The following is a 288358-nucleotide window of genomic DNA, read 5'->3' as shown; positions in this document are numbered from 1 at the left end:
ACATATACAAAATATGTGTTAGTTGGCTATTTATGCTATCAGTAAGGCTTCCAGTCAACAACAGGCTGTTAGTAGCCTGTTAAGTTTTGGGGGAGTCAAAAATTACATGCAAATTTTTGATTGTGGGGGGCAGGGAGGGTCAGCACCCCTAACCCCCATATTGTTCCAGGATCAACAGTAAATTTTTTGATAGAAGAAGTAAAGGAAACATGTGATAGATACACCTAACCTAATGTAAGTAAGTCTTTCCAAAAATTTTAATCAGGCAAAGCCAAAGGAGTAGAGTATCCAAGCAAGGCCTGGAGGTCCAATAGATGGCATACTTAAGAATTAAAAGAAGCTTGGTATAGTTGGTGCATATACAGTAAGAAAAGAATGACGAGAGAGGACACTAGTGAGTGCAGCAGGGACAAAGTCATCTAAAGAGCCAACCTAAGAAGTCTGAACTAAATTAAAAGCCATGAGAAGCCTCTGAAAGATTTTTAAACAGAGATGTGATATAGTTCCATTTTCATTTTTGAGAAGTGTTCTTGATGGCTATGTAAACAACACAAGTGAAGAAAGGTAAGGCTAAGAACAAAAAGGCCATTTAGAAGCGGTTTCAGAATTCCAAGTGAGAAATAATAACTTCATTTAGTTTAATGCAAATGTAGGGACAGAAGTAAGGAGGCATTTATAATATTTTTAAGAAGCTGAATTGACTGGACTTTAAAAAATTACAGAGCAGTGTTGGGAAGAAAGATTGCAAGTCCATTTGTGGGCATGCTGAACTACAGATATTTTTGGAAAAAAGAAGTGGAGCTATTTAGTACACCAATAATAGATCTAGATTTTAGGAGTGGAACCTGTGCTAGAGGTAAAGACTTGGGTTTTCATTAACTCATGAAGGAAAACTGATGTCTTAGAAATCAATGCCATATTCCTGGTAGACTGAAAAATGGTAGAAATTTACAGAATCAAAGAATTAGGAGAATATTTTATATTGAAATTTCTAATTTCAATAGCAATAATGCTCTATACCTCTTTGAGTTCCCAGCTTATACTGTATCTTCCTCTGCAATATAGTTTTCTCATCCAAGAAATAAGAAAATTCTAATTGTCAGACAAGCTTGGAGGCCTGGATGAGTTTTGAAAGCTAAGAGAAAGTTTTTATATCATAACAACCTGATTTAAATAACTTTAAGAAAAATATGTTTTGTGGGGCGCCTGGGTGGCTCAGATGGTTAAGCGTCTGCCTTCAGCTCAGGTCATGATCCCAGGGTCCTGGGATCGAGTCCCGCATCGGGCTCCCTGCTCCTTGGGAGCCTGCTTCTCCCTCTGCCTCTCTCTCTCTCTGTCTGTCTCTCATGAATAAATAAATAAAAAAAAAAAAAAAAGAAAAAAAAAAAAGAAAAATATGTTTTGTTTTCAAGAAAGGATTATTTTCATACTTAAGGGAAAAGTATCCACCTAATTTACTCTTATTTACTTTAGAATTTAAATGTCTACAAAGTGGGGAGAGAGGGGGAAATAAATGTCAACCAAATATAATTTTTTCATACAGCTAATACTACCTTTAAACTTAATGGAGCTCCAACAAATGAACAGAAACAGAAAAAAGCAGCAAGTAAAAAATATATACATGCTCAGGAAAATGAATATTTTATTTCAAGCTTACCTTGCTCCTAAATTTTCAATGGTTATATATTCATCCTTTCTCACAACTTCAAACTGCAAGTGATGGAAAAAAAATAGCCCTAAAGTAGTTCAATTTTCAAAATTCTTTAGTGTTACTTCTTAGCCTTAATATTTGAAAAAAGACAGAATGAAGCTATAGAGGTTTCAAAACAAATAAAACAGAAGTAACAAGGTGAGCCATAAGCAATCCTAATCAAACAACAAACTAGAGTTGATCTGAAAAAGCAATCCTATTATATATCAGTATAGGATTTAAATGCTGAATCTGAAATACAAAAATATATATATGTGAAGAAAGAAATAATACATATTTCTAATTTTGGTTTATTTACTTATATACTGAAAATTCAACAAGTTATTTCATTAAATAAAAAAAATTAAGTGGATACCATTTGAGTATGTAACAGGTACAATATGTTCTACAGATATATTCATGGGAAGATGCTCACAGACTAAAAGAAGTTCAGAAAGTCTAAAATTGTTTTTAACCTTGGATGGCACAGAATTAGATTATCATTCTCAGTTTATGACAGACTTTCCTCATTGGTACAGCCATTGCCAGCTTTGTCTCTCTCCCTCCCTCCCCCGTGTGTCTTTATTTTTAATTTTTTTTTTTTTTTAATTCCTAAGGACCACATAAATAGTACTTTGGAGAAATCAAAGCAATAGGAAGGTCAGAGAGCTTAGTCATCATCAAAGAGAAAAAATATGACTAGAATACCATTATTATGATTCTCAAATCTGTTTGAAGTAAAAAATACCATTCCAGTGAAAGCAAACAAAAAAATAAGAAAAGATACTCACCAAAATTTTAACAATTCCAGGTACATCACATTGTAGCATCCTTACCATGTCACCTGTACATCCTTCCTTCAAACATTTTTTCCCACTAAAGGTCTAAAATTATCAATAGAAAAAACAACCAACATTTGCATCAACATGGATGGAACTGGAGGAGATTATGCTAAGTGAAATAAGTCAAACAGAGAAAGACAATTATCATATGGTTTCACTTATTTGTGGAATATAAGGAATAGCATGGAGGACATTAGGAGAAGGAAGGGAAAAATGAAGGGGCGGGGGAATCAGGGTGAGACGAACCATGAGAGACTATGGACTCCAGGAATCAAACTGAGGGTTTTAGAAGGGAGGGGGGGGGGGGGATGGGTGAGCCCAGTGATGGGTATTAAGGAGGGCATGTATTGCATGGAGCATGGAGTGCTATAGGCAAACAATGAATCATGGAACACTACATCAAAAACTAATGATGGGGCGCCTGGGTGGCTCAGTTGGTTAAGCGACTGCCTTCGGCTCAGGTCATGATCCTGGAGTCCCGGGATCGAGTCCCATATCGGGCTCCTTGCTCAGCAGGGGGTCTGCTTCTCCCTCTGACCCTCCCCCCTCTCATATGCTCTCTCTCTCTCATTCTCTCTCTCTCAAATAAATAAAATCTTTAAAAAATATATCTAAAAAAAAAAACAACTAATGATGTACTGTATGGTAACTAACATAATAAAAAAAATCATAAAAAAATACTAATAGAAAAAATATAAAATAGAAATAGAAAAAAAATCACTAATGTGCAAATCTGATTAAAGTTAAAAGCAGATGTTGCTAGATGGTAAAACAAAAGATGTGGATAAACATTTGAGAGTTAGCTGTTTAAAGATAGTCCATTTCATGTATCAATGGATTTCCTATTTAAAATGCATGATCACACTTTTCTGTCTCATCATTTCTATTTCAAAGTCTTCAAGTACCAAAAACAGCCTAAAATGTATTCACTGCCCCTAGGGAAAGCAACTTCAAGTGAAATGTACTGATTAAGCAAGTGTAAAAAGGAATACTGAATATCTACCAGATATATGAGGATTCCAGGGAAAAGAATAAAAATGTTGACTCCTTTCTCTGGTTCTGAACTTGCTATTTCCCCTGGTTAAGTTATTTAGTTTTCTTGTACTTCTTTTTCTGAGGTTGAGCTATATTGATTGCCCTAACAATCAAAGAAAGTGAAAAGTATTCATATGTTGCTTAAAAAAATGAATTAACAACACTTCACACAATGATTTTTAGTGTACAATGCAAGTTCACGTTTTATCTAGTAATCCTCACAATCTTAAGAAGTAGGTAGTACTATTCTCACTTTATGGTTTAGAAAACTGAGTCTCTGAATGACTAAATCACCAGCCTAATGTAAAAAAAAAAAAAAAAGTAAGTGGCTCAATCTGGACTTGAACCCAGATCACCCAACTCTATATACAGTGCTCTTTCTACTTTGCCACAATTGCTTTATAAAGGTTTTCTGTTGTCTGCACAATATAAGCACTCTAGAACCAAACAGTATAAACCCAACTTATGGCCATTAGCTCACTAAAGAGTAATCAATATAGAATTGGGCTTTGGATTTCTACTTTCATAAGAATTTAATTTAGTTATATTACTTTAGGTAAATATAAATAATTACAAATATATGATTGAAGACTATAAACTTTATTATTTTTCTCTATCCCTTAAAAAAGAAACTATCCTAAAATTGTATATGTCCTTTCCATTTTTTTGTTTAGCAATTATATTCTTTGATTCTATGTCTTTTATGTGAATACACACAATATTTCTATTTTTTTAAATTTTTCTTTTTTTTTTAATCAGTGTGTGTGAGCACAAGCAGGGGGAGTGTCAGGCAGAGGGAGAAGCAGGCTCCCTGCCAAGCAAGGAGTCCGATGTGGGACTCAATTCCAGGACCTTAGGATCATGACCTGAGCCAAAGACAGCCACTTAACTCACTCAGCCGCTCAGGCATCCCACAATATTTCTATTTTTAAGAGCATAAACTTCTAAAAGGAAGGGAACAAATTGACAGAAATTACTAACCAAAGCAACTAGCAGAGTATCCCCTGCAAAGATGTGTTTAATAAATGGTGATGATGAACAAAGAATAATGAGGAGAAGAGCATCAGAGACATTAGGGAAAGAAAAATAGAGTGAGAAAAAAAGCAGAGGATGTGAACAGGAAGAAATGGGATGGATAAAGGAAGAAATGCTGTAAAGTTTTGAAGGAAAAACAAATACCTGATCGTTTTCACCTGGATATTTTAAATTCTTGAACTTTTTCCAACAAATTTTATGGAAATAAACACAGCAGCTTTTACTGCACATTAATTGAAAAAATCCCTGGAAAAGACAAAAGTAAGCTGTTGATATGGAAATAATAATTCATGTAGGTATAGAAAATACTACTGTAAGTCTCATTCATTCATTCATTCACTTATTTAGACATGAACACCTTAAGTGACTTTCAAAATTATGCTGTAACTAGGTGAGTTTTACATGGCATTCAAAATTTATCAACAGATCATTAGTAATCAAAGAACTTTATAAGTCATTTTTCATAGGTCCATTTTTTACATCACTAAAGACAGAAGCATTAGGACAAAAAGAAAAGGCAGTGATGGGAATAAGCCAATGTAATATTTTCCATATACTGACACATATACTGTTGTTCTGATACAACAAAATATCAGAAATTTGGTGAGTGACCTTTTTAGAGGAATATGTTATCTACCCCTCTTCACCTCCATTTTTACATTTCTCTTTTCCTCCAGCTCCAATTCCATACCATTTTCCCCTGGCATCTCTGTTAACAATCATTAGACCTGATCTGCAATATTAATAACAGCTACTGTATTATCCCAAGGTATAAATTTCTAGTCCTTCCCAGTATGTACTCCCTGGGAACTACAGTCCTGCTTCCTTTAAATAGGTAAACTACTTGGAAGACAAAGATCTAAACTTTGTGGCCAGGACCTGCTGCTGCTACATGCTGTCCATGTGACTGGAACCCTGGAAGCCTTCCTGGGAAACCTTAGGACCATACCACCATGTCACCTAAACCAGACCCAACTTGCCCCCACCCTAAGCACCCCACTTCACCAGGCTCACTTCCCAATACCTGTGTTACTCTAATGAATACATTTTGGATTTTTCCCCCCACCACTCAATGTATACATCATGCCTTGCAACTGGATTTCCATTATATGAAAGAAGTGGTGTCAAATTGACACTGATGGTCACATCTCATCCTATCTTGTGATTTCGCACAGCCTTATTCTGATATAGCCAGAGACAACTAGATTTGATGTACTTTGCTGAATTTCTTCAAATCCAGGCTGGTTTCATTTTGCTTGCCCAAGACCCATTCAACAGATAACGATCACTTACTTAGTAACAGAATTCTTGAAGAGTAACAACCTTTCTCCTTAGTAAAATGCTAATATTCTCAACCTATAACATTTCAAACTATAAAGAATATTTTACATAATTTTTACTGTTATGATTGCAGGGACATTAACTATAACTACAGAGACATGTGAATATTACAAAATCCCTAGCAAAATCGATTCATTTTTTATTGACTCACAGGATATATGTAATTTCTGCTCACTATGAATCTAAGTTCTTTGAGATACTCAGTTTTTTTTAAAGATTTATTTATTTGAGACAGAGGTGGAGAGAGTGCAGGTTCACACTCAAGCAGGGGGAGGGGCAGAGGGACAGAAAGGCAGAGAGAGAATCTCCAGCAGATTCCCCACCACTATCTATTCGGCTTCAAGCCAGAAATCTTAAAGTCATCTATTGCATAATGGATTCCATCACCCTTTGCATGCAATACATCATCAAGTAATTGTTGCGCCTTTTCCATGATGACCTGAGCTGAAATCAAGAGTTGGATGCTTAACCAACTGAGCCATGCAGGCACCCCGAGATATTCAACTTCTTAACTGCATTACTACTATAATTAAACTAAGAACTCTTTTTATTTTTTTTAAAGATTTATTTATTTATTTATTTGACAGAGAGAGAGAGAGAGCACAAGCAGGGGAAGCAGCAGGCAGAGGGAGAGGGAGAAGCAGGCTCCCCGCTGAGCAGGGAGCCCAATGCGGGGCTCTATCCCAGGACCCTGGGATCATGACCTGAGCCAAAGGCAGCCGCTTAACCGACTGAACCACCCAAGCACCCCTAAGTACTCTTTTTAAACAATATTTTGATGCATGATGACAGTAATTTTTATCTAAGTTTAATTTTATAATTTCATTTTTTTAATTTTTTTTAATAATTTCATTTTTAAAAATACTTAAATTTATATTACCTTGTAATTGGTGTTCTTTAAAATGTCAGCTTCACAAGATCGTTCACAATCTAGATAACTGCAAATAGTCTGCTTCATTATATTATTTTCTGTTGTCTTGATAAAATCATTAAGAAGATCCTAGATTTTAAAAATTAAAAAAATCTCATGAATTATTAGTAACAAGACGGCAACACTTCCAATATTTTACCTTAAATAATATGTCCATTTTATTATCTCCCTTTTTGAAGGCATTGTATGTTTTTTAAAATAAAAAAACAGTAACATATTTTCCTCATTCAAAGTAAACAATATATGGGAAGGCCCTAAATTAGAAATACTGGGTTTATTACTGAACATAAACATGGAGAAAGGAAAAAAGTCTATGTCTGAAGCTGTACCTCTCTTCACCATCCCAACTCATAGCATAACACCTGGCATGTTCCTATTAAAAACTACTTCCTATTAAAAACTATCATACACACACACACACACATCACGGGAGCCCAGGAGGATCTGCTAGAACTGGTCCCCAAAACACCATATTGGCAGTGGGATTCCTGGAGTGGTGCAATATGCCACTCACTGCCATTATGGATAGACGTAGCATACAGAAATATGCTTCCAATGTTCAGAGTTATAACTTGGAATGCAATTTCCTATTTTCAAATGCTGATTAAATGTAGGTGAAACACATTATGAACTCTATGTTAAGCAGGTCCTTAGACCAGGTCCTTAAAACTTATCCCTTAGAAAGAGAGTATTACAAGATTTCAAATAGTATTTCTAATATACTGAGAATATACAACATGACAAATAAGCTCCTACAGACTTTGATAAATCTAGTCACCATTCATAACATTCCTTTGATGGCATTCAGAATTTTAAATTGATAGCTGATACTGAAGAATAAAGATGTTTTGACCAAGTCAACTAAAATGTTTTAAATATCAAGATAAGAGAGAAAGGCATTTAAGGACCTGTCATATGAAGGTAGTATATTCTGTCAGCATAGCCAATAGCCAAGTGGAAATGCAGAAAAAAGAAATAGGCTCACAGAATGTATATAACTACTGCAGTTTCACAGATCTCAAACTTAATAGTTCAATATTGATCTACTGACACACCCACCAAATATATGCCACATATATACATAAGCCTATATGCAGCTATATGAGTATACTTATCTGTGTTCTCCATTTTCTCTACCCTGCCCCTTGTCTTCTTTAGAACACTAACTACAATTTGTAACTATTAGTTGTTTTTTTTTTTTTCCTTTTTTAATTCTTTTGTTCCTTGTTCTTTACTCCTTATCTCTTGCCTCTAGTTTTTGGCATTCATTCATTCAACATATTTACTGAGTGCCTGTTATAAGCCAGGTTGTTATGGAAGTTAAGGGATGTTATGGATGTTAAGGAGAAAGCAGTAAACTTAGCAGGTCCATGGGACTTACACCAATATCATCTACCACTATCTATTCAGCTTCAAGCCAGAAATCTTAAAGTCATCTATGGCATAAGGGATTCCAACACCCTTTGCACACAATACATCATCAAGTAATTGTTGCGTCTTTTCTCAAAATACATTGCAAATTCTTCCATTTCTATCTCCATTGCTAACACTCTGTTTTACCTAGATTATTAGCTGTAATAGCTGTCTAACTGGTGCCCCCCTTCCCCACCTACTCTGCTCCAAGGTATTCTCTATACAGAAGCAAAAAATGTTAGTTCCTTGCTTAAAACCCTTCAATGGCTTCCCACAGTACCTAAAATAAAGTCTTAACCCTTACCATGGACGGACTGCAAGGTTCTGCAGAACCTGCAGAATCTAAATTCAGTATATCTAGCCATCTCTTTGAATTCATCTCTAGCCTTGCTCATTATAAAATTCATATGGTTTTATTTTTTCAGTTCTTCAAACTTGTGTGTCAAGGCCTAAGGGCTTTCCCACACTCTTTTTCATTTACCGAGAATACTCTTCCCCCAGTCTTTACAGAGCTAGTTCTATTCTCAACCTTCTGGTTCCCACTTAAATATCACCTCCCAGAGAGGCACACATGCATATGTGCATCTATACATATAGACAGGTATATACAGGTATATGAGTGTGTATCTGTTCCCTATTTCTCATTTTATTATAATTTGATTATATCATTCCAGTGTTTAAAAGTCTTCAGGGGTTTCATATTAACTTCAAGAAAGGGTCTGAACCCCATACTTGGCTTATATAAGGCCTTCCAGGATCTGGCTGACATTTACCTCTGATATATTATGCATTCATGAAACAAAAACAGACTGTCATTTAAAAAAAAAAAAAAAAAAAAGGAACATTCGTAACAACAGAAACTCTTGGTAGATAACAGCTGAAATAATCATTAAAATTAAAAATTCAATAAAAGGATAGGAACAAGGGTAATGTTAAAAATAACCATATGAAAGGACACTACCCTGCTATATCCCCCCACAGGATGAGTTTATCTAAGGGGATATATGAAGATAGGAGCAAATGGGGCAGGGTAGGCCTTTGGTAGAACTCACCTAGGATAAAGGGGTACAGGCCAGCCCTCTAAATGCCCTAAAAAAACTAATCACAATGTCTGGGAAGCAAAACTTTTGGTGGGGTACCAGGCACCAATCATAACAGATTAAGAACATGCTGGCCTACAGCCACAACAGGGTCACTGAAGCACTCTGCCCTACCAGACATTAAACCTTTATTGTATTTTAAAGAAGTACAGGGAGGGAGGGCTGGTGGAAAGTCCAAAGCAGCTGGAATGGTGGCTGGGTGCCCAAGAAACCCATGGCAGCAACTGTTTTTGAAATAGTACATAAATATTTTAATCTTATAACAACTAATATGATAGCACTAGTGTGCACTGGTTGATTATCAGGCCTACGCAGAAAGTTACAGTTGAGAAAAATCTCCTAGAAAATAAAACAAAAAGATAAAATGTAATAAATAGGGGAAAAAACAAGAAAATCATAGATTTAGTCAAAGATATCAAGTATCTGAATAACAAACATTTCATAAATAAAATGAAAAAATCATCTAATAAATTTTTTGAATGTCCCAGAACATTTTCAAAACAGCTCAGAACACTAGGGAACACAGAATATCCTAAAAACTCCCAGAAAGAAAAAAAAAAATAAAACAGGTTATAAGCAAAAGATTGAGAATCAGAACATCAGATTTCTCAAAAGTCATACTGGAAGCAAGGAGATAACAGAAACACTCTGAAAACATGAAGGAAAATAATTTACAACCTACAATTCTATGCCCAGGCAAGACATAAATAAAGTGTGCAAAAAATAAATTATTTTGAAGACTTGAAAGGTCTCAAAAAATTTACCTCCCAGTCATACCCTTCTCTAAGAAGCTGCTGAATGAGTTGTAACACCAGAACAAGGAGTAAACCTAAAAATAGAAAAACCTGAGATCTAAGAAACAGAGGATTCTACATAGAAGTGAAGGTTAATCCAAGGAATAAAAGAAAACCCTAAAGCAAATTTAATAAAAATGTATAACTATTGGTAGGATGGGGAAAGAGAAGCGTATGTATAAAGGGGATGTATAAGAGAGCTAATAAACCCTCCTCATCTGCCACAGTGGCAAGTCAAAAGATAGTATCTAAAATGGAGAAGTATTATAAAAAGCAGTACACATCTTTTCAAAAGATACAGATATATCAAAGAAATATGCCTAGAGAGCTGGAAGAAGGTGTCTCTAGTTAGGAACTACAATCAGAGATGATGGACCACAGACTGTTAATGTTAAGTCTTTTAATATTATTTAACAAACTTTAATATTATTTAACAAACTATTATTTTGCTGGAAACAAAAATTCACTAAAAATATTTGGATAATAAAGAAAAATATTTTAAAAGGAGGAGGAAAAAGAGAAAACTAAGACCAAGTAGGGACTGCTTTAGGCAAGCACAAAAGTTTAATGTTAAAAATAATATATAAAATCATTATTAAGTCTAGGTTTAAAGTCATGTGATTTTCCTGACAAATGCCAAAGTGTTTGCTTCTACTGATTACTGAGAGCTATGTTAAAATAGTACTCTGTGATTGAAGAGTTTTCTATCTCTCCTTCTAGTGTTACCAGTTTTTGTCCCATATATTTTGAAGCTATATTTTTAGGTTTATACAATTTGAGTTGCTATAGCTTCCAAGAAAACTGAATTTTGTATTTTTTCAAAACATCTGCTTTGAGGAATGGATCTGGCTTTCAACTCAGCCAATATATAAGGATCTAGAAAGGTTTAAAGTAAAAGTCTGGAAAGAGATCATTCAAACACTACGAGAAACCTACTTTAGCTATTTTCATACTAAACTAATTAAAAAGTTACTTTAATATGGCTTAAAAGATGGATAAAAATTACCGCAGAATTAAGAATACCAAGAAGGTGTGAGGAAATGGAAACTCTCATACTTCATCTTAAGAATACAAACTGGTGGGGTGCCTGGTTGGCTCAGTCGGTTAAGCATCTGACTCTTGATTTCGGGTCTAGTCATGATCTCAGGGTCATGAGATCAAGCCCCGAGCCCCATGTGAGACTCCTTGCTCAGTGCAAAGTCTGCTTGAGATTCTCTCCCTCTCCCTTTGCCCCTCCCCCAGGTCATACGTGCACACGCATGTGTGCCCTCTTTCTCCCTCTAAAAAAAAAGAAAAAAAGAACACAAACTGGTACAAACTTTGAAAAGAAATACGAAGATATATATCAACAACTTTACAAATGTGTAAAGACTTGATTCACTATTCCACCTTTAGAAATTTGTCCTATTGGAATTATGTGGGAAATGCACAAAGATCACTTTACATAATAGTGAAAAACTGGAATGTTTAGGATAAACTAAATGTTCAATAGCAGGAAACTGGTTACACAAATTAAAGCACAGTTACATGATAGACCATGAAAAAAAATCATACTGTACAATAATCTAACTACTGGGAAATTCACAGTATGTATTTCCAAACTACACATCAATGTGCATAACATCATTCCAATTTACTAAAAATAAAAGGTACAAGTGTTTATACATGTGTGTCTGGAAAGACATAAATGAAAATACTAATAGTTTCTCCATTTGAAGAAATATGGATGATTTTATCTTTGAGCACTTTTATATCTTTCAAGTTTTCTGAAATAAGTTTTTCAAGTTATCTTAGTACTTTTTAAATTTAAATCAACAACAAAATAATGGTAAATATAATTAGTAAAAAGAATTAACTATTACATTTAGCTCTAGCCATGTGAAGTACTGGACTGGTATAGCTTTTAATCTTGTTTGTATATATTACAAATCTTGTTATTTGCTAACCCAGCCACCTCACTTCTCTCTGTGCTGAATCTTACATTCTGCACTAGGTAATGGAATCAATGTTGTTTCTTATATAAAAAGCTAATTTCCAACAAAAGAATGTGCTTGCTATAGAATATGACAAAGTTAGAACAGACCACACTTCACCAAAAATGACTCTGATTAGTCACAGATGAAATGTTCTTAAACAATTTCTTACTTTAAAAGTTGTAGGTAAATCTTCATCTTCTGTAGGATCTATGTCAAACCAATGATCATTTGTATCTCCTATTTCTTGTAAGCTTTTATGAAATTCTAGCAGTCCTCCATTATATCTGCAAGGCATTTTAAAATAAGGTTAGTTTGAATGGGACTCTAACTAGATAGTTTACCAGTAAGACAATAAGCAACCCCCCCCCCCTTTTTTTTTTTTTTTTGTGGTAAGTAGGGTGGTGATAACCTCTGGCATGCTATAGAAATACAAATGCTAGGACTCTCACCTGTGGTAGATTGGGATGAAATACAGGTGGAAGGGGAGGCAATAGATTATGTAGTAGCTCAAGCTTGAACAGTATGGGGGCCATGGTAATTAAAGGGATTGTAGAGTTGGTTGGCTTTTGTCTACTGTCTTGGAAGCCTTGAAGAAAGAGAATGACAGGCACAGGTCAGCCAACTGTTGACTCAGGGCACACTGTGAAAGACAGAGGACTCTATGGCAGCATTTAAAAAGGCTCTCATCTCCTACAGTCATAAAGATAATCTGTACTGAAAAATCAGGCCAGATTTAATCACAAGGTGAAACAAACTGCAAAAGAGACCAAATGCACCTCCTTGACAGGACTATTACCAATTCAGGACACTCTGTGAAAGCTAAAAGGTCTCTATGGTAACATTTTAAAAAACCTTTATCAAGACTAATCTTGTAAGGGCAGACTGTGCTGAAAATGAGGCCCAGTATTTAATCACAAGGGTAGAACAACAGCAGAGACTAAAAGCACTGCCTCAGCAGGACTGTTATGCTAGAATCAGGGCTTTGATAGGAAACAAGTCGACCCTGAGATCTGAAATGGGGACATTTAAATGAAACCTCTAAATTGTCCTGAACCCTCTGGCTGACAAGGACCCCCTTTTTTTTTTGCTAGAGGAGTACAGAATCCCTTTACTGACCAAGCCAAAATATCATCTAAGGTGCATATATCAAAAGATGAAGCCCTTCCTTCTCAAGATCCTCTCCTATCTCTTCTCATTGCTCACAGACCAATAACTCTAGGATCGGGTATAAGCAGAGCCCAAGTGGGAAAATAGAGTCCCTGCCCCTAAAGGAAAAGCTGATTCACCACAAGAATTGCAGAACTTGACAAGTATATACTGGCAGGAACACATGTGGGAGTGGATCTTAAGAGTGCCAAACCAACACACAGACACAGCTGCATAGGGAAGTGTATGTTGATATGGGATGACTCCTCCATAGTTCAAGATTTACTTTCCTAGCAAGGACACCTGAGCCACCTGAGCCAACATGCTGCTGAGGCTACGTCAAGCTTGGATCCAACAATGGCTTACAGTAATTGAGGTGGAGATGCTGGAAATTTTTTGGCAGGGTATTGAAGAAAGCTCAGGGAGATAAGGATGTTAGAATGGACTTCCTACATAAGACCAAAGAAGCCACCACTAGACAAAGCTCCCTGGAAAGGCCCAGAAGACACTCCATCCATTAAAGCAGTTAAGAAATACACAGTGAGAAAGGCACCAGTGTCTTTGAGCAGCTCAGTGGTAACTGTTCTCTGTAGGCCAAGGATGAAAGTAAATGATGCTATCATGTGACTGGGCTTTCTGGTTATCAGTGATATGGAAAACAGATTCTCTCCAATGCCCAACGGTAAAGAGACTAAAGAGTAGTTCACACATCTGAGGGAAGGACAGCAGTATACATTCTTTGTCTTGTCTCACAGCTATGTGAATTCTCTTTACGATATAGACTAAAGAGATTCTGACCATCCTGAAATTCTGCAAAACATCACACTGGCCCACTATATTGATGACATCATGCTAGTAAATGGGAAGCAGGAAGTCTTCTGGGTAGAACAAGTAAAAAACAAGCATGCCAGAGGATAGAAGATAAACCTTACAAGAGAATCAGGTAACTCCCACAGAGGTGACTCTTTTAGGAATCCCATGGTTGGGCCCAGCAGTAATCTTGCATAAGGATTGGCACAGCTGCCAAATTCATCTTTCAAAAGTCTCAGCCACACATGATTTCCTCAGGAAGACTTCTGATTCCCAGAACTGGACTGGGTGTCCAGTGAAGACTATTTATTTATTGCATTTTCTTTCATAGCTCTTTATCATATTTCATAATTATTTGTATAACTGATTATTTGATTAAGGTCTATAAACTTCACTATACTATCAGTTACATGAAGACAGGAACTGTCTATTTTGCAAACTCTCATATCCCCAATACTTAGCACACACAATCTCTAGACTATACTACATTCTTAGCAAATAAAATCAATAAATTAGGGGCGCCTGGGTGGCTCAGTTAGTTAAGCAACTGCCTTCGGCTCAGGTCATGATCCTGGAGTCCCAGGATCGAGTCCCGCATCGGGCTCCCTGCTCGGCAGGGAGTCTGCTTCTCCCGCTGACCTTCCCCCCTCTCATGCTCTCTCTATCTCATTCTCTCTCAAATAAATGAATAAAATCTTTAAAAAAAAAAATCAATAAATTATGCTACAAAAGCTAAGGATCTCCATATAGGAAGTAAATAGATAGTCTGCACAATTACACTAAATGTGTAATCCCCAGTATTTCCCAAACCCAGCACCTGGACCCTTTCAATGCTTTAGAAGCTCATTTATACCTTAAACATCTATTCCCACTGGTGACAGTATTAATAACTATAATCATCATTTATTTATTAAACCTAGCATTTTTGTGTTCTGAGCACTTATTTAATCATCTGCAACATCCTTATAAGGTAGGCACTATTATTAGTTCCATTTTACAGGTAAGAAAAAATAAGGCTGAGTAACATTACATTTCTCAGGGTCATAGATAGGGTACATGGCAGAAAATGTATTTAAACCCAGGTCTGTCAGACTCCAAAGCCTATGTTCCTCATGTCTTTGCTACACTGCCTTTTATTGCCATGAACTGTTAAGTTTGATATTTAAATATTCTCAAATACATGAAATAAATTATTACCTATAGGAACAGGTGAAGAAGAACCAGTAGAGCACAAATGTCATGATATCTGGTATACTATAAAAACTTTATCCCATTTCACAATGCTAAAAGTTGAAAGGCAAGATCTGCCCGTTTATTAAAATCCTTACCTCTTCTGAGCACAACGAAGCAAACCACGTCCAAAATAAACTAAAGACATAAAGTTCTCACAAATTTCATTCTCTTGGATCACCATCTTCATCACTAGAAATTTATTCTCTGCTTCTGTGTAATCCTGTAGTAACATAAAACTAGGTTTGGCTGATATAAAAAGCATTTGTTTTCTTTTACAATAATTATTTTCCAAACTGGAGAAGTCAGAGCAGCTTTCATATTGATACAGTCATGTAGTCATTTATTCACATCTCTAACCCTAGCACCTGTGATCACACAGAGATAATGTATTCAGTGATTCAAATACTTATTTACAAAAGAACTTTGATCTTTAGCCAACGTTTCAAAATGAACATTTAGAGAATTTCTAAAATCAACCTTTTGTCAAAATGAAGTCAGTGAGTGTAAGAAGATTTACAAGGGACAAATAACACATGCTACATACCTCTTTCTTTCCTCTTTCAGTAAGTGCTACTCCATACAAAAACAGTAATGTCAAATAATAACCAATATTAATCTGATGTGCCTAAAAGAAAAAAAAATATCTGGTTATTTAGACTAAGCTACTTTTCAGTATACCAAGCTTAATTAAATATCCTAGGCCTATCAAAAAAAAAATGAAATCTTACCATTTGCAACAACATGGATGGAACTAGAGGGTATTACACAGTGAAGTAAGTCAATCAGAGAAAGATAATAGTCATATGGTTTCACTCATATGTGGAATTTAAGAAACAAGAAGAGAATCATAGCGGAAGGGAAGGAAAAAGAAAAGACAAAATCAGAGAGGGAGACAAACCATAAGAGACTCTTAACTATAGGAAACAGACTGAAGGTTGTTGGAGCGGAGGTGGGTGGGGGGATGGGGTAACTAGGTGATGGGCATTAAGGAGGGCACTTGATGTAATGAGCACTGGGTGTTATATGCAACTGATTAATCACTGACCTCTACTTCTGAAACTAATAATACACTATATGTTAATTAGTTGAATAAAAAATATCTTAAGCCTACTTAGTAATTATTAAAAATAGTAAAAATTATCATTATATTGTCAATCATCTAGTAAGAACAACAGCAAATACATTTTAGATGTATTTGACAATTTGACCCTGAAGAAAAAGGATAGTTGATAATCTCGAAATAAAACATTAGAGTTTGATTAACGAAAATGGAAGCCATCAGGATTTATTGTCTCCTTCCCCCTCCCACCCCCACATGCTACAAATGGCTAAGATCTCCATACAGAAGTAGTAATGAGTACAACTATATTCTGAGTACCCTGAGTTCTTCTGAATATGGGGGTGGGTCTTGGAGACTCCAGACCCAACACCCACTGTACGAATGCCAACTTCCTAGTTTTGATAACATAAATTGTTATGTAACCTGTAACTACTGAGGAAAACTGAGTGAAGGGTATGCCAAGACCTCTCTGCACTTTTGTATTCTATAGCTATATTTTTGCAACTTCTGTGCATCTAAAATTACCTCAAAAAGTTTAAAAATTGTCCATGAAGAAAATTATTATACATTCTGTTCATAAGCTCTCTACTAACTGAAAATCATAACTGTATCTTTTGTCACATTAACTTTTTACAATGAGACTGTCCCATACTATAAACAAGATTTTTTTTCAAGTACACAGGGATGATAAGCATCTACAGGATATAAGTTTTCTTCTTTACTGATCTAACTGTATTCTCTTACCTAGCAGAGTTCTCATGGCCAACAGTACACATTTATGAGGTAACTGGCTGGAGTTAGAAGTTTGGCTTCAAATTGATCTCAGTGGAAATAGACATGTGTATTTGCTCTCAATGAACCCATGTAACTAACATCTAACTGGTTTCCATCTTAAAATTCCCATCTTTGCAGAGATGGTAAAATGCAGTTCACAGAATAGACACTTAACACAAGACTACATGGGTTTGTATCCTGACTCCACTACTTACTACCTGATGAATTAAGCAAGTTGTTTAACCTCTATGCTTCAGTTTCAAATCTATAAAATGGGAATAATGAGGTGGGGTGCTTTCAAAGCGTAAATGAGCTAATCCTTACAAAAAGTGTCTGTCATATAGCAAACATTAAAGAAGTGTAAACTATTATTTTGTAACTTAAAAAAAAAACTGGCTTCATAAATAATATGACTGAGCCTTTGGCTCATACAACCCTAAAAAGAACACTTTGAGGATAAAATGTGGAATTGTGGTAATGCTACAATTACAAGTACAAGGTAAAGAACTCAGGAATTCAGAGATGTAGGCAGTACATTTCTAACCAGTATGCTCTGCCCTTTCCTTCCCACCTTCCCCCCCACCAATAGCAGGGATTATTCCAAGTATTGGAACTAAATGGATATAGAGATATTATTGACAACTGTCCCCTGCCCTCACACCACCTCCTACAACGAAGTTGCCCCACCTATCCTTGGCAGTCTTGAGGAACAGGGAGATACAGCAGTAGGCTGCTCTGATCATGACAATTCCAATTCTGCTCAACAATGCTACCAAGAGAGGGATCTCCTCCATTTCCTTATATAAGACTCATTTTTGAAATAATGCCTAAATACAGCAGACTAAACAGTCAGCATCTGTTAATGTTGATTTTATATTCATTTATTTTACTGCTTGGCAACCTGGTTAGTGGGAGAAAGAGATCTTTAGCATCCCAGAGGTTTTTGGGAATACTTGTTAATGCAAACTCCCTTTTGTTACCTCTTTGACTCCATGTAGAGAACTCCTTTAGGGTGGTATATATCACCGCTTAGAACCCTCATCCTGAGAGTACTAAACAAAGATGATTTCTCCACTTCCTTGTACATCTTAGGGATTTGGTGTCTTTGGCTACCTTGGTTGGTACCTAGGTAGTTCTTTCTTGAAGATAACGCTAATCCATCTTCTACATGTGTGCGAAACTTAGTTTACTTTACGAATCCAAAGCATTCAAAGAACTGATTTTTTCCTTTTACTGTCCTATACTATTGGTTCTGATTTTTGATGCCAGTTTCACTTTTCCTTAGATTTTCTATTTATTTCTAAAGTATCATTTGATACTGAACATATTAAGCATATCTCGTCAATTTTATCTCACATGAGTACTCATTAACAGATAACAGAAGTTCCAATTTTTACAAATATAGAAATATCAGGAGTTGATTAATAACTAGGAGGAAAGGAAGGAGTAATTTCTGAAGTTTATAACTCTCCGTTTCAAATGGGAAAGCCCGTGTTTACTAGTTCAAGTTTCTCTTCATTTAAGATGAACAATTTTATGGTAGGGAAGGGGACTAGATTCGGCTCATTACAGAGATGCAGTCATAAAGTACAAGACAGAGGAAGGAAATCAATTTATGCATACCTTTTTTCCAGAGGTAAAAGGAAAATACAAATTGGTCTATACCTTAAAACAAGGATTGCACTGGCTACCCTCTCATTGGAAAATGTTGTCCAAGTCCACTATTTCAAACTTTCAAACACTTACAGTATAATTAGTGGCCTGAATGTTCCTAAGCGCTGCTTCCAGTTGTGTTATCAAGAAACGTAAAGTCAGAACAGGAACAATTTCCTCCCCATTCTGGCTGTTAGCTGCAACTTCTCTCTGTGGAAATAATTTGGTCAAAAATTTCTTTAACTTAAAGCAAATATCTACATACATTTTTATTATACAAGTAATACACGCTAGTCGTAGAAAATCTGGAAATGATTTTCTAAAACTCCACACTATCAGGGCACCTGTGTGGCTCAGCTGGTTGAGCATCTAACTTTTGATTTTGGCTCAGGTCATGATCTCAGGGGTTGTGGGATTAAGCCCCAAGTTGGGCTCCTCGCTCAGCGGGGAGTCTGCTTCTCTCTCTCTCCCTTTCCCCCTCCCCACTTTCTCTCTAAAATAAATAATCAAATAATAAATAAAAATAAAAATCTATACCACCCAGATACAACTGTTCTCTCATTTGTTTCATTTTGAGTAGTCTGACAAATCTTTGTAACTATTTCCTCAAAACACTTAAACAGCATTCCTATGCCTGCCAAGAGTTGGCCACATCCACTCCTACTTTAGAGGAAAGTGGTAATCTCAGTTTATTCTCATACTTTCTGTTCTCTAAGCATGGCTAAAATTTTCCTTCCAGCCCTGACCTGTAAGAATGCTGACTTAATTCCAACACCAGGGCAAGGCATCTTAAGCTGCAATCTGATTGGAACAAAACTAATATAGGATTTATTATACACCATACTTTGTTATTTATATGGATGAAATGAAAAGGAGGACTATGTCTTATCTTTGTGTCCATTTCTCAGTGCCTTGTACCTACAAGTGCTTCACTTAAATTCCATTATGTGTTTAACAATATATTATCTGTGTGGAAAGTTTAACCTACACTTTCTTAACATGGTTTCTTATATACAATACTTCGTTTTTCTCCTAGATAGCTAGATACTTTGTCTCCCCAGCACTCAATTAATGAACCTCTTCTCCATCAACACATACATTCCCTAAAGTAATCCACTGTCATGTTTTTAAATAATGTTTTTAAATAATGTCTACTTGGACAGTTTCCAAGTTTGTATTTCCAGCTCAGAACTATCACTTGAATTCCAGACTCATTTACCCAACCAGTTACTCAACAGTAACTGTTGAATTTGAGTAAGCATATAAAACCTAACACTGAAGTTCCACCTCCTTTAGAACTAAAAAAGCTGGAGAAGATATAAAAACTATTTTTTGAAAGCAACAGAAAGCTACCAAGGCATTGAAAATCTCTGGGGCCAACATTCAGAGAGAAGGAAAGCCTAGAGACATGAGATTGACTTTTGTAGCCACTTTTCTCCTTAAGGCAATTGCCATTTTCAGTTGTGGCTGAGAAGCTGGGATGCTAGGCAGTTTTTAGCCAACTTACAAAGCTGGGGGGAAAAACAGAATGCATTACCTATCAAGGATGAGGGACCCTGGAAAACACTTCATCCTTTTGTTGGGACCTTGAAGAAATATACCCTTAGAGTAAGAGTGTCAGTTTTGGTTCCAGCTTGAATGCAAGTAGTTTATTTGGGAGGTGCAGAGAACAATGGTAGGGGAATAGAAATGTGATACAGGGAAGGGAAAACAGGCTTTAAATTGATAGGTATGTTATTTTTTTTTTTTTTTTTAAGAGAGGGAAGTGGGGGTCAGGGGGAGAGGAAGAGAGAGAATCTTAAGCAGGCTCCATGCCCATCATGGAGCCTGATACACGGCTCGATTTCACAACCCTGAGATCATGACCTGAGTCGAAATCCAGAGTCAGACACTTAACTGACTGAGTCATCCAGGTACCCCACAGGGTGTGTTAGTTATCCACAATGGGTGACTAGATACACAACAGAGAAACTCAGTAAAACAGTGAAAAACACAAGCCTCCGTATTATTCAACTCCAAGGGAGAGAAAACTGGGATATTTGCAGAACAACTCCCAAGGCTTATTGACTGAGTGGTGATGGGGTGATGCAGGAGTATTAATTCCTTGGGACTTCCGAACTGCCATGAGAGGTACAGGTCTTCTGTAGTTCCAGGGGGAAAAAAAGCCTTAAGGCATAGAGAAATAGACATTGAAAACTGGAAATTGTCCAGAGCATACTGAAATAAGAGGCCAAGGGGCCAAGGGTTATGTGCAGGGCACTGATAGTATCTACTACAAAAGGTAAAGCATAAATAGACCCTTCTTCACAAAACAGAAGCTTAGAATCACCTCAATCCCCAGTTGAATTAAGTGATCTGCTAGAAAAGCACATTACTAAACAAAGACTTTGTCCAGTTAAGGAAGGTTGCTCTAAACCAACTCAGGCAGCCACTGCAAGTAGCAGAATTCTCTATTATCCTTTAGATGACTATGGAATTAGTTTTGATGTTTTCATGTTCATTCATGATTTGGGTTATCTTTGCCTTTTTAAGATTCTTACCAGGAATTTATCAATTTTATAAAACAAGTTTTGGCTTTATTGACTTTCTCTATTTTATTTTCTTATTCTATTTCAATAGACAGATATCTTTACTACTTCCTTCTTTTGACTTTGTTTTTAATTTGCTGTTCTTCCATTAATCTCCTGAACTTTATGTTTAGATGATTGATACTCAAATTTGCTTTTTCTAATATTTGCATTTCAAGCTATAAATATTTTTTGAAGCACATATTTTACTTATAACACAAGCTCTGATATATATTTTTTATTCAGTTCAAAAATTTATCTAATTTCCACTGTCATTTCTTTTCTTACCCATGGGTATACCTAGAGGTACATCTTAAGAACAGTGATTTTTTAAGTTTATCTTTCTGTATTGATTTCTAGTGGTTAGAGAACATGCTCTACATGTTATGATTCTTTGAAATTTGATGAGACTTGCTTTGTGACTAGCACATGGTAAATTTTTGTAAATGTTCTGTGTGCACTTAAAAAGTATATATATTCTGCCACTGCAGAATGGGTGTAGTGTTTTGTGTTTGTATGTGTGTGTGTGTGTGTGAATTAGATCAAGTTTGCTTTGGTTCCACTAATTTTGTGTTCATGTTGTATCACTTATCAAGAGATCATGTTAAAATCTCCTACTGGGATTCTTAATTTGTCCAATTCCCCTTTAGTATTATCAATGTTGTCATCTTATACATAACAGTTCTATATGCATTTGGGTCAACTTCTGGAATTTCCCTTCTATTTTCTAGACCTGTCCATAGAGTCAATAGCAAGTAATACAATCTTGTAGTTATGAGAGCTTCATAGTAAGTTTTAATATCTAAGTGGGCAAATTCCCAGCCCTTCTCCCCTACACTTCTCTTTTATAATTTTCTTGGCTAGCCTTCCTTTTATTTCCCATCTAAACTTTGGGATTAGCTTTCAGTAATAACAACTCCAAAAACCCTTTTGTCACTTTTTAATATGTGATATTTACAAATTTTAATTTAGGGAAAATTGACAGCTTTATTACACTGTATCTTCCTACATGTACTGCGTTCTATTTGGTCTTCTTTTCTTACCTTTATTAGAGTTTTAGAAACCTTCATTTATAGTTTCAATATAGAGTATTGATTTCTAAACTTAATGTGAAGAAAATCAGTGTGTAGATACTTGCTAAAATGCAGACTCCCAGACCTACCTCCAGAGATTTTGATTCTTTAGGACTAGTATGGAGTTCAGATAGTCTCATGTAGGCGGCCTAGGAAAAACTTTGAGAAACACTAGTTTATATCTTGTATATTTCTTACGTGTTTTCCTAGGTATTTTACTTTTTTGGTTGCTAATATTCTTCTTTCATTTTTACCTTCTAATTGGCTATTGTTTGCATATAGGAAGGCTACTGATTTCTATTTCTTGTTGTTGTTGTTTCTGGGTAATTTCCAAAAGATAGGAGGGAAATAGTGGCATTATTCCACAGTTTCAAACCAGAATTCATACTGGTAAATTATCTCAGTTAAGGTTATAATTGTATGTAAAGTCTCTGGATATTTGTTTGAATTTTTAATCATAACCTATGGTGTTTTGCCCCCAACTAAAGGCTACAAAGAAATGAGAACATTTTCTTTAACTTCGAAAAACTCCATTCATTTAAGAACTGATACCCATCTTGTGCTGAAAGTTTCATAAATTATAAAAAAAAACTAATTCCAAGACAGAAATCTACAATATATTCTCTAGAGTATTTATTTTACTCATAAATAAACAAGCTTTGGACATTGTTTTTATCTTACATTTTTTAAAAATTTGTCAACATTTTACAAATTAGAAACACCAAAAGCAATCCCCTGTCCCAGGGTGGCATGTTATGGGTTATTAATAGAATAAGAATAAACACTAGACCTTATAGTCAACGGTGGCTTACTAGCTACTAACCCACATTACCACCATTATTCTTCAAAGACTAGCACCAACTAACTCTATTTAATAGAAGTCTACAGTCAAAGCTGACACCAGAGCCCTTCACAAAAAGTAAGATGGAGATTTCAAGACTTTAGCTGCACTGCTGTGGGAAGGAAGGCAGGGAGGGAGGAAAAGAGGGAAAGAGTCACTGTGAAATAATAAGAAATATATACATGGATATTTGTTCCTAGTTCCTGGTAATATTTGGTCTTTGATCCTGGTTCCTGACACAGAGTTCCTAAAACCCCTGGAATTTCCTGGGTGATAGGAGTATCTTTTGTTCTAATGAGGTGACTCTCATAGGCCCCTGAATAGGGGCTGGTCACCAGAAACACCAAGCCATGATTAGAAGCTTGGAGCTTTTAGCACTATCCCCCATTCCTAGAGGGGGAGGGGCTGGGCATTTAATTAATTATTGATCATGCTTATATGATGAAGCCTCCATAAAAATCCTTCAAGTATGGGGTTCAGAGAACTTCCAACTTAGTGAACACATCCAAATGCCAGAGGAGTGGCACACCCCAACTCCAGAGACAGATGCTTCTATACTTTGGACCCTTCCAGACCTTGCCCTATGTATCTCTTCATTTGGCTGTTTTTTAAATCCTTTATCATAGCCTTTATTATGTAATAAATTGGAAAATATTAAGTAAGTGTTTCCTGGAGCTCTGTGAGCTATACTAGCAAATTACTAAACCCAAGAAGGGGTCATGAGAACCTCAATCCATAGCCAGCTGGTCACAAGTATCGGGGACAAATGACTGTGTGTCTGAAGTCAGAGCAGATTTGTGGGACTGAGCCCTTAACTTCTGGGATCTGATACTAACTCTAGGTAGACAGTATCAGAATTGAATGGACTTGCTGGATACCCAGTTAGTGTAGGAGAACTGGTTGATGTGGGAATAAATCCACACATCTAGTGTCAGAAGTATCGTCAGTGTAGTAGTAGTGTGAGAGTAAAGGAACATAGTATGTTTTCTCTGGACAGTCATATAGAAAGAGCTGTACTTCGACCCCAAAGAACAAATTATAATCTTACCTGCATAATTTGGAAGGAAAAATTTTCTTGTAAGAACTTCTTAACGTGAGGGACCACACCTTTTGGTAGAGTATTAATTGCATTCAATAATTTCTTCACTTCCAATAGTAAGTTAACAGGGACAAGATCAGCAGGTGTGTCCTTTTCTTGTTTACCCTAGAAGATAATATTAAAAATTTACACAATTATACATATTCTTATTACTCTAATATTAAGACCAGCCAAAATATTAAAAAAAAAGAACAAAGAGTGGGGCCCCTGGGTGAGTCAGTCGGTTAAGTGTCCAACTCTTGATCTCAGCTCAGGTCTTGATCTCAAGGTCAGGAGTTTAAAGTCCCACATTGGGTTTCATGCTGCGTGTGGAGCCTACTTTAAAAAAAAAACAACAAAAAAAGTGCCTTTATATACTATAGGTAGATAACTGTGACAGAGCGATAGAAAATCCAAGTAAGAAAAAGACATTCTCGGGTGCCTGGGTGGCTCAGATGGTTAGGTGTTTGCCTTCAGCTCAGGTCATGATATCCAGGTCCTGGGATCAAGCCCCACATTAGGCTCCTGGCTGACTCAGCGGGGAGTCTGCTTCTCCCTCTCCCTCTGCCTCTCCCCCCGCTTGTGTGTTCTCTGTCTCTCTCACTCAAATGAATAAATAAAATCTTAAAAAAAATTTTTTTTAATTAAAAAAAAGAATAAGACGTTCTCTCTGCTTTCAAGGAACTTAAAATATAGCAGGAAATTTAAGACCAAAACTCAGGAAGCTTTAATATACAGAAGGCCATCATAAATTCATTTGGAAGTTATAAATTAAATATTCTAAAATAGGGATAATTATACCATTTTTAATAGGTAAATATCTAAATATTTAATATATTATATTTATATATTTAAGATATTAAATAGGGAAATATCTACAGTTTAAGGCTTAAATGTGAATTAGGCCTCAAAAAATGGTTGCCCTTGAGAAATACACAGAATGCATTTATCCACTTAAGGCATAAAAAATGCTAAGTTTAAAATATTACATAGATTAGTCTACATAATAATATGAAAGCTAGATCTAAGAGTACTTTTTACATACGTGACTGATGCTTTAGTTACTAAACACACAGCATACTGAAAATAAATAGAACTATAATAGTTTAAATTATAAACAAAGTAGTAAAGCAGAATAACTTTTAATTCAGTCAGAGCTAAGTCATACTAATCTTGGGTCTACAGGAACTCATTCTTACGGACTTAATAAGCCATCATTAATGGCTAATCAATAGCTATATAGTCAAGTCCTGCTGGACTGTCTATTAACATTAGTTATGAGGAATGGGTGGGCAATGGAGAAGCACCTGGAACACATGGATGATGGACTTCCTTCAAACCTTAACAAGATACCACAGTTCCTATACCCTGTTTAAACTTTGGGAATATGAATAAGTTGATGCTGACCTCTGAAAATCAGAAAAGACAGCTTTTTATTATGGAGGCCATGTAAAGCTTGAGTCACTGAAAATGCCCTGGGGGCAGGGAGGGGGTGACTCTTTGACCATTAGTCAGGTCTAACGGACCGCAATTACCCAGGAAAGTGACTAGGAATCAATAAAGTCCAAAGTAGGACTATCTGCCTACTCTCCCCTTCTGGGTTTGAGTCTTAAATTAAGATTCCTCCATCCCCATCAATACCCAACAAATAACCTTACATTATATTTCATTATATGAAAATTATATCCAAAATGTAGGAAAGTGTTAATAGTTTGCTAAATCTCAGCAAAGGGTATATAAGTATTCATTTTATTATTCTTGAACTTTGCTGTAGGTTTGAAATTTTTCAGAAAGTTTACGAAAAACTAAAAAGCTTCCACAATGTAACTAGACAAACCCTTCAAAAGAATGACCACTGTCAGTAGTGCATACATTTCAAACTAACAGTCAGTTCTGCAGTCAAGTCACCACAAAATCCTAATGTTAATCACCAAACTGATACACAAGCAAGATTATGGCATGAATAAAAATTTTTAGTAGGATATACCATAAACTTCATGCTTATTAAATATTTTCATCTTATTATAAATACAATTTTTTAAGTCAGTGGTCATAAATTGTCTAAGTACAATTTTTTAAGCCAGTTATCAAAATATTTGATGCTCAATCCATTTCGCAAAATTAATTTAGCCTCTAAACCAAATTCAGGTCAAAGTTTTCCCCTCCTTTGACTTCCGTATTTCCAATTCCATATTTAGAAATGTATTTTCTGGATCTAATCCTCCCTGGCTCAAGTGTACATCCCTATGTACATCTGCATATATTGTATTTTCTCTGCAACATTTTTTACAGTGATAACCTCATGCAGGTGAATATGACTATTTTATGTTTATGTATTTTCTCATTACTAGATAACCTTTATAAAATTTATTACAGTGAACACCAATAATCACATAAAACTATGTGTAGGGTTAAAATTGCACTAAAAAAATCCAAATAGCTCTTCATCCATCCTTCATTAAATATAAGCACATGTGATATTCATATATGTGTGTATATATACATATTTTTTAAGCTACCATAAAATATACTGTCATTGGCAATATAAACCTTATATTAATGCATACTTTATTATCTTTCATTTTGAACTGGAATTTCTAACAGTAAAGATGATAAAAACAGGAAAGAGAATTTCAAAACAACTCTGAAATTTACTAAATAAAATTCTGTGTGTGTTTTCTTGGTATGGGCATAGTTCTCATTTTGTTTGGATTTTGCTTTTAAAAGACAAGTAAGGGATTTCTTAAAATTGATTACTGTGATGTTTCTGGGCAAGTCAATTCAATCACCTACTAGTTTTAACTTAAAGTGAGAATTCGTGCTTATAATAACAGAATTATCAATTATCAGAGAGATTTAATTATGACCATAATTTTACTTATGAAGGAGAGTCACCTCCAAATTCTTAACAGATAAATAAACTGACTAGATTTAGAATTACATTGCATATATAATTACTCATTACTAATTAACAATTAATGAAAATTAACTCTTCTCTTACCAGTTGGTCAGTAGATTTTTCTACCTTATTCTTGATTTCTTTCTTAGTCTGCTCCTCCACAGTTGGATCCCTACTTTAAATGAAAAAGAAAGGTGTATTCAGGGTATCTCCTTACAAAGAACACAAATTGTAGTAGTAAAGAATCTAACAAGTGAATTTGTCTGAAAGTTCAAAAGTGTAAACAATGTGTTTCAAATCAAGACCGATAATAGTGGTAGGTATCATACCTTTAGGGACTCAAAGGGTAAAAGGTATGCTCTGCCCTTACTGGCTGGTGGTAAACAGAACAGCTGATATAAAAAACTTATCTTGAACAGACACACGATATACCAAAATCATGGGAAAAAATTAACTTTATAGCAATGTAAAGGAAAAAGGGTCTTAAAAAGGCTAATGTTTTGTGTGTGTGCATGCGTTTATGAAGATAATAAAGGTTTGGAAAGGATCTATCTTATGCAGATCCTTTTATTTATTTTTTTTTTGTTTCAGGTTCCTGGCCTTACAGTTATCCAGTTTTCCAAAATGATTTTTTTAAATTGAGAGAGAATATCATATTTAAAAATTAACTATTTTTGTAAAAAGGAATAACTTGACAAGTTTTGCTTCTGACATTGGTTTGAAATGTGAACATATGCAGTGTTACATACAGAACTAAAAAAATTATTTATAAAATTGCTTTTGCCTACATAAAGAACCATGATATAGGGCCCATAATATAAGAACCATAACATAGGATCATATAGGATTTATATGATCTTAATTCTATACAATAGCAGAGATAAAACTGAGGTGAGAAACTTATATCAATGGATTTACTCAGCATTGTACTTTATAAAAATCATCCTATCATCCTATCTTACTTCACATTTATGTATTCATTTCCTAGACAATCATTTATCATCCACTATGTGCCTACTGATTTTATCAGGGGAAACTGGGACAGATAAATAGTATAGTATTATCCACACAGTGAAAGTTTCAACAAAAGGTGATTTATACACACAAACAATATTTCACAAGATGGTTCTCAGTGCTCTTTAAAATGTCATGGCAAAAAAAACCCTCTTAACTGTCTTTTCATCCACTTCTAAGCCCCATTCCAAAAAGGAACACAAGGAACTTTGTGTTTTCAAGGAACGAAAAATACCACAGCAGTGTTCTGAAGCCTCTCCAGCGGTTTGTGGAAGAGTACAAAAAGCTCCCAAATATATACCCTTCTTGCTCACTCTATTTCATGATCATTCACTCCTCGACCCAACAGTTCTCAGTCCCAGATGCATATTAAAATCACCTGTGAAGCTTCTGAACCATCCAGATGTCCAAACCCTACTTTAGAGCTTCTTATTCAAGTGTGGAACGTGGGCTGCTATATTCACCATAGTTTCTCTAACAAATTTTGATATGTGAACTTAACTAATCCTCATTCCCTCCCCAACATTAAAATTGCTCTATTAAAGGTTACTAATGAAATCCTACTATTTGTTATTTCAACAGCTTTGTCTTAGTTCTTCATTCTACCTGGTCTTCCTGCATCATTTAACATTGCCCATCATACCTTCCAACCTTCCTTGAAAACCTCTGCAATCTTTGCTGCTGCTGGTTCTCCTCCTAGCCCTCCACTTCTCAGTTTCTACCACTGGCTACACCTCTTCCTGTCATTCACCACATTCATTTATTATTTTAATAATGTTTAATACAAACTAGGTAGATTAACAGTATCAAACCATGCTCCTGGTATATTAGAATAGTAGGTACATCCACAGTCATCTACGGCAGTCACTTTATACATTAAGATAATTGATGTCCAGAGAGGTTATATAACTTGTTTTTAAGTTATACACCTAGAAAGTAGCAAAGCTAGAACTAGACACAAGACTAGTATTTTTCTTTTGCTATTTTGCTACTTTTACCACCTATATGCTTTGTTCTGCTATTAGGAGCTGAAGTTCTGCTATAACGATATATCCTGAAATATACATAGTATATATACTAATGTTCCATTTTTTTTTAAAGGTTTATTTATCCATTTGAGAGAGAGAGAGGCAGGGGAGGAGGCAGAAGGAAAGAATCTCAAGCAGACTCCCCGCCAAGCGTGGAGCCCGACACAGGGCTCGATCCCACAACCAATGAGCCGAAACCAAGAGTCAGACACTTAACTGACTGGGCCACCCAGGCACCCCACTAATGTTCCATTTTTATCCCTCTCTTTTTCTTACTACATTTTCTACTTAAGTCAATTTCATTTATGTCCATATATAAACAAGCCCTCTCAGATGGGGATCAGGCCCTTCTTATTCACTACTTAACCTCCAAGTCTCTATTCCAATATTGGACATAAAGTAGGCACTCAAATATTTCTTGGATGAATGAATAAAAAAATAAGCCAACTTTCATGAATTCTAACAGCACCCAACCAAATAACCCCTGAATCTATACCTCCGGCCTTGCTTTTTGACATTACTACTACAAATTTCTAACCATCTACTCAATTTCCACAACTTAAGATATATTACCAACACCTCAATTTCCTCATGTCCAAAACTGATTCATCATCTGTCCTCTCTTTCTCATGCACACATTAAACCTGTCTCCATTTTTGAGCCCCATATTAGTTAATGGTACATATCTCCTCCTGGTCATTAGAAACCTTTGAGTCATCTCTTTTTCTCTTTTGCCCCTTTCCTCATATTTAAGCAGTCACAGAATTCTGTTGATTCTAGTTCTATAAATCCCTTCTGTTTTCTATTCCTACCATTGCAAGCCTTCATCAGCTTCTTCCTGAACTATTACTAGTGTTATATTTTGTTGTCTCTTCCTTCTCACCATCAATAAGTAGTCTTTCCAAAATACAGTGTAAAATTTCCTTTCTCTTTTTAAAAGGTCATTGGTTCTGCCCAAAATAAAGCTAAACTTAGAAGACAGTTGAAATCCTCCCAATCATTTATCTTTTTTTCTTGCTGTTTCCTTCCATTTCTACATACATCAAAATGCTTACCCTTTAATGTTCAGTTTGAGTGTCATCTCGTGGAAACCCACTCAACCCCAGTCTATCATTATTGTTCCTTTCTACTAGAGCCATGCATTTTGCCTAAAGATATAACTTTTTATATATCTTCCTACTACATTATAATTCTAAGTACCCAAAATTTTGTCTGCCTTTACTAAGTCCCAAGGAGGTACTTTACATTATAAGCATTACAGTAAATGCTTATAAAATAAATTAACAGATCACATTAATCTACTCTGGTGAGAATGCCCACATGTAGCAAGCTGTAGCACATTTTTCACTTCTTAACTCTTTAGCTAGAGTGTGGTCCTTAAGAGAAATTTTCTGTAATTACATTTCACCCACTAATCAAAGTTGCTAAATCATCTCCAAGCATAAGGGCATCTCAATCACACTAGCTTCCCAAAGTTATGTGGAAAGGACAAATATTGTGTCTTCAAGATGCAACAAATGTGGTTGCTTTTTGTCCAACCAATCCCTTACCTTGTAAAAAATTCTTCTGATAGAGAATCCATGCTCCACAATGTTGTTTTGCGAAAGTCTTATTCCAATGCTTGCACTTTTACTACTGATGTTTAAAGCTGTAAGAAGAGTAATATTTTTAGTGGGAAGGTAGAAGGATTACTTTCTTTTTCCTCACTATAAAAATATACATGATCATTGAAGATAATTTTGAAATAGCTATAAAAGAAAGTGAAAATTATATAGTTTCACCATCCAAAGATAAGTCACTGCCTACACTTTCATTTGTCCAAGCAGATTTTACAAACTTATAATCATACTGAATAAACAATGTTCTAAACCACAGTTTTCACCACTGAACACTGTATCAAAAGCATTTTGTATGTGATGTTATACTCCTACTATGTATTCTCACTGGCTACACAACAATTGGTTGACCATCATCTTATAGATGGACATTTAGATTGTTTCCTATTTTTCCATTATAATTAGTTTTGTGATAAACTCCAGTATCCATAAGGCTTTTCTATATTTATGATTATTCATTTACAAGAAATTCTCTGAAGTAGAATTTCTCAGTCAAAAGACACCAATATTTTAAGTCTCCGTGCATATTGCTAAATGGCTTCCCAAAAGCTTCATACTAATTCATTTTCCACAGAGTATGAGTTCCTGTTTAACACAATCTTCAATAACACTAATTGTTTTGTTTTCTTTTGGTCTAAAGGCAACATTTAGCCACTTTCCCCCAACAGATAGGATTCTGTATCTTCATAAAATAGGAAAGGTGGGATATATACTCTCTAGTTCAAATATCAATGAATGCTGTGGATGTTTCCTCAAAGAAAAAAAAAACCTGCAGCAACACAAATGAAAACAAAAAGAATAGAGTGTCCATTAGTATATGTCTTTATTTATATAGCTCTCTACTTAACTATCCCAAGAACAACTCTTCTAAAATTAGTCACATTTACACCCTGATGTTTATAGCTACAACAATATACAATAGCCAAATTATGGAAGCAGCCCAAGTGCCCATCCATAGATGAATAGATAAAGAAGATGTGGCATATATATAATGGAATATTATTCAGCCATAAAAGAGAATGAAATATTGCCATTTGCAATGACATGGATGGAGCTAGAGATATAATGCTAAGAGAAATAGAGAAAAGCAAATACCATATGATTTCACTCATATGTGGAATTTAAGAAACAAATGAGTGAAGGAAAAAAAAGAGAGACAAACCAAAAAACAGACTCTCAGTTACAGAGAACAAATTGATGGTTACCAGAAGGGGGGTGGGGTTGGAGGATGGGTTAAATAAGTGATGGAGATTAAGAAGTACACTTGTGGTGATGAGCACCGGGCGATGTACGGAATTTTTGAATCACTGTATTGTACACCTGAAACTGATCTAACACTGTATGTTAACTAACTGGAATTAAAATAAAAACAACAAAAAAGAAACACATATCTTAATGAAAGATATTACTTGAAAGAAGGTATATATACAGTGTAGTTTTAATGAGTTAAGCATATGGCTTCTCCCATATGCTTCTACACATAACTTTGTATATCCTTGTTATCTTAATGAAAGATTTTTTTTTGAAAGAAGGTTAAACAGTGTAGTTTCAATAAGCTGAACACAGGACTATTTCCATATGCTTCTACACATAAGTTTACAAACATCTTAATGAAAGAATATGTTACTTAAAAGAAGGTATAAACACAGTGTAATTTCAATGAGCTAAGGATACAACTCTTCTCATTTGCTTCTACACATGAAGTTTACAAATATTTAGATTTCAAAAAAATAAAGTAAAATTAGTCACATTTGTTCTGTATTTTTTCAGAGTTCAAGCCTACAGACTCCATTGTTCTCTGCTAGGCTGATTTCCCCTTCTAATCCCTTTGTATGAACGTCCAGGAAGTATTAGAGCAAACGTGTAAAACTACTGTTCAGTGCTTTGGGACAAAGAAAGAAATGGTGAGGAAAAAGAAAAGAAAGTGATAGCAATAGCACAAAGAAAACAGACGTAGGGTGCTTTGCTTCCAAGCCCAAGACTAGATAAAATTTCTCATTTCTTGCCTCTGAACCACTTATTTATCCTACTAATTGGGTAGCCAGTTTCTCTAATAGCATATGAAATATACAGCCATAAGTTAGATCAGTAGAGCTTTTGGAGGCCCATTATTAAAATGCAATTCAGCATAGGTAATTCCCAAATCAAGAAAACATGTTCCACAAGATCACTTCCAAGTCATCTATTAAGAATTCAGATTGCATTTACTCAAAGAAACACTATTTTACCTGATATTGACTCTCCCTAAATGCCAGAAAAAGCCAACTGAACACACAAAAGTATCGGCAGGACCTGAACCCTCATAAGCCCCGAGGTCTGAGTATCCTGTCATTAGAGAGCTTAACAGGGAAGGGGGCAAGTACCTGGCTAAAAGAAGTCCAAAACTAGTATTCCTAATTATGATACTGCCTGTACCTATATTCTATATTTGACTCACACCAGCTCTAAATTACACAGATAAGTCTTGAGAGACAAGGGTAATTCTCCAACAATTCAATGGATACTTCTTAAAACATAAACATTTACACACACACACACACACACAAACACACACAGACTCCTATCTAAATTTCTTCATTTACTAACAAGTGTTGGCGAGGATGTGGAGAAAAAGGAACCCTCATACACTGTTGGTGGGAACAGCCACTGTGGAAAAAAGTATAGAGGTTCCTCAAAAAATTAAAAACAGAAACACCATATGATCCAATAATTCTATTAAGCACCCAAAGAATATAAAAACAGTAATTTGAAAAGATATAAGCATCCCTATTTATTACAGCATTATTTACAATAACCAAGATATGGAAACAACCCAAGTGTCTGTCAACAGATGAATATATAAAGAACATGTGGTATATAGGGCACCCGGGTGGCTCAGTCAGTTAAGCATCTGCCTTCTGCTCAGGTCATGATCCCAGAGTCCCGGATCGAGTCCCACCTTAGGCTCCCTGCTCAGTGGGGAGTCTGCTTACCCCTCTGCCCCTCCCCCTGCTCGTGCTCTCTCTCTCTCAAATAAATAAAATCTTAAAAAGATGTAGTATATATACGTACACATAATACAATGAAATATTACTCAGTAATAAAAAAAAGATGAGATCCTGCCATTTGTAACCACATATGTGGATCTAGAGGGTATTATGCTAAAGGAAGTAAGTCAGACTGAGAAAGACAAATACCTAAAAACAAAACAAATGAAGAAACAAACATAAAGCAGAATCTGACCTATAAATACAGAGAACTGATGGTTGCCAGAGCGAAAGGGGTTGGGGCATGGGCAAAATGGATGAAGAGGAGTAGAAGATACATGCTTCCAGTTACAGAATGAGTAAGTCACAGGACTAAAAGGCACAATATAGGAATATAGTCAACCATACTATAATAATGTATGGTGACAGATGGTAGCTACACTTGTGATGAGCATAGCATAACCTATAGAGATGATGAATCACTATGTTGTACACCTGAAACTAATGTAACATTGTACATCAACTACAATTAAAAAAAATTTTAAAAATATATTTCCTCATTTAAAAGAGAGCTTTTTAACACCTCTTAGTTTCTTGCCCATCCCTAACAAAATATTTCTTGCTGTCAGTATAACTCGCAGACTCCGGTTCTCCGAGGTAAATTATTTTACAGTTTTACTCTTATTTTTAAAAACTCAATAAGCAGAATCATATACTTATTTAAATTTGCCTTCTCTGTTCAATACCATTGAAAGATACAACCTAATTATTAATCCTAATAATGAAGCAGAGCGACATTATTCTTTCCCACTAAATCAGATCTACTTCATCTCTTCAATAAAGCTGTATGGAAAAGGACATGGCTTTGAGAATTCTAGGATTGTGATCAAACTTTTATGTTTTCTATAACCTCTCAGCTTCTTTTAATAAAAAGTTAGGCATTATCTCACAGACAGAACATACAAACACATGCCTTTTCTAGAAAAGCAATCCCCTCATTTCCAGAATTTAAAACCCAGACACAAATTAACAACCCCCCCCCCCCCCAAGCTCTCCTTCAGCCAGTTATTTGCACAGATCACAGCGAGGCTGAAAAGGGAGGAAAATTCTCTGGCAACAAAGTAGAGAAGATGGAAGGCCTCTGCTAAGCTATTCAGGGGTCAGCTTGAAAAAGAAAAGGGCGTAATATTAATTAATCAATCAGAAGGATCCTGCGGCACCTGGGTGGCTCAGTCGGTTAAGCGTCTGCCCTGGGCTCGGGTCGTGGTCCCAGAATCCTGGGATGGAGCCCTGCGTTGGGCTCCCTGCTCTGCGGGGAGCCCGCTTCTCCTTCTCCCTCTGCCTGCTGCTCCCCCTGCTTGTGTTCTGTCAAATAAATGAATAAAATCTAAAAAAAAAAAAAAAAAGATATTTGGATCCTGAATTAAAAGTTAAGAAAAGCTAATGGCTTTTCTCAGTCTGCTTAGAAATACAACCTGAGCTGAATCTCTGCGGTGAAAGGCTTGCCAGGGGAGTATCATCAACCCCATCATCCCCCAGGAGCAAAGCCGACCACGTGTGGCACACCCAACTGCAAACAGCGGCGGCGGACGCAGCGCTTTACAGCCTCTGTGGGGAAGGACGGCGTCAGTGCCTAGCAACGGAAAGGAAGTACCAGCCTGAAACGTTAACACTGAAAATAATCCAGAGGTTCCTACCATTCTAGAAGAGGCTGAAGGAAATCTTTAAAATCAGGGTTAACATGGGAGAAAGGATGCATCTGGTTTCCCCTAGTGTATTCATTTCAGTCGACTTTCCCTGTCAGCAGGAAACTAAAAACTTACTCTGCCTTCCTGGAACTAAGGGACTGCTCTACCACAGGAACCTATTCAGGTGCTGGCTGGTTGATCAGAGGGCAAGTTAAAGTTCAGTGTCAATTTACAGCACACCTTTGTCCACCAAGCAAAATGGCTATTTTACTGGTTGAAAAATAAGGTACTGCCATCTGTATCTTCACAACAGTTAAGATGCTTTTCTTACTGCTCCCTCTGAGCTCCTAGCTCCCACTTTCCCTCTTATCTACTGAAATTATAGCAAACGTTTTTTTTATCGCAAAGGAATTTCCCATTTTTAAAGTTGTGCTTATTCACATCAGAGCGGACACAGCTTTTGTTTATAATTAATCATTCATTCAAATGTTTACCTTGTAGCACTCTTGTCACCTCCCCAATCAGTATACCAATAGTTTTTTAAATCCACTCAAGCGCTCATCTTAAGTCACCTGACCAAGTTAGAGGCTCTAATTGGCCAATAAGTTCATATTTCAATGTGTGGGTAGATGTCCCAGGAATTTGCTACCTTTGTCAGTTCTGGCCCTTACAGATCACACAATGCCAGGTGGAAAAAGGGAGTATCAAGTGTGCAAAAACGGTAAAAATAAAACTCACTTTTCTCAATGCTGTTAGCTTGAAAACAAAATAATATACTTTGTATTTTTCAGGACAGAAATTCAGTTATGAGAACTTCGCTTATGCCCATTAAATCAGGGTTCCTCAATCTTGGTACTATTTACATTTTAGGCTGGATGACTTTTTGTTATGGGAAGATGTACTATGCATTTTTAGGATGTTTAGGAGCACCTCTGCTTTCTACCTAATAGATGCCAGTAGCAACCCTATCCCACCTGTCAGCTACAAAGCAAAAAGCAAAAATGTCTCCAAACACTGCAAAATGTCCCCTGGAGGACAAAACGCCCCAGTTGAGAACCACCTGATTAAAAGTGAAAAGGTTAATTAAACTCCTAACAGATTGTTCTGAGGAAGAACAGTAAGACTATCCTGGATTTATGTAGCATGTACAAATACAAGCAAATCATTTGTCTACAAGAAAGAAATGACATAAAATATCTTATTTGGATTTCATCAATGTCAAAAGTTGAGAGACTGCATAGCATTGGTAGTTAAGAGCACAGAAACACTGAAATCAGTCTGCAAGGGTATACAGAACTGCTTTGACACACATTAGCTGCGCAACCTTGTTTGAAACTATTTAACATCTGTGCTTCAGTTTCCCCATCGGAAAAACAGGGATAAAGATGGTCCCGGCTTCGCAGGTTATCAAGATTAAATGTTTAAAACATGAAATAGAATAGCACCTAGCACATAGTAAGCACTATATAAGTGTTACTATCATTACCACCATTATTATCATCAAATTTTGTTTAAATTTGTAGCAAAATCAGTTCACTTGTCTTCCAATTCTCTACCTCGATGGAGAATTGCTATTATGGAAAGGAATGATAATTAGCTTAAGAACTGGGACAAAAAACCATTTTTCAAATATATTCCACATGGCACAAATGGCAGCTAGTACGCACGTTCGGCACCTTGCGTTTTTCACATCAGCACATATATATCTCTCATATTTCTTAAAGTGTATGATATACCATTGTATAAATATATCATTTTACCAGACAATTGATAAACACTTCCTCTTTAGTTTCCCCTTTTTTTCTTTTGCTATTACTAACAATGCTGCAATAAACAACCTTGAACATGCAACTTGGTAAAATTTTGATAGCTATTTTCAAAAGCTAGATTTACCATATCAGCACTGAATTAAGTATACTTAATAGAAGTTCGTGGGTCTATTAACAAAGTAGACTCTGATAATACTTAACAATTCTGCTAGATTTTATCAAAAGAATTCCAAAAATTCCTTGAAGTTGAGATGTGATATGTTTTGATCTGTATGAGTAGTAACTACTTCAAGGCTTAAAAAAATATGAAAAGGGCAGTTTGTAGGAAGAAGCTAAGACATTTGGGTTGGGAGTTCCTTAAAAATCAAAATTTTATCTATTATTGATCTGATTATATGTCTGCTAGGTAAGCAGCAACAGCCATTCCTGGTGACTTTTAAAGTAGTAAAGTAGGTGCTCTGTGGCTCTAACACTCCAAAAGTCTTTATTTCCCAAGTGTGAGCTCCAGGTAGACAAGAATGGCTAGGACCATGAGGTTAGACTTAAGATAGGTTATACCATTATTATGTTACTAGCTGTGTTAAGAGTGAACAAAGTATACTGATTATTTGGTTTTCTAATTTTCCACTAATTTCTTCCACTTTTGTATTTGTTCAACTTCTTGGCAAGGCCCCAAAATGAACATACCTAGACAAGGGTAGCCAAAACATTATTTTACCCCAAAGACTGATGGATGATGGTTGGAAAATCTTTGTAAAAGTTATCAGAAACTGAAGATCTTTCCTGCCCCAAAAGATCAGAGCATTCACTGTCTATCTCAGCTCTTGCCATTTTGCAAAAATCACTAACACTGTCTGGCAGCTTATATCAGAAAGCAAGAACCCTGCAATGTATACCCAATATCCCTCCTTATAAATCTGCCAAAATCGGAAACACCCTTGTCAAAATTAGCTTCTTGTCAGAAGTAGGTTTTTAATTGTCTTCAGATCTATCCAGTCAGTTACTTCTGGACTTACACAACAAACCTATAGAATATATATTAATTTGTTTTTAATATCTGGAATGTACCTACAATGAATACACATAGGTTAGGATTTACCTGGAAAAAAAAAATCCAGATATTAAAATACCCATCAGTTTCAGTTTATTTACAGGTAGCAATGCCAAAGTCATGCCAAAATCATGCTCTTCAGAAATGTAGCTAGAAATCCTTGGAAGGAGCACATTTACCACTAAGCAAATTTTCCAAAGTGAAATATTTTCAGTAATGTTGCTATTACTGTCGTTAGCCAATAATGAAAAAAAAGAAACAAGACAGAATATTGAGACATGACACAGGTAGACATGATAATCAAGCAGGGAGAGGAGGACACAATACGCACTTGACTCACACCACCAATGACAAAGCCTACAATACTCAAATCCAAACTGATCCACCAATGTAAGAACACTGATGGCCCCTCATTATCTCATAAAAAAGTATGTTGTAAGAAAGATTTAGTTGAGAAGGTAGGTCAAGCTTTTGGTTATGAAGAGTTTTCGGTCATAAAATTAATTGGGTGTATTAACTTTGATTTCATCAAAAATAAGATTAATTTTCATCAGCTCCTATGTGTATAGTGACTACACATCTGATCTTCATACAACTCACATTACCGTAATCCATTTTAAAAAGAAACTGAGGGTTAGAGAGTTAATTAATAAAAGCAGAAACTAAGGCCCAAGTTTCACCAACTGCAAATTCCATGTTCTTTCCACTATGTCCCATTAAGTGCAATATTTAACTTTATATAAGTGTGGTGTTCAATTATGAGCTGAACTAAATAATGTGCATAAAGACAAACACTCAGAAACAAAACTATTTACATGATCTTACTGGTTAGTAAATGATACTGCAAAGATAATTAATCAAGACATCTTAATATTTCATAATACACTATATCGTCAGTTTTTGCTAAGAGAATCCATTTGTTCAACAAAACAATTCAGAAAAATGCCAGGTACTACACGTGGCACTGAAATGAACAATAATTAATACATGTCTAAATGCTCTGTTAAGCTTAATGATTTTGGAAAAGTCTTCAAATTTTTTTGATCACATGTATCTAAAGCAATAAATCTGAGAATACACTGAAAATACATGAATAGCAGTTCATTTATGGATTATATGCACGTATTACTATAATAAAAAAAGAATTAGATTTTAAAAAGTAAAAAATTTCAATATTTGTTCCCACACTCTGACAGTTTCACATACCCCAAGGTATGCATATTCCACTTTGGACACCACTTTCTTAAAAAATGGCTTCATATTTTAATTCAAGAAACAGATATCTACCCCTTCCATGAACTTAATAATATCTGTTTTCTGAAAGACCAGAAATTTAAAAATGACATATGCAAAGGACTTTGCTCTGTTCAAAGTAGGTCTTCAATAAATACTAGTTATAATTAAAAATGATTACTGTACCTTAATTTAAAATAAAACTATGTCATTTATCTTTATTTACAAAATTGGATTCAGAAACAATGGATAATACTTTTTTTTTCAAAGGCAAACTTCTGATACTAGGATATGAAATTAGATGTGAAAATGGGGTAAAAAAAACACTCATCCAAATTATCCAAACCATGTACTTAAGACTAAAGTTGAATTCTGTAAAATGTATAAAAAAAATCAGGGATTGTTTGAAAAGTGAAAAAGTTAATTTTATGGTTTGGCAAATCATTTACAGATTTAGATGAATTTTAATACTTGATTGGGAAAAGAAACAGGAAGAATAATTGAAAAGAGAATAATTTTAGCTTACTTAATAGGTTCTTTGCCTTTGTGCTGAAGGTAACATTTCTGAAAAATGAGAGTGGAAATTCTATAGACTTTGTTTTCTGGCTCTGTGTAAAGGGAAAAACTGATTTAATATTAATATTTGAATCATCTTAACCACAGTAAAGACAAGGTATTTAAATGACCCCATGCCTAGACCTCTGCCAATTTTCTACCACTAGATTTCTTTGCCTTGAATCTTGAGAATCTGGGCCAATGGAACTTCTGTTCTACCTGTTTATTCCTACAGTCTCCTACTCTACATTTGACCTCATGTCCCCACTGAATAGAAGCCCCCCAAAGTCAGGGATTTTTTTTTTTAATCCTTCTATTATATCCCCAGTGCCTACAACAACACCTGGCACACTTCAAGCACTCACTACTGATTTAGAGAATGAGAATCCTTCTGCACACTTCAAGTCCTCTGAAGGAGTCTGCCAACCTAGAGTTCTCCTTTAGAGGTCAAAAGCAGCCCACATACTACCATAATACTGATCCCTGCAGATAACCATGGAATAAAGACAGGGCCTCTGTCCTCTGGCAACTACTTCTCCGTGTTCTTTGTTTGTTCCTCTAAATATTTAAGTACCCTACGTTTCAGTCTTTTCTATCCATACTCACCCTTTATCATTTAGGCTCAAGGCTTTAAATTTTTATCTTCAGTCTTAACCTCTCCGTTAACTACAAATATTATTATTTGACAGCCCACTCAGCATCTCCTGGATGTCTAGTAGACACTGCAACATAACTGAAACTGAGCTCTAGATATTGCCCTCTACCCATAAAATGGCTGAAGCAGAGCCACTCAGCCAAATCAGGTCTGGATCAGATTAACGGCAGTCAACCCAGAAATAAGTGCTTATGGTTTTAACCACTGAGTCTGAGGTGATTTGCTACACAGCAAATACTGAACAGTATGCCCTACTATCCAAAACTCCAACACTCCATCCTGACTCTGATACCTCCTATCCTTCTTCCTTTTCTTTTCCTCCACAGCACTTACTGCTACATTCATACATTTTACTTACAGGTCTTATTTGTTGTCTATATGTCGCATTAAAATAAAAGGTCTAGTTGGGTAGAAATTTTTTGTCTATTTGATTCACTGCCATAACCCCAGAACTCAGAAATGTACTTAACCACTCAAGCACTCATTAAATGTATGGTGGGTGAATGAACAATTAGCCCTGTGTTCACACTTCTGGTATAATTCTCATACTATAACATTTAGTATTCTAGAAACTCTGCACTTCTGTCAAAAATTTGTATCTTCATTCAGGCTGATTTATCTAACAGGACTTCAGCTCTGGTCATGAGACATTACAAATTTCCATTTTACTCTTCAGTACTGAAGATATATTAAGTTTTTCCGGAAGAAATAAAGGAGATAGGCAGCCCTAATACTGAGCTGTAAGATCCTAAGCAAGTTTTTTTAAACTCCCTTTAATGTGTTTCTGGAACTACAAATTAAGAAAAATATCTATGCAAATATAAAGGACAGCAATAAAAATTTATGGAGAAAAGGGATTTTAGGCCAAACTTGAAGATATTGATATTTTGCCCTAAAAAATATCATGTGTTCCTAAAAAGCTCATCTATTTTTCTCAACAGCACTTATTCTGGTTTGTCTAACAGAACCTAGCTCTTTGAATATGAAGGAATATTAGTATTTTAAAAAAACTATCTAGTTGGTTAAACTAATTTTTTTTTAAGTGAAATACAGATGCTCATCTTAGCTACTGTCTTCTTAAAATATGTGGGCATAAATAAATGTTCTTTATGAAAATATATATAGTATGTAAATATGCTAACCTGTAACTTTTAAAAACTATAAGCATAAAGGAAAAATTTGTATATGGATGGAATAAACATAAAAGTAAAATTAATGATTCTAAAAAAAAGAAAAACAAAAATAAAACAAAGTTGGTTCTTAAAAAGTTGAATAAAATAGACAAACCCCTATGAATGGAATAAACATGAAAGCAAAATTAGTGATTCTGAAAAAAGAAAAACAAGAATAAAATCAGAGTTAGTTCTTGAAAAGCTGAATACAACAGACAAACCCCTAGAAAGCCCCAATAAGAAAAAAATACAGGTAACATTAGAATGAAAAAGTTAATTTAAAACTACAATGAAGAGATTAAGAGAATTACTAGAATACTGATGGAACTTTATATCAAAAAATCTGTAAATCTAAAGAAATAGTTGCGTTAAAAAAAATTTCTATTTCCAAACTTAAGAAAAGGTAGAAAAAAGTAATCAGATCTATAACCATTTTACAAATTCAAATATTTTCTAAAGATTTACCATTAAATAAGGTATCAAGCTTGATTTTATAGGCCAGTTGTATTCAATCTACATGGATCAGATTCCAATGTGATTCTCATTCTATAGTATAGAAAGTAGAAAAACTTCTGACTCATTTTTCAAAAGTAACATATAACCCAAATTCCAAAAGAGAGAACTAAAAAAAATTAATGAAAAAATTTCAAATATAAAATCCTAAATAAAATATTTGTAGCACAGCAAATACAAGGTTTATTACTATTACCTGTATGACCTTGGGCAAATTATTTCACCTCTCCTTAGTTTTTTCACCTGTAAAATGGAGATCGTAATAGTACCTAATGCATGAACTTGTTATGAAGATTAGTTAGTAAGAATAAAATTCTTAGAATAGTGCTTGACATATAACAAATGCTCAGTGTTAGCTACTATTATCCCAAGAACAAAAAAGCAAAACAATACATTGCATTATCATGTTAAAGTGGAAAATGAGATCTATAAACAAATATTTGATCATTTTTTAAGTAGACATTTTGGAAAATCTTTAAATAAAACAGGTATAAAGGGCAATCTCCTAAACATTTGAAAGACTGTTTATTACAAGCCAATAGCACAAATTATACGAAGTGTTAAAATACTGGTCATTCCCATTCAATTAAGTAATAAGACAAAGATGTTCAGTATCACCATAATTATTCCATTTTTTTGGCATGCATTAATGAAATAAAGACAACAAATACTGGAAGAGATGAAATTATTTGCAGATGATATGCAGCTAGAAAGTCTAAGAGAGTAAACAAAACTATTAAAATTAATAAGAGATTTTAGTCAGGGTCTGGATAAAAGATGTATCAAAAACCAGCTTTTATTACAGTGGCAATAACAAATTAAAATTTTAAAGGAGAAAAAGAGAACCCACTCACATTAACAAAAATTATATAACGCCCTGGAAGAAACTTAATACAAGACTATATGATAAATTATATGAAATTTCACTGAACATACCACAACATGAGTACTATTAACTACCTCAGCAATATCTGTATCTTCTCAATCACCCAAACTAGAAACTTGAAATCCCTCTTCATACCCGAAATAAAGAGTCACTATGTCCTGCCTATTTCACTTCATATATATTTCTCAAATTTGTCACCTCTTCGTTACCTCCATTTCAATTACCCTGGTAATCCTCTGGAAAGAAAGCAGCAAATTAAACATTCTCCTTACTTCTAACCTTATCCATCTCAAAATCCTAGCCCACCCAGCTGCCAAAGTAATCAACACAAACCTAAATAGATCAGGCCCCATTATAAAACTAGAAATCACCACTGAATTCAGGATCAAGAATAATAAGGTCTTTAGTCATCTGGACCAAGCTTCATCTCGTCCTCCTCCTTCCCCCCCTTTCTGGTGCCTAAAATAAGGCTCTGTGTGCCTCATTATTAGGATATGCGAGTATTTCTGCTTAAATACATGAGGGCTTCTCACAGCTACCACCATGGTACATACTAAACCTCCAACATCAATTTTTTAAGGTTTTTGAGAAAGACATTATTTTATATTAAAGTGAATATTTTACAGAAGAGAATGCAAATTTTATATAACTGCTTAAGTTAAAACGCAAGATTTTAAAGAAAGATGGCATTTACAACTAGCAGCTTGGACCTTTTCCCTTAGCTCAGAATGAGTATGAAGATAACGCATTTGTTATTATTAGTGAAAAATCTAACACTAACCTAACTGTTATCACTGCATTTGCCAATGAACCAAGATGTAACTAACACCTGCGGAGAACTAATTATGCCAGGCAACTGCTCTAAATTTTTTAAGTTGATTAACTCATTTTATAATGGTTTACACCACCTGACGTGACCTCATTTTTACTGCTACTCTCACTCTTGCTCTCTGCTCCAGTCATAGTGGCATCCTTGCTGCTCCTGACAAACTTCATGGTCCCACTTTAGGACCTTTTCTCCTGGAGAGCATAGCTCTCTCCTTCAACAGCTTGAAGCACTTCCTCAAATACTGCTTTCTCTTTCCTGACCTCCCAATTCTTTTCTTCCCAATCACCATTACTCTCAAAAAGTAATTCAGCTAATTTTTTTCTCCATCTCACTCTCCTTTCTTTCTCCTGTCACTTCTTACTGTTTTTTCCCCCTACCAGAATGTAATTTCCGTAACAGGATTTTTTATTCACTAAATCTCTAGTGCCTATGACAAGTACCTAGTACACTGTAGGCTCTCAATGATCTACTGAATTATTTATTGACCTTATCTCATTAAACAGGTATTACTGTTAGCTGGATTTTACCTAATGAAGAAACTGAAGCACTAAGAATCTGCCACACTGGTCACATAGTAAAAGATGGAACTAGAGTTTGTAAGTACACCGTCTGGCTTCACTCTTTAAATAACTGCATGGTGCCTCTAACTTACACGAATTCCATATGTACTACCTATTTAGTACATTTCCCTAATTAGACCGTTGCTTCCCCGCAGGGGATACTTCATCATCTATTCTCTTATGACTTCTAACCCGTTTTACAATCAATAATTGTTTACAGAATGAATGCATAGATACATTACCCAATTATTTTTACATGTATGTCTCAATTGGCTAGATTGTAAGCTTTCAGATTTAATTAAAAAATATAAAAAGAAATCCTGCCTTTAAAAATGCAATGATGTAAAAATATTTTCTTTGAATTGACCAAACACGATTAATGACGAATGGTTTAATTAAGAGGACATGTACCCTACTCTTACAATTTTCCCCAAACTGGTTTTTAAAGCTTAATTCAATCATTAACATACGTTAAGCAAAAAAAGCTCCAGAACCAGCTACTCAGTTCATTATATACACATGCACAATAATTATCTCTTATCAAAAACCGCAAACGACAGTGCCATGTTCAGAGACACCGAGATTTAGAAAACATTCGATCACGCCAGATAAAAACAGACACCTTCACTTACAAAAACTGACGCTAATGAGAACACCCTCCGCAGCAATACCTGGCCCAGAAGTCACCAGGAGCTAGCTTTCTGGAATAAGTTTGACGACTACCTTAAGGGCATGACTACCTTGCCACAGAATCCCAATGGTCTTGGCTTACTCTGAAAAACAAACACTCCAGGGTAGAAAGGGTGGACATAGGAGAGATTTTAAAGAGGCCCCTCCCAGGCCGCCTCAAAATCTAGAGCCCAAGATTCTCCTCAGAGCTCCTCACCGTGTCTAGACTAGGGGAAAGCGACCATTTCTCAAGTAGCGGTTCACGCACAAAACAAAACCCGGCCATCCACGGTGAAGGCCGAAGAAGCAAACATAAACTCAGAGCTCTGACGAGCAAGGACCCTCTTCCGCCTAACCGCCCCTTCGCAAGTTGAGGCGCAATCACATTTCTCGCGAGATTTATCGTCTCCACGCGATCTCGAAGCTGAAACCTCGCGGCTTTTCAGCTAAGCGAGGACACGGTGGGTAGTGGGAAGGGGGTTCTGGAAGCACAGCTCTCAACCCCCTTCGTGAACCCACAGACCTCCTCGACCCCCCTCCCCACTCCTCCCGTTTCTTCATTGAGAGCAGTTCCCCAGAGTGCCTAGAGACTTCCGGAGCCCTACCGGAACCGGAAGCATCGGGAGTGAGGGGGTGGAGCTGAAAAATCAAAAAAAGCGCGGCGAAAGCTGGAGGCCGGAGCTGGCAGGTGGTGGCCCCCAGGAGGGGTTGTGGCGGGTGCCAATGGACTCTACCGCCTGCTTGAAGTCCTTGCTCCTGACCATCAGTCAATATAAAGCCGTTAAGTCGGAGGCGAATGCCACCCAGCTTTTGCGGCACTTGGAGGTGAGGGACTCCAGGGTGAGGGACTAGACGGGCTTCCCTGTAGAAATCCTTAGTTCACGGTGCGGCCAGGGTGTAGCTGCCCCAGCCTAGGAAAGGAAGGACTGCTCCTCGCTCCCTCAGGTGTCTTTTTGTATTAGTAAGGAAGGCGAGTGTCAGCCTTGAATTCCCACCCATCTTCTTACTCTGCCCCAAGTCCCTCCGCGTTCAGCTGACTGCAGCTAGAGGGAAGAGTGACTACTCAAAGTCCTAAGAAGACGGGAAGGTGTGACATAGGTTGGGGAATTTAAACTGTGTTGGGGATTAGTAGAGGAGAAAGTTCGGAGCTCTATGTTTTCCTTCGTTTCTTTGGTTTTTCCATCGCAACAGAACTCTTACAGAATAGAATACACACAAATTCTCGGGGGTGGAGGTGATGGGGAGTGACGATTGTTTTATTCCTTGTCCCTTAGGCAGTTTACAATCTGAACCAGTTGCTTACGGCTTTTCTTATATATTTTGTTATATTAACTCTATGATATAAAAGCTAAATTACCAAAGATTAGAAAAATACATACTACGGAGAGAAGACGATTGTGAATGGTAGGGCAACATCAATCTTTGGTGATACTGGAGTGCATTAAATATGCCTTTGTTTTCTCCAGCTTCACTGAGGCTTCTCCTTATGACTTCAGTGTCCACCCTTCCTGAGTACATTTTCTTTTTTCATTCATTATTTCAACAAATCCCTACAAACCTAATAATTGAGGTGTTAGCTGTTAAATGCTAAGGCTTTGCTTCTCAGTTAGAACAATGTGCTAGTGGGCTCCAGAAGCCGCAGAATGAGCAGTTTTATTTAAGAAGTAGGAATACAGCATTTTGAATACTAATCTGAAACATTACTTCTCTTTGAGAAAAAACAGATATGCCTTGAATCTGAGAGCCCTGTTATAGTGAATTGAAGGAGACTCGAAGAAATTTAAGGCTTAGAGACTGACCCCTTGATACTACATTCCCGAACTTTTAAGGGGTTTACTGAAAACTTCTGCCATTTAGAGAGATAAAGTACACGCAGTACATAATGTGCATTAATCTTAAGTGAAGAGTTTGAGTTCTTAACATACGTGTGCAATCAATTAGCTACCTCCTGTTCCAGATACAGAACATTTCGAGTCCCCTATAAGGTTTTTTTCAATTGTCCCTTCTCATAACGTTCAGATAAGTGGATTCATAAGATACGTACTTTTGTGTCTGGCTTCTTCCATTCTATAAATCTGTGAAATTCATTCATGTTGCACATGTGCTAGTACTTCATTCTTTTTTATTGCTGTGTAGAATTCCACTGTATAAATGTACCACAGCTTATGTACATTCTGTTGATGGGCAATTGGGTTTCTAGGTCTGGGTAGAATTTTGAATAAATCTGTTATAAACATTTCCAAACCTTTTTTGGATATATGCTCTCATTTATATACTTAGAAGTGGGATTGTTAGGTCTTATGGTAGGTTGATGTTCAGTTTCAGCTGAACTGCCGAGCAGTTTTCCACAGGTTACACCATTTTTACCCTCCTATCAGCAACACATGAAATTTGCTGTCACTCATCCTCAAAGATCCTTGGTGTTTCCAGATTTTTAAATTTTAACCATTTTGGTGGGTGATGTTAATGGTGAATATCTTTGTGCAAAATAGGTGTTACATCTGAGGATACAAAGAAATGGTTACCATGTGAAATGAGATGATTCATTTTGCTATTCTGCTGCACTTCTGCAGTATTTTTTCTTTATAGCCCCATGCAGGACCTGAGCTTTGAATTTGTTTATGATTGGCAGAGCTGAGCTGGTCTCATTCTTAATGGTTTTTTGTAGCACTAATGTTACATAATGGTTATGAGCATGGATTCAGGAACAATGAATTTCAATTATGCTGCTGTCTTGGTGTGTGCCTCAGTTTACTCATCTGCAAAACAGCACCTAGCTTACAGTTATTATGAAGATGAAAAGAATTAACATATATAGAACAATGCTTAGGCCAAAGTAAGTACTAAAATATTAGTTATTACTGAAATAAATTCTATTTGCATGAAAACATCCAAGTAAAGAAGAAAGTTTGTAAAGCGATTTTTACATTTTACCTTGTAATAAATAACTATTACATGGTAGAGTATTTACGTTGTTGAAATACAGGTCTCATCCTGAGGGAAATTGTATTTAAAGCAGAAAATGTCTTAATCTCGAAGGTGTAGCTTCATGAGTAGGCAAAAGGCCAATCGGAACATTCCTTACCCCCAAATACTACTACTATCAGTGTATAATTTCACCATTGGACCTGTTTTTTCTGTCTTTTTAGACTTTAATGTTAAAACATGCTCCTTGGGAACAGATATCCTGAAGCTCTTTTTTTTTTTTTTTTTTTTTTAAGATTTATTTATTTTAGAGAAAGAGAGGGAGAGTGAACACAAGCGGGAGCGGTTCAAGCAGACTCCACGCTGAGCACAGAGCCCAAAACGGGGATGAATCCCACGACCCTGAGATCATGACCTGAGCTGAAACCAAGAGTCAGACGCTTAACTGACTGTGCCACCCAGGCACCCCAGATATCAGCAAAGCTTTAAAAGAAAAACTGACATCTGGGCGAGGAAATAAAAGAGAGATACAGAAAGAAAAGATTATAGGGAGGCTAAAACAGCCTGTTCAGACCTTATCTTTTTAAAATAGAAGTGTTTGCAACAGATTTTACCCAATTTTAAAGTAACTAATTGTTTTTCCATTCTTATAGAAAAGATACTTTTCTTTATAGAAAAGTTAGGCTTTTAATAACATTCAAAAAGCCTTTTGAAAATACCTGGCTGTCGAGATGCCTGGATGGCTCTGTCAGTTAAGCATCCGACTCTTGATTTCTGCTCAGGTCATGATCTCAGGGTCCTGGGATCAAGCGCCCCATTGGGCTCCCCACTCAGCGGGAAGTCTGCTTGTTTCCCTCTTCCTCTGCCCCTCCCCCTCCTCGCTCTTTCTTTCTCTCTAAAGTAAATAATAAAAAATCTTTAAAAAAAAAAGAAAATACCTGGCTAACTACTGTTTTTGGCCTTCAATCTCAGCTTTACCTTTTCACATGGAAAAGGGAAGCGTGGTTTATAGAGTTTTAAGAAAGGAGTAAAAGTGGAATAACCAAAAATAAAATTTGTCTATTCATGACCTGGCTACTTAAAAGCTTTTTTTTTTTTTTTTTTTAACTTCCATTTTTGTGATCTCTAACTTCTGGGCTCAGCTACTGTCTGGAGGGAGCAAAAGGAGTAACCACATACTTAATCCCATAGCTAAGCCTTTGGATTTAACTACTTTTCACTTTGTATTGCCTCCCCCAAAATAGGTGGAGTGCATGTACTGGAACTTATTTACTCAATAAATATATTGCAGTAGAGTGTTGATTTATACCCTATACCTTCATAGGGTGTTCAGTGTAGTAAAGAGGATAAATATTGCTAGGTGGTCAAAGTTTGCCAGCTCATAAAAGTATAATGTGCTATAGGATAGTTTAATAGGCAAACTAACCTAGTTGGTGAAAGAGGGTTAGTGAAAGTTTTAGGAGGAGACAAATTAAAACTTGGATCTGAATGATTATATTAGCTAGTGAGAGAAGGGATAGGTAATCTTCCCAGCAGAAGGAATAGCATTTGACTTTCCTAATTGGAAAAAAGCATGGCAGTGGCACTTTGGAAGAACTGAGTTCTTATTTGAAATGGAGAAGGGATGGAAATTGCCAATTCTTAACTAACACAATTTAATTACTATTTTGTAGGTAATTTCTGGGCAGAAACTCACACGATTGTTTACACCAAATCAGATATTACCAAGTGAATGCTTGAGTTGCCTTGTGGAGCTACTTGAAGACCCAAGCATAACTGCACCACTGGTCTTAAGTATCATCAGCTTGCTGTCTCAACTAGGTAATGTATTTCCTTTCTCTTTTTCATTTTTTAGAAGATGTAGCATTTAATATTTTTGTAGGGGCAGATTGAGTTATAGTATCTTTTGGAGAATGATTCACATTCAAAAGATTTCGTCATTGCAGGACCTTTCAGAATTTTTTGCATTATGGATCCCTTATAAAAAGAATATTATACGCATCCTTTCTTAAAATTATGGAACAAAGAATCTGAAGCATAGCAAAGGCTCAGGGGTCTACAGAAAAGAAAGCATCTTGGGAAATGCTGGCTTAGTTTTGAATTTAGAAAAATACATACACATAATGCCTGTATGAAATACATCACTCAGAAAAGTCATAGCTAGTGATAAAAAAATCATCCTTTTTTGATAGACTACACTGAACTCTTTTTTCTATCTTTAGTTTTTAAATTTTCATTTCATGGGTACTTTTTTTCTTGATGTGTGCTTGAGAGTGGAGGGGAGATAATTCTGTGTGTGATGATAAAATTAATGCATGCTTATTATAAAAAAAATTCCAGTGATCCAGGAATATTAACATAGACTATCATGTCCAGTGGAACTTTCTGTGATGATGGAAATGTTCTATATGTATTTTCCATTATAACAGTCATTAGCCACATAGGACTATTGAGCATTTGTAGTGTGAATAGTAGACTGAAGAACTAAATCTTTAATTTTAATTGATCTAAATTTAAATAGTCATTACGGCTTAGTGTCTAAGCACAGATACAGAGTAAAATAGAATGTCTTTACTCATCACCAACTCTTCTTATCATTTACTTTGGTAGATAATATTTCTTAATGGTTTGATAGGTGTCTTTCTAGATCTTCTTCTATGCTATAATTATTTTAGATCAAATAAATTAACAAATACTTTTTTTAAGATTTTATTTATTTGAGAGAAAGAGCGCATGGTGGAAGGGGAGTGCAGAGGGAGAGGGAGAAGCAGGCTCCCCTCGGAGCAGGGAATGCAACTCCCAGGCTTGATCCCAGGACCCCCAGACTATGACATAAGCCCAAGACAGACACTTAAGCAACTGAGTCACCCAGGTGCCCAATTAACAAATAATTTTGGTTGTTTTTTAAAAAATGGTGTTGCAGAACATCAGATTTTTTTTTTTCCACTTAACATATGTTAGCTATCTTTCCATATCGGTGTCTTTTTAATATCTGCCTTGTCCCATATTGTAGAGTACTATAATTTATTCAGCTACTCTCCTAATGGTGGGTACTCATGTATGCTCTTTTTCAAGTTTTTGTTATCAGAATCAATACATTTTTATGTATTTTTGCTCAAATATTAGTGTATTTCTGTTGAATTAATTCTCAGATTTTCAGGTCATTTTTCAATTCGATAGTCATTACTAAATTACTTTCCAAAAAGGCTATGCTAATTCTAACATCTGCCAACCTTTTGTATGAGAATGTCAGTCTTTTTCAACATTTAAATATATTAGAAATTTTTAAAATGAACGTCTTTTTATTTTATTTTTGAAGTTTTATTTTTTAGTTAATAGACTTATTCTTTAGAGCAGTTTTAAATTACAAAAAAATTGAGATGATTATCTTTTAACTACAAAACTTTTCTAAATATGTAAAGCAAGTTTTTCCTTTAATTTAGTCCACACAGAAAAATCATTTGTTTATTGACAAAAAAGGAAAAGCTCATACTCCCTTTCCTTTTCCATCTCATACTATTTCTGTGATTAGACTTCTGAATTGGAAGGTAATTATAAATACAATAGCCATATCATACTTGATATTTTTATACACAGTAAATTTAATATGAAATAAACTTAAAATTATTTATCTTTTATCCATGAAAACCACATATAAAAGTGATATTTGGTGCCATTTTATCCTAACTTGCAGCTGTAGACAATGAAACCAGAGACTGCCTTCAGAATACATACAACCTGAATAGCGTGCTAGCAGGAGTGGTTTGCCGGAGCAGCACTTGCCATAGTGATTCGGTGTTTTTGCAGGTATACACACCTCCACGGTACTCTTCACTTAATACTTGTTTTTCCTTCTTTATTTGCAGATCAAAATTGACAGTATATATTGTAAATTGCTAATTTATACTATATATGCTGACATAATCCTGCATGGATACGACAGTTCTCACCATTAATAAATTTATGAGCTGGTCAATCACACATGTACTACTGTTTAAAAGTTTCTAGAGAAGGGAAGTTTATCCACATCTAGCATTATTTTTGAAGAAAAGCATATCTACGTTACAACTGCTTTGACAGACTTATAAACACAGATGTCAACATTTTGAGATGTAAGCTATTTGTATTAAAATTGCAAATTGAGTTGCCATCTAGTCCCAATCTGTTGAGGAAACATTCCACAAAAAATGAAAGCTATAGATTTAGTCTGTTTAGCATGACTCGAAGTTCTCATACAGATATTTTGTTGAACCTAAAATGCCATCAGTTGCAAGAAAGGAAAACATCACCAATTAAACTGACATGCGGTTTTAAAGATGGCAAAATATGATAAAATATATCTTAGAATTCATGGAATATGTATATGTTTTAGCTTGCATATATGTTTAAGATGTTTAAGTGAACCAGGTTGATGCTCTGTTTGAGATAGATTGTATAGAAATGTGTGGAATCAGGAGATGAACCCTAAAATTCTTAGTAGTCTCATTACTTTATGTTTAAAGAACAGAACCATTTTAAGAAATAGAAAAGTTCTTGCTCTAAACTCTGCTTCCTAAAATGGTGACATGCTCAGAATATGCTTAGAAGTCCGTGATTGTAAGCATGCAGTAGGTTTTTATATGTTTATATTCATTAGTATTTTCTTATTCTTAGTGCATTCAGCTTCTGCAGAGATTAACATACAACGTCAAAATTTTCCATTCTGGTGCCAATATAGATGAGTTAATTACCTTCCTGATAGATCATATGTGAGTATGCAACCAAACATGTAACCAAATAATCTGTTGATTTATTTTTTTTATTTTTATTTTTTTAAAGATTTTATTTATTTGCGAGAGAGAGAATGAAAGACAGAGAGCATGAGAGGGAGGAGGGTCAGAGGGAGAAGCAGACTCCCCACCGAGCAGGGAGCCTGACATGGGACTCATTCCAGGGACTCCAGGATCATGACCTGAGCCGAAGGCAGTTGCTTAACCGACTGAGCCACCCAGGCGCCCCTCTGTTGATTTATTTTTAAAATAAAACTGTAATAGTTCAGTTTTTCTTGGATAATATTTTCCAACTTTTTAAATTGAGTGAGACTCCAATTCTTGTTTACTCCTTTTAGATGATTTCAGGGATCAAATGGTATAAAGCGGCTTTAATTTTCATAACAAAAATTTATGAAATGAATTGATTTGAACAGAAAAACTATTGAAACTGAAAATTTTATGCTTATGTTTAATCTTGGTAGGAGAATATACTGATGAGATAGCACATGGTCATTCTGACAATTATTTCCATATTTCTGTGCTATAATTGAAAAAGATCATTTAGTTTCAAAATATGAAATGAATGGTCAATGTTATCCAAAGCTTGACTGTCTTCACATGTTAATCATTTTTACATATAAAAAGGAGTTTAAATGGAAGTTACTATAAAATAGAATAATTTAAAATGAATTTAATACTTTTTTCTTTTATTATCTTCCTTAAAACAACAGTCAGTCTTCTGAAGATGAGTTAACAATGCCTTGTCTAGGATTATTGGCAAATCTTTGTCGGCACAATCTTTCTGTTCAAACATACATAAAGACTTTGGTAAGTTTTGCGTAAAATCTTTCTTATTTGTGGTGAGCTCTATGCTTAAAGAAAATTATATCCATGTTTTTCTTTAAAAAAAAAAAATTAACAAGAATTCTCATGTCTTATCCAGCTGACTCATCAAAGTTAAGGAACAGATTGACACATAATTAACTAGAAGTATTCCAACCTTTGCACATGTTGTATTTAAGATGATAAGTATTAATAAAACTGTTGAATACTAAAAGTTTTCCTTCTCAATAGCATCCCATTATTTCTTATATTGAATAATACAAGAAATGCTAAATCATTTTGTGCTAATAGAAAGGACACACATCACTGGCAATCCCATTTACCTCAGATCTTATATTTCCACAAAATCAATGGCAACTCCACCAGAAAGATCCATGAATAAATGACTGCAACAACTACCAGCACTTGTAATGAGTGAAGACACACAAATGGGGTTAACTGAACCACCGTTAGAAATATGTCAAATCAAGAAAGTTCATTGATTCTTTAAGGTACTTTGTGAACAATTCCCCTGCTATGCAGTATCCAATATTACCTGTTTAATTTCAAGTTAAACAATTATCTCATTTGTTCTGTACTGGAGGTACTTTGGAGGTGGAAGTTATCTTGAGCCATGGACGTGTTTGAATAATTTCTTAAGTTGATAAGGATGTTTAATAGAAGTTTACCTACTCTGTGCAAGATACACTTTCTAAACCAAAATATAAACCTAAAAATTTTTCATTCTAATTTATTTAAAAATTTTTTTCTTTCTCAGAATAATGTGAAATCTTTTTATCGAACTCTTATAAGCTTCCTGGCCCACAGTAGTTTAACTGTGGTTGTGTTTGCACTTTCAATATTATCCAGTTTGACATTAAATGAAGAGGTGGGGGAAAAGGTAAATATGATTTTTTTATTTTTGAAAATAGTTCTGAAGTTTATATTCTCTGATATTTTACAAGTATTGAGACTTTGTTTAGAATGGTGTCACCTTAAATTTTTTTGTATAATATACTTTTCCTAATTTGTTTTTAAGCTGTTCCATGTTCGAAACATTCATCAAACTTTTCAGCTAATGTTTAATATTCTCATAAACGGTGATGGCACATTGACTAGGAAGTATTCAGTTGATCTATTGATGGATCTCCTTAAGAATCCTAAAATTGCTGATTATCTTACCAGGTATGACTCTGACAAATTTTAAGACTTGTTTTTCTTTTCAATGAACCAAGATATGTTTGTGATTAATGAAACTGCCTTTTCAGAGTTAGTAAACCTGGATTCTACTAATGGACAAGGGACTCAGTTGAAATGTTTTGATGTGCTTTATTCCCATTGTTTTTGCTTTTTTGGCCTAAAATGTACAAGTATAAGAACATGGGTGGTGAGGGGGTGTGTTTCAGTCTTTGTCTTAGATAAATAAGGTTGTATCACTGTCTAAAATGTACACATCTTAATCTTTTCCAGCGCCAGATTTAAATCTTGAACATTACAATTTTTGGAAAAGTATTGTTATAGGGACATTTATGTCAGTATATTTGTCTTTTCTTTTTTGCATAAAAATGAATAGCATTTTCTTCATTATGTGCCTCTGTTGTGTCATAAGGTAAAATGAGAACATATGTTTATATGCCCATTCTATCTCAGTGGCATTTCATGTGATCATTCATCTTTTGAGATCAGTTAGCAACTATTTTCCAAAGAGCTTGTGGCCGTTTAATACTTTTATTTTTTAGAGAGGGATGGGGAGAGCAAGAGGGTAGGGGAAGGACAGAGGGAGAGGAGAGAGAGAATACTAAGCAGGCTCCACACCCAGCACAGAGCCCAAGACAAGGCTGGATCTCACAATCCTGAGATCAGGATCTGAGCCAAAATCAAGAGTTGGATACTTAACTGGCTGAGCCACCCAGACACCCCTGGCCTTTTTATATCTTAAGTTTTCCCCAATGCCTCAGCCGCTTTGTGGTCGTAGGTTAGGAAATTGGAGAAATTGCTTCAAAGAGTTCAATTAATCATTCACAAATGAGAAGACAGTTATGGAGCCCCTGCTGTGGTCAAGTACTGGGGGATGTGGGAGTGTTAGCAGAGATAGGAATTTGAAGACATAGCCCCTAATCTTTGAGGAACATGGAACCAGAAATTATACAAAACATAGTCCCAAATTTTAAGGAATGTAGAATCTAGACATTAAAAAAACAAAAGCTAACCACAAGGGCAAGGTTGACCACTACCCATATGGCTAACTGATGTTTTACAGAACCAAGAACCATTCACATTAGTAATGAAGGATAGTTGGAAAAAGGGCAGGCAGGGACAAGGGGCCCCTACCTAAGAGGAAAGGATTTTACACCAAGGGCTCCTCCACCCTTTCCCACGTGATAAGTAGATGACAAAAACCTGACTGGGTGACAGGCTCATGGAGGATTAATCAGATTAAAACAGCCCGCCAACAAGCCCATAAAAACCCCTAGACTGAGAAACTCCAGTGGCAACTCTCTCAGGTTCCCTCCCTCTGCCGGAGCTTTGTACTATCACTCAATACACTTTGCTTTGCTGTCCATCACCTTTTATCTGGTCTACCTCTTCATTCTTTGAAGCAGCCGGGACCAAGAACTGCGGGCACTAAAGGAAAAGAAATCCTACAACATTAGCATTTCATTTTTTTTCTTTTCTTAAGCATAGGTGGATAAGAAATCATTCTTCCAGAGTGCCCTTCCTTTACTTGTCTTCCCTGTTATCTGTTCTAAGAGTCCTCCCAATATACTCTCGTGTAATACCCATTCTGGCCACCAAATAGTGCTTGTTTAACAACTTCTAAGTAAACAACAAAGGATATACCTCTGCAGGAGGACCAAAATATAATCTGATTTAGCATTTGTAAGTGGTTGCTTAATCACTTCTCCTGTAAATCTCTCAGTTCCATTATCTGTTTTCTTTTTATCTAGCCTAAAACTCCAGAATCACCTCTGGAAAGGAAATTACGTTTAATTGTATTGTCTTCTTGTTTATTTGCTATACCATTTAGCAAAATGTTCCTGAATCTGTTCCAAAGTCTAATTTAATGTCTGGGTTCCTAATCAAAACCTGAGAAAAATCACATTTTATGAATCTGTATTCTACATGTTCACTACCTCTAACTTTATTTGGGCAGCACTTCTCATATTTATTCCCAGCTTTCTTTCACATTTCCTACAGTGGCCCTTTCAAATACTTACTACTTTACTCTTGCCACTTTTCACTCAGAAGATGACCTTATCTTTGTTTCACAGAAAAAAAACAAAAAAAAACAAAACTGAATCCCATCTGATTGGAGTTCTTTCAAATTTTTGCTCTTAAACCAAATTACTTGTGTTTATACCAATTCTTACTTAGTGTCATCTTGTTTTGCTCATAGACACATCCCTTTATTCTGTGCATTAAATCTCATTCTGTCCTATTTTTTCAACAGTATCTTTTGTCTCTTCAATGTCTCTCATTCCATTGACTCCCTTCACTTATATTTGATTTTCAACATTTCCCTCAACCATATGTCCCTTCTAAAATCTGTGATCTCCCATTGCATTCAAGGTAAACAAATTCTCAGTATAACCCCTAAAATCTGGTCTCTGGGAACCTCTCAGCCCTGTTTCTTTACATTTTCTTATGTACTTTAGTCTAATCACTTCAGACAGTAAATAGAATCTCCAACTTGCTAGAAATGCCTTTTGTGTATCCATGTGCTCTTCCCTCTGGATACTTTCGGCTTTATATGTCTAATTCCCGTTTATTTTTTAAGACTCAAGGGTGGGAAACCTCATCTGATTAGGCCTGCCACACTGAGTCTGGATTTGATATTCATCCTCCTAACATTCTATGTATTTTTCCATGATAGTGTTGTATTTTACATTATATAATATTTTATGTTTCTGCCTTCATTCTTAGACTCTTAGGTCTCTCACAGAGCATCATTGTCTCAAACACAGGATGCACTAGTCACATAGACAATAATGTGGTTGGTACCTCTAGTAGCTCTTAGAGTTCTGTAACACAGGGCCCTGCGCCTTACCTCTGTATCTGCAGAACCTAATATAATGCCTAGCTGTTATAAGTGCTTTATAAATAAATAGCTGCCTAATTTATTAGAATATTTCATGTTCTTTGAATTTTTACAAACTGAACATAGCTTTAAAAAAAAAAGCAATCGAAGTACTGAAAGTTTCAATGACTTATTTATTGCCACAGGAATCATTGTTTTTTCACTGCTCAATAAATAACAAAGCCAATTTATGTATATCATAGTGATAGAATGTTTCAAGTTATAAGTAGAAATTTTGCAGACTTCTATAATAGAAGCTCAAAATAAATAGATGAAAGAAAATACACTTAAATTTTATATTTATTTTGTATATAAATCCTATTTGATGGATCAATTTCATGATTATCATTTGATGTATATTTTTATTTTAAACTTAGGTATGAGCACTTTTCTTCATGTCTCAATCAAGTATTAGGTCTTCTTAATGGAAAGGATCCTGATTCTTCTTCAAAGGTGTGTAAAAACATGACTTTTTGTTTTAAACTTTTGAAAACTGTAATGTGCAAAAAAATCTTAAGTGTGCAGCTCTCTGAATTTTTACAAATTGAACACAGTCATATAACCATTATATAGATCAGAAAATAGAGCATTACCAGTACTCTAGAACCCTTCTCAAGTCTTCATTCACTGGTACTAAAAATTGTTTCACAGTGCCTAATGAATATATATATACCGTGACACAGCGATTCCACTCCTAAACCACATAGCCAAGCCAAACATGTCCATAAGCTCATCAAAAGACATGTAAACAATGTTAAATAGAAAATGCAGTTTTAAAAATGATACTATTTTCTATTTTTTTAAAAAGGTCATATGCTTAGGAGAGAAATCCAACAAAACACACACGAAGTCTCTACTCTGAAATTACAAAACATTGAGAGGTATAAAAGACCTAAATAATACAGATATACCAAGTTCATAGATTAGAAGAGTTTCAAAATCATAGCAGGTTTTAGTGTTTTTTTGTGTTTATATTTGTTTTGGTTTTGGTGTATGTGGACATTGGGAAAGTCTAAAAATAACTAGTGCTATCCTGAAAAAAATGAACAAAGTTGGAGGACTTCTAATACTACCAGATACCAAGACTTACTACAAAGCTGCAATAATTAAAACAGTGCAGTACTGTCATAAGGGTAGACAGCTAGCCCCCTGAAACAGAGTACAGTTTAAAAGCATACCATAGCATATAGTCTCCTGATTGATAACAGTGCAGTTCTAAAAAAATGGTCATTTCAATAAATGATACTGAGTCAATTGAATATCCATGTGGGAAAAAACGGAATTTTGTTTCCTACCTCACATCAAATGTGAAAATCAGTTCCAGAAAGATTGTAGATCTACATGTGAAAGGTAAACAGTGAACTTATAGAAGAAATGCCTAACAGAATATCTTTACAGCCTTGGGATAGACAAAGATCTTAAATAGGAAACAAAAGCACCAACTGTACAGGAAAAAAGTTGATTAAGTTGTACTGTATTAAAATTAAGAGCTTCTGTTCACAAAAAGACCGCTGGTAACACGGAAAAGGTATCTACAATACATATATCCAACAAAGGACCCTGATCTAAAATATATTTATTTTTTTATATGTATTTAAAAACATGTATATATAAATCAAAGAAACACTGAACCCAAGAGATAATCTGAACAACAACAAAAAGAATTGATCAATAAATATGAAATGGCTGTTCAACTTTATTAATCTACAGGGAAATGCAAATTGGTAGTGTGATGCTACTATGTGCCCACCAGGTGGTTAAAATTAAAAATATGAATAGCATCAAATATAGATGAGAATAATAAAAAACCCATAAGGTTGTAGTACTCAGGGGCTGAAAATTGGCACAACCACTTATGAAAATAGGTATTATCTAGAAATTTTGGACATGTGCATAGAGTATGAGCCAGCGATTTCACTCTTAAGTATTTACCCCAAATAGTTAAATATATATGTTCACCAAAAGACATGTATAGCTGTACTACTCCTTTTAGGCAGGAATTAGAAACAATCCAGATGCCATCAGTAATGGAATGGGTAGATAAATTGTGATACATCTATACATTAGAGTACTACACAGCAATTAGGATGAGTGAAGGGCAACTGTGTGCAATAGTATGGATAAATTTCACTAACCTGATGCTAAGCTGAAGAAGTCAGATGGAAGGAAGGGTATATATACACTATAAGATTCTATTTATATATAAAGTTCCATGTGACTTGTTTTATATAAACTGGCAAGCTGATTAAAAAATTTATATGGAAATGCAAAGATCCAAGAATAGCTAAGATAAAATTACAGTGTCAGAAATCTGACGGAGAGGAGTGTTTGAGGCATTGTCTAGGAGGGGACACAAGGGACTCCAGGAGTTTTGGTAGAATTCTTCTTCTGGTTGCAGTTGCACCAGTATGTTCAATTTTGAAAAACCATCCACCTTTGTAATAATGATTGATTAGTTTACTTCTGTACATTATACTTAGTGTATATTGAGAAGGTATTTTCTTATATGGGTATAATATGTCTCTGGTAAGAGAAAAGAGAAACTGAGAACATTGCTTGCCTTCAGGGAGTGTAGCCAGAGATCAGGCTGCTTTGTTTGGCCATGGAACCAAGTAAATGTATTACCTATTCAAAAATAAGTACTATAATTTATATTTGAAAATGAATAAATCAAAGATTATCATTTGTTACATAGTAAATGCTAATGGGCTGAATTCCATTAAAATCAGATGCCATCAAGTTGATCAAAACACAAATCCCAATTATATGTAATTTATAAAAATACAGATAAAGGTAGAAAGTAAGTGGATAGGCAAAGAGATGCCAATAATTTTTTTTAATGATAGGTTAGGTTGGTAGTATATGAAATGAGATAGAATTTAATTTAGCTAATAAATAGGTTGGTGTGGGATGTTATGTGATGTTATAAAGGCCCAATTTATGAGGTAAAGAACTGAGGTAGAATAGAGGAGCTAATAGGTATAAAGTCAACAATGTGCAAACCATGTGGGAAATAGCCATACTTAAGGTTTTAAAGCTTGGGAATGCCACTTTTCAGTATTATCCTAAAGTATGCTTTATAGGAATTCTTGAATCTCAGCATGACAGCAAGTGTTTGTAGTTTCTAATATTATTTTTTAATTTCTTCTTTCATTGTAAAAACAAAACATCTGTGCTTTGAAAAAAAAATTAAGTACTATAGAAGGCCTATGATATTAGTTGAAGTTGCCCTCCTTTGGCTCTCATAGTCCTGCTTACTAGGAGTAACTACCATTAACAAATTTCTTTGTAACCTTATGGTACCTAATCCCGCATTTTGAAAAATATTACTGAAAGAAAAATTGGAAGCTTTCTTTAATTTTTGTTTTAGAGTATCTTCTTTAAAAATGTGTCATTTTCAGCTTCATCACTTGGTTACTCTGTACATTAAAGGCCAATGAAATTGACATTTAACGAAGACTTTATATTGCACAGGTTTTAGAATTACTTCTTGCCTTCTGTTCAGTGACTCAGCTGCGCCACGTGCTCACTCAGATGATATTTGAACAGTCTCCATCTGGCAACACCATTCTGGGAAGCCGTTCTAAATGTTTAGAACCTACTGTGGCTCTACTTCGTTGGTCAAGCCAACCTCTGGATGGATCAGAAAACTGTTCTATTTTAGCCTTGGAGTTGTTCAAGGAAATATTTGAGGTAATATAATGATAGACAAATTGACTTACATTTAATGATTCTCAGTGAACAGTTTACTTTCAAAAACGTCCACAATAAACTTCTAATTGTTTATACACTTGAGGAAAACTTTTAACTAACTCCCTTTCATTCAGCTACTGAATTTCCTTTTTTTGGGCAAAGTCAGGAACATTGGTGTTTTCTTTTTTTGCACCGAATAGCTTATATGTACTCCTTTCAGTGTAATAAGTAAAGGTATTACCTGAGACTTGTAAAGCTTCTTGTTGTCTGCCTACTTCTTGCAGTAGTCACATTCTCTTTCTCCATCTTGGTAGAGACTGTCTACTTTCTTTATTAGCTTATTAGTGGATTAATATAACAACATTGGATTCATTCACTAAGATGGAGTGGAACATGCCAGACACTGCTAGGCAATTAGGATACAGACAAAAATTCTTTCCCTAGAAGCCATTACATTCTGGTAGATTCTACTATCTAGGTCATTTAGCATTCTCTACTATTGTCTCTCTTTTTATACCCATTCTGCCTACCACAATATCTTCTTAGAGTATTTCCTCTCATGACTGGATCCTATGCACAAACAAAAATGTATATGAGTGATTAAATATATTCGTCAAAGGTGATGCACAAATTACTTTGTTGTTTTTTTTTTTCTGTTTTAATTTTTTTTTTATTATGTTATGTTGGTCACCATACAATACATCAAAAGTTTTTGATGTGGTGATCCACGATCCATTGTTTTCGTATAACACCCAGTGCTCCATGCAATAGGTGCCCTCCTTAATACCCATCACCGGGCTAATCCATCCCCCCACCCCCCTCCCCTCTAAAACCCTGTTTGTTTCTCAGAGTCCATAGTCTCTCATGGTTCATCTCTCCCTCCGATTTCCCCCCTTTCATTTTTCCCTTCCTTCTCCTAATGTACTCCATGCTATTCCTTATGTTCCACAAATAAGAGCAACCATATGATAATTGACTTTTTCTGCTTGACTTATTTCACTTAGCATAATCCCCTCCAGTCCCATCCATGTTGATGTAAAAGTTGGGTATTCATCCTTTCTGATGGCTGAGTAAAATTACTTTCTGTTTTATGGTGGTCTTGACTGTTAAACCAGTTTTAGCATTTAAAAAACTCTTCAAGATTCTTGCTGGGAATATTCATAGTTGTAAAGTATTAAGACCAGTGGTGGTTATTTAATTATTGTAATTTCACTTAGCAAGTTTAGGATACTTGTTTTCAAATCATGGACACAGTCCACCAGAAAGTCTTGTTTGCAGTTGAATAGCTTAAAACCTTATTGTTCCATTTAAGAAAAAAGGCATCATAGCCATCAAAACTGGATAAAAGGGTAGGTTTTAAATAGGAGACACAGGTCAATTAAATATTGAAGTAATTATAAGAGATTTGATGAGAATGTTGCTGCTTGGTGATGACTATGCCTGCGTACTGTATTCCATCTTTATTTTTCATCATTGGTGGTGGTTAATTCTCCAGGACATTATAGATACTGCTAACTGTTCCTCAGCTGACCGTTTTGTGACCCTTCTGCTGCCTACAATCCTTGATCAACTTCAATTCACAGAACAAAATCTAGATGAAGCCTTATTAAAAAGAAAATGTGAAAGGATGGTCAAGGCCACTGAAGTTTTGTTAAATATCCTTTACTGTTAAAATATGGAAACTAACCACTCATTTTTTTCTAGCATTACCTTTACTGCATTTTTGTCTTTATTTGTAATTTCGTCACTTCTCATGCTTATATATCCATTCAGAATTACTGAATTGGAGTTTAAACTATAGAACTAATTCTCAATGTGGAGTCTATAAAAAAGTTGTCCAGACTTTTTCCCTTTATTTTTCTGTTTAAAACTTTAAAGAATATTTTCAGAATGCTTTTTAAACTTGATTTGAACATTTTTACCGCAATTTGAGGTCAAGAGATACATTCTTAAAATAACTGCTGTGTTACTCTCGAATGCTAATTGCTATCTCTGGATGGTTTGTCATGCCATCTTTGGTTCAGTGTATCAGGGAATAAACATTGGTAGAATCGTTAGTATTTTAGCTTTATATTATAATTTTTACTGAAAATTAAAGCCTCCAGAAATGTTTTAATAAAGATGATACCATACTAGGTTATAAAAAAAGACAAATATTATTAAGACAAATTCATTCATTACAAAAAAAGAAAACCTTGAGTTCAATTAGTGTCACTGCCTAACTTCTGTATTCAGATTTTCTTAGGTCTCTTCTTATGTTAGCTTTTTTCTTTTAGATCAGTTGATTCTAAGTCTTTATGAAGCCCAAGTCCCATTTTGAAAATATTTCATTAATGTGTTTTTATTATTATCAGCAAGGAGCCATTATATCTCAACCAGATCTTTTATATTTACCTGGTCAAGTTTCCTTATATCTCAGCAACAAGAATTTGCTCAACTTCATCCTGCCCTAGAACAAATTCCACAGCTATTTACTCTCTTTTTGGTGTTTCTGCTCCTTAATTTTCTTCTTCCCTACAGCAGTGATTCTCAATCCTGATTATGTATTAGAATTACCTGGAGAATGTTTTAAAAATCCTGACACCTGAACCTTACTTCCAGCAGTTCTTTTTTTTTTTTTTTAAGATTTTATTTATTTATTTGACAGAGAGAGAGCACAAGCAGGGGGAATGGCAGGCAGAGGGAGAAGCAGGCTCCCCGCAGAGCAGGGGGAGCCTGATGTGGGACTCAATCCCAGGACCCTGGGATCATGACCTGAGCCAAAAGCAGTCACTTAACCAACTGAGCCACCCAGGCGCCCCACTTCCAGCAATTCTAATTTAATTGGAGTAATATGAAACCCTGGTGGGCAGGTGGGGGAAGATGGTGATTGATCAAACTACCCACATGATTCTAACATGCAGCCAAAGTTGAAAACCACTGCTGTAGAGATACATGATTATTTTGCTTGATTGTAGTAAAGATATCTGTAATATATGCAGGCTTCAGACTTGGTACCATTTTGAGCCAAATTTGACCCTTTTTAAATGATACTCAAATTAACTTATAATATTACAAAATAGGAAAAAATAACTTCCCTTAGTTCAGCAAATATTGAACCATTGTAATAACCTGCTAGCAAAATACTAACATCCAGCACAGTAACAGACGTGGTGTCAGTCCCATCTCTTGCTACTTACCAATCACTTAATTAAGCTCTGAGCTCTAGTTTCCTAATCTGTCATTGAGCTAATGTAACAATGACTATATGGAAGTGCGGTAACATGATCATTTGTATGAAATCACTCTAAATACTGTAAAGTGCTATACAAATACAAGGTTGAGAATTTTTTGTTTGTATTCCTTAACAAAACTTACCTCTGTGTGGAGATGATACTCTAAAAATGCATGTTGCAAAAACTCTGACTACTATCAAATGTACCACTCTGATAGAACAACAATTTACGTATGGCAAGATTGATCTGGGGTTTGGAACAAAGGTAGCAGATTCTGAATTGTGGTGAGTATATGAAATCCAGATGGCAAAATGGTAATGCCAAACATAAAAATCAAAAGATCTAGTGATTCCTCTTTTGGAGGGTAATCCTTGGGTATGCACTATTAACTCAAGATGTAGCAGAGAATTAAGTTTTTTCATAGTTTTTAAAAAATTCATTCAAGTCATAGATTACATGCTTCAGAGAAAGGATAATCTTAACATCTGTGATTTGTTTTTCATTGTTTAGGTTTGTTTTGTGTTTTAATATATTGTGGTTATCTAAGGTCTTTTGTACTCCCTTTTCTGGAGGCTCTTTTTGGCATTGCCTCAGTAATTTTATTTTTTAAGCAAAACGTGAAAAAACAGGGGTCTTTTTTTTATTACTAGGAAATCAGTTACTATTGAAGGTTCCTACTAACAAAGACAGTTACTTTCCTAAGCATGTCAAGACTTATGGTTTAAGGGTGAATTTTCTCTGACAGTGATGAGATAGAGTATTTTATCCCTCCCCTCCCACATTAAGTCCATTAACAAATCTTTATTGAGGATCTGAATGCTAGACATTGATTTGTTCCAATTTCCATAAATGACATTATTGTCAATAATTGTGCTCCTCAAGAACAAGGATTACCTTTTTTTATTTTTTGTACTCCCTTTGTGGTACGAGGTTAAGAACATGGCTTAGTATAATTTATTTGGTAAATATTAAGTATTCTGTATTGCTTAAGGTTGCCCTTTATTGTTGATATTCCAGTGACAAAGCTAAGAATTAAATAGGTCATGTAGCTGATGCTGCTAGTAATTTGGTGCAGAAAGTGGAAGTTTGGTGGTATTTGAGATTAGAAAAAGAAACACTATTTCAATTTAGACTATTAATGCCAATTTGTTCTTTTGGGGGCTTAGGTTATAAGGATGTTGGTCTCTATTGTATTTTTTTTTTTAAGATTTTTTTAATTTATTTATTTAACAGAGATAGAGAGAGAGCACAAGTAGGCAGAGCGGCAGACAGAGGGAGAGGGAGAAGCAGGCCTCCCGCCAAGCAAGGAGCCCGATGCGTGGCTCGATCCCAGGACTCTGGGATCATGACCTGAGCCGAAGGCAGCGGCTTAACCGACTGAGCCACCCAGGCACCCCTGGTCTCTATTGTATTTTTACTTCTCAAAAGAAAACAGTACTTTATCTTCCTAAGGTTTAAAAACAAAGGTGTTGATTTTTTCAGAATTTCTTTAGAATTATGGACAGAAATAAAGTTCTAAGCAATTTTTTTAGTTATCTAATTTAAATATGATTTATTTTTAAGCAAACTTGCTGCTGATGTAGTTTTGAAAACTCTTGATTTGATGAACAAACTTAAACAGTTGGTTCCTGGTATGGAAGTAAGCTTCTATAAAATTCTTCAGGTGAGTTTAAACTCTTCAAATATTGAAATTTATTTGTAAATAAATGCTTCCTAATGTGTGAGTTTCTGTTTTAATATTCTTGATCGTTAGAAAATGTTTCTCTTAGAATTGGCCATCAGAAGAAAGTTAATTGCCTTAAGTAGCTATAATGTTCCCACTACATGGTAATTTTACATAGTTTTGCAGGAATTGAACCTAAATGCTTCTGACTGTAACGTACAGGATGTTCATGATAGTAGAGCTTCCTCAGCCTTTTTCCTTTCTCATGTCATACTTTAGGTTTCTTCGTTTATTTCTAATAGCATTGCAGTGCAGAGTTTTTGGTTGGGATTGATGGTGTAGGGTATTAAGGGGATAAGGGACACATCTGGAAGAAAAGGACTTGATTGTGAGTGATAATAAGATTAGAGAGGGTGTGCAGAGAATAGCTGAGTAACAAATTTCGATGATGGTAGCTGAATAAGAGCTTTAATGTTTACCTTGATAGCCACAAAACCTGATTATAATAGATACTTAGCAAACATGTATGAATTGAGTTACTATAATAAACAAAGATGGCTCTGGTCTGTATGGACAGGGTAGAAGCCAAAACGGAAACCTTACACGGGAGCCACTTGTACACTTTGGAGAGCATAATGCTTAAGAGATGGGGTTCAGATGTTGACTCCCATCAGTCAGTCACGTCAGTGCAGACTTGAGCAAGCTATTTCACTTGTCTGAGCTCTAGCTTCCTTAACTACAAAATGAAAATAATGAATCCCCCTCCATGGGAGCAGTTACAAGGGTTACCATGAGGGTTATGGAGATAAAGCCCAGCTCTTAACATGGTTTTGTGGCATAAGATTATACTTGAGTGCTTACAAAACACTCAACATTGTAAAATGTAGATAACTATAAAGGATTCATATTTTAGTATTTTTTCTCTGTTAACTTAAAAATTGAGTCAAACTGATTTTGCGTCAATTAGGAGATGTTTTTCAGAATAAATGATTTGGGGCCTAAAGAGCTAATGTAAAATATTTACTGACATGAAGGACTTATGCTTTAAGTATAATTGTTTCAGTTACTGAATTAGAATTTTTTTAGTTAATTTGAATTTTATTTTTATTTTTGACTTTAATTAGAAATGATTAACTATTGTTTCTTACAGCCAGATTTTCTTTTAAGAGTAGCTAGAAAAATAAAACAGTAATTCAAAACATCAGTCAGTTGTGGATGATATTTTAAATTCATCAAAATATTTAAGATGTGATTTTCATAGGTATAACAAACTTCTGCCAGATTTTTTTAAAGCTAGTGTTCATATTGACTGCATAGATAATTATAACAAAGTAAAGGCTAATAAATACATTCAAACATCAGATAGAAACCTTTCAGAATTTGCCTAGAATTAATTTATGATTTAGCTCTGTTTACTCACCTTGCTCTAAAAATCCTGACATTATTTATTCTTTGTGCCTTTGGTTTTCTGGTTTCTGATTTGCTTAGGATCCACGCCTGATTACTCCCTTGGCTTTTGCTTTAACATCAGATAATAGAGAACAAGTACAGTCTGGACTGGGAATATTATTGGAAGCTGCTCCACTGCCAGATTTTCCTGCTTTAGTGTGAGTTGTAGTCATTTGCAGTGTATCTCTTGTGGTGCTAGAATATCCTGCTGTGTGTCTTTAGTAGTCCTTGATATAGATAGATTAGAAAATTTGTGAATCAAAGACTTCATTATAACAGTAATTTTTCAAGTGATTAAAAGAAAATTTGATTCCAGTAACTGAAAAGACCAGGTCTATACTCAGGGAAAGCTAGCTTTAGGTGGGTTAAATATGTTTTCCAGGCACTATGCCTCTCTGTCTCTCACCTCTTCTATTTGACATAGTAGCTTCTGGACTATGCTTACATCTTACTAGTTTAGTTCTTACATAGAACGAGCTTTCCCTGTGTCAGCTATACTAAAAAAAAAAAAATTTAGATTAGATGTGAGGAAGAACTTCCTCAGCTTAAGAGTTTGCCAGAGAATAAAATGGGAAGCGGCTCTAAAGGATTAAACACTTAATAAACAACATAGCTTTTAGGACTAAAAAACAGCCAACAAAAACAAAACAGGAAAGAAAACAAAGAGCTTTCCCTTGCCAGTTGTTTAAATGGTAAGTCTAAGCATCACTTCCATTGACTGGATCTGGGTCATTTGCCAATGAGGGACCTTGGCAGATACCAAGTGTTCATCTATGAGAACTACGTGAACTGAAAATCAGTTTGGGGGCGGTGGGGGGATTCCTAAAGAAAAATTTTGTGCTTTTATCAGAAAATGGAATAGATAATGGCCAGGCAGAATTGTCCACTATTCTCATTAATTTCAAACATTAAGAGAATATTTGCTATTTTTCTGTTATTGTTAAAGATTTTATTTATTTGAGAGAGCAAGAGAGAGCGTGCACAACTGGGGGGAGGGGCAGGAAGAAGTAGTCTCCCCACTGAGCCATGAGCCCAACATGGGGAGACATGGGGCTCGATCCCAAGATACTGGGATCATGACCTGAGCCAAAGGCAGACCCTTAACCGACTGAGCCACCCAGGTGCCCCTCTGCTGTTTCTTTTAACTGACTTAGCAAACTCATTTTTCAGAATTAATAATTTAGTCATAAATTAAGAGATTAAGAACTATGGAGAACAAGACCTAGAGACCAAATAATCAAAATTCTCTTCATTGTATAGTAGTATTTTTAAACAAATGGATAAATAGGGAGCTTCTCAAGTTAAAATCTAGAAATGGTCTGTGAAGCTGCTTCATTTTGTGGTGGCTTGGTTGCTCCAACTGTGGCAATCTAACATAAAGGAAAGCCCTTGTGTTTCAGAACGGAAAGCTTCAGCTTCACTAAAGTGGGAGTCTCATCCTCTCTCTGTATATGAAATCTTCCTACCATGTCTTTGTATCTGGGCTGCCCCTGTCTTACTGGTGTTATGTAATTTTCTCTTTAGACACTATCTCAGGTGTTCATTTATTTATATCTGTTTATGCCTTTGTTTATATCATCTTAGTTAAATAAGGTAAATTTATATGTTGGATAGATGGGTGGGTGGGTACATAAGTAGGTTTTTTGGTGTACGTTTCTGTCTGGTGAGGGCCAGCTGTGTGCCAGGCCCTCTTCTAGTCATTTTAGATACTGCGGCAAATTAGACTTGGGGCCTCTGTCATATGGTTTACATTCTATTTGGGAGACAAGTTAAAAAAATTAAGTTTCATAATATGCATGTCAGTATGGGTGGAGGGGCCTCTCTGAGGAAGTGAATTTGAACTGAGACCTAATGATAAGAAGGAGCCAACTCTATGCAGATCTGGTGGGAAGAATGTTCTAGTAAGGGAACAACTTATTCAAAGACCGTGTGGCAGGAACAAGACATGATAAATGGAAGGGGCAGAATGGGAGTCAGGTTGGTGAGAAGATACCGAGTGAAAAAGGGCAAGGATAAAGGACATAGCTAAAGGACAAGTGATGTTGCCCATTGTAAGAAGGATGTTCTTACCAATAGCAATAATGTTGTACTTAATTTTTACAAATAATCCATACTCACACACTAGTTCTAGTGCTTCCAGACCAGAGGTGGAATTGTCATTTTAAAGGATTGTAAGTAGAAAAGCAGTTCCTTGGCAAATATTTAGGGTATTTTCCAAAATTTGGCTTCATCATAGACTCCAAGGTTACTTCAAAAATATTTGAAGGCTTATATTCCCAAAGATCCATTCTAGAGATTCTCTAAGTCTATACTAACTGCCTTTTCCTCTATTTTTTTAAAAGATTTTATTTATTGAGAGAGAGAGAGCACACAAGTGGGATGGGGGACGCAGACAGAGAAGGGGAGAGAGAATCTCAAGCTAGCATGGAGCCTGTGTTGGGACTGTGTCTCACGATCCTGAGATCATGATCTAGGCCGAAATCAAGAGTTGGACATTCAACTGACTTGAGCCAACCCAGGCTCCCCTTCATTTTTTTGTAATTCTTTCTTTCTTTTTTCTTTTCTTTTTTTTTTTTTTTACTTCTATTCAGACTTGGAGAAAGTATAGCAGCAAACAATGCCTATAGACAACAGGAAACAGAACATATGCCCAGGAGAATGCCCTTGCAATCACTAAATCACAGTCTTCCAACATCAGTAAAATGTTTAACTCCTCCACTTTTGAAAGCTAGAGTTCCTGGATTGAACATTGAGGAATTAATAGAAAAACTTCAGGCTGGAATGGTGGTGAGTGGTAAATAGCCATTATAAATGGGATTCTGCCTGGTACATACCAACTAAATATTAGCCCTTATTATAACATTTATTTAAATAACTTTAGATGCAAATTTGATCAATGAAACCTTATCTTTTAATATGAAAATAACAATATTCTAGAAAATTTGGAAAGAAAAAATTAGCCATAAAATTCCCACATTTTAACACAGCAATCATTTTTTCCCCCCAGTCTTACCCAGTTAGCCCACCCCCATCCTCTCTATCCCCCTGTTTAAGAAATATAACCCATAAACATATCAAGTCCTACCCAGATACTCTTCTGCAATAGCCAGGTTAGTGAAATGTTTGTGAACCGCCTAATACAGCATTCATTTTTTTACTTTGTTACTCATTATTAAGTCTTAATGATTTAGTTTCACACTAGACATTTATTTTTTTATTGTGTTGAGTGTTAAAATTTTCTGATTTTTGACTGTTGTATTAAAACTTAGGTAAAGGATCAGATTAATGATGTGAGAATATCTGACATAATGGATGTATATGAGATGAAACTGTCCACATTAGCCGTGAGTACAAGCTTATTTTAACTATACCTAACAGTTAAGCTTTAATAGATGTTTTTCTGGTAAGTGATAAAGATTGATGGTATGTTTTCTTACAGTCCAAAGAAAGCAGGCTACAAGATCTTTTGGAAGCAAAAGCTCTAGCCCTTGCACAGGCTGATAGACTGATTGCTCAATATCGCTGTCAAAGAACTCAAGCTGAGACAGAGGTGTGTACAATATAAAGACTTATCTGATAAGTAGAAAAATAAATGAAGTAGAACATGTACAAAATTTTAGTGCTATTTTTGTTACTGTTTGAAGTAAACTGTTCTCAGCATTTGACACGATTACTCCCTCCATCTTGAAACCCTTCCCCCTTTAATTTTGATCACCCTATTATCTTCTGATTTTCTTTCTACACTGATGGATATTCTTTTCCTATATCCTTTAGGGACTTCTTTCTCCATTCAACCCTTAAATGTTGGGTTTTCCCAGCATTATGTTCTAAGTCCTTTGCCCTTCTTTAGGTGGTCCAGGGTTTCAGTCATTACTAGAATGTTAATGCCACCAATTTCATATGCCGAGCCCAGATCCTTTACCCTAAGCACTAATGCTTCCTGTATAGCTCTGTTTAAATATATAGCAAATATTTCCCATTCAGCATGACCAATCCTGAATTCATCACCCTTTTTTTTTTTTTAAAGATTTTATTTATTTATTTGAGAGAGAGAATGAGAGAGACAAGAGAGCACACGAGAGGGAAGAGGGTCAGAGGGAGAAGCAGGCCCCCCGCTGAGCAGGGAGCCTGATGCGGGACTCGATCCCGGGACTCCAGGATCATGACCTGAGCCGAAGGCAGTCGCTTAACCAACTGAGCCACCCAGGCGCCCCAAAAAAGTAAATTTTTAAAAAGGGTGATGAGGGCGCCCCAAAAAAGTAAATTTTTAAAAAGGGTGATGAGGGCGCCCCAAAAAAGTAAATTTTTAAAAAGGGTGATGAGGGCGCCTGGGTGGCTCAGTTGGTTAAGCGACTGCCTTCGGCTCAGGTCATGATCCTGGAGTCCCGGGATCGAGTCCCGCATCAGGCTCCCTGCTCAGCGGGGGGCCTGCTTCTCCCTCTGACCCTCTTCCCTCTCGTGTGCTCTCTTGTCTCTCTCATTCTCTCTCTCAAATAAATAAATAAAATCTTTAAAAAAAAAAAAAATTTACTTTTTTGTATATTCCCTCTTGTTCTGAAGAGTTTTCCAGACAGGAAATCTGGAAGTCACACAGTTTACTTCCTACAATTAGTCATTCACCAAATCCAATTGATTCTATCTTCTAAATATTACTTTTTTCTGCCTTGTCTCTTCTTGCCACTATTTGCTACAGGTCAAATCCTTTTCATTTTTTATATGAATCATAGCAGAGCCCCTAGTTAGTCTTTTTTACCTTCAGTCTGGAGCCCTCTTCTCAACCACCCTCTATGTGCATCCTAAGTCATCTTTTTGTATTTGGTTCCACCCTCCCTTGTTCCCCCACAGTGATTCCTGAGGCTGTAATCTGATTTTATTGCTTCTGTGCTAAATACCCTGCAGCGGCTTACCATTTTACTCAGCAGATGATTTTATTTATTTATTTTTTAAAAGATTTTATTTATTTATTTGACAGAGAGAGACACAGCGAGAGAGGGAACACAAGCAGGGGGAGCCGGAGAGGGAGAAGCAGGCTTCCCGCCGAGCAGGGAGCCCAATGTAGGGCTTGATCCCAGGACCCTGGGATCATGACCTGAGCCGAAGGCAGACGCTTAACGACTGAGCCACCTAGGCGCCCCAGCAGATGATTTTAAATTCCTTAGTTTGGCACACAGGATTCTGAAACTACTTTCATTCCGCATCTCCTTGCATTTCTGTGCATTCTCTGCAATCGACTATATCAGATTACTTTGTAGTTTCTTATGCAGTTCTATTGCTTTGCAGTTGCTTGACATACTCTTAGGTTTCCCTGCCCTTGTACTTGCTCTTCCATGTCTGGAACACATTTTCCTCTTCCTCTGCCTAACTCCTAATAATCCTTCAGATTTTAGTTTAAATACCCTCATTCTTTAGGAAGCTGTCCCTGGTCCTCTCCTTCCCACACATGTGAAAATTGTATAACCTTGCCCTCTACCCTTGATGTCAGAGATGGTCTCAGTATCTCCAGGGCCCCAGCAAGCACAGTACTTGGCACATGGTAGGTGCTCAGAAAGTTTGACACTGTGCTGTGTGCATATATGCACACAATGTGTACATTAGGAGCGAGAGCTTACTGCAGTAATATGAAATTCCTAGCAAATACAAACGGAATCTCAACAGTTTGATATCATTTATAATGAATTGTAATAAAGTCATTTGACTCTTGAGAGAGGCATTAAAATCAGTGACACATAAAATAACTTTAGAGTCTTCTCAGAGTACATGTATTTGAAAAAATACAAATAAATATAACCGTATGTTTTCTTTTTCTTCTTTTGACATGGATTCATTTGTCTTGACTGATGGCATGTTGAATTTATCATAAATTCCAACAAAGAAAACTAGTGATATTAAAATCATTTTGTCTTCTCCCTTCCCATAGCACATTCTTATATTCTATATCTGTTGGACATGTCTTGCATTTTATTGGAGAATTTAATGTTTTATCCATTTTACTGGAAAGGTTTCTTATAAAAATAAGATCATATGATTCTTGTCTTTCTCTGGTTGACCTATTCCGCTTAGCATAATATGCTCTAGTTCCATCCACGTCGTTGCAAATGGCAAGATTTTGGGTTTTTTGATGGCTGCGTAATGGTCCATTGTGTGTGTGTGTGTGTGTGTGTGTGTATACCGCATCTTCTTTATCCATCTCTTGATTGACATCTTGGCTCTTTCCATAGTTTGGCTATTGTGGACATTGCAGCTATAAACATTGGGGTGCACGTACCCCTTCAGATCACTACATTTGTACCTTTGGGGTAAATACCCAGTAGTGCAATTGCTGGGTCGTAGGGTAGCTCTGTTTTCAACTTTTTGAGGAACCTCCATACTGTTCTCCAGAGTGGCTGCACCAGCTTGCATTCCCACCTACAGTGTAGGAGGGTTCCCCTTTCTCTGCATCCTCGCCAACATCTGTCATTTCCTGACGTTAATTTTAGCCATTCTGACTGGTGTGAGGTGGTATCTCATTGAAGTTTTGATTTGGATTTCCCTGATGCCTAGCGATGTTGAGCACTTTTTCATGTGTCTATTGGCCATTTGGACGTCTTCTTTGCAGAAATGTCCGTTCATGTCTTCTGCCCATTTCTAGATTGGATTATTTGTTCTTTGGGTGTTGAGTTTGGTAAGTTCTTTATAGATTTTGGATACTAGCCCTTTATCTGATGTGTCATTTGCAAATATCTTCTCCCATTCTGTCGGTTGTCTTTTGGTTTTGTTGACTGTTTCTTTTGCTGTGCAAAAGATTTTTATCTTGATGAGGTCCCAATAGTTCACTTTTGCCCTTGCTTCCCTTGCCTTTGGCGATGTTTCTAGGAAGAAGTTGCTGCGGCTGAGGTCAAAGAGATTGCTGCCTGTGTTCTCCTTTAGGATTTTGATGGACTCCTGTCTCACATTGAGGTCTTTCAACCATTTGGAGTCTATTTTTGTGTGTGGTACAAGGAAATGGTCCAGTTTCATTCTTCTGCATATGGCTGTCCAATTTTCCCAACACCATTTGTTGAAGAGACTATCTTTATTCCATTGGACATTCTTTCCTGCTTTGTCGAAGATTAGTTGACCATAGAGTTGAGGGTCCATTTCTGGGCTCTCTATTCTGTTCCATTGATCTATGTGTCTGTTTTTGTGCCAGTACCATGCTGTCTTGATGATGACAGCTTTGTAATAGAGCTGGAAGTCCAGAATTGTGATGCCGCCAGCTTTGCTTTTCTTTTTCAACATTCCTCTGGCTATTTGGGGTCTTTTCTGGTTCCATACAAATTTTAGGATTATTTGTTCCATTTCTTTGAAAAAAGTTGATGGTATTTTTATAGGGATTGCATAAAATGTGTAGATTGCTCTAGGTAACATAGACATTTTCACAATATTTGTTCTTCCAATCCATGAGCATGGAACGTTTTTCCGTTTCTTTGTGTCTTCCTCAATTTCTTTCATAAGTATTCTATTGTTTTATGAGTATAGATTCTTTGCCTCTTTGGTTAGATTTATTCCTAGGTATCTTATGGTTTTGGGTGCAGTTGTAAATGGGATCGACTCCTTAATTTCTCTTTCTTCTCTCTTGTTGTTGGTGTAGAGAAATGCCACTGATTTCTGTGGATTGATTTTATATCCTGCCACTTTACTGAACTCCTGGATGAGTTCTAGTAGTTTTGGGGTGGAGTCTTTTGGGTTTTCCAGATAAAGTATCATATCATCTGCAAAGAGTGACAGTTTAACTTCTTCTTTGCTGATTTCAGATGCCTTTTATTTCTTTTTGTTGTCTGATTGCACTGGCTAGGACTTCTAGTACTATGTTGAATAGCAGTGGTGATAGTGGACATCCCTGCCATGTTCCTGACCTTGGGGGAAAGGAAAGCTCTCAGGTTTTCCCCATTGAGAATGATATTCGCTGTGGGTTTTTCATAGATGATTCTTATGATATTGAGGTATGTACCCTCTGTCCCTACACTCTGAGAAGTTTTAATCAAGAATGGATTCTATACTTTGTCAAATGCTTTTTCTGCATCTATTGAGAGGATCATATGGTTCTTGTTCTCTTAATGTATTATATCACATTGATTATTTGTGGATGTTGAACCAACCTTGCAGCCCTGGGATAAATCCTACTTGGTCATGGTGAATAATCCTCTTAATGTACTGTTGGATCCTATTGGCTAGTATTTTGGTGAGAATTTTTGCATCCATGTTCATCAGAAATATTGGTCTGTAATTCTGTTTGATGGGGTCTTTGGTTTGGGGATCAAGGTAATGGTGGCCTCATAAAACGAGTTTGGAAGTTTTTCTTCCATTTCTGTTTTTTGGAACAGTTTCAGAAGAATAGGTATTAATTCTTCTTGAAATGTTTGGTAGAATTCCCCTGGGAAGCCATCTGGCCCTGGGCTCTTGTTTGTTGGGAGATTTTTTTATTACTGCTTCAATTTCCTTAGTGGTTATGGGTCTATTCAGGTTTGCTATTTCTTCCTGGTTCAGTGGTTCAGTTTTAGTAGTTCATATATCTCTAGGAATGCATCCATTTCTTCCAGATTATCTAATTTACTGGCATAGAGTTGCTCATAATATGTTCTTATAATTGGCACAAACACTTTCATATTGTTTTAGGTTGTATTCCTGATTGGCTAGCTTAATTTTAAGTGTTTGCTTAAACATCTGTGATATAGTTAAAATCTTATTTTTAATTTCTACCTGAAATGGGAAAACTGATTTGTGTAAACTTTATGTTTTAGTGTTGATGGCTAGCCCCAAAGACCATACATACCCTTTTAATTAAGTACTGAATGTAGAGCTACCTTCTTGTTGTTATAATTGTGTTCATTTCCATGAGTCTGGTTATACCGAGAATATTCTAGTCAGGACAATTTCTTAAGTAAAATAACTATAACAGTGTTAGATTTATTAGAAGTAGTTAAGTAATAATAATATAACTAATAAAACTTTATATAACCCAATAGATGCTAGCCTATTAGATATTTGGTAAACCTTTTAAATTGTAGAAAATGAGTATATTATATACATGGTAGTAGAAAAGTCTCTGTTCTGTTTGGTTTTGTTTTAGGCACGGACACTTGCTGGTATGTTGAGAGAAGTTGAGAGAAAAAATGAAGAGCTTGGTGTGTTGCTGAAGGCACAACAGGTTGAATCAGAAAGAGCCCAGAGTGATATCGAGCACCTCTTCCAACATAATAGGAAATTAGAGTCTGTGGCTGAAGAACATGAAATACTGACAAAATCCTACATGGAACTTGTTCAGAGGTAAATTAATAAAGTAAAAGTTTCTGTGTAAAGTTGGAATCTAGAATGAACACACAGCATTTCTTTTCTGTGGCCCTAAAATCCTTTTGTAAACATTCACATATTCTGATAATTCCGTAAGTTAAGTAGTTGACAAGAAACTTACATCACAGGTAAATGAAATACTGCTTACTCAAGCTCAGGATCAAAGTCGGAAACAGAATACAGGTCTCTTTGTTTCTTTCCAGTTGACTCTGCTTCTTGCCTGTATTCATGCATTCCTCAGTTACTTGGGGTGTTAGTGCCACAAGAACAAGTTGAGTCTGCTTTGTTCACTGACAAACCCCAGGGCCTGCAACAGTACTCATTACACAGTTAGGCATTCCATAAATGTCGAATGACCTTAGTTGTCATAAATTGTGTTAAGTTGAGCCGTATGAATTGGCCATTTCTGTACATCAAATGCATTGAATATGAACAATTTCATAGTATTCAGTCTTATAGCATGGAAATTCAGGTGTTAGTGTTTAAAACATCTCTAAGTTTGTGGTCAGTACTTCTCCTTAAAGTCATTGAATATGGTTTATTTATATGTGTGACTGTATCTGTGGAATAAATTCTTATAGATGAATTGTCGGATTAAAGGGTATGTGCTTTCAAATTTTTGATGGATTGACACGTTTTCTTCCCAAAAGGCTACACTAACTTACATGCCTACTAACAAAATAGGAGATTAATCATGTTTTCCTCCTTTGTCAAATTTTTTTTATCTTTTAGGTCAACTTTAAAACTTCTGAGCTATAAAGAAGACCCAGAACAATTATGTATTTTCTACCAAACAATAAAAATTAAAACATTCTGGTTAACTTGTTCTTTGTTTTAATTTCTAATTTAAGATTGGTTCGATTTGAAAAAATATTCTATCTATGCTATTAATATAGAGATCTAGAAAATTTTAATTCTGCAAGGTCCATGTGCTTATTTTCCCATCAATAAAAATAAAGGGTGGGAAATGTATAGCATCTAGAAAATTTGTGACGTTAAAATTTCCTAAACAGGATACTTTCTCCCAACAACAATTTTCTTCAAAGTCTGTTTGAGGCAACCCTGATAGAGTGGACTATGGGTGTTAAGTCAGGATGCGAGAAAAAGTAAGCATTGGTCTCACGGAAATACGTGGTTTCCAGGAACCATGGGAACATCCCGTTGATGTTCCAGATAGTGAGTGAGGGGCCAAAGAGGTAAAACTCCTGCCTGCCAGGGCCAAAAGTAGCAAATAATGAAGTTGGCTGGGGAAAGAAGGGTCATCTGTAAAGGTAGGGACTATATAAAGGCATTCAAATTCAGAATTTTAAAAACCGTGTGTGACAGATAAAACACTTCTAGGCAAATTTGGCCAGTGCTACCAGTTTGTACTTCGTGAAGTAAAAAGGACATTTTATGCTTAAGATACTTGGGTGTCAAAGTTATCACTTTAGAAAGTATTTCTGTGTTTACTTTGCCAGTAAACTAAGCAGGACTGTTAGATGCAGAGCTCTAAAGAGGCAAGAGAAGTTTAGTATCCTCAACTACTTCATTAATTTGACATTTTTAATTAAACATACATTATACCCAAGAGGCTAATGATGGCAGATTTAAGTTTTATTTTTTAATAAACTTCATCCTTTTACAGAAGTTTTTAAAAATTTTCTAGATCTAACTATGAAAATAACTATAATATATATAGCAAATTATGTAGAGCAATGTTATCTGTAAAGCTCTATATCCATAAATATGAGGTAAATGCCCTGCACTTTTCCTTTTTATAGTAAATGTTACCTCCTAAGTCAGCCAAAATACATCTTTAATGTCTTTTAGAATTAGTCTAACTTTATGTTCTGCTTGTTCATGACATTCCTCTTCAGTTTCTTTTCTCCATCTCCATCATATGTTTGCCTCGATAAAAATATCAACTCATCTTGTCTTTTCAGGAATGAAACCACTGAAAAGAAGAATAAAGATTTGCAGATGACATGTGACTCTCTGAATAAACAAATTGAGACAGTGAAGAAGTTGAATGAGTCATTCAAGCAGCAAAATGAAAAGTAAAGTATCTAGTTCTTAATTCTAATTATTTTGGATTTTTCAAAAACAGTGATTCTCTTTATACAGAGCATTGTTTTTTACAGATAAAATTAATAGAATTGCCACTTATTTTAGTCATAAAATACATATTTGGCAAAATGTAAAGGTACTTCTGTTATTATTAATTTTCTCTTAAAATACTTGGGGAGAAAAAGAAATATTTCCTTGATGTTTTCTTCTATATTTTTTATAACTTCAGAACTATTGCCCAACTAATAGAGAAAGAAGAACAGAGAAAAGAAGTACAGAACCAACTAGTAGATAGAGAATGTAAGCTAGCAAGTAAGTAGCTTCTTATTTAATATATTGTCTATATTTTAACATATGTTGGTAGAAAAATCAAAGCATGATTTTATTTTCTACTTCTCTCATTTTTTTGAACCTTAAATCACATTTTAAACAGCTTCCCTTTTCTTGCCATAACATTTTCCAGAGCAGTTTAGTTAGATTGATTAAATTGAAAAAGCAATATATTTTTTAAAATCTGGGAATTAGAGAAAATGATTCTTTTCAAAAGAAAGAGTTTTAAAAGAACTTTAACAGCAGGTGGCAGTGCTAGGTAACTTTTAGTTACCAGCTTAATGGCAGTAGCTCTGAAATGACTCACAAAAACATTTTTGTTCTAACTCACTTGCCTTAGAACACAGACATCTGCCTATATAATTTTTCATACTTTTCTATATCCTTCTAACCCTTAAGCCCTGAGGATTGTCCTTCCCCTCATAACTATACATATAATATCAGGAACAGAAGAAGAGGGAAAGCCATGGAGATTTGGCATTTTCTATGGAATACTGGTCTAGGGGAAGAGTTTCATGGTGTTTTTTTACTCATCAAATAGTGTAGAACTTTTACAGTTGTTCTTTTGCTCTAATTACATAGTGGCTAATAAACCTTTTCAGGGTAACATCAGTATCCAACCTCTGAGCATATAGCTGACTGTTTGTTTGTTTTAAGATTTGCAACAAAAAACAAAAGTACAAGAAGAAAAGATTAAAATCTTGCAAAAAGAAAGGGAAGATAAGGAAGAAACCATTGATATCCTTAGAAAGGAACTAAACAGAACAGAACAGATAAGAAAAGAATTGAGCATTAAGGTAAGAATTTGTTGAGTTCTCACTGGTAGTAGATGAGTAAGTCTGATTTTGTGGAAAAGGTGAATTTGGGTAAATTAAAGTTCTGGTTCTTTGTAATATCTTCTAAATAAAATGACGAATCTGAAAATTGACAGTTTTTTTTTTAATAAGGTTCTCTCACAATGTGAAAACCTGTATTTCCTAAAGTCATGAAAAACTTATTAAATATATATTGTGTACCAGCACTTACTGCTTTTAAGTGGGCCAAGAATACAGAAAGGGGTTCCCAGTTCTGAATGTCACATACAGGTGGCTGTATTTGGCTGCCTCTCCCAGCTTTTAGGGATGGGAATAATAATAGTAGTTCATATTTGTTTAGAACTTTATAATTTGCAAAGGACTCTGAAACATTTTTCTCAATCCTCTTCTCTTTAACAAATATATTAATATATAAGTATCAAATATTTTCAACCTACAAATGAAACTGAGTCTTGAGTTACTTACTGAGGGTCTGTCGCAAAGCTAAGTATTCAGTATTCTGAATCGAAGTCCACTGCTCATTCCACATTATCATGGTTGTTTGTGTGTGGTAGCTATGAAGAGCACTTTGTGGCCCATCTGCTACCAGGAAGATGGGGACACACCAGGATTAAATGACCGTTTGAACAACTACAGAGCACAAGTGACAGAGGAGGCATAAAATTTAATGCCATATTTACCAATTTCCTGGTTCTGCTTTAATTTGGTCATCTTAATAGTGATTCTGAATTGTGATGTGTAGTGTTTTCTGCAAATTTCCAGCTGCTAATATTGACTTAAAAAGACAAATTGAATGTGTCTTTCCAATTTGTATTATGTTGTTTAATAATTGCTTATCTTAACCTTACCATAAAATTTAATTAACTAAGATATAATACATATTTGTAATGTGTCTTTTGACATGGTGGTTTTACAAATGAAAAATAAGACATTTTAAAATATCTGTGAAGGGAAGACATGCTAAATTTGTTTTCCTCAATTCCTCCCCCACCCCCATTCCTAGGCTTCCTCCCTAGAGGTTCAAAAGGCCCAATTAGAAGGTCGTTTGGAAGAGAAAGAGTCGTTGGTGAAACTTCAGCAAGAGGAGTTGAACAAACACTCCCATATGATAGCAATGATCCACAGTTTAAGTGGTGGAAAAATAAGTCCAGAAACTGTGAATCTCAGTATATAGATGCTATGTATTTATCTTCCGGGGGAGGTGTGGTAGGGAAGGTAATTTGTGACTCCAGAACAATAGCAAATTATTATCTAATTATTAATTTAGTAAAGAACCTGATCTGATAAATATTTTTATTTGGTCTTAAAAGTTTTACTTCCTGTTTCTGGCTTTTATTGCTTAAAGCTTTCTTTGGTTCTTAATTAGAATGTTCTTCTTGACCTCCATTATTGTTTTTCTAAGGTTTTTCCCTTTTCCTTAGTTGCTTTCCACTCTCTTCTGCTTTTTAATTTATTCTCATTTGTGATTAGATTTTAAAATCAAACTTTCCTGATATACAATCCTAAAGATTAAGAAATTGAAAATACAATTATTTAGTATAAAAAGAGAAGGCATAGCATTGCCCGAGAAGTTTTTCTCTAAATAGCACAAAAGAAAATTCAGTGAATTTAAAATAATTTTATTACTGCATTTAAAATGCAGTAAGATATATGGTATAAGTTCTAAATTTGAAAAAAATGCAATGAATACTTACAGAAATAATGTGAAAAAATTAGAAAATATCAGATGTGTTAAACAAATACATTGTCACATTTAAAAAAACGATAATTTGTAGACTTGTTTGAGATAGCCTTAGTTTTTGACTCTTTTTAAAAGTACCCTGTTGGTCTGCCCATATCATTTCCAATCAATTATGAATTTCTTTTGATTTGCCCAAGGACAACTTGGATTCCAGCCTTGCTACATATTCAGACATTTCTTATTTATTTATTCAAATGTGAATTGCATTTAATATATTGCCTTTTGTTTAGATAGTTTTTAATTTGGCCATTTAATTTTAAGGCATAGGTTAAATATCCTTATGTATTTCTTTAATACAAAGGAATTTTTCAGTACTCTTCATTTGAATCAAATGTTGTAAGTAGTGTTTAAGAAGAATTTTTGTATCAATATTTTAGTTGGTTTTATTGCTACAGTTTCCAACCATTAATTTTGCTTGGTGTTTTCTTCCCTATTTATCTCTTCATGTGACTTAAGTGAACTTAGATTTAATTCTGTTTTTCAACTATAGTATATCTGAATTTATGTTTAGAAACTAGACATATTTTCATAATTTGCTAATTATCAAACTCATGGTTTCACATACTTGAATACATTTTGCATAGTTCTGCAAATTTTTTTAAAAAGCATTATACCAAGTAACACATTTTAGATTGCTACTTGTTCTATAAGGGGTACATTCTATTTCTTTTTTGAAATTGCAATCATTTTCAATTTTACATGAAAAAGTGTTTAAATGGATAGCTATGACTGAAGAACAAAAGGCTCTGTAAAATGAAACAAAAAGTTCTGTAAAATAAATAAATAAACCAAAACCTCTAGGGAAAATCAAACTATCTTTACAATGTAGACACTTTCAAGAAGATACGAGCCTAGCCCACTGCTGCCCAATAGAACTTTTTGTAATGTTGGAAATGTTCTCTACACTGTCCATATTATAGCCTTTAGCCACATGTGATTTTTGAGCACTTAAAATATGGTTAGTGCAACTGAAGAATTTAGATTTTAACTGCCATCCTGCTGGACAGTGCAGATCTAGTCCATTCTTGCAAGTATGCATTTATTTTAAGACGCTAAATTTGCCTATTCTTAAAGATCTATATAGACAGAGACTCCATATTTTTTTTAGCAACCTTTTTTTAATACAAATTTAACGTTATTCCTGATCTCTCTAAAGAGAAAAAAAAATGTACTTTAGCTTTAGAGGTGAGTACTAATCATCATCCTCTTCATTTTTTGTTTATCCTAGTCTTTCTGTCTCTTACAGCATCTTTCATATTGTCGGTATTATTTTTCTTAATCTTAGTATGTTGAGTCCTCTTTTTTTTTTTTTTGCATTTTAGGTTTGTGTACCTCAGATTAATATAACAGAGTGTGTGTGTGTGTGTGTGTGTGTGTATTTTCTTTTTAAAAAATCTTTGACCCACCACTATAGAGTTTTACAAATGATTTCTATGTGTGTATGACCATTTCCTATTAGAGAAAGTAGAACTAAGTAAATGTATCATTATATTAGAATTGTTCAAGTTCTCTAAAAATCTTGCTATGAAGAGTTTGTCCAAGTGTATTAGCACAGTTCCTTTTGCCATTTACATATGCCCCTTGACTAGATACGGACTTCTCTTAAAATTGGGCTGATTGAAGTTTATATACTAAACTATCTAATGTCAGGGCAAAAACAAATACTCATTAAAACTTAATGCTGTGTTTTGGGGGGAAATTGTCAGATTAGTATACTTTTAGTTTTATTTATTTGTTATAAAGTCTAGTTATTTATGTTAAGGATATAATGAGACTCTGTCTTGAGTTAGGACTCTTAGTTAAATGAGAATGTTTGACTTTCAACTTCTACCTGAGACTCATTCACATATGTTAAGGTACTTCTAATCAAGTTATATTTCCTAAACTCATAACCTTTAATCTAACTCTTTTCCTCTTTTCAAATAGTTACGAATTGTGTTTACGGCCTTGCATCTGATATACCTACTGATGAACCAAACACATGCCCTGTTTGTGACTTACTCACTTTATAGGAGTCAGCAAACATTTTCTGTAAAGGGCCAGATAGTAAATATTTCAGGCTTTGTGAGTCATACTGTCTCTCTCTTACAACTACTTAGTTCTACAACAGTAGCAAGAAAGCAGCTATAGACAGCACATAAATAGGCATGGCTGTATTCTAATAAAACTTTATTTACAAAAACAGTCAAGGCTTTGCTATTGGGTGTTATATCTTACTGATTAATTGGCCCTATCTCATTAAGAAGTGTGTCTCTTTATCTCTGGTAAACTCTGTCTTGAAGTCTGAGGTCTATTTTATTTGATATGAATATAACCACTCCAGCCTTTTTATGTTTTCTGTTGGCCTAGTGTATATTTTTCTATCCATTTACTTTTAACCTGTGTTGTTATATATAAAACTTAAGATTGTAGAAAACATATAGTTCAGTCTTGCTTTCTTTTTAATCTGTCTTGGCAATCAAGTCCTTAACTTTCACAGTCCACTTGAAGTTAATATTGTACTACTTAGTATAAAATGTAGAAACCCTGTAACTGTGTTGGTCCTTTTATGTTCTCATCCTTTATGCTATAGCTGACACATGTATCTATATATATTATTAAACCCCAAAACAATGTTATAATTTTTACTCTAAATGATTATATGGAAATATCCTGGCTCTCAACATCATAATATATTTACCTATTTATACACAACAATACACACAAGTAGTATCTTCATTATAACACTATTTTTCTCTTTTGATATAATAAGTAATTTGTAGGGAGATACTGCAAATACCCTGTTTCTTCCACCTTTCACCCACTAGTTTCAGCATCCATTAATAATTCTTGCTTGAATCAGTTATTACTCATGGTTGCCACTTTTTTTTTTTAAACTTTTAATGGAAGAAAATGGAACATTTTGCTAATACCTTGATATGCTGGGAATAGTGATCAAAATTACATCATGTATTACATCATTGACAAAACTATAGTATTTATAGTTTTACAGTTAATAGAGTATGTACTTTTTTGTGTGCATATTCTCACAAGCCAAGAATTTGAGATTTGCTTTTCTATAGTTTAAGAAAATAAATAATAAGTATGTTAAGCATATGGAATATTTTTTCAACCACAGGGCACTTTGGATCTTATTTTCCTTCCAAAATCCCCAATCTGAGAATTGCTCACTTGCCTTGGCTCTCTCAATGGTCACCAGTAAATATTAAACACATATTACTCATAGTGATAAATAAGTCTTTTGGATTAAGAAACAAATTGTTATTTTAAGCATTCACTGAGTTTACATTCAAGATCATTTTTAAAAAATGAACAAATAAAAATATGACTTATGCCTTTAAAAGGTAGATGGTTTATTTTTTATAATATGGATAATGAACATGATAAGTACTTGAAATTGTATGCTTCTGTAATCCATACATTGAGATGAAACAAAAATTTAAAAAATCATGGGTTTCTTTGAATCTGCAAATCACTTTGAAATCTTAGTCTTACTCTGTGCAGCATTTTGTAGCTAATTGACTTTCTTCCTGTCATGCAAAGACTGAGGCTTGTTTTGTTTATGCTTGTGTTCATCTAAACATTTCAAAAATACCCTAAGAAAACTTAATTATCACCATGAATGAGAGGTACCATAATTATCAGAAACCAGCTTTTCTTCACATTGAACTACAAATAGTCCATCATAAACGTCATTAGATGCGAGAAGTAACTTTCCTCCCAATTAAATGCATATTTTTAGTTATCTTAATTCCCCAAGGGCCTAGTGTTTATATGCTCTTGGTATCTCAAAAAAAAAAAAAAAAGAAAGAAAAGAAAAGGATAATCCTAGGATATACAGCAAAGGGCTTTTTATGTAAGGTCTAGCCAGTGCTGCATAAGAAAATGACATTTTCGAAGTCAATAGAGTAGGTTGGGTTACAGTTTCATTATGTTATTAAAAACTAATTTTCCACTAAGTAGCTGGGCATTTGGCAGGGATTTAGTAGTGAATATGATTCTCCCTCTCCATTACATTATCTACACTATTCCAAGAATTATATTTCATCTCACTAATCTCAAAGAGCCAAAAGATACAATGTATTAGAGTAGCCTTATGCTTTTCTCAAACTTCAAATAAAAAGGCTTATGATTAGCCCTAGGAAAAGACAACACTGTTCATGTTCAATTAGGCAGGTTTTCATTTACCCACAAATAAAGACTGGTATTAACTACTACACACTAATTTGTATAAAACCCACAGTTAATCAGAGCATGTTAGAGCTGGAAGGATTCTTAAAGAACAGTAAACCCAGGCCCTCTGTGTTTCAAAAAGATTTAAACTTTATATTACATTTTCAGAAAAGAAGTCTGGTGATTCAAACATACTGATCAAACTACATGATTAAAAAATAAACATGGGTTATGGCAGTTTCACTTCTAGGAATTTATCTTAAGGATGTGCACTAAGATTTAGGATGTGCATTTCAACGTTATTTTTGCACAAAATTGGAAACAACCCATGTATACAGTGTAAAATACATTAATTAAAATAACAGAGCCTTTTTAAAAAATATATTGAAATATATGGGCACATGGAAAGAGATTCCTGGTGTGTTATGTGGAAAAAGCATGAAACCAAACTACTTGTAAGCAGTGATTCACATGCCTGAGTCTCTTTAAGATATATAGGTGTGTATAAATATGCAATACATAAATATAAATGGTAAACAATGGTTGCCATTGAGTAATGAAGTTGTTTGATTTTGTTTATTTACATTCTAAAATTTGTAACTAAATGTTACTTTAAAATTTTTAAATCATGAGTTTTGTAACTACATTGAAATTTAACTTCTAGCTTTACCTAAGGAAAGTTTCATCTGTAAAATGATAGTGCATACTTGATAGATTTATTTTTTTATTTTTCTTAGAAATACAAAATAAGGCGGCACCTGGGTGGCTCAGTTGGTTAAGCATCCAACTTGGTTTCAGCTCAGGTCAGGTCATGATCTCAGGATCGTGTGATCTGAGCCCTGCTCTATGCTTAGCATGGAGTCCGCTTGGGATTCTCTCCCTCTCCCTGTTCCCCTCCCCCCAACTCATGCGCTCTAAATAAATAAGTTAAATAAAATCTTAAATACAAAATAAAGCTGATGGCTTTTAGTAATTTCTTAGTGTGTATCTCCCTTTGGGGAAGGAAATAGGGTAGAAACCTTTATTTCCTTTATCCTTGGTTTCTTGATTTCTCATCAAACCTGTGACCAATTGTAGAAAATAATTAACAGTAAAGATTCTGCATTTTCGGGCACCTGGGTGGCTCAGTCGTTAAGCGTCTGCCTTCAGCTCAGGTCATGATCCCAGGGTCCTGGGATCGAGTCCCACATCGGGCTCCCTGCTCGGCGGGAAGCCTGCTTCCCCCTCTCCCACTCCCCCTGCTTGTGTTCCTGCTCTCGCTGTCTCTCTCTCTGTCAAATAAATAAAATCTTTAAAAAAAAAAAAAAAAAAGTTCTGCATTTTCAAGAGTGGTACAGGGTGGCAAGTTTAGTACGAGGTGTTAAATAAATCTTCAAAGTATTCTAGGGTGACTTATTGACCGAAGCTAGTCTAGGTTGCCCTCTTAACTAATTTATTTCTATGAAATAGCTATTCTAAGCGGTGTTAAGTAAACATTTTTCTCTTTGAAAGAGACATTTTTCATACTTTAATTCTGCCTTCTCTTGGGTGTCATAGCTTTTCCAACTGATGAATATACCTACAAAATTCATTATGAAATTGTACGTTATTTTTTTTTTTTAAACTTCCTGGAAGAGATTGAGGAAGGGGCACAGTTGAGAAAAGTTGGCCAAATTTTAAAAACAAAACAGTATGTCTAAGACTTGGATGCTGTTATATTCCTAGCTCTTCTGACAGATTTATGGACACTTTAAGAGCTAACAAGTCTTACCCAACAAGGAAAAGCTCTGGAACCTTATCAGACTCAGAGGAAAGAAAACTACCCAACTCCAGTCCATTCGAACCTTCATTTCTAAACTAAGGGAGAAAAATTTTTGAGAAGTATTTGTAAAGGTTACTGCCCTGAGGCACAGGCCCAGTAGATGAAAGTGGTCATCACTACTGAGCCTATGAATATGAAAAGGATAATAAGGGAATATTATGAACATCTCTATGTCCACAAATTTGATAACTCAGATGAAATGGACCAATTTCTTGAAAGACACGAGCTACTAATATTCACACCAGGAGACAGGGATAATCTGAATAGAATTATATTAAAGAAATTAAATCAATAATTACTAACCTTCCGAAACAACGCATCGGGCCAAGATGGTTTTGCTGATGAATTCTACGAATCAATTCTCATTCTATGAGGGCATCGTTACTCTAATACCAAAACCAGGCATTACATGAAAGGAAAGAAAATGAAAAATTGTCAGCAAAAACTTGCAAGTTGAATCCAACAACATCTAAAAAGAATGATAAACATTAGCCACGTGTGATTTCATAAACTGTTACATCTATACAATGGAATATTCAGCAATAAAAAGAAATGAGCTGTCAAGCCATGAAAAGACATGGAGGACACTTAAATGCATATTCCTAAGTGAAAAAAGCCAGTCTGAAAACTCTACACTCTGTATGATTCCTATTATATGACATTCTGGAAAAGTAAAAACTATCACAACAGTAAAAATAGTGGTAGCCAGGGGGAAGTGGTGAGCATGGATAGTAGGGAGGATGGATAAACAGGTGGGGCACAGGACATTGTTAGGGCAGTGAAACTATTTTGTATGATACTGTAATGGTGGGTACATGGCATTCATTTGTCAACATCCATGGAACTCTGCAATTAACTATGGTTAATATGTCATATATTGGTGCATTAATTGCCAGGGAGTGGGGTGAGTATATGGAACTCTATCTGCTTAATTAGTCTCTAAATCTGAAACTACACACACACACAAAAAGTGTTTTTTTAAATGTTAAAAAGAAAATACACGGTGATATTATTCTCTTTTATCCCTCTCTCTTAGCCATCTAGTTCCCTTCCACAGAATCATTGACTTATCCATTTCTTTATGTAGCCTTAAGGAGATGTGCAATACATACAAACATGTATTGTATGCATATTTTTTTTTGGTGGGTTACAGAAATGAAAGCATTGCATACATACTGTTCTGTACCTTCCCTTTCTCACTACATGATGCCTAGGAAAATGTTCTAGGGTTCTCATTATGGTGTTAAATTTTTCATGACTGCCACATGTAGAAAGTACTTATTTCTGTTTCCTTTTTTGTTAACTATTTAATCCCTTTCCATTTTTTTCTCTGGGGCTATCCATCTTTTCCTGATTGGATTGCAAGTAGTCTTAAGTAAAATTTCCAATTATGATAAAAGTTGAAAGGATCTTTCCCAGTTATTTGACTGATTTTTGACTTTATGGTGTACAGATCTTCCTCAACTTATGATAAGGTTATGTCCCAATAAATCCATTGTAAACTGAAAATATCTAAGTTGAAAATGCATTTGATACACCTAACATACTAAACTTGATAGCTTAGCTGAGCCTGCCTTAAACATGTTCAGAACGCTTATGTTAGCCTATGGTTGGGCAGAATCATCTAACACAAACCCTATTTTATAATAGAGTGTTGAACACCTCATCTAATTTATTATATTCTATACTGAAAGTGAAAAACAGAATGGTTGTACGTGTATCAGTTGTTTACCCTTGTGATCCCATGGCTGACTGGGAGCTGCCCAGCATCACGAGAGTATCGTACCTCACGTCACTCTTAGGTAAAGATCAAAATTCAAAATTTGAAGAATGATTTTTACTGAGTGTATATCTCTTTTGCACCATCATAAAGTCAAAAAATAGTTAAGTTGAACCTTTGTAAATTGGGGACCATCTGTATTTTTTTGTATGAAGAATTTTTTTTCATTTTAAATGTGTTATCACCCATAATTTGTGTTATTGTACTTTGATAATATTTTAATATTTCATAGAACTGGTGTTTCCTTGTTTTTTATTTGAGAATTTTCCTGAATGTACTTGTTCATTAATTTTTCCCATATTATTTTAGAATCATTTTATCTAGTTAAAAAAATGACACTTTCATTTGATTAATGTTAGATTTATAGATTACTTTAGAGAGAATTGACATCTTTACATTGTTAAATCATCTTTTTTAAAACAAATAATGCCTCTCCAATGGTTTTATTTTGTACCTAAACCATCACTAAATTTACTTAAGAGAATCACCTAAGAGCTACTATAAATAATAACAAGCCATTTATATCATCTATAAATAAGAAAAATGTTATATCCTCATTTCCAAATTTTAAATCATATATTTCTTTCTCTTATCCAGGTCTATTTAAAAAAACTATATGGTGATAAAGAACTTTGTTTATTCCTGGCTTTAATGGAAATGCTTCTAGTATATTCCTGTTAAGCATGATGCTAACTTTTGATTTCAGATATATATGTTTTAATGTGTTAGGCATTTCTATTTTATTCAGAATTTATCAAAACTGGAAGTGGATTATAATAAAATGGATACAAAATTTATCATATATTTTGCCATCTATAAAAGATAATGTGGCTTATTCCCTCTGTTTATGTATTAATATGTATCAGTCAATACAAGCTAGTTTATACTGCAGTAATCAATAACCTCAAATTCTCAGTAGCTTAAAACAACATGGTTTATTTCTTGCTGATACTACACATCAGAGGAGCTGCATGTCTTCCTTACCCCCAGACTCAGGCTTATAGAGCAGCCATCATCTGGGGCATTGAGAGTCTCTATAGTAGAGGAAAATGGAGCCACTGACTTTTCAACTTTCCACACATTACCTTGGTTCTCACTTTATTAACGAACGCAAATTATATGACCACATGGAACTGCAAGAAGAGAGGGGAGAGACATCCTACCAAGTGCCTTGGAAAAGAAGTAGGATCAACATATGATGAAGTATATTAATATATTCCTTAATTTTGATATTCCTTAAGTTCCTGAAATAAACAGAACTTCATCATAAAATTTTAAATGGGTTAATGGATTCTGTTAGGTAACATTTTATTTAGAATTTTTGCAATGATAATCATAAGTGAGATGGTTTTCAGTTTGTGTGCTCATGTGTGCTAACTTTGTCAGGGTTTGGTATCATTATTCCAGCTTAAAAAAAATTAAGAATATGGGGGCACCTGGCTGGTTCAGTAGAGGATGTGACTGTCGATGGGGTCATGAGTTCAAACCCCACATTGGGTGTAGAGATTACCTAAAAAAAAAATAAGTATTTTACTTATTTTCTTATGTTCCTCTATAATTTAAGTGGAATAGGAGTTTTTTGTTCCTTAAAGGTTTAATAAAATTGACCTGTGAAACCATCTAGGCGTGATGTGGTGTTTTTTTTTTTTTGGAGGGGAGTTAGTGCCATGATGGCTTTCTATATTTCTTCTATGTTAATTGGTTTGTTCAGAATTGTTTTTCTCTCTATTCTGAGTTATTCTAATAATTTATTTCTGTTAAAAATATCATTTATTTTAACTCCAGGTCTTCAATTGTTTTGCACGTGTTTGAACAAAGAAGTATTCTGATATGCTTTTGATTTCCTCTGCATCTATAATTATCACCCAATTATCTTTTCCTGTTTTATGTATTTAATCTTTTACTTTTTATTCTGCTTTTGATCAACCAGAAGTTTATTAATCTATTTTAAAGAACCTGGGTCTTGGATGTGTTTATTACTTCTATCATTTTTCTTTTTATTAATATATAATTTCTCATTTTATTAAAAAATTTTTTAATTCTGAAAAATATACACATGTAGAAGAATGCACAAAATATAACACCAGTGAACAACTACCCAAGTTGAAAGTCTACCTCATGCTCCTTTTCAATCTCTGTCCTCCCTCCTCCTCAAAGGTAACTACTGTAGTGCTAACACCACAGTTGTTTTACCTGGTTTTAAACTTTATATAAAAAGACTCACCCATAGGTGCCTGGGTGGCTCAGTCATTAAGTGTCTGCCTTCAGCTCAGGTCATGATCCCAGGGTCCTGGGATCTAGCCCTGCATCGGGCTCCCTGCTCAGCGGGAAGCCTGCTTCTCCCTCTCCCACTCCGCCTGCTTGTGTTCCCTCTCTTGCTCTGTATCTCTCTGTCAAATAAATAAATAAAATCTTAAAAAAAAAAAAAAAAGCTCACCCAGTATGTATCCATTTGTATCTTTCTTCTTTTACTCAACATTGTGAGATTTAAAAATTTTTTTTCGTGTCTAAATTTGTTCCTGTTATATCAAAACACAGTTGATTTTTGTATATTAACCTTGTATCCAGCCAACTTGCTAAAATTACTTACAATTTATTCATCTACTCTTTTGAATTTTTATATACATTTCCAGTTTGTCAGGGGGTGAAATGACAGTTTTCTTTCTTTCCAATTCTTATACTTTTCATTTCTCTTTATCATCTTATTGTACTTTGTCAATTTATTTATTTTTAAGACCTCTAATAAAATGTTGCTTTGAATGGACATTTTTATCTCTTTTCCAATCTTGAAGGATATGATGTTAACATTTCACAAGTACATATAATTGATGTAACTGGGGTTTTTTTGTTTGTTTTAGAAATGCTTTATAAGGCTTAAGAAGTTTCTATTTTTAGTTCAAAAGAACTTAAAATTTTTATTAAGTGTTTTCTTTGCAAGGGATATAAGTAGGATGGGCTTCTCTATTCCCATCGATCCAGCAGAATTTGAGCTTCCTATCTCTGCAATCTTAAGCTCTATTGGATTTAAGTTTCTGGTTCCCAGAGTACAATTCTTTCACCAAGAGATACAAAAATGTTCTGTTAAACTGGAAGTTGAGACTAGCACCTGGCCACTCTGAGCTTCTAATGCCAGTGAACCAAGAGGAAAAGAAGAGGTAACTGTACTGGCTGAGATGATAATTCTGTACAATTCCCAATGAAGGCAGGGAGAAGAATGTCTGGAACACAGGAGGACTTCTGAGGTTTCTCTTAGTACTCCTATATCTGTGATGAAAATTAATGAAAAACTACAATAACTGCTCATGACTCAGGAATGACAGTTTGCACCACCTTAGCAAGCAACAAACTGACCAGCTAAAGTGTTTACTAAGGGCAAAGGAATATGAAAAGCTTAGTGTTAGAAGGAAATTTGAAATACCAGCAATGACTACGTGTCCAGTTTCAAAAACAGGAACTGTAGTAGTTACGAGTATTTCATCCCAACTGTGAAATAAATGTGTGTATTCTTTTCTTTTCAATCTCAGTTCTTTTTCTTTGCTTTTCTCCCATCTTCTATTCACCTGTTTTCTAACATAAGATGTGTTAATGGTGGTTAACCTTACAGCCTAGTATTTAGGTTACGAGACATCAAAGGGCAAGTGTGATTCAGCCCAAAGAAGAATGGGCATCACTCGTGACCGAGATGACATGTGGAACTGTGTGTCCTCTGGGGAGAAGTGAGTATGTTTTGGTTGTACAAGGATAGAGTAGAGGCATGTTTTTGCTATTGTCTTTATTTGGAAGTTAAGTATGGCTGGAACTATATTTCCCAGAACTGTTTCTTAAGGCTTACGATTAAGTGAGTTAGTCCAAAGAGAAACTGCATAAGATTTGGAAAGCAGAGACAAGGCAGCTGTCATGACTTTTTGAAGGTTTCATTGGTTAGGTGTAGTGAAAGAGAGATGCAGAGAAACGAGGTGATTCCAGATTCTCTTCACTCTCTCCTGCTCTGGGTGCCGCTCTTCTTCCCACTTGGTAGTCCTACTGATCCACAGCAGCCCAGGCTCACCACCAGACATGGAGACTGCAGCTTTCCCTACACATCACTTCCTTTTCTTCATAGTCTCCCCCCTGGCAGCTACCCATATTCTCTCTCAAGCTCCCAACTTGCTTCGGTGCTTCAGGAGGTTAGCTAGTAGCTTGTCTCTGATCCTCCCTCCACTTTCCCTTTTTTCCACAACGGTTCCATTTATTCCTACAGTGGATCTCTTATTACATGGTACTCGGTTCTGCCTTCCAGATGGAATCCTGACTATTAACACTCATATTCCTTTCTACCTCCAGAAATTATTTCTGATCCCTCTAACATTTTCACTTTATTTTATTAGATATTATTCATGTATTCCTCATAGGCTGTGGGTTGCAGAGAAAGATCTCCTTATAACTGTATTCTCTTTGTTAGAGGCTTCGAGGAGTTGTCATGCACCCTTTCTTCTCTCTGGGATATATTTAATTAAAAACAAAAACACTAAGCAGGAGTCAAAATACAGATTTAGTTTAATAATGGAAAAGTTGAATTTCAGAAATTGGCAAGCCAGCCTCCCTCTTATCCTAATTAAAATCTTCTCATTCAGTCATCAGAGAGGAAGCATTAAATCTCCACTCTGAGGAGGGCTGTCCAGTGTGTTTGCCACAGGGAGAAGTAACTGAGGAGGAGAATATACTTCACTTAGGGACCCACAGTTCCAAGAGAAAGAGGGATAGACCCACACTGTCTATGTTTCTAAACAGTAACCTGTCTGCAAAATGGTGTCATGAATGTCAGGCTCTTCCAAATGTCAACAGGCAGTTGAAATCACTCCTCCCTCACTGAGGGACCCCACAAGTGTACATTCTAATATGGTCTCTTCTTTGGATGTAGGGGAAGCCCCACATTGGAAACTTGGGGACATGGGACTCAGGGTTCTACCTTTATATAATTTCCTTGCCCTAGTGTCACTACAGCTTAAAGATCATTCTTGTAAATACTTTATTATGGCTACCGGACTGACATCTCCTATTTATAATCTTATAGACTGACCCATGACCCATGTCAATACCTCCTTGCCTATCTGATTTCTTTCTTAAAGAACAATAAACTCTACAGAGTGGGAAAACAAAACTCTATACTTGCTTTCCCATTATTTCTTGATGGTAGGGGTTTGTCCTGAGCAGTGGTTCTGGCCAGTGAGCCATAGAAATCTGCTAAGTGGAGTGTTGTACTTGAAAAGCTTCTGTTTATAAAAGGAGACAGACACAGGTATCATCAGCCGTTTTCTTCCTTCTTCCTGTCTTGCACATGTGCCTTTTAGTACTATTTGTTGAAGCAATGAAAATAGCAAAGGAAGTGTAATTATGGATATAAATAATCCTTACCAACTATTCTAAATTGGGAGGGGAAGGGTCTTGGTTAGTCGATACTTATATTGGATTTGGATGCATTTTTCCTGTCTTATTAATCATAAGGCTGTCTAATAAGTCTGTTAATATTTTTCTCAACACAACTTATTTACAAAAAAAAATCTAATATCTTTTTACTAGGTTCTCACATTGTTAGTACCTTAGACAGTAGTTCTCAAATTTGAGTATCCATCAGAATCACCTGGAGAGATGTTAAAATACAGATTGCTAGGACCCAAAGACTCATGCCAAGTTTCTGATTCCAGCAGGTGTGAGATGGGTCTAATAATTTGCATTTCTGACATATTCTCAGGTGATGCTAATGGTACAGATCTGGGAACCACACTTTGAAATTTACTGTTTTACAGTATCAATGCTGGTTTGTCCTTTTCCATACCTATCTTGAGATAATATACCCCAGTTGATGTTAGATGCTGTGAGGAGCCAAACTATGTTAAATTTTGATAAAGCAGGAATTATGGAGTGACTCAAGTGTCAGGAGCACATCCTCAAAAGTTGCCTTATCAAAAAAAAAAAAATAGTGACATGACTGACTGGCTCAGTTGGGACTGTTGATCTTGGGGTTGTGAGTTTGAATCTTACGTTGAGTGCAGAGATTACTTAAAAATAAAATCTTTTAAGGGGTGCCTGGGTGGCTCAGTCAGTTAAGCATCTGACTCTTGGTTTCAGTTCAGGTCATGATCTCAGGGTTGTGAGATCTAGCCCCACATTGGGCTCCAGCGTGGAGCCTGCTTAAGATTCTTTCTCTTCCTCTCCCTCTGCCCCTCCCCACCTCTCTTAAAAATAGTAAAATTTTCTTCTCACCTTGGTTAATGATTTCTTGTGGCAATGTCTATAAATTTTAGGATCGATTTGTAAGAGGATAATTAATCAGTATTTCTTACCACATGACTTTTTAATAAAAAATAAGGGAAAATTAAACCAGTTTCCAATTTAATAATAGTTGAATAGCTCACTTTTTTTTTAGCTGATGGAAGAACCAAATGATTTTAATTTAGTTTTGGATGTCATTAGTTTGGTAGAGTGTTTATCAGGCATCTCTAAGGATGAACCTATTGGAAGATAATGTATTATCAAATAGACTGGTATAATTTTCTATTTGCAAGTTAAATAAATTAATATGGTTGACATGGTGTTTTATCATCATATGCAACTGTAGATTTCTGATGTGTGCTTTGGTGATTACTATCATTCAGTCTTCTTAAAGAACCTAGACATCTCATTAGTATTCTGTTACTGAGCAGTGCGATCATGTGTGCAGCAGCTGGAGAGGGACCATATATTTCACAGAACTCTGGATTAATGACAAGAAATGTTCTGGTAGTGACCCATGAACAGAGAGCAGAAAGCATGTCCAATGTACAAGCCTATCTTTTTTTTTTTTTATGTTATTATACAAGCCTATCTTTTTAAAGTAAGTTTTTTAAAAAAATCTTCATGGTAAAGATCTACTTGGCTCTCGACCTATGCTCTGTCTTTACCACCAAATCCAGTATGGTCTTTCTCCATCTTTAGGCTGATCCCCACACAACAATCTAAGACCAGTCCTCTGCCTTTGATCAGGAGTCATTTAAAAATCCCTGCGGCGGGGGCTGGGTGGGGGCAGGGTGGTGGTTTCACCTGGTGGAACTAGATGATCCAGCTCTAATTAGGTGTCCAGATGCCACTAGTTAGGCTTTTGTCTTTTAACTAAGTCCTACCTTAAAACCACAAGTCCTAATAAACGGGCTCCTGACTGCCACATGTGTGTTCTAGTTTCCTGGACAGAACCCTCATTCCTCCATGACTTGGGCTTTGACTAGTCCCCAGGTTTTCAAGAAATATAACCTGACTCTCTCCTAATGCCTGACTCCCTGCCCTGTGCTGTGAGGATTCAAGTGCATCTGTCACCTGGATGATGGTCAGGTCATAATCAATACCTGTGTAGGACTTCACCTTTGACAAACCACCCTCTTATCTTTTCATATATTCTCTTCTTTGAGCACCAAAATGATCAGGTGAGCATGGTGATAGTACCTCAATTTAATTTTAATTTAATTATAGATAATCTAAGGCTCAGAAGGGTTCAGTAAACTGCCCAGGGTCCCTGAGCTAGTAAATACTCAACAGTGATGCGAGAACAGATCCTCTGAACATAAATCTGGTACTATTTTTCCTAACCCTCCCTATGTGCCAGATTTCCCTGAAATTCTGGCACTTCTGCCTGAACTTCTTTCTACTGCTTGCTATTGGGACCTTCTCTAGAGCAGTCTAATCTCCAGACTTAGTCTTGCCCATTTTGTCTATCCTCAAAACTCATAAGAAGGATAAATGAATAAGTAAATACATTTCTCCAAAAGGTTTGCTATATCTGACTTGAATTAAAGTATAGTCACAAAAGATATGCATTTTGTCCGGAGGAAGAATAAGTCACCCAAAACATCAATTTATCTCATAAGCAAGGCTCCCTTCTTGTTGGCTACTCTCCTGAATATCTAAATACAAAAACTGGCACCAGCTTGTTCATTTAGGTAAGTTGCCTAATGTTGGCAGGGTGGGGACGGTCAGGGGTACTGGCATCTGGAGAGCAGACTGGCTCTTACCTGAAGCAGTTCAGGCTCTGGGACGAGCCCCATCCCACCTTCTTTTCAATACCCTAGAGATAATGCTCTCCTTACATTCCTTCCAACTGAGATTCACTTAACTGCTTTTGTAAATAAAATGCCCTACACTTGAGGAGATTAATATGTTACTAATATTATTACTTTGTTTTTACATATTTTACATTTTCCAAGCGTTTTTACACTGAGAAACTTGATGTTCAGAGAGGTTTAGTAACTATCCCAAGAGTGCATAATTAGAGACTGGAACCAAACCCCCTGTACTCTTATCTTTCCCTCTTTCCACTACACCCATGTTTACTAGTGCCTTGACCCTGGATTGCTCCTTCATTCCCTCCTTTGTTTTTACAAGCAATAGCTACAGACCACTTCAAAAATACTTGTTAGGGGTCTGTATGCTCCTACCCAGTGTGTAATTGTGCATGGTACTTTAAGATACCAAAATCTACCTGCGTAGGGCAAGTATCTTGCACTTGATAGATGCTTGAAAGAATTAGAGGTGGAAAAAAAATTGGAGAAGAAAGACAGGCTGCCTGATGCTCATTGGCCCCACTGCTAAATATGACAGCTACTAGCCTCTTGGGCTACTGAGCACTTGAAATGGAAGGCAGCTATGCTAACCACTATACCACCAACGCTTCGGCTGAGCACTTGAAATGTAGCCAGTCTGAATTCTGGTGTGTTGTAAGGATAAAATACACACCAGATTAATGTATGTGTATCTTACTATTAAAACAAGGAAGATTTCTCATTGATAACTTTTAGATTGATTGCATATTTTGGATATATTTTGGATCTTAGCGATAATAAGGTTTGGTTTATTAATAAGTTCATTTTACCTGTTTCTCTTTACCTTTTTTAAAGTGACTACTGAAAATTTAAAATTACACATGTGGCTTACATTCTGTTTCTGTTGGACAGTGCTGCCCTCAGGCATTGATTCACTACCTTGCAATTCCTAAATTGCTTGTTTCCTCCTTGGTATCTTTCGTATAATTTCTTCTCCTTAAATCTATGTCTCTTCCTTCATAACTTGGTTTGTCACAAAGTTTGACCCCCAATTAACCAGCTTTTGCTTAAAGTCAAACACCATTACAGTACTTACACCCACAATTATTATGAATTATTCTGTTTCTAAAAGAAGACCCAGTCTTCATGAAATTTCAAAGACAATGCCCCCCCCCTTTTTTTACATTGTTCTAGGACACCTAGTGTAGCTCTAAGAGTCTGTTGAAATGGGCTTGACTGACATCCTGCAGATTTATAACGTTATCCTAAGTGACAGCCCAACTAATCCTTCCCTTCAAATACAGACTGCCAGTTACACTAGGTGTTCTTAGTAACAAAATGTAAATTAAAAAGAAAAAAAAAATTCTTACCTCTATTTCCACTGCCATTCTTTCAGGCCAAACTCTCACTTCCCTTTTGTATTATTCTAGTTGCCTCCCGCCTGAAATCTTTACTCCTGGTGTCCCCATCAATTACATCCTGAATCACACTAGCCATTCAATCTTCCTAAAATACCACAATTTTCATGTCAGATTTTGCTGAAAAATCTTCAGTGACATCCAATAGCCTAGAGCAATAATTCTCAAACTGTGCTTTACTGAACCACATGATTTTGCTCATCTTGGGGTTAACATTTCTTGAACCAGAACAGCTATCCTCTGACTGTTCATCATGTTCAGTGTTCTGGTTTCATGAACATATGGGATACAGTTATACCAACTGTTTTAATGTTCTTATCTACTAATTCTATCAGTCATGTCATTTCTAGGTTAGGTTTGATTGATTGATTTTTCTCATTTTAAGCTGTATTCCTGTTTTGTTTTGTTTTGTTTTGTTTTGTTTTGTTTTTGAATGCCTGGTAGTTTTTAATTGGATGCCAGACATTGAGAATTTAACTTGTTGGGTGCTGGACATATTTGTATTCCTATAAATATTTTTGAGCTTTGTTCTGGGATGCAGTTAAGTTACTTGGAAATTGATTGTTTCAATTCAGATTTTTAAGCTTTGTTAGGAAGAACCAGCACTGTGCTTTAGTCTAAGGTGACTTTTCCCCACCATTGAGGTAAACTCCTGTGAATACTCTTTCTGATTTCTAATTTCTGAGGTGTGAAGTTTTCCACTCTGGATTGGGGAAATAGGACATATTTCTGGTGAGCTCTGAGAAGTTTTCGTCTAATCCTTTGGGTGGTCCTTTCCCCATACACATGCACTGATCACTACTCAGCTGGATTTGTGGAGATCCGCTGTAGATCTCCAGAGCCCCGTCTTTCAGCAGCTCTCTCCTTTGCAGTATTCTGCTCCATGAACTCTAGCCACCTTGGCGCACCTCAGACTCCCAGTTTCCATCTTAAAAATTCAAGGATGGTGCTGGGCATGATCTGAAAACCTGTGCCCTGGCCTGGAAATTCTCTAAGCAATAATCTGGGGCAGTCATGGGGCTCACCCTGTTTGTTTCTAGTCGCTAAAGGATCATTGCCCTTCGTTGTTTATTGACTGGATGACTAGAAAACCATTGTATCATGTATTCTGTGGGCTTATTTAGTTGTATGTGAGAGGGTAAATCTACTCCCTATTTCTCAATCTTGGTGGAAGCAGAAGTTTCAGTCGAGAGACTTAAATTGCAGTTTGTTTTAAAAATATATTTGGCCCCTAAATGAGTATTTTAAAAATCTAGAATAAAATCTAGCCAGATTTTGGGAGATCTGCCTTCCTTGATCTGCCCTCAGTCTAAATTTCTAATTTATTGTCTTATTTCAGGCAGCATGACTAAATATAGCTTGTATGTTTACATCTCTTTATGCACAAGTTTCCCATGCTGTCAATGTGATACTGTTTCCCTGGCTGGTCCTCCGTTCTGGTCCTTTCTACCTTATAAGATTACTTTAATTATGTTTACCTCATCTTACCAACAATATCATATGATCTTTTTTTTTTTAAAGATTTTATTTATTTATTTGACAGAGAGAGAGACAGCGAGAGCAGGAACACAAGCAGGGGGAGTGGGAGAGGGAGAAGCAGGCTTCCCGCCGAGCAGGGAGCCGGATGCGGGGCTCGATCCCAGGACCCTGGGATCATGACCTGAGCCGAAGGCAGACGCTTAACGACTGAGCCACCCAGGTGCCCTATCATATGATCTTTTAAGATGGGAGCCACGTCTGAAATTTTTATATTTTTCCCAAAAGCTTAACATAAAGATTGAGCAGTAAGTGGACACTCAACATGTGTTTGTAACTGGTCTATCAGAATGCCCAATAGCCTGACAGTAGGAGCCTGGAATTTTATTCTTGCTAGTCTTAATCAGCAGCACACAAATTACTATATGACAGAATAAAAATAGGCTATGAGGTAATTTCTGAGTAATCATGATATGACATTATAAACGTAGTCAGCTTACTTTTAAAAAATCCAGACAGATGGTAAAACATTCCATGTGATTTCTATTCTATGTGCTCTATGTCCAATCCAATGGCTCACAACATCTCACTTCCATTTTCTCAGACACCAAGGGTCCTGTGCTAAAATTTTCCACGATACCAGGTCTTTTCTTTGTACCCTGTAGGACAGAGTATGTAATGTCACCTTCTCTATTTTCACTGACACCAAAGCTACATGAATCCTAATTATTTACTGAGCGTAGTTGTCTCTGGGACCAACCTAGAGGCAAGAAGCCAGAATGGTTAAGAGCATGACCTCTGGTGTCAGACTGCCTGATGTTGAGCGCTAGTTTTTCTGGATATTAGCACTGTGACCTTGTGCTGTCATTTCTTCTCCCAGGCCTCAATTTCTCACCTATCAACAGGAGATGATAATAGTAGCCGCCATGCAGAATCCTGTAGGACCTTAGATCTCCCTACCACACTCTGTGGGAGTTCAGTGCTTTTGAATTGAATTGAGATATATGTTCATACTCCTAAATTGGGTCATTGCTTTTTAAGGACAAAATTCCTTACCAAATTGTTTGAAACCCATGGCAATGACCAAGCACAGAAAGGCACAGCCATTATCTCTGATTTTAGTGGGTCTATGAGCTCAGTCTGCTTCACTAAGTAGACTATTGCAAGAAGTTTAAGATCCAAGGAAATTAATTACACTCTATTCCTGCCTATTAGTCTTGCCAGGATATAGTCATTTTTGACTAGTGAGAAACTGGATAAATTCTACTCTTAAATGCCTCCAATATAATTACAGTTCTTTTATTGTGATAATAATTGTTGCCATTTATTAAACACCTCTTTTCCAGGCATGGTTCTGAGGACTTTATAGATATTATTTAAGATGAAAACCTTATGATGTAGGCATAATATGGATGAGAAAGCTAAGGCACAGAGAGAATAAAGATCATGCTCAGTGTCACTTGGGTAGATAAGAGCAGAGTCAGAATTTACACTCAGGCAGCCTGCCTGCAAAGCCTACCACTGACCATCTCTATTCTTCTGGTAAGCCAAGATTTTATTTTATTTTATCTACAGTGGCATATTTGTCAAATCCCAAATTGGCCTAACTAGTGTAGAGTTTTAGAAGTTCTAAGACATGGTTAACATGAAATAGGAGTCATGGAAATGCATTCCAGGCATTACTGGGGAGTGGGATAGGTAATGATTTTTTTAAAAAAACATTAAAAGCTATCTAGAATAACTTACAGTTTCTCACAAAATATAGGCTCTACAGCTGAGAGTCCTTTGCAGTGAGAGATGGTGAAGCGTGTTCCCAGGGCACCTGGGGCAAGGTGAACTTGGGGAGAAAGCTTGGACTCACCTGGAGTATGGAGAAGTACTAGAATGTGCCAGTGTATAAGGCACCAGAGAAAAGGCAATTGAGGCTGGTCTTTAGGGTTGGCTAGGAGGTCTAAAGAGAATAGAGTAGACACTGATTATTTAATAGAATCTCCCCCCTTGCTTACTGTTGTTTAGTACGCTAGCTCTCAAAGTGAGATTCCCCAGACCAGCAGCAGCAATGTCAACTGGGAGTTTGTTAGAAATGCAAGTTCTCAGGCCCCATCCCAAACATACTGAATGAGAAACTCTAGGGGTGGCACACATCACTCTGTCTTCACAAACTGTCTAGGATATTCCCAATAGACACTACATTTTAAGAAGCTCTGATGGCAGGATACTTGTTGAACTTCACAATTAGAAATAAGAGTATTAAAATGTGAGAAGATTATTGAGAGCTTTTCAAGATGAATTAGATACAGATACACATAAATGAATGTTGACACCCTGCATCTGCTCTATTTTCAAAGTCTTTTTGACTGAGATAAGTGTACCAGATAAGTCCAGTCCTCACTTCTTTTCCCCCTACATGACTAAGCTTCATAAAATCAAGACTTAGGCTGTGGCATAGATCAAATGGGCTGCAGTTAATGACTGGGTGACAGCCAAACTTTCACTTGGGAAAAGTAATGAGTGCAAGTAATATGTATTAATGGATGGATATTTTAAAACCTGTTCTAATTTATATTTTTTAAATAAAAATCACTGGAAAAAATAAGCATGACTACTGTTATTGTTTGGTTTCAAATAATTTGTAATAAGTCTCAACACAGGGCTGAGAAGTTCTCCTCAAGAGCATGAGCTCCCGGAGGGCAGGGACCTGCCTTTTCATCAGTGTTCACCTAAAGACTGGCACAGAGCCCGGTGCCCAGCTACCCAACAAACAGATCATGAGCTGCACTGACTGGAAATGAGTAAAAAGATCAGAGAGCTTTCACCTCATAAGTAAGAGAACAGAGATAGGACAAGGAAGCAGAACAGGGGAAATAAATTTGAGATTTGACAACTCTGCCATCTTCCGTACAGTGAGGACTAATAGAAGCTCTACATAGATGTATATGCCTCGCACCTGCAAAATCAGGTAGCTCCGATTTGTGTGATTCATAATTTTAACATGCTTATTGGTGGCATGAATTGATTAATAAAAGGCTGCATGGAGAGTTTGTTTAGCGAAGCATCAGAACTACTGAAAAGTCTACATTTATTGGCCCATTTTATGCATTTGCATTCAGTTTCAATGATGAGGGAAAAAGTCATGCTGCTGAATGACAGACCCAGAAGTTTTTAGAGATATTGGAATTGCAAATGACAGCCCAGCACCTCTTCTTCTTTTTTAAAAAATTAATGTTAGACACGATCAAAGAATAAAATCAAAAGACACATGGGTGCCCATCATGTGCCCCTAATTCTAATTCCTGACCATTTTTAAAAATAATACAAGTATTTTACTTCAAAATTAGTTACCTGGTTTGCTCAGAAAGTCTGCATTATTTCCAATATACAGCAAGCATTGGTGAAATATATTTTGAAATTTATCTCTTAGATTCAAAAGGCAACACGATAACAGACCCGCATTATAAACCATGGCATCTGCTTTGTTTCCAACTTTACATCTTAAAGATAAAATTTATTACATTCTTTTGCAATGTGCAATCTTATTAAACATAGGCTAGACATGACAACATCTAAACAGAAACTACTCCTTTGAATCTAGCCACTCATTTAAAAATACCCAGCAGCATTAACCCTTCTAGCTGAAAAACATGTTTTGGGGAGGTTTTTTTCCCCAGTGGATTCTTTCTTTGATCTTTTTACCAGGTTCACAAAGGATGTTTCAAAACTGATGAGAGGATTGGGCAATTGATGAACCTGAGCAATAAATGGGGGGAAAAAAAGGTCTCTTCTTTATGCAGTGGTGCTGGGTCACTTCCAGTTGATAGCAATTTTCCAAATAAGTAGGCATCATCTGCTAAAACATCTGTGCCCACCTGGTTAGAGAAGAAAATGATGATTTTTAAAAAGATTTTATTTATTTATGTGGGAGAGAGTGAGTAAGAGAGAGCACAAGCTGAGGGAGAGAGGGAAGAGGCAGAGAGAGAAGCAGGCTCCCCGCTGAGCAGGGAGCCCGATGCGGGACTTGATCCCAGGACCTGGATCATGACGGGAGTGGAAGGCAGATGCTTAACCGACTGAGCCACCCAGGCACCCAAAAATGATGATTTATTGGAAACATTAGAAGTTCATTAATTCATTTATTCATTCATCATTTACTTAGAGTAGTAAAAAGCCTTCATAAAAGGTATATTTTCCCCCAAATCATTAGTTTCAAAGTATCTCAGCTGATTATTGTTTTGAAGCGCTCTGTGGTAAGCTTTCCACCATCTTCCAAAGCATTGGAACCCCTGATTTTTTAGCTGAGCACAAAGCCACCTGGAATTAAGACTGTTTCATAGTCTTCGCTAGTAGCCAGGGAAATGTAAGCATCCTTTGCAAGTAGGTGTTATTAAGTTAAGTTTCTGGGAAGTTCTTTAAAGGGCATGGTCCATCTATTTTCCTTCTTTCTTCTGGCTTGGAAATGGACAAAATGTCCAGAACTCTAACAGAATTTTGAATCATGAGTTGAACTGGGGAATGGAAACCTTGCACAATAAATAGATCGTCAAGAAAGAAGAAATCTGATCCTTTGACTGAGGTAAACATACATCCTGGATTAACTCCTTCCAGACTCCATGACAGAAATAAACTTCTATCTTATTTAAGTCATTGTTATTTAGGAGTTTTCTGTTCCTAACTTGTCTATTTGCAAAGGACAATTTTGTTAGTGTTGTTGTTTCCCTTGGCAACAAATACCAGAACTGCCAAGAAATACTCACTAAATATAGCCATTTGTAATCCTCCAAAGCTAGGCCAAAAAAAAAAAGTTAGTTATAAAAAGAAAAGATAGTTATATCTAACTATATCAAAATATAAGATAAATGTTACCATAAACAAATTCAGGAAACAAATGGTATGGTAACTCAAATTAATTAAGACAGATGACAGACAAAGGATTAGGATACAAAATGTGCAGACAACAATTGCAATTTGAAAAAGAAAAGCAGGGCGCCTGGGTGGCTCAGATGGTTAAGCGTCTGTCTTTGGCTCAGGTCATGATCCCAGGGTCCTGGGATCGAGTCCCGCATCAGGCTCCCTGCTCCTTCGGAGCCTGCTTCTCCCTCTGCTTCTCTCTCTCTCTCTCTGCCTCTCATGAATAAAAAAATAAAATCTTTAAAAAAAAGAGAAAGAAAAAGAAAAGCAAATACCCCCACAGGAAAATAAGCAACATAAATAAGCAGAATAAACAACTCAGACAAGAATCAATCCAAATGACTGATAAGCATTTGAAAAGATGCTCAAATTCTGTAATAGAGAAATGAAATTAAAGTTAAAATGAGATATTACTTTATGCTTATTGGATTGTCAAAAATTAAAAAGAATGACTGCCAATTACTATCAGTAATCAAAAAAGAATACTTTCATACATGGCTAGTGTAATTAAGTGTTACTGCATTTTTGGAAAGCAATCTGGCAATATCTATTAAAATTTTGAATGCATTTTCTCTGATTTGACATTTCCACCCTTGGGACACTTTCCCAAAGAAATAAAATTATAAATAATGACATGCATGACAATGCTGATTACAACATTTTTCATAATGGTAAAAAACCCAGAAACTTCGATAGGGGAATTGCTGAATAAATTGTGGTATATCTATACCATGGAATATCATACAGCCATTAAAGTGATGAATTAGGGTTCTGGCAGCTGGTTTGGCAGGTTTTCAATGAATATTATTGAGTGACAAAAGCAAGAGATAGAGACCTATATATAATTCTTCTCATTCTGTGAAACAACCAATAGGAATGTGTGATGTGTTTGCATATCTACATGAACATATAAGCATGGAGGAAAACATCAAAGGATGAATTCTAAATTGTTAACCTGGATCATGTGTGGGTGAGTGAAAGCAAGAGATGATATGTGGAAGGGTAAGAAAATACAGGATCCAATATGAGTTATGGCAAGAAGACAAAGGCAAGCCAAAAAAAATGTGTCTAATATGTTTGACTTATTTATATGTTAGATTAATTATATATGTGTGTATATATATATGTGTGTGTGTGTATTATATATATATGTGTGTGTGTGTGTATATATATAGAGAGAGAGAGAGAGACATACACGGAATTATGACCCTAATTTACACCCAGAAATACTGACCAGCACTTTATTTTAAGATTTTTTTTTTTTTAAAGATTTTATCCATTTATTTCATGAGAGGGAGAAAGGTCAGAGGGAGAAGCAGACTCCCTGCCGAGCAGGGAGCCCGATGCGGGACTCGATCCCTGGACTCCAGGATCATGACCTGAGCCGAAGGCAGTCGCTTAACCAACTGAGCCACCCAGGCGCCCTAAGATAATTTTTATTACAAAAAAATACATGTTTATTATAGGAAGATTAGAAAATATAGAGATGCAAAATAATTTTTTGAAAAACCCATAATCCCTCTACTGGGAGGTAACCACTTTAGGACTATTTTTAAATGCATGTAATTTCTAAATATACATTCTCATTTAAATACCACAAACTTCTTTTTTTTTTTTTTTAAAGATTTTATTTATTTGACAGAGAGAAACACAGCGAAAGAGGGAACACAAACAGGGGGAGTGGGAGAGGGAGAAGCAGGCTTCCCGCGGAGCAGGGAGCCCAATGTGGGACTTGATCCCAGGACGCTGGGATCATGACCTGAGCTGAAGGCAGACGCCCAACGACTGAGCCACCCAGGCGCCCCACCACAAACTTCTTTAATAATTAATTCTCCTTCTCATAAGTTTATGATCTCGTTTTCTAACAAACATGAAACCATCACTTTACATCTACACATCAAGTCCTTTCACAAATGTGCTTATCCTCAAACCACACATGGACTTGGGAAAGGAAGAAGCCGAGCAGCCTGGAAGAGAGGATTTGAGTGTTTTGTTTTTTCCTTCTTTTAAATCTGCAGTAAACCCACATGGAAAACCTCCTCTTTCCCTCCCTCCACAAGTCAACATACTCTAACATCTTTCATGATATTGAATCTTCTATATAGGTTAAGAACGGAATAGAATAACTTGTAAATTGTGGTTCAGAGCAACATCATGTGACTTTTCTAGCCCTCAAACGGTTCAATAGCATTTGTGTAATCAATGCTGCAAAACATTTTGTCTTTAGCAATTATTATAGAAAGATTTGAGATTTGGGGGATGCCTGGGCGGCTCAGTCAGTTAAGCATCTGCCTTCAGCTCAGGTCATGATCCCAGGGTCCTGGGATGGAGCCCCACATCAGGTTTCCTCTCTATTGGGAGCTTACTTCTCTCTCTGCCTGCCACTCCCCCTGCTTGTGCTCTCTCTCTCTCTTTTTCTCTCTCTCTGACAAATAAATAAATAAAATCTTTAAAAAAAAAGATTTGAGATTTGACTTTTGGTTCTGCATATTAGAGTACTCAGTCAACTACACTTTCAGTAGAGCTTATGGTCATCAATATACAACAAATCTTCAAAGGGGTTTCCATGTTGGGAATAGTTAACTTTAATTTTATTATCCAGGCAATTGTCTACACGATTTGATCATTTGGATATAAAAGTTGTTGACAGAATTTAGCTCTCCCGTGCTTTATTTTTTTAAGACATGACTTACTTTACATTAATGCCCTTGTTTTGATCCCATTCTCTATTCATTCCAGAGAATAAATAACTCTGTCTTACACTCCTGAGATTATAATAAAGATCTAATAGACCAAATTTGAATCTCCAGGGCTGCCATGCCTATCTACCTTATAGATTTGAGAACTATCAAATGCCAACCAAGCCACATAAGCAACTCCCTGATCTTGTTCTTTCTTGGGATTTTTTTTTTTTTATTAGAGCCAAAACATGCCCCTGCTACCCCCATATACATCTTGCTCTCAACCACGTGCCCTAAGAATCTACTGGAACATGCTTCTCTCCTGAGCATTCAAAATGGAAACAGGTTTATTACTTTTAACAGCTGTCTTTTATTTATTCCAAATTAGACCCCTCTGAAAACCCAATCTGGTTAGTTTCCTCTGTGTTTGGACATTTTGAATCCTCAGAGCTCCTTGAAATGCAAGCTAAACTGTTTTGTCTGCTTTATCTAGGTTGATTCTTTTTTATTTTTTTCTTTTCTTAAATTTTATTATTATTATTTTTAAAGATTTTATTTATTTATTCATGAGAGACAGAGAGAGAGAGAGAGGCAGAGGGAGAAGCAGGCTCCCAAGGAGCAGGAAGCCCGATGCGGGACTCGATCCCAGGACCCTAAGATCATGACCTGAGCCGAAGGCAGACGCTTAACCATCTGAGCCACCCAGGCGCCCGCCTGATTCTTTTTTAAAAGTCCAAACACAACAACACACCCTTTTTCTCAAGCCATAAGCCCACATGAAAAGTGACTTTCAGTCTCCCAAATGCCGAATGGACAGCTTTAATGTCCATTTCCTACAAACTGAAAGCCAGCCAGGGTGATATTTCTCTTGCTTCATCTCATATTGCCTGGGATTCTGTAAGGTTACTGCTGACTGTCAGTTTACCCATTCTAATTAAATCGCATTCCTGTAAGAAGCAACAAGGATCATCTCAATTAGGCTGCCATATTGGCTCATTTTAGCATAACTGATTAGTTACAATCATGCAGTACTTACTTCAGTTATTTATTACTAGCCCACTTCTGCCCACAACACTGCTATAATAAGCTTCAGTATAGGTGTCTTTCTATTCTCTTCTCATTTTCCCCAGTGGGAAATGATGAATTAATTGGTTTGGGGAAAGAGTTATGCAGAGCTGGCCCATCAGTACTGAGAACTGATTGCATGAGCTGTTTCCTATAATCCAAAAGAGTTCCACTTTTTTATATCACTTCCCAAGTTATTTTAAACGTAGTTCAGAAAGTCCCTTGCTCCAGGGAGACATTTTCAGATTTTGCAAAAGGCTTTCAAGTCCTAGAAAAGTGATTCAAAGCCAAAGGCATTGTCTGGCGGTCTCCCCTTTTATGTATGGCAGTCGGTTAGCTGTTTGCTTCACCTGGAGACTGCAGCAAAAGAAAATTTCCTGGCTGTTGGAAGAAGCAAATAGCAATGTATTTCCTTATATAGAAAGGAAATTTTTTTAAATTACACTTTTTGAGGGATGATGTTAAAGAACATTATCCAAATTATGAGCTAATAATCATATATCATAATGGTTACAAGAACAGGTTCTGAAGTCCAAAATTTTAGGCTCAAATCTTGTCTCCAAAAATTACTAGCTTATCACCTCTGTCTCTATTTATTTCCCCAAAATTACTATTCTTATCACCTCTATCTCTATTTATTTCCTCATTTGTAAAATGGGAATAATAAAAGTCCTACCATATAGGGTTATTATGAGGCTTAAATGAATTCATATATGCAAAGTGTTTAGAATAGTGCTTGGAACATAGTAAATCATTAATATGTGTTCTTTTTAGTAGTCTTAGAATGGCCTAAATAAACAGGAGACAACTATTATTAACTGTTTCCTTGGCACTGTGGGAAATGTTGACACACTTAACTTAATTCTTCAAAAAGTCCAAGACTTGGAGCCCAAGATGCCGCCAGAGCAGGTGTTGCTGCTTCTCTTAATTAATCTTGTCTAATCCTATTATGCAGCAAGCATTTAGAGAATGAGTCAAATTAGTCTGTGGAGTTTGGTTATAGAAAGGGAATAGTTTTCTGGCATTTTACACCCCTGCCTCAGAGACAATTGGGTGCCAAACCCAGATCTGTGGGTTCAACTTTTCAAAAACCAGCAGACAAAATTAGAAACAATGGCAAAACTAACTAAGGTTGTCACCGTTGACCTTGACAAAAGTGTATAAAGCCTTGTTCAGCACTGATCTGCTCATTTCTTTGTCTCTTTCCAAGGTAGGTTTTTCTTTCTCCCTTTTCCACCAATACATTGAATGACGGGTACAAAAGACAATTGGCTAGTTTTACTGATATTTTTCTCTCTAGGGTTATCCATTATATGAAATGAAATAGTTTAAGAAAAAAATGCATTTATAGAAGGGAATTGCCCTGAGGTAAGAATTTTAACCATAATTTATTTTATTTTCATCATAGTCTCTTGGAGAATGTATGTCCATTACTGCACTTATCATACTAAAAATGATTTGTTGATGAATCGTGTCTCCTACTAGAGTTAAATCTTGAGAGCAGAAGCTGGTATCTCAAGTATTTTGGTATTTCAAGTATTCTGATATCTCAAGTATTTTGCTAATTTTTGGCTCTTATTGGGTATTCAAAAGTATTTGTTGAATTTAATTGAACTGGAATATATAATATTCCAATTTTATTTTAGGTAAGTATGTCTTTGAATATCGATCATGTGAAGATGTTGATTGTAATTGTACTTACTTAAAACTCATAATTATCCTGAGTTAAGGTCATATCAACCAGAAAAATATAAAAACAATGAGAATAATACAAATAATACCTTGGATTTATATTATACATCACCTTTCAGAATCACTAAATATATTTAATGCATATCATTTGTGCTGAATAATAGCATCAGCAATTCTAAACTAGATGTTAAGCTATCGTGTAGATCATGGGTCACTGATCCTTAGGACTATTCTACTAGATCATGACAATGTTTGATTTTATCTAATATTTACTCTCTGCCTATGGTGTTTATCAGTATTTTATGGGAGAGTATCTTTGCCTTCAACCCTGAAGCACAAAGACACAACCCTAAATCTGAATTTTCTTTGGTTTCTCTTCATAGATCTATCATGAGTATTTTTTTCCTAAACTCTGATCAGAACTGTTCATACTTTCAGCCTGGATCTACTGGTAAACTTGGGCCAGTCACTTATTTCACTGGTCCTTTTTATGCTCACCTATAAATTATGGCGCACTGAGATAGCTGATATTAGAGAATTTTACTTCTAAAATTTCAAGGATTAAAAAGTCTTGGGAAAATACAATTCAAATTTCTTAATCAATACAGGTAACACTTGAACAACAGGGGGGTTAGGGGCATTGACCTCTCCCCAACAAAAAAATCCACATGTAACTTTCGACTGCCCCAAAACTTAATAGCTTACTTTGACTGGAAGCATTACAGATAACATGAACAGTCAATTAACACATATTTTGTATGTTAGATGCATTATATACTGTATTCTTACAATAAAGTGATCTAGAGAAAAGAAAATGTTAAGAAAATCATAAGGAGGGCGCCTGGGTGGCTCAGTTGGTTAGGCGACTGCCTTCGGCTCAGGTCATGATCCTGGAGTCCCGGGATCGAGTCCCGCATCGGGCTCCCTGCTCGGCGGGGAGTCTGCTTCTCCCTCTGACCCTCCTCCCTCTCATGTGCTCTCTGTCTCTCTCATTCTCTCTGTCTCAGATAAATAAATAAAATCTTTATTAAAAAAAAAGAAAATCATAAGGAAGAAAAAATACATTTATAGTACTGTTCTGTATTTATTGGAAAAAAAATGCAAGTACAAGTGGACCTGCACAGTTCAAACCCACGTTGTTCAAGAGTCAATTGTACTTTCATTTCACATCCAATGTAGAGAATGAGGTGATGATGCTTTCTTAACCAAGGATATGTTATGTGTAAGGACAGGTTGCATCTTGGTTAGATGCCTTTCTAACCAAGGACATGATCCCTTCTAAGCTGGAGCTTAGCCAGGAGTCAGTACAGCATCAAGTTTAGAAGCATGAACTCAGGAATCAGACTGAAGGGTTTGTTTGTTAGTTCATTCCCTAAGTGTTCCATGATACAAGTGAATGCATCTAAGACTAGAAACCTTCCTGTAAAATGTTGTTAATGGAGACCCAAAGGATGATTAGGAACTAGCCAGAGGGAAGGGGACAGGGCTGAATGGTCCAGGCAGAGGAAGTCACATCATGTGTGAACATCCGGAGGTCAGAGAGTGCTCTTGGCATTTACTGGTAATGCACCAGCCAGGCCATGCCTGGGGACGAGAGAGTGAGGGAGATGGGGTGGGGACATAGGGCAGGCCAAGGGGTGAAGAGCTCTGCAGGCCCTGTTACTGTGTTGGGCTTTATCTTACGTAAAAACATGGGTTTTAAATAAGTGATATGATTGTGCTCCTGTATACACAACCTCACTCTGGATTGGCTGCAGTCAAGAGACCAATGGAAAGAGTAAAGCAATAAGCCAGAAGAGAAATGGTGGTGGCCTTGATCAGGGTGCTGGTAGGGGAATAGGAAGATGCGGATAGTTCTGAGTGATATTTAGACAAGGAGTCAGCAGAACTTGGCAAATGATAGAATGTGAACATGAAGGATGACTTTCATGTATCAGGATTCCATACAAGAGACATCACTAGCTACCTCTCCAAGTCTCGATGTCTTTATATAATGTGGGTTATTATATATGTCCCTCATAGAGCTACTGTGAGGTTAAAAGAGTTATTACATGGAAAGCATTAACCCAGTGCCTGATGTACAATAAGCCCTCAGAAATAGTAACTATTATTTGCTCTCAAGATAGTGTTGGTACTGAGTCTACAGGTAGAATTTCAGGAACATATAGGATTCCCTCCTTTGAGTTATAAACTGTTATTTTTAAAATATAATTATAGATGAGAGGGTCACACCTTCATGACCTGTCCTGTGCATAGCTCTATCCCAGCATTTCTCATTTTGAACTGTAAGAGCTAACACACATCTAGGTGGCTCAGCCCTCCCTAGAGTGGGAACTTCTTGAGGTCTTATTGCTCCTTTAACCCACAGAGCTTAGGAGGGTATACTTGAAAATGAATGCATGACAGAATTTAATCAGAATTTTTATCTCTGGATGAATAGCAAATAGTTGAGTGTGGAGAACTAGAGTTTTGATCCAAGATTGGGAGAAGAGAAGGAGTGGGATGAGATGGTCCTGGACAGGATAGAAGGAAAGCTGGGAGAGGAGAACCCATGGAAGGAAGGAGCTGAAGAGACATGTCACTGACACCCACTATGTTGATTAGGGGTGGGCCTTTGATTAGTTAATGAACACAGGGGGAAGAGAACAAAAAGAGGAGAGTATCCCAGAACCAGGGATTAGCATTAGGGACTGAAAAGTACCATTTGGATTTGTCTATAAGAAATCAGTAAAAAGAACAGTTTCTGTGGAATGATGACAAGAAGAGCCAAATGGCAGTGGGCTGTGGGTAGACCCAGAGGAGGGGAACAGAATCCGGGAGTATGAGCTGGATTGCCCAGATACCTGTAGTCATGATCATCATCACCCTTTGAAATGAGTGCTTCAGATAATCAATAATTTGTGTGACACTCTTGATTTGTAATTTAATTCAACATTTTAACATTTCTCTTTCAAGGAGATAAACCTGCTTAAAGCCCCTGCTTTTATAGAAAGCTACATCACATATAAATAAATAAAATGCAAGTACTATCGCTGGTTAAGGGGCCGTAGACTTATCCATAAAGACTAAGCAATTAGCAATTTTCTACTGAGTAACCCTTGCCAAGTTGAGGCACATAACACACTATCCCAGCAGCATGAATATTAGGGAGACATCGGCATCATTTGTCTACCCAGTAGTGCCCCAATTAAGAGCATCTTGCATCATTTCCCCAGATTTGTGGTGTTCACTGGGCCTTGTAGCTAAATGCATTTCACTTACTGCCTTGAGACACATGTTCCAGCTTGTTGGGAATCATTTAAGGGCTTGATAATTCTTCCTTCCTCTGTTGACATCTGGATAAATCCATTCTCATTTTCAGGCACTTCGTCTCCAATTTTAATAATGGAAGAGGCTTTGTCAAGAGAGCCCTTGTGTTTGTTTACTTAGAGGCATATTCATATTTCTTCTTACTACTTGCATTATGGTTTCCCAGCAGTGGAAGCCTTCAAAAGTAAACATGCATAATAACCTCACTTGATGAAGAACTCAAGTGACTCTAATCAATTACGATGACACCAACTTGAGAAACTGTTGGGGTTGCTAACGTGAGAATAATTTAACTCTTTTCACAATGTAATTAATAAGCATTAATTGAGTTTCTGGTTATACCTAAGACACTAAAATGCCAAGGTGGTATGGATTTCAAGGAGAGGCTCTGTGTTCCCTCCCCTTGGAAATGTATTGTCTAGCCCTGATTGAAAGAGAAGATTGCCAATGATAGACTCACTGTGGTCAGCAGGGGGAGGACTGGGGTCAGTGTGATCTTCCAGGACCAAGTACTGCCTAAGTGAATGATACTGTTGCCTCATCTCCATCTACCCAGCCAAAGCTGCCACTTTTTTATTTGCCCTCTCGAATTCCCTGTTGTACCTATCCTCTATCATGGTTTTGCACATCTCAAATCCACTAAGCAATTTAGAAAGCAAAGCTACCCTCCTGCATCTTGAGCACAGCATTTAAAGACTGCACAAATGCTGTTGAATAGTCATAAAAGTAGTTAACATGTATTGAAGTCTTAGTATGCACAATGCTACAATATTCATGTCGCCTCAGGAGAGGAAGTAAGAACCTGTATTAGGACAAAGCATCAGACATAATGTCTTAAAGATATTTTGATGGGAAAAACAGAAATTCAAGATAATTTAAAGTTGGGGGGAGGGGAGAAATGGGCATTTATTGGCAGGTTATTGAAAGAGCCTATGAAAACCAAAGGCAGGAATTGAATCTAGGTCTCCAGAGGTACTGTTAACGGGAAAGCGATTTGGAACACAAGCAAGCAATCTCTCTTCCCTTGTTCCCTTATTTCTGTTTCTCTTCATTCTTGTGATTCCCTCTCTATTGATGTTTCTGCTGATTAGCATGCATATGGCACCATGTGACCACACCACAGTGCCAACCTCAAGCCCCAGGTTCGCATCACTCCATTCAAGCAAAAAGCACAGACTGAGAGTGTCACCTTGGTCCCAAATTTGTATTCCAGATAGGAAAGATACCCTAATTATCCCTGATTGGATCAGGTGCTCAGACTTGGTCTAATCAGTGGGCCGGGACACCAGTGTCACCTTACAGAGATGGCAGCTTGTGGTCCATGCCTATTGGATGAAGGCAGGCACTTCTCAGAGAAGAGTGTGGGCTCAGCAGGCACTCCAAACTGTCTGCTAAATGGGGATAAGAATTGATAATTACAGAATCAATAGAACTTGGTGATCAATTGAATGTGTGCATGAGAGAAAAGGAGAAATTGGAGATGACTCCTAGGGTTCTACATTGGTGGACAACAAGCGTCCAAGATGGTAACTCTTCCATCGGGAAACCCCAAAGCAGAGGACAATGAGGGAGTGAAGGGGCCTGTAGAAGAACAGGGTGAGGAAAAGGCCTCTCATGTTCAGAATAACATAACCCATCAAAGGTTTTAGCTGAGTGGTGAGCTGGGACACATGTCTGTATAAACTCCCTTCTCCTGGCTTCCACAGTTCCCCTGGGCTCCCGCATTCTATCTCCACTGCATGACTAGCACCACCCAGCCTGGGATGGAAGATTTTTCTCTACAAATTGCTTGAAGTGTAGCCATAATTAAGATAGAAGAAACCACCTCCTCCCCTACCTGATGCAGTCCCAATCAGTTACTCTAAGAGGGCAAAGAGTGTGTTTATTCTGCTCATCATTGTACCCCCAAGCCTAGCATGGGCAATTACAGATGGGTAATAAATGTATATTGAATGAGAATAACTGAACATTCTCAACAAGCTATTTATAACATACCTGGGGAGAGAGAGGACTGTGGAGAATACAACCAGCATAAAATAGCTAATTTCCAAACAAGAGATTTTATTCTTAAAATAATTAAATGCTCTAGACTTAAAAGTAGGGTGGCCAACTTATCCCAGCTAGTCTGGGACTCTTCCAGTTTGAGCACTGAAAGTCCCACGTCCTGGGAAATGCTTCAGTCCCTAGCCAGCCAGTTGGTCACCCAGGCAGGTGTCACTTCTCACATGACAGGCATTAACTTATTTCCTATCAAGTAGAAGCTAAGTTTTGACCAATATGATTCTTTCTGGGCCAAGGTAAAAAGCTCATATCTCAACTCTTCCTTCCACTTAAGGCCTTCCCACTCCTTGTCTTTATCTTGTTTAGTAGGTAACTGAGATACATTTAGCGCTGGAAATTGTACCATGTAATGCAAATGTGAGAATGGTGGTTTACATGGCATTCAGATCCCAAAAGAATAAATACCAGAACAGAATAGGAGGAATTCTTTGGCTGTACGGCAAACTGAATGACAACACACACGAGTATCTAAGGCCTCTCTCTGGGTCCAGCTTTCTGATAGTAATATTCTCTGAGAACTTTGAGAATAATGGATACAAGTAATCAGGACTTTGTAGTTATTGAAAAGGCATACCATTACTGCTGATTTGTAAATGTCATTCCAAGTCCTCGGTTTTCTTACAAGTGGGGTGTCCATGTGTCCCTATTTGCTTGGGGCAGTCTTAGATTATATCTGTTGCCCAAGTTTAATTACTAAAATTAATATTTTATTATTATTTCCTAATAATTTATTATTATTAATTATTACTATGTCCTGGTATAAAAAATATACATACGGGCTTGGGTGATAGATAATATGGTCATCATACTAATGAGCATAGCTCTGTGACTCCCAGTGCACAATCTTTCCAGTACAAATTGACACACCAAACTCTGGGAGCCCAAATGTGAAGAATTCACAGCAATGTGCAGACTACCCTTGTGCCTGACCTCCTCCCCTTCTCCCCAACATCCCAGCCCTGTTCTCTTTTCTCTCCTGCTTCCTATAGATATTTGCTAGCAGATAAAAGTCACAATAGGTCTCTGCATCTTTTGACAAAAATGCACCAAAATGCCAGTCTCAGATTTAATTTCCTCTCCATATGTAGATTAACTTTTCGTTTGGAAAGAGCTACCTTTAATTCTATGCCTTCTCTATCATGATTAAAATACACCTGTTTATTTTGCTGGCAAGGTTAATTTGTTTACTTCTTTTGGGAGTTTGGGCTCTTTCATTTTCTATTTTAAGATGTTGATATGATTGGACTGTGATAAGATATTATTCTATAAAGTTCTGAAGCCATGTGTGCAACTTGAAAATGAAGGGACCCAGAGGACAGCTGGGGCATTGGGTTAACTGATGCAGGAGACTAAGGGGGAAGGAAGCTTCTATCCTTCCTTTGCTCGGGTGGGTCATCTCCTGGGCTCACTTTCCTGCCTCCAAACAGTTGCCAGTCCTCTGTACTCTTGGTCCATGAAGTGTCCTCCTCTCTGGTGCTGCTTCTGACACATTCTCTTCCTTGTAGACCTTTAAATATGCTAAGCCATCCAGACTAGGAAAGAGATTTACACATCTGTGTGCTCTGTCTTGATGTGATCTTTTTATCCTTGGGTGTTAATAATAAGAACTACTTTAAAAAAAAATCCGTTTTCATGAAAACGCATGCACATGCCACAAATTAAAATAGACCAGAAAGCTAGGAAGTGAAAGGTAACTGTCTCCTCCCCCACCCACATCCTGTTCCCACTCCCCAGGTAGATACCTGTTCCTTAGGTATCTTTTCAGGAAGTGCGTACACACATGCACACGCACACACGCATGCACACACGTTTACGGAGATCTTCTATATCCAAAATACACTTCCTGAGCTCTTCTGTCTACTGAGTACAAGCCACCAGGAAGCCACACAGAGTGAGGGGGGAGGATTCAGTCCAATTTCCTCACAAATACAGACTCGCAACTTGTCTCCCTGACTACGGCTTCTCCCTGTTCCAACCCACCCTGAATATGCTGCCAGAGCCATTTTCCTAAAATACTGCTTCCCTCACGTTCTCGCCCTGTCTGTGATGTTTCCTGTAGTGTATTCCTAAATTTCTCTGCCTAGTTTTCTAAGCTTTCCTTTATCGTGCTCCCTTCTATCTATTCCAGTGTTGATTATTATCATTCCATATCCTAAATCTGAATCCTTACCTGCGGAGAGGTCGGTTTTGTTTTTTTCTCCTGGGACGTGTCACCACCCTCAGTCTCATTTCTGGGCTTTTGCTCATTGCTTCCCATGCATACTTATCTTCTCTCTACCTCAGGAAATGTCCCTATAGATTAAGATTAGTCCTTGTGTTGTGCTGGGGAGGAAACTGAACCTAGAGGGAGTTAAGCGATTTCTTACAAGTCACATTCGTATTTTCTGGCAGATATAAAACTGACTCAGTAGCCTGGACCACTAGTCTTTGCTGTCAACCACACTCCTTGATCCTAGAGGTGTTACCGCTGGGCACACCCAAAGCACCACAAAGAAAAGAGTAGATTAAGTGCAGCAAAATATATTACTTTATAGGGTTTGTTCATTGTCAGCCATGTTCGAGAAACAGAAAGTGATTAGTTTCTTCTGGAGCGGGGGTGGACCATGGTGCTGATCAGCCCTCAACAGCATCACCAGAGCTGAGCAACCTTGGCAAGTCCTTCTCCACCTTCTCATCTGCAAAATGGGGCACATAATACCTGCTGTGCCACCTTGAGTGGAGAGGAAAAAGCCCGAGACTTTTTTGTCCCATTACAGAGAATGAGCTCTTATTTTGGATCATGAGGGCCCAGATTCTATTTCTTCTCCATGTTGTCAAATGTCAAGTGTGAAGATCAAAGATAAAATTAGTCAAGCATTTGGTATAGCGTGAAGACACCATGAATTTAGACCTGATGATCGGCCTGGCCACCAGCCCCTCCAAGACCCACACTCGCCTCACCTGAGCTGATGAACGCCTCCACCCGTACCTGCTCGATGCCTTCAGCACGCAACCTGCTCCCCACGTCCAACCCGTGCTTCCTGCTGCTTCCCAAACATCCCCCAGCCAGTAGTTGTGCATCCCGTCGGCTCCCAGACACTCATCTCTGCAGGATACTCACCCTTTTACTCCCGTACTCTCTCATGCTGAACATTAGCCCGAATGACTTCCCCCCGTCGTCACCATACTCCAGCCACAATGGTCCCCCTCCCTGGATGCACCTGGATCCCTGCAAGCCCTTCCTCCACTCCTGTCAAGGCGCCTGGTGTTCACAACTGGACGTTTCTCAGTCTGGCCCATTTTACGACCTGCCAAGGTCAGGACTGTGGTCCAGGGTTGCATTATGACTTTCGGGGGCCCTAGGCACTCTTGTCTTTGTGGGCTTCTTCCTTCACAAAAAATATTAAAAATCAGATTTTACAACTGTGTTGGTATCAAGACTAATTAATATTACCCGGGATGGATTCATTATTACATATCATTAATATTGTATTCATGTTTTATTCTGATTTTAAACAAAATTATTATTAAACTACTTTTGTGGGCCCTGAAAGCATCATGAATGCAGGTGCCTTCTGCTCCTAGTGGATGCAGTAAGATGTTCTCAAGTCCAACTTTGTCATACACTTGAGACATGCGGGGAGGGAGAGGACGGGTGGAGGTAGTTAAAAAGATTTAACCCTTTTTGGTCTGTCTCTAGTGAATAGTGTCTTGGATTAGTGCCTGTGCCCCCATTTCCACTGGTTCCTTCCTACACCTATCTTCTACAGAGTGGATCCTTGTGGCTCACTTTCAGGCCTAAGCCTGTTTTGGTGGATCACTTGAAGAAGGATGGATCTGTCAGAGCTTGGAGAGGCTGCACCCTTCCTCAGAAGAAGCCAGGCTGAGCTGCTTCTGCTACAGTCCATGGCATTTGATCGTAAGACTTGGGGTGGCTGCTGGCTTCCCTCTATTTTACTGCTTTTGGGTGGTGGCTGAGATTTTTGATTGGTTGAGAAGAGCCATCCGTCCTGGAACCTAGCGTACTTGCTTGGAATGCATTCGCCTCTGTGAACCTTAGGCTAAGCAACTGAGGAGCCAAGTGGCCCCGGTAGGGATGAGTCCTCAAGGAAGAGGAGGACGGCTGGGGGCAGACTTGGCCCAAGGCCTGCTTACTTGTTTTCTCTTGGAGGAAGCACAGTGACAGCACAGACACCCCCAGCAGTGGGCCCAGATAAAGCCTTGCTCAGAAACTGCTTAGTGGGGGTGAATACTGTAGCACAGACAGGGGCCTGGCGCTTTGACTGTGGGTGGGGTTGGTCCACTCTACGAAAGAAGAAAGGAAAAGTCTTGGGGAAGGCAGGAGGAGAAAGAGAAGCTGTCCCTGGCCCTCTTCAGACTTTCCTAATATTGGAACTTCACCCTCCGGCTGTTTTCCAGGTCAGCAGGGTCGCTCAGCCAACACTCAACAAGAGATAATTAGGAGACTTGCTCACCCTGATGAATAGTCTTCTGGTAGTTACAGGCAAGGACAGAGGTTAATGAGGATTTACCCTCGAGATGAAGGCTGAGTTCTACATGAAAATCTCTAAGTAAATGTTACATTTCCCCCTCCTTGTCTACGTGGCTGGGCTGCGTGGGCATCTGAATTTCAGCTACTTGGAGATGTAAAGTCAGATTCACAGTGCGATCTAGCATCAAGACACCTACATGTGTCTTAATCCCCAAATTATTCAACAATGCAACATAAATACTGACTGAGTATTGTTCTAGTACTCAGAATTAGTCAACATTAGACCTTAATATGACCAATTACAATTCAACCTGGGTATGTAGGACATTATATTTCCATCATAGTCCAGTCCTGGATCTGTTCCCAGTTTCCAATCATTGGATTTCATTACTATGATTGGATTTTAGAGTAGCTAATTATAATCCATCAAATCAAATACAATAACAGAACTATCCCTGAGGTCAGAACTGGTCATGCAAAAGCTTATCACAGGTAGTCAGATAATGAAGGACAAGATCATAGTGGTGCCACAGCGAGGAAATAAAAATTAGGCCTAAGCATTAGAGATAATTGGATGATGCATTTAGTAGGATCAGCACTGTAAATAATTACTTAAAATATAGCAATTATTTTTAATTACTTTTTTTTTTTCTTTTTTTGGCCAAACAGTTTTCCCCATAGAAATGCAGTGGCAGCCAAAATGACAAGAGTAAGGAAAAGATTCTCATCCCCTTGGGCTAGTAGACAATGGAGTTTGCTTTTTTGAACTCAGGCCAAGTGGAAGGAGTGTGATTAGAATATTTGGCAAGGAGTCTTGGGTTCAAATTCCCTGACCCGGATCCTCTCCAGGGGTGTAATCCGAGCAAATCCCTGCACTTTCCTGAGCTGTGGTGTCCTCATCTGTCAAACAGGATGATGACACTTGCTCTGCCTACCTTCCTCCGTGGAGGCCCCACTGCAACAATAAATGTGAAACATAAACACCGAACATTATTATGTGGCCTGGGAAGGAAAACTAGAATTGCTGGGTGTCAGGGAGAAAAGTGTGCTTGTAGAGATAAACACAAGGCAGCATTCGCAAGCTAAATGTAAATGATTTTTATTTTATTTATTTATTTATTTTTTTTTAAGATTTTATTTATTTATTTATTTAACAGAGAGAGAGAGAGAGAGCGAGAGCAGGAACACAAGCAGAGGAATGGGAGAGGGAGAAGCAGGCTTCCCGCAGAGCAGGGAGCCCGATGCGGGGCTCGATCCCAGGACCGTGGGATCATGACCTGAGCCGAAGGCAGATGCCTAACAACTGAGCCACCCAGGCGCCCCAAAATGTAAATGATTTTTATGTCAGGACACATAAACAATCTATTTCCCGTAACTACCGCACTGAATATAGTATTACTCCAATCTTGATCAATAGTGTAGAAAAAAGACTGGAAAGGAAATGCTTCAGGTAGTGGCTAGCTCTGTGTTGTTCCATTATGGATGATTTTTAAAAAAATTTTGTTTATTTACTTTTTTTAGTAATCTCTACATCCAACATGGGGCTTGAACTTACAACCCTGAGATCAAGAGTCACGTGCTCTTCCGACTGAGCCAGCCAGGCACCCCATGGGTGATTTTTTTTTTTTTTAATTTTCTCTATACATTTCTCTATGTTTTCATTTTTTCTCCAATACACACATGTTGCCCTTTTGGTTGTTTTTGTTACCTTTATATTAGAAAAGACATTTAATCTTCTAAAAATATGAAATCATGTAGGCAAACCTCCTGAGGTTACAGACGGGAAAACCAAGGCCCAAAGAGATGAAGCCCTTGCTTTCTACCTTGTCACTAGCAGAGCCAGGACTAAAATCCAGGTAGCCTGACTCAAACCCATTGCTGTTTACATTTCCCTCTCTGCAATTATTCATGAGTGCAAAACATATACAAATTAGAAAATGAGTTACTTTACTTGAGCTTCAAACACATCCCTGTTAGGGACTGGGCCTCAGATAGGTAAGGGTTTCCAAAACTTCTCCCCTAAATTTCCAGGGGCCATAAAAGAAGGGGTTAATCATGAGGCAGGGGATGAACCTAATCCTTCAGAGAAAAATTGGAGGAAAAAAGCCAAGCATATAAGGTAGAGGAAGCATACTGTAATGGAAGAGCTCTGATTTAGGAGATGGGTGATCTAATTTCTAGAGTCATTATTCTAATGACTGCCACTAATTAGCTATGTGACTATAGACAACTCTCTTAATCTCTTTTCTCGGGTTTTTTCCTAAAAAAAAAAAAAAAAAAAAAGTGGAAATCTGTGCCAGCTAATATCCATGTTTCTTTCAAGTGATAACATTTGATTTAAAATACAGTGCATTTATTTACCTTAAACACAAAAGAAATGTATGCAAAATACGTACTTTTCACAAACAAGCCTCTTTTCACAGACATTAACACAAAGCAAAATCCATTTTTGTAAAAAGAGATCAAAATAATAAATATAATGCAAAACTCAGTATTTTAAATGCAAACAACAAGTAGAAGCAAATGCAAAATCAGTTTGACAGGAATACAAAAATCTTCCCCAGCAGTTTTAGCGGTGGATTGGTTGTAATTAGGGGAGCAAGGAAGGGAGCCCAGCAAAGACTAGGACAGCAAAAGGTAGTGTGCCATAAAATTCTTGGCAGAGACAAACACGGTGGAAGGAAGGGCAAACGTTGCCCAACTTCATCACGCATGGTTCCCAAGTCCTATTGCCCACCTCTGGGGAGAGTGTCTGGTGGGGGCTCCAATGAGGCCTCCTAACTTTTGTGATTCCTGTGTTGGGGTGGTGGTGGTGATGGAGTTGGCATTACCCACCTGTGCTATTGTTGCATAGGGGTTTCACCGGTTCATCCCTAGCCATTGATTTAGATTGTCCCTCTCCCAGCCAAATCCTCTCCTCTCCTCTCCTCTCCTCTCCTCTCCTCTCCTCTCCTCTCCTCTCCTCTCCTCTCCTCTCCTCTCCTCCCCTCTCCTCCCCTCTCCTCCCCTCTCCTCCCCTCCCCTCTTTCCTCCCTTCCCCCTTTCCTCCCCTCCCCCTCTCCCGCTCTTCCCCCCTCCCTTCCTCGCCCTTTTATCTACTTGATGAGCTGTGACTTGGAACTTCCATGAACTTCTGGTAAGACTCACTTTCCCTTAAAAGTAGGTTTCTTTTCTTTTCTTTCTTTTTTTTTTTTTTAAGTGAGGGAGAGAGGGGGCAGGGAGGGGCAGAGGTAGAAGGAGAGAGAGAATCTTGAGCAGGCTCCACACCCAGGAAGAGTCTGACAGGGGGCTTGATCTCCGATCTCAGGACCCTGAGATCATGACCTGAGCAGAAATCAAGCACCTGACGCTTAACCAACTGAGTCACCCAGGTGCCCCTAAAAGTAGGTTTCTTATTCATCTTCCCTGGCTATCTGTCTCAGGTGGGAGAGAACCCGAGAAGAATCTAAGTGAGGCTGAGAGAAGCTGTCTCAGGTGTTACAAGATTTCATTTTGCCCAAAGCTTCTCATTGGCTAATCACGTTGTGAAGGGCTGTTTTGCTTAAGGGCAAAGGAAGTGAGGAGACGGAGGACAGAAAAATGCTCTGTGGGGGGAAATAATATGGAGCAGTTATGCTGTTTGGCAAAAATAATCTATATTTTCTCTCCTCTCTCTTCCCCCCAATTCTACCATGTAATTCTCACAGCAGGCTTTTATTCCAAAATTAAAACTAAGGTCTAAAGAAACCTGACAGACATGACCACTAACCTAATTTTCACTTAGTTGTAACCAGACCTTTCTGAGTGAAGTATTCTGGAGGAGAGCCGGGGGTGGGGAATGGGGGTGAGGCACCAGGACAGCCACACAGGACCTGGGACTGTGAGTGGGAGGTAAGTGTTGGGGGTGAGAAGAGTGGCTTGTAAGGTGTTGACCGGTAACTTTCTTGTAGCAAAATGGTCTGTGATGTTCCCAGCCTCTGCTGGCTCAAATGTCTCTTGTTCCTAGAGTCAGTGTGTCATCTTTGGGACGAGCTTTCGCGATTTTACCTACTTCAACAGTTTCCTATATTGGTGACTCTAAGTCACTAGGCAGAATTAGCAGAAAGGAGATCACATGCATCAGTATGAAAGTGTCCAATGTATCTTTTGTGCAAGTACCATGGTTATAATCCTCTTTTGCTCCACAGAGAAGAAGAAATGCTGGATTCGTGATGGCCAACACGCATATGTTGCGGCTGAGGTTAAAGGGAGTGCAAATGATGGCAAAGTAATTGTCGAGACAACAGATGGAAAGGTAAAGGAATCTTTATTTCCTCTTTGGGATAACTACATTCTCTATTAAATCAAATAATTAAATATGTCCTTTCTCTGATAGTTTAATTAAAAACCTGGGGAAGGAGATGTCACTGACAGATACATATTTGGAAATGTCACGCATCTTTGAGAAGCTCTTCCACTTCTTATCAAAGATTAAATGACACTGAGTAAATCAGAGTAACACAGTTGCCAGGGATAAAGATCATTGACTCTAGAACTCAGTTTACTCTTCTTTCATCAACGTTTCAAGTTTTGTTGTTTTTTTAAAGGTGCCCCTTGCAGTGAATAGTGACCTAAAGAACTCTGAAGCAGGTTGTGTTTGGATTAAGAAAGAGGGATAATTTGGGGTGCCTGGAGCCACCCAGGTGGCTCAGTCAGTTAAGCATCGACTCTTGATTTTGGCTCAGGTCATGATCTCAGGGTTGTGGGATCAAGCCCCGGGCTCCGTACTCTGCGGGGAGTCTGCTTGAGATTCTCTCTCCCTCTCTCTGGCCCTCTCCCTGCTCATGCTCATTCTCTCACTCGCTCTCTCAAATAATTAAATAAATCTTAAAAAAAAGAGAGAGGGATGATTTGACTAAGAATAGCACAGTGCCAGAGAAGCCAAGAGATGGGGGATGGTCAGTAATGCCAAATGCTAGAGAAAGAGATTAAGGTCTTGGAGAAAGCCTCAGCGTTTCAGAATTAGGAGGTCACTTATGACCTTGGGAAGAGGTTTAGGGCAGGTGTTGAGCATAAGCTAGTCTGTAAGGGGTCGTGGAGGTCATGTGAAGTAAGGCTGAAATGGCCTGCAACTCCTTCTCCCTGCCACCCAGGCCTCTAAAGCAGCAGGGTAACACTGGGCAGAGTCCACCCACAGGACCCTCCCCTGAATCACTGACCTCAGGTTGCCTGCCAGCCCCGTGGTGCTGAGCTGGGCCCTATTTCTGGCTTGACTCGGCTGAACAGTTCCTCGTAGGTTTTATAGATGATTGCCTGCCCATATTCATGTCTAATCACTCTCCGGTTTTGCTTCAACTCCACAGCAAACAAAATCATTACCAAGAAGGTTTGTCTTCTCCACGCCCTTATCGTCGTATTTGGACAATGTATAATCTAAAGCATTGCCATTTGAGTTGTAAACCTCTGGAGGCCACTTATAAATTACCCTTATGGTGTCTTAATATGCCTCTTTGACAGTATCTGGACATAAAAAAAAATCTCCAATTAGGTAGACTTTAGGTAACTAATGGAATTAAGAGAAGAACTTGGGCCTTATCAGCAGGAACTTGCCTAGGTAGGCAAGAAAAAATTCAGAATGTCCTAAATAAGGAAACAGATGGGCCCTAAATTTAGCCTTGGGATAATCTCTTATTAAGAGAGAAAGCAGATGTGAATGCCTCTTTTCCATCATTGGTTATGCCAACTTTTTTTTTTTTTTAAAGATTTTATTTTATTTATTTGAGAGAGAGAGAATGAGAGACAGAGAGCATGAGAGGGAGGAGGGTCAGAGGGAGAAGCAGACTCCCTGCTGAGCAGGGAGCCCGATGCGGGACTCGATCCTGGGACTCCAGGATCATGACCTGAGCCGAAGGCAGTCGCTTAACCAACTGAGCCACCCAGGCGCCCTGGTTATGCCAACTTTTTAAGAACAACTTTATTGAGCTATAATTTACATACCATATAATTCACCTCTTTAAAGTGGGCAGTTCAACAGTTTTTGTGGTGTTTAAATGTGGTGTCTGATTGGGTGGGGGCCCCCAAATGTGGGGCGACAATGGGGTGGATGCAGGTGGTGTGGGTAGTGACAAGAATTCACCTGAGGCAGAAAAAAGAGAGAAGTTTATTGACTATAATGCAAGGGAGCAGTGGGTGGGACAGAAGAGAGGCAGGGGATGAGGGCTGTTGTTAGAGGGAAGGTGAGGAGGTATGGGGACATACGGAATTCTCCCTGTTTTGGTAACTGTGCCTCGTTGTAAGTAGCCCATTGGTTAGTCAGGGCCTCTGGATGTCTTGAGGTGGGTCCCCCAATGGGCCAGTCTGTATTCAGCCAGGTGGTCGCTGTGGGCCCTCTCTACAGTCCATCGCTCAAGCCTGTTTGCCTAAAAGTGGCCTCTACAGTTTTTAGTGTATTTAAAGAATTATGCAACCATCACTGCAATTTAATTTTTAGAATATTGTCATTATCCCAAGAAGAAATCTTGTACCCATTAGCAGTCACTGGCCCCCCTCCTTCCCTCTGATCTAGGTTATTTCCCTATACACTTGCCTATCTGGCATTTTGGATAAATAGGATCATACAACATGTGATCTTTTGTGTCTGGCTTCTTTCACTTAGTATAATGTTTTGGCATTCATTCATGTTGTAGCATGTATCAGTACTTCATTCCTTTGTACAGCTGAATAATATTCCATAGTATTGGATGCACCGCATTTGTTCATTCATTCACCAGTTGAGAGACATTTGGGTTGTTTACATGTTTTGGCTATTAGGAATAATGCTCACATGAACATGCATGTGTAAGTTTTTGTGTGGATGTATTAACTTCTAGTTAATAGTAGAATTGCTGGGTCATATGGTAACTTCTATGTCTAGCATTTTGAGGAACTGCCAAAATGTCTTCTAAAATGGCTGCATCATTTTATATTCCTGCCAGCAATATGTAAGGGTTATAATTTCTCTATATCCTCACCAATGCATATTATTATCTTTTAGATTATAGCCATTCTAGTGGCTGTGAAGTGGTATTTTAATGTGATTTTTATTTGTATTTCCCTAATGACTAATGATATTGAGCATCTTTTTACATGCTTATTGACCATTTGTGTTATCTTTGGAGAAATGTCTAAAACCCTTTGCCCATTTTTAATTGGCTTATTGCTTTTTTTGTTGTATTTTAAAACTTCTTTATATATTCTGGATACAAGTCCCTTATCAGCTATATGATTTGCAGAGATTTTCTCCCAATGTTGTCTCCCCCTCCTTTTTTTTTTTTTTTTTAAGATTTTATTTATTTGAGAGAGAGTGAGCATGAGCTAAGGAGAGGAGCAGAGGGAGAGTGAGAGGGAGAAGCAGACTCCCCCCTGAGCAGGGAGCCCAATGAGGAGCTCGATCCCAGGACCCTGAGATCATGACTTGAGCTGAAGGCAGATGCTTAAATGACTGAGTCACCCAGGTGTCCCATCTTTTCACTTTCTTAATGGAGTCCAACCCTATTTTATCGGGTCTCCAAATGAGAGGCTTTCTTGTCTGAGCACATGTTCCAAAATTTCTGTCTTTTCAACAGTATTCAAGGTGATTTGTAAATATATTATGGTTATAATTATGATTTTCAAAAGAAATCATAAGAAGAAGAGCATGAAAGCAATAAGTTAATGATGTAGAAAGAAGAGTCTAATGGAGTTTGCTTTGTTCTGTTTGTCCTTCCACCATATAATGACGGTCCCATTCCCCCACCCCCACCCTCTATCTCCCTAGCTCCAGGCTTCCTCCTCCTGATGTTAGAAGTAACTACACTGTCAGGATGCCTGGGTAGCTCAGTTGGTTAAGCATCTGCCCTCAGCTTAGGTCATGATCCCAGGGTCCTGGGATCGAGTGTCACATCAGGCTCCTTGCTCATCACGGAGTCTGCTTCTCCCTCTCCCACTCTCCCTGCTTGTGCTCTTTCTCTAACAGATAAATAAATAAAAATTAAAAAAAAAATTTTAGAAGTAACTACACTTTCAATCACCACATGAATAGTCTTTGTAATGTTAACAGAGACAATGAAGCCAGTGAGTGTAGAGTAATACTTACGGAAGAAAGTAGGCAATGAAAGAAGAGAGAAAAACAGAATCAGAGCTAAGGGGAGGTATTTAAAGACATAAGTCTCCTGATTAAGTTCTAACAGAAAAGGAATCCTTGACATATGGAAATTAAAGGGACTCAAAAGAAAAGTGATTATTGTTTGAGCAATGACAAAACAGACTATGGGTAAGAATTTGATCAAGAATATGGAGAATGTGAGGGCACCTGGGTGGCTCAGTTGGTTAAGTGTCTGACTCTTGATTTCTGCTCAGGTCATGATCTCAGGGTTGTGAGATCAAGCCCAGCCACGGGCTTCGTGCTGGGTATGGAGTCTGCTTAGGATTCTCCCTCTCCCTCTGCTCCCACTCCCTCTCTCTCTTTCTCTCTCTCTCTCTTTCTCTCAAAAAAAAAAAAAAAAAAAAGAATATGGAGAATGTGAGAGCTTTGGAAGAAGCAGCCATCACCAACTGGGATTAAATGGAGCCATCAGTTGATACCAATGTTTATTAAACAAGGAAAAGGACTACAGGAAATGGTAGTAGGAAATTTTGAGAACAACTCTAAACAACTATTTGGTAGCAATGCATCCCTATAAATCAAGAGATCAATATTTATTGAGTACCTACCATGCCTATCACATTATAATAGATGCTTTAGGAACTATAAAAGAAAACACCATCAAAACTCCTTCAGGTGTTTATAATAGAGCTGAGAAATAGTCTGATATTGTTAATTATTGAAACATACACAAAAGCTTGTGTCCAGATAGTACAGGTTGTTTATATGGTAAAAGATTTTTTAAAAATGAGCTAAGGTAGTTGAGGAAGGATTGAGGAAGAGGATAGGTCTTGAACAGTCTGGCAGGATTCATCTGCCTCCTTGATCCTTCACTTCAGATTCCTTCTTCTAAACCTCCTAAGCACCAAGAGAGGTGCCAAATCATATGCAGTATGATGTGTGTGCTCTCAGAGGCAACCTGGAGTCAATGAGGAGCCACAGGGCTAGAGCTCTGCAAGATAGAATATTTTGATTCAACAAAAACTTTTTTAAAACTTCATCGTCAGGTAAGGTGCGATCATGTGCATGAGAAACACCTGTCTCTTTCATTAGGATTGGTTAAATTTCTGGTCCCATCCTCTCATGAGGCATCTTTTTCTTGGATCTTTGAAGATTCTTTCCATTGTATGGCAAAATGAAGGAACATAATAGGGAAATACATATTATATTTTTTCTCCTCTCTGCAGAGTCTGAGTGTCAAGGAGGATGAAGTCCAGCAGATGAATTCCCCAAAGTTTGAAATGATTGAAGACCTAGCAATGCTGACTCATCTCAATGAAGAAGCCGTGCTGCATACCCTGAAGAGGCACTATGCCCATTGGATGACCTATGTATGTATATATGCTTTACTGCTGAAAGGTCATGCTGGCACTCATATTGGCAAAGTCTCAGCCCTCTCTTGGATAATAGCTTACTTTGAATTTAAGCAGACTCACATGGGGATAACCCTTCAGGAATGCCCACTGGGAAGGGACCTTGCATTTCCCCAATTTTATTTTGTCAACATCCATAGTCCTTTCCCTAGGTTGTCAAGCTAAAGTAAAGGCATGAGGCTTGGAGACTGACAGATCAGTGTCCAAATGCTAGTTTTGTCACTGACTAGTTGTTAAGTTTCTTAACTTCTTGAAGTCACCCTATCTGTAAAGTGGGATAAGAATGCTTGGCTCTCCAAGGTAGCTTGGAGGATGAAATCAGAGAATGTAAAGCACATAGTACAGTGCCTGTCACCCTGTTTGTGCTCAGTAGAAGGAATGATTGTTTTCATCATCATTACACTGGTGATGGTTGCTTAAATTCTTTGACTTACTCAGAACCTATTCAACAGCAACCCTGAGTAGATTGGGCCAAAATGGTAGCATTTGAGCTCCATTGCCATAGAAGCCATGGCATGTAGGCAACTTGCTCCTTGGCACTCTGATTTACATGACTATATTAGTTTCCCTTGGATGCTGTAACAAAATTACCCCAAACCAGTTGGCTTAACAACATAAGTTTATTCTATCACAGTTCTAGAAGCCAGAGGTCCAAAATCAAATCAATCAACAGGGTCCTACTCCTCTGGAGTCTCTAGGGCAGAATCCTTTCTTACCCCTTCCAGCTTCTAGTGGCTGTTGGCATTCCTTGTGGTTGTACCACCCCAATCTCTGCCTCTGCCTTCACATCCCTTTCCTTCTGTGGGTCCATATCTTCTCCTCTCTGTATGTCTTATAAAGATACCAGCCGTTGGATTTAAGGCCCACCCACATATCATTCTTGAGACCCTTAACTTAATTACATCTGCAAAGATCCTTTTTCCAAATAAGATTGCATTCACAGGTTCCAAGGATTAGAACCTGAGTGTATCTTTTGGGGGGCCACAATTCAACCATTATAGTGACTGAGTGACCCAAATGAGCTATTATTCCCTCTCAGTGCCTTAAAAATTGGGTTCCCAATCTTGTTGAAACACAAGCCCCCTTCTGGCCTCAAATGCCCGATAGCTGCTCAGCTGGCTGTTGGCGTCCTCCCTGTCTTCAAAAGGTGTACGTGTCAGACATGTTAGTAGTTAGCGGGTCTCCCCGGGGAGGGGTAACCCCAGGTCCCGCAGCTCCTCTAACCTGGTTCTGTCTCTTCCTGTTATAGTCTCTTCTCTGTGAGAATCCGAAAGCTCTCCTCTTTTTAGTTCCTTTATGAGTAAATATTTCAGCAAATGTTATCTGGCAGTGAGAGAGCTGACAGCCCTGGAAGTGTTTCTAACCTGCTTTCTGAAATCTCCTCTGATTTTTCCTCAGACGTATTCAGGTCTCTTCTGTGTGAGCATAAACCCTTACAAGTGGCTCCCAGTGTATCAGAAAGAAGTCATGGCTGCCTACAAAGGGAAGAGGCGATCAGAAGCTCCCCCTCACATCTTCGCTGTGGCCGATAATGCCTTTCAGGATATGCTTCACAGTAAGTGGCTGCCCTACAAAATGAAAGATAAAAATATCTGATCTACTTTTTCTCCATGTCACTAAGAGGTAGGTAGGCATTGTGAGCAGAGCATGGCCTTTACAGTTCCCTAATCACTTGAAGGGATGAAACGTGGGCAAAATAGAGCCTGTCTCCTAGGGTTTGGGAGATGATTAGCTCACACGTCAAATTAAGTGAGATAATGCATTGAGAGTGCTCAGCCCAGTGGCTGGCCCAGAGTAAGCCCCCTGTAGATGGCAGCTTTTATTACACAAAGCGCCTGCTAGAGTTTCAGGCACAAAGAAGTTTCTCTGTAGCTATTGTAACATGGTGCTTCTTAAAAGACTTAAAACGGCAAAAATGTCAACCATTAGTCAGTTATCATTTGTATTTGGAGCAAGAAAATAGGCTTGAGATTTATATGTTCTTAGGACTGACATACATAGGGGCAAGGGGAAAAAAACTCTTTCTACTCTGTACTATTTAAATGGTATTCTTTTTTTTATCCAACTGAGAGCGAATCCTTTTCCTTGCGTCTGACTTCAAACTGCAACCAAGGAAATTTTGAATAAGTTTGCCAATACGTAGACGCTCTGGCAGAAGAATGTTCTGACATTTTCTTTTCTTTTGTAGATGGGGAGGATCAGTCTGTACTTTTGACGTAAGTGTTTGCCTTTCCTCTTCTTTCTGGCTAGCGGTGAGAGTTTCAATGGAAACAGATACCTACATTTCCCTGGGAATAAAATATAAATTCACTGTCTTTGAATTGTTTGCTCTTTAGATACAGAATACCTTCTAGGCAAGAATAAGATACTCAGGAAATTGTCAACACTTTAGTCAGTGATTACTCCAAATATGGTACTAGGTAGACTGCCTCTACCATCTCAGTAGATCTTTTAGAACTCACAGTGCACAAGCTGATCTTAGTCATCTTCTTGATGGAGAACTCCCTGTTGAAATAATCGTTTTCAAAGGTCTACGGACTGGCTAATTGGGCAGAGAGACAGAAAGTTCAATGGTATGACCACGGAACAAATAACCTGCTGTTATCTGGGTAGCCACATTGGGGGAGACCAAGGTACATTAAGTAGTAGGAACTAAAAGATGGTGAGACTTGGAGAGAAAAGGAAGGAAAAGACTTCAGTGATCTCATATTGTATCTAATATTGATGGGGAGAGCACTGGCTGACCAGATGAACTGTCAGCATTGTGGCTGGGGGAGGAGGGAAGGCTAAGATTCAAAAGGCAGTGAAATTCTGAAGTTCTTGGTCTTCCTATGCAATGGTGTTGTCACCTCGCGTGTTGGGCTCTCCATTGGCTTTAGTCATCTCAAGAATATTAACGGTCTCAGAATCTTAGAGCTAGAAGGATACTTACTGTTCAGCCCTTACAGAGAAGATCGACTATTTCCTGGAGTTTCATACAGATAAAGGCAGGCCTTGGTCCTATGATGCTTTGGATGATAAGGCTGGCACCACTGTGTTCTTCCCACATCACAAAGTTAACTGGTTATCAAAGGTAAAAGGGAAGTCTAAAACCCAACTTCCTGGTGGATTGATTGGTAGGCCCTCTTCTCAGGGAGAAGGTTGGACCCAGCCATGTTGTAACCTTAATATGTGAAAATCCCTCGAACAGTTGGTAATGAGGAGACCTGTCTTTAATTAATAGAAGAGCTCTTCAGCTTTTTGTTAACAGGACCCATGAAGAACAGGCTTCCAGTTTTTAGAAAATCTTTAATCTTTCTGTACTGAGTTTGGATTTTTGTTCAAAAGTCAAATAGTTTTTGAGATAGTCCTTCCCCTTCTCCCAACCAATTAAATATCTACATTTCTTTAATCAAGTTTCCTCTCAATTTTCCATTTTTCCATAAAACTTTTCCTTATTGTCTTAGTCTATATGGTTAAAATTATTTAACTTTTCACTGCATTTACAATCCAAACCAGTTAACTATATCATTGAATTTCTAACCACAGAGGAGAATCTGGTGCTGGAAAGACTGTGAACACCAAACATATTATCCAGTATTTTGCCACCGTAGCAACCATGGGTGAATCTAGGGAAAAGCCGGTAAGTGTCTAGATATCTTGGCAGAAAAGGTGAGGTGGTCCTATCCACTGATCATGGAGGCTCTGCCTTGACAACTTTTGGGGAGAAAAGAGGAGACAAGAGCCATAGAACAATTAGAAAATTATAGAAAAGTTTTTCCCATCTTTGCCTCTTGAGAGGATCAACAAATGCTTCAAACCAATAACCCCCAAACATGAAATTATGTAATTTGTTTCAGATTTGCTTCCAGGGCTACTTAGCCTGGTCTTTGTTGATTGGACCCTCTGAGAATTACACTTAAGATCCAAGCCATCTTCCCTAAAGGCTAGAGTCATCAGTGCCTTGAATGGCCACTTTTGATATTTCTGAATCCCTTTAGCTACCGTGAGATGTCAGACTCCCACAGATATGCACCAGTAGAAGTCTCCCTTCACCACAAACTCCTGGATCAAATCCCAAATGCCTGATGGGCATAACCTCAACTTTAATCACATTCCAGGTTCTACTTATCTTCCCTCTCTATTTAATGACTTTTAGCTTTGGCGATTTTTAATTTAGCTTACTTTGTTTAGTTCCATTAACAGGTTGATGGGTTTCATAATAATTTGAGAGTAACTAGACCATGAGAATTGATATGCAAAATAAAATTAGATAATGCTGAGTGGGACTCAAAATCAGTGAGTTATTGAACTGTTAGAACCTCTTATCTTTGTATGTCTGGCATTGTTATTTTGCTGTTTCAATTCAATCCTGGATGCTTCCTGCTGTTTTTGCAAAGTAAGAAGTATATCAAAATAGCAAACTGGTCCAATTTTCAAACCATGAAAAGTTTCTTTCCCAACCACCACATTCCTGAATTTGATTGATTTCTTTTTTTTTTTTTTTAAAGATTTTATTTATTTATTTGAGAGAGAGCATGAGAGGGGGGAGGGCCAGAGGGAGAAGCAGACTCCCTGCTGAGCAGGGAGCCTGATGCGGGATTCGATCCAGGGACTCCAGGATCATGACCTGAGCCGAAGGCAGTCGCTTAACCAACTGAGCCACCCAGGCGCCCCTTGATTGATTTCTTTAGGTATTACTGAACTCTATTATTCACTAGATATTATTTCATTTTTGTGTACATTTTAGGTTGTTTGGTGTATGTTTGGTCTAGCCATTGAGCCTCATGATAATACATAATACATAATACATAACACTTCTATGAAAAACTTTGCTCATATAGCCCTTTTACTTATTTAAAGGATAGTAGACCCATACTATGTAGAAGGGATATAGTATTTGTACATTTATAATTTTTTTTTTTGAGAGCGAAAGGGTGTGTGTGTGTATGTGTGTGCGTGTGTGTGTACGGACGAGTGCACGAGAGGGGTGGGGGACAGAAGAAGAGGGAGAGAGACAATCTTAAGCATGCTCCACATCCAGTGCGGAGCCCGAAGTGGGGCTCAATCTCACAACCTGAGCCAAAATCAAGAGTGGGATACTTAACTAACTGAGCCACCCAGACACCCCTAAATTTATAAATTCTTGAATACTATATACTACATAATCCCTTCCGTAAAATGGATCTTTAATGCTGAGTGGAACACGACATAGCCATGTTGCAATGGGGATGCTGAGTGCTCATTCAGACTTACTCTGTGGAGGTGACCTGCTGAGCACACATGATTCAAATTCAAAATGAATACCATAACTGACTCACTGCTTGGCATGGACCACTAGATTACTTAGGAATTGTAACAAGGAAAAATATAATTTAATAATGCCAAGAATCTGCTGTATTATCTTAGAATAAATTTCCAGGAGTAAGAATTAGATGGGAAGAGAGGGAGATTAACAATGGGGAAAATATAAGGAATGAAGTTTTTCTGGAAATAGGTAGGCTATGGTACTGATTGATTGATTGTAGATATCTAGTTCGTTTCCCCACTTAGGCCAATTCCATCCAAAAGAGATGCACTGCAAATTGAATGAGCTCCCACATATATTCACAGGGGCATTGTAAGACAGTTTCTCACTCATCTATTTTTCTAAGTTCTCATTCCAAAGTAACATTGTATAAACAAATTTGGAAACAGCTTTTGGATACTATTTATCAAAGCAAGAATGGAGTCCAACCTAGGGATGGAAGGCTTACCACCTTATAGAATTTTACTGAAAACTTTATCTGCTATATTTCTCTTACCTGTATCTCAGGGAACTTTAGAAGATCAAATCAAGCAAGTGCATCCTAGTTTGGAAGAATTTGGAAATGCCAAAACCCTGAGGAAATGACAACTCCTCTTGTTTTGTAAGTAACATGATTGAGCAGTATATCAGAGTCTTTAATTTTTAAGCAAATGGCAAAATTCACGTCTGAGCGCCTAGGTATAAAAAAACTTCTTGAGCATCAAAGAGGTCTAATATTGTTAGATACCTCGAAAAAGAAAGAGATCAGTTTCATTATTGAGAAATTAAAACTACATATAAATATGCACTGGAAAAGCTTCTATTGTTTGGTCAATTTCAGGAAGACACTATTTAATAGTTCCAAATTCCTTTCCATTCCCAGTAGGGAAGCTCACCCAGCAAATTCTAAGAATGCTTTATATTGTATTACATTTTACAGATTTGAAAGTACTTTCTCCTTCATAATTTCCTATACTCCTTATAACCAGTCAATTTAGTAAGCACTTCCTAATTCACTTAGTACAATTATTGTTTCTACTCTTGCCTCTGGCTCCCCTACCTCTGCATATTTTCCACTGGGGATTTTTTTTTTTTTTTTTTTTTTTTTTTTTTTACTGGGAGAAATCATTTTTAAAAAATAGCTTTTGATAACTTGCAGTCCCAGGATAGAGGAAGAATTTAAATTTCAAAACTTAGTTTCACAAACCCATTTTATGACAAAAATGAGTGGCAGGGAGCCACTCTATAATTTACAAGGAAATTTGCAGAAGGCTTCCTGTTTGAATCTTTGGGCACAATTAAATAACAGCCGCATGCTGACGTGGCTGGTTTCCATCCAGGGCGTTAGCGCTCCTTGCCTACTCTTATATCTGCTTGCGAGGTCTGGCTGCATAGCAGGTGCTAATACTGGTCCACAAAGTGGCTAGATTTGGGATTGGTTAGAATGTGAAGGGATCTTCTGCTGACATATGAAAAAAAGAAAGCTGAAAAAAGAGGAAAAAGGGAAGGAATGGAGGGAAGGGGAAAAAAAGGAAGATAAAAGAAAGGAAAAAGTAGAAGACAAGGAAGAAAGGAAAGAATGGCAAGTGGAAAGAAAGATAAAGAGGGTCCAAAAAATCCAGAAATCCAGGTTAAATTATTTCACTTAATACTGTGCATATATGCATGTGTATAAATGCACGTGTATGTGTACTTACACATGTGTGTCTGTGTGTATGGTTCCCATTACCCTACATTTGGTAACTTAAAGGCTCAATCCCCCTGATTGTCACCACTCTCCTTCCCTTGCCTTGCTGTAGTCCCGCTCTGCCTCCTTCCTTGCATGGGTGACCGCCACCAGCCTGTCATCTGCCTGGCACCATCCTCATCCTGCAAGCCCCAGATGCCACTGACGGCCTCCTTAGCCACACCTGGCTTCTGACGTGGGCTCTGTCTCCTTCAGCAGCCTTTCTGCCCCACTAGATCCTGTCTTATGGTTTTTCATGAGAAGAAAGGAAGGGAGCCCCATCTATTATTTATGCCGAAGTAGTGTTTTAAAACATAAATCTGATCACATCATTCCTCTGCTGACAATCTCCCACTGTCTTCTGAGCGCACATAAAATTCAACCCAACTCCTTCCTGTGGCCGGTATGGCTTACGTGATAGGGTGCCTGGTGCCTGTCTACCTCTCAGACTCTGTTTTCTGCCCCTTTTGCTCACTGAACTCCTGCACAACTGGCTTTTCTTTGGGATTCAAGAATCATCAAATGTTCCTGTGTTAATGCCATTGCGTTAGCTGCTTACATCTAGAATCTAGAAGAGTAGGGACCACACCGATTTTTCTCATGTGATACGTCCAGGGCCTAGTAGGTTTCCTGGATGGTAGTAGGTGCTCAACGAATGTTCGCTGAATAAATGAAAGAATATGCTGAGCAGGTTATTATTTTTTTCTCATTTTTTAGGTAAGAACATTGAGGCCCAGAGAGATTCAATTATACACACAAGAACACACAGCTAGACGTCGGCAGGCCTGAGACTAGAATCCAGGACCACTGCTAGTTCTGGTGATCATTCTGGCTTCCTCCTAGCATGAACTGCTGCCATCTCAGGCCCACGTTGTATTTTTCTTTTAACTTTAAACTAATCACTTTGGGAGTAATGTGTATAATAAAGCCATTGCAACTGTTTGGAATGTTTCAATAGGAGACTGTGTTTTATGTCCACTCAGGGCAAATTCATCAGGATGCACTTTTGTGCCAGAGGAAAGCTGTCATCTGTAGACGTCGATATTTGTAAGTAGCCACTGCACTATTTGATAACTTTTCTTCTAAGGTTTGTAGGAACACCTAAGTATGAAGCTTTATCCTTTTCTCATCCTGCAGATTTGCCTGAAAAATCCCGAGTGATTTTCCAGCAGCCCGGAGAGAAGAACAACCACATATTCTATCAAATTCTGTCTGGAAAAAAAGAACTTCATGGTAAGTGTATTATTCTGGAGCTGAGGGACATTCTAAAACAAGAGACAGAAGTCAGATTTTCGGACCTGGAAAAGTATAGTTTAATAAGTCTCTTGAGAACTCAATTTATTCATCCTGAAAGGTAAACAATTATTAAACCAATTATAAAACCAATATTCTATAATTTTATATTGCTAGAGAGTAAATGTTTTTCCAGTTTGGTCGTGTTTGGTGTTTGGAAGTGGGTAGGATGCCCAGAAGGTATAAATGAATGAGTGTGTGTGTGTGTGTGTGTGTGTGTGTGAATGTGTATAAAAACATTAGATAATTTAAGGTCTTCAGTGATTAGAAGATTAGAACCACATGGGTGGCATAGACAAGAGGCCAGAAGTGGGTCACTGCCATGGTGTTTAGTGGTCAATGGGAGTTTTATAAAGAAGGGAGGTTTTGGGTTGGGGTATGAAGGATGGGAAGGGGATTTAACCAGAGTAATGAGTGGAGGGTATTTCCTATGGGAGGAACAGTGCGTACAGTGGCAGGAAAAGGCAGGACAAGATCAGGGAGCGGAGAGATCAGGTTGACTGGAGGAAAGAATTTGCATAGAGGAATAGTAGAGATTTTATCATGATGGTTTCTGAACTCAAGGAATTGGGGGGGGTTGTGCATGTGTTATAGGGGTAGGGTAATAGGAGGTCATGATTTGCTGAGGGCAGCAACAATTAAGCTAGTGTGGTGGGCAGGGTGGAAGGAAGGCAGAGATCCTAGAGGGAAGGGACTATAGTAGTCCTAGTATGAAATGACAAGGCATTGTGTAAGGTTGTGTCTGTGGGAATGGGAGAAAGGGGATGGATTCATAGAAGAATAGATAAGTCTTAGCAATGACTGAATGTAGGAATGAAGGAGAGTGATGAGTCAAAAATATTCCCAAGTTTTATGATTTGACCAGGATAGATGTAATGCCATGAAGAGAAATAGAAAAGTGACTTGTGGGGTAAGAGAATGAACTTCATGCAGTCACTCAATATTTATTGTGTGACTGCTGTGTGTGCACCAGGCACTGCTTTTTTAAGCATGGGGGTTGGAAAATAAATAAGACAGACAGGTCCCTGCCCTCATGAGCTTACATTCTAGTATGAGAGACAAGAAATAACAAGTAAACAAAGACATATGTAATTTTAGAGAATAGTAGGTCTACAAAAAAAAAGTAGGGTGAGAAGACAGTGAATTTGGGTTTGGTAGGATAGTAGGTGGTTATATTTTAGATAGCATGGTCGGGCAAGACCTCTCTGGGAAGGCAATTTTTTTGCAGACACCTGAATGAGTAAGCGAGTGAGCAGGTGAGATTTCCAGGAATAAAGCTTCAGGAAGAGGGAACAGTGAGTGCAAAGGCCCTGAGGCAGGAAGGCATTTGGTTTATTCTTGAAATAGCAAAATGGCCATTGCAGTTGGTGGAGAGAAGAAGGTAATGTAGGGGGGAGGTGGGCAGGGTCAGATCAAGCAGCACCTTGCAGTTAAGGCAGAGTATGGAAAGTCTTTTGAAGGGGAGAATGACAAGCTGATTGGATCGCAAACGTCTTGCGGATGAAGTAAACCACTGAGGACAAAGATGCTCCCACAGGAGTGGTTGTGGGATGAGAGCAAAGATCCAGGCAAGCAAATTAATGGGGAGTGATTCCCCCCAGCCTCTTATGCTAGGTTAAATATGTTAATCATACACTTAGCGGTGTTACATGACCTTCAACTTCAAAGCGACCTCACCGAATGGGGCAAGCTCTGCAAACTGGACAATGATTTTTGTCACAGGTGCAATTGGTGATATGAACTCAGCAGCCGTTCTCATTCCCACTTTCCCTCCACCTAACCTGGAACAGATTTTTTTTTGGATCTTCCTTTGATTAGCCCTGCCACATCTAACGTTCTTAGCACAGATTTCTCTGCTGTGCAAACCATCTGACACATCAGGTCCAATGTGGGGTATCAGCAGGGACTGTAAAATTTGGGGGAGCATCTCTGTTTACTAATAGAACTGTCTTAAGGCTCTGGGCTGCTGTGGAAAATGCAGGCTTATCTTGAGTTCATTGATCTCGTCGAGTCTTTGGGGGCTGCAGAGATTGATTACTGTACGAAGACTGACATCTGGTGGTGCAAATTGGGTATTGTCAGTCCATTTGTTCTCAACACCACTGGTCATTCTTTGGGACATTTTAGAATTTGAACTCTTTTTATTCATGTTTGCCAAAAGAGAGCTTCAGAGTGTCCTGAGGATTGTCACGAGACAGAGCACCCCTTAGCAACATAAGGATTATGTCCAAGTTTCCTAAAACAGAAGCGCTTGTCAGTACTACAAAAAACCCAGGTATGGAGAATCAGTCGGGAGGCTGGCCACCCACGGAAGGAGCCAAGGAATGGGGTGATGTGTTATCCCGAGCCAGCCCCCAACTAGTCTCTACAGGATCTGGAACATCCCTCCTCCCCTTACCTTTCAGTTTAGGCTGACCCTTGTTCAAGGCATGGCTAAAACCCACTTCCTCAGTCCCCTCAGATGTGACCCCTCGAAATTCTTGTTCTTAATGCCAACTGGATAGCTGGGTCCTGCATATACCTTCCTATTTTTCTTCTCTTCTTTGTCTATTTTTTTTCTGTTTATTTATTGTACCCATTCTTGCTATTCAACAGGTTTATGAACTCTAGGGTGAGGGGTCACGAAACACGTCCTTGTCTCTTGAAATCTTTGACATTTTGCCTACTGCCCTGGGTACTCACTTTAGTACATGACAGTAACAAAGAGTGGTGGTTGCCAAGAGGTGCACCTGACCTGTCTACTAGAGGTCTGAAGACCTCTGCGGAAAGAAATTGTTGGCATCTGGACCTCCTATTCTGGAGCATATTGAGTTGTACTCCCTTGACCCATTAGGTCTCTCTTGAACTGGTCTCCTATTTTTACTCCCTCCCTCCCCACTGGTTGTTAGGAGGAACAAGATGTGTGTGTGCAGATTGTGCCCTGCCCGACTCTAGAGAATGCTATTCAAACTGTAGACTATGTGAATGATTCTCTCTGGAGTTGGGCAGTGTACAACCTCTTCAGCTGTACATGGCAGTGTGGGAACAGGTAATGATGGGTGATGTGGCATAGAGGTACTAGCTACAGGACTTCGTGATTTTATTTTATTTTTTAAGATTTTATTTATTTATTTGACAGAGAGAGAGAGAGAAAGAATGCAAGCAGGGGGAGTGAGAGAGGGAGAAGCAGGCTCCCCGCTGAGCAGGGATCCCGATGCGGGGCTCAATCCCAGGACCCCAGGATCATGACCTGAGCTGAAGGCAGACGTTTAACTGGCTGAGCCACCCAGGTGTCCCAGGACTTTGTGATTTTAAGGGATTTTTTGGCCCAATGTCAGCTTTGCTCCTTTTTATAGTGAACTCAGCTGAGTCTTGGAGAACATGCAGCCATGCAGAAAGTAAAATTTAATGTCAGGAAGACATATAAAACAAACATATAAAACATATAAAATGCTCACTCTTAAAGGGCTCTTTGCATCTCCTAGAGTGGGATCTAGAAATGAACCAGTATGAAGGTTGAGACCTGCATTTTTTGAAGTTGCGAAGCAATTGACTTTTACCTTTAGCATACTCTCGTGCCTCCTCTTTATGCTGTCCCCAGCCCTCCTGACAAACTGCCCCCCCATTCTCCACATGCCCACAGCCTGGTCAACAATCTTCTATGTGGGCCCTATCTGGCCTAGACAGTCTCCCTGGCCCTCATAGTGTCTCACAAAAATGTATTCACTGTTGTTTGCCTTTTTTTTTTTTTTTTTTTTACATTCTCTCAGGGCCATTCCTCTTGATAGAAAGGAAATTAGTTAAATAAAGGAATCTCTGTTTACATGATACTCTGAGGTGACCTCAAGCCTCAACGCAAACAAAATTCATTGCTCCTTGAAAATAAATTTTGATAAGGCCCAGTGGGGAAGATGTTTTGAGCTAAAGGCCTTTCAGAGTCCCTCAAACACTCATACATGTGGTCTGTATGCTTCTAAGAGCTACCACTTCAAATTGACTATAGGTGCTGCAGTGAATGGGTAGGCTAGTGCATCAGCCATATTGCTGGTTAGTGAGATGAAGGAGAAGCCCATTAGGTGTCCTTCATGACTTCTAGAAATGATGTGTCTGGAAGCAGGTCGGGGGGTGGGGAGAGGAGTGCATGTGTAACACGTGGGCCCACCATGACGCCTTACTCCCGGCCCCCTCCTGAATGTTGACTCCTTCCTCCTCCGGGTCTTATAGACCTTGGACATGTGGTGCTCTTTCCATTCTATTTCCCACAGTGTTTGTCCGATTGTTGGGCCTGCTTGGATGGGAGCAAGACCCTCCTTGTGTCTGTGGCAAAGGAGGAAGGAAATTCCCATCATAGTTACAAACATGGGTTTGAGTGGGTAGGTGGCTTAGCCTAACAGAAATACTAGAAACTATGTTCTAAGTTCAATTTATCAATAATTTGGGCCTGACCAAGTAGTGAGGCTTTCTAGGTTTCTCTTTTTCTATATTCCACATACAGAAAATAATGTCAAATATAGCACCTTTGGTCTTCATAACCAGAATGGAAATGATTAAAAATGACCTAATGCAAAGGATTGACAAAAATGACATAAAATAAAAAGTATATGAACGGTTATAATTTAGAGTGATCTAAACGGGTATTCTTGGCAAAATGATTTTAGAAGGTAGTTTGTTTTGTTTTTGTGTGTGTCTGGCTTTTTTTTGTTTGTTTTTTGTTTCGGTATGAACTGAAACATCTAACTGAAACACCCTTTCACCCTAAAAACGCAGCATTTCCTGCACTGCTTAGGTGTGTGATTCTGGTAGCCTCCTTGAGGGAAAGGACCATGTTAGTTTTGTATCCTTACCTCCTCCTCATGGCATACAGCTATTCTAGAGAAAAAGGATGAATACTATGATTTGAAAGACATGGAAATGATGTCTGTCTTTGAGCCGTGAAAGGACATTTCAGGGCACCCCCATGTCTAGCCTGAGTAAGGCGGTGACATTCACCAGCATAAGGAACCACAGAAGACGCATAGCTTCAGGGCAGACATGGAAAATATCATAGATTCAGTTTTGGTAGTGTTGGATTTGAGCTACTTATAGCCATCTGCACTGACATGTCTGGTGGGAAGTTGGAGTTCTAGGTCTGGAGCTCAGAAAATAAAGATTTGAGAGTCATCAGTAAAGCCATGAATGAGCCTTGCAGAAGAATATATAGACATTTCTTGACCTTGAAAGTCATGACAGTATATGACACCACTGATTGCTCCCTCCTCCTTGAGAATCTCCCCTCTTGGTTTCTAGCACACCACCTTCTCTTGTTTCTCCCCTAAATCTCTGTGTATTTCTCTGTGGCTCTTTCTCTTTCATCTGGCCTATAACTTTAGAGCGCCCTGGGGCTCAGTCCTTGCATCTAACCCGTGGTGACCTCATCTAGACTGACAGCTTTAAAGATTGTTCCCATCTGATGACTTCCACAGTTTGATCACGAGTCCAGATTCTCTCCAGGATTCCAGACTCCTAGCTAACTGACTCTTTTATATCTCGACTTGGTTTGGAGAAGAACCAAATTATATGAATGACTTACAATGGAATTTACTTGTGACTGATTTTTTTTTCCTGTGGTACCACTATATTTTGAGGATTTTGCACAGTGTAAAATGACAGAATCATAGATCGCTATGGTTTAGGCTGTATATACAGTAAAAACTATGGGTTTTAAACATTTAAGGGAAATTCCTATGGAAAAGAAAGACATGTAGAAGAACCCTTAACAAGGTTAGTGTGCATGCCCAAGGTCTTTTGTGATTTTAGTGTGTCAATTTCCTTTTAGTTTACACAAAACTAAAACACTTTAAAAGAAAAAAAAAATTCTAGAAATTTGTAAGATGGAATTACACAGTATATACTCTTTTCTTGTCTGGCTTATTTCACTCAGCATAATTATTTTGAGATTCTTCCATGTTATAGCATGTATTCATTATAGCATCTCAAGTGTAATGTGCCTAAGACAAGCCCTTGAACTCCTCTGTTTCTCCCACCTTATTCTCACCTCTTTCATCTACTTTCAAAATCCACCCTCTGAGCTCGTCCTTACCATTGCTGCTTTTACTACCCTGGTCAAATACCATCATCTCTCTCCTGGATTTTTCTTTAAGATTTTATTTATTTATTTGTCAGAGAGCACAAGCAGGGGGAACAGCAGGCAGAGGGAGAAGCGAACTCTCTGCTGAGCAGGGAGCCCAATGTGGGACTCAATCCCAGGCCCCCGGCAGCATTAACTGAGCTGAAGGCAGATGCTTAACTGACTGAGCCCCCCAGGCGCCCCTCTCCTGGATTATTTAACAGTCTTCTGCTTGATAGTCCTGCTTCCATCCTTGCTCCCTCTGTCTTTAACCCAGCAGCCACGATAAATTAAAAAAAAAAAAAAAATCAGATGATGTCATTCCTCTGCTCAAAAACCTGCAGTGGCTTTCTACCTCACATAGAGCATAAATGCCCAAATCCTCACCCTGGCCTGTGAGGAGTTATGATCTGTCCTCACGATGCCTCTCTGACCTCATAACCTACTACTTCCCACTTCCTTAATTTGCCCCTTCCTGACCCACCTTTAGCCACTCAAAATGCCAGGCAAATTTCTACCTCAGGGCCTTTGCATTTGCTCTTCTCTGTCTGGAACATTCTTCCCTCACTTACTTTCTCCCTCAACTCTTGCTGGTCTTTATTGAAATGTCACCTTGTGGAGGCCTTCCCAGACCACTCTATTGAAAACTGTAGCTTTGTATTTTTAAGATTTTATTTTTAGGTAAACTCTACACCCAGTGTGGGGCTCAAACTCACAACCCGGAGATCAAGAGCTGAATGCTCCACTGACTGAGCTGGCCAGGCACCCCTGTGTTGCCAATACATTTTACCCCCTTTCCCTGCTATTTTTCTCCATGGCACTCATTCCCATTGTACATTTCATGTATTTTCATACATTTTACTTATTTTTAAAATTTCTGTCTCTACTGTTAGAATAGAAGCTTCATGGGGGCAGGATATTTTTCCCCCCACTGATGTATCTCTAAAACTTAAAATAATGCCTGGCACATCGTTTGAGCTCAACAAATTTTTCTTGACAGAAAGTGAGGCATGAGAAAGAACATAAAGAGAGTCTTGGGAAGTATGAACATTTCAGGGATATTTGAATCAATCATTCAAGTAAGGATTTAAGGATCATATTTCTATTAGATATATATTAAATATATATACTGTATATCTAGTACTTGCCTTCAGCTTGATCTCCTTTGAGCTGGCCCAATTTCTTTTTACTTTTTAACTTTTATAAAAGCTTCATTGAAGTGTTGTCGACATAAATGTAAATGCTGACATGGATATATGCCTGAGACCATCACCGCCATCAAGATAATACACGTATCTGCTCAAAAGTCTTCTCGTGATCGTTTGTAACTCCCCCCTCTGTCCTTTCTCACTCCTCTGAGTCTTCCCCTCCCCACCCAGACCCTTGGCAACCACTAATATTCTTCCTGTCACTATGGATTGGATTACATTTTCTTGAATTTTATAAGTTGGAATCACACAGTATATACTGTTTTTTTTGTCTGGCGTATTTCACTCAGCATCATTATTTTGAGATTCTTCCATGCTGTAGCATATATTCATAGTTCATTCCTTCGTTTGCTGACGAATGATCTGTTGTACGGACACACAGGACTTTGTTAACTCTTGATGGACACTTGGGTTTTTCTAAACGAAGCTGCCATGAACGTTCGAAAAGTGCAATTTGTTTCTGAGATTTGGGGTTGAGGATAGCAGCTTCATTTCACTAAGTGATAAATACAAAAATCAGATCAGCTCCAAGAAACTTCACGGGGAGCAAGTGTGAGGCATGAAGCGGTTAATGTGATTTGGCCAAGCCCGTTGCTGATGTGCTGCCGACAGCCCGCTTAGCTTCCGCCTGCATTATGTTTCCTGACTAAGTGAATCATGTCAGGAGTCTTAGACACATCAGAGGTGCAGTGCTGAACACGGACGCTGATTTATGGATTCCTTGAAAGACAGCCTCAGCCTCCTAATAGGGAGGATGTGATATGACAGGATACATTGCTAATGTTCCCGGGGTGCGTAACCCCAGGGTCTGCCCACTTCCTAGCCTTTGAAACTCAGGCCTGTTATAATTTTACAAAATATTTTTTGTCCTCCGCCCTCAACCGTGCATCTAGGCCAAATTCCTGTTTTCAAAGTTTTGCCAACGTGCATGATCTGTTTTTTTCACACCAATTCAAGCTGCTGCAATTGAATCTGCGTTTGGATTTGGTCTGCCTGGTCTTCTCTTGGGAGGCATTAACACATGACTGACAAGTTAATAGAGGGCAAAATTTGATTGCAGAGGGTTGGCTGTAGAATATGGATTTTATTTTGGCTTGTTTACAACTGTGCTATCAGCTGTAAGAGTAAACTGTGAATATTGGTCAATTATTTTCTAAAGCCTTGTGGATTTCTTTAACCGTTTAACTGATGGTTTTCCCACTGCAGACATGCTCCTGGTGTCTGAAAATCCCTCTGACTTTCCCTTTTGCTGTCATGGAGTAGTTGCTCTGGACAGCTGGGATGATGCTAAAGAATTGCTGACCCCTGATGTAAGGCTCGTTAATTATTAACGCCAAGTTTGGTAATGACAATGAGAAATGAAAGCATTTCAGATCCTTCTTCTAAAGGGTCCTGGAGAAGTCACTTTCCTTCCTCTAGGGGTGGAGGGTGCAAGGAGTCCCTCTAAGTCTGTGTCTGTTCAAAGTTTACTTACTTACTGCAAAAGTACACATTGTGAGTATGGTAAGTTTGGAATGTGTGGAAAGATAGGAAGACATTTCAGCTCAATGGCAACCACTGTTTTGTTTGGTATAGGTCTTTATAGTCTTTCTTCTTCTTCTTTTTTTTTCTATTTGGGGTTTTTACTATATAGTTGGTTTGGTGGCTTTTTTTTTTTTAATAAAAGAGCATAATCACCCTGTATACACTATTCAGTATACAGTTTGCTTTTTTGATTAATCCTATAATATAAGCATTTTCAGTGTTCTTACAAACTCTTCATAAACATTTAAATGAATACTTAATATTTTACCAGGCATTTGTCCTATAGTGTAGTTAGCCATTCTCCTATTGTTAGAATCAAAGATTTTCTGTTTTGTTTTCTCCTGTGGTAAATATCTTTGTAGGTAAATGCTTTTTCTGTATATTAGATTCACCTTATGCTACATTCCCCAAAGTGAAATTACTAGGCAAGGATTATGAATTTTTTATAGTCTCTTGACACATATGCTAAATTAACCACTAGAAAGATTGTACCGGTTTCTACCCTCTGGGAGTGTGTGAGAACACACATCTCACCACGTGCAGCAGCTTCTTAGGGTGCGGTTTTCCGGTGCCGTGGTTTTTTCTTTTCTGAAACACTTCCCTTTGAATAAAGTTGGGGGGACATAGGGGAGCCCCCCAAATAAGCAACCCGTCAGATATTGGTGCTACTTTCTGCCATAACGATGGAAGGCAAAATAATTTACCTCATAGAGCCAGCTAATGATCAATGGCTGGAAGGGAGAGGAGGGGAGCAGGGCATGGAAGGAAAGTCCTAAAACTTCTGGAAGTTAAACAAGCCTTCCTAATTCTCTTTTAAAGGCATAGGCAGACTGTGGGTGACCAAGTGCCAACAGGGCTGATCTGCATTGCTTTGAACAGAGCTGTCCCACCTCGGGCTGTGGCGATCTGTTTCATTGCCTTTGACAGCCCGTGGAGTGTAGGGAAGTGTGACACGCAGCGGGGGTGAGGGGCTTACTGCAGCCATTAGGCAAATGAAGACATGGCCATCTGTTTCTCTTTTTACAGCAGGCCATGGACATCTTGGGCTTTCTTCCTGAGGAGAAGCGTGGATCCTATAAACTCATTGGAGCCATCACGCACTTTGGAAACATGAAATTTAAACAGAAACCCAGAGAAGAACAAGTGGAGGCAGATGGCACAGAAAGTAAGAATTACTTTGAGGCCATGGCACATACTCTCTTCAGTTCGCCGACCCCAGGCCTGCTCCCTTTTCCTGGCAGTTACCTCGCCTCTAGGTTTTTGAAAATGTTGAAACTGATCAGCGATCTCCCCCGATTGCTGCTCCTCAAAATTATTCTCTTAACCACCCTTCTGATGTATAATTCTTGTATCTCAGAATGAGAAACAGTCCTTAATTATTGACAATGCCAGAAAATTTGCGCAATGTGGGTAATAGAGGCTTGACGAGAGAGAGCCCTGCTGTCAGCACATAGCCCGCTGAGAAAAACAGAGACAGGAGCAAATTACCAGAAGATGTATTAAGTGACATAATGGAGGTGTGGACAAAGATCTTTAGAATTCCCAAGGTAGAGTTTCCATTGGGTTGAGACCGCAATGGCTTCATCTCCCTTTGTTTTTCATTCACATGAAAAAAATCTGTAGTCTTGCCTGTTTACCAAAAAGATCTGAGGCATCTTACATTGAATGATCTGTCTGGAATGAACATTAAAATAGAAAATCACAATTAGGAAAAGAAGAAAGCGTAGTTATTGTAATTATTTCATTTATTATTAAACTTCCTGGCTACTAAAACACAAAGGAGAAAACCCATTCATTCAAATCTTTCAACAAATTATTCTTAAAAATTTTGTATTTTCAGTTGTGGTAAAATATACATAATATAAAGTTTACCATTTTAACTGTTTTTAAGTGTATAGTTCAGTGATATTAAGTACATTAGTGTCGTGCAACCATCACCAGTATCCACCTCCAGAACTTTTTCATGATCCCAAACGGAAACTCTGTACCTGTTAATAACTCCCTATTACCCCCTTTTCTTAACCCCTCTCAACCATTATTCTTCTTTCTGTCTCTACGAATTTGCCTACCCTAGGTATCTCATGTAAGTGGGATCCTACGGTATTTGTCTTTCTATGTCTGGCTTATTTCACTTAGCAGAATGTCTTCAGGGTTCATCCATGTTATAGTGTGTGTCAGAATTTCATTCCTTTCTAAAGCTGAATAATATTCCATTGTATGTATATTTCACATTTTGTTTATCCATTTATCCATTTATGGACATTTGAGTCGCTTCTACCTTTCACTACTGTGATTAATACTGTTGTGAATATTGGTGTTTAGCCCAGAGAGGGACTTGCTGGATTAAATGGTAATTCTATGTTAAAGTTTTTTGAGGAACCATACCATACTCTTTTCCATAGTGGCTGCATCATTTTACATTCCCACCAGCGATGCCATAATGTTATCAGTTTCTCCACATATTTGTCAACATTTATCATTTCTTATTAAAATTTTTTTTTAATAGTAGCCATCCTAATGGGTATAAGGTAGCCCCTGCTACCAACTCTTCATTTCTCAGTCTTTAGTAAATGTCAGCTGGATTCTCTCAGTTGCCCTGACTCTTAGCATCATCCTAAACTCCTTTGTCTCTGCCTTGTTGTGGCTACCTTTAAATATATATAAAACTTATCACTACTTACCATGACCATGTCCAGTGCTACCATAGTCTGAGCCATTGTTTCTTACCAGATTATTACAATAGCTTCTTTATTGGTCTCCCTGTCTTCACCCTTGTCTCATTACTGATAGTTCTGCACAGAACAGCCAGTGGTGATCCTTTCATGGTATAAGTCAGTTCATGTCTTCTCTTCACTCTAGACTTATCAATAGCTCCCATCTTACTTAAACCCTAAGTCCGTTTTTTAAAATTTTTTTATTGTTATGTTAATCCCCATACATTACATCATTAGTTTTAGATGTAATGTTCCATGATTCATTGTTTGTGCATAACACCCAGTGCTCCATGCAGAACGTCCTCTTTAATACCCATCACCAGGCTAACCCATCCTCCCCCCACCCAGAACCCTCAGTTTGTTTTTCAGAGTCCATCGTCTCTCATGGTTCGTCTACCCCTCCGATTTCCCCCCTTCATTCTTCCCCTCCTGCTATCCTCTTCTTTTTTTTTTTTTTCTTAACATATATTGCATTATTTGTTTCATAGGTACAGATCTGAGATTCAACAGTCTTGCGCAATTCACAGCACTTACCAGGGCACATACCCTCCCCAGTATCTATCACCCAGTCACCCCATCCCTCCCACCCCACCCCCCACTCCAGCAACCCTCAGTTTGTTTCCTGAGATTAAAAATTCCTCATATCAGTGAGGTCATATGATACATATCTTTCTCTGATTGCCCTAAGTCTTTTTTTTTTTTTTAAAGATTTATTTATTTATTTGAGAGAGAGAGTATGTGTGCACACAGAGTGGGAGGGAGAGAGAGTAACCTCAAGCAGACTCCATGCTGAGTGCAGAGCCCAAAGAGGGGCTCAATCCCAGGACCCTGAGATCATAACCTGAGCTGGAACCAAGAGTTGGACACTCAACTGACTGAGTAACCCAGGCACCTCCTAAACCCCGAGTTCTCATCATAGCCTCCTTGTCCTCTGTGATATTTCCAAATCTCTCTAATCCCATCTCCTACTGTGATATTGTGATTTATAATAAAATAAATTATATTTGATCTTTGGTCCAGTTTCTGACACAGAGTTCTTAAGACCCTTGGAATTTTCTAAGTGATGAGAGCAATACAGGTGATCTTGTTATGTTAATGAGGTGACTTTTGGACTCTACCTAAGGGTGGCGGCTGGTCAGCATAGGAACTAACCGTGTGGTTAGACAGATGGAACTTTCAGTCTCACCTCCAACAGGGGAGAAGAGAGGGCTTAGGATCGATTTCTATCACCAATGGCCAATGATTTAACCAGTCATGTGCTTGAAATGAAGTCTCCATAAAAACCCAAAAGGACAGGTTTGGAGAGCTTCCAGGTTGGTGAACCCATGAAGATTTGGGGAGGAAACTGTATTCTGCACTCTTCCTATACTTTGCCCTCTGCCTTCTATTCCATCTGGTTGTTCCTGCGTTATATCTTTTTATAATAAATTGTTCCTATGGTAAATAAAATGTTCCTCTGAGTTCTGTGAGTCCCTAGCACATTAATTGAACCCAAGGAGGGGGTCACTGGAGCCATGAATCTATAGCCTGTGAGTCAACAGCCCAGGAGACAACCTGGACTTGCAACTAACATCTGAAGTGGGGGAGTAACAATCTTGTTGAACTGAACACTTAACCCATGGAATCTGATGCTATCTTTGGATAGAATTGAGTTGAATTATAGGATACCCAGCTGGTGTTGCAGAATTGCTTGGTGTGGAATCATCCACCCACCCCCACCGACCCCTATCCTCAGAATAGGGTACAGAATCTTCATCTACCCTTTCTCCTTCTCTCATTCCCTTCTCTCAGCCCCACTAATCTCTCCACTCTTTTTAGAGCATGTGAGCACTCCTGTTTCAGGACTTTCTCACTGACTCCTCCTCCTTTCTGGAGCTCTTTTTTTCTAGGCATCTCCATGGCTTACTTCCTCACTTTATTAAGGTATCCTCTTAAATGTTACCTTATCAGAAAAGCCTTCCCTGACCACTCCCACCACCTTCCTATCGCTCTCTCTCTGCTTATCCTGAATACTTTTTCTTTGTGTCATTCATACAGCTTTTTTTTTTTTTAATTGACCATCCTACTCCTCAATCCCTATCAGATGTAAGCTCCATAAGAGCAGGAACTTAATTTGGTGTGTTCAGTGCTGTGTTTCTAGGTTTTAAAACAGTGCCTGGCACCTGGTAGTAGATTATTATTTCTTAAAAGAATCCTACTTGCTTAGGGACAATCACTGTTAATGCCACAGGACCTATCTTTCATGTGTTTTTATAGTTGAATATGCACAGGGAACTTTTTAAAATATATATGTTCATACTCTTCAGGTTCCATACTAGATTTTTTCACTAAATTATGTGTGAACATCTTTTCGTCTTTTCTGCAATATCTTTTTAGATGGCTACAAAATGTCCCATTGTATGGATAATTAGTTTAAATATCTCTTATTAAATATTGAAATTATTTCATCATGAACAAATTTGTGGTGAACATCCTTACAGATTCAAAGATATATATAAAATTTTCTTAGAATAAACTTCTAAGAGTAAATTTTTTTCTCAAGCTGCCCTATGTTTTACCATTTATATTCCCATCAGCAGCATCTGAGAGTAACTTTCTCACTACGTTCACTAATATTAAGTTATTTTTCTATTGTCAAGTAGCCAGCTTTTGTTTTATACTTAAATACTAATAAAATTAATTTTTGTATGTTACCTATTTGCATTGTTTTATTTTGGGATTTTTGTTTCCATCCTTGGCCTACTTTTAAAATTGAAAACATTTTTGTTTGGAACAATTGGCTTTTTCTTACTGATTTCTAAGGGCTGTTAACATATTAAGCTTTGGTGATTTTTTCCCCCGGTTAACCATGGAAGGAGGATTGAAGGAGCTGGACAGACGGAGAAGAGGGTGGAAAGGGAGAAGGCACCCAAACCGAAGGGGGCATTTTTGCCTTTGCTTCTTTCTTGAGTGCCAACCCCACATTTCTTTCTACTGCATAATCTCGTGGTATCCTAAACTGCATGGCTAAAATGAATACCCTCTTCTCTTCCCATGTGATATATTCCTGTTGACTTCTCTTTGTATTCACGATGCTGCTCCTTCCTCTACTTCTCAGGGCAGAGCCCTCTTGGTCATTTTTCTGTCTTTTCCCATTTCTTATTACCAGTTTAGACCATCAGCACCTTGCATGTTGGCATTTTGCAATGGGTTCACTTTCTCTCTACTCTTCCCACTCTGATCTGTCTTGCACACGTGCACAAAATTAATCATTGTGAAGTCTGATTCTATACCATTTCTTTACTAAAAGTCCCTTAATGTTTTCCCATTATTCAAAGATCACCTTGTAGTGATTGGCGTCAGAAGTCTTCTGTGACCAGAAATTACTCGCTTTTCTCAGTTTATTGCTCACCCCCTGACTTCGTGGTCCAGTCTTTGACCGTACCAGCTCTCTCCTACTGCAATGCCTGTAAGTCATGCTGTTCTGTCTCAGAAATTCTTGTTCTTTTTGTATTTGCTTATCAAAACCCTTCTCATCTTTCAAGACTCAGATCAAATACTATATCTTTTTTTAAATATTCCCTGGTCAGGCAGTCCAGAAGGGATCTCTCCTTCTTTCAAACTTTCATAATAATTGATTTCTTTGTCTCTGATAAGCAGTTGTTTTACTGACTTGTTATTTTTTTCTGTTTTATTTAGTCTCGTGGGTTATAAACTCCTTGATGTCAAATTTCTTGTCTTGTTTATCTCTCTTGCTACAACATCTAGCACTTAGGCCTTGCACATAGCAAGTGATCAGTAAACTTTGTTTAATAAATTAGGGAAATGTGAACAGCTCAGAAACAATATTATAACTCTACATAAAAGGTAACAGTTGAATGCCATTCTTTTAACCCCTCTTCCACATTAGCCGGGTTGTGGATTGACAAAACTGGATTTTGTTCCTTTCTTTATATCTGACTGTTTACATATGGGATTGAACTAGGATGAAATTATAAGGTTGGAGAAAATTGCCTTTTGTTTCCCTCTACCGCCTTACTTGTTTTTAGGTAAAGTCAGACTTCATTCTATCTTCTTGACTTCAAAATGCACTTACCAGGGGCGCCTGGATGGCTCAGTCAGTTAAGCGTCCAGCTCTTGGTTTTGGCTCAGGTCATGATCTCAGGGTCCTGGGATCGAGCCCTGTGTTAGGCTCCATGCTCAGCGCAGAGTCTGCTTGAGATTCTTTCCCCCTCCCCCTTCCTCTCCCTCCCCCTCCTCTCCTCCCCCTGCTCATGTGTGTTCTTTCTCTCTCTCTCTTTTAAATAAATAAATAAACTAACTAACAAAATCTTTAAAAAAAATGTATTTATTAGACCTGGCTACCATTCTCTAGAGAGTAGCTCTCAAACTCTGTTTAACATTGGACCCACCCAAGGAGCTTTGAAATTTCTGGAGCTCAGGCCTCACCCAGACCAATCTGTGTAGGTACAGGCATCATTATTTGTTTTGACATCTTGCCGGGTGACCCCAATGTGCATCTAAGTTTGAGGACCACTATAATATGGACTCTGTTCTCAAATCTTCATGTATGTCAGAATCACCTGGGGAATATAAAACAGGCCCAGATCCTAACCACCTTCAGCAAGCCGAGTCTTTGTGCCTTTATGAGCTCTCCAGGCTATTCTGATCCAGCCAATGTTTGAGAACACCTGTTCTGGCTAAACTATCAGACAGCCTAATGAAAATCCATGGGTTTATTCACAAGGTCCTAGGGCGTGATGGTGGGAATCTCATAAAGCCTCTTTTGAGAACACATCAGGTCATACGATGAAAATGTGTTTATAGACCTTGCTGTGTTCATAATAAACATTTCCTGAATGTCAGATGGATATTTATTCATAGACTTAAACTATTTTCACCTTGGTTGTGAAACTTAGTGCAAATGAAGTAATTTATTTTTTTAGAACAAGATGACTATTGTTTTCTGTCTAAACACAACACAACACAACACAACACAAAAAACTGGAGAATGTGTAATGATCTGTAGGATAAATGCAAAGTATAATACTTCTCTGTAGATACTTGGCTGTCTCTGGAGTGGGTGGGAAATGATTCTGTAATGTTGGATGCTATTTCTGTTAGAGCCTAAGGTGGGATATTGTACAGAGAATTTGGGTTTCCTTTGTTCATGGATAAAAATAGACTTAAAGGACTGTCCTTAACACTGGAAAAAAGAGGCATGAGTTTGTGACTATTATTACCTGTATTGGCCATCTGAATGCTTCCAAAGCTCAGAAAACTGAACTCCTGTCTTTTTTTTTTCCTGAACAGATACTGTGGAATTGTTCATTTTTCACATTGTTGGTTAGTATTCATTTCCACTCAGATTGATCAGGCACATTACATTTCTCTCTTTCTATTGAATATTTTCATTCTAGCTTGTGTGCTCTTTAAAGTCCATTCCAGTGCAAAAAGGCCATGATTCTGATCCACTGGATTCTCCACTTAAATAATCATGCTTTTGTCTCCAAATATGGCACTCTTAGCACGGATATCTCAGCATAGGAAGAACACGTCTGCTCTACTTTTGATTTTTCCATTTATTTTCCCAAATAGGCTTTGCGTTTTGAAAGGTTTCATAGCAACTGAGTACCTGGGCCATTATCACTGACATAGAGTAGGTGTGTAGCTTGTTAAAATGTATGTATAATATGTATTGATTTTAGTTAACAAGCAAATAAACATTTCAAGCTTTTTAAGCCTTTGTGAAAATTTCAAAGGCCCACAAGAGGAAATGGATATAGATAATACAAATGACATATTAGCTCTCTAATTGTTTTTTGTTTTTACCTTATTCCCTGTCTGTTGTTATTGCTCAGGAAATCTTGTACTTTTTAGTGAAGTAAGGAATGACTGCATTTCCTTCTATTGTAAGACATTATTTTACAAAGTGACTACATCAGATATGCTAGCATGTATCAGCATTCATCAAAAAATGTAGGATGCGTTTCAGATGAATGAAATATTCCTTTTATTTGATAACTGAAGAAATCTACAGTTGGAAATGTGCTTATAACTTTTTGCCTGTGGCTTTCTCTTGTACTGTTGTCATTTTTAGAAACACATGATGTGATACATGTTTATTTACTCTTTCTGATAACACTCATTCTTCCCCCACTTTCCTTAGAAAATGGAAGCACTGTTTTAGAATAATGCCATTGTGTGGGTTGTAAGTATTCCTGTTGGGCAGCAGAGGGCACTATGGAGCAAACAGAGACTTGACAGGAAAAGAAAGGTTTTTGATAAATACAAGTGTCCTGGCTTATGCTGATTATTGGTGGTTGTCTTGAATTATCAAATTACATGTCCCAAGTCCCCGTTTCATTGAAGGAAGCTACAGTACATATGTGGAAGGGAAAAATAGGCAAAAAATAAAGATGAGATTTTCCATGTTTATCAGATAAATATTTCTTTTCAGAAGAAGACCAGTATTAAGAAGTAGATTCTTTTTGTAACTGAGGTATAATTCACATGCCATGAAACTGACCGTTTTAAAGTATACAGCTCAGTGAGTTTTAGCATATTCACAAGATTGTGTAACCATTACCACTATCTAATTTCAGAACATTCCATTACTTCAAAAAGAATCCTATTCTACACTTGAAACCAGTATTATGCTGTATCTTAACTAACTGGAATTTAAATAAAAACTTGAGGAAAAAAAACACAAAAAGAATCCTGTACCCACTAGTAGTTACTCACCATTCCCTTCTCTCCCTAGCAACCACAGGGGCTACTTAATATTCTTTGGAATTGCCTATTCTGGACGGTTCATATAATTGGAATCACACAATGTGTGGCCTTTTGTTTCTGGCTTCTTTCACTTAGCATAACATTTTCAAGTTAGATCCATGTTGCAGCATGCATCAATACTTCATTCCTTTTTTACGGCTGAAAAAGTTTCCATTGTATCTATATACTGCATCTTGTTTATCCATTCATCAGTTGACGGATGTTTTGGTATTTTCCACTTTTGACTGTTATGAATAATGTTGCTAGAAATATCTGTGTGCAATTTTTTGTGTGAACATATGTTTTCACTTCTATTCGTTCTATACCCAGCAGTAGAATTTCTGATTCCTAGAGTAACTCTAACTTTTCAGTAGCTGCCAAACTGTTTTCCACAGTGACTATACCATGCTACATTCCAACCAACAATGTGTGGCGATTTCAATTCCTCCACACCTTCACCAACACTTGTTATTGTCTGTCTTTTTGATTATAGCAAGTCTAGTGAGTGTGAAGTGGCATTTCATTGTGATTTGATTTGCACTTCCAAGAACTAAAGTCTTATAAACATTTAAGATTCAGACATTTTATTTCAAAACTACAGTCTTCCCTGCTACATCTGTCTAAACAGACCCTCCTCTCGTTCTCTGGGGAGTCTGTTTGGCTCTAATGGAATGAATTTTAACAGTGTTTTCCTTTTCCTTCTCCCACCTTCCCTCTTCCCCCTTTCCCTCCTTGCCTTCCTTCCTTTCTTCTGACCAAGTGCTGACAAAGGTGCTTTCCTCATGGGCATTAATTCCTCTGAGTTGGTGAAGGGCTTGATCCATCCCAGAATCAAAGTTGGTAATGAATATGTTACTAGAGGTCAAAATGTAGAACAGGTAGGGTGATGTTTCCAGAGCATTATGACTCTATGATCTTGTAATAAATGTATACATATTGTACTTGTTATTTTTCAGCTTCTGGTGATGTCTGCAACAAGAGCTTCTATAAAAAAGCAAGTAAGAGCTCTTGTGATGAGTGTTCGGAATGTTTTCCCTTGTGATGCATACCACAGTAAATGCTCTGTGTTAAGAATCTTTCCAGATTCTTAATATACTGTTTGATACTTTTCCCGTAGGTAACAAGTCTCTTTGCAGATGGAGGCAAGCCTTTTACTTGTGACCAACATCTTTGTTGTCCAACTAAGAAGCTTTCAAAGCTATTAGTTCTGACATGAATAAAATTGGCATCCCCCGCCTGTTTGGAATACTGACTTTTTAGAGTAACAGGCACAGTAGTTGAGATAGGGTTTTAAAATATAGGCTCAAGTTAGTATTCGAAGGAGGGATGTTGAGAGCAGAAATGAGAGATCGAAGGTCATGTGGGTTTTGTGCAGCACCCAGGAGAATTGTTTTAATGATAAAATAACAAGTGCTCTGAGGACTGCTGATCCTGAAGCTTGGTCAGAATGCAGTAAATGTTCCCAGGGCTGCCAGATAATGAGACCATCTAAGTATGCTAGTGCATTTCAAAATAATAATTTACATCTCTAATGCATATGAGTCAGTATGTGATAGCCCCATGCTGCAGTAACACATACACACTGAAATCTCAGCTGACAGTAAACTAAATATTTCTTTCTTACATCAAGTCCAATACAGATTGGATCGCCTTCTTCCATATTGTAGTTTGGCCACCTGTAACACGTGGCCTCCAAAGATGCTGCACACGGTGAACAGATCATTTGTAGAAAAAGTACACCCACCTTAACAGCTTGGGGCTAGAAGTGATGTCATTTTCACTAATATTCTATTGGTGAAAATTAGTCTAATTACCCCCTTAGCTACAGGGGGGCTGAGAAATGGAAATTCCCCCTTTTTGCTGGGTGCTTTTCCAGAAATCCCTTTCTGGAAAGAGGGAATGGTACGATCACATGGAGTATGCATAAGACATTCACAGGCATTGTCTCCTTCTGTTCTTACAACAATACTCAGAGGTAAAGAGAGCAGGCATACTGATGTTTTCCCAGTTGGGGAATCTAAGGGTTAGGGAACATAAGTAACACTGCAGAGGGCACACAGCTAATATTCAGGTGACATTTAGATTGTCTTACTCTACATACATTTTAAATCTGAAAATGCGATAGACAAATGTACAAATCTGGGATAGAAGACAGTTATTTTGATGACAATAAACTATTTCTTTTTGGTATATTAAAGCATCTGGTGTGACTATGTTATTTAAAACATTTCAGCAATCTCCTAGTTTAACTTACTCTATCAATCAATAATTCTGCCTCTATCACAATACTAGACTGAACCCATCAGTTTCCATTTTTGCTCTCCCTCCTCACCGGACCTCCTTGAGGCTATGGGCTGTGATCAGTACATTCTGGGACCCTTGGCCTCTAGCAGAGTGCCCTGCAAGTAGTAGGTGCTCCATAGACGTTAAGGTAAACTAAATATTGAGCTGAATTTGAACCGTGATCAGCAGGACAAGTAGTTGAGCTATTGCTTATAGTGAGGTTAGGAGTGTTTGGCAGTTTCTTGCTTTTTAACACATTAGCCACGACATGCATGCATGACATGCTATGATTATAGAACAGGGGCTTGCTCTGTGTAAAACTAATGAGCCCAGAGGAGGACTAAAATCAAACCTTCGCCTCTTTAATAGTGTGTTCCCAGGAACTGAGTTACCACCAGCCTTTACTATAATAGAACCAGTGAAGTAAACTAATGTATTATTATCCAACATTAAAAGAAAAAAAAAATCCTCATCTTCCATCCTCTCTGTCTCTTTCTCTTTCTCCTGCTCCTGGAGAGAGAGTAAGAAAGCACACTGTAAGGCTTTTCTTTTCTTAGGAATTTTACTGACTTTATAGAGACAATTGCCCCTGCTAAGAATAGAGATGTATATGCTCTGTTGATGACAATTGCAAAAGATGGCAAAAATTCTTGCAGTGTTAACACTTACAGAATTTGGTCCCAGCTCGAATGCTGACTAACTCTGGGACCTTGGTCAAATATCTTCACCTCTCTGAGTACCCAGCAAAGAGGTGGAATTCCTCCGTGTCTCAGTGGAGGGGTGACTGGAATCTAAATAGGACGATCCTTCAGATGTGAGTGTGTCCTGCACATTGTAGAGGTTTTGCATTCTTGCTCTCATGTGCTCACTGCCCATAGCACTCAGTCAAGATGACAGTTGGAAGAACGCCCTCCCTATTTTCAAATGCACTCCTCCTTTAGGGGCAGGTCCCATCCCCAGCTGAGAGCCACTACATGCCATTATCAAGAACTAATGTCCTTCAGGTCCAGTATTTTATGATTCCATGGGAGTTTTAACTATGCCTGTTAAAAATAAGTTGTTTTAATTTTAAAAAGATTAAAAATGATAAAAAAAATCATAATAGTAACCACTGAGCATATGCTAAGTGCTTTGTGTAGATGTCTCATTCAATTGGACAACAAGCCTACAGAATTTATCTTTTTTTTTGGAGAGAGAGAGAGAGAGGAGGGGGAGGGGCAGAGGAAGAGGGAGAGAGACTCTCAAGCAGACTCCAAGCCCAGCATGGAGCCTGAGGCGGGGGTGATATCACGACCTTGAGATCATGACCTGAGCTGAAATCAAGAGTTGGGCACTCAATTGTGCCACGCAAGCGTCCCTACAAAATTGATCTTATTTATATTTCCATTTTATAGTTAAAGACGGTAAACTTTACAAAGATTAACTGCTCAAGGTAGCATAGGAAATATTGGAGGAAAGTTGGGGAAGTAAGAAAAGCAGAAAGGGTATAGGAGAGCAGGAACTAACATGCATTGGGTACCAAGTGCCAAACGTTGTGTTATATATATTTACATCCTCTGTCTCATTGACTCTCTCCCTATGACCTTGGCAGATGCATATTTTAATGTTATTTTACAGATGAGAAAGGCAGGGGTCCAAGTGGTTACAAATATGACTCCATTTCTGTTTGGTGGTTGTTTTTGTTCTATTGTATGCTATTGCTCTCCACTGATCAGGTTTCTGTGAGGTTATTTGAAAAAGAGCTAAGGAATGAGTCCGTGTAGTCCCTGAAAAGTGGAAGTGTAGGTCCAGCTGCCTAAGTCTTCCTTCATTGGATAGAAAATGATGAAAATGATTCATTAGTAAGCCGTATGTTGGTTTATTGATTTCAGTCAGCAGACGCCATACCATCTATATCTTCCTCTGACTACATCTTCAGGCTTCTTCCTGTTTCTTCACTACTGTCCACCCCAGACCAGTTTCTCTCCCACCCCCACTTCCGAATATTTAGGGAATTAAGAAGGGGTAAGCAAGTTCGTCCTGTTCTTTTTAAAGTTTCAAAGTGACTGCTGTAGACAGAGAGTGATTTCCTCAGGGCTCCAGAGGATAAAAATCATTCTATGTGCTTTATTTGTGTGGGTGTGCTCTTGACGCCCATAGTAAAAAACTGTAACGCCATCCGGCTTATGGATTACTGTGGCAATGACTCAAGATAACTGATCAGAGAGTGGGTGACTCATACCTAAATCACCACCAGACAACAACTGGCTCCTCTGTGTGCTCTCTCCTGGGCAGCTGAAGGATGGATGGGATAGGCTGCTTTTTAAATGTTAAGTGGTTGGAGCACGTTGTTTCCAGGCTTGGAGAATGTCCAGCTGAAATCCACTCCTACTTGGAGTTGGTCAGAAACCCGCTACTCCAGCAGCACCTTTGCATCATGGAAGTGGCATCTGCATTTATACGGCATTAGCCAGCACAGAGTCTGGAGCTCTCCCCAGTAGGTTACGTTAGAGCCTTTGCCACATACCTCCAGGGGCAGGAAATGCAGCCTGAGTTTTACAGTAGGAGAATCTGAGTCAGACTGATGCACTAAATTGCCATTCTCCACATAGGGAGTTGAGATTAACCCTGGGAACTGATAGAATAAAGACTGTGGAAGCTGAGGCTAGAAAGAACCTTCAGGAACATTATTCAGGTGAAGAGATCTGCCATCCAGAGAGGTTAGACCACTTGCCAAAGGTTATACAATTTTTTTTTTTAAAGATTTTATTTATTTATTTGACAGAGAGAGACATAGCGAGAGAGGGAACACAAGCAGGGGGAGTGGGAGAAGGAGAAGCAGGCTTCCCACTGAGCAGGGAGCCCGCTGCGGGGCTCGATCCCAGGACCCTGGGATCACGACCTGAGCCGAAGGCAGACGCTTAACGACTGAACCACCCACGCGCCCCAGAGGTTATACAATTTATTAGCAGCAACGACAGCAGCGGGACAAGGGCTGGGCATTCCAGATCCCTAACCTGCTCTACCAGTATTTGCAAAGTTCATGGTGCACAGGAATCCGCGGGGGATCATGTTAGGGTACCTGTTCAGATTCATAGGTCTGGGACTGGAGGCCAAGATGCTGAGGGTTGGCATCTTTAACATGCTCCCTGGCGGTGCTGATGCTACAGGTCTTAGGACCACACTTCGAATAGCAAGGCTTTAGAATGCATTACCACTCTCCACACCCCCATCCCGGCCCCGGAAATTTGGTCCTTTGATAACAGGAACATGATTTCTCTCACAGGACTGTCTGGTAAGGAGGCACCAGGCTGGTTTGCCTGCAGGTTTCTTCTCTCCTCCTCCCTTTCCTCCTTTCCTTGCTTCCTTCTCCCTTTCTTCTCATTGTAGTAAATTTCCTCTCCTGTATCATCTCAGCAGCACGCTAGAACTACAGAAAGTCAATAAATAGATCCCGATTTTACTAGAAGGTAGCTGCTGATAGAAAATACCCAGGATTAAAATGCACACTGCTGACAGATGTGGAGTGCTTGCAGTGCGATTTCCAGGTGATCTATGCTGTTGGTGCCCTGTCCAAGTCAATATATGAAAGGATGTTTAAGTGGCTGGTGGCACGAATCAACAGGGCGCTGGATGCCAAGCTGTCAAGGCAATTCTTCATTGGCATTCTTGACATCACTGGTTTCGAAATCATTGATGTAAGTATATCGGGTTAGAATGAAGTCAACGCGTATTTATAAGGAGATCAGAAAATGTGGATTGAACATCAGAAAATGTAGTCAAAGTGTGATGAGATTCCCTCTGTGAAAACTTAAGCCACTCTGGTTGGAAAAGAGCTATTATTAATATTAAAAATAATAATTATAATAATTAATGGACTTAATTAATTCAGCCTTACAGGTAAATAGAAATAGAAGAAACTTTATGATTTTGAATTTTGATATAATCACGTGTTATTGTCATAATTTTTAGTTTGTAGGTATATTTGAAGGAGGTAAGAATTTAATTGAGGATTCGTTACTTGTTGGGTCTATTTGCCATCAGATTGATTGTGGTTATGATATTCTCTCTACATTTTTCCAAATGGACCTCATTTTTATTTTATTTTTATTTTTTATTTTTCATTGAGATGTATTTGACAATTAAAAAATGCACAAACAATGAATCATGGAACACTACATCTAAAACTAATGATGCAATGTATGGGGATAATATAAGAATAAAAAAAATTTTTAAAAATGTATATGTTTGAAGTATACAACTTGCTGGCTTGGCACATATTTGCATTGTGAAATAATCACAGTCAAGTTAATTAACATACCCATCACCTCAAATAGTTACCATTCGCTCAATTTTACTTTTATCTCTTCTTCCTACCTAATCATGTCTTTGAAGTATAACAACCTTGAGCAGCTCTACATTAATTTTACCAATGAAAAATTGTAATAGTTCTTTAATCAGCACATGTTTTTTCTGGAGCAAGAGGAACATACGAAAGAAGGCTTTGACTGGGTGCCCATCGACTTTGGTCTGGATTTACAAGCCTGCATAGATCTCGTGGAGAAGGTAATGCTTGTTTTTCTTCTCGTTCATTCTGATTTAAGGCCAATCGTCCCTGCTTGCTATATTGATGCGTATTAGGACTCGGGCTCTGTCAGCAGATGGGAAATGGGGCAGGAGAGCTCTGCGCGTCCTCTCTTAATGGGCTTTGTGTGCAGCACCCGTGCAACCGAACTAAAGCCTCGTGTCAGTTACCCCACTCCATCATCTCCCCCCAGACTGTCGCTGCTCCTTTCCTGCTTATGCATGGCCTCCACTGTTAATGCATGAGGAAACTTGTCGAGATTAAAAATGGTCATGCTCTTGACTGGAAAAACACAGAGCTGAAAATATGCGCGCTGTAGGGCCCGGCTGATTAACATAAGGTGAATGAGTAGACCCAGAGCAGCTTAACGAAATTTGGCAAATTAGCATGCAAACAAACAACTGTCATAAATCCTCAAGGCCACTACCTTGCAGGATGTAGTTTGTTCATTTAATTGGACAAGTACCAGTTAGCTTAAGTAATCTATGACAATACTTCATGGCTTATTAGTGAATTAGCTGCAGTGTATGGTTTCTGAATTCAGTGATGTTCCTGTACTTTGAAATCTTTCTGTGTGCTCTGGGAAAGATTAATGGGGTTTGCCTGGGTATCGAGGATAGCGTTTTCTGTGGTTTGTCCGTGGGAGAATGCGTGGCGGCATGTCTTGCTATAACCGTGGATTGCCATGAATTCTGGAGCCAGGTCTGGAAGGCCAATGTCTAGTGCTTTCAATGTTCTGAATGCTCTCTTTGGCTAAGTGGTTGCATCTGATTCTCAACAGCCCAGTCAGGAAGGAGCTAGGGTGCCCAACCTCTCACTGTCTTTGCGGGCCTCAGTTTTCATTGATCAGTGTCCCATCAACTTTATTTATTAGGATTTAGATGAAATGACATCTTCCTAGAAAATAGCTATTACTCCTAACAGGAATGGATGTCACATTGATTTTATTTATTCTATAGCCAGTGAACTTCATAGGGGAAGGACAGGCTGATTAAAAAAAAAAATAATAATGCTAATGAACCAGCCTCTGAGCTGATTAAAAATAATAATAATAATGGCCCAACCATGATTTTTTTGTAAATGTTTGTTGGCATTATTCAAGCTGAGAAATGAAACTAAAGAGCAATTGCTTTTGGCAATTGTTCCCTGTAGTATCTGCTTGCTGGGATTATGGTGAGATACCGTTTTCGGGCAGGAAGGTGGGACATAGATATTATTCAGAATCAGATAGGTCTGTGAACATTACTGATTTTTAGTTGATCTGAAGCCCTTTGCCTCATTTGTGCCAGTCTCGGGGATTCCAAGTAACACACTAGCAACACGGATGTAATTTCCTGTTGCATTTTCTACTGATACAGTAAAATGAGAAAAACAAAAACAAAAACACCTGACCAGATGATAGAAAGAAAAGATAAGTCTTTGGTTTCCTATGAATGATTTCAAAGGTATTCAGGTCAGGCAAATGAGGAATACTAAAACCTTTCTTGACATGATTCTATATTTTGAAAAGCCCCGTTGAGCTAGTTCAGCCTACGTGAAAAAAATTGGTTGTAAATATTAATGACCAAACTTACTTCTTGAAATAGAATGAATCATGAGAAGTTTTCCAAATTCAAAAGAACTGAAATGCATCAATATGTACAAAATGCCTTATAGCATGCGTCTGTGTGTGTATATAAGGAAGAGGGATTTTCATACATAAAAGTTTCCCATTTTTATGTTTACAAAAACGTTTGTCAAACTAAAAAAAATGTATTTTAACACCACCTTTAACTGTTAATTTGGTCGTCAAGCATACAGTGACCTCCTCTCTATATATGCAGTGAACAAATCTATTATAGGATTAACTCACACTTATTTCATTACTTGAAATATTCTCATTTGTTTAGAACTCGAGCGTTGATAATTTACATGTTAAAGTATTAATGTATGACTGCATATTTATGGTTTTGCACAGGCATAGGTTTTGCATAAGTACATATATTTATGGTTTTGCATAGATTTTGTATTAGACAAATACGTCCAAAATTATACATTAAAACCTTGTTGTTCCTATCATTGTAGTCACCTTGAGAGGCTGCCTCCATTTTCCAGTAATTCGGCCCTTTTGCAAAAAGTTCTTCATATGACAGGGATGTGGATAAGGTTTTAGAACATAACCAGCTGTGAGAGAAAAGTAGCTGCAATACTGATCATCTTACCAGTTTTTAACTCTAAACTGTATTATCTAGCTTGGTCACATTTTTTTACCTTATCTCCCTGACTTGTCCCGAATAAATTTTTATTGTTCCTCTACAGTGATACTGTTTCTAAAATAACTTAAATCCTGGTAGTATCTTGGCAATCAATACATGTTGTTGCCTCCCAAGTGGGATTCTTTGGGTATGCTAAGTCTGGTTTTCTTATTATAGAATGAATCCCATTGATACCGAGTTCTCTCTGGTACACCCATGAGTATTTCCTTGAAACATGTCACTCCAAGCTTTCGGTTACAACTCTTTCTGCCCGACTACTGCCCACAGCAAAGTATCCCAGCTCCCAAAGCTCAAACCTGGATGTCTTAGTGCTTACCTGTCAATCAGTTATGGAACAGAACTTTGCTGGGGACCTGCATTCAGTCCCCTCGGAACCTACTATGCTAAGGCCTGTGAAAATGCGAACCAGAGGCGTCATTCCATCATGGAGGAACGAAGCGTATCATTGGAAAGGCATCTTCCTAGGACCAAAACTTTTACCTTTTTTTTTTTTAATTAAATAAACGAGTAAATTTATTTAAGAAACTACTTGTTTTGATCACTTCCTTGTTACCTTGTTGGTGAGGGAGGGTTTCCTGCCGTGGGGTGTTGAGACGGCTGAACATAGGACACCTGACCCTGGACAAATGAGGTTAACAACAGCTTACTGGTCACATACACTCACAGCCTGGACGAGAAGGACACTAGATACATTGCAGGGCCTCGTGGCGGTTGCACTCCTGAACACAGTGAATAAGAGGGGCTATGGGAGGCAGGTTTTATAGTAAGAATAGGGTGAGGTGACCGTTGTTTCTCAAGGGAGGATGTGATTGGCTTGTTTGAATAATTCCGAAGGCTGATAGGGATCTGAAACCCATCTCTCAAGGATAAAGGCACTGGGTCCCATCATGAGGACGGTTGTTTGGCGAGGGGACCTCAACCACGGAGCACAATGTGGAGGGGAACTTGTGATTAGGTCACCTGAGGCCCTCCCCAGTTTTCCCCAGATGTCAAGGCACACGTGATGTTGGGCCTTAATTTTAGGTCTAATGCCACACTACTGTGTTATAAGACTTTGAATTAAGTGCTGCAGAAAACTTAAGCAGTTGTTATAAGTAGCACTTGCCCTTAGGAAGTATGCAGTCACGTAGGAGATTTGTAAGTCTAATCAGTGTAAAAATATGTCTCTGTATAAATGCAGGAAAGGCACAAAGGCTCACAGAACTCAGAAGAGCTGAAGTCACCTCTGCCTGTGGGAATCTTGGAAGGCCCGGTAGGAAAGAGTGTAAAATTTCACCTGGTTCTTAAGACATGATTATGATTTTAGCAGGTGAAGAGAGAGGAAGAGAGCAGGTGGAAGGACTGGCAAGAGCAAAGGCATAGGGGTAAGTAGGGGCAAAGGCCACATTCCAAAATGTTAGGTAGTCTAGTAGTGCATAGGATACACAGAAAGAAGTAACTGGAAGAAAAAAAAGGAGGGCCAGGTTGAGAAGAGACGCTAAGTAATTTATACCTTACTTTTCGGCAGCGGGGAGCCAAAGAGGGCTCCTGTGCTGGGTAATGGAGCAGTCAGAGCAGCTTGCGTTTATTCTGTGGGTTTGTGTCTAGGGTCTGGAACAGGAGGAAAGGCTAATAATATTAAGGCAGTCAGGGAGCTGTATAGCAGTCCAGGTGAGAAGTGAGGAGGTCCTGAATCAGGACAACAGAAATGGAAATAGTAAGAATGTGACAGACATAAAAGGAGGGAAGGCAGGATCGATAATATTTGAAGAGGGAGAGGTTAGAGCCCTAAGGTTCTGAGTCAGGGCGATGGACTCAAACCATTTACTGTGCCATAGAGGACATTTGAGGCTACAGGGCAGAACATAATTACTTTTTTCCCTGACCTATTTGGAAATTAATTTGCTGGAGGTCCTCATATTTATTAGAAGCTTTACACCTCCTGAGGAATGGAAAAATGGAGAAGACTGTGAAAAAATAGTGTTTTTCCCCCCTCCTCAGTGGTTAGGTTGTTCCATTTTGAGCTATGACATGTACTTGCTTGACATAAAGCTTCCCCAAATGGAAATCGGCTTTATTAGATTCCTGACATGATGGCAGCGCTCATGTATGGAAGGTGACTGTTTGAGATGGGGGCTCCCTCCTTGTGAGGCATTGCCACAACCCTGTTGTTAACAGACACCATCCCAGGAGATGCTCACATTTTTAAATGATTTAGTCCAGTTTTCACTGAGGGGTGACTGTACGTATGGTAGGAAAATCTGTGGTGCAAGATGGAATCCATGCCTCCCAAAGCTTACACTAGTGAATCAACTCTTTAGTTTATCAGATTCTCCCTCCTCCTCCTCGTACTCCTCCATGTTACTTACTTTGCCAAGAACCCACGAGGTCAGTCCCACCAGGAGCAAGACAGTTTTTGGTTTCACTTAGAATATTTTGTTTTCATTTAGAGCACTTCACGTATTCATTCACTGCATCATTCCCCACCTAGATGCTTGGGAGGAAAGAAGATGTCCCAGAACTCTACAGTACAAGAACTAGTAATGAAAAGTTGTTAATTATGTTTTCTGTAAAGCACAGGTTTTAAGTCTATGAGAACATACAAAAGAGGTAGAAAACCATAGTCCATATATTACAATGGTAGACTCAGGTGGATCAAAAATATGATCTTTAGGGACTCCTGGGTGGCACAGTCAGTTAAGCATGTGCCTTCCACTCAGGTCATGATCCCGTGGTCCTGGGATCGAGCCCCAGGTGGAGTTGGGCTCCCTGCTTAGCAAGGAGCCTTCTTCTCCCTCTCCTTCTGCCTCTCCCCCAGCTCGTGCATGCTCTTTCTTTCTCAAATAAATAAATAAAATCTTTAAAAAATATAATCTTTAAATATTTGATGATCCACTACTTTGACGAATTAGAACCATTTGTATGGCTCCAGTGGAGTAATTTAGAACAAATTCTAAACTACAAACAAATTTTCTTTTAATATATCACCCATCCAGAGCTTTGACTGGGAGTTGGTGTGTTCTCTCTCCATGAAAACATTTAAGCATTTGCTAGCCAGCTTTTTAGAAGGAAATTATGAACAGAATTCAAGGACCTTTTAGGTGGGTTGGACCAGACCTTTAATGTCCCTCCCAAGCCTGGGAGTCTATGATTCTTAGGTACAAAGTGTTGGTGAAAATCATGAGATCTGTGCTGTTGGGCTAAGGGGTAATGTTGTGTCTCAGAATTCTCAAGACATTTTCTCTCTACCTTTGTTTTGTCTACTTTGTTGCTTTTAGATGCTCTGAAGCCACAACTCATATATAACCTGAAGTGTCTGGCACAGTGATTTATTCACAGAAGGCACTGCAAAATATTCTGTGGAGTACATTAATAAATATACAAATATACAAATTGATATGCAAATATAAGACTCCTTGATTTCCTTGATTCCCCCTCCCCCCAAACCTTTCTCTATGTGTACGTACCTTACACTGGTTAATGGCAGCATCCATTACCCATTTGCTCAAGCCAAAAACCTGGTCATCTTTCTGTTGCACCCCACATTCTATCCACCAGCAGGTTGTGACCCCATTTTAATTTCAAGCTATATCACATTTTGATGACTTCTGACCATCTCTAACACTATCACTAATCTAGACCAAGGGTCAGCAAACTATGGCACCGTGGGCCAAATCTAGCCTGCAGCCTGTTTTTATAAATATCGTTTTAATAAAACATTGTCACACTCCTTGTTTTCACATGTTACCACTTGCTGCTTTGGGGCCTGAACTGGCGGAGTGGATGGCAGAGCTATGACGGGAGCCAAAGTCTATTTCCTACATGCCCTTTAAAGAAAAAGTTTGCTGACAGAGGTCATCAGGTTTTCTACCACATATTCTTTTGTTGTTTTGTTCGTCAACCCTTTAGAAATGTAGAAACTGTTATTGGCTCACTAGCTATCCTACAAATAGGCCACAGGCAGAAGTTGGCCCACAGGCTCTACTTTGCCAACCTTGCTCTAATCAAATGATCCTTTCGAAGCAAACATCAAATCACAACACTTCCCATTAAAATCTACAAAGTCCTCCCATAACACTTGAAATTCAAATGTCTTAGCACGGTCTGGACAGCCCTTGGGATCCAGCACCGCTTCTCTCTCTAACCCCATCTCGTACCACGCGCTCAATCTGACTACCTTAGCTCTGTCCACTTTGCCTCTGGCAGGACCTCAGACTTGCCAAGTGTGCTCTTGCCTAGGGCCTTTGCACTCATCATTCGTCTGCCGAGAGTACTTGTATACAGATCTCTGGATTCGCTCTTCTGGTGCAGGTTTACTTGACTTTCTCACTAAAATAGCTCCCAGTTGGTCCCCCAGTCAATCTCTATTTCTTTACTTTGTATGATTTCTTCAGGACACTTATGTGGAACTAAACTGTTTATTTTTTGCTTACTTGACTATTGTCTTTCTACTCCATTAGAAAGTAATCACTCTGAGGACAGGCACTTCGTATATGCAGCTCATGACTGCACTGCCCGCTCCTACAGGTGCCCAGCACCTACTAGGTATTTAATAAATATTTGTTGGAATGGATGATTGACTAGTTATATGTAGTGAATCTTCTTTCCCCTTGTCAACTGATTAGGTTCCTGGAATAAGACTTTACCTCACCCCGTTATTGAAAATACTGTGTCCTGGTGTTTTCTTTCATTTGCTGTTCATGTCTATCTCCAACAGCCAATGGGTATCTTTTCCATCCTCGAAGAGGAATGTGTGTTTCCTCAGGCTACAGATGTAACTTTCAAGACCAAACTTTTTGACAACCATTTTGGGAAGTTGGTTTATTTCCAGAAGCCCAAGCCTGATAATAAGAGATATGAAGCTCACTTTGAGCTTGTCCATTATGCAGGAACAGTAAGTTATCTCTAGACCCTCAGCCCTGAATTCTCCTGACTCTATTTCAAATGCATTCAGTCAAAGTCCCTAGATGATATATAAGTAAAGTTTAGCTTAAATAAAGAGATGAACAAAAAAAAATCTCAGTTCCAGAAAAAAAGTTGGCATAGCCTTTTAGCACTTAGGAAATGAAATACCCATCCTATAATAGTATTCCATGTGCACAGAGGTTAGAAATCTCAAAATAGACTCTGTCATCCCAACTCAAAGTAAGTCAGCTTCAGAAAGTCATGGAGATCATCAAAGTCATGGGTTTTTCCATATTTGTCCTTCCTTTTAACTTAACATTGTGTGAATGAGTGATTTCAGCTGATCTTTTTATTGAAGTTTTTTTTTTTTTTTTTAATTCTCTCATAAAGAAATAGTCTCTGTGAAGTAATGGCCTCCAAACTATGGCTGACAAAGGTTTCTAATGACTCTCCATGCCTCTCCTCATTCCCCACGGGTGTGTGTGTTGCCCCTTTTTCTCTGCTTTTCTGCTTCTAGTCAGTGATTCCGGATGAAACAGAAAGAGAAATGATAAAGGATAAAATAACACTTCATCCTAAAAATGACCTGCCAACTGTACATAGATATGCTTGTAATTGTCTTCTTTCATATCTTTGAATATTAATTATAATGATATTTACAGTAAAATATCATTATAATTGCTAATTTTTTTGAATGTTCAGTGTGTGTCAGAGACAATTAGATTATTTCATCTATTCTTGCCAACGAGGGAGAGCTGATGTGAATTGTTTCTACTGGAAATACCATTTAATTCTTTCTCCCTCTCCTTCCCTAGCTATCCCTCTCCCTTCCCTCCCCTTCTCTTCCTTTCCACAATGTAAAATGGTAAAGTCTGAAAATCTCTTCGGGTTATACAATGGACTCCTGGAGTATTATTCAGTACTGTTACCTCAAACCAATTTAAAGTTAAAGGACCCATACAATTTATGATTTTTTAAAGTAATTCACAATTTGCTATGTTAATTTATGTGTTCTCTTCCTTTGTTACCTGAACTGCATGCCTTTCTAAAGGTGCCTTATAACATTAGTGGCTGGCTTGAAAAGAACAAAGACCTTCTTAAGGAAACAGTAGGGGCTGTATTGCAGAAGTCGTTGAACAGACTCCTGGCAAACCTTTTTGAAAATCACATCAGTACTGACAGTGGTGAGTTGAACAGTCTTGCCTAATTTTTTAGCCTCAGAATGGAACCCATGGCTTCCTCAGCACTTACAAAAACCCTTGCCTCTTTCCTGTGATATCTGTGTCTGCTCCCTGTAGTCTGAGTCATCCCCTCTTATTAGCCTTCTGTCCCCGGGCTGGCGATTCTTCAGGGAAATGGTGCTCTAAGACAGATGTATTTCAAGGAGCCTGCTCTGGTCTGCTTTTAGCTTCTACTCAACCCCGCTGCAAAGAGGGAGCAACAAACCGTATTTTGATAAATGATTTTGGAGCAATAACAATTCTCTTTAATCTATATTCCCCAAGTATCTTGGATTTCTCCTTCACAGTGCTTTTGTGTTATAGTAACTTGAGTTATGATAAGCTTCCTGAGGGCAGCGATTATGCCTGATTTTTTAAATTGTAGCCTCAAGCATGTAGCAAATACCTGTTTCGCAGGCCCTCCATACATATTTATTGACCAACAAATAACTAATCTTGTTTAGTAGTTTGTAATTTACGAAGCACTTCTAGATATATTATCTTCTCAGTCCCTGCCATGACCCTTTCAGATACAGATAGGGGGAAATGTCTTATCTTACAGGTGCAAATACGGAAGAGTTAAGGAGCATCCCCAATTTCATAAATCTACTGTTAAAAGATAAACTGAAGCATGTTAAAAATTTTAAGCATTTATATGAGCAAAAATTGATTCAAATGGGACAGTGTCAAGCCCTCAGTGTTTAAGACTGCTCCACTGACAGAAGCTCAGGGAGATACTTTATAGAGAAAAGATGGAAGCCAAGTAAGGAAGTTATTGATTGGTTGTAGTTTAAAGCCTGCTTGACTGTGATTGGTTGTCCTTAGTGTTTTGATTTTATAACCCTGGGATATTTACATGCTTACATTTTGGCTTGCTCTTATAGGTCACTATGGAATTAGAGCCACATCAGTCTAATGGCCTCCTTGTTTAATTAACTTAACAGTAGTAAATGCAAAAGCAAGGTAGGAAGCAGGACTTCTGCTTCCTGTCCTGGTGCCTATATCACGCTCACTGTCTTTCAGAAACAAAACAGAGAGATGTGCAGGCTACATGTATTTAGGACATAATTCAGATTTCTGCACCATGACACAAAGGATTTGAAGATACTGAGCCCATGTGGCTAACATCAGCCTCACAACGGGACTAATGCTAGCTACAGAGGGAAACTCTCCATGATTCATAACAAAAGTCACAGACTGGCAGCCTCGGAGCAGAACCTGGCCTTCAGACATGTTTCATTTGGTCCACACGGGTTTAAAAAAAATCAGAAGTTTCCACGTACATTTTTGGATTTCCTTTTTCTTTCAAAAAATGGAAAATGTGGGAAAATAGAAAATCTGCCCAGCCTGGGTTCAGACCTTTGTGACAATGGGGCGAGGTATACCAGCTCTTCTTAAGGGGTGTGCACTCTCGTTTCCTAACCTCCTCACTGTCCTGTGATCTCACGCCCAGCTTTAAGTTAACTCCTGGCCCAGGCAAGCTGATTTGGGACTCCTGATTGACATGGTCAGGAAATGGGGAGAGAATTTGGTGCTTTCTGGCTTCATCAGCACCGATGACATAATTCAGGAGCAGGCCTGAAATCCTGTTGGCCTCCCTCAAGAGGAGGTTGAGAAATGAAGGCTATTGTATTTGGACCCTGATAATCTTCAGGCAGTGCATTTGCCTGATTCTAATGGCTTCTAAAGTGCCCCTTAGCAGTCGGTTAGATAGTGACTCCTAAGCTTACGGCTCCCATATGGGTCATTCTCTGATCATAAGAGATCAGGCAGCAGTTCAAGCAGAGAGTCAGACAGGAAATCATCTTCGAACTCTTCAGGGTGTCTGCTATGTCCTTTGGAAATAGAAAAGAATAATTGTCCAGAATGTCCTTTTTTTGGTAATTTTTCAAGCACCCCCTGAAAATACTTGCCTCCACGCTTCTCATTCATCCAAACATTAAATTACCCATAATAACCATACTTTCTTCTGGGCAATCCAAGTACTTTAAACCAGAATTATAATTTCTTAAAAAAATTAATAATGGAAGGTAGTAGTATTTCCTTTTCATAGGTGGAGAAACTGAAATACTAAGAGGTCCAGTGATTGACTTGGAAGGCCTGAGGCATGTCAGTAGGACGTTGGTGATTAAGCTTTAGGACATCGGCACCAGCACAGGTGTTACTCAGGTGCAGAGAATATTTTGTGTTACAGGTTGACGGCTGGTCCATTTTTTCCTGGGAATTTCGCCATTGTTGTTGTACATCTTTGTGAGTTAGCACTACACAAATGTTTGTAAAACAATTTGGCTTAGCATGGACGCTTTTGCTTCAAGAAAATGGAAATAGATGTTTTTTTATAAATTATGAAAGTGATGTGTGAGTGTTGTCAAAAGCACAGACAATATGGAAAAATAAAAAGAGAAACAAAAGCTACCTATCATTCTACGCAGAGTGATAGCAATTGTTAAGACTTTGGCATATGCTCCTCCTAATATTTTTTATGTATATAGTCACTAATAATACAACTACACTGAGAAACACGTATATGTACTCAGGATCATAACACACAAACTTTTTTTTTTTTTTAAAGATTTTATTTATTTATTTGACAGAGAGAGACACAGCGAGAGAGGGAACACAAGCAGGGGGAGTGAGAGAGAGAGAAGCAGGCTTCCCGCAGAGCAGGGAGCACGATGCGGGGCTCGATCCCAGGACCCTGGGATCATGACCTGAGCCGAAGGCAGACGCTTAACGACTGAGCCACCCAGGCACCCCAACATACAAACTTTTATAACATTACTTTTTCTCTTAAAATAATTCCTAGGAATCTTTCCATGTCAATTATATGGATCCTCCTCATCATTTTAAAAGGCCACAGTATGGGCGCCTGGGTGGCTCAGTTGGTTAAGCGACTGCCTTCGGCTCAGGTCATGATCCTGGAGTCCCGGGATTGAGTCCCGCATCGGGCTCCCTGCTCGGCGGGGAGTCTGCTTCTCCCTCTGACCCTCCCCCCTCTCATGTGCTCTCTCTCATTCTCTCTCTCTGAAATAAATAAATAAAAAATAAAAATAAAATAAAAGGCCACAGTATTTCATTGTATACATACTCTTTCATAATTTAACTAGTCAGTCTCCTATTGATAGACATTTGCTTTGATAACTATAATTTTTGTTTAGTTTTTTTTTTTTTTTTTTTGCAGCGACTAAACAATGCTGCCCGAAGTATCTTTGCACAGTTGCCTGACTATTTCCTTAAGGAAGAGCACTAGAAATAGACATTTGTGTTGAGACAAATATTTTTAAAGCTTTTCGTAGATATCGCCATATTGCTTTTAGAACTTGACGAATTTATACTTTCATCAGCAGGGTATGGTAATGTGACCAAAAAAAAAGAGCTTTTTAAATGCTTTTTTTTTCTTCTTTTTTTAGCTCTACAGTTTGGGGAGAAGAAACGCAAGAGAGGAGTTTCATTCCAAACGGTTGCATCTCTGCATAAAGTAATTTTTAATTGCATCTATTCATATATTAACTGCCTCACAATATGCATATGTTATTACTTATTTGAAATTTCACATCTTCAAATAAGGGAAACGTATCTGAAGTTAGCCAAGTTGGAAAAGTTGAAGTTTATCTTGATATTAATGGGCTTTAGTGGACACTGTTGGTGCCCCACCTAGATCCCCCCTATCAACCCAACACCCATCTTCTAGCTGATGAGAATGGTGGCTGATAACAACTCACAGGTCCCAGAATTGCCACTGGTCAAATGGGAAGCTAAATTATCTCCTTACTCACCCCTCCAGACTCTGACTCTTTTCTTGCCTCAAGGTGGGGACCAACTATGGTGCAATTGGTACATTTGTGCTCAGAGCTCCTGCAGGGATCACATTCAGCTTTGAATCCATATCATTGCTTTTTTCTTCCGCCACCCTATCCTCCTTCTCAAGTAAATCCCTCAAATCAGAATCCCCAACTCAGATTCCGCTTCCAGAAAATCTGACCTTAGAAAAACTTTGCATACAGAAAACTTGAGAAACAATTTATGTGTTCAATTTGTTTGATTGCCCAGCCATAAATTATTGCTACCAAATTCAAAACAGGTAGATAAGATTCACAACAGAACTGCATCTGTCAGATAAATATTGACTTGCCATAGGAAAGAAATAATGTATGGTTTGGTAAGAGAAGAATGTTTAATTCATTATTTTATTGTTGATATGCATCTTGGCTTTATGATTAAGTTGATGAAGACAATTGTGAGGTAGATTGGTATTTTTAATGATTTGCAAAGTGATTTTGTGTTTGTTATGGTCTCTATTTAAGGAAAACCTAAATAAATTGATGACTAAGCTGAAATCAACAGCACCTCATTTTGTAAGATGCCTAAATCCCAATGTGAACAAAATGCCAGGTAAGAACTAGACTTATTTGTAATCCACACTAGGAAATACATTTGATTCAAGCGATGTTGAATGTCTTTTTAAGAAAATTTACCAGTTCCTTTTATATAAGGGTAGATTTCAGATAGAAAAATGAAAGTAACTTAAAAGTGAGGTCTTCAGAACCTCAAGATTGCTTTTGAATTGAGATTCGAGTGGACACACAGAAGGAATTCACAAAACCAAGTCAACTGGGTAACATTAGAATGTTTGATATTACCATTTAAATTCCTCCTTGAATTTCATGCTAAAACCTGGTTGAGCTTCTATGCCATTGTCAACAAGGGCAAAGTATAATAAAAGGGATTAGATAATCGATGGAGGAATCAAGGTAGATGTTTCAGCATAAAGGAAATTATTTTGTCTGAATTATCTAAATTGACCATAAAAACAGTTCCTAAATCCATTTCTAATTTTTAAGAACTCCCTCTAGCCTTCCTTGCCAATACTAATATCTTCCCTCTCCCTAACAGCACCCATCTCTTTAGTTGCATACTTCTGAGCGGTGGATAGTTTTTTTTTTTTTAAGGTTTCTCCCCCCACCGCCCACAGCAGTTTTATTGAGATATAATTGGCGTACAGCGCTACAATATAAATTTAAGGTATACAGCATAATGATTTGACTTATATATATCGTGAAATGATTACCAAGTTTAGTTAACATCCATTATCTCACATTGATAAATTTTTTCCTTGTGATAAGAACTTAGGATTGACTCTCTTAACTTTATTATCTTGATGCTTAACTTTTCAAGTATACCATACAGCAGTGTTAATTATACTCATCATGTTGTATATTGCATCCCTACTACTTATTTATCTTATGACTGGAAGTCTGTGCCTTGCGACCACCTTGGTCCAATTCCGCCCCCCCCCCCGACCTCCTGTTTCTGATAACCTCAAATCCACAAATCTAATCTCTTTTTCTATGAGTTTGTTTGTTTTTATGTTCCACATATAAACAAGATCATACAGTATTTGTATTTCTCTGCCTGACTTATTTCACTTAACATAATGACCTCAAGGTCCGTCCATGTTGTTGCATATGGTGGGACTTTCTCCTTTTTTATGGCTGAATAATATTCCATTGTGTTTGTATGTATGTATGTATGTATGTGTGTGGGGGGTGTGTGTGCGCATGCACACATACATCTTCTTTATCCATTCTTCTGTCTCGTAAACACTTAGGTTGTTTGCATGTCTTGGCTATTGTGCTGGATAATTTTTTGATGAATAGATGGTGGTAGGTGGGTGGTAGTGAATTATTTTTTGTTTTTAATTGCCAAACCAAAGTTTTTACAGATATTAACTACATGGACTATTTTCCATACATCATGGGTTTGAAGATTCTCAGACTTCTTTTTGGAAGCCTCTGACCCTCCCCCCTCTCATGCTCTCTCTCTCTTTCATTACAGGCTTCTATAAAACTTGGTCAGAGGGTGTCAGCTTCAAAGTTGTGTAGATGATACACGCTTATGTCTTCAGAGCACTAATCACCCTTGGAATATATAGCTAGCCAGATGCTGCTGATTCGAATTTCTGAGGTTCTATAGTATCTTGCATTTTTATTAACCTCCTGTAATTAGGACCCTACTCTTGACAGCCTGTGACCTATTTTGGGAAAGTGTGATACTAAACAATGAAGCTGCAGTCTGGGTTTTTGCAACACAAACACTTCATGTTCATTGACGCTGTATGTTTTTGCCTCATTGTTTCTTATCAGCTGGGTTTCTGAATGCATCTAGGGACACTGCTTCCATTTGGCAAGAAATCTAATTAGCTGCCTCTATTTTGGAGCAATTCTGTTACCTATTAGAGTTGTCTCCCGTCGAGTCAGCTCTGATTTCAGCAGTTGATTTTTATTTTTTAAGTCATAAGACAAAGTCCTAAGAAAAGTTGCATGATCTAATCAAGACAGTTTTTCATATGTACTTAAAGGGAATGAGCATCTTTGATCTTTTGGGGTCATAGAGTTCCACTTGTTCTCTTTCTTATAGATCATCTGCTTCTGTCTATGAAAGGGATTGGAGTACAGGAATATGGATATATGGCTTACAGTTTATTTCTGTGACCCTGGACATAAGCAGAGATTCATCTCATTTCCATTTTTCTTATAATACTCTCGTAGGGCTTTTGTGTTAGGAGGAGCGCTACTTGGCTTCTTCCAGAAGATTTGCTGAAAGCCAGACACAGTGGCTCCTTCAAAGGTTTTTCAAAGGCTTTTCTCAGAGATTGCAGCTGCAGCTCTAGTAGGGCTTCATCTGATAAACGAGGAGGTGATAGGATGATGCTTATGCTGTAGAACAAAACTTAGGTGCTGTCAAGATAGTAAGGAGAGAATATAGGCTGGGATGTGACCAAGTCCTTTGTAAGGCAAAAGAGTAAACAGAATTTTGTGGCTGTGCTCATCTTCTCCTTTCTTTGTATTCTCCCATTCTTGTAATCCCCTCCCCTTTCTACTTGGAGGTGGCAGTTCCCTTTTGTGTTCTTATACCACTCACTAGCTGGTTTTCAGCCAGAGAAAAGATGTAATACCAGCTATTTATAATCCTAGCAAAAATGTATTCTTTTTCATCTTCTAGGTGTATTTGCTTATGAAACTCGACAAACCATGAGTTAAAGGGTTCATTCTGTGTTAAAGGAATTTCAGGCAAATCCTATTTGGAGACTTGCATGATAGGATGGGTACTGTGAGTGCCATCAGTCTGGGAGTGAGTGAACTCCTATTACCTATTACATTAGAGAACACCAAATTCAAACTTTTTTTTAAATCACAAGATGCACCAATTAGGACAAGATCTTGGGTAGTAGTTCTTTTGGACACAGACTGAGAGCGACCCTTTCTCTTCAGGTGTATTGGACCCTTACTTGCTTCTGCAGCAGCTGCGTTGTAATGGTGTCTTAGAAGGAACCAGGATATGCTGTGAAGGTTTTCCGAACCAACTGTTGTATGCTGATTTTAAACAAAGGTAAAAAAAATACATCCCAGGATCTGAGGAGCCCAAGGCAGCCCATTCGGTTTTCCTCTCTTTCTGAGTATTTAGATATGCACTGTTTGTTTGGTTGATGTCCTCCAGACTACAGATCGATGTGTTTTGGTTGTGGTGAGATATATGATGACAGAGTTCCATTATTACTTCCCCTTAAATCCAACATCCATGTAGCTGTAATATCCTTAAATCTCTATTAACGGATAATAGACCCACATATAGAAGAAATATATACAGAAGAAAGACATGGAGGCCGAATTGAATTTCTGAAATGTTGTATGTACTTAATCGTAGCTGCCTTCCAAGCAGGCTGTTGTTGTACTAGCAAGCCTGTGATAGAAAGGAAGCCAGCAGGGTGTGTGGCAGGAGGCAGGAGAGATATTTCTGCTTTCTATTTTCTGAAGTCCAAAAGTATAAATTATAGGTCATCAAGCAAATTTGAGCAAAGTATGGTAGTGAAGAAATAGTACCTGCCTTAGGATTAAGAGGCATATTTCTAGTTCTCCGCCAGCTCACCATCAGGGTGAAGAAATCCTGGATGTTCAGTTATCCTATCTGTACGATAGAGATACTTAAGCCTGCCTCTTTCCCTCCCCTTGCTTCCCAATCTCTCCTTCCCTCCCTAATTGAGCAGAGGATCAAATGATGTTGTCTCTGAAGTACTATGAAAAGGACAAACTATATGCCAAAGTAAGGGATTACTGCTTGTATCCTCATTATTATTGCCAAGAGTTTTGTGAAAATCGAACATATTGACAGGGGAGGTACCAGTGTGTACCTCCTTTACCTCACTTGTTCAAATTATTCTTTATTTGAATCATATGACCTCTCTGACCCCAGGATTTATTCTTTATCTATTTTAAATTAGGTACTGCATTCTGAACCCAAGGGCATTTCCAAAGAGTAAGTTTGTAAGCAGCAGAAAAGCGACTGAGGAATTACTTGGCTCATTGGAGATAGACCATATCCAGTACCACTTTGGAATCACTAAGGTAACCAGAAAACTAGGAAGAATGCATTTGGAGAAGAGTGGGAGGAAAGAGTGTGTATCTTAAAATACCCATGAAAGTGCAATGATAAGGCATTCTACCGTTCTTGTGACCACAAATAACATATACAGAGCTCAGTTGAAAGTGGAGACTTCAACGCTATTTGAGAGAAAACTCAATGCTTCTTAAACCTCACTCCTGACTACATTTACATTTTTATAATTATTCATCTAAGTAAGTTTGTGCCAAGACATAAAATATTGAATCAACCTTAGTGTGCTAAAAAAAGTGCATAGACATCAGAGCTAGAAAAAGGTAAGTCAACTTACTGGAATGAACTGCTTATCTGTGTGTAAATGGATTCATCCACAAGTACTCTTTTAGGGAATTAATTCTAGAAGACTGTATGAATAATTAAAAGTGTTAAGGTCAACCCCACTATCCAAAAAATTAATCCACAGTGAAGTTCCTTAAATGTGGTTTGCTAAATTCTGCTTTGTCTTAGATGATTTTGATATGATCCACATATTATGGGAAACTTCTAATAGATTTGGTTTGATTTGATAGTCAACATCAGGTTGTTCCTAACTGACATCCATAGAAGGACCAAATTATTAGAAAGAGAATTGGAGGGCCTAGGGTGAAAAGCTCACAGAAAAAGGAACTCCACAGGACATGATTATAAAATGTTATTTGACTCCCACATTTTGAGTACCTGAGAATCTGTTTCTGGTGTTTGTTGTTTCTGCTGATTTCCTCTACTGGTCCCTTGTTTCCCTATGGGCTTAGTTATTTTTGCTGTATACTACTAATCTTGACTAGGACTAGCATAAGGCAAGAGAGCCTCCTAAGGCACAAAGTTTAAGAAGGTACTCATTATCAGGGTTATGTAAGTACTGACTTATACAACCCTGAAAGTGAGTGCTTCCTTAAAATTTGTGCGTGACCCCTCACTCACCTCGTCTTGGCCATTACTAATAATTCTTGAAAAGGTATTTGTGTGAATTCTTTATTGCCTAAGACAAAGTCACTTTCTCTAGAGAAGAGATCAGCAAACTTTGGCCTAAGGGCCATTTCCATGGCCTATTTTTAATATGGCCCATTAGTTAAAAATGGTTTGACATTTTAAAATGGTTGTTTTTTAAAAAGAAGGGGGAAAAGGAAGAGGAGGAGAGGGAGGAGGAAGAAGAGGAGGAGAAGATGAAGAAGATTCTGTAGATCTATGAAAATTCTATGTGATCTGTAAGCCCAAAAATATTTTCTATCTGGTCTTTTACAGAAAAGTTTGCAGGGGCACCTGGGTGGCTCAGTCAGTTGAGCGTCTGCCTTCGGCTTGGGTCATGATGCCTTGGAGAGAAGCCTGCTTCTCCCTCTCCCGCTCCCCCTGCTTGTGTTCCCTCTCTCGCTGTGTCTCTCTCTGTCAAATAAATAAATAAAATCTTAAAAAAAAAAAAGAAAAGAAAAGTTTGCAGACCCCTGTCTAGCACTTCAGAGCACTGCCTGGCTGGGTCTAAAAATTTAAACCAGGTTCCCTCGTCAACCTAAACATTATTAACAGATAAGGAGAACAGTCTATGCTCTTAAGGAACCAAAATAACCACAGGATTAAATAAAATATTTTTGCAAACTTTAGATTTCTAAAACCAAACTTTAGATCTAGAGTGTACATTTTGCACATTGAGTAAAACTTAACAAGAAAGACAACCAACCAATGAATACATCAGCTGTTCATACAGTCATTTAGGAGACATGTAATGAATACCCATTATGAGTAGAACTAGCATCTGACTTATTTCTTTTTGGTGTTTTTAAAAGCTGGCCTTCTGGAACAACTGGAAGCAATGAGAGATGAGAGACTATCTAAAGTCTTCACATTGTTCCAAGCCAGAGTACGGGGCAAATTGATGTGAATCAAGTTCCAGAGGATTCTGGAGGAGAGGTATGATATGCCTACCCTACACACCCACTGCCAAAGGAACGGTGTACCTGAATCAATGCGACCTTAGCTCACTATCTTGTAATAGGTCAGCGTAAAGGGCTGCCACCTCTGCTTAAGCTGGGACTTCACTGAAAATTTTTAAATCCTGGAACACCAAACAGAGCACCAAGGGCTTTTATTGCTTTATCTAACCAAGTATAACATAATTCAGATATTTCTTGTATTGTTTTTGGGCTTCCCTTTGGAGGAACTCTTTATAGTCAAGGAAGTCTAGATCTCTGAGGGTGGCCTGACTCTACAATTCCTAACAGGAGCAGACCTGGAAAGGTTTGCATGCATCCCACAGCCAACTCTAGGGAAATTTGCTGCAGAGTGAGGAGGTGTTCCGACCACTTTACAACCTCCCCTGGGTCAGAAACTGTGACTCTTGGTGATATGTAATCCTAAGTCTCTTATTTCATTTCAGGCAGGTTCACTAGGGACATTTATCACCACATTTGGACATGAAGGTGTAGGTTTTGTCTATTCTTTAAGAGAATTGTGGAAAACAAGCTAGCAAAATTTCCAAACAAAGGGATCGTGAGCAAGAGATTCTACAGTTTTTGTTTTTACTTTTTCTACGGTGTAGTTTACCTTCTGGAGAGAGGTCCACAGATCTTGGTATAACTTGTTTAATTGACTGTTAATTCCTTCTGTTTTTCCGAAGAAGAAAAAGATCATTACATGGTGATATCAAAGGTATTAGAGAGACCTTTCCTAAAGACTCTTCTGTGACTCATATCATGCTCAGTAAGATATGGGAATTGATGGGAGTTTGGGGATCAGAAGACATGTCTTCTAGGACTAGTTATGTAAATGTGGGTAAAACTCTTAATTTCTATATAGTTCGCTTCCTTCATCTGTAAAATGAGGCCTTTTTAAAAATTTTTATTTATTCATTTGAGAGAGAGAGACAGAGAGCACAAGCAGGGGGAGAGGCAGAGGGAGAGGGAGAAGCAGGGAGCCTGACACGGGGCTTGATCCCAGTACCTGGAGATCATGACTTGAGCCGAAGGCAGACTCTTAACCAACTGTGCCACCCAGGTGCCCCATGTAAAATAAGGTCTTTACTATCCATTCCTTCTAAATCATAGGATGGCTTTAAACAATTTTTTTTAATTTTTAAATTTTTTAAAGATTTTTATTTATTTATTTCAGACAGAGAGAGAGAGCACGAGCATGCGTCCGAGCAGGGAGAGGGGGCGTGGGGGAATGGGGCAGAGGGAGAAGCAGGCTCCTGGCTGAGCAGGGAGCCCGATACAGGGCTTGATACGAGGACCCTGGGATCATGACCTGAGCTGAAGGCAGGTGCTTAACCGACTGAGCCACCCAGGCACCCCGGCTTTAAACAATTATTATAAAATATTTCAAACACACAAAAAATACAGAAAATATCCTAATGCACACTCATGGAGCTTATCATCAAAGTTTAGCAGTTCCTAACATTTTCTCTATAATCACTCACAATTTAAAAACATTTACAAAATTGAAGCCCCTTGTGTATTTCTCCCTTGATCCAGATCCTGAATTTGTGTTATCATTTCATGTTTCGTTCATGTTTCATATACAAAACATATAAAGGTATGTTTTCATACCTTTAACATATTTTTCTGTAGTTGCTCACAACATTAAAAAAAATAAATTAACAGATACAGTTGAAGCCCCTTGTCTACTTCTGCCTTGATCTGAATCCTATGGAGATAGGCAGATATCCTTAAAAGGTTACATGAATTTGCCTGTTTTCAGTCTTCACATAAATAACATTCTGTATATTATCCTGAAATTTGTTCTGAATAGTACTGAATATACAGTACTATTTTTGAAATTTATTAATGTTGATAAATCTAGTGCTAGATTCTGGATTTTAACTGCTATATAGTATTCCATTGTACAAATACACCATGATTTATTTATCCATTTTCTAACTCAAGTAAATTTAACTCATTTATAATTTTTTGCTATTTGGAACAGCTCTGTAGCGTCATTTTTGTAAATGTCTGCCCCTGCACATATGCGGGAGTTTCTTGAGGGCAGTGTTACTTAAAATGCTGGTTCATGCTCTGAGAGTTTGTGGGTAACAGCTGGTGAGCCCGCACTTTCAGTAGCTTTTCTCTAGGGTATGAATTAGTAGATTTTGGCCTACACACCACTTCATGAGATATTGCTAAAATGCTTTCCAATTTACTCTTCACCAGAAGTGTATAAAAGTCCCATTGCTCTATATTGTTGCCAACTTGTGGTATTTTGGACTTCAAAAACTTTTGCCAAACTTCGTCGTATTTCTGACTTTGGGGAAAGCTGGCATTTCCCTTTTAAGAAGATGTTGACTGTAGATTTTTCTTTTTGTAGGTATGATATATTGTGTGGAGGACATTTATTCTATTTTATCAGGAAAATGGTTAAATTCTTTTTCTGCATCTGGTGAAATAATTGCATAGTTTTTTCCCATTGACCTATAAGTGTACTGAATTATATTAATAGATTTTTTAAAATGTTAAACCCACTTTGTTTTTGAAATATCTTTTCCATACAATGATGGGTTTGGTTATAGTATTATCATGAGGATTTTTGCAACATTGTTCATGAGTAAGTTTGGTAATTTTTTTTCTCCTACTACATTATCTGACTTTGGATCAAGATGACCTCAACATTATAAAACAAGTGGGGAATGTTTCCTCTTTTCAAAACATGAAACAATTTATTTTGATTATCTGTTCCTTGAATGGGTAGTAAAATTTGCCTGTAAAACCACGTAAATCTGGTGATGGGGTTTTTTGATAGATTTTACAATTTTGATTCCATTTATTTAACAGTTGCAGGCCTATTGAGATTTTCCTTTCTTCTGGAATCAGTTTAGATGAGTTTCTTTAAAAAAATTGTACCTTTCTTTTAAATTTTCCAATTTGCTAGATTATGATTTTTAATCTCTATCATAGCTATAATTATATTTCTAAAGCATAATCCTGGATTATTATATTCTTAAAATATTATTTCTAGTATTGTTTATTTCTGCCTTCTCTCCTTTTTCTTGATCATTTATGTCAGATGTTTATTTAGACTATCTAATAAATCACCTTTTTCTCATTTTGTATTTTATTCTAATTTATTAGTTTCTGATCCCTTCTTTATTCTTTCCTTCCTTCCACTTGCTTTGGACTTATTATTAATTCACAATTTTTTTCAATGTGTCTAATCAGCTGCTTAATTCTCCTATTGAGTGTTTGATTTAAATGACTATATTTTCCAGTATTAGATATTTTATTTGGTCCTCTTTCAAATCTTTCTGCCCTTTTATCATAATGGCTTATTTTTTTCTTGTTTTTTCAAGTCTTTCCTCTATGCCTTTAAGAATTTTTAACAATTATTTTATGGTCTCCACCAGATTGTTCAATTGTTTGAAATTCTTGGGCGGTTCATCAAAATTTTTATTATAGTTGCTCACCCTCACTGATGGTTGATTTTTTTTCTATATGTGTTTTGTAATTTTGAAGCGTAAGCTCATCTTCAAAGGAACTTTAATAGAATCTCTGATGCTTGATTTTAGGGTATTTACTTCAGTGCACATTTGCATTTTCCTTTCCCAAAAGCCCAAAGGGTATTTATTACCAGTGTAAAAAATGATGGTGCTGAATTTTTACATACATCTGCACTGATCAGATAGTATAATTTAAACCTCACACATTCCAGTGGTGCTGGTCCATGATAAAAAAAAAACCTCCTGGAGTAGAATTTTTTCTTTACCCTGAGCCCAGAACAAATCAGATGTATTTCTCTTTGACATCACTTTGTGCCGGTGGTGAATTTTTTAATTTTTATTTTCATGAAGGGTGATGTTCTTTGAAAGTCTCAGACTGTCTCTTTATCCATGTGGATATAAACATACAAATCCCTACAATACCAAGACTAGATCCCTCCTTCCATGAAGATGGCCAAGCTATACACACATTGATTTTTCGTTAAGGTTTTCTGCTCCCTCTTTCTTTCTTACCCTCTTTCAGGCTCAGTTCTCATTGAAAGGATGTGTGCAGTGGGAATATTTTGGGGGCATCTGGCCCACAATATTGCTAGCCCCAGAAATCCCTCATAGGGCTTTTGCCAGAATCAAGTGAGAGCCCAGATGTAGAAGCGCTTTGAAGACTAATAAGAAATTTTAATGACTCCTCAAAAGATATGCTTCTTAAGGATCTTAATTGGGAAAATGGCTCTCCTATTGTCTGGGTTAATTTGTTTGTCTTTATTCTCTCTTGATTTAGGGATGCACTTCTTTTGATCCAGCGGAACCTAAGAGTTTTCATGGCTGTGAAGACCTGGCCCTGGATGAGGCTCTTCTTCAAGATCAAGCCTCTTGTTAAATCTGCTGGAATGGGAAAGGAGATAGCTGCTCTGAAGGAGGAGTGTGTGCAACTGCAAAAAACCTTGGAGAAATCGGAGTCTCGGAAGAACTGAAAGCAAAACAGTTCTCCTTCATTAGGAAAAAGAATGACCTGCTTCTTCAGCTGCAGGCTCTGAGTGGCCCCACCATTTGTTCTTCACATCAAGTTTTTAATTAGAGTCCCTTGTTTTGCAGGCAGTGTTCACTCGAGAAAAATGAGGCATGTGCTTTTCAAATACTATAGCATTTCACCAAACACAATGGAAACACTTTAGGAGACACCCTGTTTCGTAGTGAAGTGATTTCATTGGCAGGATGTCTTTGAAAAGGGAACAAACTCTTAGATGGGTTTTAACTATATAAAAGCACCACAATCTATCATGGGAGCCAAGAAGCTCTGAGTCTTAATTTAAATTTTGTGTGATCCATTAACAAATCAAAAGACAGGATTTAGTAGATCCTGAGAAAAGCTTTCCTGAAATCTTCAGGATTATTGCAGTATGCTTCTAGTTGTTTTCCTGATTTTGGTCTCTCTACTTCCCCTACCCTAGTCCAAATCAACTTCACTAATCAGTCCAATTCTTAAAAGAGCAGCTCTCAACATTGGCTTTGCCTCAAACTTATTGGTGAAGCATTAAAAAAATAAAAAGAAAGATGCGTAGACCCCACTGTCAGATATTTTGATTAAGCAGGCCCTAGGTGGGTTCAAATAATCTATATGGGTGATTCTGCTATCCAGTTAGGATTGAGAACCATTGTCTTAAACAAACATCATGTTGCTTCCCTGATGAATAAGTTTCAGATCCTGCAATATGTGCATTATAGATTCCAGACCCTTGGCCTTGGCATCCGAGCCTCCATCTCCAATCTGATACCGGTGTGCCATTACTCACTGCCTTATACATTCCTCCTCTGTCATCACCAGGACTGCTCTTATCCTCAAACATCCAAAAGGCAGAGAGAAGATTTTCTCCATTGTTATATTCTCCACCCCACTTAACCACAGTGCTAAGTTAAAAAATACTGGGTTCCAGTACAACTATATACAATTTATAATACAATTTATACAATACAATTATAGAACATTTTTTCCTGATTTTTGAACTTACAGAAAACAGAGAAAATTTAGTAATTTTAGACTGATCCAAGTTATTCTTTTATCTGGGGGTTATGCTATTCATCAGTGTTCCAAATGGCCATATTTTGCAGATGAATTTCACCCAGGCCCATATTTTTCTTTCTTTTGTTTTTAAAAGATTTTATTTATTTATTTGACAGAGAGAGACACAGCGAGAATGGGAACACAAGCAGGGGGAGTGGGAGAGGGAGAAGCAGGCTTCCCGCTGAGCCCCCCCACTACGATGTAGGGCTTGATCCTAGGACCCTGGGGTCATGACCTGAACCGAAGGCAGATGCTTAACTGACTGAGCCACCCAGGTGCCCCCAGACCCATATTTCTGATACACAGTTAACATAATATTGGTTTCAGAATTTTAGTGTATTTCAGCCTCACCTGGGATACTTGTTAGAAATACAAATTCCTGAGCCCCACTCCAAACCTACTTTAAATTCATACTGTGAAAATCACCTTTTGTTTTTTTGTAATATCATATTTTGTGTGGCTTGGGGAGAGGCAGCTTTGGATGAGACCTGACCTCCCAGCTTTCATCATTCTTCCTGTCAACAGAGAGAGTGGCCAGTGCTACCTAGGCTGATATGGGAGATAGAAATGGACCCAACTCGTGCAGGGGATGGTAGGTAAAAGCCTGGGATACCTGATAAAGGATCAGCATGAGGAACATGGGAAACCCATGGAAGCCCATGGGGGCAAACCCAGGAAGGCTGAGATGAGTTTAAATTGTAACAGAGATTTTAAAAGTTGACAGAGCTATGACATTATTTTATTATTATTTATTTTTAAGGGACACAACTGAACACAGTAGGGATCAAAGAAACAAAGATTCTTTTCAAATCATTCACTTACTCAAAATACCAGCAGAACTGAGTGAACCCATTCTGATTAACATTATTAACTGCTCTCAGGGAAGGAATGTTCCTACTGTTAACCTGCCACACCATTGCTCAGCTGGCCCCCAAATCCTGCTGTCGTGTTTAATGAAGGGATCAATGATGGTCGATTGGACTGTCTTCTTCATTCAGTGACGGTGACCGGTCCAGTACACATACTGAATGGAATAGAGCAAATAAGCATTCTGCTTGTCAACCTGGTGTGAACTAAGATCAAATGTTCCCATTATTTCCTGAACATTGAAAGCTTCTCTGATTTGCATGGACCCTTTCTGCTTTGACGTTTTTGTTTGCTTTTAATTTATCCCTTTTCTTTTGGTCCTCAGTGATTTTGGAGATTTACTATTCTATGCCTTCCCCATCTGTGCCTTTTTGAGCCCCATTTGTTGGCAGATGTCCATTCTTAAGAGTTAGCCAGAAATCAATGGCCTAGAATTTTGCCATTTTCTTCTCTTTTTTCCTCAAATTTTTATTTAAATTCTAGTTAAGATATAGCGTACTATTGGTTTCAAGAGTAGAATATAGTGGTGATTCATCACTTACATATAACACCCAGTGCTCAACACAACTAGTGCCCTCCTTAATACACATCACCCATCTAGCCCATCCCCACCCACCTCCTTCCAGCAACCTTCAGTTTGTTCTCATAGTTAAGAGTCTCTTATGGTTTGCTTTCCTCTTTTTTTTCCCTTCCTCTATGTTCATCCGTTTTGTTCCTTAAATTCCACATAGGAGTGAAATCATATGGTATTGTCTTTTTCTGATTATTTCACTTAGCAGTATACTCTCTAGCTCCATCCATGTCATTGCAAATGGCAAGACTCCTTTTGATTGCTGAGTAGTATTCCATTATATATATATACACACCACATCCATTATATATATATATATACATTATATATATATATATATATATATACATTATATATATATATACACACACACACACACACCACATCTTCTTTTTCCATACACCACATCTTCTTTTTCCATTCATCAGTCAATGGACATTTGAGCCCTTTCCATAATTTGGCTATTGTTGATAATGCTGCTATAAACACCAGGGTACATGTGCTCCTTCAAATCTATATTTTTGTATCCTTTGGGTAAATACCTAGTAGTGCAATTGCTGGATCATAGGGTCGTTCTATTTTTAACTTTTTGGGGAAACTCCATGCTGTTTTTCAGAGTGGTCGCACCAGTTTGCACTCCCAAACAACTTAAGCCAGGCAAATAGATAGTTAATAAATTGCTGGGGGTGAAGGGAGGAAAATCAGAGTGGGAGAGGAACCATGAGAGACTATGAACTCCAGGAAACCAACTGAGGGTTTCAGAAGGGAGGGGGGTGGAGGGATGGGGTAGCCCAGTGATAGGTATTAAGGAGGGCATGTATTGCAATAAGCACAGGGTGTTATATGCAAATAATGAATCATGGAACACTACATCAGAAACTAATGAAGTACTGTATGGTGACTAACATAATAAAAAAATTGCTGGGGGTGCCTGACTGGCTCAGTTGGTTGAGCGGCCAGCTCTTGATTTCAGTTCAGGTCATGATCTCAGGGTCCTAGGATAGAGCCCTGCATCTGGCTCCACGCTCAGTGGGGAGTCTGCTTGAAGATTCTTTCTCTGCCCACTTGCATACCCCCTTTACTCTCAAATAAATAAATAAATCTTTAAAAAATAATAAATTTCCCAGAGTGGCATATTGCAAAGGATGAATGATGAGGTCTAGAGATGGAAGATGGAGATGTATGTGATGTTGCAATGAGACCTATATTTATTAAGAACTTGCTCACAAAGAAGGGGTCTTATTTAGCCTCTAACACAAATTAGAGAGGTTCAAAGTTATAAAACATTTTTTATAGCAAAAAGGCAATTGACCTCTTCATTTTTTTATTTGACCCATAACATAGGAACAATTGAGTCAATCAATAGAGACTTGGAGGTAGGATATTTGGAAGGATAAAAGGAAAGACTATTTTACACTTGTATAATTTGTGGAAGTTAACACTGGCAGAATCATTGAGGAAAAGATTTTCATTGGAAATAATAGTGAAATCTAGTTAGTAACTTGCAAGTAAAATTTATGAATTCTAAATTCAGCCTATAAATAAAAAATATACAATTCTACTTGTTGAAGATATATATATGTATGTTTATATAAAACAAGTGCATTAGGGCACTTACAATAATATTATAAATATTCTAGTGTCTGCGGGAACATTCCTTTCCTAAAAGACTGTATTCTGAGCAGGTATCAAACCTCAAACTCTATGCCCATGTGGATGCTTCCAGAAGCTGTGAGTTAAGCAGTACGCCACTGATTTTTGGAGGCATGTTAGATCCTTTAGGCCACCAGGATCCTATTAAGTGCTTTAGAAGAGGTAATCTAATCTACTGAATGGCCTGAAAGATCAAAAGCACCTCCAAGCACAAAGCAACTCCTCTACTTCTCAACAATAGGATCAGGGAAGTGGGAATTTTATTTCACCTGCTGAGGAAAGGCAGGTGAAAGTGCTGGTCACAGGGCAGGCAATTATCTCTTTGCTATGCGTTAAGCAGCATTTTCGTCTAGCTGATAAATTTCCAGCTGTTGGCAACAATTTTCTCCTCATCATGGCAGGAGCAAGAGACCCTGGCAAATGTTGAAGAGCAGTGCGAGTCGCTGATTAAATCCAAGATCCAGCTGGAGGCCAGAGTCAAGGTGCTGTCTGCGCGGGTGGAGGAAGAAGACGAGATAAATTCCGAGCTGACTGCCAGGGGGCAGAAGCTCGAAGATGAATGTTCCGAGTTGAAGAAAGAAATCGATGACCTGGAAACAATATTGGTGAAGTCACAGAAGGAGAAGCGTGCTACAGAGCACAAGGTACTTTTTTGATAATGTTAGGGAGGCCTGGGTGCCCGAATCCCACCCCCCATCAGGTTCCAGTACCAGACTTGCTCAGCTCAAAAGAATGAACTCGGTAGCCTGCAACTTTACAGCAGTCCGAGTCGAAACTGGCATAAAATGAAGGGTCCGATGAACTGTACTGTCCCGATTCAAATTTCCAATTCAAATTTATGGAACCCCGCTTAATTTTCCAAAGGAAACATCTTCACTTGTTTCAATCTTATTATACCCGAAATCTAGTAGAAAGAACAGAATAGTTTCATCGGGCCTCTGAGTACCTTTTTTGGAAGGAGAGCGAGCATGATGCACTTTACTGAAAGGTGATTTGGGATGACAAACCCAGCTCTGTCATTAATTATTTGAAGTTCGACCTTGAAGATGTTAATTGCAGTTACAGATTTTGACATTCCGTTCATTTCAGTTGAGGGTTTTAACTTGTGCCTCTGTGTACAGATTGAAACTAGCTGAGGAGTCTGTATCCAACCTCTGATAAACAACTGGTCTCTGGAATGACACTGTAGTTTTGGCAGACGATTAAATAGCAACTCTTGGGCCGTTGGTTCCCTTTCATAAAAAGCATGTGGGCCTGATACAGCCAGCTTCTATTTTTGCATGTTTGAACAGCTGGAACTCTTCTTTGATTGCCACGCTCAGGATCCGAGACACAACAAGATTGCTACATGCCCCTTGAGTACTCAGAAAACTACCTTTTGTGGTGTTCTTGTTATATAATAATACGACGCTCTGAAACCTGGCCATCAAATAAGCTATCTTGATATCTGCTTTGCCAGAATACCCCATTCCCTAAGTCTGTGTGTGTGTGTGTGTGTGTGTGTGTAAGAAAGAGTGAATTTAGAGTTTTTAAAATATATTGGGAATTTAGCTAACTTTGGTTCTTTCTGACATTGGATTCCTCTTGAGACTGTACTTGAAATAGCCCCTAGCGTTATGCCCACCCTGTCAGTGGAACCTCTAATGCTGCTCTCACTGTCTTCTTCCCACGGGTCAAGAACCTGACTGAGGAAGTGGAGTCTCTAAATGAGCATATGAGCAAACTTAACAGAGTGGCCAAGGTCATGCAGGGGGCCCATCAGCAGACGCTGGACGACCTGCTCACAGAGGAGGACAAACTCAGCAGCCTGAGCAAAGCCAAGTTGAAAGTGGAACGGCAAGTACATGAGGTAGGTGGTGGTGTGTCTCGCTAGTTAGCCGTCTGCATGTATACAAACCTCTGATTTTTACTTAATTTATCTCGACAGCTTGGGGAAAACTTAGTAGCATGGCTTGTATCTTTAATATTTAGAAACAGAGGTTTATTTCTTTTTTTTCTAAAGATTTTATTTATTTATTTGACAGAGACACAGCGAGAGAGGGAACACAAGCAGGGGGAGTGGGAGAGGGAGAAGCAGGCTTCCCGCAGAGCAGGGAGCCCGATGCGGGGCTCGATCCCAAGACCCTGAGATCACGACCTGAGCCGAAGGCAGACGCTTAACGACTGAGCCACCCAGGCACCCCTGGTTTATTTGTTTCTTGATGTACACTGAACCATTTCTGCGTAAGAGAAGCCCCAGCATGTAATCTGTCAGTTTTTAAATGCAGCCTTCACACAACCCTGGGCAGTGGGAGAGGAACATTGAGAGGAATTATAAAGGGTTATCCCTCTAAGTGACTGATTGTTTTTCCCCATAGCTCCCACAGAACCTGGTGTTTTGCCCGACAGATATGCTGGTTCTCTCTTTGACACTAGTGTTGAAAGATTAGTTCAAAAGCCCTGTTGTGTCTCCAGTGGTGTGTTGAGGCTTATTTATAATTGAAAGGTATGTAAATCACAAGCTGTGTTCGACCTATGCTTTGGGAAAATACTTGTAAGATTCTAAAGCTGGTGTCCCCTGTTCTGCCTCCAAACACCCCGTGAAATAAAGATTTTTTTTTTTAAGATTTTATTTGTGAGAGAGACAATGAGAGACAGAGAGCATGAGAGGGAGGAGGGTCAGAGGGAGAAGCAGACTCCCTGCCAAGCAGGGAGCCCGATGTGGGACTCGATCCCGGGACTCCAGGATCATGACCTGAGCCGAAGGCAGTCGCTTAACCAACTGAGCCGCCCAGGCGCCCAATAAAGATGTTTCAAACCATTCTTCACGGTAGCTTCACGGTTCTTCCTTCCCGCCCCCAGCTGCCAGAGCTGATGCGTTCACTCTCTTATTAGTTCCAAAAGCTTAGCCTTTATAAAATTGCTGACAAGGGTGGTGTGGTTTTTTATTCGAATTACTTCTTTTTCCTCATGTCTTTCTATCAGTTTCCTCTATTACCTGTTCGTTGTCTCAATTTTCTTCCTATTTCCACTGATTGTGTGTCTCACAAAGCCTCAATATGAGGATTTACTGTGTATGTGTGTGCTCGCACGTGCACTCTCTCGCTCGCTTGCTCGCTTGCTTGCTTGCTCGCTTGCTCTTTAGCACGCTCTCACGCACGCACACAAGCACACACACTCACTTGTTCTCTCCAGGAGTTCATCTACTTTCAGGTTTTTACACACTCCTTCCAGAAATTCTCCCTCCTCCTCCTGTTTGAATTTCATATATTTTGCTGGTTACAGGAAATAGCTTCTACTGCTGAAAAGTAAACATTTCAATATATCCGTGAACAAATAGCCATACTGTAACCGTTATCTAGCCTCCTGCTAAACCAACCTCAATATTGTTGACAGTGCTAAGTTGACCTGTTGAACTTCTGACAGTTCCGACCACCCTGGTGGGGAACCAGAATCTGACATAATGTTATGGACTAGAAAATAGGAGGTGTGGAAGTCATGCCATGTGAGATGTGTATGAAAGGGTCTGTGATACTGAGTTGGGAGATTCAGGACAGCTGCCTCATATTCATAGATGATTGTGTGGAGATAGATTTTCTTGGTGTTGCTCCAGGGAGCTGAGCTTAGACTCATGGGAAGAATTTACAGAGAATGTTTTGGCTTCTTATGAGGAAGCACTCCTGAGTAAATGGACTTATCCACCCATGAAATGAGCTGCCGTATGAAGAAGTGGGCTTCCCATCAGTGAGAAACAATCAAATAAGGGCTCCCTGGCTTTTATTATTGGCTCCTTTCTTAGGACAGAGCTCATACTCCTTAATCTCCAAAGTTGTCTTTCATCACTGTAATTTCTAGATTTTTTGTTGTCTTATCAATGCATGCAATATTTATTTTAAGATATCTACACAGCTGGGCATCATTTACATAATATGTGTTTGTATTTTTCTTTCTTTTTTCAGAAGGTAAGTGTTCATGAACACATCTAGTGAAGTATAAACTTTACCAATTTATTTGGCTAAATAATACCTCCTTTTGTCAGCTTGAAGGTCAGGAGAGGAAAGCAAGAATGAACTGTGAGAGGGAAAAGAGCAAACTGGAGGGCGATTTTAAGCTGCAGTGTGTGAGTATGGAGCACCTGGAGAGCGGCCAGGTGCAACTGGCAGAGAAGCTGAGCAAGTAAGCCACCTTGCTGTTGACGCAACATTCCGGAAGACCTTAGGGCGGATGGAACTGCTCTCTCATGTCATTGATCCTCATGACTCCAGGGCCAGATGTCTTAAGACCTGTAGGGGAAGATAACAAGCCTAGGAAATGATTTTTTTTTTTTTTTTGCTGGACTTTATTATATGTTTGTAAAAAGAGAGTAAATGCATAATTGAGAAGAATATGACTGAGAAGGTATCTGACTAGCAGGTGGGAAAGAAAGGTGTAATGCATATGAGATGTGAATTATTGAAATTTGAGGCTACAAGTCCAAAGATAAGAATGGCTCACCTCTTTTACTCATGATGAAACCACTGGAATAAATGTAAATAATAATAATAATTAATAATAAAAACCCAATAAAAACAAAAAAATCCTAATGTGAAGTTCAATACAGGCCTCTGGTCACTTTAAAAAAGTTTACCAGATATAACTTCATTGTTATTTATATAGCTTTTCTATCAACTAATTTACCATAGAAATATCCAATCTTAAAATTTAAAGCAAAACATAACAATGAAAATTAGTGGAACTTTCGGCTCACATGAACTTAGGGCAAAATGGGCCCTCAGTTTAGTTTCACTACTCAGTGAAATGGACTTTCTCATCTTGTCTTGTCATCCCCTGCTTAGCTAGACTTTAATTCTAACCATTAGGGATTTTCAAGTTATTGCGAATAGATCAAATAAAAGGGGGAAGCAGTGAGGCCCAAGAGTGAGGTAAGACCAGGATAAAGCTGGGAACGTGTCGTTCACTAGGGTTACAGGGAAGAAGAGAAGAGAGTCAAGTGAGTAGCTATGAGTCTCTGGTTTTTCTGTGTGTGTGAGTTGCCATGATACATGCTCATGTTCAGGCTTGATTAATACTCTAAGAAGTTACTGGACTTGATAGATGTTTGGAAAAGAAGAAATAAGTAATCCTATAAATGTGTGGAACTTTGAAACTATGATAGAGGTCCCTGAGCATTCAATTTTAAGATGACGTTTCAGCTCAGCAAAGTGAAGATGATGCCCCATGTCCTTGTAGGCCCTAAGTCAAAGAGCTCTGGCATTTTAGAAATCTGTGTTTTTAGAAAGGTACAACTTAACTATAAAACTTTTTCTCTAAATGGACCTATGTATATATAAAAAATACATGATAAAGGTGGCATTTCGAATTAGTGATGACTGGATAGAGTACTTAATAAATGGTGCTGAGATCATTAGCTATTCATTGTCTGAGATGAAAGTTAAATTTCTACCTCGCACTATTCACACACACAAAATCCAGTTGCATTAAAGAATTAAATGTGAAAACAAGGCTAACCACTAGAAGATGCAGCATTATTTACAATAGCTAAGACAAAGAAGCAACCTAACTGTCCACTGATGGATAAATGGATAAAGAAAATGTGGTGTCTACATATAATGGAATATTATTCAGCCTTTAAGAAGAAGGAAACCCTGCCATATGTGACACCATAGATGAACCTGGAGGATACTATGCTAAGTGAAATAGGGAATCATAAAAGAACAAATACTTCGTGATTGTATCTATATGAGACATCTAAAATAGTCAAACTTGTAGAAACAGAGTAGAACGGGGAGTGCTAGGGGCTGGAGGGAGTGGAAAATAGGGATATTATTTAACAGGTATGAAGTTTCAGTTATGCAAGATGACTGAGTTCTAGAAATCTGCTGTACAACAACGTACCTACAGTTAGCATTAGTGTATTGTGCACTTAAATATTTGTTAAGAGAGTAGATCTCATGTTAAATGTTCTTACCACAATAAAGACAACAAAAATCATTGGAAGAAAATATAGGTGAAAGGTCTTGGGTAAAATGGCAGGTTAAGTTTTCTAGAATAAGTGACAAAAGCCAAAGACAGAAAAAGAATATTTTGATACATCTAATGATATCAAATATTTAAACATTTATGTGGCAAAACACAACACAAAATCAGAACAAATTATATAAGATGGGAGAAATATTTGCAGCAGAAATCAGAAAATAAGAATACTAAAAGGAAATCTATAGTTCAATAATTATATGAACAGCCTAGCAGACAAATGATTAAAGGATACCACCAGGTGGTTTATTTGGCTCCTTGGCCATTTTTGATTCCTCATAGTTGACAAGATGCTGCCTCACTGTTAAACAAAGACGTTAAAAAGAAAGACATTCTAATCTCTCTCCGACTAGGAAAAATTTAGAAGTATGCTAATATTAAGTGTAAATGTAGAGGAATAATCTCACACTGCTATTGCAGGGCAAAGGGCAGGGTTATATAATTTTAAGCACACACTTATACTTGACCCAGGGATTCCCTGCTTTGTAGCCACTCTAAGGAAACACTCACGTGTACACAAGAGGGCATGGATATGAACAGTGTTATTTACAAAAGGAAAATATTAGGGAAAACTTAAGGGCTTATTAATAGGGAAATGGATAAATTACAGCATGTCTAAATCATGGAATAGTATGTCACAGTTAATTTTTAAATGAAGTCATTTTTGTGTGGGCCAACATGGAAAAACCTCCAATGTGTTATTGGGTTAAAAATAAGACATGGAAAAACCTCCAATGTGTTACTGGGTTAAAAATAAGTTATGGAACTATAAATACAAATACATACCATATTATACCTTTCACAGTAAAGAAAATGAAACTATTTCTACCGATATATAAGCACAAATGTATGTCAATACTTAGAAAAATGTCTGGAAGGATTCATACCAAACTGATAATGGTGTTTACCTCTAGGGAAGGAACAAAGATTGGGTGTGATAGCCAAGGAGATTTCAGATATAGATATAATAGTTGAGTTTTTGCAATGAGAATGAATTCATGTGTCATTAGTATAATTTTTAAAATATTCAAGCCAAATGTTATCACTCTAAACAATTCCATTTGATACATTTTTCCCTAACAGGAAAGAACTAGAGATGAATCAGATGAATTTAAAGGTGGAGAAGGAGAAAGGCCTGGTGGCTCAGCTTCAAAATATGGCTAAAGAGCTTCAGGTAATCATTTATCAAATACCTGTGTGTAGCTATATGTAGATTCACGGGTGATAATAGGTACTTCAGTAACAAATGCTTTGTCAGGGTATCCATACGCTTAGCCAACTATGGACAGAAGCAGAAAAGAGCAGTGGTTAAGAAGGGAGACTGTGGCATTCCCCAGATAGGTGACTTGGGAAAATTACTTTTTAAACTTAGATTTTCTTATCTATAAAAACACAGATAATTTGTTGAATATTTGCGGTGAACCAAACATTGTGCTAAAATCCTAGGCATTTATTTTTTCAGTTATTAATCTTCCTGACAACCTTGAGCTAATTTATTAAATGCAACACTACATTTAAGTGGTAAGCATAGAGCCTGATCCATGGTAAGCATTCAGTGTTAGCAATTTAATTTTTTATAATGATTAGTCTTTGTGATTAGAAGGCAATTCCGTTTCTGTGCTGAAAATCTGTTTTGTATCTACTTGTAGTCTCAAAACATTATTTAATAATGGGAAGCTATTTATAAGTTTTAGACCAGGTAGCTGTTTTATACTATTTGACCATGTTATAGAGTAATATAAGTATGTATGGGTATATACATATACATACACACACATATATATAACTCCTTACATATGCTGTATGCATATACATCTGTATGATAGATGTCTTTCCTTTGGAGCTAAATATTTATCTCAGTAATATAGCCATTACTCAAAATAATTTTGAGCCTCTTTCTGATAATTATTTTCTGAGACATTTTGAGCTGAATAAGAAAGTCAGTCTCACTGATTTATAGGCATGATTTCAAACACAATATTAATCTCCAAGCGATTATCTATCATATTCACCGGGCTTGTCTTCAAATGATACTTGACTTTATCCAAAATAAAAAGACTCAGAAGTTTCAGTTTATCCAAAAGACAAATTCTCTTCCCTTGATGACTTAAAAAAATGCTCTAAAGATTATTTCTGAGGAGATGCTTCAGAAATGTTTGGTTTAATGATAGTATTGTTTGGGATAAAGTTATTGGATCCCAAAATAACTCGTTGGAAGGTGATCGTGTTTACTTGGGTGTGGAAGTCATACATTTTTTTAGCACCTTTTCTGTCATAACTCATCTACAGATCTGGTAGCCTACGTATTGGCATGATCTAGAAATCAGCATTCTCTAGCCATGGTACTCTTATTTAAAGGAAAGGAAGACATATTCTAAAATAGATCTTATCCTTTTTCACCCCTAATCTATGCCTAATTATTAAAGGCAATGTTAATGAACATCAGTGGCTTCCCTGTATTCCAATGATGCTATCAAGATTTGTAGAGCTATTTGCCCTTACACTAAAAGGGTTTTGGGCTCTGGGGGTTCTTATCACTAATTTCCTTTATCTGGTAATTCTTCCTCTAATAGTATCAGATTACTATTCATGGTAGCAGTCCTCATTCCTCCACCAATTCTCATTTGTTACATCAGATTTCCTGGTACTTGAAATCACCTGCAGACTAAGGAGCCAAGTAACCAAGTTTGTCAGAATTGTGTGTAAAATTACATTGATGCTCTTTCTTATGAGTGAGTTGCTTGGATATTGGATATCAGAGATATTCATTCTATTCTTCAGATATTTGCTCAAGTTCCCAATAATTGAGATTGGTAAACTAATTCTAGAGGAGTGAGGTATTGTATATAAAATTCATCGTGTTAGTTTTTATTAAATCTCTTTAAATTTTTTTCTTGTTGTATGAAAAATGTTTCCTTATTGCTTTGGAAAGTGCTCTTTACTGTAGTTTCCCGTCCATGTATAGAATTTATGAAGTTGCTCATCACCAAGGACTGGGAGATCTGGAGGAACTGCACATTTGAATTCTGGTTTTTGTACTGATTTGGAGAAAATAATTTAATCTCTCTGTATTCCATCTTCTTTGTATAAAATGGGAACCAAGAGTGTTATGTGACTTTTCTTAGTGTTGAGAAATGTATAAAAAGTACAGTAAAGCTCTTCTATAAAATATGCTACAAGTGCTTTATAAAAGTCAAAATTATTTATTGCTACAGATAAAGATACAGGCTTTAAAAAGGGAACTGGAAGTTGAAAGGACCACCCGAGCTAAGATGGAAAGGGAGAGAGCTGACCTCACCCAAGAATTGGAAGCCTTGAATGAGAGGCTGGAGGAGGCAGGAGGTACCAGTTTGGCTCAACTGGACATAACTAAGAAACAGGAAACAAAATTTCAGAAGCTTCACTGAGACATGGAAGAGGCTACACTGTACTTCGAGGCAACTTCTGCCACTTTGAAGAAGAGACATGCAGACAGCCTGGCTGAGCTCCAAGGTCGGCTTGAAAATTTACAACAGGTCAAGCAGAAATTAGAAAAAGACAAGAGTGACTTGCAGCTAGAAGTGGATGACCTCCTGACCAATGTTGAGCAGATGACCAGAGCTAAGGTAAACATTCCTAAGTCTACTTTACAGACTTCAGAACATGAAAGTAGGTGGGGGAGGGGAAGGGAAAGAAAAATAAACAAGATTGGTGACTTGAGGTGTTTGCTAATGGAGGCTATAGTTCTTTAGATTGACTAGAATCTGGCTTAATCTCAGTGGACATTGTGAAGGTCACGTGGCTATTACCTTAATGTAGCCTGATAGTAGCTTCTGGTTTTATTGGAATTCCAGTCCATGTTTCTTGTGGATCTTTCTGGTGACAACATAAATAAGTAGGGTGAAAAGTGAAGCCACTAGTTATGTGAGTGGCGTGTCTCTCTTGAAAAATGGCATTGAGTGGGAACACTCCTTGGGGGTGGCTCAGACACTCTAGTGTTTGTCTCAATGAATGGTGGACAAAAAGAGCTTTGCTAACAGGAGAGACCTTTTCCCCCTCATCTTTTCTGGCACCTCTTTCACCAGCCAGCACTTAGAAGGACGTTTCACCATATGTTCTTTCTTCACTGAGCCCATTAGTCCATACAGTACAAGCTCTTTTATCAAATGACTAGTATCAGATCACAGGTAATGGCCATCCTACCTTCTGGTATTTGAGAAAAGGCTTATGTTAGGTTAAGCAGAACAAATACATACAACATTTTATTGAGCTTTGCTTCATTGTGCTTCACAGATACTGTGTTTTTTTACCATTGAAAGCTTGTGGCAGCCCTAAGTTGAGCAAGTCTATTGGTGCCATTTATCTAACAGCATTTTCTCACTCCATGTCTCTGTGCCACAGTTTGGTAATTCTCACATTTCAAACTTTTTCATTATGATTATATTTATTATGGTGATCTATGATCAGTGATCTTTGATGTTATTGTTGTAATTGTTTGGGGGCACCAAGAACCATGCCCAGTATAAGAAGGCAGACTTAATCGATAAATGTGTGTGTTCTGACTGCTCTGCCAAATGGCCATTCTCCTCTCTCCCTCTCCTTAGGCCTCTCTATTCCCTGAGACACAACAATATTGAAATTAGGCCAATTAATAACTTTAAAATGACTTCTGAGTGTTCAAGTGAAAGGAAGAGTTGTACATCTCTCACTTTAAATCAAAAGCTAGAAATGATTAATCTTAGTGAGGAAGGCATTTTGGAAGCCAAAACAGGCTGAAAGTTGGCTAGGCCTCTTGTGCCAAATGGTTAGCCAACTTGTGAATGCAAAGGAAAAATTCTTGAAGGAAATTAAAAGTGCTACTCCAGTGAGCACATGAATTATAAGCAAGTGAAACAGCCTTATTGCTGATAATGGAGAAAGTTTTAATGGTCTGGATAGGAGATCAAACTGGCTACATCATTCCCTTAAGCTAAAACCTAATCCAGAGCAAGGGCCTAACTCTCCAATTCTGTGAAGGCCAAGAGAGGTGAGGAAGCTGCAGGACATGTTTGAAGCTAGCTGAGGTTCATTCATGAGGCTTAAGGAAAGAAGCTGTCTCTATAATATAAAAGTGCCAGGTGAAGCAGCAAGTACTGATGTAGAAATTGCAGCAAGTTTTCCAGAAGATCTGGCTTAAGTAATTCATGGAGGTGTCTACCCTAATCAAAGAAACTCAATGTAGACAGTCTTCTATTTGAAGAAGATGCCATCCAGAACTTTCATAGCTAGAGAGGAGAAGGCAATGCCTGGCTTCAAAGGACAGGCTAACTTTAGGGGCTAAAGTTGAAGCTAATGCTCATTTGCCATTCTGAAAACCTGAGGACCCTTAAGAATTGTGCTAAATCTACTTTGCCTGTGCTATAGGAATGGAAAGACAAAGCCTGAATGATAGCACATATTGGAAGCCCACTGTTGAGACCTACTGCTTGGAAAAGAAAATTCCTTTCAAAATGGTACTACTCATTGACAATGCAGCTGGTCACCGAAGAGCTCTAATGAAGATATACAACAAGATTCATGTTGTCTTCATGCCTGCTAACACAACAGCCATTCTGTAGCCCATGGATCAAGGAGTCATTTTGACTTTCAAATCTCATGATTTAAGAAATACATTTTTTAGGTCTATAGCTGCCACAGATCCATCACTGATGGATCTGGGCAAAGTAAATTGAAAATCTTCTGGAAAGCATTCACCATTCTAGATTAAGAACATTCTACATTAAGAACGTTCATGATTCATAGGAAGACGTCAAAATATCAACATTAACAGGAGTTTTGAAGAAGTTGGTTCCAAACCCTTCTGGATAACTTTGAGAGGTTCAAGACTCCACTGGAGGAAGTAACTGAAGATGTGGTGGAAATTGCAAGAGAACTAGAATTAGAAGTAGAGCCTGAAGATGGGATTGAAGGGCTGCAATCTCATGGCACAACTTTAACCTAAGGAGTTGCTATTTATGGATGAGCAAAGAAAGTGGTTTCTTGAGACAGAATCTACTCCTGGTGAAGATGCTGTGAAGACTGTTGAAGTGGTAACAAAGGATTTAGAATATTACATAAACTTAATTGATAAAGAAAACAGCAGCAGGGTTTGAAAGGATTGACTCCAATTTCGAAGGAAGTTCTACCATGGGTAGAATGCAATCTAACAGCATCACATGCTACACAGAAATCATTTATGAAAGGAAGAGTCAATTGTGTCAAAACTCATTGTTGTCTTATTTTAAGAAATTGCCACAGACACCCCAACCTTCAGCAACCACCACCTTGATCAATCAGCAGCCATCAACGTTGAGCAAGATCCTCCACCGGCAAAAAGATTATGACTCACTGAAAGCTCAGATGATGGTTAGCATTTTTTAGCAATAAAGCATTTTAAATTATGGCATACACATTTTTTTAGATATAATGCTATTACACAGTTAATAGACTACAATATAGTTTATGAGCACTGGGAAACCAAAAAATTCGCTGACTCACTTTATTATGATATTACCTTTATTGCATGGTCTGGCACTGAGCCTGCAATATCTCCAAGGTATGTCTGTAGCCAGAGTCACATTCTCCTTGTGAGCAGAATTTGTAAAGTTATCTGGGAAAGAGACAAACCAACAATAAAATTTAACCTTCATGGACTATAGCCAGAAAAATGTAGCATTTCTTCAGAAAGACTGAGTGACTCCTAAAATATTTAGCATTAATTCCCTTTAAAAAGCTCATTAAGTAGAAAGAAACACAACCACCCTGCTTTTCCTTCCCTTTCTTTCTCCGTACTATCCCTGCCATCCCACCCTCAATTATCTTAGAATGTAAATCTAGTAAAGATTTAAGTCCTCTCTCCTCTTTCTCTTCTGTATTCTTCCTTTTATGTGGACTCCTCTTTCTCTCAGCAATGAAAGCATTCTTCCTCCATGCCCTGTAGGCTTCATTTGCTTTCCTCAGCCCAAATGAGTCTCTAGAAGTCCTTACTCTTTATAGTCTACTGTGCCTCTTGTTTATCCTCAGGAATTCTTCTGTTTCTGCACGTCTTAGTAGGAATTCATAGTCATAAAACTGTTGATAGGTTCACCGTAAATCCATACTAATTAGATATGAATTTCATACTTTCCAATTTCCTCTAGAATTTCATTGCTGCTCAGAAGTTCTTTATTCTTCTAATTCACTGTTTTATTTTAAACAAAATCCTCCCTCAGATTCTAACCCTGACTTTCTAAATCCTTTTCAATAAATGGTAAGACCTAACTGATAAGATCAAGACCATTCAGTATAACTTCTCTCTTCACCTTATATTTTTCTTATACTCATCCATTTCTTTCTTTCTTGTCCCAAAGAATAAAAAATTTTTCCACATAACCATTATTCACCCATTGCAAAAACAAACCAAAATAAGAAAAACTTTTCCTTGGATACTAGGAAGAGGAAAGCAAAGTCTATCCATATCCGCCTCTGTCTCCTTAACCAAAGAGTATTGTTCCATTTATCCATTGCTGTATAACAAATCATCCCCAACCCTTGTAGCTTGAAACAGCAATTTATTATCATCTCTCTTGGTTCTGGGGTTGACAGGCTTAGCTCAGATGGCAGTTGAGACTGGAGTCATCTGAAGGTTTATTCATTCTCATGTCTGGCTCCTGGGCTGTACAACTAACTAGAATGGCTGGGGGCTAGTTGGAAATCTTTCTTGCCATGTGGCTAGTGTGGGTTTCCTCATAGCATGGCAAACATGGGGGACCTGGACTTCTTACAAGGCAATTTAGGGCACAAGAGCAAGTATTGCAAGAGACCAAGACAGATGCTGCAACAATTCTAGTGAGGCAGACTTACAGTGCAGTGGAGTGATTCAGTTAGAAGTCAAAGGGTAGGCATCTATACAAAAGTGTAAATACCAAGGGTGTTGGTCATTGGGGAGCCATGTTAGGAAGCTAGCTCCCACCAGCAGATATATATGCCTCACTACCTCCTCAATCCTGTAACCCCTGCTGTCTTTTATTACCCCTGCTCTTCTTAAAAGTATTCTCTTAAGTTGTTCTTTCAAAGATCAGTGATGTCTTCCTTTCCTCAAATAAGTGTGTCTAAAACCAAACTCATCAACTTCTTCTGAATCTGGTGTTTCTTCTGGACATTTCTGTCACTGGAACCCTGTTTCTTCCCATCACCCAGGCTCTAGGCCTGTAATTGATTATTTGTTTCCTCTCTTGTTCTTTGCTTTCCAATCAATTCTTACAGCAGGTCAATTCTTCACTGTCTTACAGTTTTCCATTCTATTCTCACATGCAGGTAGGACTTTCATTACCTTTTAACTGGACTATTAAAGTGGTTTCCTAAATTATCTTTTTTGCTTCTAGTTTTTCTTTGTTTCAATCTATCCTATATAGTATCTATATGAATATCTCTAGACATGGCTTTATAGAATCATGTCCCTGCTTAACAGTGAACTCCAAACTGCTGCTTTTCAAAGTACCCTTTGGCCTGTGATCTGACTCAATTTGCCCTGCCAGTTTTAGATTCCATTACTTTGCTTCATGGGCCTTCTATTTCAGCCAAGCTAGAATGTTTGCCTTCCATCAAATATCCTTTTTCCACCAATATGCCTTTTCCAAACTAAGCCCTCTCCCTGGAATGCTCAAGTTCAACTTTCCATATTGAGACTTTATCTGTTTCAGAATTACTGTAGCACTTTTGGGATCCCTCTTGTACTACTGCATTATATAGTCTTTTAACTTTGCTTAAATAGAAAGCATCTCTAAGGCAGAAACTAGGTCTTATTTTACTCATACTCAGTACATGATACACATAACCTGTATACTCAAGTACTATCATTAACTTCTACATATGCCTCTTGGGAATTCTATGGCTCATAGGTTCAGTGACTACCCAAGGTCATACAATTATGGTAGAGATGGGCCTCAACTCCCAATCCTGTTTATGTTGGTGGGTGGCTACATTCCGCTGCTGCTGTAAATATTTCTTGGTGAGATAAATTGATTCTGTTCACTCTCATAGGCATATACATTACACTGAAATATTTCTTGAATTGTTTATTTCATCTTTTCCTGAATTATAATGCCAGGAATGCCAATACTCAGTGGTACAGTGGAAACTGAAGCATTTTCAAAAAGTATATTATGCTGACAGAGAAGCCCAGGGAAATTTAGAAGTTATAGGCAATCTCACAATTATCTTGATTATTTTGAATTCCCATTGGTTCCTGCATTTTTGGGAGACAGCATTTTTAGGCTGCATTTTAAGAATCAGCTTTAAGATTAATATACATTATTCCATTAACCTCTTCTTTCCCGGTATGAAAATTTAGTGCCTATCCTTTGTGCTTAAATTTGAATTTATACCTTCAGTTACAACCCATTTGAATGATATGTCCCTGTATAGGCTACCTTTAGATAAACAATTTCAATGTCTTTTGCAGATCCTGCTTATAAAAAATACATTGTAGATTGAAAAGGCTCTGCCAGTGGTTAACATTGCCCATGAAATACCTACCATACGAAGCTATGCCTAAGAGCAAGTGTCTTTTCTGTGTACCCAGGTGGCTACCTACTCTGCAGATACATACATTTATAAAACAGAGTCAGTCTGAACTCTTGAGGGATATTTTGATGAAAAAAAAAAAAAGAGTGTGCCAACTTTGTCAAATTGCTTTTAAGAATGAGAGCAAACTATTCAACATTCAAAATATAATTAAAAATTTCAGACCATCTAAAGACCGTTACATATTTCACTACTATAGCTTTTTTCTAGTAGCTAGTGGAGAGTGGATATTTGAGTGTGCCTGACATTTAACCTCAGGGCTCTAACCTACGTGATTCTGATGACATTGTATAAGAAGCTGGCCATCAAATCTCTGCCAAGTTTAGTTGCACAATCACCAACAATCCTGGGTGTGCTATAGGACATCTTTGAGCTTGAACTATATGACATTCCTCTTCAGCCTCCAAATGAGCATGCACCTGATTTGGCTCTTTACTTGTTTGCTAATCAGTGGATGATATCTTGACCAAGTTAATAGTAAATTTGGGGGTTGGGGATTATAAGGAAAGCTTGAATATGACCTCTAAATAAACTTTAGTGGGAATGTTGGCCAATCTCCCACTAAGGCAGTAATTTGATTGTCTTAAACATTTATTAAGTACCTATTTTGTGTCAAGCATAGCAGACTGCCTTGGGGTTATAAGAAGATGCAATCTGGTAGTTTTTCATTGGGAGTTGTCACTAGTGTAAGCTTGAAGAGAATAATCTTCAACATAGAGTTGGCTCTAGCTGGAGGTCTCCAAGGCTTTTGCTGATTTAGGGGTTTTCCAGAGGACTAAACCTGGCATCTTTTAAATGTTTCTGGTCCTTGGCCATTGCCACACCACCGCAAATTAGGTAAACATTCAGACTGTTAGGCTCACCACCAGATTTCACACACATCACCATTTTCTTGGAATGCCATTGATGTGATCCCTAATTCTTCCTTTTCTGTAGCACTCATTGTAGAAACAAAGATCTCATGGGACTGTTGTATGGATTAAGATTTAATATACGTAAAGAGCAAAACAAACAGCTATCTGTGGAACTATAGATCTGTAGAACCACCAATGTAATTTCTGATCATATTAATAACAAGTATGCAAGCTACAGCTAGGTAAAGGAGATTCAACCACTTTACATCTGGCAGCTCTTGGTCCTGTTTAAGAATCTTGAGTCTCAAACTTACTAGCATTAGTTCCAGGGTGTGGCAGAAATCTAATGGTTAGTTTGGTTACTTAAATCAGGTAGAAGTACAAAGGCCAAATGGCATATCCTTTCCTGCAAGCACGAAAAACCCAATCGGAGAAATTGGAGTTTAGAATTTAAGTGTTAACTCAACAGGGTTACCTTGAGTCTGCAGCCTTAGTGATCCAGAGGATGCAGTTGCTTTCACAGTTCAAATTTCCATTATTAAGCCATTGCAGCTCAGATCTATCCTCTTTCTTCTATACTGCTTGGTCAGCCCTTTGGATTTCCTTTCTTCTTCCCCTGTTCCTTCCCTCTCCTCTGCCTGTCCCCAGTTGTTTATTGAGCTGCTCGTATGTGCTTGACACTATTCTAGGCACTGAGGGATTCTCTGTGATCAAACAGAATCTCTACTTTCATGAAACCTATTCTAGTGGGAGAGAAAGATGGTTAAATATATAATATAATGTCAGGAAGTAATTATGTACTTCATCAATATTTGGCATGTTTCCTCCTTTAGAAGAACAAAGAATTCTAGAGAGTGTCCCAATACCCAGAGAGTTGAGTTTCTATAGGACATCTATAGCCTAAGAAATTTGGACCCTTAAAGGCCCAGACCTTGAGCTTATTGTGTTTGCTGAAATTAGAAGATACAGCTTCCCAAATGTTAGCTGTGGTCTTCAGAGCAGAAGAGAATACAAGGGTCCCAGAAACCACACCCCCCTTTCTTATGCAGCTATTTCAGCCTGGACTCCATGAACCATATCCAACCCTTCATTCTCAGCTCATGGACTATGAGAAGCTCTGTAGTCTGTATGAAGAGCGCTTGAATGAAGCAAATGCAAAACTAGATGAAGTGACTCAGTTGGTAAATGACCTGAAAGCACAGAAGACAAAGCTATGGAGTGAGAAAGGTAAGTAAATGTGCTGCTTTGGGTGTGAGTGAGCCTCAGTCCCAGCAGCCTGGTGGAGGGACAACTGAGATGATCAGTCAGTCACTGAAACGGAGTGAGCATTTAAAGATTCTAGGGGAGGAATGCAGCCTCTGATTTAACCTTGTCCACAGATACACTCTTGTCTGGTGAGGGTTACCTCTGTGCTGGTTTGGGAGGCTCTGCCCAGCTTCCTTCAGGAAGGAGAAAAGCAATATGCAGTTGGATGAAGCAACTGCCAAGATCAAAGGATGGCAGGGGCTGTCCACACAGCCTATAAGACATGACTTTTTATAATGTCAACCTCATTGAAACAGACATTTTTTTCTAATTTTCAATAATAAACCCATACTTTTTTTTTTTACACTTAGTAAAAGCCATAGTCTGTACAATGGCCTACAAAGGCCACGTAATTGGGCCCCTCATTATCTCTCTGACCTCTTCTACTACTTTACCCTTCTCTCATTCTGCCTTGACTATGTTTTTAACACACCAGGCACACTCACATCCTAGGGTCTTGCCCTAGCTTTTTCCTCTGCCTGGAATACTCTAATAATTCTCCAGAGACTTGAAGATGAGGGTTAATCAAACAGATATCTGGGGGATGTCAGTATAGGCCTTGTTGAGAAGGTGACATTTGACTGTTCTCAATCCGTTTTCTCTCTGTGCTTCTTTTTTTATAGTATTTAATACCTTCAAACAAACTACATACTTGACATGATAAATGTGCTTATTTGTCTATCTCTGTCTGCAAGAATGTAAGCTTCATGTAAGCTTTGTTTTATTCACTGATGTATGTCAATCATCTAGAACAATGCCTGCCACTTATTGGTGCTGCACAAACATTTGATAAATAAAAGGTAGAAAAATGTACACATTTTATTCTCTACTATCAGCTACTAATGATAGTTTTTTTATGTGTTTTGTGGGGTTTTTTTTTTCCCAATCTTTTACATTGTGGCAATTTATTTGGGTTTTTTCTTTTTCAATTTGTCATAAGTTTTTTTTTTTTTGTATCTTGCATATTTAGTCATTTATAATGGCTGCTTCTAATCCATCAAGTAGAGGGACCATGGTTTACTTAACCTTGCCCTGTAGCTTGACTTGTTTCTCTGCTTTGAACAGCATGTGGCTAGATGTTTCTCTGTAATTAGAATTATTTTTAGGAATATGTTTCCAGAGATCAAATTCCTAGGTCAATAAAAATAAACAATACTCTTGATGTCCAGAGGCACACACTTTACAATGAGAATAAAGACCATTTGGGCTATATCACATCCTGCTAGTGGGCACCTGTTTCTAGATGTTAAATCTAGAATTACAGCTAAATTAAAATGGGCTGGTAAAACGAACTATAAACCTAGAAACCCAGAAGAAAGTGTTTTTGGTTCTAGCAGGGACACTGAAGAGGACTCTAATAGTGGGGGCAGGGTGTGTGACACTTGGCCTTGTTACAAAACCCCCAATTTGATCTCTACCATTTAGGATGTAGTCTGTGGACTCCACAGTCCAGTGACAAGACTGAAGAATACCCATATGTCCGGTCCCGCATGATGTGCTGTACAAAATTGTTGTGATAGGCACTGCCTACCACCCCCTAGTTATTGGCATTAATTTTCCACTCACTTTTTTGATGAGGAAATTAGTGGGTAAGTGAGTGAAGTGAAACTGGGTGTGAGGTGATAATTCTGCTCAGGATGGAGGACCTTTTCTTCCTTCCTTTAATTCTTACTTTCACCGTTTGGCTTTGTGTGAATTAAAATTTAAGTATCTACCTATCCAAACCTGCCGTCCCCTCACTGGGTCTATGCTCCAGATTTTTTGCTGCTTTTTTGCGACTACCACTAGTCTCATGCCCTGCCCTGTCCACATCTCACACTCTGCTTTCAAAGCAAACCAGTGGTAAATGCGGTCAATTAAGTTAAGTGGGTACTTGTTCTGTAGGATACGTGATATGTCAGTCTCAACCCCTGGTGGATTGGCATTTCTTCAGACTCCTTTTCAACACGGTGCTGTCACCCAGAGATTTTCAGTTTGGTCCACAGAACACAGGCGATCATCAAGACCCTTGGAGGGGGCCTATGAGGTTAAGATGATTGCTTTTTAAGTTCTTTTGCGATTTATATTGATGCTGCAAAAGCAGTGACAATTAAAACTACTGAAGTCTCATCGTGCATCAAGAGAGTGGCACCACACTGTACTAGTAATCATTATATTCACTGATACGTAGTCACAGTTTGAAAAAAAAAATGTCAGTGTTAAGTGAGAATGTCCTTAATGAAGCAGTAAAAATTAATTTTATTGTATCTTGACCCCAAGTATATATCTTTTTAATATTCTCTCTGACAAATGAAGTATGTGTAAAGCACTTCTCTATTTTTATGAAGTTTTTTTATTTTAATTCCAGCATAGTTAACAGTGTTATATTAGTTTCAGGTGTACAATACAGTGATTGAACAATTCCATACATTGCTCGGTGCTCACTGAAATAAGTGTGCTCTTAATCCCCTTCACCTATTTCACCCATCCCCCCATCCCCCTCCCCTCTGAAGTATGATGTGTGATTAAGTTCTGAGCTGAGCTAGCAGGTCTTTTCAGGGAGCATCCTATTTACTTAAAAGGACGATTGACAAACAAACTATGTTTATTCTGACTCAGGTATTTGGCAGATATTTTCTCAAAAGTGAACAAAGTGAGCCTGTTGCTTCAAGGAAAACAACTGACATTATTTGTTGCCAATAATAAAATTGGAACTTTTAGGCAAAAATCAGATTTTGGAAAATGTGTATATGTCATCATGAGCCTGATGCTCTCAATTCTTAAGACTTTTCTGATGAGATCAGTAGTGCTGTTAACAGACATGCGTTTTAAATGTTGTTTGGAACGTGTCAACATTTTGGAAGGTCTGCGTAATTCAGTGAACACATATTCTTCAGATCACCACTTCATGATGTTATACAGTCATGTGTAGGTGAAAGATCCATTCAAAGTGTAAGATAGACCCATGAATTTTAATGTAACAGAGGAACATACTGCAACTAATCCTCAAGAAATTTCTATTTGTTGAATTTTGGTGTAGTATCAAATAATGGTCACAATTATCTGAAAAGGCTATGAAAATACATCTCCCTTTTCCAATGTATCTGTGACAGGCTAGATTTTCTTCACATAATTTAATAAAAACAGTATTACAATAGATCACATTCAGAGGCAAATATGAAAATCTAGCTTTTATTAAGCCAGGGATTTTTAAAAATGTAAAATAATGTCATTTTTCTCGCTAACTTTTTTGTGTTTTTGGAAAATATAGTTTTTACTCTTAAAAAATTGTTTAGGGAAACATATTAACACATCATTAAGATTTTTATTGTTATTTGAAAATGAATTTTAAGACGAATTTTAAATTTTTCTTTTAATTTCAAATATGCTGTCTATTAAATATAAAATTCATGTAAACAAAATCTCTTTGGGGTCCCCAATAAATTTTAAGCATATAAAGTGTTCCTGAGACCAAAAAGTTTGAGAATTGCTGCTTTAACCAAAACAGATGCTTTCTTATAATGCTGGAGTTTTAGAACTTGTTTATAGCAAGAGGTGAATGGGTCACAAAATTGTGAGCTTTTAGTGTTGCACTAACTACATTACAGAAACAACCGCCTCTGCCCAGGATTGGCTCAGTATTTGGTACCATTGCTAATAATCAAAGCATTGCCATCCTATCATCAGCAAAAAAGACAGGGTAGACTACTGTAAAATGAAATTTCCCCCATCATGGTCCTATCCTCCACTATTTAATGACAATTTCTAATATTTGTTTAGCAGTCTACAAAACACATTCACATTAGTGAAAACACATTAATCACAAAACACATTTAATTTCCATTAACAATTTTTAAAAGATTTTTATTTATTTTAGAGAGTGTGCGAGCAGGGAGTGGGGGCCAGAGGGAGAGGGAGAGAGAGAGGAGAGAATCTAAAGCAGACTCTGCAATGAACACAGAGCCTGACACAGGGCTCTATCTCATGATCCTGAGATCATGACCTGAGCCAAAACCAAGAGTCGGATGCTTAACTGACTGAGCCACCCGGGCGCCCCAACAACTTTTTATTGTTATCCTCATTTTACAGATGAGGCAAAGAAGTTGTAATTACCTGAAGATTATATAGTCAGAAATTGGTAGAGCCACATAAAATAAACAAGGGAGCATAACACAAAAGAATGTGTTCTTCAGGGTTAAAAATTTAATTTGAATCTACCTCCACTAGATACTGGCTATGCATGTTTGTGTCTCAATCATATATAAGTTAGTTGCCCTGTTTCCCCTTCTTTAAAGTGGGTAATATAATACCAACATGATCACGGACTTATGGGAATTAAGCTGGATCGTAGTACCTGCTGCATAGAAGAGTCTCAATATATGGTAGCTAATATTACCTGTTATCTACCCAAACTTACTGCTAAAAATCAGTTCTTTATCAGGGCTCTTTTGTCGATCCCGGAACAGATCATGCCATGGTTTTGCTGATAACTGGACTCTCAGACCCTTGCTAAATATTAAAAACATGTGTTAGGAGGCATTGTGGTTGCCCTTCAAGTGAACAAGTTACGGGAGGAGGCAGTGGATGAGGAGGAAGGCCGTGATTAACTCACTTTGTGAAATCTCTCTGTAGGAGAATTCCTGAGGAGGCTGGAAGAAAAGGAAGCTCTGATAAACCAGCTGGCTTCCAGGGAAAGGAGCAGCTTCACTCGGCAGATAGAAGAACTGAGAGGGCAACTGGAAGAGGAATCCAAAGTAAGGCATCTATTATTTCTCACCAGTAACTTGACTGTGTGTGTGAAAAAAAACAGTGCTTGATGGGTCAACCTCAATATCTCCTTCTATGAAAGAGAGGAAAGTGCCCCAGAAGTTATGGGAAAAAGAACATGGTGGACCTTGTATGTGCTGGGAAGGAACTTCATCACTGAAGGATCTTCCTCACTGACTCCAACTGCTTGTCCAGTTTGTCAGATTTAGATAGAGCAAGCAACCTGTGTATTTCCATTTTGCATTATTACGTGAACAGGAAGTCAGCAAGGCTCTTTATGGATCTTTGATTCTGAATTGCACCAAGAAGTTCAATTAAATAAAAGACCAGAATGAAGTAAATGGGGCTGGCTGAGTTCAATATTACTTTTAAGTTGTCAATAACCTATACGTATTGGTCATTTCTTCCCAAGAGGGTATATAATGTTGCTAGCAGGTGACGCCAGTGAAAGTGGCCCTTTAAGAGAAAGCAGAGTGACTACCGTGAGGGAGAAATTCTTTGAGCTCTGATATTTCAAGTTAATTCTTAGTTCATCTTCGAGGCACCTTGTTCCTGACACCTCACAGTGCCTCACTGTACATGATCTCCCTGCAAAGGCATCTACTCTAAGGTGCAGGTCATGAGACTGTAGACTTTTGTTCTTACATATTTTATTTCATTCCCTCCACTCTCCTTATTTTCTATGTTATGTATGTATTTTTTAAATGACTACCATGGTTTGTGCACCAGACATTCTGCTAGATACTTCTCTCGTGTTATCTCAATCTTCACATAAGTCCTAGGAAACGGGTAGAATTCTATCTTTTTACATGAAGAAACCAAGGCTCTGAGAAGAAAAATAACATGCCCAAGGTCATACAGCTAGTAGTAGAGCGTGAAGGAATTGCTGCCGGTAGTGAGATGACTTAATTGAGATTTTAGAAGATCTCTCTGGCTGACTTCCCAGTGTCTTCCAGCTGGCCTCGGAGGCCCCTCTGCTTGGGCTCAGGCCTCCTCCTGCACCTTACGTCATACGTCTTCTTCCCTCATTTCCTCCCCTCCAGCCGCACAGGCCTCCTCTCTACCTTATACAAGTCACCATTACTCCTGCCATAGGACTTTCGTAGCTGCTATTTCCACTGCGTACAGGCCCTTCCCCCAAGACCCTTGGGCAGTGATGCAAAGGAGCCAACCAGCCTGCATCGTCATTCTGTTTTAGTTCCTTACTACTGTCAGCATTTAAAAAAATTAATTTGTTTATATGTTCATTTTGTGTATCCTCTCACCCCTTTATGGCTCCTTAGGGCAAAGGCTTTATCTTCATCTCACTTACTTCTGTAAACACTAATGCCTTGAACAGGTGCTCAATAAATATGTGAGAGGAGTAGGATCACAATTTAAAGCCAATTTTATTGGATTTCAAAGCCTGCCTCCTTCCCAGGGTCACTTTGTATTGTTGCTCCTCTTTCAAACTGCCCAGGGGTGTCTGGCTGAGGCTGCCATTAACTAAGCCTTGTGCTCTCCGAACTGCATCCACGGACTGAGAAGATGCTTTTTTTCTAATTTGCAGAAAGGACCCATGAGGACCGGCACAGACTCCACTAGACTAGGTTATCTCTTGGGAATGATGCCTCTAGGTTAACCAGACTGCCATGGAAGTGACAGGAATATTCACTAAACTCAGCTCTGCTGTCTAAACACCATGGTAGCTGCTACTGAACCACAGGTGGCTGTGTGAATTTAAGTTTATTTAAATTAAAACTAAAATTCAGTTGTGACGACACATTGTACTAAGCACATATTGAGTGTTCAGTAGCTACATGTGGCTATGGTTACCATATTGGATGGTGCATATATAAAATATTTTCTTTTTTTTTAAAATAGGATTGATTTATTTATTAGAGAGAGAGAGCAAACACAAGCAGGAGGGGTAAAGGGAGAGGGAGAGAGAATCTCCAGCAGACTCCATACTGAGCAGGGAGCCTGACGCGAGGCTCCATCTCACAACCCTGAGATCATGACCTGAGCCAAAACCAAGAGTTGGACAGTTAACCAACTGTGGCACCAGGTGCCCCTGAAGTATTTTCATCTATAGAAAGTTCTACTGGCTAGTGCTGTTTTAAAGTGATCAGAGATAGTGTTCAGAGATTTACATGTGAAATAAAAGATTTTGTTTTTTCATCAATGAATGAAAAGCTGGACCAAATCTCAGTGATCCCATTTAGGCCAATAAGATCTCAATCTTAGATAGTGTTAACTATAAATCTTCCTGCCTAGATGATAGGGAATGTTCTTGCTACCTTTGCATTTCCCCACTATTTCCAGAACTATTGCCAGTTGCTGAAGCCCACATAGTCAGGCAGGCATTTCCCTAAATAGAACACTGTTCCCTGTTGTAACGGTAGCAATTAGATACTGGATCCTTTCTCATCCCAAATTCTTTCCCTGGTATTATCTTACTAGGTTCAGGTTCAGCTTGAATTTGTGGCAGGTTGTTATTAACCTCATCTAAAAAAAAAAAAAGATGTCACCTCCAAGCCCTTTGTTGTTAATGGTAGCGATGCCCTTTTTTAATGTGTGTTGTGTCTGTTAAGTCACAGAGTGCCCTGGCCCAGGCCCTGCAGTCAGCCAAGCATGACCGTGACCTTCTCCAAGAGCAGTATGAGGAAAAACAAGAGGCCAAGGTTGAGCTGCTCTGGGCTCTCTCCAAAGGCAATAGTGAAACAGTGCAGTGGAGAATGAAGTATGCAGACGACACTGCCCAGAGGACTGAGGACTTGGAGGATGCCAAGTGAGTGGGGCAAGGCAGACCTGAATCCAGAGGTAGTTATCAGCAGGGGATGAGGAGAGTGACTGTGTCTTAAAGGCCTCATGTAGACATTGAACAAATCGCTTGGTACCAAGTGCATGAATAAGCCCAAGACCAAAGCTGAAACAGCCACGGCCGGCAAAGAGCACATGCTCTGATGGGGCTAAAAAATAACAATTATAATAGAGTAATAAAAACTAGAAAGAGGTTCTCGTGAAAGAAAGGAGGCTCTTTCTAGGGCACAAGGCAAGTCTTCAGAGAAGACGTGACTTGAGCTAGGGTTTGAAAATGGGCTAACCCTTAGAATCATGTACTTGATTTGGAACATTAAAATAATGGAGTCCATGTGTGTACATGTCTCCATACATTAAAGTCAGTAATGTCTCTGGTCTACGACTTGGAGACCACAAAGTGCTCTGTGAAGAAGATGCACAGAGACGGCTGGAAACATATCAGGAGCTGTCGTCATGCCTTAAGTGCTAAGAATTTCTTTGAAAAGAAGTCACCCTCAGACCACCTCTAAGGTTAGAATATCAGTTTTATAGCCAACACTACATAAAGGCTTTAGAAGTCCTTCTCAGGAACTACAGGAGCTTGGGGCCTAGATGAATCAAGACCTGGTACCAGGGTGTAGAACTGAAGCATTTTGTTCAGAGGTCAAAGGACTGTGTAAATTTGAGAGAAGTGTCAAGCCAACCCCAGCTTTATAGTCATTAAAGGTTTACTCAAAAGAGTGTGTCCCTGGCTTGGCAGCTTAGCAAAACTTCAGAGAAGATCAATCCAGTTCTCTTTAGTTTCAACCAAAAATATTGTTTTTCAGTTCTTCACCTAAATCTTTGAGAGACGTGCCTGTGGACTTGCTCAACAGTCGCTATGTCCTGTCTCTGGAGGGGCACCAAGTGATCTGTCTCTGAAGCTGCAGTAACTTAAAAAGGGCTTTGGGATGACAGATACTAAGAATACCTGTGGTAGATGTTTGAAAAATGCTGGGCCACGGGAAAGTAGGGCTTTGAACTGAAATGGCTCCTCATATTGGAAATAGGGCATTTGCTTCTAAAGTAAGATACTTTTTTTCTGCTATGATGGAAGAATGTGGGTGAAAGTGCCTACCAGTGACAGTGTTTGCAGGTTTCTTTGGGAGGGGTAGAAAAGAGGGAAAGCATATAGACTGCTTACGACCACATGAATTTGTTGAGCTAACAGATTGTTGTCCTGCAGTACATGACAACTAAAGAGAAATAATGGACAACATGGTAATATCCGAATACCTCTTCTTTTTTTTTTTTTTTTAAAGATTTATTTATTTATTTATTTGAGAGAGAGAGAGAGAGAGAGAGCACAAGAGGGGGGAGCGGGAGAGGGAGAAGCAGACTCCCTGCCAAGCAGGGATCCCGATGTGGGACTTGATCCAGGGACTCCAGGATCATGACCTGAGCCGAAGGCAGTCGCTTAACCAACTGAGCCACCCAGGCGCCCCCGAATACCTCTTCTGCTTTAAACTTATTATTATTTTTTTTGAGAGATAGAGAGAAAGAGAGAGCTCATGTGTGAGCGTTGGGGGGGGGGGGGGGAGGGTAAGAGGGGATGGGCAGAGGGAGAGAGAGAATCCTAAGCAGGCTCCATGCCCAGCGTAGAGCCCTATGTGGGACTCAATCTCCCAACATTGAGATCATGCCTGAGCCAAAATCAAGAGTCAGCTGCGTAACTGACTGAACCACTCAGAGCCCCAAAACTTAATGGAATATCAAATAAATAAAACATTGTCTATATTATACCCCAAGGAGACAGAACTACAAAAAAAAAAAAAAAAAAATCTGGGATTCTATTTTTTTTTTTTTAATTGGCTTCACAGGATGAGTTGGTTTAGCTGAATCAAGCTCACCTGAGACCCAGTTGACTGTTTCTGAATTTCATTTCCCCAAGAATAGGGATTTGGTTTCTTAATCTTCCATATCTTATAGATTCTAGTACAGAGTAAGAACTTATGGTTGGCAAATTGAGGAACAAATGGTAGTTGGTATGAAAGGTAGACAGTATTATCAGTGAGATGAGGGTGACCAACTTGCCCATTTTGCCTGATGGAGTTGTGGGCTTGCTGATTTGGGCACTGATGGCTCCATGTCCTGGTGAAACCCCTTGGTCCCCCCACACATTTGGTCACCCAAAGTAAAATCCCTATTTTTTTAGTATTTCTGAAGTATTTGAGTATTTCTAAAGTAATTAAAATACATGTAATTATTTTATAAGACCCCTGTTTTAGGTGGGGTAAAGCATCAGAATCTCCTTTCTGCTCCAGCTTTATTGAGATGTAATTGACATTTGTATATATATTGACATTGACTTGCTGAGACCAAGTCTAGATTCCTCTGGGCCCCAAACTCCTATATACCATTAAATACGTTGAGGTTATACAATGTGATGATTTGATATATGTACATATTGCAAAGTCTTTACCACAATGTAGTTAGTTAACACATCCTCTACCCTACGTAATTACAATTTGTTGTCGCTATGATGAGACCATTAAAGCTCTAGTCTCACAGCAACTTTCAAATATACAAGACAGGATTGTTAACTATAGTCACCATGTGGTATTTCTTGTTGGGACGCCTGGGTGGCTCAGTCAGTTAAGCACCGGAGTCTTGGTTTCGGCTCAGGTCATGATCTCAGGGATGTGGGATCAGACTCCGTGCTCAGCGGGGAGTCTGCAGGAGATTCTCTCTCTCTCTCTCTCTCCCTGTCCCTCTGCCCCTCCCCCAAATGCTCTCTCTCTCAAATAAATAAATAAATCTTAAAAAAAAAGAATCTCCTCTTAACATTTAAGAAAAATGAACCAAAGATGTGAAGTTGCTATGTTTAGGAAGTCGGTGAGCAAGGAGTAGTTGTTAGAGCTCAGATTTCTCCTGGAAGCCGAGCACAGATTGGTTTTTGCAGGATTCCAACAAAAAAGGGGTTTTTATGACCACATTGGTCTGATGGCTTGCTTGTGTGGCACGTGTTTCATTCCAGAGGATCTGTTTCTGTTTAATAATAGTAGATCAGAAAGAGCTTTGGTACACACAGTACCTTTCATCTAAGAAGTGTAATGAATGGGTAAGAATGGGGCTGCCAGCGTCCCTGCAGGAGATGGAAGCAAGAGAACATATTTCATCCATTAGAAAGCCTCAGGGCACTGCATTGTGGGGGTGGTGGAGGAAGCACTTTAATAAACCACTCTATCTCAGAGGATGCTAGAGGGATAACAGCAGGGGCTAGAGTCCCCCCTGAGAGCAGTGGGACCTGGGAAGTGAGCATAACAATGGGGAGATGGATTTGAGTATATAAATTTGAGAAGAGCAGCTGAGGTGGAGAAAAAATTCAGAGAAAAGACAGAATTTTGGCATGTTTAGGAGCCACATGATAAGAGGGAGACAGAATGAGCAGGAGAGAACCAAAGAATGTTCCTTGGAAGCAATGTAGTAAGGAGATCTTTAAAGACTAGATGTGCCTAAGAACTTTTAACAACTGCTTACTGCTGGTGGGGTGTTTGGTACAATCTTCTCTTTCTCCCATTTTTTCTTTCCCTAAAGATTTTATTTATTTATTTATTTGACAGAGAGAGATACAGTGAGAGAGGGAACACAAGCAGGGGGAGTGGCAGAGAGAGAAGCAGGCTTCCTGCTGAGCAAGGAGCCTGATGCGGGGCTCGATCCCAGGACCCCGGGATCAGTCGCTTAACAACTGAGCCACCCAGGCGCCCCTCTCCCATTTCTTAATGAAGTCACCCTTAAAGTCTGTAATGCTGATAGAAGGTTTAAAGTTAAGCAAATATTTATAGGAGTAGAGATCCTGAGTTCCAAGACGAGGTTGGCAAAGCGTAGGTGAAAATAAAGCGCACACGGACATCTGGGTTCTCTAGGCACAAAGAGGGCCCCCCCTGCTTTGTACCCAAGCACTGTTTTAATCCAGGACAAACTGGGTGAGCCCCCTGAGGGTTGCAGCTTCACTTGCCATTTGCTTGAGTCTCCCCTTCTCAGGAAGCAGCTGGCCATGAGGTTGCAGGAGGCTGCTGAAGCCATGGGGGTAGCGAATGCCAGAAATGCCTCCCTGCAGAGGACCAGGCACCAACTGCAGCTCGAGCTGGGGGACACCCAGTCTGACCTCAGGAAGGCCTGCTCCCTAGCAGCTGTGCTGGACCAGAAGCAGCGGCCCCTGGACAAGTGCCTGGACTCCTGGAAGCAGAAGCGGGAGAGTCACGGGCCGTGCTGGGGGCCTCTCCGAAGGAGGCCCGGGGCCCTCAGCACCGAGCTCCTCAAGCTCCGGCACGCCCACGAAGAGAGCCCTGTGAGCTAGGAAACCCTCCAGAGGGTGAACAAGAATCTCCAAGGTACTCTGAGCCGGGCTTGGAGCCAGAGCAGAAGCAGGCAGGTGTGGGGGGAGCCCTGGCTTCGAGGGCAAGGCTGTCCTCCAGGGGCAGGTACCTCAGCATTGTCAGGGTTTTGGTCCCGCTCAGGTTTTAACTTGTCCATTTTTAATACTTTTTTTTTTTTTACTGCAGTTATTATTTTTATTAAATTCTAAAAATGAGACTACTTTCCTACCTTAGCCCCAGGTTCACTTCACTCTGTCAAGACAGCCACTATTAAGAATTTCTTTATCATCCATAGCCTTACCAAGATTTCCCATGTATATATGCATGCATGTATTGTTCAAATTTTGCAGTATTCTACACCTTTTATTTTTTTTCACTTATCAATGTATTTTCTAATTTGACAAATATTTCTGTAGCCTACATTATGTGCCAGACTCTGTCATATACATAACCATCCCTCATTTAATTCTCAGAGCAGTCTTATGGGTTAGTTTCTTTGTCTGTAAAAAGCAGATTATATTAAGTCCTGTAAGGTTAAGAATTTGTCCAAATTCACAGTCGATCAAAAGTAAATGTGAGATCTGAGCCCAGGCAGCTTGACTCCATGCTATGCGCCACCTCCCACATGCCTCATGATTCTCTTTGCATGTCTGTCTGTACGTGGAGGCCTGCCACATGATTGTTGATAGTTGCAGAGTGTTTTATAATAAGGATGATCAATACTTATTTAACTAGACCTCTTTCAGTTTAGATACGATTTTCCACAATTATAAATAATCCTCTACTGTACACTCTGTACATATACTTGTGGACAGGTAATAATGTTTCAGTAAGGGTAGATTTCTAGAAATGAAACTGCTGAGCTAAAGGAACGAATTGCAAAATTTTGAGATGCTGCCAACTTACACCAGCTCCACCAGTGATGTGCATTAAAACCTTGAGATGCCCCGGAGCAAGTTCAATACTCTTGGCAGCATAAATGAATCTTGCTTCTCTGTTAGCCTACCTAGTCCGTGTTCAGTGAGACTGGGCATGTGAGAGGTGCTGGAACAGTGGTCAGAGAACTTCAGCTGCATCCAAACTGCTTGAGGGCTGGTTCAAATGGTTGGCTGGAGATTCTGATTCACTGGATCTAGGGTGGGGTCTGAGCATTTATATTTCTAACAAGTTGCCCGTGAGGCCAGTGCTGCTGGTCTGGAGACCGCACTTGGTCTGGGTTGGGGCTTGGGCAGAAGTCTTTTTCGGAAGCTCTCCAAGTGATTCTGAGGTATGGTCAGAGTGGAGAACGACTGCCCCAAGTTTTCTTTGGAGAAACTCTCTTCTGGAGAGGGCTTATAAGAGAAGGATTCATTACAGAATTGTCATCTAAAGGTTTTGGTGGTATAACTTTTCAAAACCCTTGTCACATCACATCATAGCCAGGCATCTCGGAACCAGGGGAGCAGGCAAGCTCTTGAGCTCCTTCCGCCACCTCTGGATGGTGGGTAATTCCCAGAGCTACTTGGCCCTGCTCCACACCTCTTAGTTACTATAGGCTTCCTTCAGGAAGAGGCAGAACTGACAGTAACAATATTGAATGGTGGGAGGTTTTGTCTCTTCTGGATGCCTTATTCTGTCAAAGACGTGTGTTCGTGAGAGGCTGGCCACCAACCCTCAAGCTCTTGACCTCCTTTGGATTCTTTGGTTGATCTGCGCTCACACATCAGCTTCTGGCAGGCAATGGCCCAGGTTATGCTTTCAGCTCCTATCCTGGTGTTGAGAGGCAGCGGACAGAACGGCAGCTATGGGTGTCAACAGCTAAGCCCTAACACCGGAAGTGTAGGGATTCCTTGCAGGAAATTGCTCTCCAAGCATTGGTTTTTGATTATTTTCTTTTATATTGAAGGTGGTGTTGAGGGAATGGCAGCAAGACCGTAAGGCAGGTGGAATATGCCATGGCTCTGACAAGCAGGCCCACCATGTAAAGTTGTACAGGTTGTTAAATGCACAGTACTCTGAGAAACACTGTCCTCCCCAGTTGTAGAAGGCAACTTTCTGGTGGGTGGCAAAAGAATATATTGAAGAAAAACTGGCTTTTTCAAGTTCCAGCAAGGGTCCCATAGGTGCCATTGGTGGCCTTGCCCTCAGGTTTCCAAGGATGGCGTGACCACAGTCCCAGGGAACAGTCCACTATACCCGATATCATGGGTCGGAGGCTGGTTCCTTTCACTCACTTTGCTTTTTTCCTTCTCCAGAAGAGATTTCTAATCTGACAAATCAGGTCAGAGAAGGAAAGAGGAACTTAAGTGAAATGGAAAAGGCCAAGAAACGGATTGAACAAGAGAAGACTAAAGTCCAGGTGGCACTGGAAGGAGCAGAGGTATTACCTCCAGGGAGCGAGGGTTTTTGTCATTGTGACCAAGCAGAAGGTTCTGCATTCCAGCAATAATAGCAGCAGCAACAACAAAATGACACTTCTTCAAGTGTTAACTCCGTGCTAGGCACTAGGCCCAGTGCTTGATGTGCATTATCTTATGTAATCACCCTAACTAACTAGTGTCCCATTTCACAAAGGAAGACATTGAGGCTTAGAGGGCAGGATAGGCAATAGTGGATACAAATCTACCAAGTGCAATGAGAAAAGGGAACCATGTCTATCTTGTTTATGAATTTATCCCCTGTGCCTAGACCCTCATTATTCAAAATGTGGCCCACGGATCAGCAGCTTGGAGCTGCATTGCCCTGGAGCTTGTGAGAAATTCAGACTCTCAGCCTTCTCCCCAGCTCTGTTGAATCAGAATCTGCATTTTAACACGATCCTTTAGTGGCGCATATTCACACCAACAGTTGAGAAGCACCGGCCTAGAACATTGGCTGGTGTGTAATGGAGGTTCAACAAATATTTGTTGAGTGTTAAATGAATAAATATCCTTATACCTCCTCCTCTCTTTAAAAGAGTCAGTCAAAACACTTTCTCCCCCCCAAAAAACTAGTTTTAAAAGTGAGATTCAAAGTGATGTTCTTAAACATTTGTCCTGAAAGCTTATCTTTGTACAGATGGTTTGATAGGAGCATTTTGAGTGTTAGGGATTAAAAGTTCAGGAACAATCTCCGACCTTATCCCTGGGTGTGTGCTAGGGATTGAACGAGCCACTGAAAAGACTTTTTGCCAAAGAAGGTGAACTAAAACGAGTGATCCGTCACGGTCACTAGGCAGTTAACACATCCTGCAAAGCCTCTTTTCTCACAGCTGAATTTCATCTTCTTGACCCTCCTTTAGACTAAGCATCCAGAACTTAAAATGCAGCCCCCACCACTCACCCTCCAGCTGAGAAAATGATTTTTTTTTAAAGATTTTATTTATTTATTTGAAAGAGAGAGAGAGCACAAGCAGGGCGGGAGATGGAGAAGCAGACTCCCTGCTGATCAGGGAGCCTGACGTGGGGCTCGATCCTGATCCCAGGACCCTGAGATCATGACCTGAGGAGCTGAAGGCAGACGCTTAACCCACTGAGCCTCCCAGGCGCCCCAAGGAAATGATTTTTTTTTTTTTAAGATTTTATTTATTTATTTGCAGAGATAGTGAGAGCAGGAATACAAGCAGGGGGAGTGGGAGAGGGAGAAGCAGGCTCCCCGCTGAGCAGGGAGCCCGATGCAGGGCTTGATCCCAGGACCCCGGGATCATGACCTGAGCCGAAGGCAGATGCTTAACAATTGAGCCACCCAGGTGCCCCGGAAATGATTTTTAAAAGGCAAAACAGTCCATTTTAAACAGAGCCTTTTGGAAGGTGTGATCATGGAAAATTAGACCTCAAAGGACTTCTCCATGCCAAGCAATGTCTGTTAAGTTCATCTTATCACTACATTCGTGTAAGACACCGGCCACACAGAAGACATGTCCATAGTGCCCTGCATATAGAGTTGTCAAGTGGATGGCTTTTGACACAGCTCTTGTCTTCTTATGCATAATTGTTTTCCTTATATAGAATCCTTCCCGTTGGTAGTGTGCTCTTGTATTGCCTAACAAGGCTGGTCCTTGTAAAGCTGGTGAGCTTTGTTTCATTTACTTGTTCCCTTTGGTCCTCCGGTCATCCTGGCTTGGGACTTTCTGAAGCCACCACGCTAACCTAAAGAAGTAATATTTACTGTAGCAATTTCAAGCACTACGATGAGCCAGTGAGAGAGATGATTGGGTGGGGGAGGAGTGGGGCAATTTGAGTCCCATATAACCTATACATTTCATGTATTGAATTGACTAGCAGGTCACAGGCGAGAGTAAAGCCATAGCACTCATACCACTTACGACCACTAGATGGCACTATATTCTATTTGCATTTTTTTTCCTTCACGTTTCGTCTTTCGCAGCATCCATAAATACTTCATCAACTTGGACGTGTATTTGTAAAATTGGGTTATTTGTTTTCCTGGGTGAGCCTTTATGAGAAACTTTATCACATTATTTTTGAAGCCACGAAACTCAAATTATCCCAGGTCACCTTCTCCAAAGACTCACTTTCTCTGTGGATTTTAGAGGGTGAGAGGTGACAGTTTCCCCCTGAAGGAAGGGCACGATTTCCTTGCAGGAAATTGCTCTCCAAGCATTGGTTTTTGATTTATTTTCTTTTATATTGAAGGTAGTGTTAAGGGAACAGCAGCAAGGCCTTAAGACATATTAAAATTCCTAACATCTTTCTTATTTTTATCTTGAAATTGCTACTCGGTTTTACTTTTGTTTGTATGTGGTAAGCATGACCCAGAAAAGGCTATAAAAATTACTCCTGCCCTCAGGACTATCTGCCAATTGTTAACTGACCAGTAGATTGTTGTCACACCTCGTGCCCTTTATAAACATCTTCCTCAGTACCATCCAAATATTTTGTTTCTACTTTTATATAAATTGTGTCTTTGGAACAGGCTATAAAGAGGTAATCAAAGCTACACTTTTAAACTTGAATCACCTTTATAACACCCCTGGCAGTAACTGCCTTGCCTATATTTAAATATTCAAAGGGGCAGGAGATTTCCCAGCTGTCAAAGCAATCCATTTGAAGTAGTAGTAATAATTATGGTGATGATGGCTCAAGTACATCCTAAATTCCTTTCTTGTTCTTCCTTTGACAATATTTGGATACTAGCCTGTTTCCTGCCCTCTGAAAGCTTTCAACTTTTTCTCTATTCCTCCATGATGTCCAGAATTAAACGACAGATTCCAAGTAGGAGTTATCACTTTCCTTGTTCTAGCTTTGATCCTTTTACTGATTCATCCTGAAGATGAACTACATTAAGCAAAATCAAGAGTAATAAATTAAAAAGTTTAAATATAGTCACAGACAAGCTTGAAATTTTCTATTTTAAAAAATGCTTTAGAATTCTAGTTCCTGAACTACAGCAGAAAGCCCCGAGAATGTCAAAGCTGTAAGTGACATGACAAACAAAAGCAGTCACTTGTCTCTCATCCTGTTCCGATCCTCAGGGGACCTGATTTGAACTTAGAGCTCTCCCAGCTATGCCAAAGAGAGCTACGATAGTGACATACATTTTGAGGAAAAAAAAATTGTGTGTCCAAAAAGTAGACTTAACTTAGTATTTTTAATTTATATATTTCAGGGAGCTCTGGAACATAACGAAAGCAAGATTCTTCACTTCCAGCTTGAACTCTTGGAAGCTAAAGCAGAACTTGAAAGAAAGCTTTCAGAGAAAGATGAAGAAATAGAAAATTATTCTGATGAGCAACATTTGCATATTCCAGAATCCTTGACTGAACAGAACATGCTGTGTTTGGCTGCCTTTATGGCCTCTGTTGGAACGTTACCAAAGAAACTCAGCCAGTCTAACCCTACGCCAGCATCCTTCTAGTGAGCGCACCACTATTAATATAAAGGCACACCTCTATGCAATTACCGTCTGTTTTTTATGATTTTCTTATAGTTGAGCAGCTTCTTTTCTCATAGAAACTCCAGATAACACACCAAAAAAGCATAATTATATGCACAAGGACTGGGGGCATTGCCCAGTCTCTTGCTTGGGCATTTGAGAAGCTGACATAATGCTGAAGAGTGGATGAAAGGAACCAAAAAATGTGATGTGGTGCATTAAAATTAAGGTCCGATCAGAGTGAAGTTTTCACATACCCGCTGCGTGCACCTATAGCCATTTGTTTGGAGAGGGGCAGAAGCCAGGAGCTAAGCTGCTTTTTGAATCCCTGGTGAAGAGGCTGAGTCTTAATAGTCAGGAAACTGAATTAGACAGGACTCACGGGTGGCAGGAGCTTTTCTTAGCTTCATCATAACAAGCTGATGACTTTAGACATTCTACTTCTTAGCATCTCAGGGAAGTGAGGGGATAAAAGCAGCCCCATACATGTCACAGAAGGTGGTGAGGAAGATCAGTGAGCTGATGTTGCCAAAGCCCTTCACACTGTATAGATCAAAGGCACAATTATAAACACATGGAATTCACCATGATTATATTATTTATCTGATCTGTTCCATTACGTCTATGCCATATGTCAGCAAGGAAAATCATTTGAGTCAGAGTTTTGACTGGCAAGTTGCTTTCAACATGTTTGCTAAACAATTAAAAAAAACTGTTAATATATTCACCAGAACTGGCTTCTTTCCTATAGACCAAATTCAGACAAAACTCCCATGGGGGTGATTTTTTTTAATGAGGACATCAAGCCACATTTGACCCTCTGTGTGCTTTGAGTTACTCTTGCTCTCACTCACTAGCACTTTTCCTCTCAAGGACTGTGGGGATGAATTCTGGTCAACTTAAGAGGCTCTGAGTCAGTGTCTAAAAGAATTTTTTTGATGAAGGGCAAAACATCAGGCCTTGATATTTGCCCTACTTACTTCCATGAGGAACAAAAACGAACGTTTCTTTGTGCAGTTAAAAAAACTCATTTCAGGTAATGTCAAGCCTGCACCTATTAATAAACCTAGCTGAGGAAAAATGAATCCTCAGAGAGTCTGCATCTCATCAGGTACATCTGAATGTCTTAGAGCCGTTCACCAATTATAATAATCTTAGTGCAAAGGAAGCCGGAGATGCAAACAGCCAGGGTTGGAAGAAGAAAGAACTGAACGATAGCCTGGAGCCGTGAAGGGCCTGAAAAAAGGAAGGGGAGGGCTGGAGGGTGGGGCGAGCTCGTCAGGAGTTTTAGTTAATGATTCATAATAACTATAATAGGTACATCCGGAAAGGAAAGACGAGCCTATCTTACAAAATATCACAAATGCCCTTGCAGACGTTCCTGTGTAAGGGCTCCGTGCAGGTGAGGGTTTTATCAGGATGCCTTGGTTTTAATCCAATGCTTTCATCAGACTTCAGGGCTGGGAGACGAAGGGGTCCCGAGGAAACTGAACAGAATGGCAGGGGGCAGTCCTAGCAAAGCAGAGCCTTTTGAGCAATCAAGGATAAGCCAGGTAATGTTCTAGAACTCAAGGAGAATATTGCCTGAAGGCCAGATGAGGCTCTAGGTCCTCTGTCCACATCAACCTTGGGAAAGGCCGCAGAAACTGAAGGAGGCCCGCGAGGCAGGACCCAGGAAGTAGAAGGGACCAGAGAAAGCAGCAGAGACTCCGAGGCAAGGACAGAGCCCCCAGTAGTGCTGCAAACTGCGTGATTCATTCAACTCTTCTGCTGCCGAGCTTGCGCTGCCTTTCGGTGAGCATGAATCCTCAGTGAGCTGGAGGCCTGTTGGTGGTGAAAAGTCTGAGCAGCTGGTGTATGTGTCCTATGTTTCACTTGTTAAACACATATTTGAGCACTTCAAGTTGGCCAGACACTGTGCCTACTATTCTTGTAGGGACTTCCTTAACTTTTATGGATTTGATAGGGCTTTCTTTAAAAAAAAAAAAAAAAAAAAACCAAAAAACTTCTACAAGCGTTCTAATTAACATAGCTGGAGGTAGGGAGGTGATGATGCAGTCACTGATGGGAGGAGAGGAGGAGTTTTGGTGGGTGGCTTTGGTCCTCTCCATCCTAGATACAGGAACGATGGCAGCTAGCAGGAAGACCAGCTAGTGGCCATAACTGTCGCCCAAGTCAAGTTCCAATGGAAGACTCAGAACTGGGTTGAAAACAAGTGAGTCAGGTGTGTCTTGAATTTTCAGAGACCACTGACTGGATCCGTCCTCTAGGTCAGGATCTTCAGGGAAATGCTGAAACATGTGTCTTCTCACTGGCCCCCAGCCAGGGTGCACCTGCCCTGTATTCAGCTCTCCCCAGACACACCCAGAGAGGTGCTGGGGAAGCTTTTGGGAATGAGACACTGAAATTCCTTAGTCTGTCAAAATGCATTAGCTTGCTTTGGTTTATCACCTACGGAAGGGTTGAACAAACCTTCTGTTTAGGATCAGATAGTGTAGGGGAGCAAAAAATTCTCCTTACCCTCTCTGGGTCTCTGGCTGATCCTAAGAATTAAACTGACCTACGACAGAGTAGCAGGAGAATAGTATACACGTTATCAAATTTTTACATGTACATGGGGGCCTTCACAAGAGGATGAAGACCCAGAGACACGACCAGAGTAGGAAGCTTTTACAGCTTTTAGACAAAGAAACAATGAACTTGTGAAGAATTGACAAGGCTTGGGGAATTGGGCTAGGGGTAGTAAATGCTGAAGGATTAGCAAGGTTTGTTTATACAGACTTCTTGGCCCTAAATTCCCTCTTTGGTGGTAAAGACAGGTCCCTCCTTTCTGTAGAGGAGGAGGGTATCTTTCACATGCGAGATTTATCTCCTGCATTCAGGGTAGAAGGCCAGAGGGGTTTAGAGCGATCTTCCTGCTTTTGTTGTTTTCTCAAACTCCTTGAGCTTAAGAAATCTAATATGCCAAGGTGCCGTAGTTTGGGCTAGCAACCCCAAGCAGCATCAGTAGTAAATATTTTTGGCTTCTCAGGCCATAGGGTCTCTATCTCTACTCAGCTTTGCCACTGTTGCTTGGAAGCAGCCATAGACAATAGGAAATCAAATGGGCATGGCTGGATTTGGCCCATAGCTCCTAGTTTGCCCACCCCTGGCCTCTAGCCTTGGGGGGGTCTGGTAACGTTCCATCATGTTTTCCTTCCCTTTGGTCTGTTCCTCAGAACTCAGTGATATCAAACTTCACACACAGTCTTAATTTATAAGCACCATCAAACTTAATTTCATTTACTGTCTGAGTTTCTGCCAGAAGAATATGTTTGAGTCTTTTCTCGTTTCTAAGTAAAATATTTTAGCATGTCTTTAAGAAACAGGATCTCAAACACAGACATGGTATTTAGTTAGGAATATTCTTTGTTAATCATTTTAAAGCTAAATCCTATATATTAGAATTAAGGAAAATCTTCAATTTCTCTGATATAAACAATATTGCAAGAGAAAAAAATTGGCCTAGTGAACTGGTTGTCCATTTAAAACCATTAAGGTTTTAAAGGTTTTTTTTCTTTAATTCTAAGGTTTTTTCAAGCGTTGAGGTTTTTTTTTTAAATTCTAAATTTTAAAAAAATGTAACATACAGTGTTGTCTTAGTTTCAGGTGTACAATATAGTGATTCAACAATTCTGTACATTACTCAGTGCTCATCACGATAAGTGTGCTCTTAATCCCCATCACCTATTTCACCCATCCCCCACCCACCTCCTGTCTGGTAACCATCAGTTTGTTCTCTATAGTTATGAGTCTGTTTTTTGGTTTGTCTCTTTTTTTCTTTGTTCATTTGTTTTGTTTCTTAAATTCCACATAGAGTGAAATCATATGGTATTTGTCTTTCTCTGACTGACTTAGTTCACTTAGCATTATACCATCTAGATCCATCTGTTAGACCCTCTGGATTGATACAAGAGTCCCTTCTTTTTTATGGTTGAGTAATATTACACACACACACACACACACCACGTCTTCTTTATCCATTTATCTATTGATGGACACTTGGGCTGCTTCCATAATTTGGCTATTGTAAATAATGCTTCAGTAAACATAGGAGTGCATACATCTTTTCAAATTAGGGGTTTTGTTTTCTTTGGGTATTTAATCAGTAGTGGAATTACTGGGTCATAGGGTAATTGTATTTTTAATTTTTTGAGGAACCTCCATACTCTTATCCACAGTGGCTGTACCAGTTTGTATTTCCACCAACAGTGTACAAGTGTTCCTTTTTCTCCACATTCTCACCAACATTTATTATTTCTTGTGTTTTTGATTTTAGCCATTCTGACAGGTGGGAGGTGATATCTCATTGCGGTTTTTATCTGCATTTCCCTGATGATGAGTGATGTTGAACAACTGTTTATGTGTCTGTTGGCCATCTGTATGTCTTCTTTGGAAAAATGTCTGTTCATGTCTTCTGCCCATTATTTAACTGGATTATTTGGGGTTTTTTGGTGTTGAGTTGTGTAAGTTCTTTAGATATTTTGGATACTAACCCTTTACTGGTTTGTCATTCACAAATGTCTCTTCAGTAGGTGGTCATTTAGTTTTGTTGATGTTTTCCTTTGCTGTGTAAAAGCTTTTTATTTTCAGGTAGTCCCAATAGTTGATTTTTGCTTTTGCTTCCCTTGCCTAAAGAGACATATGTAGAAAAATGTTGCTAAAGCCAATGTAAGAGAAATTACTACTGTGCTCTTTTCTAGGAATTTTATGGTTTCGGGTCTCACATTTAGGGCTTTAATCCATTTGGAGTTTATTTTTGTAAATGGTGTAAGAAAGTGGGCCAGTTTCATCCTTTTGCATGTTGCCGTCCAGTTTTCCCAACACCATTGGTTGAAGAAACTTTTTCCCATTGTGTATTCTTGCCTTCTTTGTCACAGATCAACTGACCGTATAATCATGCGTTTATTTCTGGGCTCTCTATTCTGTTATATTGATCTATTTGTCTGTTTTTTGTGCCAGTATCATAGTGTTTTGATTACTACAGCTTTGTAGTAGATCTTGAAATCTGGAATTGTGATATGTCCAGTTTTGTTCCTTTTCAAGATTGGTTTGGCTATTCGGGGTCTTTTGTGGTTTCATATAAATTTTAGGATTACTCTAGTTCTGTGAAAAATGCTGCTGGTACTTTGATAGGGATTGAATTACATCTGTAGATTACTTTGGCTAGTATGGACATTCTAACAATATTTATTCTTCCGATCTATGAGCGTGGAATAACTTTCTATTTGTGTCATCTTCAGTTTATTTCATCAATGTTTTATAGTTTTCAGAGTACAGGCCTTTCACCTCTTTGGATAAGTTTATTCCTAGGTATTTTATTATTTTGGTGTAATCGTAAATGGGATTTTTTAAAATTACTCTTTCTATCCATTATTAGTGTATGGAAATGTAATGGATTTCTGTATATTGATTTTGTATCCTGTGACTTAATTAATTTATCAGTTGTAGTAGTTTTTTGGTGGAGTCTTTAGGGTTTTCTATATGTAGTATCATCTGCAGATAGTGAGTTTTACTTCTTCCTTACCAATATGGATGCCTTTTATTTCTTTTTGTTCTCTAATTGCTGTGGTTAGGACTCCCTCCTCCAGTACTGTGTTGAATAAAAGTGATGAGAGTGGACATCTTTGTCTTTTTCCTGATCTTAGGGGAAAAGCTCTCAGTTTTTCACCATTGAGTATAATGTTAGTTGTGGGTTTTTCATATGTGGTCTTTTTTATGCTCAGGTATGTTCCCTATAAACCTATTTTGTTGAGAGTTTTTTCATGAATGGATGTTGTACTTGGTCAAATGTTTTTTCTCCATCAATTGAAAAGATCTATGGTTTTTATCCTTTCTTTTGATGTTGATGTGCTATATCACATTGATTGATTTGCAAATATTGAACCACCCCTGCATCCCAGGAAAAAATCCCACTTGTTCATGATGAATGATTTTTTCAATATATAGTATAGTTGGATTTGGTTTGCTAATATTTTGTTGAGGATATTTGCATTTATGTTCATCAGAAATACTGGCCTATAGTTTTCTGTTTTTGTAATGTCTTTATCTGCTTTTGGTGTCAGGGTACTGCTGGCCTCATAGAGTGAATTTGGAAGTTTTCCTGCCTCTTCTATTTTTTGGAATAGTTTGAGAAGATTAGATATTAACTCTTCTTTAAACTTTTGGTGGAATTCACCTGTGAAGCCATCTGGTCTTGGACTTTTGTTTGTTGGGAGTTTTTTGATTACTGATTCAATTTCATTGCTGATAATTGGTCTGTTCAAATTTTCTGTTTCTAAAAAAAAAATTCTATTTCTTCCTGATTCGGTTTTGGGAGGTTATATGTTCCTAGGAATTCATCCATTTCTTCTAGATTGTCTAGTTTGTTGGCATATAATTTTTCATAATATTCTTTGTATTTCTGTGGTGTCAGTTGTTATTTCTCTTTCATTTCTGATTTGGTTTATTTGAGTCCTCTCTTTCTTTTGGATGAGTCTGGCTAAAGGTTTATCAATTTTGTTGCTCTTTTCAAGGAACTAGCTCCTGGTTTCATTGATCTATTATTTTTAATTTGTTTTATTTCTGCTATAATCTTTATTATTTCCTTCCTTCTACTGGTTTGAGGTTTTGTTTGTTCTTCTTTTTCTAGATCCTTTAGGTGTAGGCGTAGGTTGTTTGAGATTTTTCTTGCTTTTTGAGGTAGTCCTGTATTGCTATAAACTTTCTTTGTAGAACAGCTTTTGCTGCATCCCAAAGATTTTGGGATGTTTGTGTTTTCATTTTCATTTGTCTCCATGTATTTTTTAAATTTCTTCTTTGATTTCTTGGTTGACCCATTCATTATTTAGTAATATGTTATTTAACCTCCATGCATTTGTGTTCTCTCCAGATTTTTTCTTCTGATTGTTTTCTAGTTTTGTGGTCAGACAAGATGCATGATAGGACTTCAATCTTTTGAATTCACTGAGATCTGTTTTGTGGCCTAATATGTGATCTGTTCTGGAGACTGTTCCATGTATACTTGAAAAGAATGGGTATTCTGCTGTTTGAGGATGGAATATTCTGAATATATCTGTTAAGTCCCTCTGGTCCAGTATATCATTTAAAGCCACTGTTTCCTTGTTGATTTTCTGCTTGGATGATATATCCATTGATGTAAGTGGGGTGTTAAAGTTCCCTACTATTACTGTATTACTATCAATTACTTCCTTCATGTTTGTTATTAGCTTCTTTAGGTATTTGGGTACTCCCATGTTGGGTACCTAAATATTTACAACTATTATATCTTCTTGTTGGATTGTTCCCATTATGATTATACAGTGTCCTTCTTTGTCTCTTGTTACAGTCTTTGCTTTAAAAGTCTATTTTGTCCAATATAAGTATTGCTACTCTGACTTCCATTTACATGGTAAATGCTATTCCATCCCTTCACTTTTTTTTTTTTTTTTGGTATTACAAAGGTTTATTTAGAAAATAGTTTGGCTGTTTTGACTATCAATTTTGGCAAACATTTAAATAATTTCAGTAACCAAAGATTGTCAGTGCCCTCTTTCCTCCCCTAAGACAGCTGCCCATACTAGGTCTTGAGGAAGTCAGCTCTTGCTCAGAGGTGGATCAGGGTAGTGGTGTGTGTTGATGGGGGCTCCTTTCTCACCTGTGTGGGAGGCTGCATTTGCCTCTGCTGTCTAAGACCCTGACCTCACAGCTACACCACCACATGGCTCCCAAAGCCAGATCCAGGCGCAGAGTCCCAGAAGTAGCCCTCTGTTGAGATGGGAAGGCAGAGGGATTGCCCCTCTCTTGTCTCCCCTCTGCAGATGCCCTGCAGTCTCTCAGAGACTCCTGCCCTGCCCTACCATCCACTGTGGACTAAAGGCCAATCCATCCCTGGGTCTCTGGGGAAGCTGCCCCCACTTTCTCCTGGGGGTCAGCCTTCCCACTTCTCTGCAGGTAGCTGCCTAGGGTCTCTGCCAGGTGGGGAACACAGCTCATTGCCTAAAGCCCCTTCTCCACCAACAGAAGAGGATGTGCTTAAAGGAACACTGGAGTCCTAGGTAAAGATGATGAAGATGACCAGGTTGAACAAGCTGTTGTAGTAGCCAATCCAGAAAAGGAACTTGAAGAGCAGGTCCTCACCTGGCATGCCTTGGGGCAGATGCCCTGCAGGCTGTAGCTGAAGAAGAAGGGGAACCAGCAGAGCAGCAACATATCCATCACTGCCGACATAAAGGTGAAGCACTCTGGTGCACCTAGGCCACCTTGCCTCGGCACACGCTGCTGTGTGCCTGGCACCCCAGCAGGACAGAGAGAACAGGGAGTGTGACCTGGCACCTGACAGGCCCCTGCTGGGGCGTGGACCTCCAGCAGCCAGTGCTCCCAAGTTGACCCTGGCTAGACCCTGGCATAGTATATGAGTGGCTGCCATCCCCGCCCACATCAGGCTGCTGTCCTCTGGCTCTTTCTGCATTTGCATACCCCCTGCTGCTGCACCCAGCCCTCTTTCTGTAGTCCTGCAGACACCTTTTTGGCCCTAGGGTACTGCTTCTTGCTGAGCATGTGCATGTGCAGCTTACTCCTAGACCAGTCCCACAATAAGCCAGGGTGGAAGAAGGAGCTGTTGCAGCAGGGCTGGATGTACCCTTCTCCTTGCTGAGGCTGCATTATGGGTAGGTGGCACTGTCAGGCTGGCAGTAGAGCCAGAGGAGTGGTGGGAAGGAGATGACAGTGAAGATGAGCCACATGGCCACATCCATCTCTTCACCTTCAATCTGTGTCTTTAGGTCAGAAATGAGTCTCTTGTAGGCAGCATATAGATGGGTCTCGCTTTTTTATCCATTCTGTCACCTTATGTCTTTTGATTGGGGCATTTAGTCCATTTACATTCAGAGTAATTACTGATAGGTGTGTACCGATCACCATTTTGTTACTTGTTTTATGGTGTTTTTGTAGTTTGGTTCCTTTCTTCTCTTGCTCTTTCCTCTCATGGTTTGCTGACTTTCTTTAGTGATATATGTGGATTCCTTTTTCTTTATTTTTTGCATATCTATTACTGGTTTTTGATTTGTGGTTACCATCAGGTTTGTATATAACATGCATATAGCAATCCGAATTAGTTCATGGCCCCTTAAGTTTGAACCCATTCTTTACTCCTCTCCCCTGCACATTTTAGGTATATAGTGTAGTGCTTTACAACCTTTTATATTGTGAGTCCCTTAACTGATTTTTATAGATATACTTAATTTTACTGCTTTTGTGCTTCCTACTTTTCTCATTCCTCCTTATAGTCTTTCCATTCAAAAAGTCTCTGTCATTTCTTGTAGGGCTGCTTTAATTGTCATGAGTTTCTATAACTCATGCACCTGGTGCCCTGGGAGGAGAGAAAGAACAGGGAGTATGAGCTGGCACTCCCTGTTTGGAAAATTCTTTATCCCTCCTTCTATTCTGAATAGTAGCCTTGCTGGATTGAGTATTCTTGGCTATAGGGTTTTTTTTTTCCAGCACTTTGAATCTATCATGCCACTCTCTTTTTGGCCTGCAAAGTTTCTGCTAAAAAAGCAGCTGATAGCCTTATGAGGTTTCCCTTGTATGTAACTGTTTTCTTTTCTCTTTATGTTTTTAAGTTCTCTTGTTATCACTACTTTTTGCCATTTTAGTTACTATGTGTTTTGGTGTAGACGCCCTTGGATTGATTTTCTTGGGGACTCTCATTGCCTCCTAGATCCGGATTTCTCTTTCTTTCCCAAGATTCAGGACATTTTCAGCTATTATTTCTTCAGATGGATTTTATGCCCCCTTTTCTCTCTCTTTTCCTTTTGGAATCCCTATAGTGCGAACGTTATTATGCTTGATGGTGTCACTGAGTTCCCCAGGTCTATTTTCAGTTTCTTTTTTTCTCTCTCTCCTGTTCAGGTTGATCTCTTTCCATTACTCTATCCTCCACGTTGCTGATTTGTTCTTCTGCTTCCTCTAGTCTACTATTTATTCCCTCTAGTGTATTTTTAATTTCAGTTGTTGAGTTCTTCATCTCTTTCTTTTTTATATTTCCTATCTATTTGTTGAGGGTCTCACTAAGGTCATCCACTCTCTTGTGGGTATCTTCATGACCATTACTTTAAATTCTCTTTCAGGCATATTACTTATCTTGGTTTTGTTAAGCTCTTTTGTTGTGATTTTTCCCTGTTCTTTCATTTGGGACATATTCCTCTACTCCTTTTGTCTAACTCTCTGTGTCTGTTCCTATGTGTTAGGAAAATCAGCTATGTGTCCTGCTCTTAAAAGTAGTGGCCTTATGAAGATGAGCAAATAAATCTTCCCTTATACCCTGGGCATTTTTTTTTTATTTAAGTTTTAGTTAGTCAACATATGGTGCAATATTGGCTTCTGGAGTAGAATTCAATGATTCATCACTTACCTACAACACACAGTGCTCATCACAACAAATGCCCTCTTTAATACCCATCACCCATCTAGCCCATTCCCCCATCCACCTCCCTTCATCAACCCTTAGTTTGTTCTTTATTGTTAAGAGTCTCTTATAGCTTGTTTCCCTCTCTCATTTTTTACCTCTTCCCATATGTTCATCTGTTTTCTTTCTTAAATCCCACATGAGTGAGATCATATGGTATTTATCTTTGACTGACTTATTTCACTTAGCATAATACACTCTAGCTCCATCCACATTGCTGCAAATGGCAAGATTTCATTTTTTTGATGGCTGAGTAATATCCCATTGCATATATATATACCATATCTTCTTCATCCATTCATCAGTCGATGGATATTTGGGCTCTCTCCATAGTTTGGCTATTGTTGATACTGCTGTTATAAACATCGGGGTGCATGTACCCCTTTGAATCTGTATTTTTGTATCCTTTGAGTAAGTACCTAGTAGTGCAATTGCTGGATCATAGAGTAGTTCTATTTTTAACTTTCTGAGGAACCTCCAAACTGTTCTCCAGAGTGGCTGCTCCAGTTTGCATTCCCATCAACAGTACAAGAGGGTTCCCCTTTCTCTGCATCCTCACCAACACCTGTTGTTTCTTGTGTTGTTTATTTTAGCCATTTTGACAGGTGTGAGATGATATCTCGTTGTTTTGATTTTTATTTCCCTGATGATGAGTGACATTGAGCATCTTTTCATATGTCTGTTAGCCATCTGGATGTCTTCTTTGGAAAAGTGTCTATTCATGTCTTCTGCCCATTTCTGAACTGGGTTATTTGTTCTTTGGGTGTTGAGTTTGATAAGTTCTTTATAGATTCTGGATACTAACCCTTTAGCAGATATGTCATTTGCAAATATCTCTCCCATTCAATAGACTGCCTTTTAGTTTTTGTTGATTGTTGCCTTTGCTTGTTTTATCTTGATGAAGTCCCAGTAGTTCATGTTTGCTTTTGTTTCCCTTGCCTCCAGTGATGTGTCTAGTAAGAAGTTGCTACAGACAATGTCAGAGAGGTTGCTGCCTGTGTTCTCCTCTAGGGTTTTGATAGTTTCCTGTCTCACACTTAGGTCTTTCACCCATTTTGAATTTATTTTTGTGTATGTTATAAGAAAGTGGTCCAGTTTCATTCTTCTGCATGTTGTTGTCCAGTTTTCCCAACACCATTTGTTGAAGAAACTTTTTTCAGTGGATATTCTTTCCTGCTTTGTCAAAGATTAACTGACCATAGAGTTGTGGGTCCATTTCTGGGTTCTCTATTCTATTCCACTTATCTATGTGTCTGTTTTTGTGCCAGTACCATACTGTCTTGATGACTACAGCTTTGTAATATAGCTTGAAATCTGGAATCGTGATCCCTCCAATTTTGTTTTTCTTTTTCAGAACTGCTTTGGCTATTCGGGGTCTTCTGTGGTTCCATACAAATTTTAGGATTATTTGTTCTAGTTCTGTGAAAAATGCTGGTGGTATTTTGATGGGGACTGAATTAAATGTGTAGATTGTTTGGGGTAATATAAACATTTTAACAATATTTGTTCTTCTAATCCATGAGCATGGCATGCCTTTCCATTTCTTTGTGTCCTCTTCAATTTCTTTTATAAGTGTTCTATAGTTTTCAAAGTACAGATCTTTTACCTCTTTAGTTAGGTATTCCTAGGTATCCTATTGTTTTGGTGCAATTGCAAATGGGATCGATTCTTTGATTTCATTTTCTGCTGCTTCATTATTGGTATATAGAAATGCAACAGATTTCTGCACATTGATTTTATATCCTGCAACTTTGCTGAATTCATGTATTAGTTCTAGTAATTTTTTGGTGGAGTCTTTTGGTTTTCTACATAGAGTATCATATCATCTGCAAATAGTGAAAGTTTGACTTCTTCCTTGCCAATTTGGATGCCCAGGTGTTTTTCAAACTGCTGCTTCTATGCTGTATCTTTGAGGGGCTGTTTGTCATGCAGTCTCTTTAAGGATGGGCTTCAGTTTTCCATTGCTCTCCCAGAACCCATCCCACTGATTTTTAAAGTTCCAGGTACTAAGCCCAGTTGTAAGAACTTGTGAAGCCAGGCTCCTCTGGTTTTCAAAGCCAAATGTTATGGGGATTTGTCTTTCCCATGCAAGGTCCTCGTGCCTGGGGTGCTTGGGGTGAGGGTCTGTTTCCCTCATCTCTATGTTCCTCACTACTATGGACAATCCCATAGGTCCATTTAGGTCCCAACCATGTCTCTGCCCTTCCTACTCTCCTCCATGTGGTCTTTTCTCAACTTTCACCTGTGGAGAGTCAGTTCTCCCAGTCTGTGTTTTGTTTTCTGGTTTATTTACACTGATGTGTTATTATCTAGTTGTATCCATGGGATGAGGTTAGCTTAGGGTCCTCCTACTCCACCATCTCCCCCTGGAAGTCTGTACCACATCTTCTTTATCCATTCATCTATTGATGGACACTTGGGTAGCTTCCATATCATGGCTATTGTAAATAATGCTGCAATAAACATAGCAGTACATATATCTTTTTGAATTAACATTTTTGTTTTCTTTGGGTAAATATCCAGTAGTAGAATTACTGGATCATATGGTAATTCTATTTTTGATTTTTTTGAGGAATGTCCATACTGTTTCTCATAGTGACTGCACAAATTTGCATTCCCACCAACAGTGCATGAGGGTTCTTCTTCTCCACATCCTTACCAACCCTTATTATTTTTGTTTCTGAGTTTAGCTATTCTCACATGTGTGAGGTAATATCCCATTGTGGGTTTGATTTGCATTTCTCTGATGATGAGTGATGTTGAGCATCTGTTGCGTCTGTTGGCTATCTATAGGTTTTCTTTGGAGAAATGTCCATGTCTTTTGCCCATTTTAAATCAGATTATTATCATTATTATTATTATTTTTGGTGTTGAGTTGTATAAGTTATTTATATATTTTGGATCTTAATCACTTACTGGATACATCACTTGCAAATATCTTTTCCTAATCAGTAGGTTGCCTTTTTGTTTTATTGATGGTTTCCCTCAAGTTTTTATACTGATTTTTTTTTTTTTTTTTTTTTTGCATTTGGTTTCCTTTTTCAAATTGTCTTCCACATTTCTGGGGGTGAGGGGAAGAACTTCTTACTATATTGTTCTGGTCCTGAGAGCTTCATTTTTTTTTTTTTTAAAGGTACTTGGAGGAGTTTTCATTTTAAAATATAACTATACATGAAATGTATTGATAGTGTAGAGGCCATTCTCTAGGCCTGTATCCTATCCAAGCCTCTCAAACCACAGCAATTTCTACTGTCTGCAGGCTCTCATGAAGATTCATAAACAACTGTAGAAAAATACAGTTTGAAACATTGCTTAAGTAGAATGTATCTCTCTACAGAGGATTTTGACACCAAACTAGGAATGCTTTAGTGTTCCTACAGAAGGAGAGTCAGCTGTGGCAAAAATAAGTTTTCTCAATGTAAAACAAAGAAGTGTCTTAAAGCTTTCAGTGATGTTGAGAATGTGAGTCCGTGTCGAAGTCTGCTTGGGCTGCCATAATGAAATGCATACTAAGTGGCTTAAATGCATAAATTTATTTTCTCACAATTCTGGAAGCTGCAAGTCCAAAATCAAGGTGTTGGCAAGTTTGGTTTCCCCTGAGGCCTCTCCTTGTTGATGTCCACCCTCTTGTTGTGTCCTCACATGATCTTGTTGTGTCCTCACATGATCTTTCTTCTGTGCGTGTGCATCCCTGGTGTGTTTGTGTGTGTCCAAATTTTCTCTTTCTATAGGGACACAAATCAGATTGAATTAGGCCCCACCCAACAGCCTCATTTTACCTTAATCACCTCTTTTAGAGGCCATATCTCTGAGATAGTTATATTCTGAAGTACTGGGGTTTAGGGCTTCAACATATAAATGGGGAGGTACATATTCAGCCATAACAGTCTCTGTTAACTTTATATACTGGCATCCCTGTAGGATTCTGAATGGAAGCTGAACAGAAGTCCAAGACATAAGAATAGACATGAGAGGCTGACCTCAACTTGTGGGGCACAGGGACACGGGGTTCACAGAGGAGAGGTGCTAACTCTGGGCTTTACATTCTCCCATACATTTCATAACTACTTGTGAGACTTCATCCCACCAATGGAGAGAAAAGTGGTCATGACAAGTGGCTCCTCCCCCTGTCATCCAATTGAAAACTCTAACCACACTCCTACCCCATGTGGGCTATATGCCTTCCTGATTGGCCTCTGAGCTCAGGACACAGGTTCAATGACATTTCAGTGCAGACCTAATTCTGATCCAAGATGAGTACATTCCTGCTATTTGTGATAATGGGCTCTGAAAGAATAGGAAGACTCTTCCCACCTCTGTCTTGTCTGTACAGCACTAAGTCCTATTTCATAGGGTAAACTTAACAGGGCATGTTTTTGTTATAGCAGTTAACCTGTCCTGGTTCACAAACACCAAATCTTGATGACTTAAAACTATCAAAGTTTATCTTTGTTTTATGTCCAAGTCCAATGTAGGCTAGGCTAGAGAGTGAGCTACTATTCTTCAAAGTCATTCAAGAACCCAGGTTCCTTCCATCTTGCAATGCCACAATCTTCTATATATGGCCACCAAGTTTGCCATAGATGAGGAAAAGGGGAGTACTAGACCATACAAGTGAAAATGTTGTATGGGCAAGGCCTGGAAACATTTCTGTCCATAATCCAGTGGCCAGGATTCAGTCACAAAGTCCCAAACTAACAGCAAGAAGCCTGGGAAATGATTGTCATGAGTTCCCCAGACTTTTTCATGGCTTTTCTGAACACACATTTATTGTCTAAGCTTCTGTCACTTTATAAACATAGTTTCAGCATAGGGCTTTGTTGTTAGGAAGGAATTTGAGGCAACTCAATCCTTACACAGCAGTTGGTTTTCTCAGCCTACCATTGACTGTACTCCAACTCCTAGAGAAAGATAACCATGCTATTACAGAAGAGCTAAGCATCTACAGGCCATTAGAGCAGGATTGGTGGTCCTTGAGACTTTAGCCTGGGTGGTTCTTTCTTGCCTTGTTCAGACATGTTTCACCATTGAAAGTAGTTTAAATATTATGGCTGTCAGAAGAGCATCCTTCCTTCTTCCTTAGCCACTCTAGGAAATCCAGGTGTTTGCCCTATGCTGTCCTCTAGGGCATCTTAGATAAGGCTAAGGCTGCCCCACTGGAACCTCATGGAGATTCTGGTACTTTCCTTGATTCTTGTGGGAAGTTGTCCTGGGAATCTTAATCTGTTATGATGCTCATTAACCTTCACTAACCTAACCCTTCAACCTCTTTTTTTTTTTTTAAGATTTATTTATTTATTTGAGAGAGAGAGAGCACGTGTGAGCCTGAAAGTGGGGCAAGGGGCATAAGGAGAGGGAGAGAAAGAATCTCAAGCAGACTCCCCACTGAGTGAAGAGCTGGACAGAGGGCTTGATCCCAGAACCCTGAGATCATAACTTGAGCCGAATTCAGGAGTTGGTCACCTAACTGACTGAGCCACCCAAGTGCCCCAACCTCTCTATGTTTTTAAAATGACAACCCCTTAGATTCATTTTGTTAATTACCCAGACTTTTTCTTGAATTTTTACTTTTTTTTCTGTTTCCTAAACTATTATGTACACAGCAGGTAGCCTTTCTTAATTTGGGTGCATGATTTTTTTCCCCTGAATGTTATTCTAAAATTAGGAGGAACCAGCAAAGTACTATTGACTCCCTGCAGTCTAGTCTGGATTCTGAAACTAGAAGCAGAATTGAGGTGATCCGGCTAAAGAAGAATGTGGAAGGGGACCTCAGTGAGATGGAACTCCAGCTTAGCTATGCCAACCGGCAGGTGTCAGAGGCAACCAAATCCCTGGGCCAGCTTCAGACTCAGGTCAAGGTATTTTAGATTGTAATATGGGGGCAGGTAATAAACAAACCAAGAGACAGATTGTGTTGAGCAATAAAAGTAAGGGCAACAAATCTAATCCTTCAAGAGAGCAGGAACATACTTAAATTTAAATTGGTGGAGCTTTGCTCAGAGCATGCATGCAGGTGCATATCCCATTGAACCCAGAGAGATCTGTGCCCCAGGCCTGTGTTTTCTCTCGCAGGACCCTTTGGGTGCAGCTAGATGACAGCACACATCTGAGCAGTGAGCTGAAGGAGCAGGTGGCTATGGCTGAGAGGCACAGCTCTCTTCTCCAGTCCGAGCTGGAGGAACTGAGGTCCTTGTACAAGCAGACAGAATGCGGGTGCAGGCTGGCAGAGGAAGAACTCCTGCAGGCCATGGAAGCAATCTTTTCCATACCCAGGTGAGGCCCATAAACTCTCCCCATTAGCTGCATCAGCTGTGTGAAGGCCATTGTTTCCACCTCTTTTTCAGCCTTGGACCATACATAGTTGCCATGTCAGGGCTTGGGTATGGCATATAAGGCACTGGGAGAGTCTTTGGCAGCAGAGCAATTGGCACACTCTTCAATCATTCCCAGATGTATTAGTTTCCTAGAGCTGTTACAACTCAGGACCACAAACTGGGTGGCTTAAAACAGCAGAAATTGATTCTCTCATAGTACTGAAGACTGGAAGACTGAAACTAAGGTGTCTGCTGGGCCATGCTCCCTCTGAACCTTGTAGATCGATCCTTCCTTGCCGTTTTCTAGCTTCTGGTGGTTTGTTGGCAATCTTTTGGTTTTCCTTAACTTAGAGCTGCATCATTTCAATCCTCTGCCTTCACATGGCATTCTCTCTCCATGTCTTAACACCATCTTTCCTCTGTTAGTATTTGTGTCTAAATTTCCCTTTTTATAAGGACATCAGTCATATTGGATTTGGACACCTCCTAATGATCTCATTTTTAACTTGATTACCTCTGTAAAGGCTCTATTTCCAAATAAGTTCACATTCAGAGATCTGGGGTTAGGACTTCAGCACATCTCTTTTGGTGGGGACCCAATAGAACCCATAATACTAAATCCAAAAGAATGGACTCTCAGAGCATTGATAGCCAGAATTCTGGGAAGACATGAACATTCCCTAGTGTACCAGAACCACTTGCCTGCTTCTCCTGTTCCCTCCAAGCCGTATACTCTCCCAGCATGCCAGGATTAAAAAAAAAAAAAATGTTCCTGCCTCAGAGCCAGGAGATTTCTAACAATTCTAAGTGGCTACTGACAGATTTGATGAGCTGTCAGGACTCTGGAATCTCATGGAAGGTTATACAAGTGACATGAAGCAAGAATTCTTAGATTGTTTGCCATTCTCACAGAATCAGGAGAAACCATCGTGGCTAGGGCAAATGTGTACAGTAAATGGGTCATTCAACATTTCTATGGCACCCACCATAACCTGAGCAGGTATGCATGGGATATATGCAGAATGTCTCCACTGTCCCAAAAAAGTGGAGACCCAAGCAAGGAACTGCAGTGCACTGCTGGAGTGTAGTGTCAGAGCAAGCACACCCCTACAGAAAGCCTTCCCTGACAGTCCTAGACCTAGCTAGATGCACAATACGCTTAACTGGGGCTGTGAAACCAAAGACAGAAGCATGGGGGAGGAGGAGATTGGGCTATTGAGGGAAATTGCTATACTCACTCGAACATGGTAGAGCGGGGGGTAGGAGAGATCAGAGAAATAATGCTAAGAGGCAAGGAGAGCCAGGTCCCCAGGAACCTTGAGTCCGAGACTGATGAAGCTTGAATTCTGTCTTGCAGCTAATGGGGATCCACTGAAGAATTTTAAGTAAACAAGAGTGAGGATCAGATTTTCATTTTAGGAAGTTTACTCTGGTGATTGCTGTGAAGGGTGGATTAAAACAACTATAGGCAGAACTGCCATACCTGGAGTATTTAGAAACATCTGTGGGATCATTTTGGTTGCCACAGTGACTGGAGAGAGCCACTGACATTTAGTGGGCAGAGTTCAGAGATACTAGTGCTAGGTGCAGGATAATCCTACTTCACAAAGAATTGCCCCTCCAAGATTGCCAATTGTGCCCCTACCTAGAAATATTGGGGAAAAGGAAGGATCAGCCAAAGATGTACCAGCTGGAAGGCACTGCAATTAGTTTGTGCCTACGTTTGACTTTCGTGTCCAACAAAACATTGTGCGTGACACAACCCTATTTAGATATCATGTGATATGGAACAAATAGGCTGTGTGTTATGCATAATTCCCGGCAGGCTAACTCACTTCAACATTTTCTTTCTCTCTCAGGAAAGCTTATCTAAATACAATGAGCAGGCTTCTTATAAAGTCAGATATTGAATTTTTAAAAAGTAATCATCTATCTGTAGTACTTAATAGCTATTGGTAATAAATCATTTGTTATGCATATTATAACTGATAATGTACCAGTGGGTCCCAATACGATGAAAGACCACTAGCCTAGAGAGAGCTGAGCACATCAACCAGAGCAAAAGCAGACACAGGGAGGGGGAGATGAATTTGAAAAAAACAAAAAGAAAATTAGGCCGTGGAAACCTGATCTCTAGGACAGAGTTTCTGACACTTTAGGTATATAACAGAAACTAACACAAAAATGCAAATTCTCAGGTTTCATTTCAGACCTACTGAATCAGAATCTCTGCAGTGGGACCCAGGAATCAAATGAATTCTCAGGTGACGCTGCTGGTCCCTTTGACCAGCATATCTAGGTGATACCACATTGTCTGACCAGCATATCTAGGTGATACTACATTGCTCACAAGGACCTCTCCCCAACATTAATCGTGTGGGGGTACCTTGCAATTAATAGAATGCTGTCAATCTTTTGAAAGCATAATGAACATTTTATGGAAACTTCTTAGTCTCTTCTGCATTCCCAGACCTCTAGGCCTAGAATAAATATACAAGGCCAAACTTATCCTTGGCTGATTATATGTGTTCTTTTTTCAAACCTGAGCTGTGACAATCTAGATTGCCCTCTTGCACAATATCTCCTAACCCCCTTCCTCCCCAAAAGAACCAATTAGAGTCATTCAGCTTGAAAAGGTTTTGACCATTATCTCCCTAGCAGATTTTAAATGATTCCACGTATGAACAAGTCAGCATTTATATTTATACCTTCCTTTACAAAGAAAGAGTTTCTATGGAGTTATGTGCAGTGAGCCTCCAGAAAATATCCAGTAAAATACACTTATCCTCAGCACCACCACCACCACCAGGGAAAATCCTGGGGTGGGGGGCATAGAACCTGGGTCTCTGTGAGGACAGAGCATGGTAGCCTCGATGAAGATGCTTCATGCCATTGAGGAAGCAGGGCAGAACCTGTGAGGCTAGAATCTCTTTCTATTTCCAAGGTACAATCCTACTGCTGAGAGAGGAATTTGCTAGAGAAAAGTGAAAGGACAATGAAGAGAAATCAAAAATAGGAACCTGTGCTTCTTCTATTACATTCTCTGTGCTAAGGTTTCACACCCTCAGAAAAGCTGTGCTTCAAACATGGACCAAATAGCAGCAAAAGGAGCCTCAGTCTCTAGTGTCACAACCAGGAAAGAGAATTAGGACGGTGGCAGCCACAAAACACCAAGCATCCTCCCACGTGGCGGAGGGCTCCTGAGGCCTGGGGGATGCGGCTCATCTGAGCTGCACTTCCCGTCTCCTCACTGCAAAGTCAGGTAGAAGGGGAGGTAGATAAAAGGGAAGTGCGGCATGGAGCACTGGGTGTTGTGCACAAACGATGAATCATGGAACACTTCATCTAGAACTAATGATGTAATGTATGGGGGTTAACCGAAGAATAAAAAATAAAAAAATAAAAAAAAATAAAAAAATAAAGGAAGTGCGGTTTTTGTTTTTCCTGGAGCAGCATGCGGGAGACTGATTTTTATTCCCCAACCTCCTGCTCCCCAAATGCCTGCACCTGTGCTCTGGAACACTTGCTTCTACCACATCAGAGAACAAAAGGCAGAACACCGTATTCCTCAACAAGTTGAAAACCAAACACATAGTTGTGGTTTGTAGATAATCTGGATCCATTTCTACTTTCTTATTCAGACAAACTATCTCTTTAATACTGAACCTCTAACAGATGAAATACCTTCCATGCAAATATGCCTTTGTTGGCAAAGGGGAGTTTTCTAGGGAGGCTTCCTGGGGTTGGAAGTACTGCTTCGCTGATTGTGGCTGCTTAGAACAGAACTTGCTCCTGGCCAGAGCCCATTCCCGTTGCATGTCCTCAACCCACCAGCTTGCTTTTGCCTCGCTGGTCTCAACTTGCCTAAGGAGAGTGCCACTTTGCTTTAGAATACTATCCTCCTCAGCCAGAAGAGGAGACTGGAGGTTGATGTTGGCAGGATGCAGAATGAAGCCGAAGAGGCAGTGCAGAGGTGTCAAAATGCAGAAGAGAAGGCCAAGAAGGCAGCCACTGAGGTGGGTCCATTGACTGCTTGCTCACTCCTGTCTTCCAGAGTTGACCCGAGCAGTAGCCAAGGGGCAGAGGCAGATCTGCAGCCAAAAAGAATTCCATTGATTCTCCATACAGCCAGGAGGAGATTAGCTGACCCCTCTGCCTCTCTGTTCCCATTTTGAAAAATTAGGTCAATTAGCTCCTCCCTTCCAACCTACTCTGACAATAAAAAGGAGCAGTTGAATTGCTATAAGCAAAACCTTATGAAAGCAGGAGTTTTTTTGTTTTGTTTTGTTTTTTAAGTTAAGCCACTTTCCATCTAGAGTCTAGAAACAATTCTTCCTGGTCCCTAAAAATAGCTATTTTCCTAGTGTCTGCAATGGTTTGATGATGATGATCTGGAAAGAAAGTTTATTTCACTCATTTCTTACAGCCTATACTATTGTTTGAGTAGCACAAGCAGGTTGGTAAAGAAGGGTTTCAGGGCTGGCGTACCTTCTTTATTTGCAAGTTTAAAAGTGTTGATGGGGGTGCTTTTCCTAAATGGCACTAAGCTCAGCATTGGTGGCCAGCCTTGTCTGAAGCTTTGTGGGAACTGAAGAAAGGCCACCGCTGGGTACCCCCTGTGGGCAGATGCAGCACTTCTCTCAAAGGGCTTAGCAAGCAGAAGGTAACACTCAGCATGAAAATTAGCAGAGGGAGGTGGAGGACCTTGCAGGTCCCAGGCTTGCTGAGCAGAGTATGCACTTAACTGCAGCCTCCGCTCACTCCATCCCCATCAAGTGACTCTGTGTAGTCCATCAACGCCCACCTATGTGCAGCAGCCCTGACTTTGCTATGTGAATGGAAGCTGGTCCTCTTGACGAAAGGATGTGGAAACTGGGAAGACGAGACATTTTGTATTAGATTTCATATTAGTCGTTTTAAAAATTCAGAAGAGGGGAAGAGCTTGTGTCTATATTTGCCTGAGTCATTTGGCAGTTGAGGAGCTAAACAAAACCTTTGCACCAAATCCTGGGCACCAGGTCACTGTAGAATCCAGCCCTCTCTAAGAATAGAGAAGCGTGCCTATCACTCAGCCATTTTGTATCAAGGCAGACATTTCTGCTCTGTGATGGAAAAGAGGTGTGTGAAAGCTTGAAAATGTTTGATGGCCAAGAGAAAAATAATATGCTTAACATTTATTAAAATCCCCATCTAGAGAATGGAATAAAAAGAGTGTCTACTCCAGCTTGGGAAATGTATGCAGTCACACATTATGAAGACTATCTGCTCTAGCGTGCCTTTATAAGATTTTTTTTGACAGTGTTGAAAAATGAACCCACTACCTCTTCCCCCACCTTCTCTAATAGTTCATCTCTGAGTCCCAGCCCCACATAGCAGAACCCCGAGTTGCCTCCATAATTCATTCTTTGCCCTCACCATCTGCACAGACGTCTCACACTTAAATTATACAGATGGTTGGTAACCTGATAGACAGAGAAGCTTTGGCTGGGAGGACAGCGTTCTTACATTAAATGCACTGAGAGATTCATGAACCAGTTCTTAATAATTTTGTCGAGACATCAAGCCCTTGTACACATAGCCAAAGCCAAGAGCAGACTTCACAAACAAGAATTAACCTTCCTTGTGCCAGATTATTGGCACTGAGAGCATCTGTAGCTGCCAAATTCCTAGAGCCTTAAACTTGTTTGTTGTTGTGAGTCACAGAGTTATAAAAGCGAGATGTGAAAGATTTTCATAGGCACCCTTCCATACTTGTCTTGGTACATGATATTATAGGACACGTCCCAGGCTTTAGTCTGTTCAAGGCTGTTGCTTCAAGCTTTCTTTCGATACAGGTGTTGTGCAATGTTCATGCTGTACTTCATCTCTGGTCTGTTTCTGCTACTCCTCACCCCAGTCTCTCTGGTAGCTGATGTCATCTTGATTGCCATACTGTTAACAAACTCAAGGGTGACCCAGGTTAGGAACAGAGCAGTGGGAGGAGATTAATATACAGAGGAAGGCAGGACATCTAGTCAGATGATGACCTGAAGATTGTGAGTGGAAATGTGAAGGTCAGTTGGCTGCCAGCTTTTCTCAGCTCTTTTCTTTCTTTCTTTTTTTAATTTTTTTTATTGTTATGTTAATCCCCATACATTACATCATTAGTTTTAGATGTAGTGTTCCATGATTCATTGTTTGTGCATAACACCCAGTGCTCCATGCAGAATGTGTCCTCCTCAATACCCATCACCAGGCTAACCCATCCTCCCACTCCCCTCCCCTCTAGAACCCTGTTTGTTTTTCAGAGTCCATCATCTCTCATGGTTCATCTACCCCTCCGATTTCCCCCCCTTCATTCTTCCCCTCCTGCTACATTCTTCTTCTTCTTCTTTTTTTTTTTTTTACTTTCTTAACATATATTGCATTATTTGTTTCAGAGGTACAGATCTGAGATTCAACAGTCTTGCACAATTCACAGTGCTTACCAGAGCACATACCCTCCCCAGTGTCTATCACCCAGTCATCCCATCCCTCCCACCCCACCCCCCACTCCAGCAACCCTCAGTTTGTTTCCTGAGATTAAGAATTCCTCATATCAGTGAGGTCATATGATACATGTCTTTCTCTGTTTGACTTATTTCGCTCAGCATAATACCCTCCAGTTCCATCCACGTTGTTGCAAATGGCAAGATCTCATTCCTTTTGATGGCTGCATAATATTCCATTGTATTCATATACCACATCTTCTTTATCCATTCATCTGTCAGTGGACATCTTGGCTCTTTCCACAGTTTGGCTATTGTGGACATTGCTGCTATAAACATTGGGGTGCACATACTCCTTCAGATCCCTACATTTATATCTGTGGGGTAAATACCCAGTAGTGCAATTGCTGGATCGTATGGCATCAGCTCTTTTCTTTCTGTTTTAGGCAGCAAACATATCAGAAGAACTGAAGAAGGAGCAAGACACCAATGCCCACTTGGAGAGGATGAGAAAGAATATGGAGCAGATAATTAAAGACTTACAAAAAAGGCTGGATGAGGCTGAACAGACTGCCATGATGGGGAATAGAAAGCAAATCCAGAAACTAGAATCTAAGGTAGGTGTTTGCATGGGTCAGCATGGGGTCATGATGACTCCCAGTTCAAGACCTTATTGTCCTGGAATATCACTCCAAATGTTCCCTATCTATCTCATCACTTCTGCTTTTAGCACTTCTAGATCATTGAGAGTGTCAGATCTCAATATATTCATTCATTCTTGCTTGACCTTGGACCATCAACCAAGACTTTTCTTGGACTGGATTAACTCTGCCCTCCCTCTTCCTGCTCGGTGAGAATGCATCTTCTCCTGTTCAGCCGCACCAACTCCAGGCCCCCCAGAGCCAGGGTTACCTGCTACTTCCAGGAACACCTGCACAGTATTGCTTCTGTGCCTTTGTTCCTGTTATTTCTCTGCAGAGAAGGCCCATTTTTTATCTGCCAGGGCAAGTGGGAGGGAAACAGCTAAACAAGGATCAAGAAATGCTTAGTGAAGATATAGGAAGGACTGACAGCAATGATGTAGCACCTGCCTTCAGGGAGCTTAACAACAAATAGGAAGATCTCTCTTAAAACTAGGATATTTAAAACTACTGAATCGATTTCAATGACTATGTACAAGTTGAGTGACAAATGCTAGAAGGATAGGGAGAATATTTGGGACTTGACGGTTCAGAAGGGCCCCTGAAAAATACAGTATTTCTTTTGCACATTTATGGTATATCCATACAGTAGAATTCCAGTGCACATCCATGGTACCTCCAGATAATCATGCTGATTGAAAAGGAATGAAGAAGAGCTCTGTGGTAGGTTCTGAAGATCCCATCTAGAGGTACAATGATGATAAAAGGCACAGGCAACAGGTAGAATCTACAAGCTTTTGTGCAAGAGCAGGGGAAATCTAGAAGACAGGTGCACATACACATTTGATTGTGTTTTCAAAAAGAAGGGGTGATAGGATTAGACATTAGCTACCCATAGGAGGAGAACACAGAGATGAAACTGAGACCTTCTGAATGAACCTCATTCCATTGTTTTGATTGCAAAATCACATAAAACATTTACATGCTTTTACATGCTTCATAATTAAAAAACAAATTTAAATCAACGAGCAGAATAAAACAAATCAATCCCTAAAATGTTAACACAAATGGAAACAAGTGAAGCTAACTGTGTATCAAGTTGGGGGACATAAAACACACAGAAGAATTATTCCCAGTGACTTTTAAACATAGTGCTTTGTACGTCCCTCATGGAATACATCTAAGGACAAAAGAAAAAAAAAATCAGCAATAAAGCAAACCGTACTTGCAGTTTCAAATAACAATATCTTATCATTACTACTATCAGTAAGACCAATATAATTCTCTAACAAATAATTATTTAATCTTTTTTTTTTAAAGATTTTATTTATTTATTTGAGACAGAGAGAATGAGAGACAGCATGAGAGGGAGGAGGGTCAGAGGGAGAAGCAGACTCCCCGCCGAGCAGGGAGCCTGATGCGGGACTCGATCCCGGGACTCTAGGATCATGACCTGAGCCGAAGGCAGTCGCTCAACCAACTGAGCCACCCAGGCGCCCAATAATTATTTAATCTTTATTGTGTAAGAACCAAGATCTTTTAGTATGAGAAAAAACATATAGGTATAAGATTAAAGAACTTAGAATATGTCTCTTTTCCCTAATAAAAAAATACAGGCATGATACTGGTATTTCCAATTCAAATTTAACATTGCAGGATTTAATTTTGTTTCCAGTTGCTGTTTCTCCACCATTAAGGCATAGAACCAGTGCTAACTCAGTAGCAATGAGCTCCCAATATCGGCTGATACTAAGGAATTATGATTAATTTTCTTAAAAACATAATCATAAGACTATCATCTGTTAGGATTACATAACGAAATATTTACAGGTGAAATTATATGATGTCTAGGATTTGATGTAATAAAATGATTTTCCCAGAGGAGTGTTAATCAACTTAAAAATACACACATGCGAGAAAAACCTCATCTTCAAGGGGGCCTCTTCGTCTCATGTCTCATCCAGTAGCACTATGTATTAGGTTCCTATATGACAGGGGATTAGAAGATTATTTTAGTGGGCTTCACCTACAAAGAACATGCCCACCTGCCGACTTGCCCTCCCTGAGGACGAGCAAGGACAGTGTGTCTGAAGTGGAGGGAGGGAGGGAGGCGGGGAGTGAGAGATGGGGTCAGACATGCCAGGCAATTTCATGCCTCAGGGCATTAGACTGTGCAATTTTAAAAGGGTAGTCAGGAAGGTCCTGTTGAGAAGGTGGCTTTTGTGTCAAGAAGAAGGCAGGGAGAGAGCCATGGACATTGAGGGGAAGACAAAGAGGAGCCAACACCCTTCCTCTCCTGACTCTCTACCCCTCTTTCCGTTTTATTTCTCCAAATCACTTCTCACCACCGAACATACTCTATATTTTGCTTTGTGTGTTCCCCTCATTAAAATGTATGCTCATACAGGGGAGAGATTTTTGTTCTGTTCACTGCTGTATCCCTAGCCTTGGGGTCTGGTGGGTGGCAAGCATAAAATATCTGTTGAATGACTGTTGACTTTGCTTATAGGACTCCGTCAGGCTGCAGGCAGATTGTTAGTCTATACAGCTCTCCCACAAAACAGGGCTGTCGGCCAGCACCTGCCCTTTAGGCCCCATAGCCTCAAGGTCAGATTTCAGAGATCAGAGCTGAACGGGGATAAAGAAGCTTAAGATCACATAGTACAGTGGCTGGATCCTTAAAGTGGGCTCTATCTAGCTTATTCTCTGTATGCTCACCTACGTTCCTACACACGTGTATGTGTGTAATTTTGTGACCTCACAGGAGACTTGTCACTTCTGCATGGATGAGCCCAACTTGTCGAGCGTGGACGAGCCCCTCCCAGCCTTCAGAGTGTAAACAGGTCTTTTACAAACCCACGTAATTCAATCCACTCGCTTTTGGTGAGGCAGCGTTCCCAGGGAGGCTGCCCTGTTTAACCACGGCCAGAAAGAGTGGATGCATCCCTCCCACTCGGGGAGAGGAGGGGTGGAGGGATGGGTTAGCCTGGTGACGGGTATTAAGGAGGGCACGTATTGAATGGAGCACTGGGTGTTATACGCAAACAATGAATCATGGAACACTGCATCAAAAACTAATGATGTAATGTATGGTGACAAACATAACATAATAAAACGAAAAAAAAAAAAAAAAGAGTAGATGCAGCTTTCCAGATGACTTTGCTCTATTGCAAAGGACCGTGCCAGTCGGCCAATGTGATGTCACTCTGGCTTGCTGGCTGCCAGCCTATGGTCTGAGGTCAGGGTTTGGTTGCAGGTCCATGAACTGGAAGGTGAACTGGAGGATGAAACCCGTCGCAGCTCGGAGACCAGGAAGGGAGCCCGCAGGCTGGAGCAATGCGTGCAAGAGCCGGGCGATCAGGTACTCCAGGAAACTGCTGGCTGTCGGGGCTGGAGAAACGTGCTCCTTCAAGCCTGAAATGGCCTTGCGCGTGTCCTGCCATGCTCTCTCCATCTTTGCCCTCTCCCAGCGGCAGACGCTGACTGACAGTCCCGGGGCTCCTGTGCCATTAGTGGTGTGGGTCGGTCCCTTTCCAGAGCTCACGGGAAGCAAAATGCAAGCGGCACGTCGCAATTAGAAGTGAAAAGCTATTTATATGGTGCTGATTTTTTTTTCACACATACGTCTACAGCACTTGCCGAAAAGATGCCTTCCTGTGAGAGGCTGAGTGAGAACAATGTGTAAATGAAGGGGCTGGCAGAGAGTTGGGGCGGCTCCTCGGCCGGCAGGTGACATGGGGCCCTGGCAACACTGGAGCAGGGGACATCCTCACTCCCAATCTCTGGTGGCACCAACCCTCCAGTCCCCCCGAGGACTCTGTCTGGTACCAGTGCCAGGTGATGCGAAGGCAGCAACTGTTAATGACGAGCCTCCCGAGCTCTCAGCTCCTTTTCCTGTGGACTAACGTTGGTCTCCAGCAAGTAACGAAGAAGCGGGAAGACTTCTTACCGGGAATTAAGGCATTTCTGAAGCCCCAAGATAATCCTTCCCTTTCATTTTCATTTTCCAACCTGTCTTTCCCTTTCTTCAACTGGAGGGGACCATAGGTAAGAGTCCCTGAGAGCAGAGGCACCGTGTCATGCGCCACTCGGGGGCCTGGCATCTTCCTGGCACAGAGTAGGGGCGCACGTGCCAGTTGTTGACCATGGACGCCAGAGGTCACTTTCTAGCCCTCTCCCGCTGCGTGATCTAGCTCGTGCCAGTGAAAAGGCAAATTCATTCCCCGCACCACCCACTTTCACAGCAACTTTGGATCTGCCCGTCTTGATTCTGGCCCCTGAGGCTGAGTTGCTGTTAGAGATGCCAAAGTCTTCCTTCCTTGCAACAGGAAAAAGTGTTGATGAGAAAGCAGAGCGCTTCAGAAACATCATCTTGGGCTAATTAAGATGAAATGAGCTACTTGCGCAGCTCTTCTTTACCGAATAAGTGGTTCTTGTCTAAGACGAGTTACTCTGACACTTCTTTAGACTATGCTTGTTATACCAAAACCACTCAGGAGTGAGCCCCTGGTATGTGCGGCTAAGGAAGTAAACAGCTTGGGAGCATGAAAGATGTGGTATTCTACTCTTCTTGGGGGGGCCAGGAAGTCACCTACCTATGCTGGGGGAGTAAAATGAGGCTTGTTAATAATGTCTGGGTTTTTCTTCTCTTTATTTTCCTGTGGATTACTCATACCTTTTTTCTTGTGCAGACAAGTTCATTATAGAACAAAACACCAAGGCTATACTTTTTGGGTTTTCATTGTCCCCAAGAACGTATTCTTGTTCTATTGTGTTTTATCTTTGTTTCTTCTTAGCAATAATCTTATTGTTCCCTCATGTACTAGTATGGAGGTATAGTTCTTAATGTCTTCCATGTGTCTGCACAGTGCTTAGACTATATCTATTCAATTATGCAATGATTTTCTGCTGTTAAATCAGATAACCCCTACTGAGCACCTATTTCACACAAGATATCAAGCTAGGTGCTGTAACTTTAAAGAGACATAAGAGAACCCTCCACATTCCTTGATATCAGTACCTGGTTTTGAAATATTCAAGATAGATGCTGACTCAATCCAGTCTGTTCTCCTTTAGCATCAAAACAACCACCAGGACTATGAGGCGGGGTGTTTCATGATGGTGCGTCATTGGTGCCAATTGAAAATGTCATTTTGAAAGTGGCCTAAATATGGTTTTCGTTTCCTAGGAAAAATCCTCTGGGAATATCTACGACATTGGTGTGACCCCAACCACAAGAGTTCTATAGCCAGTCCCCATTGAGCATTTATCTTCCCCCGTATCTCCTTCTAGTATTTGGAAGCTCATCAGGTTTTCTCTCTCCAGTACCCAGAATAATGTGCTATAAAGCAGGACATGGGACTAGAACTTAGAACCATTGTAGAAGGTACAGACAGTTTTTCTGCACCCTCCCCCATCCACCTGCTCCATTTTATCTTCAACTGCATTCTATATACCAGGATCTAAGTATAGATGTTATTTAATCCTTACAAATCTAATTACAGATATAGTATCTTCACTTTCAGAGATAAGGAAACAAAATGTGATTTGGGGTAGCTTCTCTGGGAACCAGATGCCAGGATGGAGTTCTAGAAGTACACGAGATTTATTGGACATAACACCTGGAAAGACAAAGGGGAGAGCGAGCAGGATCAGGCAGAGAAAGCCTTCAGACCACAGTGCGAGTCTGACACCCATGAAAGGAAAGGGTGAAGGAAGGAGGATGGACTAGGAGCTGATTCAGCCTGCAGTGCACCTCTGAGCAGTCTCCAGCACAAAGATTGCCTGGAAAGGAACCCCAGGTTGGGCAGAAATGGCCGGATCCTCATAACTGCTGGGCCCAGGTGGTGGCTGGGGGCCGCCTGGGGAGCGGTGATCTCAGGGTAAATGCTACAGCAGCTCCCAAAGGTGCTGCAGCTGGAGGTTTTCAGGTAAGTGCCCCCCTCACAGCTGAATGGCAAATTCTTTCCTTGAAGGGAAATCTGAGCTGCGTCCAGCCGTGGCTACCACAGGGCTGAGATGTGAACCTAAGCCTAACAAAGGCTTTGCCTTCTCAAGTGGGAGGAACATCATTAACATCAGCAACCACTTCTAGCCTTCTTCAGTTTTCTTCTTTGTGGCTTCCTTGACCACTCAGTAAGTTTCCTGGCCTCAGTAAATTGGTTTTAAGAGATTAAACCGCTGTTGGTTTTAGAACTTCCTATAAACACATAATTCTATGAATCTTCAAATTTCTTAAACCTGGGAGGGAAAAGGACAGGCAGATGAAGACAGAATAGATTTTGTTGAAAAAAATAGAGTTGTCTCATTTCCTTATATCTTGGTCTCGCCTTAGTAAGCTAAAAATTCGTAATTAATTATCTACTGTCAGATTGTACATTAAGGTGGGGTGGGGAAGCATGCTACGTGATACAAATGGCTTGATTGAAGTTTTATTTCTTTACTTATGTATTTATTTATATTCAGATAAAATTGACACATAACATTGCAGTAGTGTTGGGTGTACAACATAATTTGATGTTTGTTTACATTGTGAAATGATTATCACAAGTTTAGTTAACATCCATCACCACACATAATTACAAAATTTTTTTTCTTGAGATGAGAACTCTTAAGATTTACTCTTTTAGTAACTTTCAATATATAGCACTGTATTGTTAACTGTAGTCACCATGCTCAACATTACATTCCCAGGACTTACATTTTATAACTGGAATTTTGTACCTCTTGATCACCTTGACCCATTTTTCCCACCCCCATATACCCCTGCCTTTGGCCACGACCAATCTGTTTTTTGTTTCTGACTTTGGTTTTTTAGATTTTACATATAGGTAAGATCATATATTATTTGTCTTTCTCTGACTTATTTCACTTAGTATAATGCCCTTAAGGATTGAAAATGTAAGGACTTCCTTTTTATGGCTGAATAATATTCCATTCTGTGTGTATATATACATACCCCATTTTCTATTTGTTGATAGACACTTAGGTTGTTTCCATGTCTTGGCTACTGTAAATAATACTCTCATGAACATGGGGATGCAGATATCTTTTTAAGATAGTGATTTTGTTTCCTTCAGATAAATAACCAGAAGTGGGATTGCTGAATCATATGGTAGTTCTATTTTTGAGGAAAACTCCATACCATTTTCCACAGTGGCTGCACCAGTTTGCATCCCCAACAGTAGTGCACAAAGGCTCCCTTTTCTCATCAACACTTGTCATTTCTTGTCTTCTTGATATCTCATTGTGATTTTGATTTGCATTTCCCTGATGGTGAGTGATGTTGAGCACCTTTTCATGCACCTATTGGCCATATATATATATCTTCTTTGAAAAAATGTCCATACAGATCCTCTGTTCATTTTTTTAAAATTCCAGTATAATTAGTGTACAGTATTATATTAGTTTCAGATATGCAATATAGTGATTCAACAATTCTATACATTACTCGACGTAAGTATACTCTTAATACCTTTTGCCTATTTCACCCATCCCCCCACCCACCTCCCATCTGTTAACTACCAGTTTGTTCTCTATATTTAAGAGTCAGCTTTTCTTTCTTTCTTTTTTTTTTAAGATTTTATTTATTTATTTGACAGAGAGAGACACAGTGAGAGAGGGAACACAAGCAGGGAGAGTTGGAGCGGGAGAAGCAGGCTTCCCGTGGAGCAGGGAGCCCGATGTGGGCCTCGATCCCAGGACTCTGGGATCATTACCTGAGCCGAAAGCAGACGCTTAATGACTGAGCCACCCAGGCACCCCAACAGCCAGCTTTTCATTTGTCTCTTTTTTTGTTTGCTTGTTTGTTCTGTTTCTTAAATTCCACATATGAGTGAAACCATATGGTATCTGTCTCTCTCTGACTGACTTACTTTACCTAGCATTATACCCTTTAGATCTATCCATGTTGTTGCATATAGCAAGATTTCATTCTTTTTTATAACTAAATAATATTCCGTGTGTATATATACCATCTCTTTATCCATTCATCTTTTGATGGATACTTGGGTTGCTTCTATATTTTGGCTATTGAAAATAATGCTACAGTAAACATAGGGGTGCATATATCTTTTTGAATTAGTGTTTTCATATTCTTTGGGTAAATACCCAGTAGTGGAATTACTGGATCATATGGTAATTATTTTTTGAGGAACCTCCCTACTGTTTTCCACAGTGGCTGCACCAGTTTGCATTCCCACCAACAGCGCATGAGAGTTCCTTTTTCTCCGCATCTTGGCCAACACTCGTTTCTTGTTGTTGTTTGTTTGTTTGTTTGTTTGTTTGTTTTATTTTAGCCATTCTGATAGGTGTGAGGTGGTATCTCATAGTTGTTTTGATTTGCATTTCCCTGATAATGATGTTGAGCATCTTTGCATGTTTCTGTTCCTCATTCCATTTTTTAAATCATATTTTTTGTTTTCTGCTCCGTTTTGCTATTCAGTTGTATGAGTCCTTCACATATTTTAGATATTAATCCCGTATCAGGTACAGGATTTAAAAATATTTCCTCCTATTCCATGGGTTGCCTTTTCATTTTTTTTGACTGTTTCCTTTGCTATATGGGAGTTTTTTAGTTTGCTGTAGTCCCACTTATTTATTTTTGCTTCTGTTGCCTTTGTTTTTGCTGTCAAATCCAAATTTCATAGCCAAGACCAATTTTGAGAAGCTTACCCCATGTTTTCTTCTAGGAGTTTTATGCTTTCATGGTTTCACATCTTACATTTAAGTCTTTAAGCCATTTTGAGCTAATTTTGTGTATGGTATAAGAAAATGGTCTAGTTTCATTCTTTTGCCTGTGGCTGTCCAATTTTCCCAACACCATTTATTAAAGAGACTATCCTTCTATATTCTTCACTCCTTTGTCATAAATTAATTGACCATATATATGCGGGTTTATTTCTGGGCTATTTTGTTTCATTGATCTATGTGTCCGTGTTTGTGTCAGTACCCCTACTGTTTTGAGTACTATAGCTTTATAATACAGTTTGAAATCAGGAAGCATGATGCACTGAGTTTTCTTCTTTCTCAGTTCCTTTGTCTATTTGGGGTCTTTTGTGGTTCCATACAAATTTTAAAATTGTTTGTTCTATGTCTGTGAAAAATGCAATTGAAATTATGATAGGCATTGCACTGAAACAGTAAATTGCTATGTGTAATATGGACATTTTAATATTCTTCTTCCAATCTATGAACATGGAATATCTTTCCATTTTATTCGTGTCTTCTTAAATTTCTTTCACCAATGTCTTATAGTTTTCAGGGCACAGGTCTTTCATCCCTTTGGTTAAATTTATTCCCAAGTATTTTATTCTTTTTGATGCATTTGTAAATAGGATTGTTTTCTCTTTTTTTAAGATTTGTTTATTTTAGAGAGCACAAGCAGGAGGAGGGGCAGAGGGAGAGGGAGACAAACAGGCACCCCACTGAGCAGGGAGCCCAACTCGGGGTTCCATCCCAGGTTACTGAGATCATGACCTGAGCTAAAATCAAGAGTTGGATGTTTAACTGACTGAGCCACCCAGGTGCCCCGGGATTTTCTTTTCTTTTCTTTTTCAGGATTGTTTTCTTAATTTCTCTTTCTGATAGTTTGTTACTAGTGTACAGAAACACAACTGATTTTTGTATGTTGATTTTATATCCTGAAACTTTACTGTTTATTATTTCTAATAGTTTTTGGTGGAGTCTTTAGGGTTTTTGTTTTGTTACATATGCTATTATATTATCTTCAAATCAAGACAGTTTTACTTCTTCCTTTCTGATTTGGATGCCTTCTGTTTCTTTTTCTTGCCTAATTGCTCTGGCTGAGACATCCAGTAATACGTTGAATAAAAGTAGTAAGAGTAGGCATCTTTGTCTTGTTCCTGATCTCAGAGGAAAATCTTAGCTTTTCTCCCCTGAGTATGTTAGCTGTGGGTTTTTCATATACAGCCTTTATTATCTTGAGATACAACCCTCTATACCCACATTGTTGAGAGGTTTTATCATGAACTGATGTTGAATTTTGTCAGATGCTTTTTCTGCATGTATTGAGATGATCATATGATTTCTATCCTTCATTTTGTTAATGTGGTGTATGACATTGATTTGCAGATGTCAGACCATCTTTGCATCCTTGGAATAAATCCAATTTGATTGGGGTGCCTCAGTCGTTAAGCATCTGCTTTCGGCTCAGGTCATGATCCCAGGGTCCTGGGATCAAGCCCCGCATCAAGCTCCCTGCTCAGCGGGAAGCCTGCTTCTCCCTCTCCCACTCCCCCTGCTTGCGTTCCCTCTCTCGCTGTTGCTCTCTCTGTGTCAAATAAATGAAATCTTTAAAAAATAAATAAATAAATAAATCCAATTTGATCATGGCATATGATCTTTTTAATGTATCATTGAGTTCAGTTTGCTAATACTTTCTTGAGGATTTTTGTATCTATGTTCATCAGGGATACTGGCCTTTAATTTTCTTTATTTCTTTCCTCTCTCTTTCTTTCTTATGGTTTGATATCAGGGTAATTCTGGCCTTGTAAAAGGTGTTAGAAGTGTTCCCTCCTCTTCAATTTTGGGAAGGAATTTGGGAAGAAGTGGTATTAATTCTTCTTTAAACATTTGAAAGAATTTACCAATGATGACATCTGATCCTGGACTTTTGTTCATTGAGAAGTTTTTTATTACTAATCCAATCTCCTTACTAGTAATTGTTCTATTCAGATTTTTTCTTTATTGAGATTTACTTATTTATTTAATTATTTATTAAAAAGATTTTATTTATTTTTGTGAGAGAGAGCGAGCAAGTGCACAAGCAAGGGGGAGGAGCAGAGGGAGAAGCAGACTCCCGGCTGAGCAGGGAGCCCATTACGGGACATGATCCCAGAACCCCAGGATCATAACCTGATCCAAAGGCAGACCCTTAACAGACTGAGCCACCCAGGCGCCTGAGTTTTGTTTATTTATTTTTATCATTTTATTTTTTTTAATCATAATAAGTGCACTCTTTAATCCCCATCCCCTAGTTCCCAATCCCTTCACCCACCTCCCCTCTGGTAACCATTTGTTTGTTCTCTGTAGTTAAAAATCTGTTTCTTGGTTGTCTCTCTTCCTTTTTTTCTTTACTCATTTGTTTCTTAAATTCCGCATATGAGTGAGATCATATGGTTTTGGTCTTTCTCTGACTGACTTATTTCACTTAGCATTATGCTCTCTAGTTCTATCCATGTTGTTGTAAATGGCAAGATTTCATTCTTTTTTATGATTGAATAATGTACCAATAATATCACTGAACACACATACAAACACCCAACATCTTTATCCATTCATCTATAGAAGAACTCGTGGGCTGCTTCCATAGTTTGGCTATTGTAAATAATGGTGCAGTAAACATAGGTGTGCATGGATTCCTTTGAATTAGTGTCTTCATATTTTTTGGGTAAATACCCAGTAGTGCAATTTCTGGATCATAGGATATTTCTATTTTTAATTTTTTGAGGAAATTCCATACTGTTTTCACAAATGGCTGCACCAATTTGCATTCCCACCAACAGTGCCAGAGGGTTCCTTTTTCTCCACATCCTTGCCAAACTTGTTGTTTCTTGTGTTTTTGATTTGTTCAGATTTTCTATTTATTTATGATTCAGTCTTGGTAGGTTGTATGTTCTAAGAATTTATCCATTTTGTTTAGGTTGTCCAAATTTTTAGCATATAACTGTTTATAATGTTTCTTATGATCCTTTGAAATTCCGTGGTATCACTTGTAATGTCTCCTCTTTCTAATTTTATTTGAATCATCTCTTTTCTCGGTGAGTCTAGCTAAAAGTTTAACAGTTTATTTAAAATTTTGCTGTTGTTGAAGTATATGTGACATAAAATGTTATATTAGTTTCATGTGTACAACATAGTGATTTGACACCTCTAGATGTTATGCTATGTTCTCCACAAGAGTAGCGACCATCTGCCACCATACAGCGCTATTACAATACCATTGGCTATATTCCCTATGCTGTGCCTTTCATCCCATGACTTATTCATTACAAAACTGGAAGCCTGTATTTCCCACTCCTCTTACCTCTTTTGCCCATCCCCTCCCACCACTGGCAACCACCAGTTCTCTGTATTTAAGATTCTGTTTTTGCTATTTTTGTTAGTTTCTTCATTTTGTTTTTTAAATCACACATATAAGTGAAATCATATGGCATTTGTCTTTCTCTCCCTGGCTTATTTCACTTAACATAATACCCTCTATGTACATCCATGTTGCTGCAAATGGTAAGATTGCATCCCTTTTTTATGGCTGAGTAATATTCTGTTGTGAATATATATATATATATATATATATATATATATATATATATATATATATATATATGTTAGGTTGTTTATTTGAGATCTTTCTTCATTTCTTAATGTGGACATTTGTTATTATGAACTTCCCTCTTAGAACTGCTTTTGCTGTATCCCATAAGTTTTGGTATGTTTTATTTCCATTTTCATTTGTCTCCAGGTATTTTTTTGATGGAAAAAAAGTACGTTTATATTGATAAGAGGTAAAATTCACAATGAGTAAATTAGAGGTACAAACTTTTATGTGAAGAACAATATAGCATCAAAGTATTTTAAAGAACAACTTTTTGTTTTGTTTTGTTTTAGTTTCAGAGGGTAGAGTTTAGTGATTCAACAGTTGCATATAAGCCTCAAAATATTTTGGGGGTTTTTTTAATTTCTCTTTTGATTTCTTCTTTGAACCATTGGTTGTTTAGTGATGTTTTTTAATCTTCATATATTTGTGAATTTTCCAGTTTTTTTTTTCTTATAATTTCAGTTTCATACTGTTGTGGTCAGAAAAGATACTTGATATGATTTCAGTCCTTTTAAATTTATTAAGACTTGTTTTGTGGACTAACATAGGATCTATTCTGAGGAATCTTATATGCATGCTTGAGAATAATGTGTAATCTGTTGCTTTTGGTTAGAATGTATACAGTCTGTTAAGTCCATCTGTTCTAATGTTTTGTTTAAGGACTATGTTTCCTTAATGATTTTCTGTCTGTATGATCTATCTATTGATGAAAGTTGGGTATTAAAGTCCCCTATTTTTGTATTGCTGTTTAGTTCTCCCTTTAGATCTGTTAATATTTGCTTTATATATGTAGATGTTCCTATATTGGTGCATAGATATTTACAAATGCTATACCCTCCTGTTCAATTGACCCCTTTATCATTATATAATGACCTTTGTCTCTTATTAAGATCTTTGTCTTAACATCTATTTTGTCTGATAGAAGTGTAGCTACCCCACCTTCATTTTGGTTAACAATCGCAGGGAATATCTTGTTACACTTTGAGTCTGTTTGTGTCTTTAGGTCTGAAGTGAGTCTCTTGTAGGCAGCAGGTAGATGAGTCTTGTTTTTTTAATCCATTCAGCCACTTTGTCTTTTGATTAGAGAAAATTTAGTCCACTTATATTTAAAGTAATTATTGATAGGGATGTACATAATTGCCAGTTAGTTTCCTGGCTATTTTGTAATTCCTGTGTTCCTTTCTTCTGCTTTTGTGATTTGATGATTTTCTGTGATATGGTCAGATTCCTCTCTTTATCTTGTGTATCTATTATAAGTTTTTGTATCTACTGTATCTACTGTAGGTTTTTGCTTTGTGGTTACCATGAGGCTTACATAAAACAACCTGTATTTATAATAGTTTATTTTAAGCTTCAGTTGGGATGCATTCTAAAGTTCTATATTTTTACTCTCCTCCCTGCCCATGTTTTATGTTTTTGATGTCACCATTTACATATTTTTATCTTGTGTATTCATTAACAGATTTTGGAAGTTAGTTATTTTTACTACTTTTGTCTTTTAACCTTCATACTAGATATATAAGTGATTTACCTACCACCATAACAGCATATTATCCTGAATTTTATATATTTATCTTTGCCAATGAGATTTATATATTCATTTTCCTGTTACTTCTTAGAGCCCTTTCATGTCAGCTTATTGAGGTCCCTCTAACATTTCTTGTAAGGCCAGTCTAATGATATTGAATGCCTTTAGGTTTTGCTTGTCTGGAAAACTGTTTATCTCTCTTTCAGTTCTGAAGGACAACTTTGCCAGGTAGAGTATTCTTGTTTGGTAGTTTTTTTTCTTTCAGCTCCTTGAATATATTATACCATTTCCTACTGGCCTGGAAAGGTTTTGCTGAAAAATCTGCTTACAGTCTTATGGGGTTGTTTTTCTCTTGACAAGTTGTTTTTCTCTTGCTGCTTTTAAGATTCTTTCCCTGTCTTTGACAATTTAATATTGTGTGTGTTGGTGTGGGCCTCTTTGAGTTCATTTTATTTGGAAGTCTCTGAACTTCCTGGATCTGGATGTCTGTTTCTTTCCCCAGGTTAGGGAAGTTTACAGCCATTATTTTTTTTTTTCAAGAACTTTCTGCCCCTTTCTCTCTCTATTCTCCTTCTGCGACCCTTATGTGCAAATGTTAGTTTGCTTGATGTTCTCCTATAAGTCTATTAAGCTATCTTCACTCTTTATCATTCTTTATCTTTTTGTTGTTCTGATGAGAGGAATTCCATTGCCCTTGTCTTCAAGTTCACTGATCCTTTCTTCTGCTTCACCTAGTCTGCTGTTGAATCCCCATATTGTACTTTTCAGTCCACTTATTGTAGTCTTCATCACTGTGATTCTGTTTGGTACTTTCTTAAATTTTCTGTCTCTTTGTTGAAATTTTCATTTTGTTCATGCATTGTTCTCCTGAGCTTGGTGAGCTTCTTCAGGACCATTATTTTGAACTCTTTATCAGGTAAACCACTTACCTCTTTTTCTGAGATTTTATTTTGCTTTTTGTTTGGAGCACATTCCTCTGTTCCTTCATTTTCTTTTCCTTCTGTACTGATTTCTATGCATTACATAAAACAGATACCTCTTCCAGTCTTGATCGAGTGGCCACATGTAGGAGATGATCTTTATTGTTCAACACTTCTCTAGCTCTTGGTTGTTTCTAAAATCTTTGTGATTGTTCAAGCAGTCTTCTTTGTTCTTAGTGGCTCCCAATAGTTGAGGATGTCCTAGCCTATTAGTGTCCCAAAGAGGAAGATCTCAGTACCCAGATGCAGGCTGACTGGAAGCTGGATCCTTAGGTAGGAGCTTTTAAAATATGCAAATATACCTCTTCTAGGGGAAGACTGGGAGATAGACATTTCTGTCTGTTTTTGTGCTGAGCCGAACAGTTTCTTTGTTTGCTACCATCCCATTGATTCTGTGAACACAAGCCCTGCTGGCCACCAGAGCCAGGCTATCAAGGCATGTGTCTTCTGCACAGAGCTACAAAATCCAGGGCACCAGGTCTGTGCACAAGCTCCTTTCTTGGCAGCATCAGCAAGCTAGGGTGGGACAGATGGAGAGCATAAAGCTGTCCCCTACCAAGTTCCCAGTCTCTGGGGGAGATTGCACTCAGTCCCTTGATGTATGTTAAATTAGAAGTCAACTCCTCAGTCACAGCTACTAGATAAATGAATTGGTCTCTTTTACAGAATGATGGCATTTCGGTATGCTGCTACTATACTGTGCCATGGCAGGGGAAGGGGCAGGTGGTTAAGCAGTTTTTGTTTGTTGCAGTCTTATGGGACCCATGAGCATAAGTCCCATTGGCCACCAGAGCCATGCCTTCATGGGGTATTCCCTGGGCAGCAGCCACAAAACTAGGGTGCCAAATATGCACAAGCTCCTTTCTGAGAGATATCCGAAACCTGGTGTGAGGCAGAGGGCAAGTGTGAATATGCCTACTTGCCTCTCCAGACTCTGGAGAGTATCACAGTCAGCCTGTTGATGTGTTTTAAATTAGAAGCTTGCCCCTAGCCTGCAGCTACTAGGATAAGCAAAGAGACATCTTTCATGAAAAGACTGGGTGTTTCTATCTGTTGCCTCTGTGCTGTGTGTGTGTGTGTGGGGGGGAGATATTGACTGAATTTACAGAGGTGGAAATAAGCAGGAAAGCTGTGAGGTAATAGGAGATGAGCCTACTTGGAGTGGAGGAGGTTTGTGGAAGGCAGTGGAAGGTAGGTGGAAAGACCATGAATGTCACCAAAGGTGTTGACATTTGATGAAATAGGTAAGATGAAAACAGGAAAATAATTTGAGCAGCAGGGGTAGGTCTTGATTAAATCAGTATCTCAACCATCAACCATTTGAAATGTTCTTCTTTTGGGAAGTTCAACAGCTCCAAAATGGAGATACTCTAGTTGAAAGGTCATAGGAAAGTGGAGGACGTGCAGAGTCTTCCTGCCTGCCTCTCCCCTCCTGTTTCCTCAGAATACTCAAGGCTCTATAGAGCACAGTTGAGGAACTCTATTTTAGTAGATTTCCTTTCTCTAGCCCACGCCTGATTGCAATGGAAGCAATGAGAATGTACACACCAATATCCCCACAGCTCATAAAATTTTCCTATCTCTGCTGATGCCCACACCAGAATTCCAGAAAACTTACCTTTTCTATAGTTTCATTATCCAAAGCCAAAGTCAATTAGAAATTTCAAGGGAAGAGTTGGTTTGATTAGTGAGAGGAGAGGTTTCTAGTTTTGCACATGCAGCTTTTGTAACAATGGTACTTCATTCCTCCTGAGAAACCACAGGCAGATGTAGCTTGGTTAGGATGGGAGGGCTGCTGACCAAATTGAAACTAGTGGCTTTAACTTCTATTTCAGCAAAAGGCTAATGGAGTTCTGTGATGGATCAGGAGAAAAGACTGTCAGTGTTCAGAGTTGTGTTAATTTCTCAAAACTAGGGATCAGTAAAGTTAGACCCATTTTTCAAATCACAATTCAAATATGTTGTTTAATAAAGTTTCCTAACTCTTACTTGCTCATGAGGTGACTCCCAATGCAGACTGCTGGATCATTCAAATCACCTTCATATACATACCTAAGCATTTCAGGCAGAGGAAGACAAGAAAAATCTGAGTAGGATGCAGACTCTGATGGATAAACTTCAGCTACTAGTACAAAGTTACAAGCAGCAAATGGAGGCAGCCGTAAGTACCTGGGGCTATTGCCGTCTCATGGATTTCCCAGCCATTGTTTTTGATTAATGGAGATAGGTAAGCACTTTGTCTAGAGAGGACCAGCTCAGCTTAAAATCTGTTCATTCTCTAGTTTTTCTCAAACTAGAATTATCACAATGTTCAAAAAATTGTTACTTTTCCTTCCAGGGAGCCAGAGCTCTTGCTCAACCTTGTTTTATACTCAAACATGTAAATTGTAAGAAATGAGTCCAGTAAGAACATGGTGTTGCATAGGGATGGTGAATTTTTGGCCAGGTAAGCACTCTGGGGCCTTCCTCACCCCAAAACCTTGGGTGAGCATAATGTGGCTCACAGTCCTTTTTCCTGATGAGCCTGGACATAACTGTGGCCCAAACTACCATCATTTGAAATGTACTTGCCAACCCTGGGTTAATATCCATAGCTACATAGAATGTAATTCATAAGTGCCATATACATTGGTTTATACCTAATATCTCCTATATTTCAATGATTTGGGCTAAAACACTGCTAGGACTAAAAATTACCTGTTGACTTGTATAATTTTTAAAGATAAACCCCCTCTACTCAAAGGTAAACTAGGATGTTTAACTGATTATGAAACAATTGTGGTTTTTCTTACATGTAACATGCCTGTGAAAGCCATACCAGCTCCAATTAGTGGAACGTGCTGAGCAGGTTCTAAATTTCCAGAGAACAATGGTTACAAAAATGGATCTCATGCCTATTAGAAAGTCTGAATTCTTATATATTATACCAAAATATATTCCATTCAATACTCAGAAGTTTAGATTCCTTTCACACATTTTTCAACTTTTTCATGTCAAAGCAGAAAAAAATGACTATGCAGGTACAGGGATATTTTGTCATTTTTTTTTAAATTTTTATAGGAAGTACAAGCCAATCAATATCTTTCCAAGTATAAGCAGCAGCAACATGAGTTGAATGAAGCTAAGGAAAGGGCAGAGATAGCAGAATCTCAAGTCAATAAACTCAGGATCAAAGCAAAAGAGTGTAGAAAAAAGGTGTGTCAGATATTCAACTCTGTTGTAATTCTTAAAGTGTGTATGTTTAGAGCTCATGTCGTTACAGAGACCAGTAGAACAAGATATTATTTTTCAAAAGACTTTGAAGAGAAAAAACAAAAAGTAGGTTCTGCTAAGCTCTTCCCATATTTACTAAATTTTCTTTGGCCAGGTAATATACAGTGTTAAGCATTTAAGTGGAATGTACGTTGTATTTATACTTCTCAAATGCTTAATTCCAGGTGAACTTGCCAGCTCCGAGTTCCAGGTCCTAGATTCATTTGTATAGAACAGTCAGGAGTCCAGAAAGCAAAGATGATTTTAAAAGCACAGATGGATCTGCTTGAAACTGAGTTAAGTCTTTCTATGTAGATAAGTACCTGACTTTATACTGGATCAGTATGGAGACCTGGGTGGTGAGGTTTAAAGTTGAGGCAGTGGAGAATAAATGTACTTGTCTTCTCTAGCTTTCTGCTTTATCCCTCATTCTGTCCTAAAACAAGGGGAAAGGGTTATTTCCCCCTATCTGTGGTTTTCAACACTACTATTCAGATCCCAGGGTAGGGGCTGCCACCCTAACTTTTCTAGCAAAATGGCAGCATGACCAAGACCAGCGAACTGTAGGCTTGTCAGGGTCAATGTCTGTTCAGGCTGCTATAACAGAATGCCAGAGACTGGGTGGCTTATAAATAACAAACATTACTCACAGTTCTGGAGGGCGGACAGTCCAGGATCATGGTGCTGGCAGATTCAGTGTCTGGTGAGAGTCACTTCCTCATAGACGGCCCTTTTCTCTGTCCTTACGTAGTAAAAGGGGTGGGGAGACGGAAGAAGCTCTCTGGGGATTTTTTTTTTTTTTAATATTTTATTTATTTATTTGACAGAGAGAGACACAGTGACAGAGGGAACACAAGCAGGGGGAGTGGGAGAGGGAGAAGCAGGCTTCCCGCGGAGCAGGGAGCCCAATGCGGGGCTCGATCCCAGGACCCTGAGATCATGACCTGAGCCGAAGGCAGACGCTTAATGACTGAGCCACCCAGGCGCCCCTCTCTGGGGATTTTTATAGAAGGCACTAATCCTATGCACAAGAGCTCCATCCTCATGACTTAAAGGCCCCACCTCCTTACGCCATCACTGTGGAGATTGAGATTTCAACATATGAACTTGGGGGTTATACAAAATAGGAAGCCCCAGCTTTCTTACTGAGATTTCCCACAAACACAGGGTTTTTTAATGAGGTCTGGCTTTAGGAGAAATGAATTAAAGGGCATTGGATAATGCGCCATTCGCTGCCCTTTATGGAATGCCTATAAAGCACGGTGTCTAGCACAGATAGGTACCATTTCATTTTTAAAAACTTGGTACATACCTGGTCTTCTTATCATAAATGAGCTACTAATAACTCTGCAAGATAAGCAGATAGGGTTGTCCATAGTACATACTACCTGGAAGGAGGTCAAAATAATCTCTTTTGAAGGAGAATCTAAAAGTTGGTTATATCAAATATATTTAGATCTAAATATGAGAAGCATGAGTCATTGGCACACTCCAGAGATTTCTTGTTGCTGCCTGAAGATTGTCTCAGGGATAAGGCCTATGAGCAGAGGTCCAGTTAAGTGGTTTGAACTCTGCCCTCAATTTGAGAAGGGTCATGGCATTGGATTTGGGGTCTTAGAGGCAGGGCCTGCCCATCAACTCCATATAATGGTTTTGTTTAGGGAAATGCCTCCCATGTATTACGCTTGCACTCAGCTGGAGGAGGTCGAAAGGGCTGCAAAACATATGTAATGTATTCGACTTTGTCACAGTTATTTCCAACAAAGAATAAAATGAGTGAAGCAGAAATTGCTTCTGAGAGGCCTGAGATGACTAGGAAAACCATCCTTGGCAGTGCAATGACTAATTGTTTCCCATTCTCAGAAGGAAAGCCTGAAAAATCTCTCAACTGTCATAAACCAAGAGAAAAGGTTTTCTGAAAGAATTGGGTGTCTGTCTGGACTGTGGAACCAGTTGGTGATGTGGCCACAGTCTTTCCCTTGTGGGGTCTTTTGTAGAGGGCGCTGCCTTCCCCGACAAGCCTAGGCGGGCAGAAAATTGAGAGTGCCCAAGCATGTCCTTCAGATGAATTACCTGTATCTGCTTTCTGTAATGTACATAATTGCCTCAATTCCCTGCATCCCTTCGAAGCTAATGAGGAGTTGGCTAAGGCCTGCTTACTCTGGAAAGGACTGGGCTTCGTTCTGGGTGTGTGTGCCGCTGATGAAAGTCACAGGAATCTCACCGAGCACACTCATACTCTTTTTCAGGCTCAGGAAGAATAAGAAGTTCTTTGCTTATGAAGGATAGGGGCTGGACAAGTACAAGGATGGTGCCATTTAATGGCTGAAAACTTAAGGTGCATTAGAAACAAGCATTAAAAAAGCCATGTTGCATTTAAAAACATGTTGCTTTTGAAACAAGCATTTAAAAAATGTTTATGTGGTATGGAAAGCAGTTTAAACAAGGTGATTAGAAAATGTAATAGAGTCTCTGCTTCCAAGGTTAGTGGGGATTTTTCAGATCCTCAAATACAAGTAAACATCTTACATAAAAGATTAAATAAGAATCGTTTTAATTCTGAAGTTAAAAAAATGAATACCTGTTCTTTTGTCCATATTGCCTCTTAATAAGTAATATTTATGGAAGACATAGGCCATGAAGCCTGGGGTATGTTGGTAAACTGTTATAAGTAAAGTTAATGAAGTTTACTTATAACATAGTAACATAATTCATGACTCTATGTTTTTAGCCACTAATGGTAGGGGTTGATAAACTTTCCTCTTAGCACTGTGATGTACATACAGTCAAAGGCACTTAGATTTTGTAGATTAGGGGCACCTGGGTGGCTCAGTCATTAAGTGACTGCCTTCTGCTCAGGTCATGATCCCAGGGTCCTGGGATTGAGCCCCGCATCGCATCGGGCTCCCTGCTCGGCGGGAAGCCTGCTTCTCCCTCTCCCGCTCCCCCTGCTTGTGTTCCCTCTCTGTCTCTCTCTCTGTGTCAAATAAATAAAATCTTTAAAAAAATAATTTGTAGATTAAATCCTCCCAATCTATACCTAGGTAGGCTACATGTTGGTGTAGTTTCTCACACAAGAGAGCTGAGTGATAGGTGGGATGCTGGCTTTATATTGTGCTAAGCAGAAGGAACATTTCCTGGATTTCCTTTCTCTGTGTGGTTCTGGATTAGAGTTGGTCACAAGAGAAATTTTCACCAGGTTTGAGAGGGAGAAGTGAAGGAGCAACTGTTCATTTTTCATCCTCACTCCATATCCAGCTCTCCTTCCTGACCACTGGCACAGCTGACTTCCGGCTACTTCAGGCCCAGCCCCAGATGCAGAGGGGACAGCCTGACACAGACTTCTTCATGAGTGCCCAGAATTATATAATGTTGATTCCATATAATAAGTCCCTATTCTCTGTCATTCCCAGCACTCTGCCTCTCTGACCCCAACCTTGACTCATACAGGTGGCTCTATGATTAATTCAGAGGCTCAATAGCATTGAAGGACCCAGGTTCATTCTTGTCTACCATCCTCAATTTGTTGACTTTGGTCTTTCCGTTTTGTAAGAAGAGTATAGCAGTTCTGAGCATTTTCTCCTCACAATTAAAGTTTTTCTTTATAATGATGTCAATACTTTACAGTTTATGATGAATGCCCGTCACAACATTGTAGCAAATACTTAGAGAAAATCAGACCAGGTAGCATGAATACACAATTCAGGGTTGGTTTTCTCCTATAAACTATAGGGTCAAAACTTAAGTCACTAAAATCCTGGTTAGACTTTCTTATAAATTGATTAAAATAAAGGGAAGAGATCATCAAGTCAGCTGGGCTATCCATTCTCTGTGTAAAAATTTATGTGGAAATCTAAATTCATTATTAGGCTGATTAACAATATGACAACCGAGTCAGAAGAGTGAATCAAATTATCTTCATAGCTAATGTCACTCAGCTATGCAAACCTGGTGTTGGAAGGTATAACCCAACCCCCAGAGATGTCAGTTCGTGAGTTGATAGGGCCCTTTGCTCTAGGCAATCTTGGAGATACTGACATTTTTACACTTTGGAGTCCCTAAGACTCACCATATTAAATCTAGTTAATTATTAACTATTCATATAAAGCTGGAGTACGATACCTTAGTATATCAATTGCCCTGGTTTTTCACCTTTTCACTAAGGTGATTTCTGCTTCTAGGTGCTCTCTCACTCATCATTAGTTGATCAGATTTTGAATCAGCACTTAGTGACACATTTCTTCCAAGATCTTGGTGGGAATCTCAGTGTGGCCTCCTGGACTGCAGCAGGAATGTCACTGAATGAGACAGTTCTTTTCTAAGCTTGAATTGGCATCCAGGCATTCATAATCTTGATGCAGGTAGGGAGTCAGAGAGTGATGGTTAGGACTTGAAGAATAAATGTGATAGTGGGAAAGATAATGGTTTCAAGTCTTTCCAATGGTAGAATTATTAGGCCATGACAAGCCACCTCTGGACTTGCAGTGAAGAAAGGGGAAGTGAAGTCACTGGATATTAAGGATGCTCTTCATGTGTTGACACAGTCCTGTCTTAATTTCCTGTACTAGCTGGGTGTTCTGAAAGAGCCTAGAACCAAGAAAAATGGACTTAAAATGGCTGTGGTTCATGTCAGAATAACCATTTTTATCTTAAGCATTTAATGATGATAGTATTTTGTTTTGGGTTTTGGGAGTGAGGAGCTTTAGAGCTATTGTTTGCATCTGTAATCAGAAATCCATGAGACAGTTATAAGTAGTTATGATTTTAATCTCCCATTTAGATTAGTTCCTGAGTTTTTAACCAGTAGAAAAAACATGTTTACCCCATTCTTTGCTTTTATATTCTGATTAATGGAACTCATAATAAAAGGCGTGTAGCAAAAAAGTTGAACTCCATTTTAAACAACTGAATTTGCAATCAAACTATAATTTGTAAGTGAATTATCAGTCCCCAAGGAGCCTAGAAGTGGTTGGAAAAGTATGGAAGGCCAGCCATCTGAATCTGGGCAGAAACTGTAATCTGCTTTTCTCACTTTGTATTTCTTTCTACTTCTATACAGTCCCATGCTTCCATTGGAAGAACAAGTACATTGGTGCACCATCATATGCATAGGGCCTCTGGAGATCTTCTTCATAAGTAACAATAGGAAATGAGAAGAGCAGCCACTTATTTAAGTAGAGCCTATTTAATTATAGACATTGGAAAAAGCCCTAATTGTATTTTTTTTCCTGTTCTGTTACCCTGTGATCTCTCTCACCCTTTCTTTCCCTATGTCAAAGTCTTGCATGATGATATGTGAATTGATTACTTTTTCATAGTAGCATTCTTATGCTATAGATGGTTTGATAAAGGAGAAGCTTTACCTTGCTCTCTTCTGTATTAGCCATGTTGGCCCTCTCAGTATAGACAGGAGAACTTTCTATAGGGAAAAAAAAGAGAAACTTAGAAAAAAGTCTTTTTGCAAACACTCAAAATCTTTTATTCGTACCTCAGTACAATTATGTTATTAGACTCACCTCAGTTACTCCCTATTTCATATCTTTCTTCCAACAAACAGCCTTAAAAATGCAGTCAGTGTAGAAATACCTCATCAGCTACAAATAACAATAAATTCTTACGGCTGATTCAGGTGTACCAAAGAAGGGATAAAAGCTGTCCAACCAGGCCAGGAATTCCTGGCTCTTTAGGGTAGTTGGCCTGAGTCATACTGTTAACAACGGAAGATAACAGCCAAGGAGGTGGTGATTAAGCCCATCAATGGCAAATGAAAAAGGGGTACGATGCTGTTTTCCAAGGAAGGCCTTCCTTTTGTGCCTTGCTAAAATCTAGGATAATTTATACTTATCCTAGACTAAGGGCATTTTAAAACAGTTCTAGAAAAGGGAATTAAAGAGGGCACGTATTGAATGGAGCACTGGGTGTTACATGCAAGCAATGAATCATGGAACACTACATCAAAAACTAATGATGTAATGTATGGTGACTAACATAGCATAATAAAATAAAATTTAAAAAAAAGGAAATTAAAAAAGAAAACACATACCATGGTCATATGGAACTACAACCAAGGACCTGGAGGTAGGCAATGGTTGGGGGCCTTTAGTGTAACAGCTTGAAATATATTTTCAGCCTATCTAACTACAGAGCTATAGAACATTGGTTGTTTAAGTAGCCAATACTCTGACATTGTTTTTGCTGATAGCTCCTGACTGACCCTCCAGAATCAGAACCCAGCCTGCTGTCTGCCCTGGGAAGCTGACCTGGACGGATTCCTTCTACACGCTGTTGTCTTCCCCCTGACTTCCAGTTGGAGTGGAGAGCAGGGAGAGGGAGGGGCAAAATCACATATTTATTCTTCCAGCTCCTTCTTTGTAAGGTCGCTGTGGTCTGTCTGTGTCCTTCAAGTAAAAGTCACTCTCCCTACAAGGCATTTGATTTTACATGACTCTCTCCTCTTGGGTTTTGAGAACTGCACCCTCTCCTTGTCCCTTCCAGTTTAGATTTGCTAGCAAATCAGCTGCTCCCAGCTCTGGGGAAATGAACTATCTTCTGTGCTCCCCCTTGTACAGTTGTGAGTGTGCCAGGTGTTTTCTGTTGGGACTTAACTTTTGCACACTTCTAATACAGAAATTAAACTGTCATTCTGGAGCAGTATGTAGGGCCCCTCTGTCCTATAATTTTTGAACCCGAATCTAGTCACAAGCATCATTATATGAGGTCAGAGGTTGCTTTTAGGGGACAAACTAGACTTGCCTGTGATTTCCCATATTTTTCTACTTCTGGCCAGCTAAGGGACAGGAGCAACCAGTAATAAGCAAGACTAGCCTGCCTATTAGTATAAACAATCACAGGGTAAAACTGGTGAAACTCTTGCTCATTGTCACGCTTAATATCTTACTTTCAATAAAGTTGTCTGCTATGACCAAATCCCCTAACTTCGTCAGGGGCAAAAGGTGATTATCAGTCAGAGGAAGGGACATAGGATCTATCTCAACCTCCCAGGACTCTTAGGTTTCTCAGATTATGGAATAAGAGAGAGCAGCTGGGTCACCTTAAGTAGTATACATAAGTCTGTTTCATGCACCTAACTTCTTGGATTCCAGTTTCCTGGTCTATAAAATGTGGAAATAAGTACATCTAAGTTTTTCCTAGATTTAATTCTGTCAGTACAAGTCAAGTCTTCTAAGAAGTCCTGTGACCATAGCAGCTTAATGTATCATTTTAAATTACCTGTAAGTAACCCAAGTTTGTTGCAGAAAATCTAGAAAAAGTGTTTTAAAAATGCGACAAGGATTAAAATAAATTGGCCCATAAAAGACAAAGCAGTAGCAGCATAGACAAAGCTCAAAGAAAGAGAAAAGAGAGTGCAGGGACTAAAGCAAGTCTAGACATACGGACAAAGTCTTTCCAAAGGCACCCATTTTTAAAGTTTGGGCTTATTTCTTTTGAGCTATTTTTCAGTGCGAGATAATTTTGGTAATTCTGTGTATTATTTTAGTGCTAAATTTAAATTTTTTCAGTGTGCTGCAATGTATGTGCTTGTATATGGCTTGTTACATCTTTGAACATTTAATTCAGGATACATTTGTTAGAAGTATAGTTAGCTGGCAATGTGGGAGCATTTTAAAGGATTTCTGATAAATTTTACAACTGACTGTCCAGAAAATTCAGACCTGTTTACATGCCGAACAGTTGTGTAGGGTTAGCTGCAGGTCATCCTTGATACACCTCTACCTGAACACCCAGACACAGAGCTCATATTCTCCATGAGATACCTACCTCTCCTGGAACACTTGTATCTTTTTAATATACAGAATATGCAAATTGCCAGGAAACCCAAAATCACCAAAGATGGAATAATTATCCACGTGGTTCTGCTTTGACTCTGTTCTAAATAAAATAAAAAGTCTATAAGCTGGAAGAAAAATTACCAAAGAACACATTTATGATTTTAAAACTAGTTATTTCTGCATTTATGAGCATAAATACCTTCCAGTCTCAATGTCTCTACTGTGGAAAACCTACATAAGCTGGAATATTAACCAATTTGGGGCTTGGTAGGGGGTGGGTATTGGGGGAAATAAAAGGTTGCAAACTTGAGAAGCAATGAGTCTATTATGCATTGTGAGTTTCTCTTGTTTTATATTGTAAAGAGTTAACACACAGTTACAAAGGAATAATTATGACTACAGAATAACCTCAGCCCAGCATTCTCCTTGGAGGATGAAGAGAGAGCGGAGTGTACCCCTAGTTTGGAGAAGACAGGGGCAAAGAGGAACAGGGTAAGTGCAGAGGCGATCAGTGGAGTAGAGAAGTCAGCGCCTTGAGTGAGAGGTGACAGGCAAACACCAGGATAATAGAGTGCTTTTGATGTTCCTCAGAATCACTGGAGGAACCGGGGTTTTTCCAGCATCTTTGTTGGAACTATAATTGTTGTAATTAGGATTAAAGGAAGTAGGACCCCAGAAGGCAGAAACTTGGAGACTTTGAATTACTCAAGTCAGAATCTGCTGATCTTGTGATCTACATTCTGCCACAGAGTAGGGGCAAGCATTAGAGCACACAGGCCAATTCAAGGTGAAAAAGTGTTTATAGCTATTTTTTTTAATATAACAGATGTCCATTTTTATGAACATACTCTTTATTAATAAAATAATGTTCTGCAACCACTAAAACATTAATCTCTACACATATCTGTGTCATTCTGAAATTGTATACCCATATAAAGAGTGAGCAATTAAGTAGAAATGTTGACTTTCGAAAGTGTTTTCATACACATAGTTTTCCGGGACCCCTGGGTGGCTCAGTTGGTTAAGCCTCTGCCTTTGGCTTAGGTCATGATCCCAGGGTCCTGGGATCAACTCCCAGCATCAGGCTCCTTGTTCAGCAGGGAGTCTATTTCTCCCTCTTCCTCCTCTACCTGCCGTTCCCCCTGCTTGTGCTCGTTCTCTGACAAATAAATAAAATCTTAAAAAGAAAAAAAAAAAACATGCATACTTTTCCTCCTGAAGAAAGTCCTGCAAGGTATAGCATTTTCTTACTTTGTCACCCTCACTTCCTCCACTGTAAAGAGATTGGCTCAACATCACATAGTGATTCAGCAGCAAAATTTAGCAAGAATTATTCAATTCCATTCAATTCCATGCAACCTTTATTAAGTAGATCTAGACTCTAGGAATCATAACTCCCTTTACCCCCCAATCTGGGCTTCCTTTTCAAATGCTGTAGTATCTCCTGGGTAAGATAACAAGTAGAATATTGTGATTCAGAAGAGAAAACCAAATTTCTTTGAAAGAGTGATTATCGAAGGGGGAGACAAACCATGAGAGATTATGGACTCTGAGAAACAAACTGAGGTTTCTAGAGGGGAGGAGGGAGGGGGGGTTTAGCCTGGTGATGGGTATTAAAGAGGGCACGTACTGCATGGAGCACTGGGTGTTATATGCAAACAATGAATCATGGAACACTACAACAAAACTAATGATATAATGTATGGTGATTAACATAACATTAAATAAATAAATAAATAAATGAATAAATAAAGAGAGTGATTATCTAGGATACTAGCAGTGCTTACCCTCTTTGCTGCCCTGCCCTCTTTCTGCTGCTCCTGCTACACACCTCTTTCTGGGGGGAGAGTATGGGCAGACCCTCCTCCAGTCGCAACAGTCTAGGGTTTACTTGGGAATGGGAGGTTGTGAAAAGCTTCTTTTGTTAGAGATAGAATAGTCCTGATGCTTTGCTTTGTGTAAACTAAAAATTAAATCTCTGGTTAGAAAGATGGGTCATACGTGATCTTCAGAACCATATCTTCCTGTCTTTTTTTTTTCTACATTCCAAAATGAATCCAACATGAGGCAAAATTTGAAAAATAGAATGTAAGCTTATCTATATTTTACATGAAACTAACATTCTTATTTGGGAGAAAAGTAGGAGCTTCAATTGCGCCCGTTTTCAGCACTCTCAAAATGACAGCTATGCACAAAGGGAGTATCATCCCTCAGTGTCTAGAAGCTTCTATTCAAAGACCACTTGACCTAAGGGCAACTCTGTGTTCTTATCTCTAAATCTCACTACATAAAATCACTGAACCTCCAGATCGGTTATTCCTAATTTTCACAACTAAAATAATAGAAATGTTTTTAAAATATATGTTTTACTGACTCAAATATCTTTAATAGAGAGCTGCCACTATGTCCCATGATATCCAATTGATAGCTTAAGGGTAAGGGGATCAACCAGCCCACCTAGAAAATCAGCTTCATGGGTACATGTGCCATGACTCCATAGAGAGTGAACTAGAAATATTTTAGAGTTTTGGCCATTAGCTATCACTAGAGGTAAAAAAGGAGCTGAATCAGTGTACACGTAGTGCTTCCAATGTCCGTTGGTGACTGTTTCCACCAAGTTCACAGACCATGCTTCCCTAGCATCTACCAGAGTCCCAATTCTAACTTCTTACTGTGCCTGAAGCCTCAATTCCCCAGACCCTAAAGCATGTGTTAGGCATAGCAGTAAACAGGAATTGAGGATAATTAGGCTATAGAGTCACCAAATCATGTAGGTTCCTCCTTCATTTCTGAAACCTTGAAACTATGAAAAGGAAATCTTATGGAAATAATTTTTTTTTTCAATGCAGGACTCTTATGTGTTTGAAAGAAGGAGGTTGACTACATTTTGATCAAAAATATCCCTGTAGATAACGTTTTCAGAAATACTAATCAGAATTATTCTTTAAATGCCAACCTAATTTCCCTGTTTGATATTCATAATCTCTACTGCTATAGCCAAAACCAATTATCCAACCCCACTTGTAACTCACCTACTACATGCAGTGCTTGGATGGTGAGGAAAGTATATTTGCTTGAAGAAATATTGCATAAGTATTCCCCACTGTCTGAAAGAATAAGATCCTTCAAAGTCAAGGAAAAGTCAGTCTGGTTTATTCGTTCTTTGTTCCAGGATACTCGGGGTCCATAGATAGTTGTATTTCGTGAGGAGCTCAGAAAGTAAGCCAGGATGGAGGAGGTCTCTTTTTCTACTTTGGACCAAGTGACTTTGAAGCCTTGATCCAGTAAAAAAATACTGTTATTAAGTTCACATGAGAGTGAAAAATTTTCACTTTGCATTTTATGAAGGTCATCTAAAAACAGGATAGAAAAGGAAACAATGAAAATACAATTTCAAATGAATTTTCCAAGTTACACTTAGCAATGCTTCGAGAAATACCTTTGGAAATGCGTTTCTTCCAACCTCTGACATAGCACCACCATTTTAACACTTCCCATGATTAGGTTTAGACCTTCAAGGAGGTCTACGCCTGGACTAGCTAGTGAGGTGACATTACTGGTTTCTAACTCCTACACCTGAGAGTGAGTACTCAAGAATGCTGCTACCAGTTACCAGGCTTTCAAACTCAATGTTCTTCTTCTGTTGACCCCTCAAATGCTGGTATTCCCCAGGACCCTCCGCTTGCCACTCTGTCTACTCTCTAGTAGTCTCTATTGTCTCAACTGCTTCTTAATCACTTTCTGCACAAAGTCTCTTTTCCTGCACATTACAAGTATATTTCCAAGTGTGTACAGGTAAGCCTCCACGGGACTGAGCTCTATGAGAGTAGGGACTCTGCTGGATATTCTTGGATATTCTATACCCAACCACAGTGAACAGAATTAATTGCTCCCTTTATATGCTATTCTCCTAGTTTAATTTTTACATGTTTGTACTAGATGCTGTGGATCCAGAAATGAATAAGCATCCACATTCATTTTTTTTTAAGATTTTTATTTGAGAGAGTGAGAGCAAGAGGGAGAGAGTGAGAGAATGAGAGAACGAGAGAGAGAGAGCTCACAAGAAAGGGGAGGGGCAGAGGGAGAGGGAGAAGCAGACTTCCCATTGAGCAGGGAGCCTGATGAGGGACTCAGTCCCACAACCCTGGGATCATGACCTGAGCCAAAAGCAGACGCTTAAATGACTGAGCCACTCAGGCACCTCAAGTGTACACATTCTTAAGTTCACAGACTGAGAGCAACAAACTTGGCGTATAATAAATCCTCAACAAGACAACATAGCACTGAGCCTAAGGAACCGTGGATGCTTCTGGATACTCAATTCTGAATAAACATGAGAAAATATGATTTTCCAAAGAAAATATCTACAATTTAATATGAATATTTTCAATACTTTCTCATGTTTCCATTGCCACCTGGAAAACTGAACATTGGCAACCATGCCTTTGACACCGAGATTATGTAAAGGTGGAGAATCACTCATAATTTAGGGTCTTCTTGGCAAGCACTTTGAGAATATGAAACTCAGGAAAAGAAGGCCAAAAAGGATAGCTGACCTCCACTTTCTCCATATAATGGGGATTTACTAAAACATTTTTCTTTGCTTCTAAAATATAAAACATTTTTCCGTGAAGTTTGGATAAGATGTCAAACTAATTTTTTCCTCTTAATCTTAAATAGTAGGTGATGTAGAGATTGATCAAAATTTCAGTTTGTTCAAATAAATGAGTATTAAAAACTGCTCTTGCTATGATAGAATTGTTGATAAAGTTTAATGGGCTAATACTATGCAAAGAGAATAAACAGAAGCAATAATACTAATGAATTTTTGTTTAGTTGAAAGACTGGCAAGCATCACAGATTGTGGATCTAATAGGCAAGCTTTCTTCTCACATCTTTTAAAGTACAATTCAGGTAGAAAATTCTATTTAGAAGATGAATCAGAGAAATATGATAATATTCATGAATAGATTTGCTACTTTCCATTCCACATGTTTTCCTTCAACTCAAACACCTAGCAGGTAGGAATTACTTCCATTTTGCCAGTGAGGAGCTAGTGCTCAGAGTCAGTAAATATTAGACTTGGGACTATAGTCTTGGTCTTCTCACCGGTGAGGATGCATTTTCTTTCTTTTGTGTTCCATTCTTTCCCTATAAATCCATCCTCATTTCCTTCCAACCTCTGACATAGCACGTGCACACAGAAAGCCCAATGGAACCTACCTTTCATTGCCCATCCCCCTGTCCATGTTTGTTTCAGTAATGAGTTTTCAATAGCACATTCATAAGATAAATTTGATCCTGTAATATTTATTATACTGTCAACATAAAAAGGACCCGAAGATTCAATTTTTTCCATATTGCTTTCAGAGATGGATGTATTGTCAGTTTTCCATGTGATAAGTGGATGAGGATAACTTAACACACTACATATTAAGAAGCTGTCTGTGTTCCTCTTTTCATACTTCATCACAGGTGTGACGAAAGCTAGGGGTGAGAAAGAAGGACAATGAGGGACTGTCATTAGCTTCTTTTTAAGCCATCTGTGCACAACACTTATTATTTTAATACCTATGAAATGAAAAGCTAAGCTTTATGAGCAAAAATTGGCAGTTACTAAAGGAAAAACAAAAACTATAGAAACTTAGGATACATACTGTGGTTATCACAAGTGAAAAAAAAAAAGCATGCATGAATTCTTAGCAATTAGCAATCTTAATTCTCTAGTAAGAGTTCTAAAAAGAAATCTAATGACCTCGCTGAGCAACCAATATAAACTAGAGCTCATGAAACACTCTGTACTCTCCAGGTAATAACTCAGAACCTTTTTGATTCTTTGTTTACACATGATCTTTAGATTTCTGAGTTAAAGTCTGAAGCAGCTAAGTGAGACAGAAAAAGAAGAAACAAGTGCTGTATAAAATAACCCACTAGAAAATGCCCCTCCCCCATAAATAAATAAGTTATAAAGTTAATACAGACAGAAAGCATATATTAAAATTAAACAAATTAAGCCAATAATTCAACAATTTTAAAGAATATCATATGGGCAGAAATTAAGATTGATAACATTAGGTGCTGCTAAGACTAAGGGGAAAATGGATACTATTTTGCTGCTGGTCAAAGTAATGTATTAAAATTTTCTGATACTTTTCTTTCTGATCATTTCCCACGATTAAATACAAGAATGCTCAGCACAACATTTGTTGTATAAATCATTGGAAATACCTGAATATCTACCAGTGGAAGAATGGGTATATCAATTATAACATGTCTATACTATGAGATACCATGCATTTAAAAAATGAGGTAGATTTGTATGTATTGACTTGGAAGGAAGCCCATAGCATATTCAATTAAGAAAAAGGTATTTCAGAAAAACACGGAATGATATCATTGCTATGTTTTATAAAACCTTACATGCTTGCTTACCTCCCACCTTTAGTACCACTTTATTTATGATTTTTCTAGATGTTGTTCCCACATAGCATACATAAATTCCTTCATCCAGAAGGCTTAATCTTCTTAAAGATAAAGAGGCATTCCCATTGTGAATTTCACTGTGGAAGAGGGATGTCCTGTTTGTGTATCTGCAATCTTGATTTTCCAAATAGTCACTGTCTTTGTAGTATGAGTAAACATAGTTATCTTGATTCTTCCAGTGAATTACAACTTCAGGCTCACTTTCAAATGAGCAAGGGAGAATTATGTCTTCTCCAAGTCTTCCAATGACTATTTGCTCTTCCTCAGTAGTAACAAGATTGGGGGAAGCTAAAAAGAATGTATCTAAAAATCAAGAGCAGGTATGAAGAGAATTAATGATGGGTTATTTATTTAGGGCTCTATCAGCACCATCTAGCAGAACTATCCTGGGTCAGCAGCCTGATCACTAACAGACCACAGCATCAAGAACCCTGGCTAATCTGATTACTAGAAAAAAAGCCACAAAGCTTGTGGTAGAGTTTCTGAAATTGTATATTATGCATACAAAAGACTCCTGTTGATTTTTATTCCTGAACACATTCACTTTTAACATCTACTACAACAATAACAAATTAGTTTATCCAGTTAACTAGACTCAGCAGGCTCTAAAAGATTAGAACAAATTTAACTTGGTTTCATTAGGAAATATTTGGAGTATGTAGAAGACAATGCTTGATTCAGGAATCTGTTAGAAATATGCAGACATTAGCTGCAAGCAAGGGAACACCTGAGCAGGAGGAATCCAAAAGGGGAAGTGAAGTGACTCATTTATTTTGGCTTGAGGACACCTCTCGGGATATCCTACGAGTCAACTGAAATATAGTAAAGGAATATTATTGTGGATATAAATGTGGAAGTATCAATCATCCTGAGATATATACACACATATATACACATACATATATATTTATAATTTATACATATACTTTACTATTAACTTCAGAAATTAATTTTGAAAAGCAGATGGATTCATCACAATCAAGATTTTTTTTAAATTTTATTTTATTATGTTAGTCACCATACATCATTAGTTTTTGATGTAGCACAATCAAGATTTTTGCAAAGAAAATATATTTAGCCATTTCATAATCCTTGAAGGCAACATCCAGCTTCTTTGACCAATTCCCAAAACATTTTAAGTAGATTATGTACCCTATCTATGGATTTTAGAATATTAGAACTGGAAAGGGTCTTATCTTACAGATGATGGAGTAAACTCCTTTGGACCTTGGCCAAGACCACCCAAGATGGGAGAATTGAGTGCTTATGTGGCCTTATCACAGTCTTTTCCCTCTGCATCCTCTTCTGGGGCTCTTTCCACTCTGCTATGTCCCACTTCTCTCCCTCAGAGAGATTTAGTTTATTTCTGTACAAAGAACTATAGGGATGCAGTATTATGCTGAGAGAAAGACACAGAAAGGTGGGGGGGGGGGGAGGAGTGGTTTTTGTCAATCTCCCTAATTGCTCTACTAAACACCTCTAATATTCCTTTAGATAATTAAAAATGCTCATCACAGGACCAAGCAAAGTGGATAATGCTTTCTGTTAAGTGTTAAGTACCAAGCTTACACTTGAAAAAAAAAAATCAATCACCAATCAATCAAACTTGTCTTTCTAGTGATTTTATATCTGGTAGCAGATGACAGATTAGAAAAAGCCTTAGAGTAGACAGGAGAAAATGTCATTTTTAATCTTCATGCAGGACCTCCAGTCTGTTTTCCTGTTTCTCATTAAGTGATCTTTTAGAAAAGTTCACAACGCTATGGTTACAGAGGACATCGCCACCTTGCATTGTGTGCTCATGTTCCTAGCTCCTGATACAAACAACTAACACCTGGGTGTATTATAAAGGAACTCACCATGAAATCCACTTAGAGATGGTACAAGAATGAGGATGATGGACAGCACCGCCTGTGCCTTCATGTCTTGTGGAGGTCATACTAGCTATACTATCAAAGACAAGCAAAATATGCATATTATGTATGGATTTCAAATGCAAACAGGAATTGGAAAAGAGTGTCTGACTATAGGAGATCAGTTAAATAAACTACAGTACATCCACACAAATCATTCTTCTGCAGCCACTAAAGATGATACTGTAATAGATGGTTCAATGGCATGGAAAGAAGTTCTTAATGTTATAGAAGAAAAACCAGAATACAATGTAACTTGTAAGTAGCATAGTCTCCTTTTAAAAGCACACACATTTCTGCACATCAGAGAAAGACATGACATATGACTAAATATACACTAGGATGTTAACTCTGTGGAGCAGAGTTCACATCTAAAGCAGTGTCTACTATATAGTAGGTATTGAAAAATGGCTGTTGAATGAATAAAGATTTGGTATATGTTCAACAGTGGTTCTCTGGATAACAGTTTGTCTTTATTTTTAAAGCTTTCCACAATGGACATGTATTGCTTTTATAGTAAATATACTAAAAACAAATTCAGTTAAATATTAACACCAATTATGTTAACTATGGTGTTATTTATAATCACACACAAAAACAAAACAAAATCTGGAAATATATTCTCATATATTATAATAATAGTACAAATCATAAATCAGTCATTAAAATGATTCACAATGAGTGTTTCAAAAACTAAAACACAGAAGAAAATATAGATGGCAAACTGTATACATACAATATAATTCCAAGTAAGTAAAATATAACTGCTTTTCTCTGGTGATGGGATTATAGATAATTTTTACTCTTTTTAAGGGATAGCATATAATTAGTTTTAAATACCTCTAAAAGAAAATTTTAAAGAAATAATTTGGGATCCTCACTATTAAAAAGTTGTGTCATAAATTTATTGTAGGATATGATATTTAAGAATAATTAAGACTATTCTAAAAAATACATCTGTGTCCTTCATCACAGCAAAATTAAACGTGATAGAATAATTTATAGTTTCATCTTTATCTTTTAAATACTAGAAGAAAATAATTGTATGTATGGCCTTAGAAGAGGGCCTTTTTTAACAGGACTATACATTTTTTATAATAGATATGTCTACATAAAAATTGGAAAAGCAATAAGAACATATTAAAATACAAATAATCAGGGAATACATTTGCAGTATGACAAAGTTATCACTCCAGTAGCTCAGAGCAATAGATAAAATGGCAAAGCAAAAACTTGTAAAATAGTATTAGTTATGAAAATAAGACCTTTATATTTTTTCTTATTGATGTATTTGCATGTATAATGTATGAAAAGATGTATCACAATGATTATTTCTGAATAGTAAGATTACAAGTAATCATTAAACCCATTTTCTGCTATGAACATATGTAAATATTTAACAACACTTTTACCTTTGTAGGCTACTTAAAAAAACAAACAAACAAGCAAAAAAAGCATTTTCTTTCCAAGCAATAATTAATTCAGATCCACCTTGCTTAATGTAACTTTGGGGCATTCCATATCCACGGTCTTACTATATAGGTTCACTTTCTCATTATTCATAATGATTCCAATATTTGCTACCTTTCCTTGAAAATTCCAATGTTTCTTTTCCCCCACGTCTCTTTCAGCTGATGCTTTGCCTTCATTAATGACAATTATGGATACTTCCTCACCCCCACCACCAATTCAACCAACCCATTAACAGCTGTGTCTACTCTTTCTGTCTCCCCTTCTCCTCTTACAGAAAGCCAACCCTTTCACTTTTGCCCTGCTTCCCATATTTTTTACATTCAAGAAATTTATCCCTGCAAATATATCCCTTCCTCTAACGTATCATCAGTTTCTCTCTCTCCACTAGATCAAGCCCCTGAGTATATATGCCCCAATAAGTCCTATCTTAAGAACATGGAAAAAGCCCCACCATATTCTCCTCTGGCTCTTGATTAGCTGTCTACCTATGTCTTAGCTCTATTAACTTCTTGAAATAATTGTCCAAAGAGCCACCCCCATTTTCCTTTTACTAATTCCCCTCAATCCACTCTGGCCTCTATCTGTGTGACAGGTCATAAACTGCCCTTGTCAATGTTTCCAAGAACTTCCACATTGCCAAAACAATAGATATGATTTGTCCTCATCCTATCCAATCTCACAGCAGAATTCAACATAATTGGTCCTTACCTCTCTGATGGAAGATTCTTCTCTTGTTTCCAGCCCAACTTGTTCTCCTGGTTTTTTCTTCCTCACTGCTGTTCCCCCTCTGCTTGCCCTATTTATGTGGAAATAAGGGAAGTTCTCAAGTCTTATACTTTCTCTGGACTCTCTCCCTAGGGGAGTTCTTCTATTCCATGGCTCTGAATGTCATTCTGTACGTGAAGGATTCTGAAACTTATCTATTGAGTCCAGGTCATATATTCAATTGTCCATCTGATTGGTTCACTTAGATGCCTTATAGGCATCAGAGAATCAACATGAACCCTTGGTTTTTACCTCATTCCCTTTACCATTTCTCCCTGCCTTACCCCAAACAAGACAACAAAATTACCCAGAATTACTCCCAGTCATTTTTGTTAATGGCTTAGATAAAGCTCCATTATTTGTGCATTCACCAACTCTACCATTACTGTCTCTTCCAAAGCCACTATCATCTCTTACCTGAAATATCTAAAATAGATATCTGACTGGTTACTGCTTATAGTCCACTATCAATGCAGCAGCCAAGAGTCATATTTTTAAATGTAAATCATTCTATGACATCCTCCTACTGAAATCCTTCCAGGGGCTTCCCACCATATTCAGACCCAAATTTTTAACCCTAGCCTACCAAGCTTTGCATACTCTGGCTCCTGGTCCTACCTGCCCCTCCAGCCTCTTCCATAAAAGCCCACAACATACATTCTAAAAAAGCTTGTGAACGCAAGTGCTCCAATTCAAGGGTCAGCATGAGCTGAAAATTAGGCCCTTGAGAACTACTTAATTCATGTCTTTTGAATAAAATGACAAATTACAGTAACCCATTTATCATCTAAGATAAAGTACTATGAATAAAAAAACATACTCAACCTCTTCTACACAAATGCTTGATTTAGCTCTGTTGAAATAATTTCAGCATTCAGCTAAGTGAGGCAGTTAATGAGTATTTGGCCCTATTTTTATGCCCAAGTTTTATTTTTAGACATTTATTTTCTTCCCCAAAAGCAGCAGAAATCTTCC

General features: G+C 38.4%; 4 protein-coding genes across 16 annotated transcripts in view; 2 read left to right on the top strand and 2 right to left on the bottom strand.

Annotated features, from left to right (window-relative positions):
• DZIP3 (DAZ interacting zinc finger protein 3) overlaps positions 1–45972 on the bottom strand; it is a 96699-nt gene extending 50727 nt beyond the window's left edge. For 2 of the 13 annotated variants that reach the window (XM_054504160.2, XM_054504161.2), the window contains exons 1-12: positions 45713–45965; positions 30884–30981; positions 27394–27466; positions 24363–24518; positions 18927–19043; positions 15891–15971; positions 15442–15566; positions 12327–12441; positions 6824–6943; positions 4747–4848; positions 2482–2574; positions 1658–1710 (exon numbers count right to left, since the gene is read on the bottom strand). In XM_054504160.2, the coding sequence (XP_054360135.1) occupies positions 1658–1710; positions 2482–2574; positions 4747–4848; positions 6824–6943; positions 12327–12441; positions 15442–15566; positions 15891–15971; positions 18927–19043; positions 24363–24518; positions 27394–27466; positions 30884–30915 (1067 nt within the window). In that variant the 5' untranslated portion in view covers positions 30916–30981; positions 45713–45965. Of the gene's footprint in view, positions 1–1657; positions 1711–2481; positions 2575–4746; positions 4849–6823; positions 6944–12326; positions 12442–15441; positions 15567–15890; positions 15972–18926; positions 19044–24362; positions 24519–27393; positions 27467–30883; positions 30982–35135; positions 35303–35390; positions 36930–45458; positions 45600–45712 lie in introns of those variants that run through there. The other 11 variants (XM_064587496.1, XM_064587624.1, XM_064587487.1 and 8 more) reach the window with 11 other exon arrangements.
• Positions 45973–45976: 4 nt separating this feature from the next.
• CIP2A (cellular inhibitor of PP2A) lies at positions 45977–91701 on the top strand. Its single transcript, XM_064587989.1, has 21 exons — positions 45977–46320; positions 50094–50241; positions 52115–52227; positions 53074–53168; positions 53903–53999; positions 54772–54894; positions 55033–55178; positions 58449–58524; positions 61546–61764; positions 63260–63419; positions 65122–65263; positions 66543–66642; positions 68131–68249; positions 70683–70878; positions 71361–71435; positions 71531–71641; positions 77180–77376; positions 79326–79439; positions 79679–79761; positions 80437–80576; positions 81598–91701. Exons 1-21 carry the CDS (start codon positions 46219–46221, stop codon positions 81766–81768), a joined length of 2727 nt encoding a protein of 908 aa, XP_064444059.1. The 5' UTR covers positions 45977–46218; the 3' UTR covers positions 81769–91701.
• Positions 91702–120536: 28835 nt separating this feature from the next.
• MYH15 (myosin heavy chain 15) lies at positions 120537–271223 on the top strand. The gene is given in 44 exon segments (XM_045863921.2): positions 120537–120642; positions 125382–125488; positions 130522–130665; positions 132106–132262; positions 132896–132923; positions 134236–134329; positions 136502–136573; positions 136575–136595; positions 138683–138746; positions 138837–138932; positions 147492–147595; positions 148836–148972; positions 158034–158154; positions 163087–163236; positions 163934–164104; positions 171075–171251; positions 172314–172446; positions 175893–175960; positions 176787–176874; positions 179754–179871; positions 180761–180884; positions 182663–182820; positions 187113–187288; positions 187291–187371; positions 191893–192127; positions 193156–193345; positions 195503–195639; positions 198580–198670; positions 200712–201107; positions 209018–209138; positions 213828–213949; positions 216536–216732; positions 220767–221116; positions 223336–223460; positions 226688–226799; positions 243102–243300; positions 243516–243691; positions 243694–243713; positions 247645–247770; positions 250668–250838; positions 254119–254215; positions 267765–267868; positions 268768–268902; positions 270957–271223. Coding segments are annotated over 44 exon segments (6048 nt in total). The 5' UTR covers positions 120537–120554.
• A 6926-nt stretch (positions 271224–278149) lies between these two features.
• HHLA2 (HHLA2 member of B7 family) lies at positions 278150–285155 on the bottom strand. Its single transcript, XM_045863920.1, has 6 exons — positions 285088–285155; positions 283669–283699; positions 283182–283494; positions 281973–282236; positions 279782–280102; positions 278150–278193 (listed from the first exon to the last, which is right to left on the bottom strand). Exons 1-6 carry the CDS (start codon positions 285153–285155, stop codon positions 278150–278152), a joined length of 1041 nt encoding a protein of 346 aa, XP_045719876.1.
• Between the last annotated feature and the right edge of the window lie 3203 nt (positions 285156–288358).

The sequence above is a fragment of the Mirounga angustirostris genome, unplaced genomic scaffold (assembly GCF_029215605.1).
Source record: "Mirounga angustirostris isolate CCGP_5_RB_7025 unplaced genomic scaffold, mMirAng1.0.hap1 SCAF_1, whole genome shotgun sequence".
Taxonomy (NCBI): domain Eukaryota; kingdom Metazoa; phylum Chordata; class Mammalia; order Carnivora; family Phocidae; genus Mirounga; species Mirounga angustirostris.
This window is presented reverse-complemented; position numbering and strand designations above follow the sequence as displayed.

What these genes read in the sequence shown, in the direction of transcription:
- HHLA2 (XM_045863920.1), bottom strand. Translation starts at nt 285,155, where the DNA reads ATGAAGGCACAGGCGGTGCTGTCCATCATCCTCATTCTTGTACCATCT. An exon ending in TTTTTCTAGTAATCAGATTA is followed by an intron (nt 283,495 to 283,668) that starts GCCAGGGTTCTT and finishes GTTACTACTGAG; the next exon opens with GAAGAGCAAATAGTCATTGG. An exon ending in CCAAGCACTGCATGTAGTAG is followed by an intron (nt 278,194 to 279,781) that starts GTGAGTTACAAG and finishes TATCTTACCCAG; the next exon opens with GAGATACTACAGCATTTGAA.
- CIP2A (XM_064587989.1), top strand. Translation starts at nt 46,219, where the DNA reads ATGGACTCTACCGCCTGCTTGAAGTCCTTGCTCCTGACCATCAGTCAA. An exon ending in TGAAACTGTCCACATTAGCC is followed by an intron (nt 71,436 to 71,530) that starts GTGAGTACAAGC and finishes GTTTTCTTACAG; the next exon opens with TCCAAAGAAAGCAGGCTACA. An exon ending in TAGAGAATGTAAGCTAGCAA is followed by an intron (nt 79,762 to 80,436) that starts GTAAGTAGCTTC and finishes GTTTGTTTTAAG; the next exon opens with ATTTGCAACAAAAAACAAAA.